The sequence below is a fragment of the Corvus hawaiiensis genome, chromosome 2 (assembly GCF_020740725.1).
Source record: "Corvus hawaiiensis isolate bCorHaw1 chromosome 2, bCorHaw1.pri.cur, whole genome shotgun sequence".
NCBI classification, from domain to species: domain Eukaryota; kingdom Metazoa; phylum Chordata; class Aves; order Passeriformes; family Corvidae; genus Corvus; species Corvus hawaiiensis.
In genome coordinates, this window is record NC_063214.1 from 105,371,129 (window position 1) to 105,659,486 (window position 288,358).

The 288,358-nt window shown below is 39.7% G+C and overlaps 3 protein-coding genes across 14 annotated transcripts; 2 read left to right on the forward strand and 1 right to left on the reverse strand.

The window, feature by feature from the left end:
- The first annotated feature begins 21,757 nt into the window (after positions 1-21,757).
- Positions 21,758-143,522, forward strand: GLRA2 (glycine receptor alpha 2). Of its 8 annotated transcripts, none has more exons than XM_048286637.1 (10): positions 21,758-22,473; positions 24,614-24,747; positions 47,105-47,172; positions 54,024-54,247; positions 67,609-67,691; positions 68,635-68,772; positions 71,018-71,232; positions 114,697-114,846; positions 116,666-116,785; positions 132,504-133,252. In XM_048286637.1, exons 1-10 carry the CDS (start codon positions 22,406-22,408, stop codon positions 132,648-132,650), a joined length of 1,347 nt encoding a protein of 448 aa, XP_048142594.1. In that variant the 5' UTR covers positions 21,758-22,405; the 3' UTR covers positions 132,651-133,252. The 8 variants fall into 8 exon arrangements, with proteins under 8 accessions (XP_048142594.1, XP_048142617.1, XP_048142568.1 ...); XM_048286611.1 differs by lacking the exons at positions 47,105-47,172; positions 132,504-133,252 and adding exons at positions 47,269-47,336; positions 141,990-143,522 and having other exon boundaries at positions 21,763-22,473; XM_048286652.1 differs by lacking the exons at positions 47,105-47,172; positions 132,504-133,252 and adding exons at positions 47,269-47,336; positions 141,990-143,522 and having other exon boundaries at positions 21,763-22,473; positions 24,682-24,747.
- A 33,847-nt stretch (positions 143,523-177,369) lies between these two features.
- On the reverse strand, positions 177,370-192,020 carry FANCB (FA complementation group B). Of its 4 annotated transcripts, none has more exons than XM_048286693.1 (9): positions 191,885-192,020; positions 190,165-191,204; positions 189,021-189,173; positions 188,412-188,504; positions 184,531-184,659; positions 183,507-183,673; positions 181,006-181,460; positions 179,975-180,212; positions 177,370-178,877 (listed from the first exon to the last, which is right to left on the reverse strand). In XM_048286693.1, the coding sequence occupies exons 2-9, from the start codon at positions 191,095-191,097 to the stop codon at positions 178,457-178,459; spliced, it is 2,589 nt and encodes an 862-aa protein (XP_048142650.1). In that variant the 5' UTR covers positions 191,098-191,204; positions 191,885-192,020; the 3' UTR covers positions 177,370-178,456. The 4 variants fall into 4 exon arrangements, with proteins under 4 accessions (XP_048142650.1, XP_048142657.1, XP_048142642.1 ...); XM_048286700.1 differs by lacking the exon at positions 191,885-192,020 and adding an exon at positions 191,706-191,824; XM_048286685.1 differs by lacking the exon at positions 191,885-192,020 and adding an exon at positions 191,496-191,824.
- A 105-nt stretch (positions 192,021-192,125) lies between these two features.
- Positions 192,126-225,104, forward strand: MOSPD2 (motile sperm domain containing 2). 2 transcript variants are annotated; one of them, XM_048286708.1, is made up of 15 exons: positions 192,126-192,234; positions 192,436-192,502; positions 201,454-201,609; positions 202,362-202,448; positions 203,720-203,874; positions 206,288-206,348; positions 207,548-207,586; positions 208,562-208,686; positions 213,775-213,945; positions 216,132-216,244; positions 219,597-219,693; positions 220,451-220,547; positions 221,200-221,329; positions 222,465-222,567; positions 223,071-225,104. In XM_048286708.1, exons 1-15 carry the CDS (start codon positions 192,226-192,228, stop codon positions 223,215-223,217), a joined length of 1,557 nt encoding a protein of 518 aa, XP_048142665.1. In that variant the 5' UTR covers positions 192,126-192,225; the 3' UTR covers positions 223,218-225,104. The 2 variants fall into 2 exon arrangements, with proteins under 2 accessions (XP_048142665.1, XP_048142674.1); XM_048286717.1 differs by having other exon boundaries at positions 192,147-192,234; positions 192,439-192,502.
- Positions 225,105-288,358: the final 63,254 nt, after the last annotated feature.

Genomic DNA, 288,358 nt, shown 5'->3' on the forward strand with positions numbered 1-288,358 from the left:
GGTGGAAGAATTGAATTCTGGCAGTAAATGGAGAAAACCCTTGAGAGAACAGAGTACATAATTGGTCAGTAAATGGGATTTTAAAAAATTTCTTGGAGTAACATATCCCTGTAGAACTGAAACTAGTAGTCTGTAGCCTCCGAACTGAAATTCTACTCATTACTGGCACAAAACCCATTTTTGTTATTTACTAAAAAATCATGAGATGATTTGGACAACAAGGAGTAGACTCTTTATGCAAGAAGACCTCAGTAGAATAAAGAACAAAATACCCCAAGAAAAAAAATCCCATTGAAATTCATTATGATGATTTTATTTCATTCATGGAGAAGTATGCCATCCATAATCATACCCTTTTGTGCATGTGTTTTTTAATAAATTTTTGTTTGTGCATGTGAAACTTTCATTATTAGAAAACTAAGGAGGCCTGTGGTGTTTATCATCTTTTCTAGCTTGCTGTTAAATTTTAATTATTGTGTATTTAATTTGATAAATTAATGGATTTATAATTAGACAGTTATTTACTCCAGACAAACAAACAAAAACCCTCATATACCCCACTCATTCTTGACTCTATATATTGAAAATATCATTCAAATTTTGGGACCATTTTTCTAGAAAAATGTAATTTTTCCATTTTCTGGTTAATATGAACTTTGTGACAAACAAGCAAACATCAACTGCTTATGAAAAACACATAAAAAGCTTACGAGATATGAAAAGCCACAGATTTTTAAGCTCTAAGGGGATCAAGAAAAACCTGTTCTCATAAATCCTCGCCCCCAAAAAAACTGCAAGCCATACAGGTCCTTGTCAGTTTTCACTAGGATTGAAATTTTCCCTCCATGGAAAGGCAGCACTTCAAGTTTTATTTTGCCAGTCCATGCATAGCATTGCTGTTGTTATCCAAGCCCAATACAACAGTCTGAACAACTCTGGCCAGTTTCAGAAGTGTGTTGTGCCAGTTTGCAGACAACATACAGAACACCATGGATCTGTGCATTTCCTTCTGAAACACACCAGCAATTTTTCAGTGAAACATCTCTCCTTGATTCACTTCTTTCAAAGAGCTGAACAAGCCCTCTTTCATCTCTCTGGCTCAGAAGTACTGCACAGGCACAGCGTGCAGGTATTATCTCTGTCCCATTAAAAGTAATTGCCGAGAGTAATGCAGATAATTATTTCTGACTGACTGAGTTGTTGATCTTTTTGGTTCAAGGAAACCATATGAAGACCTTCTGCCCTCTTTCCATGGGTTGTCCTGTTTAACTGACAGGCCAGCATTACAGATTGCAGTCTCCTCTCAGATGACGTTCTGAATTTAGAGCATAGTCTTACATTGCTTTGCTGCTAAGGTTAATTAACACTTCTTTTTGCTGATACTAGAAACAGAAATGTGAAGGAAACAAGAAACTGGCATAAATGGAAATCTGCCAATTACACTCCGTGAACTTGACTTTAGATATTGCTTGGTGACAGTAATGAGAAAAACAAGTGTATCATTTCTATTTTGTAGAAAACATTCTTTCCACATTTCAAATCAGTATGCATTTGTAAAGCACAAATGCCATCCTTTTAAAGTTTTTAAATAAGTTTTTTGGACAATGGCTTAATTGACTTACCTTTGAGTAGTGACCCTTAATCTTGACTATTTCCTCTTAAATATTTTCTAAATGTTTCTGCCTTTTATGTTAATGTTTTGCCAAAATAGTTCCAGTGCATTCCAGTTTCACTTTTCATTATTCTGCCTAAGTAGAAGTTCTCAGCTTCCCTGAATGATTTCTCACCCTTTTAATGAAAATTATTTCTAAGTTATAGTTCAGTTCCTACAGTTCCACTAAATTTCATCACAGGAAAAAAAATCACCCTCAACAAAGTTCTGAAGATCCACACTTGTACCACGGCCCATAAAAAAGCTGGTTCAACTGAAAGTCAACCTCAGCCTCCCACCAGCAGGAGGATTAATTCCTTCCAGCAGCTGCTTTTTGGAAAAAGAATCAATGCTTTTAAAGCCTTTCCTTGAACCCATCCCACTCATGGAGATAGTGCTGGATTATAACATAACAGTTGTAATAGTTGTAAGAGTGCAAGTTAAGTGGGATAGATTGAAGTTTAACCTTGAATTGAACTGAGGAGGGGAATTCACAGAAAGGACACGAAGGTCACCACTCCTTCTCCCCAGTACTCTTGTGCCACACCGTATGGATGTTTGTCTGTTGTGATTTCCTCACAATGAAAGGGCTTTATATAAATACAGATCCAGTTTTCCTTAGGAACTGAACTGTTCTGCTTCTCTCAATCTATGTTTGTCCACTGGAACAGAAGTTCCTCTTCTCTTTACCTACGGGAAGTCTAACACTGGTGTAGGACCAGGTTTCTGAGCGAAAAGTCAAGGTGGTGTTAAGCAAGGGACATGTTCCACAAACACTCCTTTAGGCACAGCCATAAATGAAAATGGGAGCACTGGCAAAAAAGCAGCCTCATGGTAGCCCACATTGAACAATTCACTGTTTCTGTCAGATTGTGGGAACTTGATGTTAGTGTAAGTTCATTTGAAATGCAAGTGCACTTCAGAAATCCCAAAAGGGAAATACATTGTGAGAAAATGGGAAAATACCAAGAAACTATAGAAATCAACTTTCAGTGGGAGGAACTGAAACCAAAAATCAACATGTTTGTAGCAGCTATAGAAACCCAAGATGTTTTCTTTAGTATCAGCCTTAGAAGAAGGCTGCTGGCAAGACTTTTCTGTTTAATTACTTCATCACAGATAGACTTTTTTTGGTGATATTCCAGAATGCCCCAGGGTACCCTTCTTTGGAAGACCCAGATTGTAGGAAAAAAAATAATAATTTCATTTAGGATGGAATGCTCTCTCTGTCATAGGAAGTGAGGAATTATCTACTTATTTAATGCTTAGAGTGAAGATATTTTTTCTCTCAATTTTCATTCTTTTCCTTTTTTTGTTTCTTTTTTTTGTATTTAACTAGACAAATCTACTTCATCAAAATGGGATCTACAGGAGCAGAGTATGATAGGTTAACTGGACCATTTTTGTAGGATGGTACAGTGCAATTAATACTTCTGAATTTGGAAGCTCAGGTTCACAGTATATTACAAACTATTGTAAGATCTCATGACTGGTATGAAATTAACCATGTTCAACATTGTAATTAGGAAAAAAAAATATCTTAGTAGCAGTAATGTTGGCATACCTCCACTTTCTTAAAAATACCAAAACTGTTCTTCTAAATTCAGTGTTCTGCAAATTAAAAGTAAGTACATTCAAAGTGATTCTGTCTCTTTGGGACTATATTATAATTCTGCAAAAGGTACAGTATTAATGGTAGAATACTTTGAAGAGCTACCCCAAGAATACACATCAAATTAAAAAGCTGAAAACTCTGTAATGACCTAAATTTTTTTTTCTATGAGACAAAGGAAGCAAATATCAGATTATGTAAATCTGCATGCTTTGGAAATATCATCAGAGATTTGAAGGGCAGGAAGTCCAATCCCTGTCCCAAAGAACAGGGAGAAAGTTCTCACCTTTCATCATTCCTAACTGACATTTATCTTGTCTATATCCAATCTAATGATGAAGATTTTGAGGCATTCATCTTTCTGTAACAGTGTTTACCTCCAGATCTTAAGAATGGAGGTTACTGCCTGAGCACTGTCTAGGACAAACATGTTGCTGGACTAACTTGGTTTACATGAGTCCCAAAAGTGCTCAGTGCCTCAAAACAGCAGGGAAGGCAATGGTGGGTGACTTTTGGTTTCATACTGAAAATTAGGTCACTGTGTTCCTCAAGGTGAGAAGTAAGACAGCAAGTTTCAATACCTAACCCAACTAATCTATAGCACAGAAAGCTGTTATCCAACTAGAAACAATTCTCATACATTTCAGGCTCTCTGTGAAAATTTCAGAATTCCCATAACTAAACATTTACTTTCTGTGGTGTTCTTAATATTTACATTACAGAGGTTATTGAAAAGGCATGAGAAGGCTTTGAGGAAGTCTTTATTGTCCTCTGAAGTTCCAGGCTCCAATTTAATTGACCATTTAGTTTGGTGAAACCAATAGTTACAGATTTTGCATTCTGGAGGAACATTATGCAGATAAAATTAAACCTGTGTTATCTCTTACAGCTTTAGAGACATTTAACACTTTGAACAGGGGAAAGTGTAAGTGGTGTTCTCAGGGTGCTTTCTGTCTGGTGTTTGTAGAGCTGAGCAGTGTTTGAAACTCAGCAGAATCTGTCTCTACTCAGCTATTTCTGTTAATCAAGGAATTTTCTTAGAAGCAATAGATGCTTCTAAGAAAAGCAGTTCACTGATTGCTAGAACTGCTCCTTGCAGCTCTGGTCTTCAAACCTGTTTCTTTCAAGATATGAACATTGCAAGAAGCATTCAGAAAAATAATTTTCCAGAAGTACACTGATTTCACAGAATCACCAGGTTGGAAGAGACCTCCAAGGTCACAGAGTCCAACCCATGCCCTAACACCACCTCAACTAAACCATGGCACCGAGTGCCACATCCAATCTTTTTCAAACACTGCTTCCACACATCATTGGATTCAAACTACCCTCTTGACAGGACTTCAGTAAATTTTCTGTCTGCATCTGCAATAGTGTCCATTACTGTTGCTCTGGACTCAGGAATTTGAACATACATTTACTTGCATGCATGGATTGTGAAAGACAACTGCCCTTTTCATGGGAATGCCTGTACATAAGGATACACAAAGTTTTGAGTTGTTAAGATTCCAGGATGAAAGATGGAGGAGATAGAATATTAATTATAGAAAAAGACCACATAAACCATGATGGATACTTTCCTCTTCAATCAATGAGAAAAAAATAGGATCCAAGGGGCCTGACCAAATAGGGCAGTTGCAATATAAATTGGCATTTTTTGAGCAAGTGAATAGGACCAGACAACCTTCAGAGATCTCTTACAAAGTAAATTACTCTTTGATTCCGTAGGTGTATTTTTATACACATAGAAAGTGTAGAAAAGTGCACTGCGCAAGGTTTCAGGAGGCCATTTAGTCCATCCTCTCCCAGTTCAGTGTCACCTGTTTTCAGATGTGCCTGTTTCTCTGGGCTAAAATACTGGGAATTTTCTCTGTGCATAGACATTTATTTTCACAGCCTCCCAGAAATCTGTTCCAGCATCCAAAAATTCTTACTATTTGGACCTTTTCCTTGACATCAAATCTAAATCTCTCCTGATGTAATTTAAGCTGATTATATTTGCCCTAAACTCAGTGCTGGCAAAGAAGAGTTCATTAATCATCTGTTTTGCAGCTACCTTTTCTCCAGCTGAAGCCAGCTGTACATCACCTTGGGGTCATTTTCCCTAGACTAAGCAACCCAGATTTTTTCAGTCCACAGGGCACATAGACATCTGAGAATTCTTGTTATTTCCCTTGAACCTTCTCTAATGAGTCCATGGATCTCAGGAACACAAAGTCCCAACTTGGACCTAGCTCTACAGGTGAGACCTTCCCAGAGCTGAGTAGAACTGAGATAATTTGAAATGTTTTAGGAATAGTAGATCACAATACAATTCTGCCATTTAAAATCAGTATAATATCACTGACTCAGCTTCAGCTGTAAGCATTTTAAAGCATGATCCTCAGTCTAAATGTTCTCAAACATTTTTCAATTATCATATTGCTATCATTATGTCTTTTGGTAAGATACAGCTCTCTACAACAAGGAAAAAAAATTAAAGGAGAACACTGTCTGGAGTGCTATGTACTCAGAATGGATGTATTTCACAGGAAAACATGAATATGGACTTTTCTAAATGCCCCCTGTGCTACAGGAATAGATGACCTCTTCTGAAAGGAAGGAATGAATGCTTACAGACTAGTAATAATATCTTAGCATGTATTTTCAGTTAATTATTGCAAATATTTTGTTCTGCTTTGTCATTTGCAATCAGAAAGAACAGCAGGCGGCATTAAATTTCCTACTCATTGAAAAGGAGTTAAAAAAAAAAAAAAGCAGAGTTCCTGTACTTGGTTGGATTTCCTTATTAGCTACAGTACTTTTTACATTGTAATTTTCATCCTGTGTTCTCTGCACTGAAGTAAAATTGTTAACAGTCATATTCTGAGGGACATCTAGAAATAATGAGGTAGCCTTGGAATGCTGCCTTCCCTACCAACAAAACACTGTCACTTAAATGAATGCTTCTAGGAATGCCTCAGGAGTACTGTGCACAGGATGGATAACTTCAGATTATGTAAAATAATGATGCCTTATAGAAACCTTTTTTAGTTCTTTCTATCGCAAACTACAGTAAAAGAACAGTGAAATATCGACCTTCAAATCCATTAGTAGTCATTGGATGCTTTTCTGTGCAAGGGAAACCGAGACCAGGGAGAATTGCGAGGCCAGTCTGCAGAAGATCTATGGCAGAATGAGGCACATCCAATGAATCCTGGTCTGAAAGGTGCAGAGCTATTGCTCATTTAAAGAACTGAAGGACAAAATGTGACAATTAAGCTAAATGACACATGCCATGCAATATTAGGTTCAGGTACTTACTGTTTTGAAGGTATACAGATGAAAGAAGCTTGTGCTAAGGAGAGCAGGAAAGCCATCAAGTGTCAGGAGTGCTGGCATTGTGCACTTCCTACTAAACTCAAGGCAAAAGCAAAGCTTCCCATTCATCTCTTAAGTTGTCTATAACAGTGATCCTCAGAGTCCTTTAATAAATTACTGTCAACTTTCATGAATTTTCATGGACTACTGGGCATTCTTTATCTCAAACTTTTATCTGAAAACATATTTTGCGACAATTTCACAGACACCAGTGGACTGTGGACTATAGTTGTGGAGTCATAAATACAAAGAGACATAGATCACAAGGCTCTTGCTGTCTCCTGTGGGTATAAAAGGCAAAATTAAATTTAAGTCTGAAGAGATATGTCACAATGTTGGCATTTTCACATACTTATACCAGCAATATGGATAAGATAACTTCCAGGGCTTAGCATCAAATAAGGAAATGCTTAGCTCTTACAGCTACAGTTCAGTTTATATTAGGGAGGTTTATTTTCTTTATACACAGAAATAACTTTACTGATCATTTCAAGCTGTTTGATCCAAAATATGGTGCAGACTACTCTTTTTTTTCCCTGCTATTTTTTCCTGTTGGTTGCTGGCTGTTTCAATTCTTTCATAAAATCAGCTGTAGTAATAAGTTTTTCCTGCAATATTAAGCATCCAGTCACTAAAACACTACTAAGTCCACATAAAAGGAAGACTATAGGATATCTGACCCTGAGATAAACACGTGGGCAGAGTGTGCCTGTGGTTGTTACTTGGAAAAGAACTGTGAACTGCAACTGGGGAGGCAGGACAGAAAAGACAGGGCAACAGAGAGCCCAGGAGGCAGGAGGTAAAGACACAGACACAAGCAAAACCTTAGAGGCATCATGGCCTGGTCTGTAGGCGGGGAATGCTCTGAAACATCTCAGCAAGCCAGTCATTTTCTCCCTTGTGATTTCATGGCTTGATTCCACTTACTGACCAAGAGCAGAATTGGGTGTCAAAGTTAGTGTTTTGAAAAAGAAATGTGGCAAAGTCATAAGCTGAATAAATATGTGGATACATCTAGTAGAATGCATGGCACGGCAGAAAACAAAAATAAAAAAGCAAGACATCTGTTCTTCTAATTAAAAAAAAAAGTTAATTATTTGAGAAATTAAAACTTTAATACATAAGTATCATACTACTTTTTAAAGTACTATGCACATTCAATGGGTACATGTTTTTAAATATCAGATTAGAAATTTCATTTTTTCATAGAGTGGAAATTCTATTAGCATCTCCCATTAAACATTATCTATAGCTACTAATTTATCTATTTCTTGTAAGATGGCTATGTTAACTTTTTCTTTCTGCATCTGTGTTTCCTACTACATTTTAATGAAAAACGGGTGTAAAGGACACAAGGTTAACTTCATTGTTCTAGAGGTAAGAGGAGGAGCCACACAAAAAATTATTTGATGGATGGAACAGGTCTTGATAAACTACTATTAGTGGTTATAAGACCCTCCCCTATTTCAAAGTACAGCAAGTGTCACTGAGATGTCATACTGGACATAGGAGATTTGGCTTTTTCAGTGTTCCCAGGCACCTGTCCTGAAACAAGATTTCTACTGGAAAAGTATTGCTCTAAGACCCAGAAACACTGCTCTGTAATCTGATTGTGTTCATCAGAGTTAGTAATGACATAATCTGGATAATACTTACAGATCTTTACCCAGCTCCGTACAGGATCCCACACATTAATTATACTCCCTTGTTTATCCAAATAGGATTGCTCCCTTCTAGCTTGAGCACCATCTTCCTTTTAAGCTATTTATATTGTAGAGTAAGTCTAGATTTGTCTTCATGGGGAGTGATCTCAAAAAGTATCTTGTAGCTCTGTGTTGGGAAAGGGGGCATTTCTCATTACAGATATTTTTCACTTGTTTAGACCATGAAGTGATGCAGGATTTCAGCAAGGTCCTAATTTTGTAATGAAGCAGGAAGACCTCAGTGAGGTTCATGGCTACAATGGAATTGGGCGATCCTTCCTGTGAAGATTATTTGAGGGAAGAGCGCTTTTTGTGGCTCTGAAGCAGTGCCTAGCATATGAATAAGTGGGAAGTTACTTTGAGGACTTGTGTTACAAAAATGAAAGCAAATAAATAATGTGTAAGGACTACACTGCTATGTGAATTTGTTGTGAAGGGTCGAGACATCATGAGTAATGTTTCATCACAAGAAAGAAAATTAAATGAAGAAATACTGCTCTAAAGAAAATACATAACAAGAAGATTGATGTTTGCTGAATGGAAAAGACTAGCAGTCTTATTCATAGATATCTCCAAAAATTTGCTTCGAAAGCAATTATACAAAAAAATTAATCAAAGACCTGAATTCCCCCTTTCCTTTCTTCTCATATTTATTCATCTTTTCCTAATGAACATGAGTTCTAACAGAAGTCAGAACAGACACTTCTTTTGACTGCATTAGGACGTAAGCCGTCTTAAATATTCACAATTCCTCTTGATACCAACATGAGTTCTGTATGAAGACATGTAGAAATCAGTGGTGCAGGTCAGGGAAGAGACTTTAGATTTAAAAAGAACAAAACTAAGTAAATATGAAATGTATTCCTATCAGTGGTTCTGGCAAAAAATAAGGGGGGGAAAAAAAAGCAACACTGATTCAGGCCAGCATTCATGAGCTAGATAAGGAATATGCAAGTGAATGTAACTGTGTAAATCTTCCCTTGTTAATTGAGGGTAGTTTCCTTTTCCAGATAAAATTAGGTAGCAACATAACAGAAGGATGTGATCAGAGTATATACCAAATAAATCTTTTCAAGTCTCTGCGCTGCTTATTTACAAAAAATGCTATCAATGATATACAATAAACCTTCAAATACTAAAAACAGGTTGAATAAACATCTTCAGTAGTACTCTAAAGGAACCAGTTAGGTTCAGTATATAAATTAATCTAAGTTTTTAAAAAACTTACCTGTTTACTTACTGCACTTGGTACAGTGTATCACACTTCAGTTTGGCCTGAAGCACATTTGATTATCCTTCTGGGTTAAGCACAAGAGGGAAAATGATTGATTAATTAATTATATACTGATTACCATTTGTCTTAAGTTTGTGACATGTTCCAGTTGCTTTGTGTTATCCCAACAACTGATACCAGAGGATAACCCCACATTAAAAGATTCCAAGTAATCATACCGCCCAAAGAAAGACCTCGGCATTCTAGCAAATTTTTCTTAAAAGATGAAGGATTAGAGAGTAAACTGAAACACATGAGCTTTTGGTTAATTCAAAGACACCAACTGTTTCTCAATACATACTGTGAATTTCCAGTTCCACAGCTCAGAAACAGTAGCTGTCAGAGGAACAAATGCTCCTTGGGTTGAGCTTTCTCTGTCTTGGAGTGCATGAGGATTTGTGAGACACAGCTGAAATTCACTGTTTGCAATGGCTTAGGTGGGAAAGCTAAGGCAAGCTGATGTTAAGTTATCTGAAGGTATTTTAGAAGTCTGCCTTCAGATGCCCAAAAGTTCCACATGCAAGTGAATTGCAATTCTGAGCTTAAATTCTGGGAAAATTGACACATTCATTGCCTTCTGCTCCAAGATCTCTTTAAGGAGATGCTATGGAATAGCTACACATTTGCTGTGATGGTGGCATTTCCCCTGCATTTATAGTATAAATAATCTTTTTCTTGAACCCTCTCATAAAAAATTTTGGTTGGCATCCAAGAGAACAGAGTTAGAAGTGCTGACAAATTGTTGAAACATCTGATCTGGCAGCCAGGTGCAAGAGCTGCCTTGGCTTGCACCAGCAGAGAGAGGTTAGAGGATGTAAGAGAGTTGCTACTTGCTGTTTTCTGAGTCTCAGTGAAAACTTCATAGGCTTCAAAGCTTTACTGCATCCTGTTTTGCCAGATCTAATTTGGAGGACATTCTACACTGTACTGGGTCTTTTGTTCATGTTAGGGGGAGACTTTTCCTTAAAACAAACAAACAAACATACAAACAAACAAACAAACATCCAGGCTTGGTAATTTTTTTAATGGTGCCTTCTTCTCTGTGGGGTATGCCCAGCCACTGCCCTGGAGGGATGTCTGCTGAGATAAGGAGATTGAGCAATCTCCCAGCGGGACCCTTCCCGGGAAGGCAGCTACTTTTTACGGCGAGAAAAGACAGACCCAGAAGCCTCTGGGAGACCCTATGCAGATCTTTTGTAACCCATTGGCCTTTACCCTCTGACACCCACCCCCTGTATCCCTATAAAGCCAGCCCTCTGCCCCTGCGAGAGAGAGCTGCTCGTCCCTAGCTCCCCCCTTCACCGGACCAATAAAGCTGCCTCGTGCGGAACAGCCACAGGAGCCTCTCCTCTCCCTGCTCTGGCCTGGAGGCTGCCCTGCAGAGCTGAGCTGGAATCACGAGCTGACAATCACTGAAGAGCTGACAGACTCTGCATGGGCCCTCCTGCCAGCAGCTGAGGGAAGACACCGGGCCTCGGGAAGGCGATTCCTTTCGGGACCATCTCTGGATCGGTCTTCCTCGGTCAGAGCTACTGACCCCTCACCAGCTGCCATACTTCTCAGTGTCATTAACAAAACCATAATCTGTACAGTTTGGTTGATATTGTTCTAAAGGTATTTTCCTATGGTTTTAAAGTACTGTAGAGTTCATGTGACTGAATCACTCAACATTAGTCAGAAGATTGCATGTTTTAACTTGGAAGACCTCAAGTTTAAGAGAAAGGACAAAGACTGAGGGTGCTGGAAGTCCAGGGTCCCAATGTCTCTAACTGGATCATGGAAACAGTCTAAGTGTATCACCAAGGCTCTGTAGCTATGCTTTGGGTGTTGAATACTCCTGGATCTGTATTTGCTTAAATAAATATGAAGGCTGTCTTTCCGTATTGGTGTCAACCTTTAGCTTGCTAACAGGATTAATTCCACAACAACATAACTTTAACTAGTAGGTGGTTAGTATCTGTCTTCCAAAACATCAGTGCTGTTCTTGTCTTTTTTTAATATAGAGATCAACAGCTGCAAGACAATATTAGTATTTTTAGATTATGTTAGGAAGGCTTTGGGTTTGTTATTTTTATTTTCTTTTTGTCTTCTGTTGTATACTAATAATTATTGAAGCAGCAAAACCTCATCACTCCAGTTTTGAAAAATGTGTATTCCTTTATGAATAGCAGATTCTGAGAGATATTGTTAAAGTACACCATCACCCAGATGATTTTAGAAGAGCCAGTATCTATCTAACTATAACTGTGGAGATGACTGAAACCTTGGCGTAAGCAGCTTTTACTGAAGCTCTTATTCCTTTAAAAAGCAGGCTTCTTTTGTTTGTTTGTTTTATGTTGGGGGGTTCTTGGGGAGGGTTGTTGTTTATAAGATCTTTGAAATAAACCTGTGTAACAAGCTGAATACTTACAATGTCTGAAAGCTCCAATGCAACTCCAATTGACTTTAATTTGGCTCATACTTTGGCAGGAAAGGAGAAAAGCCTGGGAGAATGACCTTTACTTATTCCCTAGAGTGTAAACAATTGAGAGATAGATATGAACAGATCCACATTCTCTGTCGGAGCCTTTCTCTCCTCTCAGTGCATATTGTGTAATGAACCTGTAACTCACATTGGTGTTGATAGTAATTATGTACATGCACTGGGAAGGAACGAAATTTTAAATTGGTAACTCTTCATAAAATCTTATTCCAACAGTTCTATAGGCCACTGTTCAATACGGTGGGTTAATAAGCATTAGTCAAATTCCTGTCAGGGAAGTAGGATTAATACAGGTAAAATATTTAATAAAAACTTGTTTTTTAATTACTTTACAAAGATAAAAGAGCTTAGATAATATGTATGTTTTGTAAAAAAATCTTCTTTATTGTAGCTCTCTGTTACTTAGTACTGGTTTTGTCAGTGAATACCACCAGATGTGAGAAGATCATTTAAATAATTGGAATAATAAAAATTTCATATAAAAAGCAAGAGGAGAGAATACTGACCTGCATGGTTAAGCATTTCAGGAAATGTATGGGCAGTCTTCGTTTTACCCCGTTGCAACCCCCCATAATGAACAATGCATTATGCTATAACCTTTAATTATATGATTATATACCACTTCTAGAATAAAACTATTTTCTTCACCATGTTTTAAATACTGGTTTATGCAGTTTTTCTAGTGTTATCTATTATTCAGTATATGTTAGGAAGACTCCAAGAAAGTCTTTTATATAAAATGACATAGCATGCTAATGTTGCTCAACACATTTACAAATAAATCACCCCTTTCTGGAACACTGTTCCTCTTTGGATCTCAGACAGCCTTACAGGGGACTGAGACATACCTCAGCAGAATTTTAATTCCTCTAGGTCCCAAGTACCTGACCCCTCCACAGCATGCATTATTGGTATAAGCAAACACGTTCTAAAGTTAATAAACAATCATAGCTCTAAAATTGCTAACACCTTAGATGATACCTTGCAGATATCTCTATTCATAGAGAAAACCGATTATGGATATGCACACCAAAAACATGCAGCCTGTGAGGCTGAAGTCAATACATTGCTAGGTCTTTTCTCTGCTTTGGAAGTTCAACAGACTCCTGACCACAGGAATACCCAAATTCTGCCTGCTACCAGGCAGCAGAAGAGCCAGCAGTGAGTCACTGGAATGCCAAACCTGAGATCCCTCCCTCTATGCTGCACCACAGAAGCTAGAGAGATTGTCAGCTGAGGTAGAAATTACACTGTCCTTCCTAGTAAGTAGAACCATGGAAAAGATATGGGCAAAGAATTTATGCATCCACACATTCACACATTTGCTCTTGATACTCCTCTCTGGTAAACACTAGGGAGAAAAGTAGAAATAAGACACTTCTGTGGCATGGAAAATCACAAAATTATTTCAGTGCACACATCAGTATTTTTTTTTGTGATGCTGATACTTCATTGCATACTCCATGCTATAGTAGTTCTTGTGCCACAGGTAAGGGTCCCAAATACCACCTGGAATGAAGTATTTCCCCCTTTCTATTATGTTTTTACATGTGTTAGCAGTACTGAAAATGAGTGTGTGTCTGCATTCTGGAGTTGCTAGAGAGTCGCTAGTTCTGACAAGGTAGAACCAGCACAAGTAGACACATAATTATCTAAAACATCTATGTTTTGTATCATGATTATTTTCATCATGCTCTTCAGCAGGCATATAAAATTAAACATCGATTTTAAGAAACTCTTGTAATCCATTTATAAATAAATTAAGCTTTACAGCTTTTCTTTGGTCTGCATACATGATTATACCACTCAAGATCACAGCATCCTTATGGCTAGATCAGATACCATATTGTAAAATCTATTTTAAAATGTTATTTTGAGTAGGCTTGATAAGCATTAAATAGGGTAAAAAATTTGTTTTGTTGCAAGCCAGGAAGAATGCATACTTGATTAAATATCAAAGACCAAAATTTACAAAATAATACCATGAGAACAGAAGCAAATTTAGCTTACAAGCATTAAGGGAAGATATGATTAAACTGATTACTGTGCACGGCATTAGTCCCTGTTACTATACAATTCTGCTGTCTGCTGAAGTATCTAATCTACAGTAGAAGTAAGACATTTTATCCATCAGGTTAATATATAACAGCTGGCACAAAATAATTACTGCAAATGAAATCGAGAAGTGTGATGGAATTTTCATGTAATTATACATACATATAGGAAGCAAGTGTTGCTGAGATAAATCATCTCAACGTAACAGAGCTATTTGTTAGTCACCCTATCAGACATACATTAGATAAAACTCTTGTATAGTTTTTTTCTGCTGCTGTTTCTGTCAGAACTTAAAAAAATTGAAATACTAAAGATGAATGAATGCTGGTTAGACATTTAATTTTTGCTATTTAATTCTAAGAAATGGATGGCATGTTGATTTTCTGTGAAAATAATGTCCCTCATAGCTGTCGTTAGTTCAGAGAAAGTAAACAAAGGAGGTGGGTAATAGCATATATTTACAATAAATTTGTTGAATACAGGTTCATATACAGTAAACATAAACATAACTTAGTTCAAACAATTGCTTTTCCTTTTGAGTGGCCCCACTTAGTGATCCCCATTTGCACGTGATGTGTTTTGTAAAATTGTAACTGATGTTTCCATTCAAGTGACATCACAACAAGAGTCTGTTTTCCTGTAGCAATGATGACCTAAGGGTGGTGATCCAAAGCCCAGACTCATTCAAAGGAACAAGAGCTTATCTCACAACTCATTCAACTATATTTTGGGTGTAAGTGTGTAGAAGCAAACAAGGTTATTTGCTGTTTCCCTGTCCCTGACCCTACACAAAGACAGGCAATGGACACTACCCTGTCAACTCATGCCATCTTCTTTGCCTGCTGGCTATCATGAACTGAAGTAGCACAGGGCAGAGAGGGAGAAATGCGCTGCTGGAATGGTCTGGAATCACTTCTGGCTACTGGGATCCCTGCCTCTAAGCCAACCAGTATTTCCAAGTAAGGAGGTTCTGGTTTCACAAGAGAAGATTTAAAAAACCAAGACACCAGTTTAATGTTAAAGACAGATTTTCTCATCATGACCAGATTGCCTTGGGTGAAAGGGTCCTCTTTGGATACTTTCTTGAAATACAATATATGGTACATGCTGCCTTAAGGAATTTAAGTCATAAATGACACAAAGTGCTAGGAATTATTCAGATTCATATCTGAATTGCCAGGAGGAAATAAGAAAGGGGAAATGAGACAATTTTGTGCTGTTTCTGACTACTGTTTTTTCCTCCTGTTAGAATATCTGACAGCCCCTCCCAATATGAATTACACACTGGGGCTGAAGGTCAAGGACTGAATGAGTTGCTCATTTTAACCTTCTTTCCTTCTTCTACTGTCAGACTGAAACATAAATAACTTATTCATATTTTCTCCTTCTTTAAAACATTAGCAAATTCCAAATGCCAGATATTTTTACTTTATTTATTTGAAATGCTCTCCTGTTCTGTAATGGTACCACTGGTACCACACGAGGAGTAAAGTGTTACAAATCATGAAAACCAAGACTATAATAATGCCAGAACTCAATAGCTGGACCTACTTGAGCCAGCTGGTGAAGTTGAAGTAGTTCCCTACATAACGACACTGTAAAATTACCAGACCTTCAATAGAGGAGACAACAAATTTCCAAATGAGATTTAGTTCATTCTTTATTTCTTTTGCAGTGTAAAAAATGACACCAGGAATTGATATTATAAGGTGCTTTATAATACAAAGAGAAATACATGCATATATCATAAATTATTATTTATGTATATTATTTACAAAATATATTCAACATTTCAGAAAACAAAATTCAGGTATAGGAAGTAAACTTGATACAAGCAATATATTTAAATTACCTAATTCCATTAAAAATAAATTTATTATGCTCACTTTCCAGCTCTGTTTGTTATTATTTAAAAGGAAAAACTGCATAATAAAGAACAATAAGAAATTTCTATGGGAGAGTTTTTTTTTTAAATTTAGAGATAATATGGCAAGTAATAACCAAAAAAAAAAAAAAAAGATGGAAGGATGTGAAAACATTTTGCATATATACAAAATGGAGCTTTACTGACAAATGCTTTGTTATGTCTGTTAATGCCAGGTATAAAAATATTTTAAATAAAACATTTGTTTTCATATTGGACAGCTGAACATCTAGTTATTGCCTTGTCCTAACATAACTAATGCTATCACTGTCATTCACTGAAAGAGACTTCTTATTAACAGAATTCTCAAAATTAAAAAGAAACAGGATTTAATTACATTGTTTAATCCTTTACACAATTTGTTATGGTTCATACACAGTTATGTATGGTTCAAAATCCAGGCCAGTTGGTTTCTTATCCTTAGCTCAACATGCAGTCACATTAGATTACCTTCAGGTTTTTGTTTTGTTTTTTTTTGCCTTAACTATAATTGGACATTTTACATAGACTGTACTCTTGATTCATTTATATTTGGCACTGTATTGAAATACACTTGTCATTGTTAACCAACATCCAACAATTATGATAATTTGATGTACCATTTTGAAAGTTATATTGAATTTTCTCTTCTGATAAATACTAATTGCATATTTGAAGTGATGGATCTTGTTCTCTCAGAAGCATGCTTCTGGATCCCTTATTTATCATAATTTGAGAAAGAGGTATGACCTTATTTCTTCCATTTCTTAGGTTTTCAGAAATGCATAAACAATGCAAACAAACATAGATCATGTTCCATCAACTAACTGTTATAAAACCATTTGCATGGAAACAGGGTAATTCTGTCCTATTTTCTGCCCAGTAGTTAGTGCTTAAGAAACTCAGGTGGAATAGAGAAATTGGACTGAATTAGCTCATACTTGAAATAATATGCCATATTTGGCATGATTATTAAGCTTTTGTATATGCCTGAGAAACCACAGGGATGTGTTATTTAGCCTTTTCACCTGAAAACATTTCCATCTTGTCTTCATGCACATTGCTGTGCCATTTTACAAGCCTCCCCTCCAATCCCAGGTGGGAGTCTTTGACTCCTATTCATTTGCAACACTTCTGCTGTCAGAAATGTGTTGTGGGAGATAACAGATGAGTGACACTGAAAAGAAATCACATCTGTGCAATTGAACATACACAGCTCATCCGGAAACTGCTGCACATCAGTGGCACTACTGCTCATAGCTCTGGTTCTGGCACAGGAGGGGAACACCAGAAAGCGCCATGTACATCTGGGCACTGTGCTCCCAAATGTCCCCCCTGCTCTGAGGAGCTGTGAATCATCCCTCACCATCGGGTGCACATTTGATAAACACTATTTAATTTTGAGTGAATGACAGCTTGGAGGCTTACAGTACTCAAAACAACTATGAACAACTTTTTTTTTATGAGAGGAGGATGAGGAGAAACTGTGTTGCAAGAATAGCTGAAAGTAAGAACTTTTTCATGTGATAATTCACAAAAAGGTGGTAATGGACTGAAATCTCTGATCCCCATTCCCTCCAGTATAGATGGGAGCTTAACCTGGAACCCTTCGATCAGAGAAAAAGTTTGCTTTGAGCCCTCAGAATTTCAAGCAAAGAACTATTTGAATGACTGCTGCTGTTACTGCAATAAGCATCAGTAACAGACTATTTTCAACCCTTAATTACTAGGTTTTGCTTGGCAATTCCACGTAACAACCATGCTGAGTAATATCTCACTGAAAACCAGACTTTTGGAGGTCTACAGAATGATGGAGCAGATACTTAAAATTTTCATCATGACATCTCTCACCATGTTTTTAAAAAGCCCACATCAATTGAAGGAAGTATGCTTTGAAGAACTTCCTGCAATTTTTATTTATCTTAGAGATATAGTTATTTAGCATTTCAAATAGCCATGAAGTTCAGAAAATGGCCAGTGGCAGCTAAATCTTGGAAAACAGACTTTTAAGTAGGTTTTTTCTAATTAGAAAACTTAAGGAAATGTTCAGTTACTTGCCATTACCAAAAAGGGTAATGAACATTTATAGGTCTTTAAAAGCATGTCATGTCAAAAAATCCATATTAACAGACTCATTGGAAAGACATCTGCTGTATTCAGTGACTTCTGCTCTAGGAACTCTGCAAGCAGTTCTGAGATTCCCCACACTTTTAAGCAGGTGGCAGTGCAGGTTAAAGAGACATAGATTTTTCCTGCAGCTGATAGAAACCATGCTTTCCAATTTTCCCATTTATCTCAACCTAAGGTAAAAATATACAGCACTGTTATTGGGTTCCTATCTAGATGGGAACAAGCATGAACTTTGAAATGCACTTCTTTGTTGACTCAACAAAGTATTTCCAGTATTTCTGGATACGGCTTTGTGAGCTTTATTTCTCAGAATGAGACACTGCAGTAAGAGACATAACTCAACCTCTCTTCTTTAATATGACAGTAGGAAGACCTATCTTTTGAAGGGGTTAGGTGATGTTACAGTGCAGTGATTCAGCATCAGCACTCAGTGTCTAATGATAAACATTGATAGCTTTAATAAAAGCAAATTCAGCAGCCTTTCTTCTACTGGACCTTAATTTATGCCACCAACACAGACTCAGCAGTTAAGGCAATAAGGGATTTAGCTCACATTTGAAACTTTGGGTTGCTCTTTCAGTTATTTCAATCTTTTGTGCATAAAATGTTGCATTATCTAGCGTTCGTACCTAAAAATCACTAATAAGGTTGATTTTAACATCTTTGACAGCGACATGGATGGTGGGATGGAGTGCACCCTCAAACGAGCTTAATGATGACAGCTGTGTGGTGTGATTGACACTCTGGAGGGATGGGATGCCATCCTCAAGGTTCTTGAGAGGCTTGAAAGGTGGGCCACATGAACCTTGTGAAGTCCAACAAGACCAAGAACAAGGTCCTGCACTGGATCAAGGAAATCCCAAGTACAAATATTGGCTGAGCAGAGGATGGATTGAGAGCAGCCCTGAGGAAAAGGACTTTGTGGTGTTGGTGGACAGGAAGCTGGATGTGAGCTGGCAATGTGTGTTTGCAGCTCAGAAATCCTAACACATCCTGTACTGCACCAAAAGCAGCGTGACCAGCAGATCGAGGGAGGTGATTCTCCCCCTCTGCTCTTGTAAGACCCCTCCTGGAGTGCTGTGTCCAGGTTCAGGGGGTCATCCTGAACAAGAAGGACATTGACCTCTTGGGGCAAGTCCAGAGGAATCCATAAAGATGATTGAGATGACTGGAGGGAGGGAGCACCTCTCCTATGAGAGAGTTGGGCTTGTTCAGCCTGGAGAAGAGAAGGCTCCAGGGAGATCTTACAGCACGTTCCAGTACCTAAAGGGAGCTTACAAGAGAGCTGGAGAGGGACATTTTACAAGGACATGTAGTGATAGACCTTAAAGTGAAAGAGGGCAGGTTTGGATTAGATATTTGGAGGAGATTCCTTACTGTGAGGGTGGTGAGGTATTGCAAAAAGTTGCCCAGAGAGGTTATGGACACTCCATCCCTGGATGTGCTCAAGGTCAGGTTGGGGGGAGCTTTGAGCAACCTGGTCTAGTGGAAGGTGTCCATGCCTATGGCAGGGAGGTTGGAACTAGATGATGTCTAGGGTCCCTTCCAACCACAACCATTCTACGATTTTCTATATTTTTAAATTTTATATATTTTATTTAATTTCTACTTTTATCAAATACGTCCTACCTTATTAAACTAAAATAAACAAACAAAATGCAACAACTTAGTTTCATTTAATGAACAGCATGTGGCTTTGATCTCTTGCTAATGTGTGAACAGAACAACTCTTTCTCAGAAGCATTTTTTTTGAGATGACTAGACACATGGTAACAGTATCTGTCATGAAGCAGTAGGTTTTTTACTTGGAGATATGAGAAATGTGTGTGTGTGCAAATACTTTTGTGGAAGTGAAGCAGTGTTCAGGTGGACTGGTTCTGTGGCAGGAGAATACAGCTGGACTTAAAAAATACAGATGAACCTAAAACTGAAGAAAGAACAATAGCTCATTTGTTTTGAGAGTGCAGGATGGATAAAAATCCCAACTTCTTTGCAGGAATTGATTTCCACATTGTTGAAATAGATTTGATTTGGATTTTCACAACATTTAGGCTTTTTCAATAGGAACAAATTGAACTGGTGAAGAAGCATCCAGCTTCTTCTCAGGTTGAAGCAGAGCATACAGAATCAGACACTAAACAATGGTGGTAGAGAGGACAAAGCATGGTAATAGCAGAGGAAAAAGCATTTTATATACCTTGAATATTGCAAGATGAGATTCCCCAGCTCCCTGTTTAAAACCATGTAACCAAAATGCTTAAAGGGTTGTGCTGTGTTGAGCAGAGCTTCTGTTGGCCACCATCTGTGTTTCAGAGGAACAAGTTATTATTTTCTTCCTCTTGAACTACATGACTCCTCATTGACAGCTTGGGTTTAACACAAGGACCTCTAACTGAGCAATTACAATTGTGGGAATAGTTGTGGGAAGGACACAGGACTGTGACTGTGGAGAATACCAAAGCTGTGCCTCACACCTACTCTGGCACTGGCCATCTGTGGAGTCTCAGGTAATTACATCCTCTGCTTCAACATCCCATGTATAAAAAGAGAAGGATCTCCCTCCCACGTGTCAGGTCTAGAGATAGCACCATCCCCTAGAAAGCTGCTGAATTGTCTTCTCTAAGCCACGGGGAAATAAAACCAACTGGAAATGGAGACTATGCAATCTTGTCCCTGTGGTTTCTCCACAAGCTCCCCTCAGACAGCTCTTTATTACTCCTTCTCCTCACACCCACTTGGGTCTTTGAAGAGTAGCTCCCATGAGAGGAGCCAGCGCCTGTTGTGGGGACCATCCTCTTCCACACCTGTCACAGAATCACAGAATCAGTCAGGCTGGAAGGGACCGCTGTGGGTCACCTGGTCCAACCTCCCTGTTTAAGCAGGGTCATCCTAGAGCACATGGCACAGGATTGTGTCCAGACTGTTTCTGGAATATCTGCAGTGAGGGACACTCCACACCCTCTCAGGACAGTCTCTCACAGTAAAGTTCCTCGTGTCCAGGTGTAATCAGTTTCTGCCTGGCGCCTCTCCTCCTAGAGGATGGCACCACCGACAAGAGCCTGGCATCCTCCTCTCGACACCCCCACTTTCGATATTCAAACACGGTGATGGGGTCCCGTCTCAGCCGCCCCTTTTCGGGGTGGGTGCCCTGCGCAGGGCGGGGTGGAAGGGGCGCAGTTCCGCGCAGTTCCGCGCAGTTCCGCGCAGTTCCGCGCAGTTCCGCGCAGTTCCGCGTTCCCGGCCGCGGACACGCGGGGAGCGAGAGGCGGCGGCGGCTCCCGCCCGGCCGGGGCCGTGCCCGCGGCGCGCCAGCGCCCCCAGCGGCGGCAGAGCGCACTCGCACCCGCCCCACGCGTGACTGCCGCGCTCGCCAGCACACCGCGCTGATAGCCACCCACCCACACAGACACACACGCCCCGCCATCGCAGCCCCCCCGCTCACGCAGGAGCACCCCGGGAGCGCCCCGCAGCCAACACACCGCTCGCAGACACCCCCGGCACAGAGCCCGCACCCCGCACACGCCCCCGGGCGCGCACACGGCCCCCCCCCCCGCATGCGCAGCGCGGGCGCGGAGCTGTCCGAGCGCTGAATCCGTGCGCTCCCGCCCGCCCCATTCCGGCACAGCGCTGGGGTTCCCCGCTCCCTCCGTCCCTACATCCCCCCTCCCTCACACCCTCCCTCCCTCCCCGCAACGCCGACGCTTCCCTACCCAAAGAGGGGAAAAGCAGAGCGACCCAGTAGCCCCACCACCGTTCATAAATACTAATTTTCAAAGCGAAAGGGGAATAAAACATACGGAAAACAGAACTGCTCTCAGCGCTGTTCCCTTTTGCCTGATGCTCCTCGCATAGTTGGGTTTTCTCTTCTTTTCTTTTCCTTCCCCCCCCCCCCCCCCCTCCTTTCCATTTCTTTTCTTCTTATTATTTGGTTGCTTTTTTTTTTTTTTTCCCCTCCATCACCAAAAGCAAGTCGGGGGGAACGGCTGTGTCTGATGCCTTATCTCTTTTGTGCTGACTGCTGGAGATGAGCCTAGGCTTGACCTGACCATGATTCCAAGGACTGGCACTTCTCTTTTACCCCTACTTTGTAGAGATCCAGACCTTCTCTTCCTGATTGTCAAGAAAATTAAATTATTGCTGAATTTGGAAATCTAGGCAGCAGCAGCTTACTTTTTCCCTGCATCTCTCTGGAATCGTTTCTGGGATATTTCCAAATCATCACAGAAAGCAGGAGGAATGAACCGGCAGCTAGTGAAAATTTTGACAACCTTGTTTGCATTTTTCTTAGAGACAAACCACTTCAGGTAGGTGATACCACTCTGTAATAATATTTGTCAAAAGGTTGTGAGAATCATAACTATAAAGATACTACGTCACAATAGCCTAGTTTGTTTGCTGTATTTGAGAGTGTTTTGTGTTCATTCTATATAGACTATCCCTTTTTACACTCAGAGACTCGTTGCTTGGTAACAAACACAAAAAATAATAATCTCAAGTTTGGGTGTTCTATTTTCCATTTTATGATGCAAAGATGTGGGGTTTTTTCACTGTAAATCAGTATAGCTAAGAACACTTTCTTCGGCTTTTCTTCCAAAATGCAAATTCTCAGCTCTTGGCAGAGGTTGTTTAGGAAGTTGCTTTGGTTTCCCCCTCTTCAGTCTTTGGAAATGATTGTACCAGTTTTGTCAGGGATGTAGTTATTTGAAATTAGAGAACCAGCCCTCTGATTTTGGGAAAACCCTGGATCAGACTAGTATTGTGTTCACTTAAAGTACCAGGGTTTCTGAAATTTTTTTTTAACATTTCATGAGCTTTTGCTTCAGCTATTGACTTTTTTGTGGTACTAAGCAAACAGGTCCGTCTTATTAACCAGAATAGCATTTAAGATGAGATTCATTACGGTACTGTATGCTGCTGTGCATCTGCACAGACAGATGTATTTGCATGGAAAAGTGCTTTTCTAAGAGTAATGAGGTATACATATAGTGACAGAGTGGAACCGTGTTTATATTTGTGAGCCTGGGTTCACGACACGACTCATAGCTAGTGGGCTCTGAATGAAAACAGAAGTAATTTGTCTAGCAAGAAGTGTAGCATATTATTTTCCAGTTTTTATTTTCTTAACTGAATTATTTCATTATTTAAGTTGGATATATCATCTGCTGTGTATTAAATATTAAAGATATTTGTAATGGCACCCTGTCATTGACAAAAGCAAAAAAAGAAGCAACCGCCTCCTATAAATGGAACCTGAAAAAAATGTGTGGAATCACACCACGAGAATTTACTATCACCTTGCCTTTTAACAATTCTAGTGAATTGTTTCTCTTTTGTAGTGAGAGAAAGGATTTGATATTTGCTTCTCATTTCAGATGATCACATGTATATGTGATTTTTTTATACTTGCGTGTAGATGCATGAAAATACCCCATGAAAGACTCCTGAAACTGAGAGGTTTCCTTTGGGCAAATATTTAAACAGAGAGTGGTTAAGAAGTCACAGTCAGAATTACTTTTAATTTAGCTCAAAGATAAAGTGGAAACAGAGACAATGAAATTGGTTGTTTAAGAAGCAAGGTAATGTTTTATTATTAAGTCCGTGCCTCTACACACCAAATATGACCATTTTCATCCTAGTTTCTTTCTCCCTGGGGAACAACCATGGGGAACTCCTAAACTGTCTTTCTCTGCAATATCTAATGTGCTTGCAATATGCAATGTGCTGTGTACACATCATTTCACACACATGATATGGTACCAGAAGTTTGCTCTTAAATAGATGTGTTCAAAGACTCACATATAAATACCATAATAAATTTTATTACTCAATGCTCATAGAGTGGGGGGTGAAACCCCCCTAAGATTGGTTGTGAATGACTCTGGAACCTTTTTTGCCAGATTAGGAAAGAATCCAGACACTCTCTAGCATGATTTAAATCTTTTTTGGGTAGCATCTGTAAAAACCAATTTTTTTTCTATCTGTATCTTTCCCGACATTAACAAACCCGGTATTTTTCAGTGTTGCTTTTTTAAGTGTTGCTGGCTGTTGTTTGGAAGTTTAAGACCACCTTAAACCAGTGTTAACATAACATTTTAACAGCATCCATGTAACTAAAATAATGATATACAGTAGGGTATCAAAGTCACTCTATGTTGTTAAGGTGAAGAGTAAAGTGAATCTTCTAAAGTCTTAAAACTGTAAAAAAATTATTTTTAAAGCTAAGATTTTTTCTGAACAGAAAATTGTGTTCATGCATGATACCTAAAACTCATCTTTATTTCTAGAATAAAGTTTTCAGATGAAAGGTAGAGTGTGTTGCTCTTTAAAAATATTAATTGCTACCTTCACTCAATCGAGACAATATTATTTAGTGCTGTAATTTCTCCATGACTCGAATACAATACAAGCTAAATATTAGCTAATGGTGGCTAATAATTTATTTAGGACGACTTTCTGTAAAGAACATGATTCAAGATCTGGAAAATCCCCCTCACAGACCCTGTCTCCTTCAGATTTTTTGGACAAATTGATGGGAAGGACATCGGGGTATGATGCTAGAATCAGACCAAATTTTAAAGGTAAGTTTTCTAAGACTTCTAATTAATTAATTGATAACTTTTGGGACAAATTATAGGTTTTGAGGGGTTTTTAACCTCTGGGTTTAGGTTATGTTTTCAATAACTTCAGTTTTGCAGTCTTACAGTGCCATGGAGAACAGTTGATCCGTGGGGTGGACTAGGAGACCAGTGTAGGTAATAAGGGTCCAGAGCTTGAAAACCCTCTTTTGACATGACAGTAATGTTCAGCTGTCAAAAAATGCTTCTGAAGACCTTACTAAATTAACATAGTCATTAGGATTATGGGCTTCACACTAAAACCAAATGAGATGAGTTGTTCCTGAAATTTTTAAGCCACAAAGACATTATCATTAAAACTTCCATGCTGAGATATTGTCTTCCTTATAGCAGTTGGAAGAAAAAAGAAATCTACGTTTTCTTTCAACTCAAAGAAGTAAAAGCTTCTTCCCCAAGGTAGGGGGAACTCAAGGAAAGTACACAGATTTTATCCTGCAAATGCTGAATGAATTATAAGAACCAATGTCTCAGGATCCCTATAAAAGATAGAAACTGTATTCTGTTCGGCATTTCCATGACAGTCCCCTTTTTCTTCCAAAATTTGGACTGATACTTGGAACATCATCACCACCATCCCTGCACAAAGAAAGCTGTGTACTGGAAGATTCTTTTGCAAACATTATTACTCAAAGCAAGTTTTCCTTGCTGTAGTCCTGTAAATCCCTACAGAAGAGAGCACAGAATATCTTGTGGCTTTCTATGAAAGGAGTTGGGAGAGAAGTTTTCATTGCCAATATTTAGCATTTTGGGAGAGTTCTATAATTCCACCAAAATCATCTCCTCTATTCCAATTTAAAGCTCAGAATATGGTTTACTTTGAAAACCGATCAAATGCTTTCTCCCTTAACAAATCTTATGCCAATATACATTTGAAACTCATATCTATTAGCTTTGGTCACTGAAATGCATTTTTTCCCGTATTAAGCCTTTTTAGCAGTGCTATGAAGGTTGATAATGGCTTGAAAAAATAATCGTTTCTTAGCCAGTGAGTGAACTCTAAGGAGAGAAGAAGCTCACATGTCAATGAGAAAAGTGTTTAATTAAATTTAGATCAAAGATCAGTTTCTTCTCTCTGTTCCACATGTGCAAATTACAAGATTTAGAACAAAGTGCCTTTTTTGACTGCTTCCTATGCCTGAGTGAGGAGCAAACTAGTATGGATTTCAGATCCAAAGGTTTGAAAGCTGATAAGTTAAAAAAACCGAGTCAGTGAAGTCGAAAGTCTTAATTTCAGAGTATTTTTCAAAGTGCTTATTGAGTTCCTGAACTGGTGTTCACATCAGCTTATAGTATGTAATATTGCATTAATCTGTCACATTCATTTTGTGTTTGCATGTGTATCAGTGAAATTTCAGGAAACATAAATGAAGGCAGAAATTGCATGAATTGAGCAAGGTATCAGTCCTTAAGAACTTATTCTTGCTCTTTAAATGGAAGGGGCACTAAAAAATCTTCATCTCTTGTATCTCAGACGAAAAACAGTAATAGCAACAGTCCCATGAACATACATGTCTTAGAGACAGCTCTCTATTTCTCCCCAGTATGTGTCTACAGCCATTTCATGAAAAACATAGGAAACAGGTTCGTAGCTTTGCTGCCCTCATAGTCAAGTGTGTAGAGCAGGTATGGTGTGCGCAGCAGGTAGGGTGTGCACAGTACTGTGTGGTTGGTGCACGCTGAGCTCTTTGACAGACACTTCTCCCCTCTGAGTCCTGTATTTTGTTTGCATTACCAAAGTGAAGTTGCTGCCTGTTGACACCTATGAACCCTCCCTGGCAAAGCATCTGCCATATTTTGGTTTCTGATTTTTTCCTTAAGTCACGCTCCAGAGCAGGATGGTACTTTGCGGCAGTTTGAACTAATAAGCAGATCTTGAAAGCGTTCTTGTAATGTCGTGTCTGTGAGCTCTCCCAGAGCTCTCAGTCTTCTGGTGAGAGGCCTGAAAGTTCTTGTTCTTTGCTATATTCATTTGAATGGTATTTTGGACCTCAGAGTTTAGAACTAGAGAGTTAGGTCATGCAGTTTTGACCTTCACATCACCAGTCAAAACCTTGTCAGCTGATAACTCTGTTTATTAGTCAATATCCATGTTCTAGTTGCCCAAGTCTCATTAATGTTTCAAAAAAATTGAAAATACTTATTGTTCTATATTGCATACTTCTTCCTTTTAAAGAATAAGGACAGCTGCAAAGGAGTCAAAATAAATTTATTTTGCTTGAAGTTAGTGTAAAAAGATTTTATTTTTACTGAGTCTTTACTGTGTCCATAATAAATTGTTTCAGTTTTTAACATTCATAAATATGTTTGAGATAATTTTGGGGGTAAGGCCTATTGTACAATACTGATATTCTAAATCAAATAAATGGAAGAATGTATGAAATGCTGAATGAGTACCTGATTCATAACACTTTCCGTATTTTAAGGAAAGAACTTTTTATCATGAAAGAGGCCACTGGAGCAATGGTTTAAACTAGGGATCTTCTATCTGGCTTTGATATTAGTCTGGGGATAATATTTGTTTACCATGTTTCAGAAGACATTGTGAATCAAGATAGTTGTGCCATTATTCAGCTTCTCCTCGTAGGGTCTTGAGGGGCAGCCGTTTGAGGAGTGGCTGAGGTCACTTGTTCTGTTCAGCCTGGAGGAGACTGAGGGGAGACCTCATTGTGGTCTTCAACATCCCCATGAGGGGAAGCGGAGGGGCAGACACTGATCTCTTCTCTGTGGTGACTGACGGTGACAGGACCTGTGGGAATGGCCTGAAGCTGTGTGAACCAAAACCTCCCCTGAGGTTTAGGTTCAGTATTAGAAAAAGATTTTTCACCCAAAGTGTAGTTGGGTGCTGGAACAGGCTCCCCAGGGAAGCGGTCACGGCACCAAGCCTGACAGAGTTCAAGAAGCATTTGGACAGTGCTCTTGGGCACATGGTGTGACTCTTGGGGTGTCCTGTGCAGGACCAGGAGTTGGGCTTGATGATCCCGATGGTCTCTTCCAACTCAGTTTATTCTGTGATTCTCTGATTCTACTAGTGCATTCATCTAGCTTTTTCTGCTTTAGACCAGTTACACAGCTTTTTCTGAGTCCACTACAGGCATTTTAAAGTGTCAGAAAAGTCTGATTTCATGGAAATGCAACTGAGTAGAACACATTTATCCTATGCCACTGATTATACAATAATTAAATATACTTTTATGACTAGTTTGAATTACTGGAAAACAACAGCTATTAGATTAATTTTTGAAATAAAGGCTGTGCGCTCTAAAGAGAGAGGAAAATGCTACTTACTGGAACAAGGTGTTTTATCCAGATAAAGCATTTCATCATTAGTGACTGCTTTTTCCTATCTTGTTCTTGCAAATTAAAAAATTTAGGAAGATAGTGGGAGAGCAACAGGTGAATATATAAACATTTAGACATCAACAACAGGGGTTTTTTGGTTGTGATTGTTTTGTGTGTGGTTTTCTTTTTGGTTTTGTGCTTGGTTTTTTTCCAGAAGCACTGTATAATGAAAGATACTTTCTCTTCTGTATTATTCTGTCTTGTACATTCATTTGAATTCAGAGGAACATATTTCTTTTTCTTTTTGATTCACCAAGTGGTTGGATACAAAATTACCAGAAACTAAGAGGGGATATCCCCCTGATAAAAAAGCCTTCTGAAAAGCCAGAAGGAAGTGCCAGAGTGACAGCTCTCAAAATTGCCCTTCTTTAATCACCCTCTGTCAGATATTTAAAGCATACTTTTTCATCTTCCACTTACCTTTCATTGAGTTTGAATAGGCTAATAATTTGTGTAAGGATACAGAGGGGAATACTTTTAAATGTAAATATGAAGACTGCGATCCAGTACTAACTGAAGTCCCTGAGAGTCTTTCTGTTAACAGCAAATGTATGCTCATGGTCCTATGAGTTGATTTGCAGTTTCTTCTTCAATTATGACATCAGTTGAGCATGGTTTCTGTAAAATAATAAAAGGTGAGGCTTGCATGATGCATTTTTACTTTATTAATATTACTTTTCTATTTTTTAATGGTAAAACCCAAGAGAATCAGTCTTTTACTTTCTCCAGTGCTCACTTTGCTTTCAAAGTGAAATAAACCTCAGAAACAGCAGCCTAGGGTACCTGTGTTATGAAACTAGCCAAGAATGTGCTTTCTCATTGCTAGAAACCAGGGATGGTGAAGTGGTATCTTAGCTTAGTGTACATTCAGCTCAGGCTCAAGAGCACTCCATGTAATGCCATGATATGAGGGATCAATCTAAAACTGAATCACAATATGAGATGTGGGGCTAATGGAAAGCCAACTTGAATTTAACATTTCCTAGCAGGTGTTGATCTTCAGAGGTTACTAAATTATTTCGACTTTCTAAAACACTTTCATCATCTAATACCACTCAAAATCTAAACATAATCTAGAATTATCAGATAGGAAAAAAAACCCCATTATCTATAGGCGCTGCTATGTCCCTTATGCCAAATACTTTAAGTAATAGGCTGGCTGTCATGCACTGGGCACAGAGCAGGGGAGCTGGTCACCAAGAGCTGCAGAAGTGTTATCAGGTATGGAAAATATTTGCAATGAAGATGATTTTCTTTGTATTGAATTTCATTCTATGTTTTAAATTCAATCTTTTCCCATTGTATCATTATTTACTAAGGAGTATTCTGATTTTTATGGAATTACGTGGAGGTGTGCAGCAACAGTGCCTATTAATGTTACCCTCATGACTGGATGGTGCAATACAGTGTGAATTAACTTGCTCATAAGCTACTGTTTTGTTAGTGATGCATTTTGGGGGTGTAGGGCCCTAGTGCTAAAAGATTAGTCTGTGATTACAGCAGTGTAATGCCATTTTCATGCTGAGTCTGTGGGTTTATATCTGAATAATAAACACATGGACTAAGTAATTTACTGAAAATTAGCCTGACAACTGTTACAGGAAACGGCTTATGCACTTTAATACTTTAACTCCTTGGCAGCAAGGATCAGGTTTTCCCATATGTTCAAACCCATTGCTTACTTATTTGGCCCCTGAGTTGACCAGTAATGAAATGCTTAAGAAACGTGAATAGAAAACTCTGAATGACATTTCAGGGTGAAAATAATGGCATCAAGCTTAATAAATAAAAGCAGTTTCTATGCATGTGGTAAGAGTCTGCAAAAAGTTGACTTTAATCTAGACATATAAAAGTTGAAAAGCATACCAAAGATAAGCTGTGGGACTGTAGCAATTTGTTCTCTAGTGGTTAACAAACTTCCCACTACACTTCAGGTGGTAATAATTACTGGCCATGAAGCCAGATGTGGTGAATATCCTGTACTGGGCTCTTCTTCACAAAGGGCCAAGTTCAAAGGCTCAAAGGGCCAAGTCCAATGGAGACTCAAATCCTGTTCAGGCAGAGCAGAGTGTAGTAAGAAAGGGCACATTGTTGATGCATTCAAGTTTCAGAGCATGGGATGAAGATTCATTATCGGAGAAGGGAGACTACTGGGCCAGTTTTCATTTCTGGCCAGACCATTGCACTCCCTAAATATAGTTGCTTAAGATGTCCAAGCATATATTATTAGGAAGGTAAGCCTCTGGTTTCTTTTCTGTCTTGAAAGATCTAAAACTTACACTGTTTCCAGATAAAGCTGTGTACACACATCTCATTGCACAGTAAGATGCTGCACGAGGATACTTACCTGCAGGACATGGGGTTTATTTGGTTTTGGTTTATTTTTCTTCAACTGCAAAAATGAGGCTAAGGAAATGATGCTCAGTCTCTGCCATAGGTATGCACATTTTCGGCAGAAGTATCCTTTTAATTGTGTTTCTTTTAAAACTGCTAGGGGGAAAAAAAGGGCTATGAACCTTGCACTTCTTCCTCTCACTTTAATTTCAGGTTCTTTCTCAGAACATGAATAGGCTGGATGAGTTCCATGGCTACTTAGGTTATGTCTAGGCTACTAGACAAATGGGGCCAGACAGCAGGCTCAAGGCACCCGTGATTATCTACGCTGCTTGGCTGTTTGTTCATTTCCTGGATCTCTTTCTGAGCTTCCCGCAGCCAGCTGATTCCAAGGCAAGCCAGAAAGGCTGTGAGCATGCAGCAGTGTAAAGCACAAACTAAATAATGCTGCCTGGCATCCAAGCTGAGGATCTGTCCAGGTCTTCTTTTATATATAAATGTTTAGCCACAGTCATCCATATTGTATTGGTGTGTTGCCTTTATTCAGAACCAATTATTTAAGAGATATCAATAGATTTGGCTGTTGTCATGGATCATTATTCAGCTGCTGCATTAACTGCAAAGGGGATTTATGAGAAACAAATGTCAAAGCAGAGCTAAAGACCTTTGATATCAAAGAAGGAAATGCTATTGTTTTGATCATATTCTAATTTAAGTGTAATGTGTTTATCACATCCAGTGTCATGTTCACACTTAAATTTTCTATGCAGTTAAAGCCTGCTTATTTTTTTCCTCTATAGATTTCCATAGAATCCTACAGTGGTTTGGGTTGGAATGGGACTTTAAAGAACATCTAGTTCCAACCCCCTGCCACAGGAATGGACACCTTCCACTAGACAAGATTACTTAGATCTCAGGCCAACCTGGCCTTGAGAACATCCAGGCATAGGTCATCCACAACTTCTCTGGACAACCTGTTCCAGTGTCTCACCACCTCACAAAAAGAATTTCTTTCTAATATCTGACCTAAACCTACTCTCTTTGAGTTTAAAGACATTATCTCTTGTAAAATGCCCCTCTCAAGCTTTCATGTAGGCTCACTTTAGGTAGGCTGGAAGGCTGCTGTAAGGTCTCCGCAGAGCCTTCTCTTCTCCAGGATGAACAGCCCCAACTCTCTCAGTCTGTCCTCATAGAAGAGGTGCTCCATCCCTCTGATAATTTTTGTGGCCCTTCTTAGGACCTGTTGCAACAAACCCATGTCTTTCCTGTGCTGAGGGTGCCAGAGCAGGATGCAGTATCTCAGGTGGGGTCTCTTGAGAGTAGAGCAAAGGAGGACAGTCCTCTCCCTCTCCCTGCTGCCCACACTGCTTTTCATGCAGCCTTTTGGCTGGTTTGGCTTTCGGGCTGTGAGCTGGGTCATGTCCAAGTCTTTGTCCTCAGGGCTGTTTTCAATCCATTCTCTGCCCAGCCTGTACTGGTGTTTGGCATTGCCCCACATACAAGACCTTTCATTTGGGCTCATTAAACTTCATGAGGTTCACACAAGTCCACCTCTCAAGCCTCCCAAGGACCGTCTGGATGGCATCCCTTCCCTCCAGTGTGTCGACCACACCACACAGCTGGGTGTCATGAGAACACTTGCTGAGGGCGCACTCAGTCCCACTGTCCATGTCACTGACAAAGGTGTTAAGCAGCACCAGTCCCAATACTGACATGAGCTGTTGGACTGGGACATTGAGCTGTTGACTGCAATTCTAGCAGGATTGATGAAAGAGCATCCTGCACTCCAGAGTCCCTTATCACCATGCTCAGGGCTCTCTAATCTTTCCTGATACTCCTCAGGCTGCTCCTGGCTGTGCCACTGGTGCCCACGTGAACCAGCAGCAGTGGATAATAGTGGGCTGTATGAGGGTAAGCAGCTCACCTCTCTTGAGAGCACACAGGTGCCTCCCTCCATACCTCGTGGAAGAGTCACCACTGTCACCTTTTCTTAGCTGCACAGGTCGTTACACAGGGAGCAGATGGAGCTGCCTTGCTCAGTTCCAGCAACAATCCTGATCTGACAGGTCTTTCCTCTCCACTTTCCAGAGCAGTGAAGTGGTTCTGTGAGGGCACCTCAGCCTCCAGGGGAAGTCTCTTCCTCCTGCAGGTCCTTGCTGGTTCAAAGTTCCATTCTTCCACATTACTGCTCCACTCCCTCTGTGTGTGCTGGGGGGGTTCTTGGGTGTTTGGCCGTGGGCTGTGGGTCCATATAAATCTCTGATTAAGTCATCAGAAAATGTATGTTTGACAGTTCAGCTTCCAAATATGCATTTCACAGTCTTTCACAGACATGTGTGATTTTCAGTCTGCAGAGAGGAGCCCCTCAGATGATGCAGACAGGGTGGTACAGGGTCTGGCAAAACTCTAAGATGAAGGGTGCACAATGTATGGCATAAATAGTGACCTGACAATGTCATAAACACCAAGTCCATGATTAAATTTCTAAATTTGCAGAAATATAAAGGCTCTGATACTGGAAACTGTGCAAGATCTAAGCAGTACAGTACATGAGAGAGAAGTGTAATTTGCCAGTCATTCAGTTACTTATGAGAGTTAAATAAGAGCAGCCTAGTGGCTTATTTGAACTGTGCCAACTACCAGCAATTCTCAAGTATTACCAGGGAATGAAGACATAATCATTACTCCTGATGCATCAACTATGTGTTAGCACTTCATGATTCAGTAAAAGAAGAAAGCATTTAAAAGAGGACTTCGGTGGAATTTGAACCCCCATGCCCCCTCCCTGGAAATCTCTGATCCACCTGCTTTGTAACACTTGGCAGTGCATTACTGTTTTACTTAAAGTTCCTAAGATTCTCTCAGTTTTGCTCTCAAGTGTGCTAAGAACTGCTCCAGTCTGCTTCACTGAGCACCCACCTCTCTCCTAACCCAAATTCAAACTCTCTGATGAGGCACTGCTCCACCTCCGTCTCCCTATATGGACCAGGCATCTCAAAGCCGGCCTTATATTCCACAGGAAAAAGATTCCTCTCTCTGTGGATCTGTAATCACTTAACATGCCACACTGCCACCCCTCTCTGGGTGGCCTGCCTTCCTCTGCAATACACAGAAGATTTTTTGCTCCAATTTTCTGTGGAGGGCTGTGAGCCCTTGGCACAAGAGCCCTCTGCACTCCCATGGAGGAGAGAGGCCTGAAGGCAAAAAGACTCTCCCCAGGGATAAGCAACCTTCCTCAGGTCATGGTGACAAAGTGAACCACCCCCAGCATGCCTTGTTTCTATGTGGTAATAGCCTGTACCCAGTTGGCTAATTGGTTTCTACCCCACCCCCTGCCTTTCCCATAAAAAGCCCCTGTTTCTGCCCCTGACCAGGGAGTATTTGTCCCTGGCCTTCTCTTCACAGGGGCTGCTGGATAATAAAAGCCACCTCTGTGGAGCTGCCAAATGAGGCTCCTGTCTCTCTGTCCCCGAGTTTGCCTTGGGGGATTTCACAAAGAGCTGAATCACAAGAGCTGATATCACTTACAGCTGAGAAGTTGCTACACTTGCTGGAATCACCTGCTGCCCAGGGAGGCCGGCCACTGCCCCTGGAAGAGTTGTTCCTTGCAGGACACTCTCTCTAGGAAGGTCGCAGCGCACTGCTGCTGACCAGCATAGGACCTTGCTGTGATAGTTTTTCCTCAGCTTAAAGAGTTCTCTATCTGATCCAAAGGAGGATAAATGATTCTGAGAGGTCTATTTTGAAGCAAAGAATTCAAACTTGACTAAGCCAGGGAAAAAATGCAAAGGGAACATGACTTTTCAAACTTTCAGTGTAGCTGCTTGCCTTTACTCTTGACCACTTTGATGAGATGCACAGAAGTGCCTGTTGTAGCCAGTACACCTTAGGGGCAGCTGATATGACTGTTACAGAAAGTGTTGTAAGGACAGGGTTTGAGAAACAGCACTTCTCTCACATTTCCTGATAATTGCCCTGACCACTAAGATAGAAGTATTTTTAGCAGTGACCATAGCTGCACTTTAGGATGAATCCCACTTACCCTGAATAAGAGACAGTGAGAGATATCCCACCCCATTTTCTAAGAAATCACAGCCTTGTAGTCTAAGAGATGCAAGTCAGCATCCCTTCAATCTGAGACAGGCATAGAAGCTCTTAGAAAGGACCCTTTCTTCACGAAATATCTCAATACTTTGTTATTTGCCACAAAACTGATTGTGTTTTAGAAGGAAAGAATGAAAATCTTAACTGATTTTTCAGTGTACGTTGATCTGGTGCAGAGTGGTCTGAGCAGTGGATCCTGAAGGAGGTACCTCAGCCCTGCTGTAATCACAGTCTCAGGAGGGTGCACAAAGAGCCCATTGCAGATTACTTGCTCTCTGCAGGTGGAACCCCGCTGTGCTGAACAATCATGTTCTGCCCATGGACCACATGGTTCCTCCACAAGGGCCTGGGTAATCTGCACCAAAGCATCAGCCACTACAATTCCTGCCTGCCATGGGGCTGAGATTTCCTTGGCTGTAGCAAACAGTGGGCTGTCTGTGGAAGCACCGTAGCAGAATGATGCTCTTCTCCAAAAGCTAATAACCTCTACCTGTGTGTTTCTGTGTCTCCAAAGCCCAGGGCTGCAGAGCAGCAACTGGGCACATCTGTGACTAGCTGAATTGTGAGCGCTCTCCCTTAAACAATGGTAACCAACGCTCAATTGATGCATACTGCATGAACAAACTCATTGCTCCTCCACCCCAGGAACACAACTACAGGTTATCTCCCTTGCTTTTGTCCTTGGGGAAATATATCTGAGAAAAGGCTAAATGCTTTCCTTAAACTGACATAATTAGTCAGGGAAAACCTAGGATTAAAATTTACCGGACTGATACTCATCATGTTAGACTGTCTCTAATGACTACATTCCCAATGTGTGTTGTTTTTATGTCCATGTCTCAGCCTATGAAACTATCGTATCAGAATTGCTATTTCTTCTTGCACTGTTTACTATGTCTGATAAAGAATTAGTCCTAAATAATAAATAAAACAACAGAACAGCTTGCTCAGAATGCTGCTATAAACTCTCACACTGCAATTTAAATCAGTTCTTGAAGAGATGCAAATTACGTGCACGGTGCGAAAGCAGGAGCATATGCAAAAACTCCTTTTTTTTTCTTTTGTGAATTTGCCTGTTGCCTGTGCATAAACACATGTGCATACTCTCCCTCATGTTAAAATAAAAATGAAGATGTGTTCACTCTACATAAGTTTCAGACTGCAGAAATTTTCCTTTTCATACAGTGATATCCCATCAGATGGAGTACTCTGAGGTGTTAAAAGCCTTTGGCCAGTCTGCTTATAGGAAACATCTGAAAATAAGCATCTGGGAGAATTTTTCAGCTCTTTGGCTCTGTGCTCCTGTGAATACTTTTGCACTCTTTGGCTTCATACCCCTGAGAGTTTTGGTTTTGTCACACTTCTGAGGTGTGTTTTATGTGAGGTAAAGCATACACAATCTGTTAAAACCAGATTTTAGCTCCTTTTTCAAAAATAAAATATAAGTTTGACTTATCAAAGTTAAAAATAATTAGGGATAGATTCAATTCAGGTCAAGAAGTTTCTTAGTGTGGACATAGTCTCATTTGGATGACTTCGTAGAAGACTTCTGCTCAGCATGACTGTCGGTGGTAGAAGCCAGAAGAAGATCACATGCCCTGACCCTGAAGCATGGTTTAAGTCAGCAGAGACCTCAGCCTATGTGAAAGCTGTGTGGGGCTCCTCACAGCAATGCAGTGAGCATTCTGCATCAAAGAGCAGGTTTGGTATTGATAAAAAGTAAGGCAGTCAATTTATAAGATGCTTATTTTTTAGGCTGGCAAAGAGTTCTCATTCCCCTCCCATTCTTCCAGTCGTTTTATATCTATGAAGAACTGATGACAGAAAAAAATGCTTCTGAAAGACACCCAAGAAGTACCTTAAGGATGCCTTGCAGTAAAAACATAGATCATTTTTTGTATTTAGGATGTGGGAGACCAGATAGGAGGTTTCCAAAAGGAAAGGAGATGTGTGAGGGAGAGGGATAGGAGGCTCAGTTAAGCAACAGATCAACTGATGGGAGTATTGAAGATGAGAGTCAGTATGGAGGAATTAATTTCAAAATAATCTTCTGAATACATTGTGTGGAAATGAGTTGAATTGTAAGGAGGTAAAAAAATGGGAAATACTTAAAAATAAAAGGAAAATTTTATTTTGTTAGTGCAAGATGTGGTGGGTGTTTGGGTCAGTGTCTTTGATCTGTTGCTGATTGACATTTATACCAGCTCCTGATTATTTCTGTTGTCATTTGTCCGTATCACTGAACCATCCTATCTGTTTAAATCACATTGTTCACCTCTGTCCCATGTATCATTTGGTGTATAATTCCATATCAGCCATAAATCAATGTCTGCTCTCTAATATTAGTCACCCAAGCTGCTTTTATAATTCAAGTCTTGCATATGGCTTCAGACAGTAAAACAAGGAACATTATGGAGAAAAAGCTGGCAGAATTGTGAAATAAAGTGACTTTCTGAGGCTCAGAGGAACAAGAAAGAAGTTAAAATCGATTCTGAGTCCTTTCTGTGGCCACAGAGATAGGTATTGTCTAAGCCCTGTATTTGAGACTATAGTTATTGACACTTATAGCTGAGCTTCCATTAATTTCTGCAACACAAGATCAGAATTACAAAGAACAAAGTAAGACATATTTAGAGAGAAATGAACAAAGTAACATTCCTTTTTAAAGAAATATTTTGAAATGAGTATGCCAAGAAAAAGTAATCAGTTCATTCTGACTGAAAATAGAAACCTAGGCTGGTAACAACATTTTAAAATTATTATTAATACTTTTCTTTCTTTTTTTTTTCATTAAGTAGATCTTCCCTCTTGCCTTCTCTTTTCAGTGAACATATTTATATCTTGTGGTTCCATGCAGTCTCTTGGATGAATTGGCTACTCTGGTTTCATAAAACATTATTAATAAGATTACCCAGAAGGAGTTTGTCTGACCCTATGCTGGAGTGCAGATTTCATGACTGTAGATGTAATACCATCTTTTATTTAACCACATTCAGGAGTGTCCCAGGCCTCTGCATACGTTATACAGTTCACATGCCAATGAGCAGGGAAGAGCTCTGTTTTCATTAATGCAGGGCAACTGAGCAGTTTCTCAGGATCAGGTGTGAGGAGCATCTCTGCTACCTGCTCTCCGAGAGGCTGAGAGACACTTCACACTGTTTTGTGATAAGAAGAGAAATAGGGGTCTGGATCTTTTAATGTCAAAGGAAAAGCAAACAATTCCATTTGCCCAAATACTATCCATTGCTCTATTGCATTGGAACAAGGAAAACTTTAAAAAGAGATGCCTTGCGAAGAGATGCTTGTCATGACTTGGAAATTTGAAAGATTAGTGTGCTGCCGGTTTGGCCAAATTTAGAAATATATCCTCTGAGAGAAGGCAGGTCACAAGCACCCCTCCCCCCCAACCAGGTTTGGGAAAAATAAATTTTCCTCGAAGGAAAGTGAAAGAGATAAAAACTATTTATTTAATAAACACATGGGAAAAGGAAAATAATGCTAAATAATAAAATCTCTCGCTGTGGAGAAAAAACCTGGGAAATATTAGAATCCTCCCTTTTGGTCTCCCTTCTCCTCGGAGCTGGGACTTGGCCAAGGGCCAGGCCCTCTGTGCTCAGTGGAAAGTCCTCCCGATGCATTCTGATGTTGAAGCAGCCCAGCAGAGAAGAAAGGAAAAAATCAGAGTCCCAGGAAAACAAAGTTCAACTCTCTGGAGGCAAAGGAGCTGAAAAAACAACTGGCCGAAAAGCTGGCTGGAAAAGAGAACAAGCCGGGTGTTTCCCTCTGCTCTCTCTCTCCTGCCGCTGCTGAAATGCAGACTGCTTTTTATCCCTGTGTCCTTGGAACATGATAACAAACTGCAAACTGCTTTGAAGAAATTTTGCTCAGTTTAAAGGCATGGAAAGGCACAAAATTAATTTCTGGGCATAGGGCAGTGACATGGGATACACATCATAAAGTCACCCCAAGACAAGTGGAAAGCTCAGAGAAAGAAAAACAATTTGATAGACATATGAAAGATTAAAAGATTGATTTGAATATTCTCAAAGTTGACATAAATTCTAAATAACTGCATTCAATCTTGTAGTTCCAATGGGAAATTTCCAGATGTAAGATTTCTGATTCACTGTTTTTTAGACTTACTTCCACAGTTTCATTTGCACATGGAAGACTTTAGCTCTGGGACTGGCTGCACCCAGTCACAAGTGTTGCTGAGGGTTGTGTAGAAATATCTGAGTGAGCTTTCAAGTGATTTGCTCAGAGATGCACTGCACAGCACTGCTATGATATAGAGCTCAGCACAAGCTATAATGTCTGAGGTTAATGGCCTCCAGTGAATTCCAGCCTGCCATAACTACATTGGTACCATCCCTCAAACTACCTACATGAAAGACAGCTCTAGCACATTTGTACAATCCGTTGTGACTGCTATGGCTATATATTCTTTGTAGACTAGCTCAAGTTAGCTGGGTAAATCAGGAGCATGTCAACTGTTTAAAGGGCTTTTCTTTTCTGACCTCCTGGTTTGTGAGAAATAGTGTGAGCGAGATGAAATAGTGCCCAAAAATTGTTCTTGTTCAGTGCCTGTTAGATTACCTATGTGGATATACCCACTGTAAGCCAGAGCTGACAGTAATGTATATTTCTGTTATCAGCCTCAGCAGAAAGTCAGGGAAGAATGAACACTTCATATGGCCTATCCTGTAATGCCAAGTGCAGAACTGAGGAGGCTTTGTAGAGTGTGACTTACCTTTCTCTTCCAGAACCGGGTCTATGGACAAAAGCATTCACTGAATGTGAAGCATGCCAATCCAACAATTTTCACAAGAGCTTTAAGGCACAAAAAAGTGCATCTTAGCAGGGATTCTCCTTCCTTGAAATGTTGATAGGATTTTACCGGCATGACTCCTGTTACATTCAGCAATAGTCCCACAGCTGAAAACTCACATACCAGTTCAGGAATTGACTATTCACTGTTTGAGTTCAAACTGTGTCAATGTATATATATAGAGAGATGGCTTTAGCAGTACTTACTCCAGAGAATTTTCTTTCTGTGACTCTTCCTGTAATCACCTGGACCTGACAATCACTGGAGTACTTGTCTTGGGAGGCCTCAGTGGTATTTTGCTGAAGGAGAGCTTTCAGTTCTGAAATATTACATGCCCTTTTTACATCCAGGTCATCTCATAAGGCCACATACTTGCTCAGATGCCTTCTCAAGTAAGTGAAGGGAAGCAGCTTAAATCTTGATGTAAGAGTTCTCTTTTTGTTATTTTGTTCAGGTATATTTGTGCACTTCTGGAAACAGGCAGCTGGAACTAGGGAAAAATTGTACTTTCTGCTATCTGTCATGCTCTCCTGCTGATTCCATCCAGAACTGCCTCTGTATCTCACCTTCTATGGGTAGGGCATGTTGTGTCTCCCCCAGTCTGAAAGATACCATTTTCATAAGTGGTATTGCTCACACGTATTTCTCAGACACTTGGTAATTCTTGGACTGAGTCATATCGATGGGAATGAGAGTCCTAAAAAGATTTTAGACACCTAAAGATCTCTTCAGGTTTTTCTCTGGTTCTCTAAGTGCTTTTGTGGCTCTTAGCCTTAGGCTGTTGATCATAAATATATATTGATTACAAAGAATACGACTCTGAGGGTTGAATGCAACAGTAAGCACCCAAAATCATTGCCATATTCCTACCAGGACAAATGGTATTCTCGGCATGCTAAGTTATTATATATGACAGATGAACTTTCAGAGGATGTTGGTTTTAGCTTGATGAAGCAGAAGAATAATTTCGTCTTTATTTGGTTTTACTAGCAAATTGAATCAGTGCAAAGTACCATACAATTACTGCATTTTTTGAAACCTCTGCCCTTACAGATTTTTTGGTTTGGGTTGGGTTTTTCTTGTTGTTGTTGTTTTTTGTTTGTTGGTTTTTTAAAATTTGGAGGTTTGTTTGTTTATTTAGTAGGTATTATTATAATGAATTAATAATAAGTGACATAGGCTTAATAATCCACATTGGATTGTGTTGAACACTTCTAAGGAAGAAGGAATTCTCTGTTTACTGAGCATGATTATACTTAGGCAGTCAGGGCGATGAACTTGACAGAAATCCCATAGAAAGACAACCTCATAGACAAAAGGAATCACTACCCAACAAAAAAATTTCACCTTGATTTGTAAGCCTTAGGGTAACTATGTTGTCCTGGTGCCATTAATTTTGCCTCCTGTGACTGAGCTGTTAAGACTCTAATGAGATGCTGATGTTTAAATAGAGGAAAAGATTGGTTTTGCCCAAAGGCAAAATGATAGGGAAAGAGAGAAATCTTACCTAGGTTCTTGCAAAAAAGGCTACCTATGGTCTGCCTCCTTATTTCTTACTAGAACCTTAAGCAAACTTGTTAAATCATGTGAATTTTCTCATCAGAGTTTGGACTACACATTATATGGGCCCTTGAAAAAGAGTGTGCAGCTGCACTTCTTCTGGAGTAGCTGCAGTATCCCTGTGTCTCAGAGGAAGTTTTTCAGTGCATCAAAGTCACCTTTGTCTCACTGGCCCAATACCCATGGTCACTGGCCACAGGACTGGCTGAGCTGCCTTTGATACCACTTCTCCAGGCTTTATCCTGTGTGCTACACTCTGAGCAGAGAAGGAGCTAGGATGGTGAACAACTTGTCCCTGTCTAATGACCATGGCCAGCTGAGGTGTCCCAGCAGCAGTTTATCCTCATCTGCCTTACAGGGATGTGCCTGCAGTGCCTTGGCAAGCTCTTGAAGTGGTAATTTAGGCACCTGTAGTACTGCAGCTGCAGAAGCAGGGGCCTCCATAGGGGTTAGCTTTGTTTCAGGTCTCATGAGGACTCCGATGATGTTGGAGGTTGTTCAGTTTGGTTGGGGAGAAATGATTTCCAAAACCCCAGCTGTCTCCAGAACTCGCATTTAAAAAACGATCTCCAAAAAGATCCTCTATCCTTCTCTGCTGTCCTAGGATTTGTGTCACTGGTGCTCACATCAGCATGTGGGTCTTTGTTCTGCCATCATCCACATTTTGATCACCTCTCTTGTTTGAGTTGTGACATAAATCCCTGTCCCACAGACAAAGGGATTCTCAGTCTCTGGTGGGACCACTGCCTCCCCACTTAGCCCCTTGGTCCTGTTCCTGGATTACTGATCTATCTCCACACTCAGGTGGGATTGATTTTAGTCTTTTCAAATAGTCTTGATTATCCTGCTCTCCATGGTCAGGGGAGAAAGGAGGTTTGGCTCATCTTCCTCCTCTGTATATACAAAATAAACCATTTGAGATAGTGGGAAAAAACTCTGCATTGGCACAAGGATCAAAGTGAGAAGGTAGAGTAGAATATACTACGTATAGAAAATGATACAAGATTCCTCACAGATCTGTAAATATCTTGTCAATATTTCCACTGTCATTCCATAAGGTGGTTCTGCCTCATTATCTTTTATTTTTGCTTCCACATGTCTAGTTCTCTGTGTGTACTGTATTTTAGTTTGCCTTACAAAATCCCTTAATAAATACATATATCAAAGAAAATTGGCAAGTGCACAGGTATAATTTTAAATCTCCTGTATCATTATAATATTCCCTTCCCACTAAGGACAGTTTAGCTATATGGTTGGAATTAATGTGAAGAGAAAAGGCTGCCAGCTGCAACCTGGAAACTCTACACCAAAAAAGACAAGAGTTGGGATGAACTTGAGGATACAGATATGATTAGTTGCAGTTAGGATAATCTCCATTGAAAGAGTACAAGTAAATCTTCTCAAGAATGTACCAAATGAAGCAAGATTTGTGACTGTGCACTATCAATACTGAAGAATATTCAGCAGAGGCTGGAGTTAGGATCTGGACGGGGCTCAAATATATTCTTTCAGCACTCATCATTCCATGTGGGGACTCTTCCATGCATTGGGATGGATTCACCCCCTCTGGCAGCTACTAAGGAAAGGATTTGCTCTAGCCAGATGGCAATAAGATCACAGACACCTTGGGCACTGGAGTTTTGAGGCAATATGCCGCAGCAAATTGGGGGCAATATTCTGTATATTCAGTTTTCTCATGGGTAAGGTGAGCAGATGAGTGCCAGGGACTTTCTGTAAGTGTTAAGTGCCCCGAAGTCACAGGAGGTGTGTGATACATTATAATGTCAGGGTTTTTCAAGAAGGCAGTGTATCAGAGTCCTGTTGACTGGCAGCAGCAGCCCCTCTGGGGAAGCAGGGGAAAGGGAGCTGCAGGGAACAGAAGCGATATCTTAGCTGTTTATCAGAATACCAGACATGTACTTTCTGGTTGATTTGAGCATTAGCTGCCTGGTTTGGGCTTGGTTTGGTGTTTTTTTGCCAGAGTCCTTTCAAGAAACATTTTCGTTATGACTCAAAGAACACTTTGATTATCTTGAATGTGCCTGAAAGGCACCTGGACTGTTACTTTGTTACATTGGAAGTGACAAAAGAAAAACTAGGGGGAGAAAAGGATTTAGTTATAAAATATACTTCGCTTAATTTTTCATATGTAATGTCAACTCTTTTTAGATTTTAGGCAGTAAAGTCTAATTAATTATTTCCTTTGCCTTTGAAGATTTTTAGATTGTGTTCTCAAACCTTGGATATACTTCACAGAAGTTTGATGCTTTCATTTTCATTGAACTATTAGATTAGAAAAATCTTACAGGATGAAGTGTGTTTTAGTTTACTGTTACCCCTTGTCCTACTGCAGAATGGCCCACAAAAAAAAAAAGTTCCCATCTTTCTTACAGGCCTGCTTTAAGTATTAAAAAAACACAATAAAGTGTCCCTAGGACCTTCTCTTCTCCAGGCTGAACAAACCTTACATACCTTTCCAATTTCCAGAGCAGATGTTGTGGGTGATTGTGTCAAAGGCCTTACAGAAGTTCAGATAAATGACATCTGTAGCCCTTCCCTTGACCACTGATGTAGTCACTCTACTGCAGAAGGCCAGGCAAGAGGTGTCCTTGGTGGAGCTGTGCTGGCTGTCCCAAATCACCTCCCTGTCCTCCATGTGCCTTAGCACAGCTCCTAGGAGGATTTGTTCTATGATTTTCCCAGGCATAGAGGTGAAGCTGAAAGGTCAGTAGTTCTCAGGGTCCCCTTTTCTCCTGTTTTTAAAAATGGGTGCACTGCTTCCCTTTTGCCAGTCACCAAGAACTTCACCTGATGGCCATGGTTTTTCAAATATCATAGAGAGTGATCTGGCAACTACATCAGTCAATTCCCTCAAGACTCTGGGATGTATCCAGTCAGGTCCATAAATTTATTTATATTCAAGTTCCTCACATGAGGAACTTGAACAAACCTGATCTCTCCATTTTTTTACTGAGTTTACTGAGTTCTTATAGTGCTCCACATCTATCAGCAGAAGGCAAGTAAAAGACATTATAATTAGGTAGGGGAATGGAGGGAGGTATTTGTTTTGTTGTAAGATACAGTGCTCTGGCATATACCTACTCATGCACATCTGGACTTCAGTCTGTGATGTGGCAGTGTATTTCCTAACATACATAAGCCATGTTTTCCTAACGTAGTTCAGCATGTTTGCTAGTTTCTGCTGGCACTCAGGAGCTGGAACTGTGATGCTCACGTATGATGGCTTTGCAGGACAACAGCTGTGAGCCTCCTTCTCCACAGTTTTTACCGTCAAGAATGGTCTTCAGGAATCCCATGCCACTGAGACCTGTAAAAAAGTCCAGATCAATAGAAGCTTAGTGGTGAAGAATTAGGCCACAGAGCACTTAGGCAAACTGGACACAGACAAGTCTATGAGACCACATAGGAAACACCCACAAGTGCTTAGCATAGCCGTGGAAGCTGAGTGGTTGCATTCTTAATTATCTTTAAAAGGTCCTGGCAACTGGAGGAGGTTCCTAATCATGTGGAAAAAAACCCATCACTCCTATCTCTAAGAAGGACAAGGAGCAGAATACAGGAGCTACAGGCTGACCAGCCTTACCTCAAAGCCTGGAGCAAATCCTCTTGAAGCCATTTCCAGATGTGAAGGACAGGAAGATGACTGGCGGTAGTCAACCTGGATTTCTGAAGGGGAAATCATTCCTCGGAATGCTCATAGCATTCTATGACGACTTGAAAGGCTTCATGAATGAGGGCAGAGCAGTGTATATCTCAACTTTAGCAGGGCTTTTGGCACTGTCTCTCACAACATGGAATTTTTGGAACAAACCAGATAAATGGGCATGGAAAACTGACTGAATGGCAATGCTCAAAGGGTTTTGATCAGCAGCACAAAGTCCAGCTGGTGGCCAGTCACTGCTGTTGTACTACAGGCACCGGTACTGGGCCAGTACTGTTTAACATCTTCATTAATTACCTGGATGATAGGACATGGTGTGCCCTCAACTAATTTGCAGGAGATACAAGACGGGAGGAATGGTTGATGCCCTAGAGAGCTTCCTGATATTCAGAGGGACCAGGAGAAGCTGCAGAAACGGGCCAACAGGACCTCACCATGTTCAGCAAAGGGAATGCAGTCCTGCACCTTGGAAGGAACAGTCTGGGAGATGCCCAGCTGGAATGCAGCTTTGCAGAAAAGGCTATGGGGGGTCCTGGTGGACACAAAGCTGAACATGAGTCAGCAACATGCCCCTTCAGCAAAGGCAGCCAATGGACTCTTGGGCTGCATTAGGCAGAGCATGGCCAGCAGGTTGAGGGAAGGGATCCTTTTCTCTGCTCAGAAGTGGTGAGACACGCCTGGAATGCTGAGTCCAGCTCTGGGCTCCCCAGTATGAGAGAGACATGGTCTTATTGCCACAGGTCCAGCAAAATGTTATGAAGGTAATTAAGAGACTGGAGGATCTGTCATACAAGAAGAGGCTGAGATTGCTGAGGCCATTGGAGCAAAAAAGGGTCTGGGGGATCTCAACCATGTGCATGAATAGCTGATGGGGTGTAAGTAAAGAAAAGGGAGCCAGATTCTTCTCAGTGGTGCCTAGTTAGAGGACAAAAGGCAGTGGACACAAGCTGAAACACATGAAATTCCACCTAAACATAAGAGAAGCATTTTGCTGTGAGGGTGACCACACACTGGCACAGGTTGCCTAGAGAAGCTGTGGAGTGTCCATCTCTGGATATATTCCAAATCTGATGTGGCACAGTCCTGAGAAACCTTCTCTAGCTGATCCTGCTCTGGGACAAGATGGACTAGGGGGACTGGGTCATCTCCAGAGGTTTCTCCCAGCTTCAACGATACAGTGATTCCGTATGTCTGGATGTACAGAAATACGTTGTTCAAGGTGCCTAGCTAGTAGAAATGCCGCCAATTCAAAGGAACAAAAATGATAATATGGAGGGAGAATAGCAGACTATTTGGCTTGGTTTTGGCTTGGTACTGGAAATGAAAACACACTTGTAAGACAAAAAGGAAGTGGTTTAAAAACAATTCTTGTAAAAAACTGAGTTGCACAACACACGTCATTGGAATTTAACAGCCTCAAAACATGTTAGTGTTATGTTTTGATTCCCAAAACCAACATGATTGTTTCCTTTAAGGTGGGTGGTCTAACACTCAGGAAGTTGACAATGGGTTTCACTGGGCTCATTAGTTTATTTTTCCATTTTTCAAAAAAGAAAGTAACAATGTTTCCATCTTTTGTAAATAAATTTCAGATCTAAATTATAAAACAAATGGGGATACCTATATTCTCTGCACTGACGTTATTTTCACTTATACGGAATATGGTGTCATTAAAAATAATAATGGTAAAAGAAAGAAGAAAGTACTTGTTACTCAATGCTTGTACCAACTTCTGTGTCACTGAAATTCAGGCCTTTAGCATTAACCCTTTTTGATTCTGTTGAGAACCCCTGTTTATTTCATCACACCTAAAAAATCAAGGAGGCTAATAGGCAACCAATTAAATATTAAGTCTCCATTCATTCTGCCACACGTCAGTGACTGCTGAATAACAGCAAAGGTGGTGGGAGGGAAGAGAATACAAATAGCTATTTAATGAAAGCTATCTGTTCAAGCCAGAACAGATATTGCTAAAATATTTGGTTATGGCAAGCCAGACACTTCAGGTGCACGAAGAGCTTCTTGTGGACTGGAGTCAATGTGAAGCATCCTTTGCTGGGAATTTCGGTGGCAAACCTCTGCCTACAGAGTGGAGTAAATGTGGAGAGATAGCCTTTCAACTTTAAGTCCTGGAGGAAGGGAGAGACAAGTGGTTGCAGTGCTAAAGTATATTCTGCGCTGGTACTGTGGATAAGAAAAAAGCCCTCAATTTTCTTGTGAATCTCTAAATGCAAGGATGTAGTTCTGTGTGTTTGTATAACTACATCCAATGAAACTAGGTTAAATAAATTAGTGTTGATAATGTTTCTCTTTTGATCAAAATTGACGTGATCTGTTTGGGAAAACTCACTTTCTGCTTGTTTTCAGCCACATCTGTACCAGATTGTACGGAGGCTGAGGGATCTGTACTTTTGTTTCAATGTATATTGCAACATTTTTATTGCATTCCACAGGTCCTCCAGTAAACGTTACTTGCAATATTTTTATCAACAGTTTTGGATCAGTCACAGAAACCACAATGGTAAGTGCTATGATGCCATTGGCAAGAGAACAACAATACTTAATATATGTCATGAACACAACCTGTCAATTTTTCTATTTATTGTTCAACTTGCAGGTCCTCCTGTAAATGTTACCTGCAACATATTTATCAACAGCTTTGGTTCAATAGCAGAAACTACAATGGTGAGTGGGACTGATCATTGAAGCCATCTTGTGAAGGAGTGGGATGTGATGTAGAATAGAGATGCTCAGGACATGGGGACATTTACTAAGTTATGAAGCTACTAAAAAACTACAAGATGAATAAAAAAAATAAAATAACATAAAATACATATAAAATAATTATATATATATATATAAAGAGATATATAAATTATTAAACTCACCTTTCAAGTCTAAACACACCTACACAGGGACTGCACCACAGTCTGTAGTGACTGTGATGGCAGCAAATATAGGTGTGTGCAAACCTGCTTTTTCAGGTTTTATTAGCTCTGGAGAGACAGAGGAATGGCTGGAGCTCAGCTGTGAGGCTTCCTGCCAAGTGCACCATATTTGAGTGTGTTTTACACCACATGCTGAATTATCTTCTGCTGCAGAAAAATGGTCTTGTTTAACTGAGATAGATCTCTGTGAACAGCAGCCACATCAGTAACAGAAGTAAGTGTAAAATTTGAGTCAAATGACTAGAACATATAAGACTTAGGTATTTTGAGGTTAAATAAGTACTAGGAAATGATGGGATTCCACCTGACTGAAATTTGTATTTTGACTGAATGTAAAGAACACAGTCAAAAAAAAAAAAAAAGAAGTCAGATTTTCATTTTAAAAATTGACAAAATTTAGGATAAACAAAATCAAACAAAAAAAAAGCAAATTGAAGTTTTCATCCAACTTTTTTTTTTATTTTTTTAGTCTAGAAGTCTATCAGTCTATTATCTTTTTTCAGTATTTGCTAAGAAAAAAAAGTTCTGATTCCATCTTAAAAGATGCTGAGTTTTTTAATCTTTTTCAAAAATGAATAAAAAAAGATCAGTTTTTTATTCAAGCCTACATACAGCTGACTATGGGGGTTAATCCACAGAGATATTTTCAACAGATTTATCATAATAATGTGATAAACCCATAATAATTGTTAGGTGCTCATATCTATGGCACTTTTGAAGAAATTGCAATGCAGTTTCACAGCTCTGTTTTTCAGAGATTCCTACACAGCCTCCAGGTCCTTCTAGATTTGCTGAAGCCAGAGGCAATAAAGGTGCTTGGCTTCCTGTAGGATTGAGATCTTGGTAATTAAAAATGAACCTGGTACCCATGTGAAGTAAACAAAAAAACCTAGTTTTTTATAAAATTGAATAGATACTGCCTTGCAAGTCTTATGAAGGAAAAGCAGATATTTAGCCTGGCTTATGTATTTTGCTTAATATTAATTTAGATTCAATTGTAATCCATGCCATCATTTCAGAAAGTGCTGCTTAAGGAATATAGGAACACAAATCTTCTGCTCCTAAATAATTTTATTTTAAAAACCCACCCTGTTATTTAATGTTTTCTAGAGATAAAAGGCAAGTTATTGCTAGGCCAGATTGCTTTCTTTAATAGTGTGGGAAAGATTCTCGTATAAATGACAAGCTGTAACAAACAGAGCAATAAAACAAACAGATAAGTTAATGCTTTAGACTACATATCTGTAATATTTTAAAAACATCTTGAAAGAAAACTAAAATCAATTTAAAAATAACAGGGAGAAAAACATATCAGGATGTAAAATAATTATCAACAGACTTAATTTTCATTATTTTCAGAAAATATTAATTGTTTTTCTGTGTTTAAAGGATTCTGAGAAGATAGCTGTGAATGTAGCCTTTTTACCCAGCTATGTCTGTTGATCCTAGTGTGTAGAGACATCAGCATTAAGTAGCAAAAATCCTGCACGTCACTAGCTTTACAAGATGGCATTCAATGAAAATATTTGCACGACCTAATGCTGATTGCATTAATTAGACTCCTTCATTGCTTTGATTAAATCCCCTCATTGCATTTTACCTTCTATCAAATATGTTAATGTGCACCTTTCCAATGTCCATTAACACATTTTGCTGAAAACAGCCAAACACTCAAGTAGATGAAAACAAAGACTATTGGCTTTCTTATTTCGCTTTGTTCATTATATCTGCTGAAAGTGTGGAAAGATTTCTCTAAGATGATGTTCAATTATTTGATATTGATTTTCTTAATGCTGTCACTTCTTTAATGACTATTGTGACTAATTTAGGAGTCTGCTCTGAGAGGAAGACATCAATTACTGTTCCAACTACTTTGCCTTTTTGAAATAGATATGATCATGTGGTAAAATTGTTGGTACCCCTTGTGATAAATAACAAGTTTGTTTGACTCCTAGGAATCATTTTTCTGTATAAAATGCTCTTGATTGTTTTGACATAAAACTAAACAATTCATTTAAAAGCCTGGGTTGCAAATTCAATAGAGACACTCCTGTCTCAGAGGAGAGGAGTGCTTAGTGAAACCATGTATATGCACTGAAGGGACGTTATCAGAATATAACTTAGACCATCTACAGCAATTCATTGGAAACTTGGGAGATGGAAATTTGCTCAGAGAAGCTTTCAGTAGGAGAAATTAATGTGGCAAACAGGGTTACAGTCCCAGACCTGCTAAATTCAGTAAGCCAGGCTCTCAGTAACATTAGCAGGAATAGTTTCAGTTCTCTGATTAAGACACACAGTACAGGATAAAATTCCTCCCTACACGAAAGGCCAGCACAACACTGATATCCAGCACACTCTTCTAAAAGCTAAAACCTTACATTAAGAAATAAAACAGGATTTTATGCTGCTTCAGATGGATGAATTCCACAGACTCTTCATGAGTTTTATTCCTAAAGATCTAGAGAAACAAAATGCAGATGTATCTGTCTTTCTGCTCTATAATGCACATATGGGACAGTATCCCAATAGATTATTTTTCCTGCAAAAGAAATGTTTTTCTTCCTTATTAAATGATATATATTATACCAAAGTGAAAGTAGTAAAAAAAAAATGTCCAGAGTCAAGATAATATAGTTGAAAATTTTCTTCTTTGGTTTATTTGTCTTTAATTTAAGCCCTGACTTGCAAAGAAAGAGAAAAACATGTTCCTGAATAACTCCACTGAATAAAGCAGTTATGCCAGTAAACTCTGTATCTATTTTTGTAAGTATTTACACATGCAGTATTCAGCAGAAAATTCACTGTACAGCATGACTGCAGTTGAGTATCACAGAGTAATCTACATCAGCCTGGGCAGCATCCCAAAGAATTCAGATGTTCAGTATTCCTAATGACCAGGATTTTTTAGCTATGAGCTGTAGGAGAAGTTAAGAGTGGTTTGCACGTTGACAAGCTAATTGTTAATTACAGAAATGACTAACTGTGAGGACATTATTAGTATGTGCTATAATCAATGATTGACACTATGCAGAAGGTTCTCTGTCAGGGTAAATGATTCAAACTCCAGTTGTGTTTTGAGTGCTCATGTTAGCAGAAAAAAAATACCATTTCTTAATTTTAAAAGCTTTGCTGTGGCTGGCTGTATGATACTATCTCCCAGCTAGAAAAAAAACCCCCATAATTACAAATAAGCTTATTAGATCCTGATTAATTCACATGTGTACTTTAAATAAAAGGCTCCCACTGAAGCCACTGGGGTCACATTGCATGCTTATGCCCAGAGGTAGCCAAGTGCTTTTTCTGTTGCATAGCCTTGGAATAGGTCACAAACCTCTACTTTTCAGTTACCATTCATATTTAGGATTTAGAGACAGAAACAGAGTAGTCTTTTTGGCAAACCCCTCCTATTCATAGGAGGCCAGCTGAGTCTGCTGTTTGTTTCAGACTCCCAACTCAACTCGTGGGCAACCACTGCTGTCAGAGGGGAGGATGGGAGGGAAGCTAAGACCTAAGACAAGTGCTAGTTCAGAGACAGAAAGTAGCACTGAACAGGGCAGGGGGCCCCCCTGCATCCCCCTGCCACAGCAGTGCCTGAGACCAAAGGGATCCAGAGCTTTGCTCTGGGCGGTGCATCTGGATTTGGATTTGCTGAAAGATGGTATCTATCTACATTCCTCTAATACAAACTAAGTGTATCTGTGGATCAAATCCTGAAATCTTCAGATAAAGCTACTAAATCTAATCAGATTAATATTCTTTCAGTATGTTTGTATTACTCTGAGCTTATGGCTTGAGAACAGAGGAAAATTGTTTATCTGAGTTGCCTTGAACTATTGCTGACACTGGTATTGCAACTGAGATTGAATCTTCAGGTCCACACTCCTTGTTCAGAGCAGTGGTGCTGTCAGAAAGAATTTGCAGAGTAGGTATACTCGTGGTTGTGTAGGAGTGCATTACTACAGTCCACCCACTTCTACCCTCAGGACCTTGAAAAATACACACTGTAGTCTGCCTCAACTCCATGTTGTTCTACCATCCTCAAGAGAATTTTCCTTCAAAACATAGTTACAGTGTTAACTCAGGAAAAGTAAATTCAAAATTCTGCACATGATTAGGTCTGACTGTGTAAACACACATCCCTCTCAACTTCTTATTCTGCAAGCACAGGAGAAAAAAATAATGCTGTTCTTGTGATGTACATGTTATATCTATATTTTTATTTCTCATTAAAATATCTATACATATATATGCAAAGCCTGTCAGATGTAAACAAAGGTTTCAGTTCTGTACTGCTTCTAAGAACAAAGCTTGGAGAGGGAAAGCATTTCTAAATATATTCGTGTCATGGCTCTGATATATTTATGAAGGGACACATTGGAAAATATAGTGTAATCTTATTGGCACTATTTATAATTTTGGTATAATATATATTATCATATGCAAGCTCTTCTATGAATAAAGATTTTTCAGACTGTTTTTTATTATATAAATCACCAACCACTGAATTTCATCAAAGGAGTTTTTTAGATATTTCTATACAATTTACTAATCTAACTTATTTATGATTTCTGTGCCGTGGGGGAAAAATCCCTCTGCTTTCCATAGACTTCATTATATATCATATTACAATGAAAAATTAAAGGCAGTCTCACAACTAGTTGTAGCAATTTTATGCTATCAGCAGTTGCTCCTGCCTTCTTTTCTGCAGAATTAGAATCAGTGCATTCCTGGACTTGTAGCTAAAGCTGTCCCATATAAACTCTGAGACACATAAATACTTAAAGACATAGCTTAAAGACACATTATAAATATAAGACACTCTCAGTTTCTAAGAACTAGAAATAAGGGATAGTATGATTATGGATGGTGTATCCTCACAAGATGTGATGACATTTTATAAGCTCAGAACTGCAAGTAACTATTTGATATTTAAATGTCTGAAACAAGATCATCATAAAAAGTACAACGACTTGTGAAAAACAGATAGAGGCTTTTGTAAGTATCTTTAATAAATGCTATTCTTGAGACCTCTCTCAGGTCTGCCTTGCTCTGATTAGTCAACATTCCTGTTTTGAATCACATCTACCCAAGAGCAAAATGAAAATGAAAAACAAACAAAGAAAAGTTATTCAGCTACTGAGATTGTAAAGCATCATCCCACTGGCATCAAAACGTGCATCAGTTTGGATGTCAGAAATATTCTGTCAGGGCAGCAGCACATCTCTCCACCACCCCACTGAGCAAAGGGTGCAAAAGCTGAAGCTCGGAGGGGCTCGTTCACAGAGTCTGCAAGCTGCTTTCTGCAGCTCTGATCAGAGTGAGAATATTTATCTGCATTTCAGGGGTGATAAGTTCTTTCCTTTGCAGTTCAGTTACCTGACTAAAACCCAGTCAGCTCATACATTTTCCAAGTCAAAACCACAGTGCTTCCACTTTAATGTACAGCCGCTACCATAAAGCAAATCCTAAATGTTAATGCTTTGTACTGTCAGCAGAATTATTTGATAAAGCATTCCTTTAGCTAATATAATCAGTACAAATATTATTAAATATTTTTCTTTTAGAGGAAGAGTAGGTGCATTTCTAAGAGGGTGTTCACAAACAAATTAGAAATAGTAATTTCAGAGAGATGAAGATCTTATTTGCTGGCTTTGGAAATCTGGGATAAGGAGAGTAAGAATTTGTTTCTTTCCATTCCCTGCAGAGAGTTTAGAACCTGAAAGATCTTTTTGCACTCCCCCTTAATAACCAGTTCTTGACACAGTGTTAATGTTGGTTCTGAATGAACCTCTAAGTAATTACTGCCTTTCCCAGTTGTGACTAGCAGACCACCAAGCAGAATACAATTAGGCCAATTTTAATGGGATGCAGACAGGGAGGAGTAAATGAACAAACATACTCAGAAAAGCATACAGTAAATAGGAAAAGGAAACAAGTAATAAATAAGAAGTGGTGATTTAATTTCTTCTATACAATTTAGGCTTCACTGGAATTAAAAACTATTCATGAGTACATTAGACAGTAATGACTTACATATCGGAATCAATTTATTTAAATTGGTAATTTTATAGACTCTTTGATGAAATTATATATATTTAGCTGACATGCTTTTTGAATTTCCAAAGATCTCTTAGTTAATGCACAGCATTTGAAAGAGGGTTATATTTAATAGTGGAGATTGCAGTTAATATTTTTCTCATCACTGAAGGAATTTTGATTTGGAAAATGTACCAGTTGTGTTTGTTTGGTTCAATGCAGCATTTTGACAACTTTATTTTCAAATGACAACTCTGATGTTCAAAGGATAACACAAATGTTTGCTGTAATGCTCATACTGCAGTAAGTCTAAGAACATAAAGCAAGCTAAAGTGGGATTTCAGTTTTGGTGGCTTAGTAACCTTTTTACATGACATTTCTGTAGGACTACAGAGTGAACATTTTTTTGAGACAGCAGTGGAATGACTCACGTCTGGCTTACAGCGAATATCCTGATGATTCCCTGGATTTGGATCCCTCTATGTTGGATTCTATTTGGAAGCCAGATTTATTCTTTGCCAATGAGAAAGGAGCAAATTTCCATGATGTCACAACAGACAACAAGTTGCTGAGAATTTCTAAAACTGGAAAGGTGTTGTACAGTATCAGGTAAACCAATTAATTTTTTTTTTCTCTTCATCCCTTTCTTTCCCTCTCTGTTTTTCTGGATGCAATGTGCATGTTTAATTTTTTGTTGTCCCATGTGTACAACTGAAATGAGACCTAGTCATAGCAGGGTAGAAGGAAAATTTGCCTATGTTTCTTTGCTAACATTTTACTTTTTACAAAATAGTCTCTAAGTGGCACAGCAGTACTTCCTGGTCTTGCTGAAAACTTGAGGCTGTCTAGAACTTTAATGGTATGCCTCAGTAATTCCCATTAGCATTAGCTCAAGTCACTCCTCTTACAAAGACGAAATAATCTCTTCAGTTGTCTGTGGGTTGCAATTTAAAAGTAAAGGGGAATATTAATTTAAATGACTGCTCAACACTTTAAGTACAGACATGCTTGCAATGCAATAAATGTGACGTGCAAGTCACTGGCTAATTGTATGTATCTAATCACATTTAAAAAAAACCCCTGGAACTATGGAAAGCATTTGTTTTTAATACTAAGTGCATTGAAGTGTGTGTCATGTGACTAGATTTAGCTGAATTAATAAACACTGACAAAATATGATTTGATATGACCTGATGAAATGGGCCATAAGCAGAAAAACAAAATTGTATTCCACAGGCATAAACAGCAGCAAACAACCTGCAGTATTCATTTGACATTCAGCTTATTGTGAGCCATTAATTGCTTAATAGAGGTAGCCAAAGATGCAAACCATTCTATTATTGCTCTTAGAATTGTTTAAAATGAAGTAATTTACTGGGGTTTTCTTCTTGCTGGGAATGCTTCTTGGCTTTTGCCTTTCTTGCATTGTGGAAAGCAAACATGATAGTATTTGTTTAACAGGTTGTTTAGTGACTTTGCTCGTCTGTAAAGCAGATTAGTTTAGCAGGCAGTTATTTCTAATGGGGCATTCTGGTTTTGACTGCATTTTCATTAAGGAATTACTGTCAAACCAGGCTTGGGATAGCTGTGTTCCTTAGGATATTAAATAAATAAATATTAGCATGAAACTTCATCCACTTACATAATTCTTGTGGAAATTCCTTGCTAAGTAAGATTTCGACAGATGAAGCTGGGTTACTGAGGAGCGTTTCAAATTGCTGTACCTGAACAGTTTGAGAGAAATAATAGGATACAAGGATGGTACCAGCACTAGCAGAGTGTTAATATGCTGTCACTTACAAATATTTCCAGTTTCACCCTGAAAGAAATGAATGCATCTGTTTGTTTGAATGACGTCAGACACCATCTTATTGGAGGAAACAGTGCAGTTGGGTGCTGCTCTGAATGCAGATGGGTAGTTTTCCTGACATTTGCTCATGTGGCAAAAGTGATATTTTGAGCTGCCATATCACATTTGTAAAATTCCCACACCTAAATGCAAATTAATTTGAAGCAGAGTAAGCAGTATTTCAAGACAGCACTAAGCAAAGCTCATTGCTTCTCGTTTGTATTGTGCAGCAGTAACAGAGGCTTACCTGGCACCTCTAACATGGCATACAAATTTTTAACACTTTACAGTGAAGAAAACTTTACAGAGTACAGAAACTTGAAATCAGGAGCAATTAGAAAATATTGTCCTTATTCTCTAGATACTGGGCTAGATACTTCTGTTTGATGTCAGCCACTTGGAGTTGTGCTATGCAGAAACAAACAATATTTTAGTGATTAGATTCAGTACCTTGTGAATGTTCACTACTGCACCAATAGCACTTTGCCTGTTGTTGTGATATTTAACATTTAGCATTTAAAGTGCTTTAATTGTTTAAAGCACTTCAAAAATGGCTCTGGGATATAGCAGGTAGGCTGTTTTGTTGTATTTCCAAATGTAACAGAATCAAAATCAAATTAATCTTGCATAAACACAAACCGTTCTTTTCATAGAGTGATTTTAGAAGTGCCATGGTAATTAATGCACAAGAAGTGAGGTGTGTGTATTATATGGCAGTGGTATCCCTCTTCCTATATACTGCCCTGAAAACATGAACATGAACCATGCAGGGGGCTGAACTGGCTTGTGCTGTTAAATGCTCTCAGAGGCCAAACCTGCCCTTTCTGAACAGAATTTGGAAGGTCACCTGGAACAACAGCTCATGGTCCATATTTTATTAAAATGAGACATTTGGTGTAGCATATGGGTGCTCAAATAAATAAAATAAATAAACAAAAGAGTGAGTGAGGGTCTGGGCCATGTATCACCTCCACTGCAGTGCTTGGCTAAGGGAATTATCTCACCCTGTGGTAAGCATGAGGCTCTTCATCCTTCTCTTGTATAGTTTGTCAAAGAAACAACCCTAACACGGTACAGAAGAGGCATAATGTAGATTTCCATCATAGTTTGCCTTATAATAATCATGATGCTCATGCTTGCAGATTCCTACAACTACGTTTAATTCCCTGGGAGTTGCTACAGAAAATAAGAAGTTGTTGATGGTTGATGTACCCCCCTCTGAATCATAACTTTAGGAATCCAACCCCATTTTTGTATGGTTGCTGCATGCTGCATGATACCTGTTCTGATCTCAGATAGCATGCTATATACAGCCTCAGGCTCTATAGCTGGGTAACTGGTCTAAACCTTTTGGTGCTGCAGGGAAAACTAGAACCTTGTGGAGGGAACCCAGAACTACTTAATACTGCAAATATATGCTATTGCCACTGGAGATGTAGCAACAGCTCTTAGAAGCACATGTATTTTGAGAAGTCTGAAATTACAGCAAAGATATATTCAGCAAGCAACTTCACTTTAGTCAAGTTCAGTCTCAGTTCCACTCATATATAACAATTGAAAAACTGTTAAATAGCTATAACATTTATTTTAAAGTACTCCATAGAGAGCAGCCAACAGGAAATGTTTGTAATAGCAGTGTTCAATAAATTAGTTTGTGTTTATATTGTATACTGAAAAAAGAATAAGAGTTCAAATCATAACCTACACAATGTCACCCCCTAGATACTTGTGACTCATCTGCTCCCAATCTTTGACTGATTTCTGCATGGATTGGATTTTGGAGGGGGTTCTGCACTTGGAAAGTGTGGCAGCACTGCATGATGGTACCAAGAATTCTGTTCCAGGCACTCACATTCTGTATGACACCTGCATTTTGCATTGCACACCCCACTGCACAGGCTTTATGTTCCAGGGACAAGGGTCATGTCTTCTCTGGCCCCCTGAGGACACCTGGGACATCAGGAAAATTCTAAATAAACACACAGAAGGCTTTATTTTCTCTCTGAGTCACTCATTTTTGCTACCTGATTCCCACAAACTCATTTCAAGCTGCCAGCCAGCTCAGAATATTAGCATCTGCCTAAAAGCTTATTTTAGCAAAGTGATAGAAAGTGGTTTTATTTAAGGTTTGTGGATTTTTTTCTGCATTAATTGCCTCCTTCTCTTTTTAATATTTTCAGTGCATCTCACCCATATGAGATTGATTCAGAAGGTGATATAATTCAACGGTAATATTGATCCACAGCATCGAATCTAGAATATATTAGTCAGGAAGGTAAAAGCATTGTAACTATATATTTTTTTTCTTTTTTTTTTTACTTGCAGTCCAGAAAACACTCTCAGTTGAGTTTTGCTCTGAATTTTAGTGGCAGTGTATTTAGCCAGAAATAGTTACAAAGCAGATTACTACATATTTTTTTAAATATGAGAAGATTTTAGAAGGTGTTGCATAATTTGACAAGAGAGACACTTGGAATTCTAGGGAGGAGATCTGTGCAAATTCACAAATTACATTTCTTCCCCTATTTTTGCTATTCCTGTTCCAAGAGCAATTAACTACCTAGGAAGAATTTCCTCAAGTCTTTCAAAATATCTGTTTTTCTGTCTTTCTTTGTCTTCCCAGTGCCAGAATTGTTAGTTACTTAGACAATTAGTTCATTGTGGTTTCAACTATTGACCTAGTTTTAATTGTAAATGTTACTGTGGCTGAGGGCAGTGTCTGCTAGACTACTGCCTACTTCTGTGCTGTAGGGCACTAGGAAACAGAGAAGGCTCAAGCTATTGGATTTCTCTGTTGGTGTAGTTGTTCTGGGAATGGTTACCAGCCCCTCCATTCCACAACAAGTAGCTGACAGGGGCAGCTGGTACATCCCAAAGCCCTCACCTGCTTATGCAAGCCAAGAGAAGTATCTGTGAACACAGTACATCTATTTGCAACGCCACCTCCCATGCCAGCTGCCTTACTCAGGAGCATCCAAAATCATCTCTTCCTAGTGTGGCCATAGTGCTGAGGGACAGAGCACTGAGTCAACTCCCTCCTGCACCCCCATGACCCCACACACCTCTTGGTGTTAGATCAGGAGTTATGACTGCCATGTCCATCACATAAATCATCAGAAGTAATCCACAGCACTTTTTAAATTCAGCTTTTTTGAGAGAAACTTCTGTGTCTTGTAGCCTCCTCTGTACTCGTGTTCTTTGCCCTATGGGAAAGAAAAGCAGATTAAGGAAATACATAGGTAGCACTGCTGGTCCCTCTGCAACAGACTGCTCAAACTTCACTCTCCTGCTGAAATATATTGCTTTTCAATAACATACAGTCTTGGATTTTTTGCATGGCTACTATAGAATATGTTGCCATGTTACAGTGAAGTCAGGTGTAGGTTTTCTAAAACAATTTTGGGGTACAGACTTTATCAGCTGAATGGTATTAAGGATCCATTTATACCCATTGTATGTAAATCATCCATGTCACAGCACAGTCTAGCCTAGCACAGTGGTAGAAAATTTTATGTTTTATAGCTCTGTGTGCATTCTGTGCTTTAATTTGATGGCTTCATTTTCATTTTACAGTCTAGTGTTGGGATTTAAGAGGATTTGGACTTTACTAGCAGCATTGTCTTTCCATGTGACAGATTGGCAGAGGTGGGATCATGGAGATGTTTGTCATGATTGACATGTCTGTTTGCTTATTAAACTCCCACCTCACACAAACATATCTATTACCTCGGGTCCTATCAGAATAACACTGGTATTGACAAGGTGGCAATTTTCGTTTGGAAGTGAATGTCAATAAGCACAGGGACATTTTCATTGAAAATTATTTCATTCTTGCATTGCAAAACTGTACACTACCCCATTCTAACTGCTCTGGCTTTCTAAAAGCATAAAATGTCTTCATATACAAAGTAAATTTTCTACATTTGAACCAAACCAAAACATTGAAGAATAATCAATGGAAGTGCTAACTGAAATAGAGAACACCTAAAATATTTCGGTGTTTGGCAGCTAATACGTACTGTAGGCTGAGGCCTTATAGAGCTACAATCACTAAAATTTATTATGCTGCACAATGTTACTGGGACATGGAGACTTCCCAAATTGTGGCTGTGTGCTATGTGAATCCAGTGAATTTCACAATGTTACTGGGACATGGAGACTTCCCAAATTGTGGCTGTGTGCTATGGGAATCCAGTGAATTTGACAAATTTGTCTTCCCATAAGCATGATTACAATAATAACAATGGTTTCAGAAGCTAAAAAATAGCAGTCTTTTGTGGGACAAGCAGCCGTTCTCATTACGCCTGAACCCAATGTCCTTGGATTATCATTAGCTCTCTGTTGTTCATCCTTCCTTTTTCTTTCCTTTTTGCCCTTACTCCTGCCTCTCCTTCCAGCCCCACTCCCCTTCATTTTGGGGCTTTTAAAATAAATTAACTCAGATTCTTCTCATCCTTTGGGGTTGTTTCCTAATACTCTCTTATCTACATCACCCACTAGCTTCTTTGTTATTCCCTCCCAATCTACAAATTCAGTCTGAGGATTTAGCCCCAGGTTTCCAATACCCTTACTTTGCTGTTGTATCTAAAGTACTTGCTTTGCATAACAGATAATAACATCTACTAAATAAATAATAAAGCCTAATATGGGTACTTTGTTATGCAACTAACAGAGCTATTGTGAAAACCCCATTGATTATACTGCTTAAGAAAAGAATAATTTACATTTTAATGACACAAAATTAGTTGCTTTTTACTTCATAAGGCATTTAAAGCAAGGCAGAGATATGGGCATTATATCTGAGCATGTACTGCCTCACTTCTTTCTCTAATGCCACACACATCCCCAGATGAGACATGAGAGCACTGGAGGTAAATACAAACACAAGAGGGGAGCTGCTGAGACTGAAGGACAGTGCTGCCAGGAGAAAAAATGGCTCTGAACTGGTCATAAGTAAGATCACAGAGGAAGTTAGAAAGTTTACAGCCATGTACACCTTGAATTCCTGGAACAATATTCCAACACAAACAGGGACACACACACTAGACACCATGAAATGAACTTTGATCATTTTTGAAAAGGTTGAGAGGACGTGACTCTAGGTAATAGTAGATGATCAGATTTGATGGCATGGAATGTCACTTCTACAGCCCTATACTCCTGTGTCTCAATTAAAAAGGAAGACTTTTTTCTAAGTAAAAAAGTAAGAAATGCTGCTAGAAACCAATTTGTACACATGAAGTTGGTCTTGGCTAGCAGGATCAAAAAGTACTGGCAGGTGGCTACTGATGGATATCTGTGCCTGAACAGGATGGTTGCACAGCCAATTCATGTCTGTGTACTCGCTCTCCTTATGGCTACTGGCAATGCCTGTCCTCGACTGCTCGTGATCAATCACTTCATTTAACCATTGAACTTGCACTGGAGCAGTTAAAGGTTAGGTGTAAAATGATGTAGGTGAAGGAACCCTTCCTAAATTGTACAAAAAACATGTTTTCCTAGAACATGGTCCCAGGGATAAAGGTCTTTTGCCAATTGGATTGCAGTATATGGCTTAGAACAGAGATCTCATCATGCCAGGAGGAAAGCAACACCATACCAAACACACACTGCAGGAAAACTAAGATAGAAAATGACAGAGAAAAAAGAAAAGGTGAAATACTGTTCCTCATGTAAAGGAAACAGGTGGTTACAGAATTTAACTGTTACATACAATCACACCTGAATTTAATTTCATAGATTTGTTTGAGCAATAATTGGAAAATCATTTGCTGGCAGCTCATGTGCCGGCATTGTGTATCTGCAGACAGTGATTGCATTACAATGAGAAGTGGGATGCCTGTAATGAGAAATCCACCACCCCGCTCTGTGCCAGCTCCTGTGTTGTTAAGCAGCCCATGAAGCAAAGCAAAGCACTGGAGGGAGTGAAAACATGCTCAGAAGCAGCAGTACGTCAAACTCCAGCCTATAACTCACATTTTGCCATAGCAGAAAGGTTCCACATCTCCTCTAAGCTCAACTTCAGCCCATTCCCACTTGAGAGAAATGAAGCTGCAGAACATGACAAATATTAGAGAGGAATTCCAGGACTCCTCAAAAATAAGGAAAAAAGCAGTCAATTTGACTGTTCCATTTAACAGGACAAAGCCTGTAGACTGTGAAAATTACCAGAATTGACATTCAAAATGATGAGTCAGGTCCCTGAAAAAATAATGAGATGGACTACAAAATGAAAAGACATTTAAAAGAAGAATGACACAGAATTGTTTTTCTTTTTTTTGCCTTCTGATAAGTGAACAGTCTGTGTGCCCTTCTTTCAGGCACCCAAGAGAGGGGGCTGGGAGGAATAGAAAGAGATTTTAGATTCTCCTCCCTGTTTCAGTGTCACTAGCCTGAATGCCATTTGCTCCTGTGTCATGCGATGCTGTCATGGTTGCTGTGCAACTTCATCTCCCCTGCCAGTTTAATAGGGAACTTTGTCTGCTTGTGCTGAGGTAATATTTTAATGTTATTTCAGCAGCTACAAGGATCAGGAGTTTAATCTTTCAAAGAAAAAAATTGCCACTTAAATATCTTTAACTTTATTGTCAGCTTGGAGCTTTAAGAAAAATACCAGAAACCTTGCAATTTACAATAGCATCTTTAGATTTAACAATGCTGGAAAAAAGAAATCCCACTTGTCTCACTAAATCCAGCACTGAGGGTTTTGCACAGGTATTAATCTTTTGACAAAAATGGCACATAGCCAATGCTACCAGTGATCATGCATGTGCTATTTATATTCTGGTATTTGCAGCATAAAATCCTAGATTGTGAAATCTCCTGTCCCAGCAGCTGAGGTGCAGATGGGCGTAGCATGAAAGAATGAAATGATAAGAATAGAAACAAAATGCTATTTTTGACACCATGCCTACTCATGGTGAGGCATTTGTTGCTTTTCATGCTAGTGAGGAGATAATCATGGGGGCTTTTGCAGATGGAAGGGATTTGTACCCTTATCTACAGGACTTTTTAAATTCCCAACAGTATTTCTATACATAACAGGACTGATCCTAGTTTTTTATCGTTAGAAAAAACTCTGTGAGGAGGCTGTTGTTCTGTAGCCCACTCATAACCAACCCTTCTTGCAGAATAACTAATGAAAAGAATACTCCCCTGTCATCATATACCACGTATTATGATCCCCAGGGCCTTTCTCTTGTGGAACCAGTGTCCTCCTCTGGGATGAGATGTCACTGAGATCAAGGGAAGTTTTGGGTGTCTTGCAACACATCAGGCTACGGAGTGATAGCTGCTTGTGAAGGAGTGGGTTAGAATACAGTTCAGTGGTTGCTGCAGACAAGACAATATGTCAAATCTCAGTTAAAATTACATATTGTCTTAAATTTATTTTTAAAAAAGTTCCTGGATTATGTAATGTGTAAACCCAGTTCCCTAAGTGTTCAACACAATACTAGCAGTTCATTACTTCAGATTTGGGTTGCAGACCATTCACAAGCAGTCTGTCTATGTAGTACTCTGAAGTGTTTTGTAATTTTGTGAGATTACCATAGAAGTGCTGTGATGTCTGGGAGCCCCAGCATTCAAAACCCTCTAGGGAAAGAATGAGATTGGAAATAAACTTGAGAATAATCTATTTACAAACATTTTATTCCTATTGAATTTCTTTCTTTTCTAATTTTTTTTTTTTTTTAAATTCAAGATCCTTACCCTCTACTGATGGTGCTGCTTTGGGGGTCAGTGGTCAAATGCTGACTGGCCTCAAGACTTTATACCCTGAAAGCAGGTGGGAGTGGCTTTTGACAGGAATTGGTCAACAGGAAAAGGAGGGGGAAAGAGAGTGAGGACAGACCAGGAGGCAAAGGAAGATGTGTGGGCTTTGTGTCATGTAGGTGTCCCTGGGAGACAGGGACCGGGTAGATGGGCAGGCATAGGAGGACATGAGGAAAATGCCTCCAGGCTGGAGAAAGAGCAGGATAAAGGCAGGAGTGGTTGAAGGACAAACAGGAAACAGTATCTTGGCCCCACTGCTGAGCTCAGGATTTGCTTACACACACATAAATACCTCTGAGCCCCTTGGCTGCACAGGTGTGTCACCCCTCCACTGCCTTTTCCTTGGAGGATGATGGCTGGGTGCAGCAGCTGCATTCAGGGCAGCAGCAGTGCCTGTGCTGAGTTCTGCTGCTGGCCCATCTGGGGCCATGGCTGCTTACACCAGGAGAAAACACTGGCATTGCAAAACATGTTCAGGTGTGAAAGATAACAAGCATGAGGGTTTCTGATTAAGTACTCAGGCTATTTATTTTTTCCCATGAGATGCTTTATTCTGACTTCTGTGACAAAGGAGGCCACAGGCTGGAGGACTGTGCCTTCCTGCCTGCAGAAATTGGGGAATGCAGCCCTCTGAGTGATGCTATAAGTGGGCCCCTGGAGTGACCAGAAATTAAGAATTTTGAGCAGGGGTGGGAAGAGAGACAGGCCCACAACCCAGGTCTTAGTGATATCTCAGGACTTTATAGTGAAACCAGGGGATGAAAGAGGGGAATTTGAATGAAATGCTGAGTGAAGAAATCTCAACAGTGCCTGCTGCACCTTGAAGGCATTTAAGGTGTCAGCAGATGCTGCTCAGAAGGACCTGCCTAGTGTATGAGGGAATCCTCAGGAAGAGAGTCCAAAACATATTACAGACAATGCTGCCCTGGAGTACTTGGATTACAGCCCTGTCTGTGCTACAGTGTTGCTCAGTAATATTACTGATTTATTTATTTATTATTTTTGTCACAGTGACAGCTAATTGTTCATTTTTTGTTTTCTGGCTCTGATTCTGTTCTGTTCATACTCTTATTTGCATTATTCTGGGGCTTGATTCTTCCTTGGCTGTGGGTTGGGTGAGAGAGCAGGGAGGGAAAGAAGAGAGCAGCTTTGCCTCTTCTCTGAGGCAGTGTGCTGTCCCTGGCACTGTGCCTGGTGTGCTGAGGCACTGGAGACGTGACTCTCTCCTCCGTCATGAGCCATCTCTGCTCAGCTGGAAAACATAACGTGCCCAGCCCCAGAGCTTTCCGTGAGCCAGCTGTGCCACCTGGGTCTGGCTGGCGTGAGGTGGAGGGTGCTCAGGTAACTGAAGGCAGAATCGAGTCCCTGGTCAGCTTCTTCTCATTTCATAAAGCACTTCCCATCAGTGTTTATGGTTCTTCACCACCAATCTGTTGTTTATGCATCTCAAAGGCCTTGGTGGCGGGGTGCCTGAAAAAGAAAATAATTGTTCTATAGCAGTTTGTTCTGTTTTATTAACGATTAAAGTGTTCGTCAGTGTAATTCCTCATTAAATTTGCTCTTTGCTCCAAACCTCCAGGGGCCCTTCTTGAATTTGCCACATGTGAGACATTCTTTTTGCTGAAATATTTTTTGTCGATGACACTGTTATTATCAGCAGTGTGGGTAGCTTTATCTACCCAAGACTTTGTTTTTATGACCCTGTGTCCTTATTAATGTAGATACATAAATAGTGATGTGGCACCAGGGTTTGGAAACATTTGCAGGCTCATAGTTTTGCTGAAAAAAAGTCAACTGGTATAAATTGACCCATCACCATGGGCTTCAGTGGATCTATTTCAAATTCCAGCTGCTGAAAATTTAGCATGTAGTAATCTTACTGAAAATTAGTGGATCTGTGGATGATATAAGGCTATAACCCTTTGTTCAAGTGTTTCAACACTTGCATTACGGCTGGTAAAAGGGATTAGAGGCAAAGATACTAATTATGAATGGCTACTGTGCTGAGGTGAACAAGTGGTAGAGGTAGAACTATAAGGGCATGATGTCTTGAGCTGGTCTCATCAACGCAGTGAATAAAAACTATTTTTCATTTTTCAAGGGGAGAAGAGAATAATTTAGTCTTTGTGAAAGACAACAATTATTAGGAAGAGAAAGTAGGACACTAGGCTTTGTGTGGACATACAAAATGAGCCTACACAATTTTCTCCTCTCACCTCCAGGGAAAAAAAATTGATATATCTGTCTTATATCAATGGAGATAGATTATTTTTTCCTTGTGAATCTTGAAAGCTGCAACTGGGTGTATTTACTTTCTCATAAATTTGATATTAAAATAACAAGAGACCTTCCTGAACATGTATGTAGTCAAACCCCCAGATTACTTGAATTTTTGGGGTGTAGAAAGGGATGAAGGAGAAAGGAAACAAAATCAGCGTGCAGTCCACACCTGACAGTCAGTAAAATCTAAGGGGTGGATAGCCCTTGCCTACTTAAATGAATGGAAACAAATGACGTATTTGCAAAGGCTGCATTTGCATAAAGGCATGTTTGAAAAGAACTTAAAATGTCTAAGCCATATTTAGAAGATGACTGAAAAGAAGGGAATTTGATATAGCAATGTTTCAGGAAAGAGGCAGAGGCACTGTTTTGTTAATGCTGGAGATTAGCAACTTAATTAGCTCAATCTTTAGTGCAGGAAATTACCTAGTAAAAATGGGACTAGTTAACATTTGCAAGGATTTAAAATATTTAAATGAGGAAAGGACAGATTTTCAATGACACTTATATATCTATTAGACAAACCTTTTTTCTCTAGATGACAATTTTACTTTTTGAGTGTTTCTGCTATTTGGTCCCAAAGGTTAAATGTGAGTTTACTTCCTATGGTGATGTTGAGAAGAGTACTGAGGACTTTTCTTCATCTCACTGCCACATAAAAGTGATCTCTAATTTCCTGATACTATAATCTTGTTTGCTGAAGACTATATCAAGATGAAAATAGTGTGACTTTTTCGAGGTAGCCCCCATATAGGCAACAACAGTGATGTTGAATGTGATCTTAGATCTGGCTGAGACAATTTTGATCTCAGGTAGCTAAATATCATCTTTTTGTCACAGTGATTTTACAGCTAGAAGCTCCAGCTAGGTGGTCCCCAAAACTTCACATGGTGAAGAAATAGACTTAAAGACCTTGAATCAGTTGTATGTTGTAGGAACCACAAAATCACTGTGGGAGACAGAACTTAGTCAAGTATTTCCCTGTAGAAATCACATATGACTGGGGGACAACATGGTTTCAAGGTTATACTTTTAAAAAGCTGACCTGTAGGTTCACTGGCATAATTAAAAAATTACTGTCATTATACTGTGTTAATGTTTCAGTGTCCCTTCAAATCAGGCAATCTTGTTATTGCCCTTCATAAAAAAAGGGTACAGAGGGGAATTTTTTTGCTTTCTTTGTTTCAAAGTGGTTTTTTGTGCTGAATGTAATCAGAAATAAAAAAGTACTTTTAAAATATGATTTAAAGCAAAATCCTAACACTTATACTGTTTCCCAAAGCTAGTTGTTTATAACTAGGCCATTCCAATACCTTGGTTAGCTAAAAATGGTTTCTTCTCCTCACACAAAAAAAAGAAAAGAAAGAGAAGAGACTGTCTTGAAATAGATTTCAATCAAATGTTAGAAGGTAAAATGAACTAAAAAGAAAATGAAAGAAAGAAACATTAAAAGTATTCCCATTTAAGTAACGTTATGCTTTATCTGGGACAATAACAACTGAAAAATTAAAAGACAAATATATTTTGTATGATTATGTTCCTTTAGGCTTACTTTCTTCTATCTGTACTCCTTTAATGCAATGTGATTCCAGCTTTTACTGCATAATGGTTTTTGCCTTCTTTTAGTGGCTAAGCAGTAAGAATGAAGGCTTGGAAATGGGACTCATTGTGCACTGTGTACAAAAACCCCCATGGTTGTTGTTTCCCTTTTTTTGCTTTTCCAAAATAAACTTAAAAACATGTGTTCCTTGACCAGGCATTTCAGCTTTTGGATGATTTGGTTCAGTATTGTACATAAAACATTCACTGGTGCATTAGTGGAGAGCATGCCTTGCTATCCTGATGTTGTCTGCTCTGCCTCTGTTCTGCTCAGCCAGCTCAGGCTCAGAGTGCCCGGTTTGCTCACACACTTTGTCTCCACAGCTCTCACGTGCTGAAGAGCTCAAAGGGGGGACAAGTCCAGCCTTTGAGGTGTTAAGATTTGGTCTTGATCCTTTAAACTCTTAAGTATGAGGCTTTAGATAAAACCTGTGGATGTCTAATGTATTTTTTTCCCATCTAATTTTAGGCTTACTTTAACCTTGTCCTGTCCCATGGACTTGAAGAATTTTCCTATGGATGTGCAGACATGTACAATGCAGCTAGAGAGCTGTGAGTGCCCAACTGCTTTATCTATCAAATAACAAATTTTTACCCTAACATTCAGTGATTGGATAGTATCTACATTATCACATTTATGTGGTGAGACTCAGTATTCCTATTTTGTAAGGGAGTTATGTTTATCACCGTAACGTGAGGGTTGCCTGTACCTGTGCTGTTCCTGCTCCCTTATCTTTCTCCCTCCTGGGTCACATCACCTTACTCATCAGAGTTGCATCACTTCCAGGGGTGGATACAGCAATGCTGTGTGGGAGAAATGATTAAGTCTCAGGAAAGTGTGAACAGTTATTACATAGCCAGGGATTCGCTATGCCTGATTGAATCAGGCTCACTTTTGGAAAATGGAGGCAAAATACCTGATGAAGGTGAGGTCCTAATAGTGATTCTTAAGCTGGTGTGCTAAACACAGGCAAGGCATGGACTGGGGAAGCAGCACACACCCTCCATGCTGTGTAGCTGCCAGCACCCACCACAGCACTGCTTCAACCTGACCAGGTAACAATCAGGCAAACCCAGGGGTGGCTTAGACAATGGCAGGTGCCAGTGATCATTCCCAATATTCAGTAGGTAGCAGTCCACCCTGGGGTTTTTTTATTTAGGGGAGAAAGTATTTAGCTGTATGGCTATGAACTGTGGGCTGCCACCTGCCCTTGTGCCCAGAGAATCTTAGACTGGTTTGGGCCAGCAAAATTATTTTTTAATGGCAAACCAGGGCAGTGCTTCAGAATATAACAGTGTTTACTTCTTGCTTTTAATAGAGCAATAGTGTAGTTATAGCAACCAACAACTAAGAGGAACTGTGCTGTTGTTAATTGAACACCTTGAAAATATAACTGAGATAACGTATTGCAATAAAAGATGCTTCTCAGACATAAGAACATTTGCTGTTTTCTGGTCAGCTGCCATCTAATAAACTTTGATTTCTTTATTGCAGTTGGCTACACCATGAATGATCTGATATTTGAGTGGCTAAGTGATGGACCTGTGCAAGTTGCAGAGGGTTTAACCTTGCCACAGTTTATTTTGAAAGAAGATAAAGAACTTGGTTATTGCACAAAACATTACAACACTGGTGAGCATTATTCTACTTTTTTTCTATCAATTGTTCCAGTGGTATCTATTGTGAATTTGTAATGGGAAAAGATAGGTAAAATGAAAAAAAAATTGAAATTAAAATTTGTTTCAGTCACACTTATTTTTAAATCTGAAAATACAGAAATTGTCTCTTTTTTTTGAAAGATTTAATTTCCAGATTTTGTTTAATTTCATTAAGGTATTCTAATATACTTAAAATCATTAAAGTATTTCAAATATTAAACATTGATAAAAAATCTAATTGTTTTGCTATCCTTAAAATGAAACTTTTTTTTAACAAACTAACTATTTTATTAAATATTGATTCATCACTTTTAAAGTACTGATTTTTCTGAACCTGGTTTATTTCTCCAGTATATCAAATTGCCAGTGAGGGAAAATATCAAATTTTCACCAGCTTTTATGTGTAGTCTGATTTATGAGATGTAGCATGTGAAAAGACACTGTTTTCATTGCTGATCTGAATAATGTACAGACGTGGAATGTTGGGAAATTAAATATTTGTTTAATACTCTAAAGTTTTTCTTTCATTTGCTGTTTAGGAGTTTATAATGTTGTGTTTTCTATCTTTAGCTTTACAGAGAAGAGGAAACTCTGTTAAAAATTTTCATTTAGCTGCTTGGAGTTTATTTAATAGGGACAGCATTTAGAGAACAGTTTTCTGGGTGGTTTCTGGGATTAAATATAATCCCTCTCATCTAAAATAGCTTTTTCATCATTGCAGCATAAGAGCTGATCTGGTTGCATCAAATACATTTCTTTCACTCTATGAAATAATACAATGTGAGAGGTTCTGCCTCTGCCAGAAATAAAGTCACATTTATTTCTATGAAAAGAGAATTATTGGTTTTAATTTTTATAAATTCAGCTTCTAATTTTGGAGCCCAAAGTACCAAGGATGGAAAACTTTGTGATTGGCACTACTGTCTTCTCTGTAGTTTGCTCCTTCAGGTTTGGTGTGAAATTAAAATGTGGATAAAACTTATAGCTTGGCCTTCTCCTAAACTCACTGTCCAGGCTGTGCCACAAAAGTCTGGAGAGCCTCTGACAGGTTGGGCTACTCATGCCATTGCTGCCACATGTGGCCGCCACACCCCTTTCCAGTCCCCTTCTGTATGGGCAGACTGGTCAGCAACAGCCACTGCCTAGGTCTCAGCATGTGCCTTTTGAGTCACAGCCCACTCATTTTAGAACTTCTGTGCTGTCAGAAGATATTATTCAGTCTCCACTCCTTTCTTTGTCAAACAGCCTCTGCACTCCCCTTTGTGCTAGCTCTTGCACCCACCATTCAGCACTGTAGTCCACCAGAAAAGTACAGGAACATCACCAAAAGGAGCAAACCATCTAATATCCCCTGAAAGGGCGAATGAGGAGCAATGTGTCTTCATGCATTTTCCAAACTAACACAAAAAGGATCCTTTGAAACCATTGGCATGGCACTTCAGGAATGAGAGGCTTTCCTGTAGTCTGCCTGGAGCCAAAGCACTCACAGTGCCTAACCCAGAGTAATTTTGAGAGCAGCACAGAGCGATTGCATTTACAGCTGACGAGCTGTTGCAGGTCAGGACTCTTCATCTCCTGCTGCACAGCTAGTTCCACTGTCGGGCAATCGAAACTTCAGTCCTCCAGGACTGCTGTGCAACCACTATCAGTTGTTTGAAGAATCACTCACCTCTCAAGAGAAATTGGTTTAGGTTTCCTGGAGTCAGACTTTCAGCAAAATTCGAAGTAGACTTTGAGTTGATTCTGCTGTGAGACATAATCCACAGAAACGGGTAAATGACATGAGCAGAATGAGGAGGAGTGTGACCTACCATGGGACTGCAAGAGTGGTAGTTTACAATTTGTCTGTTCAAATATGATTGCTTAATCTCATGTCACTAAATGACCAAAATGCTGTTCCCTTTTAATACTTAACATTATATTTGACTAAAGTAAAAGCTCATTGAATTTTGAGAAAGGAAACATTTCGTTATATTTTCTGGAGGTGAAACAATTGTGCTAGTATTCATTTTCTCAGTTAATATGAAGAACTGGGCACAGTCTGCTTCAGTGGTCTCATGCTTCCCCCAAGCTAGCATGCAACAAGTGGCTGACGAGTGTTTGTGTATCAGGATCTGCTTACAGTATTAGGTTAGGAAACAGGCTACACATCTAACTTATATTCAGAAAACAAGATAAAAATGTGCAAAAACATTTATGAAAGTAATTTCATGTTCTAGGAAAGTTTACATGCATTGAAGTCAAGTTTCATTTGGAGCGTCAGATGGGATACTATTTAATCCAGATGTACATTCCTAGCCTGCTGATTGTCATTTTATCCTGGGTTTCTTTCTGGATCAATATGGATGCTGCTCCAGCCAGAGTTGCACTGGGTATCACTACAGTTTTGACAATGACCACGCAAAGCTCAGGATCGAGAGCTTCCCTCCCAAAAGTAAGGAAATAATTTTGTACCGTGAATTTGTTTTTAATAAGAAATGTTTGTGCTACTCTTTTAAATTTCAGAAAGGTCTGTGTAACTATGCATCTGATAAGGGTATGTGAGAAAGTGGTAACAGTGTGATGTTAAACTTGCAATATCCTTGCATTTGGATTAAGGAATGTTGCTGCCATTTTGGTGGATGGCTGAATGGTGCAGCAGTATGAATTTTTAATGAATTTCTACTACTTTTGACTCAGTTTTGAGTGTTTAGAAACCAGATTTTCTGAGGTATTTAGAAACCTGACTGGATTTCTTTCAGATTGGGAACTTTAAAAACACTGTCTGATCCTTTCTGGACTGTTAGCTCTCATATATCTTGATGTTTATAGATATGGCACTTAGTCCAATGAATATATAAATATGCCACCCAAATATATATATATATATATATATATATATATATATATATATATATATAATACATGTATGTAACAGATATACACCTAAAAGATTTCTCTGGAGAACCTTTTCAGTGTGGAGCTGTTGATGTCTTTGTTTCACAGCTGAATTTGTCCATATACTCATTCAAGTGTCATCTGAAGACCTTCATCCTGTCTATGCACAAATATATCCTCTCATTCCAATATTGTGGTCTTTTTAATCCTGGCCAGATGTTGTAGAGGGGTTTACAGATTACAGACTGAATTCTCTGTTTAGTCAGGCTGACAGCTCTTTTCAGCATAGGCACAGCTCAAATGCTTCTGATAACAGCATTCCCAGTAGAATTTAATGTGCAAGCTCAGGTTTTATACACTTTTCTGGAAGGGAGCTCAGAGGTAGGTAAGTTTACAATAGTGTAAGGAGTTCTGAGATATATGAGGAGTCCTTTTCTAGCAGTCCAGCATCACAGGGACAGGGATCATAGTAACAATGAAGAACACAAATTTTGAGTGTTTGTGTAGATCATGATCCATTCCAAGAAAGCATGCTGTATATTGTGGTGCTTCACCCTCTGTATCACATTTAGTCTCATTCCAAATATGCAAGTTGTTCAAGTGGAGGGCAACTACAAAAATATAGGGCAACTCCAGAAAGTGCACCGATTGTGTTACTCCTTTGTTAGTAATGAAAAAGTATCACTTAAAAATCTGGTGAGTACAACATTTGGTTCAGCTTCACTTATTCACTTGGACATATGCATAATTTTCCATGCAAACTGAAAGCCTCTCATATATTAACTCAGAATTTCAAATGGAAAATGTATTAAACATTTGTTCAGACAGTGCAGCTGATATTGCTAGTGAACATTCTGAAAAGAAAGTCTGAAAAGATTATCTTGGCAAGAAGCATACAGGCTCTTTAAATAGCAAGTTTGGACTCGCTGAAGACTCTGTCTAGATGGCACAACATGAAGCCATGAGATATATTCTAAGTTTCTTACAAATTATCTGGCTTGACAAGTATAGATAATACAATCACTGTAGTGGAGATTTCCACCCACATTTCCTACTGGGCAAACAAACCCTGCCAAGAGGCTCTGCAGTGTCAGCACACCCCAAACACTTTAGAAAGTGTTTTCATCACAGGCCTTTGATCCAGCTGAAATGTTTTCCCTTTTGCATGCTGTTGTGTTTGAGTAGAAAAGTATTTGCTGAGTGGAAGAAATGGGAAGATTCAACATATGTTGACTGTGATATGTTGATTATTGGAGAGGTTCTTCTTCAGCGTCAGGATTAAATACATTTATCTTAGCGGCTGTCAGGGAACGGTGGTGCTCTGCCCATACTCCATCTTCTCCTGCTATGCTGTGTTCCATTGCCAGAAGATAGGCACTAAGAAAAGTATCTCACCAGAAAGCCTGGCACACTTAGGCTGCACCTAGCTGTTGCATTTTCTCTGTGTAATTCAGCTGAGCTCTATTTTATAGATTTGATCTCTCTATGTTAGTTAATCCTTGTGGGGACTTTTGAAGGTGCATCAGTTGACTTAAAAATGTGGTTTGAAGTAAATGCCAGCATTCCAGCCAGCTGACTCCCACCCCGGATGACTCAGGTGCTTGGGGAAACATGGCCACCATTCAGGTCCAGAATCACCAGTACCTGATTCCTTATACATAGAAGCAAGGTTTCCTTGCTATTGCTGTTGCAGGCACTTAGCTATTTTAAAACCCCATCTGTAACTTAGTATCAAAATTGTATTTATTAATAAAATATGTCCAGCTGAAATGCACTTAGGAATAAAAATATGAAGAGAATTGAATCAAATCAATGTCAGATCTGAAGTCTCAAAATCCCTGTTTAAAAATAATGGTTTTCTAAGCCCTGTCTACATATTGCCAAGACAGAGGAAGTTAGGCTGCCCATAAAACATCCATTTAAAAGTTGCTCCAAGCATGAATGTCTAACAGAATAAGATCTTTCAGGACGATTATTTTTGCAAGAATACTGAAGAAAAACATGCAACTTTGCTTTGTGAAAGCAGCGTAGGATTGAATACAAGAGCTATAATTTCCCCATCCTTCTTTATGTCCTGTTCTTATTGATATAGATTTATGCAATTTAACTTTAATTTACCTGGTTTCATGCCAAGAGTTTCTTTCCATTCTTCTCTATTTTAATAGAGCTTTATCACAAAAAACAACAAAGTATCAAAAATTGCCAAATTTAACAGGAATAATTCCTTTACCTAGAGAAAGGCAAAGAGGAATTGTGATAAGATTCCTTAGGTTTTTTTGTCTGTTTCCAAGCTACTATCTAAATGACTAAAGTGTTACTGTTTAGAAGTAATTACCTACATATTGTTCTCAACCCTGGTGTAAGATAACACACCAATGTTCTGTTTGCTTAAAATTGCTCTTTTTCATATTAATTACTAACATTCATTTCCATAGGCGGATTTCATAGTAGTAGGTCATGACAACACAGACATTAGGCACTCAGCTGTTGAAAAGTAGACATAAGATTGAGATTGCTGAAAAGAAAAGAAAATAAAAGGAAATGAAACAATGAAATTAATTCAATCTGAAGCTCATATTTGCTGCATATAAGAGAAGTATCTAGAATGCACTCCTCTAAATGAAATATATCTCTTTGGTAAATTTTGTAGTATTTCTGTGGAATTACTGTATTTGGAGTATTTTTTAATTCTGTCTAAGAATATAGGGTGAAATTCCAATATCGGAAACATAGTAATAAAGAAATCAATATGATTTTTTTTCCCCTTATTCTTCTGCAAAGTCAATTTCTTTCTTACCAAAGGCAAGAGTAGACTATGAGACAGATTACATCACAGCAAAGCTACTGTTCTGCGAAGGGTGACCTGCAGTGCCTGTTTCAGAAAGCAGAAAGGTTCTCTTCCTCCACAGTTCTAGCATAAACTGAGCAATAATGCACCATGATTCCATGAAATAATGATTTTCTGTGTAGGGAATGTCTGCAGAGAAATATTCACCATGGAGCCAATCTCTTTTAAAGTGATGAAATTATTTTGTGTTTGTTACAGAAGAGTTGTGAGGGGTCCTGTAACCAGAATTGCCCCTGTTGGCTGTGTTAGGGGGTGGTAAAGAACTCATCCAGAAAGCTGGGATGGAATACCCTCCTTCCAGTTTGACTAATCCATCACTGGGATGCCTAGGAGTGGTGATCCAAAATATCAGGATTACTATGATCAGTTCCTCTTCCCACATGTTTATGTGTATAAGTCTTACCTCCATCTGATGCTCTTATGTCTGAATTCCTCTGGTCACACCATCACTTTCCACTTAGAAGCTCCATCTGGGTAATGTTTGTGCACCCAGCTGCACCAGTGGCTCTTGCAGATCAGCCAGCTGAGCAGAAATCCTGGGCGCCAGCTGGGTGATCAGTGTGACCACACATCCACAGTGAAATCCCTGGGAAACCCTGAGCATTCTGTGTGAGTCCTGTGCATGAGCCAGGGACATCCCTTGCACCTAGGCTGTGCTGGACTTCACCTCTGCAGAGAAACTCCAGGGAACACCAGTTAGGAATCTGATGTGAGCTGCTGTACATCCATGCAGGGCTCAGCACATGCTTGTCCTCTGCAAGTATCAGACCCACTGTCCCAAAGGACTCTATGAATCCAGCAAAGTATGGACTGAGGATTGTCTGGGCACCACAAGGGACACTTAGACATATGTCTTTACTTACAGGCCCAGATGTGTATAAGCTGGGGGAGGAAAAGGGATAATTCAAGGTCCAGTAGCACAGAATTGTTAAGAAGTGTTGCAAAACAATTATTTTCTTCAGAGCATTGAAGCACCATTTTCTTGCTATTCTTTTTACTTGTAAATGGCTCTCCTTCTGTTGAATCAAAAGAATAAAATGTTTGAAAGGATTTTCAAAAGAGGCATTTAAAAGAATAATGAGTTCTCTGCTGTTCTATTTGTGTATTTTTCAGATGGCTTTTTTCTTAAAACACTTACATAAACCAAACCTTAGCAACAACAGTCCAAGGAAATGAATTCCTTTTAATGCCATAAAGCAAAACATTTCAGGATATTTTAAGTCAAGTGATAGCAACTGTATTTTACACAGTTGCATAGCATTCGTATTGTGTTACTTTAATGCACAGTGCTTAATGAATGCATTTTCTGTCCCCAGGGAGTAATCTATGCAGAAAAAGTCTCATTCAAAGCTCACCAAAACTTCTGGGAATCCTTTCATTCACTTCATTTTACTTTAAATCACTACATACATTACCAATGCAATAAAAGCATAGGTGCAGAGACTTGAAAAACCAAAACCAATGAAGTCTATCGCCTTTGGCAGGAAATGACTATTTTTATATTTCATCCACTATCCCCAGCATATTTGGAGACTTTTAAAGATTCTTGGGCTTCTGGCAGGCCAGTCTCTCCTTTATTTTGAATGCCAGAATCTATCAAGTAAAGAAGATACAAGAATATGGCACTTTTGGGTTTTTTCTTTTAAATTAAGGTTAAAATGATAACGTAATAAAAGGAAAAAAAAAGAATTAACAAGGAGCAATACCAATAAAGACAAAGCAATAGATGCTGTTATCAGTGATGATTTTGTTCTGTGTTCATTTGTTTCCATAGGAAGTAGAGCACTGAAGGTGATTGCTTACTCTTTTATTAGCAAAGCACAGAGATGATACATTTTGGTGCGGCATTATGGTAAAAAAGCAATAATGAAGTAATTTGGAATGGAAGCAGTTTTTTTGAAAAATTACTTTTAATCTAGTCTCAGGATCTGAAGAGGAAATATAGAACTAATTTGGCAATAATGAGATTTGTTAATTGACACTTGGATTATGTGGGTATCTGAGCATTTTACACACTGCTTAAGTAATTAGGACAACCTTATTTTTATTAGCTATTTACAAATTCCTGTTGGAGAGCTAATGGTCCTAAACCTTGATACTTTAATGTGTCTGCTCTACATCACATATTTATGTATCCTGATAGTGGTACTGCAAACAAATTTCCACTTTAAAAAAATTTGTTCAGGACCCTTGAGTTGATTTAAAAAGAATTATTTTATTGGTTGTCGGTTTTCTAAGAGTGAAAGAGGGTATCCTGTCCAAGCTCTTGGGAAGTCAGGCTGCATTGTCAGGTAGCCATGAGGAGCTACTCTTCAGTTATGTGCCTACACAGAAATGTTTTAGGACTCACTTGTGTTAATTTCCAGCATTCTTATATAACTTTTCTGTTCACATCGTAGTTTTAACATACAACATATATTCCTTCTGTTACTAATACTAAAAGATCCTGAAACCTGCTTTAACTATTTTTTTTTGGAGGGGGAGGGTGGGGGGGGGGGGGGGGGGACTTGACAAAGTGAGATACAACTAATTTTTGTATTGAGACAATATTTTCAATATCCATTGGTGTATTCCATACAGTATTTGAATCTGGATACAGAAATCTGTTCTACTCTGTATGACAAAGGAAATCATATAGACTGAACCTAATTTTCAACAAAACAGTTCCAAAAGTAAAAAAAGGTTTAAGTAAGTGAACATTTCTTTGCATACTGTGACTTATTGAAACAATTAAGTGGCTACAAACTGATTGGGACTAAATATAAACCTTTTTGTGTAAATAAACAGTCCTACAAAATACTATAAAAAAATTCCTGACAAGTAGTTTATAAGCACCTGCTCATAACTTAGAGTTCAGAAAAGGTGTTTTCTGGTTCTGCTCTACAATTTTTTATTACATTTCTTTATTCTTATGTCTTCTCCCTTTAAGTATGTTTTCTCAATAGTGGTTTTGAGACAGGATATTAATGTGTTTGTGCTTGAGGGCAGGAAATTTTTTGAATGGCAGTGGGAGATGTGGGATGTGCATCAGATGATACGTGGTGTACCAGGGAGAACTTCCCAGTCACTTCAAATATTAATAGCACTGTGGCCATCTTAGTACCGGCTTGAAAATATGTCCTCAGCCCCGATTAAAAGAATGTGTGGTGCCCAGAAACTTCTCTACTTCTCCCAGCTACAGCAGCTGGTCTTGTAAAAGACACTTTATTTTCTTGCAAATTTTGCGCCTTTGAGATCTAGGTAGATACTTACAGAGCCAGCCTCTGCAGTTACAACTTCACTGTGAGCAGAAATCTCAATTAAAATGATGTTGGATGAGCTTTGGCACAGTTATATATGCTGTGATCATGCATCCATAATGGGAAGAATTCTTTTCCTTCCATTCCACAACTATTTCCAATTCTATGAAACTGAAGTCTTCAGTGTTCTGCATAGGTAAGAAGACAAAACCCAGCAGGATCCAGGCTACTTGTGAGAAAAGCAGGAGGAAGAAGGATGTAAAAGTTAAGCACAGCACCTAAATCTAATGCTAGAAATTGTTCTCTTTAGTATGGCCACAGATATGTGGTGCCCTGGACAATCTTTGGGTCTTAGAGTGGTTATGTGCGGGTTCTAGTGGTTCTCTCTGTCCTTCATTCTGTGCAGAGCTGACTGCTGAGATACTGACTGGTATGTTGTCTGATTAATACCAATACATTAGGATCTATACCAGATTCTACTCTGTGAAAGTGAAAAATGAAGGACTGAGTAAATCTGTCACCTTTTCCACTGCACTCATCTAAGCTTTAAAGTTTACTTTTCTGTATAGTGAAGACAGTGCTATTTACTGTACAACAAAAGCAGTAGTTGCTGTCATGTGTGACAGCTAAAAATATCCTATAAGATGTGTCTGAATACCTCTGGGATGTAGTTTGAGTACTCCTGGCACTTCCTTAGCAGGTTTTATAATGCATTCATCTGGGGGGGCTGGCATTCAGCAGAGTCTATTTCAAGCATCAGAGAAGAGTTGAAGTTATTGTGTGCACCAGTCTGCTGATGGTTTCATAACCCTGGCACGATACTGGAGCTCTTCAGCTTCATTGTCACACCATTCAGGACTTTCTGGTGGCTTTTAGTGTCTCTCTGAGGAGTGCCTTGTGCTGCTCTTTCACAGACATAAGCACTGCAAACCCTCTCTGAAGCAATGACGTACTGCGTTGTGGCTCATCCGGTTCAAGTAATTGCAAGACTTTACTCTATTAGATCACCTAGAACTATTACTTATGAATATCTTCTGTTAATATTTCATTTGAAATAATGTTGATGGGACCCCCTGGAGTCTGGGAAAACCACTTTCATTTGCAGTTTACCTCAAGGCTGCTGCCTTTCAGTCTGAATATCAGTGCTCACTGCACATGGCTGCTGAAGCAGCTGGGCCATTGACATCTTACTCCCAAAAGTTGTCTTTGAGTGACAAGGGAGCTATTTGAATTCTGTTACTTGAATGACAGGTCTTTTTTTTTTTCCTTTGGGAAACATTTTCATGGGAAGAAAGGATTGCTTGTTGATATTGATACCTAAAAGTATTAACTCCTTCTTCTCCTCTCCCTCTTCCCTACAAGGAAAACAGAGACAATTTATTTTTTTAATGGATACATTAAACAAACTTCTGCAGGAACTCCATGAGTCAGTGTGTCTTGTTTTTACATATAATATCTGTGTTGTGACAAAACTACAACTTTAATTCACTAATAGTGTGGCACAATAATCTTTGCTGAAGTAAAAGCAGCTTTGGAAATTAAACAATTCTAAACTAAGGATTGGCAAGAAAATATAATTTTAGATTTTAAGTCACGGTCATGCATTCTAGAATGTGTCATTGTTCACAAACCCTTGTATTAAAGTTTTAAACCCTGATAAAATAGTGCCTTTTTCTCCTTGTTTCTTCTTCCTAGAAGCTTGGAGTTAATTGAGATATCTTGTCTCAAAGAGAAAGGAGCATGAAGTAAAAAACTTTGATCCTCAGTAGCTTCTATCTGGTGTTAGGCTGCCCTGCCTGTGAGAAACAGACACAGTGTGCTGTCTTCCCTCATTCTGCCAAAGGTTAAGGCTCTGGAGAATGGAGCCTGAACTTTCAGTATGTCTGGAGAGGAAGGTAATGACTAAGTCACAGCAGAAAATATAAGTTACAAAAAAGGGAGAACACATAACTGATGTTGCTCAGTTCACTGATTCATAGAAAAGATAGTACAATTATGTTACAAATAATTATCGATAATAACACCATTATAAGGACAATATGTCAATATTTGTCACTTATTGGAGAAACCCCTTCTGTCATAAGGTTGTCTACTGAGAAACTAAAAATTGCCTTAAATTACTTCATTGATGTAAATTATTGCATTTTCTCTTTTCTGCACAAGGGCATTTTCCTTTGTGTGTGTAATGGCAATTGAAACACTTTATTGATTGATTTGTACTAAAATTTGATTAACAGTTCTACTTTTTACATTTATCTGTGGTCAGGAGGTGTTGATGTCCATCCATTTTTTAGAGGATGATCAACTTGAAAACGTCACTTAATTTCTGAGGGAACCATATATAGATTGGTGACAGCAATGAGAGTACCACCCTCCTGGACCACACCAGTCATGCTTGAGTGTGCTCTGCTCATAAAAAATGACTTTAAAACACTTTGATTTTCCATAGAACTGACAAAGAAAAAATGAAAAATTAAAAAAGTGAAGCAGCCCAAATGTCAGGATTATAATAAAAGCTCTTTAGAGTTAGACACTGTGTTCTGTTGCTTTTTCTAAATCAAACAATCAAGACACTCACTTGCTTTTTTAAGGAAGCTGTAGTTGTCTGACAGGATCTATTTTATAAGTTTGTTGGCTGCATTTTGCTGTCTCCTGAACCTTCTAGCACAAACAGAATCTGCTCAGAATGAAAACAAAATCCTGTCACTAGGAATAATGTGACTTAAAGCATTCAGATGCTCAGGCTTTACTGCTGCCCTTATTTTTACCAGGGCTCCCCAAAGTCAAGGATGGCAGAGTTATGCTACAAAAATAGGACAGAAAAACTCAGTTATGCATATATGTATGCCTGGATATGAAAAAAATCCACCCCAACATTGTTTTTATGTATCTCAAAAAGGCTAAAATACCACTCTAGGAAGCAATGTGGTCTTTTTTTCGGTGTCTTATTTTCTTTATCTGCCCCATCTAGTGAGTGGGAAGAAAAACACATAGTTATTCTATTAATTGGTTAATTATTCCCTCTGAAGTTGGTTCATTTGTCATGTTTTAGTAATGGTGTAGTGTTGATTTTAACTGGGTATGCTTGGGGATTTTTGGTAAACAAGAAATGAGAATTATTTTCCCTAAAAATTTTCCAATGCCCTGTTAGAATCAGGGTGAACTCTGCATTGCTCATGCTGGAAGTGTTATGTGTGAAGCACACAGCTGGAACAGACTGGAACAGTCTTCATTGGCTGGAACAGGAGACAGATGTTTCACAGCGAGTTAAAAATGTGTGTACTACACATCCTTCCAGGAAAGACCTGTAGCTTGGCAGATGATTTCAGGGTGAATTGTTTAAAGATAAAATTCTCTTGGTGAGTGCAGTTATAAGAGTTGATTAGCTTCTTACATTAATGAGGTTTCAGTAAAAGCTTTTCCCAAACTGAAAGGCATATCTAATTAAAGGCTGTGGATTGCCTGAATATGGAAACTGTACTTCATGGCAGTTCATCTGACTAGTTTCATTCATGATTTCTGTGATTAGGCTGACTTCCTCCAGATGTACTTCCCTCTTAGTTAAAGCTAGGTGTTATCAATAGCAGCTGTTGACCACAGCAGAGTTCAAAATCATCTTACCCAGCTCTTCTGTCTGCCATCTGTGAAAGAGACTTTTAAAATAAATCCTTGGCACTGCTAGCTGTTCTCATTGTGATTATTTTGTTTTTCAATTTATACTCTTTTGAGATGCTCTTCTGAAAGGCAAGTGAAGATCACCCTGAAGAGAGAATAAAAATGAATTTTCAGATATGCTATCTTCAGCTAAAAACGAATTCTGGAGTTTATAGCTAAAATCAAATAAATAGTTCTTCCTATCTCCTCTTTGTGTAGTACACATTGTATTAGATCTGTGCTCCAGCAGTGACACACACTTTATGTGGGGTCAGGCATTTTCTCTGAGGAGCTGCTTTTTGTAAAAAACATGTCCCTTTGTGGAAGCTATGAAAAGGCTACTTTAGAATAATGTTTTCATTTGTTGAAAAAATTTCCTAAATAATTTCTGTTGACTTTCAGCCACCACTGTCTGATTTCTCCAAAACATCTTTATTATTATTATTATTATTATTATTATTGACATGCCTTGATACCTGGAAATCAAAAGTTAATCAGTCTAAAATATCTGAAAAATTTGACATGAAAATGGGAATTATAGAAATTATTCAATTGACATTATTTAAAAACGCCAAATTTGTGATTTGTGACTTTTTTTACATTTTCTTTTTTTATTCTAATTTAGAAGACATTTCTGAAATGTCAGCAATATCAAGGGAAGGGAAAAATTGCATCCTACTCAGATCTAACATTTACTGAGATACTGGTAGGTACTTTTCAAGTGTGAATAATACTAAGAGTTCAGAGAAAAATTGCTCTAATTAAAACCTCACTCCACAAGATCAAGCTCAGGCACACAAACAGAGAAGAGAAGAGAAGAGAAGAGAAGAGAAGAGAAGAGAAGAGAAGAGAAGAGAAGAGAAGAGAAGAGAAGAGAAGAGAAGAGAAGAGAAGAGAAGAGAAGAGAAGAGAAGAGAAGAGAATAAAATCAAACTGCCTCACAGTGAGCTCCAGCCATGCTCATTGTAGCCAGCATATGAAGCTTCAAGTCACTGGGGCATAGTTTAGCCTGCTTGAATGTTGATATGGCTTAGTGACTTGTAGAAATAATTTTCACAGTCCAGAAGGGACAATGTGACCTTCCAGGATAACACTTTTTTTGCATCCAATTTCTGCTACAGTTGTGTTCTATAGATGCTCTGTATGTGGCTTAAGCATGTCTTGAAGGTGTGCAGTCTTCTTTTGAAAGTGAAGTTTGGAATTTTATTTCAATACCTACCCAGGCACACTCTTGAAGGGAAGTGTTTTTTAAGACAGGATTCTCTGGCTTTACCCTCCAGCCAGTGTTCATTGTAATCCAATTTTTGTTTGGTCCACAAATGTTGTCCAGACCCAGTTTCTTCTCATTCAAGAAATCCTGTGATGAAACCAAGTGACCTTTAAAACTTTGGGGGTTTTTTTGTGAACTACAAATTGGGCTTCTTTTGTCTCTCACTCATTCAATGTCTTCTTCAGCCTTCAATCTTCTATCTTTCTCACTGTGCCAATATAATCTTTTAAAATATAGCAACCACAACTACGCTACCGTGGAAACTCTTGATATAGCTTTCTTCTTCCTTCTCCTCCTCCCCTGTTCTGTTTATAGACTCAGTAGTCATATTCATCTTTTCCCCACAGCTTTGCAGAGCTGATGCTCCATTGCCAGTCCCTTTCTGTACCACTTGAAATAAAAATGGACAAGTTCGATTAAAATGAGTAGTAACTTAGAAGGAGTATCAGACAGGGTTGTTAAAGTGGCAGTTTAGATTCATTTTAGCCACTTAAATAGCAATAGAGTCTAGGGCAGCTGGGAAAAGTGTGATTGCCTGAGAGCCTCCCAGGTCCCAGCCAGACAAACAACTGATGGTTTGGGTGTATGGGGGAGGTGAAGTCAGAATTTTTAAGTCTTTGTATCATCAAATGGGAACAATGTGGGTTAGTATGGAACATATAAATGTATGAGTTTCATTAATTATAAGACAGAAGAGTTCCAGTGACAGCATTAGTCTGAGAGAGAAAAAGCTTTTCATGAGCAAAGTGGATAGGCAATAATTTCTAATATCAATTAAAGTGAATAATAAAGTGTTAAAAATAGTAAAAAATTAAAAATGTAGAACTGCTTTTGAATTAGAGGAACTGTACCAATGTAATAAGTCAGTTGTTCATCCATGCAAGATAAAAAGGAAGAAGAAAAACCTGTTTAACATATGGGGCAGGGTGAAGAAAGAAATATATAACAAGACTTTTAATAGCTTAAAATCAACTAGTGATGTACATCACTAATGATGTTGAGGCCACATATCAAATCCTGTGTTCAGTTTTGGGCCCCTTGCTACAAGAAGGACACTGACGTGCTGCAGCATGTGTAGAGAAAGAGCTGCTGAAGGGTCTGGAACACAAGTCTGATGTGGAGCAGCCGAGGGAGCTGCGACTGTTTAGCCTGGAGAAAAGGAGGCTGAGGTGGGATGTTATTGCTCTCTACAACTGACTGAAAGGAGGCTGTATCCAGGTGGGGTCAGCCTCTTAGATGACAAGTGACAGGATGGGAGGAAATGACCACAAGGTGCACCAGGGGAAGTTTAGATTAGATATTAGGAAAGATTCTTTTCACAGAAAGGGTTGCAAAGGTTTGGAAGAGACTGTCACTGTGATTATGCATGTTTGAAGGAGGGAGAGGCAAATGCAAGTCTCTTACTCAGGAGGTATCTTTCCCTCTGTGCGGAAGATCAATGCTTGAGTCAAATATATAATGTTAGAGCTTCTTGCTTATTGGGGTCATGTTTTGTTTGCTATTTTCTGTGTAAATGCATGTAGAGGTCAGTATGTGAGCAAGGTTACAAGTGTGTCTCAGAATCTGACACAAAGTATTTAATTGAGTCCTTTGCTCTAGTGTGCCCAACAGGCTGCATGGGGAGATTCTGCAACCTGACAGAAAATAAAAAGCTGAGCTTTGCTGGTTAAATTCTGCTGTATTTGGTGTGGATCTGTGGATCCTTCGTATGCGTGGAGCAAGCACACACCATAAAACTGAGATCTGCTTTAAATCTTAAATTCCTTTAAAATGACACAAAACCTCTGACTAATTTACCAACTGGAGAACTTATTTGACTATATTTAATTTTTAATGGAAGATTTTTTTCCTTAATTAAGTCAACATTCTGCAGATAAGTATCTTCTTTTAATGTAAAATTTAGGGGTTCACAAGTAACCCTGGAGAACAAAGAGCTAAATCATACCCCAGAAAACCTGTGGTAGCCCTTCTTTATTGGATGATTTTTGTTTTGGTCCAAATTTGAAAGCTGACACATGTAGGTTGTTGTGTGTGCTCTTGCTGCTTCCAGTGCTCCATTTGACAGAATCTGCTGTTAATATTTCAACGCTGTTAACATAATAACTTTTGTGCTTTACCATCTCCCTGTGTTGTCTCTTGGTCATTTCTAAATCTAGGATCCCAAAACAGCACTAAGTTTTGCTGATTAAGGAAAACAGATCTGTGAAACCACAGCCAGTTCCCAATATGCTGTTCTCATGAAAATGTTTTCTTTTATTTTATTCTACTAGTTAATCTCCAGTGTAACAGTTTAGCTCTAAAACTAGCAGTGGTCACATTACACCTTACTTTTCAAATGCAAATATTTAAATTTTCAGATGTCATTGTTCATACATGAATTGGGTGATGAAGGCAGAATATTTTGTAATTCAGACTCTCGAAAATGGATTGAAGTGCAAGAATTCTATAACGAGATTAAACCAGAAGAGAAATTACATTTTATCTAACAAACAAGCTCATACTTTTCCAACTGCAGAAAGCATTCCCCTCCTGTGAGAATTTTATCAAGGCTATTGTACATGTTCAACAATTCTGCTTACTGCTGCATCACAAAAAGCCTTTAACTATTTCGCCATTGCTACCAATGCCTGGCAATAACAGTAGATAAGAGCACTGCGACTGAGACTTCAGTGTTAGAATAGAGCTGAAGGAAAGTAATTATCCTGTATCCTTTTTGCTTTTGACTGTCATTTCTGATTATAGGAACTTGGGTGAAAATCTGAAAATTGGTGGTTTCATAGAAAACCAAAGCCGCAATGGAAAAAAAAAAACCTACAAAGGAATCTGTTGTTGTATTGTACATGTCATGTGTAAAAATGAACCTGAAGTGAACATAATTATACAAGTGTTTTCCAACAGCCCCACATCTTCCCCCTCTTATCTCTCCTCCCTTCCACATAAGCACACTCTATCCAGAGTTGCCAGGATACTGTGAGAAAGGCTGTTCTTGCAGGGCTCCCAGCTGTGACCAGGTACAGAACTGACTCCTGTGGAGAGGGCTTCTCTTCCTGCTGTTTCCATGTTGTGTTGGCAGGCTCAGGAGATGTGTGTAAGAAGCACCTCCACAAGCACTCTCAGGGGAGGTACATCAATACAGGAGACCATGTGCTTCTTGAGATTGGCTCCTTCCGTGTCTTTCATGCAATGTGAAACATGTCTTTCACATTTGTCTCGGATAAGCTACACTGACCTTGAGACTGCCTAGCATTTATGGCTCTTGAAGGAGCAAAAAGAAGGTGATGACAACAACTACTCTTTATCCCCTGCAGTGCACAGAGGTCCCAGTGATGCTCTTGACTCATTTATGGAGACAAGCACCAGACTTATCTGGTGGTAAATATGGATTTTGATTTTATTGGTGTTTTTTCAGCAGAGTCTTATTCTTTTATTTGGAAAACCTGATTTGTCCAATTCAGGAAACTTTCCTAGGAACAGGATGCTGTTCTTTGATCCCAGAGCAACTAGCAGACTGAAGCACAAAACCAGGAAATAGAAATATCTTAATCTGGTTTTACTCCAAATATTTCCAGCACAAAGTTTTTCTATTCAGAGTATTACGCATGCATGCTCACACTTCAGGAAATATGTTCTAGAAATCAGTAAATCCCAGTTTTAGAAATTATAGGGGACAAGCAATGACACAAGGACTACAGACATACCATGTAAAAGGGACTAAATTGGTCTATGGGCGAGTCAGCTGTGAATGGGAATGGAAAGATAACTTTATGTCTTTATATAGCATTTTTATGACTAACACTTGTATAATCCCATTTTTCTGTGACCGGGAAAAATAGAACTACCTACTTCATAAAACTAAAATCTGTACTTTTTGTGAAATGGTCCTGGATACAGTTCTACTCTCATCTGGTTTTTGCTGAGATTACAGGCCTCTTTTTTTTCACATTCTGTGTTGAAACCCTTTGACATTGTCCTGCCATCTTGTGCAGTGAAGCTCTGTGTGGCCTGATAGATTCATGCAGGTAGCTGCAATCAGTAAACACACACATCGCTTATACAGACAGCACAGGCACTGACAAAAGGGATAAGAATATTTTTCAGAGTTTCATCCCCTTTTCATTTGTCCTAAGATGTGATCCAGAGCTGAAATTCAGATGGCTAAATTATTTTACAAGAATTTCACTTTTCTCTACTTTGTCTTTTGATAAGTGGAAGTAAATTCCCAACCACATCTAGCTAGGACATCTGTTTGTTCAGCTGTCTCCAGTGTGCAAGCAATGGCCCAGCTCAGTGTCCAGCTTAGCTGCACTACTATGAAATCTTCTGCTTTGGACACGGCCAAGGGAAGCACAGTAAGAGCCAGTGGGAAACCACACTAAACTCCAAGTCCTGTGCTCAATCCTGACTTGCTTTGTGCCCCTCTAAGGTGTATATGAACTCAGGGGACTATGTTATGTGAGTGAATCACATAGATTATGCCTAGCCAGTGTCCCCCTCAGCCCAGCCCCTCTGGTTGTGTAGTGATATCACATGGTCATCATCAAGCAGAGAGTTTGCTTATAGGTCTCTAAAAGAGTGTCGTGAGACAAGGACTGATAGCATTATGTTATTTAGGGGCCCCCACACAGCATTACTGACAGCTTAATCCTTTAAAAGTCTAAGCTCTCTATGCTGTTTCAGCACCAGTGTCACCTCTGACCCAATGGGGACAGAGGAACCCCAGCTCATGCCAAAGCCTTGGAAGCAGATCTCGGAGCCAGGATGTCTCCCCAGCCCCGTAGGTGCTGTAGGTACTGTCAGAGAGGGGTGAGACACAGTCATGTCCCAGTGCCAGTGATGCTTCAGGTACATGAAAGATTTGGAATTAGCTTCTTGCCACTGCCTGGAGCTAAAGACAGGAAGCTGCTGCTTGAAATGTGTTTCATTAAAAGTCTGTTGTTACCTGTGTAGTAGAGAAAAACCTTGGCCTTTCCTTCTTCCTTTCTCCTTCCCCATACCTTTTGGCACTATTCCTATCTCCTTGAGTAGACAGTAACTGGGAGGTAAGATGTTCAGCTGGTGCCTATTTTTCCCTGATACTGTTAGGACTTGATGGCCTGGGCTTGTCCTGGTGGGAGGAGCCCTGAACTTCAGTTCAAAAATGAGTTACCTGCTCTAGAAGTACCTTATGATCTGTCCTGGTTTCAGCTTGGATAGAGTTACTTTTCTTCCTAGAAGCTGTTACAGTGCTGTTGTTTGGACTTAGTATGAGAGTAATATTGGTAACACAGGGGTGGTTTAGTTGTTGCTAAGTAGTGCTTGCTTTAAGTCCAGGACTTTTTCAGTTTCCCATGCTCTGACAGAGGACAGGTACAAAAGAAACTGGGAGGGAGCATGGCCAGGACAGTTGTCCTGAACTAGATGAAGGGATATTCAATACCACACAACTTCATGCCTAGAATATAAACTGGAGGGAGTGGGCTGGGAGGTGCCAGTTACTGTTTGGGGCCTGGTTGGATGTGGATGTCAGTCAGGGGGAGTGAGCAACTGTACTCTGCATTACTTGTCTTTCCTGGCTTTTATTCCTCTTTCTCTTCCCCCTGTCCTCCTCTTCCTTCATTACTGCTCCTACTATTATTATTAATTATACTAGTAGTAGTATTATTTTATTTCCATTATTAGATTGTTCTTATCTCAACCCAAGGATTTTACCTCTTTCTGATTCTCCTCCACACCTCAGCAGGGAGTGGGGAGTGAGTGAGCAGCAGCATGGTACTTAGTTGAAGGCTGGGTTAACGCATCTTTACTGGGCTCTGCGTCACGGAATGTTGCTTGTGAACGCCAAACCCATTCAAGTGAAATAATGCAGTCACAAGCTGACATACAGCAGTGGAGCCAGTACTGCCCTCTGCTCTGACCAACCTGCATGTCCACCTAAAAAAAAAGATATTGTTGCTAGAGCACTTTATGTCACCCTAAGGTTACCAAGACACCCTGCCCTGCAGAGAACACCTGGTGGCATCCTCAGTTCTGCAACCATTGGTTTGTAAACTCATCTGCCATACTCCTTACTTGGTGAGGTGTGGGTTAATCCTGCTGGTGAGATTCAGTCTCCTGAAGGGTGTTTGGGGACATGTCTTGGCAGACATCTCTTGGCATTCTCTGGGTCCGTGCAGAGGCAGAAGAGGTTTGGAGCATTCCCTGCTGTCTGCTGTGTGGTAGGACTCAGTCCTGCTTCCAAGGACCCAAAACCAGGCTCAGGTCTCTTGCCCCCACTTCACAGGCAGCCAAACAGGGCCTGTGTGGGGAAGTTTGCTGGTAGATAAAGCAACACAGTTCTCTGGAGACATTAATTCATTTCACTGTGGGTGTGTGCTAATGTGCTCTGTAGTTGGTAACCATATCTGTATATTCACAGACATGGTTTAATTAATCCTCTTATGGACAGAACATACCATGGCATTAAGAGAGCAAATATTTTTAGCCTGTATAAGGAGTCAGTCCTGCCCACTCACATTAAATCCTTTAGAAGGCAACTTATCTACTGCAGGTTAGCAAGGATGACACAGGAAACTGAGGTTTGGATTGTAGTAATTAAAACTTCTTGGGCTAAGGAAGCCCTGTGTGGAGGGACAAGAATAATTGGTGACTTCACCTTTTAGAGAAAAAGAACAACTATTTTGCAATGTGCCCCTCAGGGCAGAGGTCCTACTGCTTTTGATTGTGACTTTTATAAAGGTGTGAAAATAAGCCACAGTAACTGCTGAGTTCCTATGGATGACACTGATAGAAGCAAATTGAAAGGACTGAGGCAGAAAACACCTTGAGATAGGAAGGATTTTATATAAGAATTATGAACAGCTTCACTCATCTCTTTGTGTTTGTCAGACAGATTTGTAGATTTGTGCCACTTCAAAATCATTAGAACAACAGCATACATGAATTTTAAATAACTGTGCAAGTCTTAGAAAAAAATGAAAAGTGATTTTCCCTTTGCCCCCTCTCAAAGAAATTGCAAACTCCCAGCAGAATGTCTGCTGCTGATTTACCTCTATGTGCATGATTTAAGTGTAGAAAAACCCTATAAGGACACCTGCATATTCTTTCCTGATTACCAATAATACTTTTAATTATGCTTCATGACTGTTAGAATCAAAATAAATTCTTACCCTGAAGTTCATACTTTGTTTCCCCAACTCAGCCAAATTCTACTTTCTGGAAGAAGGAGCTCTAATATTACATGTGAGGGCAGGGAATGTGTTTACAGGGGTGGGCAAAGGGGGGAGCAGTCTTGTAAATACCTGGAGGAACATTGATCCATGGCAGATACTGGGCTGGAAGTCTGTTGGAGGAACAGTATTCAGAAGCTCATATAATTGAGATTTTTTTTACTCTTTCTATTCCAAGAAACTTTCTTTAAAGCCTTTTATGACCATTTCCTCATTCAGGGCATATAAACAGCTCTTTGTGAGAAAATTGTTTTCTTAACATATTTATTTGGGATAGAAATTCAAGCAAATATTGGGATAATGGACAAACTGAACTGATGCTTTTATAAGAAAAGTATATCAGTAATGAGATTTAACCCACTTACTGAATAAAGGAAATAGCTGATAATGTTTTGGCATATTTACTTTTTTGCTGTTATTATTAAATGGAGGAAAACTAATTTTATGCATGCCTAATCAGGATGAAGTAAATTTTTGACTTAAATCTATGTGCTGTGCAACTTAAACACTTTGAAGGAGGACAAAACACCATTTCCAATATGAGGGCAGACAAGAGGAGGCAGAGAGAACCATGTTCCTTGCCTTTGGAACAGATCATATATTTCCAGTTGAAAGTAAAAGGCAGCTTATCCTAACTCACATGTGTAAACATTCACATCAATCTGCCATGTACACAGCAGCTGGTCTTAATGAGCCTTTTGAAGCTTCTTTGTTTTGTCTTTTCCATGCCATCCACTCTCCAGCCACAGAACTTTTCCCCCCTCTCCTCATCCTTGCTCCAAATGAGATGGGTATCAGAGGAAGAGTCAGAGAAAAGATGCAACTGCATCTAAAGTTCTCTTTTGCCTCACGGGAGGTGCCTTCCAGTTCCCTTCCTGACACACTACAGTTTCACCTTAGAAGCTTCTCTGGACCACCCCTGTCCCTGCCTGTGTTCACTCTGTGGCCACCCCTCTGCAGCATCCTCTCAACTAAGCTAAAGTAGGGAGGATGTGGGAATATTGGCTCGTTGCAATCAAAGGGTTCAAGAAAACAAGACTGGGAAAGATGCAGGCACCTGTACCTCAGTGCACCTTTCCATCTGGTTCTTGCATGCCCTGGGGACCTCCTCCCTGCCTCCTCCATGAGCACAGATCAGCTGAGAGCTGAGTTGGTGAGGCAGCCTCTGAGGCAGGGACCAGAGGTCAGACTGACAGGGTGACAGAGGTAAGAGCAGAGAATCATCTCAGGGAAAGGGAGAAGGGCTCAACAGGCACCTTTATTGTACATGTGCTGCTCTGTTGAATGGTGATGCTTCCTGTCAGCAGTATGCCTGTGAAGGGTCTCTCATCCCAAAACCAATCTCTTCTTCTCAGGAACATTGTCTGCCCTAGTAAGAGAGAACTCACCTCCTCAAACCTGGTTCCTTCTAAATCTGTGGCCTATCACGGCTGCAGCAACTCCTCTGCTGTTGTTTTGCATTCTGCTGAATTGCAGTAGATTTCAAGTCTCAGCTGCTAAAAATTAAGTTCTTCCTCAATATTGATGGGATTACTTCTGGATGGTCCTGGAATAATATCCTGGCATGGCTCTGACTAAAGATCTGCCACCATTATCTTCTGCAGGTTTTGTATTAAAAAACTGTTCAGTCAAGGCAACCCTTGTGTAGGCTGCACAGTCAGTTCAATTGCTTTTTTTTCTTTCAGTACACATTTTGAACAGCCACTGTGAGATGGATCTTTTAATTGTGTTGAGTACCAGTTGAGTAATAAAATACATGAGAAAAAGACTTTGAAAGTGTCAGGGATTCACTAATGGAAATTAAAACAATATGCATCTCTAATTAGTGCTGAGTGAAATATCAAACATCTGGTGCAGGCTCTTACAGAGGAGAAGCCACATGAGAAAGGCAGGGGCTGGAAGGCGACAACAGGTAAATGCCATTTAGAGGAATCCCTCATCACTCCATACTGCTCCTTGGAAAGCCAAGAGCTTTTCTGATGGACTCTTCAGCTCCTGAGAAGAGTGTGTGCAGAGCAGGGAACTGGCAAATGGGCTGGAGATACTGGGGAAGGGACCTGGCTGTGGGGAGCAGAGGAAAAAAAGGCAGCAGAGAGTGTTAGTTACATGTGCAGGAATCAGATGAGGAGGCAGGAGGGATCCCAGGTTGATCAAATTTGCTTTCCATTGTGGGAATTAATTAGTTAATTGGGAGAGAAGAAAGGCTAAGTAGAGGTGCTTCAACCCAGGGCGGTCAGTGAGAAACAGATGCTTTCTATGGAGTGGCTCTGAGCCTGGCAGTCTCTAATCTGGGCACCGAGGAGTACTTACAGTACATCCCCATCAAAATTAATTTCTTTTCCTGGTGATTATTGTTCAGGGCTCAAGGGTTTCAATCCTGTTGTTTAGCTCCTGCCACTAATTAAGGGCATCTCTTCAGTGTGAGATACTCTGGAAACAGAGTAGATACAGGTACAGATACAGATAGATATAGACAAGGAATTCCAGCATAGCATTCCTTGGGCTAAGTGTTTTCAGAAGCAGGTGAATTATGAAGATGTCCATACTCAATAGAGCTAACACACACTGAAAACTTAGCACTTCCTCATTTACTCTTCTTATGTTTCCACATTGCAGGCTCCAATACATGCAGTCCTGTAGAGAGGTAGTAACTATGGAGATAGAAGCAATGGGAGATACCTTAAACCCCTGAAGGTACAGCAGGCCCAGGCAATGTGTTGAACTGATTGGAAAATGCTCTTCTAGCCCAGGTCTACTTGGCATGGTGAGCACATGCACCTACAAAATGCCACAGTTTCCCACCAGACAGTTCCAAGAACCTGCATTCTCCCCGGGGCCCTGCAATTTTATAACACTTGAAATGTACTTGTATTGTGTTTAGCCTTGCCATTTTCACATCAGGGAGCCTGTCAGCAATCTGCTGCGGGGATGGGTCCTGTACAGAAACACTGGAAAATCACCTGCCGCCTTTGTCAGCTCGATGCATAACAACCCCTCGGTGCATAACAACAGCTCAGTGCTTCTTGCTCTCAGGACAAGACAGAGCTGTAGCAGGAGCACCTAAAGCTGTGTGTCTATAGGGACAGCAGTGGCTGCACCACTTCAGCATTCAGCTTTTAGTTTTTCAGTTTTAGGCAATGTTAAACTAGACAGGCAGCCCATACAGTAATTTTGTCTCCTGGGAATGTGCAAACTGGCTTCTGTGTGCCACAGGCCTGACCCAGAATTTTTTTAAGGGCCTGTTCATTGTTGCTGGCAATGCTTTAGAAATAAAGCCACCTTGTTACAGGTGTCTTTATTCCAGAAACTCATACTCTCAAAGTTGCAGTATATACAGGGAATTTTTTTGCCTTCATTGACATTTAAACATGTGGCATGTATAGTCAATAGCGTGCTGATTAGTGTAGTCTCAAATGAATGTGTCAGTTTGAAACCTTGTAACACGCACAAGAGAAATGAGAGAAACACTGTGTGTGTGCTTTCTTGATTAGACATCAGTTTTCCTTTGAATGTGGAGCCAAAAATCAAACTAGCTAACACAATGCTCTCCTTGACTGACTGTTCTGAGGAACTTAACATCCAGTATCATGTCAGCTAATTATGGTTAAATAGGTGGCAGACAGAGAGTTCTTGTCAGTTAATGTTGAAAATTACTGGCTACTCGGTTGATTCAGGTTAGTCACATCATTAAATTGTGATAAACCGGTTCCATTTTTGGTAAGTATGCACGGCACACATGGATGTGCTCCAAATGACGGAGTTGGCAGTCTGTCTTCTGTCAGGGTAGAGTTAATGAGAAAGAACTGGAAACTTTCTTGTTATTTTAGTATTTATCTGAAGTTGATAAAACATAACTGTGTGACCAGTTTTGGTCTTCTGGAATTTGACTCACACTTTGAGATACTTGCATAGACACCCTTCCAGGGTCTGGCTACCTGTAAGGCACATAAAAGTCATAGCTGAGAAAGGCAGTGAGTAAACACGATATCCAGCAAAATTACATCATGTTAGCATGTGCAGATTTTTACTTCTTTTTTAAATTCAGGATCAGAACACAGTAAAAATGTCATGATTGAAGCAAGCATTTCAGCTAGATATTTTTCAGAGAACAGAAAACAATGAATCAGACTTGTTAAGAGTAAATAAGTTCTTCTTGCCTTTCTCAAGGTATGAATAACTAGTTTTGGCCTATTACTCTTATCTTTGTATGGGGATTATAGAGTTGTCATACTCTTTCTCTTCCCACAACTCACCCACTTTGAATACATGGGTCGTGCAAAAATATTTAGACAAAATGCAAGAAACATCTCACAAAGCCTTTTGCAAATTATGTGCCAATGACACCATCATTAATCTTTTAATTCAGCATGCATTCATGTAAAAAACCTAAAGGAATAGAGGGCCTGCTGTGAATCTTAATGTGACTACCCTTTTGTTAAAGAAACTGAAGAAATGCTTTTATTTTGCCCACGAACTTTAGTATTTCAAAGGTACATTAACATGAGTGTTATAGATTCATAAAACTCTTTTTGAACACTACTTCATGGGCACTTTCTTAAAATTTTCCCCATAGTAACATGAAGCTTGTTTCTTGAAAAGAATCCTTTCAAAATGTGAGTGATTTAAAGATGGGAATAGAGCAAGTTTGAACCAGGAGCTGTCTGCTGTACTTTCCACAAGACAACAAAATAGATGATATTGCTAAAGTTCAAGTTTGTCCTCCTCCACAGAGGAACAAAAGGGCAGGAATTTTCTAGTCTTCCATCACGATCTCACTAAAAAATCTGGCTTTATTTTTAAAGCATTTCCACTTACAATGAGGAGGCCCTTAAAAAAATTCTGGGTCAGGCCTGTGGCACACAGAAGCCAGTTTGCACATTCCCAGGAGAAAAAATTACTGTATGGGCTGCGTGTCTAGTTTAACATTGCCTGAAAGGGAAAAGCTGAATGTTGAGGGGGTGCAGCCAGTATCTACAGACACCTATAGACATCCTATAGACACACAGCTTTAGGTGCTCCTGCTACAGCTCTGTCTTGTCCTGAGAGCAAGAAGCACTGAGCTGTTGTTATGCACCGAGGGGTTGTTATGCATCGAGCTGACAAAGGCGGCAGGTGATTTTCCAGTGTTTCTGTACAGGACCCATCCCCGCAGCAGATTGCTGACAGGCTCCCTGATGTGAAAATGGCAAGGCTAAACACAATACAAGTACATTTCAAGTGTTATAAAATTGCAGGGCCCCGGGGAGAATGCAGGTTCTTGGAACTGTCTGGTGGGAAACTGTGGCATTTTGTAGGTGCATGTGCTCACCATGCCAAGTAGACCTGGGCTAGAAGAGCATTTTCCAATCAGTTCAACACATTGCCTGGGCCTGTTGCACCTTCAGGGGAGGAGTTTGCAAGATCATGGCTTATAAGCACCTGGTCATTGCCTCTGAGTGATGGAAGAAAGGGTGAAATGTGTGGGAGGCGAATCCTACTTGCCCTCCTGCTTGGTTTGTATGCAAATGGGGGAGACAGCATGTAGTCCTGCTCAGACCATGCTCCCTGACTACTCTTTACACCCCAACAACACAAAACAGTACCTCAGTCTGCTAAGTATTTGACTTAATTTTGGTAGAGAGCAGAAGACCTTTGAGGATGGCTCAGGAATTTTACTGTGCTCAGGTGAGCTTGGGAGTGGCCAAACTATCCCGTCACATATGATCAGTTCCTGTGTCTCCAAGATCAGGTGGTTTCTGTGTCCCCATCCCTCTGTGTCTCAGTGCAAGGAGTATTAAGTGGACCAAAGCTTTCTTGTAGCTCGGAGATCATTATCCTTAAATGCAGCATTTGAAAGGGAAGGAGCCAGCTGGGGGAGGTTAAACAGCATTTCTTCATCTGTGGTGCTGGTAAGACACAAGATGTAGTTAGGAGTTTTAGCATGCTCTCATGTTGGCCAAATATGGATTAAAAGGGATTCAAGCTCTTCATATCTCCTTTTGGCAGGTAAATTACATGTTTTACAGGGAAAACATAATGGTTTGAAATTGCATATACATATGCAACTGTGAATTAAAAATTACTTATTGAAAACATGTGAAATAACAATGTAGGGAAAACTGAAGTTACTTCCACTTGTGAGAAGTCACCTTGCTGGCTTTGTTAGAATCTATCATGTTGGGTGCTGAGCATTCCTCCTTTGTCCAAATCTAGCTATGTTTCATTTTGGAGTGTGTGAACTGTGAAGCTGAAGTCCTGCAGTGCAGCTGGACACTGACTCAAGGATTCAATGAGTGTTTATGTGGAGACTGTGTGTTACTGGAGACTTCAGTTGATTCCCATCTGCTGCAGATAAGGGGCTTCCTAGGCATGCTTCATGAGGCAGGTTACCATAGCACCAGGCTCCTCAGATGTAGCATTATGCTGTTTCACTTGTCTGAGCAGGACCAAAGAAGCGATGTGTATATTGTGTTGTGTTTCTCAGAGTAGTCATCTCTAGTCTTGTACAAAACAATCAGTACCCAAAAATCATGGATATTGTGCCATTGCTTAAGGATAGAAATTGAGAGAGGAGGTTCTGCCATTACTTGTAAATGAAGATGAGTCTAGAAATGACAGTGGCATTGATCAAAAGTGAGCTTCAGTGAGCCAAAAAATGTCAGATCAGGTAAAGAAGCTACACCAGATTCTTACAAATTGCAGTTAAGACATCTTTTCACACATGTGATTTCTGTCAGGCTCACAGGAGTTACGGGAAAAAATCTCTGCTGTACTGGAGCTCAGTAAAGAAGTAAAAAAAAAAAGAGTTTCTACCTGGCAGTAGAAATTTCTGTGACCGTAAGGTCACTGGAAAACACAAATAAGTTTTGAAAATAGCCCTATTTTGGAACTTCTTATATTCTACCCCAGATTTGTGACAGATGACTACTTTTAGAAAGACTATGTTCATATTCTTAACAAATTGCTGACATTCCCCTTTTGTGATACAGTTGAACTTTTCAGTAAAAACAATGATTTCACATTGTATATATATATATATATATATAATAAATGTTCCTGTAAAGGTTACAAGTGGTATAAATGTTCATCACTACCCCTAGTATGTTTCACATTAGGAGATCAAAGTCATATCATCCTGACTCCTTTTTTTTTCTTCTCTTGAATTTCATTCTGATTTTAATGCAATACATCTTAAACCCCACCAAAACCAACTAATTTTAGGATATTATGATTTCAGTGTCATTGTTTTGAGCATAGTAATACATAAATCTGTGTAGCCAATGGATCAAGGACAGCTGGAGGCCAGGCTGGTGGCAGGGCCAGCTGTAACACAGGTCACAGGTCCATGCAGGAGACCTGGCTGACTATGACCTTTGTATGACACAGCCCAAACTGGGCTGGGGGCTCAAGTGAGAGTGGTCAGGGCAACCAGTCCCCACCTCCCTGGAGCCCCTGTGGACTAGACAGTATGTTCATATTCCCTACCACATTTGCTACTGACCTTGTTCAACAAGAGGCTTTGTTAAACAAACACTCAAAAGAGTGGGCCAACATTTCAGCTGCAACTGAATGTTAGAAAGCAATGCTTTATTTGAACTTTTCTGCCGTAATCATTATTTCTGCAATAATCAAAGCTAAGTAACAATGATATATGAACAGCAGGTTAAGCCTTTGTCTCCTAAGAGAATTTAAGAAAGTCTTGTCGCAGTTTGCTGTGGTCTCTCTAGCTGATTAAACAAAGCCTTCCTAGTGTGGGTTCTGAAACTTAAAAAAAACCCTTAAGATAATTCACTGAAAGAATAATAGATACAATGTTAATTGCAGCATGGCTATATTTGCTACAATTACACCAAGAGGGATTATCATTCAAATGTGAAATATGAGGCATGTAGAGCTGCAGTCATGACATATTGTGCATATCGTGGCTCAAGCAACTGAATAGTATTTGACATTTGTCAGCCCATATTTTTATCTCTTTCCCTTTGCTTGTACTCCTGTTTTATCGTATACCAGGTCTTTCTCTCAGTGTCCAGAATGAATCATGAATGCAGAAAAATACCTATGTAGTCTTGATTTCTGTAGCAAAATACTCCATATCTAGGAACAAACTGTGTGACAATGAATGCAACATCTAAGGAAGTATTGTATTTCTAAATGTTATATATAAGTACATGTGTGGGAGGTGGCTTTGAAATTTAGACTACTCCAGCAGAACAAAAAAGTCTAAAAAAGTCTGTGTAATGCTATTTGCATTCATGCTGTTTCTTTTTTTTTTTTTTTTTCCTTTTTTTCTTGTTTGTTTTGTTATCACTGTTTTTATCCTTCAGGGAAATTACTACTAAGGAACTGACTTCCATCTTGGTTTTAAAATTGATTATGTTCTACCCCGGAACCATTTAAATTATTTGTGCTAGGGGCCTGAAATAAAATGCTATTATAGGAGGAGAAAATTCTCAAGGCTTCATGTCCTAAGCTAATAACAAGTCCTGTCAAACTAAAGCCTATCCAAACCTTTTAGTCTAAACAAATACTCTGGTTTCAGTTTCGGAAAACATTTTCCATTTGAGCAAAATTGGTTTGGTTGTTAGGTTATTTTTACACAAAAATAGGGACCAGGAAGGTTCCTTTCAAAAGGCAAAATCAATGGAATAAATGACATTAACGTATGCAACTACAGTCTGGTGCATACGACAGTATTAAACATTTTTGCAATAAAAAGCCATCAGCCTGGAACAGCTCGACTTTCTAAGCTGATAATATTTTAGTGAGAAAACAACTTTAATAATCCCTCTGAACATCATATGCATGCACAAATTATTAGATTAAACTGTCCTAGTTATTTGGTTATTACAAGGCTTCTGCAGGAATCACACCCAAGCCACAGGAAAACACTGATTAAAAAACTCCAAAGCCTAAATACAGCATAATCACCAGAGGGAAATCAGTGATTGAACAATAATATTTAAAATAAATGGCAGTGTTGAAAGGCTTTTCCAAAATGTGTTTTAATAATTGTCTCTGCTAAGCCTTGGAGATAGACAAACGAGTATAAAACATGGGAACTTCTCCTCTGGTTAAAAGACTGTTCACAGCAAGGAGGGCAGAATGAATCAGAGAACCCTATGACTTTCTAGTTTCTGAATTTAACCCCAAGTTAACTTAATTGGATCCTTCTCCCCTATACTTCTATTCCCTCCTTCCTCCCCCTTTGAATGTGTGACCTGGTTTCTCAAATCGATTTGGCCAGCGGGTATTCTTTATCATAATTCCCTTTTCAGTGGGCAAAAATGGATACTTCCAGAGAGTCAGTTCATCCCTATGGCCAATCAACAGCTAAAGCAGATGGGTTGAAATCTCCCATGGAGCTCCCTATCTGTTCAAACGGTGAGCTGAATCCTGTGCCCATCATTCACATGACTGAGGACCTTTCCTCAGACAGCAGCTGTAGCATTATTGCAAATTGAACAGACAGCAAATAACTTAGCAATCAAATAAACTGCTTCTTCATTCTAGCCAGTGAGTGACAATATAGAAGGGGCAATTAAGGCATAGCTCCTTTTCTCCTTTTCGTTGGAACAAAATTCAGGAATTTTGCTTTCTTTTCTGTGCAGCAGAATGGTTCCATTTGAGCTTTACAACCCCTTCTCTTCCCAGCCCTGCTTGTGGCCTACTATACATGTGGGAGGTAGAAGAGATGCACTAATATCCTGTCAGGCTTGGGAAGGCATTTAAGGTGTATTTCCCTCTTCCTTGATGAGTGCCAGTACCACAAAGCTTCCAACAGAAAGATTGGCAAGATTTTGTTTTACTATTCCTGCAGTTACTTTGGCATTTCTTTAAAGGACCCAAGGCTGTCAGTATGTGCTTGGTGGACTCTGAATAAACTCCTGTGCACAGTCCTTGTATGTTCTTATTGTAGCTCCCGAATCACGTTTGACCCAGGTTGGAGCTAGATACCTCTCTGCACACAGAAGGAGGGATTCTGGGCATGAGAAGAACTCAGCTGCCCAGAAAATGTTGAACAGTGAAGGACCTACTGAACTTAAGTTATCTCCAGAGCTAAGCAGCAGCTGAACAAGGGCAAAGTGTTTGGACTTAAGCACTTAGATCTTTTCTGTATCTGTGATCAAAGGGATTGGATAGAGAGGAAAGATGAAATAAACACTCCCCTCCAGTTAATTTTTATCCCTTTGTACAGCTACTGGGTGGAAAAGAAAAGAGTAAATACTTAAGAGAACTGGGTTGTTAAGGCCAAGAGGGGAACATCGCTTGAGTTGAGTTGAAAGAAAGAACATACTATGATACAGCAAATTACTTTACAGGCCATTGGACCTAATGCAGCCATGAGAAATCACCTGCCCTGTAAAAGTAGCTTATTTTCCTCAGGAAAGAGATTGTGAGGTTTTATTGTAGCAATGGAAAATCAGTGCCAATGCACCTGCTGCATGGCAACACCAGTGCCAAGAGGAATGTTGACTTTCAGCCTTTCTGAAGATATATTGAGGAGTACTCAAAAAATAACAGCCCTCAGATAAGAATGCAGAGAGCTTTCCAAGAGCTCAGTAGATCCTCTGTGGAGACCATTCTGTGAAGGAATGGCTGCTGCCAACTGTGCAGGGCAGCTCTGATGGTATTCACTAAGGATAAGAAGATTTTCCTGAGGATGCTTTGTGCACCCCTTCCTCTGGTAAAAGCATATTAATATTGACTGAATGGCACTGATGGATTTTCATGGGATGTGCATGAAAAGAAAGGTGGTGAGCATATTTGTTGGAGAACCAGGTCCTGCCTGTGGCTTTTTCTATGCTCTTCTGCAGTTATTTGGCAGCTGGGGATGTTAAACAGATGAGGGTTTGTTAGAAACAGCAGGCTCCGTTCTTTTGCTCCCCTCCCACCTTAACACCACTTAATGTAATGTTTGTGCCTAGGACATCTCCTGTGTGAGTAGGACTGAGTGGCTGTGATGCCCTTCCTCCTTGCTGCCCTCACGGTTCAGACTGGGGCTGGGCTCCTCTGGCACACAAAGCATGTTAAAAAAGCAGCCTTTAACTTTTAATTTCCACGCTTTAAAGTGTTTTTGTGTAGGAGTTTTCTGCACTTAAGCTTCCTGATGTGCAATCAATCAAAGTCATGGCTGCTGAAATAACATTAGATTCAAGGTACCCTTTAGGCAGAGTAAGTGTTGCAAAATTGACAAATATGTTTACAAAATAAACATTGTATTGACAACTTAAGCAAAAATCTCTTGCAGCTGCATAGGCTGGAACATCTCCCTTGCCCTCCCCCCACCTTACCCATGAGTATGGCCTACTCTGAAAAAAACCTAAGTCTGTTTTAATTTCTCTTCACTGCTTCTTATTATGTCCAAAACCAAGCTGACAGCAGCAGCCAAGAAGGAGTGGGCACTATTATTGCACATTTTTTCCCTGTCTATCTCCCGTTCTCCTCCTGATGTGTCTGACAGTGATACAGATATGCATTTTTTGCAAAATCCCATTTGTAGTATGTCGGTGATACAGAGTCTCCTCAGGAAAATTCTTGTGGGTTTTGGCAGTTCTGTGGAACAGGCAGCAATGTGGATCCACATTGATCTGAACTCTAAAACATGGAGTTACAGATCTGATAGATCTGAACTCTAAAACATGGGTTAAGGTTTCATTCAGAGCTCTGCCACTGGCCCCTCCAGAAAACCTGGGCAAGGTGCTTACCATATACACACACCTTAATTTCCCTATTTGTAAAATGGAGCTAAGAATATTTCCCTACATTGCACATACTCATTGAGAAACAGGTGGATTAGCTTCTTTAAGACTCTTCATTAAGATCTTTCAGAAGAAAGAGGCAGAGAAATACTCCTTTTTTGAAATACTTGTAACCTGAAATACTCCTTAGTCTTTGAGTCTCATTAGATGCAATCTATTCTCTGCTAACTTGTGATGTTCCATGCAAAATATTTCTCTAATTTTTTTTTTGTTTGTTTATTTTGTATCTCCACCATAATTGCAAGTGATTAAATGTCAGTTAAAGTGAGAAACATGTACAGGGTTCACCAGCCAGGCAAGGCTGGTGAACCCTGTACTTCCCCACAGCTCTAAATAATGATGGAGCAAGTGCAAGTGAAATTTCTGACGTCTATTAATAAGTTACCAAATTGAAAAATAGCTCTTAAATATAATATGAAGTGTGTCTCTTTGTATTTCTAGCCATGTTTGACTCTCCTCAGAAACTTGATAGTGAGGTTAGAGTTATTAAGAGGGAGGATTTTTCAAAAGATACATTTATTTATGCTGAACATGAATACTGAGTAACACAGCAATACAATCCAGGCTTCTGTACAGGACCAGCAGCTCTTTTGATCTAATAGGAGTCAAATCTGTGTAATATGTGCTGAGTCATAACGGAAATGCAGGTTGTAATGACCACGTGGATATAAATGATGTAGGTGTGCAGTCCTACATTTAAGTTAGTAGCAGGAACAGACCCATGTTGTAAGAATATTTAGTGCTGGAAAGAAACCTGGTGGTGAGCTATTACTACCTTAGACTTACCAGTAATGCAAATGCCTAAAGAATGGTTCAAGAAAGACACATGTTCATTTCCAATTATGCAGATAGAATTCCTGGCTCAGGCAGATCATTAAAATCTCCTGAAAAAGTTATAGTTTGACCCTGAGCTTCATGACTTAAAATTCTGACCAATGTGTTTTCTGAGCTTCCTTAGAACTTTCAGAGAGAGAGAGAGAGACTGGGGGTGGGTTGGGGGGTAACATGACTCACTTCAAAGCTTTGTTCTTCTCCAGCTACTTATGGAACTGACAGGGGGAAAGCTATATAGGTTGTTATTTATATATAGGCTGTTTTCTTCTCTTGCGTAGGCAGACTCGGTTTTGCAGCTTCTTTTAAGTTGCACGAGTCAGCTGAGCATGCCAGAATTGCCTGAGAGTCAGAAAAGCTGTTCCATTTTTCCCTTCCTCTCCCACCTCTGACATGAGCTGTGCCCAGCCTGGGGAACCTGGGCTTGTGCAGTGGCTGTGCCAGGTGTCCCCACGATTGGAGGGACAGCAGAAAGCAGCCTCTGGGGCAGCAGGTCTGTGACTTTGTAAGAGGAACAGTCCCACGCCAGGGCTTTGAAGTGGATGTCTTCATCTTCTTCTCACAATGAGATGCCACAAGAGATTAAAAGTTTTAGCTGGACTTAAAAATTACCCATGTTTCATCAGACCATGAATCAAACAAGAAAAGTTTTTTTTTTTTTTTAATGAACAGAAGTCAGAGCAACTAGATAAGACTAAGCAGGAGTGCAAAAGTTCATGCACAGCCCTCCTCCCACCTAGTGTGTCCTCAGCTACAGCCATTCCAATGATTTTAAGTGGCAGAAAACTCAGTTTGGTCCCCCCTGAGCTTTCAGGAAATTGTTTTGTTTATCATCTCTGAGAGTTTCTCAGTACAGTTTCTCCAGATCCCATATCATTTAAGCTTTTGAACCTTCTCTGTCTGAGCAGGATTAGCAGTTCCCCAAGGATGCAGAAGTCTCTCCTCCTTGTAGGTGGTTCAACTTCATCTATTTACTGTTTTACTGACACAGTATGTGACACAAATTAGGAACACACACACAAACACGCACACCAAGAGAAGTAAAAGGACTATACCATTGATTATAATGCCATTCTTGTGGAAAGGATGTAACCCAACAAATCATATGCAAGACCCTTTCAAATAAAGTTGCAAATAGAAATAAGAAAATCAGAAATTGTCTGGTGCTTACTTCCTGTAGAGATGAGCAATCTTCAGCGTGAATCTTCACCGAGCAGTGGTGATATCCTCAGTAGCTCCCTCCAGGACTGTGATCTCCTCCTGGTTGTCTCCAGCCTTTCCATAAGGTGAACATTCAGCTGCCAGTATCATGAAGTCATTCTGGCAGCAAGATTTTGCTTGCCACAGGACAACAGAGTTCAACAAGCCTTGAGCATGTGGTATCAGGCTGACATGAAAACCATTCCCTTCACTTGTGCTGCAGTGCTTTGAACCTTGAGGGCCATCCAGCAGTCTGTCTGAGAGGTGCCTGTGCTGTCCTTCAAAGAGCTCTCCATCTGTACTCCAGGCTTCTTCTGTCACTGGTACTGAGTGTTGTGGGCACTGCTGGTGCTCTGTGGTGTGTGGCTCCTTGGAGAGTCTCTGGGTACTTTAACTACAGCTGCAGACTGTACAGAACAAATACAGCCACTGTGGCTTTAGAAAAGGGATGAGGAAAAAAGAGCAGTTTATAGGAGTAAACATTGGTCTTCAGGCTAAGCAATCAAATAAACTTCAGAAAACAGTTTTCCTGTTATGAAAGTCCCGTACTTAGGCTCAAAATTAAGTTGAGAAGGGAATATAGATGTGCTCCATACATGACACTGCATGGCTAAAAGGCTTCTGCACAAACATCTTTCAGTGGGAAGCAGTGGTGTTCTTAGCTATTGCTTTGATTATATATTTGCACTAAGTTCCCAACTATTGTGACTGAAAATGATTTCACTCAGCCTGAGTGAAATGTGTGATGACACTGTTTTGAACAAAGCTCTTGGTATAAGAGTCCTGGAGACAATTTAACCTTACAGAACTCAGGAAGTTCTTAGATTTATAGATCAGGTGAAAATGAAATCATGTGAAAAAGAAATCATGTGAAAAACATGATAGCTGCAAACAAAACCTTAGTACAAGGCTCTGCTTGGAAGCAAAGGTTCAGGATTTGGGACAACCAATCTTTAAATCAACAGAATTTTCTTTTTGTCTTTTGAATCACCAGGGAGACAATTGTGCAGCAGCCCATCACCAAGTTATTACAATAATCAAAATCTACATCAGAAAATGAACATGAAAGGTGACTCTGTCTCTTCTGTGCTTGAGTAGCCGTGTGAGTCCTTGCAGGTGTTCCTGGTGGCTCCACACAAACACAAAAGGGAGCCTACAATGATGTGTTCCTCTGCAGGTTTTTCCTGCTTTTTTTGTTCCAGGGCTGGTCTTCCACGAAGGGATTGAAAGCATAATTTACCTAACAATGTCAATTGGTCAGATATCTCTGTCTGGAAAGGACAGGTAGATCTTGATTAGGAAGTACTACAGAAAAGAGGACAAAAAAATCATTACATTTCAATAAATGTGACTAGGAAAAACAAGGAAGGAGGTACATGCCAGTAGTTTCAAACTGTGCAGGTCTGCTTCTGTCACAAAGCCTGGTGCTCCAGGAGCCCTCAGGCCCAGGAGTTTTCTTCAAAAGAGGTTGAGCAGTTGATGGTCTGTAGTTGGTTAGTGGGATCCACAGAGTGGGTCAGGCAGATCCTTGGTTGGAAGAGTCCATGGGAAAGTATGGATCACTTGGCTTTCTCCACCATCCCAAGTGAGGTGAAAACCAGAAGTCTGGGCATACAACCTGTGTTTCACCACAGGCAGTGTTGATCCCAGGTCCTGAGCCTACAGGCTCAAGCTAATTTGGGTGTGATAGGTACATTTACATTAATGTGGCAGCTCTGATCCCTTTAGAATATGGGAACTGATTCAGTTAAATTAAAAAAAGAAATCTTTGTGTGAATCTTGCTAAATGCTGCTCTTCATTCCCCTTTATTTGAATTCCATTTCCTTTCCTCTAACCTGCCCTCCTTATCCCATTTTCTTTCTTTCTGTTTATTAATATTCAGATCATCAATTTCTTTCAAGGTACATTTTCACCTTTGCCATATTCTATTATTCCCATTGTACATCCTCTTTCAATTCTGCATTTCCTTAAGTGCTTTACTGTACATGAAATGTGACTCACTCACACTTAAAATTGGAAATGGACCATATTATCCTGCCAGAGCCTATGTTTTATTTGATATCAGCTCAGCTTCAAGATCTGTTTTTACAGATGTTTTTATTTTTCATCTTAAAACATTTTTTTCAAAGATAGAAAGAGAAGAAATCGAAAATAAAAAGATAGAAATTTCATGGAGTGTATATATAGATCTATTTATTATACCATTATTGTCAGTTACAAATTGCTTAAATGATCCACATAAAAAGCATTTTTTTCCCCTTCCAGTTTAATCAGATGAAAGAAACAATTCAGAATCCAGAGCCAGAAGATATGCTAAGATAAGAATGATAAGTGGCTCAGGAATAGTAAGTAACTGATCAAGTAATAGTCGAGGAAGAAGGATATAGAGTTACTGAGTAATGTAATGACCCATGCCATTCTCAGTTTTTTTTAGTCTGATCTTATATTTATTATTGATAAGGCAATTTTCTCTGACCAAAGGATTACTTTGATCTACCCATCTCTAATCTAGAGAGACTGGCAGTCATAAAAATAAACAAATGCATTTTCCCACCAGATTGCATTGCTGAACGTCCTAGGAAATCCAGAATTTAGGAGTACAATCTTAGAGAAGAATTGGAAAATTAACTCTCTATTCACAAACAGCAGAGAACAAAAGTGGAAGAAAAAAGCTATATTACCCTAGGCACCCTTTTCTAATTTTAGATTTTTGTTGTTTGGTTCAGTGAATTGGATCACTTTTAGTGGTTCACTTAGTTGTGACTACAATAGGAAATACAGCATAGAGAATGTGTTGTGGAATGTTCTGAAGTCACCTGAGATTTAACACAATTTTTATGCTATCCAATGGAGAAATAATACCAGAATATGTATATATTGGTGCACATGTTCTTGGTATTCATCACAGTAGCTATGCTGACATATGCCACTTCTGCGACCCTTACCTGCTTTACTTGGAAGGAAGAGATTTGTTTCTATTGCTGCAAAAATGAAATCCTGACTTGTTATTTGATAAGTCATGCACGGAGTCAGTTAACTCTTCAAAGGTCAGTGAATAATGCAATTTGGTGCAATTCTTCCTAACTGGATGGCAAAGGCAATAACTGAACCTGCATGGCTGTGGCTGAGCTGAACGAATATTACTTTTCACCTGAGGCAGTTAAAGAACTTTTGGATCTACAAACAAAAAGTTTTCTAAAGCTGAGTTAACAAAAGAAAAAAAAATTCAGAAAAGCATAATCACAGCAGAAAAGCTGTCCTTACAGAAGTAGGCACTCTGGTTGTGCTCAGATACATACCACACTGAATCTTAAATATAACTGCTTCTTTGGTCAGTATCAGCATTTGACTCTCTTTATGAATTTAATGACATTGTTCAAAGACTCTGCCAGTGGTTCTTGCTAGCAACCATGCAATCTTTCTCATTTTTTTCTCCTAAGTGATTGTTTTTATCCAAGCTTTTATCCACTCAAAAATTTACCACTTAGAGTCCAAGTATTCAAGAGAGCATCTAATAACATTAAAGAAATATTATCTGTTGATTTCACTGGGAAGGAAGAGCCAAAATCTTCTCATTGTAAATGAGACACAAGACTGACTTGTCATCTGTCTGCAAGGGCTGACAGGATATGTTTTTATCCGTGTCTTAATGCGGCCACATATAATTCTCAATTTGCACTGAGCTCAGCTTATATGTGGGGGTGTTTCTGTGTGATAAATGTCTTCCAATTACTTAGCAATAAGAAGCTGCTTCCTTGTAGCAGAGACATCAATCCTTATTTGTCACCTTTGTAAACTGATCACCATGGCTTCACCAATCTGTTGATTACTTTCTTTGGTTCATACACAAGAAACATGACAAATATTGGTATTATTTATGTTATTTCTGCCAATGTGAACTTGCTTTGTTTGCAATCCAAATGAAGGGCACTGAGATATGCTCAGATGGTGGGGCTGTCGTAACCTATGGGGGCTGTGTGAGCACAGAGTGCTAAGGTTTTTGTGGGGCAGGAATATTTCTTCTCCCTTTGACTGTAGAAAGCTTTATTGGAAGTCTGGTTGGTTTTCAAGGGAAAAAAAAAGAAAAATACTTAATCGAATGGTTGTAAGTGCTTATTCAAGACCGATTTCTTGAAAACAGAAGAAGACAAAACATACAAAGGGAGATCAAGGAAAAGAGCAAAGATGTGCAGAATACAAATGGTGAGAAGCTGATGTTTGGTGTTGCAGGTTTATTGCTGGGACAGGTCAAGCACAGACTGTGGGTCTTATTGGCTTCTCTGAAGTCTGACCAAACAATACTGCCTCTGCCCATGACACTGGGTGGGGTGAGGTGCCTCTCGGTCTCTGACACTACTGTAGAGCACATACTTATTGGCCAGCTAAGCCAGAATCTTTTCACCAAGAGGGCAGAGAGAGGCATCCAGGTTGAAGAGTTGCAAGAACCACAAATTCCTATTTACACATAGTGGGAAGGATGTGGCTGATCTGGGGGGAGTTGTGGTGTCCCCATCCTGTTCCTCCCCAGTGTTTTTCAGGATCAGGGCAATGAGAAAAGTCAGCAGTGCTCTGGTGCATGCCAAAGTACTAATAAATAATGAGCAGAGGAAATTGCATTTTTTCCCTCTCATTTTTTATAGTGTAAATCTGTTTCCACAGGGGGCTAAGGCTCTGTTCAATCTTAGTTGTACTCTACCATTATTTACAAGGCATGAACTCAGCACACTTCTCGGGTGGGGCCACCAGAATCTCCAGTTTCCAAATAATTTAGCATTTCACTTCTATACTTTCTTGTTAACTATTTCTGCAGTGGTGTGAGCTAGACTTGAACTCCTGACATACGAGACATTTCCATTTTATTGTCATTTTAGAGAGAAGTGTTACAACATGCAGTTGACTATCAATGTGCAAAAGTGGGCTTTTGACCGTGGTTACAATTTCAATTAGTGTTACTTGATGCTCAGTGGCAAAGATCAGCCTGTCCCTGCATCATTAATGTATAAGAAAATCTCACAGTTTGCTCCCAAGCTGAGCACCAGCCCCATTATCAGTCCAAATCACAAGCCTTTGTTTTCTCAGCTGTAACGTGCTCGGTTAGAAAAACTGCCTTAAGCTATCACTCAGACTTCTTTTTCTTTGTCTGCAAAATAGTCATACTATTTTTAGGCAAGTTGAGGGCTTTTGAATCACAGCACAAAATGGGTAAGATTGGAAGGGACCACATGGGGTCATCTGGTCCAAGCTCCCTGCTCAAGCAGGATGAAGTGCTACGTCTTGTCTTAAATTTACTGTACAGAAAGAATGAATTGTCAGGAATGGGAAATACAAGGCAACTACAACATTTGATTGCACAAAATGACACATGATGAATGTGCCAATACTTCATATGGCCTTGGAAAAAAACCCCAAGCAGTATTGGCTTCACCAATCTGCTAACTGATTTTGTATTCATGGTATTACATTTTTCAAAGGTAAAAATACGCCATTTGAGAAGAAAGATCAAAATGTGTCTGTGACACTACCCATGCTAGAAAGAAATATTTTATTGCTTTTCTAAAGTGGCTTTACTTTATCTGGAAGACAAGTTTACTCCTTTTTTTGGTGATGCTTCATGTAGAATATAGTTAGATGATATAAAGAAATGGCAGTCTCTGGTTGCAGTTATTGCTCTGTCCTCCCTTATTTACATCCAGCAGGATGTACTGTAACACAGTCCTGTGTCACCTGTTAGCCATGTCCTGCAGAGTGTTGGATAATTCCTGCAGTTTCTTGGGGGCCAGCCCCACTCTGAAGTTGGGGAGCATCTTGCTTTCTCTCTTCAGTGGGAGTTGGATGGAACTGGCACAGAGATATCTGTGACAACTCACAAGCCAGGTCTGTGTTTTTGGCATCTTGGCCTGGTTAGGACAACAAAGATAGCTATTAGCCCTACTAGTGAATTTTGTTACATGCCTGTGATCACCTCTTCTGGCCCCTGCCTGGGGGGCTCTCTGAACATCTTTGGAAATACCTTAACTCACTGATCTTCTTCAAAGACTTGAAGAAAATTTCCCTTTATCTTTGAAGGGAAAACAAACCATAAATGTTTCCCTTACATTTCCTGGCTTGAATGCAGTCAGCATTTATTTCTGCATCAGCAGTGAGTGGGAGGTTTAGCATCTCATGACTTGGCAGAACCAGCAATAGAAATAGAGCAAAAAATTTTGGATGAATAGTTTATTCACTAAAAAAAGGCAATTTTGGGTGGCTGGAACAACTTGTGAATCCCTGCTGAGTTAGGTGAATACTTTCATATGGAATCTGAATAATAGAGGGAGGATAGGAAATTTTTTTACCCTGTTTAAATTATTTCTTGCTTGTTTCTTGTTTTGTTTTGAAAATTTCCCACTTTTCATTTAAAATAACTTTTGTTTCAGTTTTGATTTAAAATGATACTTTGTTCTATTTCCACCTTTCCAATCTGAAAAATTCTCTGAAACTTTTTTTCCCCAAGAGTTTATTTTAATGCATAGGAGAAGTTAATTTCAAATAAGATTTCATGGTAGCTGGGAATTTTATTCTTTCAAAAAACCTTGCCTAGAATATGGTATTGTGTAAAAACAGAGGTTTGGGGCTTCATATCATGAGTAAAAGATATTTTTTCATAAGATTCCACCTACCAAAATAAGTGGATATATGTCTTTTAACACAAACTGAGTCCCTTTTGCTTCATATTGAAGTTATTTTCACAATGCAGAACCCTGGGAGAGGATGGATGTGTCTTTATTTCCATTTTACACTTGTTTGACAGACTCAGAGAGTTAAAGCAGTTGTCTGGATTCTCATGAGACTGGCATTGTAGCAAAAACAGAGCTCACATTTGGGTTGATTCACAAATGTCAACAAATGGCAACTGCTGAGCTGCAGGACCCATGACCATGTTTTCCCCTGGATTATCTCCACAAAAGCATTCTTCATTCTAGTGGTGACATACAGCAATGTGCTGAAAGGGGTCCAAGAGTTGTGGGACAGTCAGGGTGATAAAATAAAAAGGGCTTGAGAGGTAGAAGGTTTAATCCTTGCAAGTCCTTCATGAACAGTGTAATTCTTCTTGTACTTTCATTTCCAGGAACTTCATTGGGATCATTGATGCTACAGCACTGCTGTACAGAGAACAAACTGGTCTTTTTTATATAGTGGGTATGGCCAAATAACAAATGAGGAAAATAATGAAGGGAAAGAAGCAGCTTTGTCAGATTTACTATGCTTAGCCTTACAATACTTGGCTCCTGATGCAGACAACTCTAATTCTGAAAAAGTTCTCTCATTAGCCAGCCGTAAAACATTTACAAAGCATCTGAATAATTGATATAATTTATGGTTTTATTGGTGGGAGCCATTAAATCCCTTCTTCCCAAACAGCATTAGGGAGGAAGCTTGGCAACATGCAGTAAAAAATGGAGCAGCTATTTAAAGAAAGAAAAGGACAAGAAAATCTTATTGAGCTTTCTGAACATGATAATGCTGAAGAAGGCAGAGTTTTCAAATATCCACTTCTATAAGTATTTTATAGTAAATGGAGCCAGTATGCTGTCGGTGTTACAGGCTTTTCAGAGGAAGTTTTACAAGGCCTCCCTTTGAAAAAAACCCCACCTAATTATTCATTTTATACATGCAAGCTTAATAATGTCAACTTGGAATTTGTATTGTTGCTGGATTCTGTGCTGCAAGTGAAATTATGGGAAAGGTGTCAAATGCTCAGGTAACAGTCTCTATTACATAAGGCTTATGTGGGGTTTTTTCTGTTGTTCTGCTCTGCTCTGATTAGGATTACATCAAGGTACTGGCTAGCAGAGATAATTCATAGGCTTTATCTAGCCAAAGTTGGTGTATATCAAGCGTACATGCATACCTGAAATAGCCTTCCAGAACTCCAGTCTTGGTCAAAAAGGTGAGACTGGCATTTTTAGAGTACTTTTTATTTGACTATAGCGCAGATATCTACATTCCACTTAGAAGAATTTTGTCCTAAAATTTCTTGTTTCTTAGCATTAATTGAAAAAAAAATCCCCACATGCACATAGTGCTTTTTAAGTTAGGTGAGAAAAAACCTCCATCAAAAAATCAGTCTGCACGGTCCTACATGTACCCAGTAGTGACCATGGAGCATGAAGCATGGACATGGTAGTTAGGGAAGCTGGAGATACAGTACTGTTTGATGAGTCCTTGCCAAAGCAGATGCTATAAGCCTTTAAGTTGAACAAATATATGAGTTTTCATGCTATACTATGATCTGGGAAAAAAACCCCTAGCTGATACCATTGTTTTTGAGTTTGATGGAAGAACCTCCCTGAGCAATGGATGTGTTTATGCTATCATGATTTACTCAGTTTTGCAGACTCCAGCTTCTGTTAGCATGTCAGAAGATTCCGTATGTTTTCAGGCTTTTAGCAGCACAATTCTGTACATATGGGAGATTCATAGGTAAACTAAATTGATTTGAAAACAAAGGTGTCATCTTTTACTCATTGCAAGATGTTACCATTTATTTACTTTTAATATGGTGCTGGAAGCAATTCCTTTCTGTTTTCTCATTTAAAGCTGTGCCACGGTGTGGCACTGGCCAAACAATAGAACAAGCTACGTATCTGCCAAGTATATCATGATTCTCTGATTCCAGCCCAGCAGGCTGGAGTTAAAACAATCCAGCTGGCTCAGCAGCTATATAGATGCCATTTATGGCAGCACAATGTAAGTGGCAGGATGGCTAACTCAGGGCTTCCTTTATCATTTTGCCTTCCCTGCTTTAAGCCCACCAGGACAGGATTTGCACAGTCAGAAGTGCTGATTCTTCTGACTTCAGCTCCCTGCATTGTGCTGTCTCTGGCAGCACAGTCCAGCTGTTTATGCATGTCTAATACATCTCCTAAGGACATTTGTAAAGGAAAACAAGCTGGCCCTTCAAGGAAAGCAACAAACAATCTAAACTCAGCTGCATTTTATACAAATTACAGTGAATTGATTCCTACTGCGCCTCAGCCTGTGGCACAGAGTGTCTGGGACATTGTTGAGTTTTCTCTGGATTTCACAGCTGCTCAGTAAAGATGTAACTTGTACAGTTTTTTGTGTGTGGGAGAGTGAACTACTTACCTGCTGTGTATCTAATTGAAAGGCACAGATTCATGGTGTCACCTCAGCCTGCTACATGTCAGCCTATGCGAGCTGTATGCTGGGCATTGCCATGTGGAGCTGCACTATTGCTACTGAAAGGCACTGATGCAGGCTGAATAACAGTGCTTGGCGCCTCCAAAATGTCCTTCTCAGCATTCAGGATCTGCAGGGTGAAGCTCTGTATCCTTTCTGTTGTGTTTTAAATACCAGTTCCTCTGCTCATATTGCTTGCTGAAGCATGTAGTGCAGTATATTCCATTTGACATTAACAGAAGATGTTCTATGGACTTTGAAAAATGATGCTATTCAAGCACGTGGCAAATACAAGCAAAACCCACTGATAGAGGTGTGATTCCTTCCATCATGAAATGGTTGTCTAGCCAGAAGAGCGAGGTCATTTTGAATAGTGTATGCAAAGGGTAGAGGTGCAGTTTTCCAATGTGGAGATTTGGTCTCCTGAATATGAGTATCAGGAACACAACACATCCTTTTCTGCAGCCTTTTCAGACCACTATGTGTTTTGACTGCATTGACGTGTTTGGCCTGCAGGGTATTATTCAAATGTTTATAATATTTCAAGGTTCAGGTACGATCCATTTTGCTTATCTTGATTCATCTGTGTGGGGGTGCCGTGGGTCTCTGCCGAACTGAGGTGACCTTGAGTATCTGAGATATCTGTAGAGGACTGGTTAATATGAGATACTGAAGGTCTGTGCTCTGCTGCATTTGCAAATGGGCACTAGGTACCGAATGTGTCAGTTTGTGATGCTGTTATTTAGACACCTGAGTAAAGCCCTGGGTGCCTCTGCTTACAGAGGTGTTCTAAGCTCCTCCTCACAGACATGAAGAAGAAGAAACTCTATTTGGGTGTTATAAATCTCATTGTAGAGAAGACATGTAAAACTGTTCACATGCATTGCATCCTAGATATGCCCATTCTTCTTCATTCTTTCGTTTATTTATGTCAAAGTAGTTTATGCAACTAGCTCACATGTACATCGTAGACATTAAGTCAGATCATTGTAATTCCACTCAGGAGGTAATACCAACAACAGAGACAACCTGCTGTTGCCTAATCATAAGATTTCTGCTTAAAAACTGCAAGACTACAAAGAAAGGCAGAGACCAAACACACCTGTGGAGAATGTACCTTTGATGTACATAGTATGTAGCTCATTTAATTGGCTACTGTTTGGCCCAGGGTAATATGATAGAAGTCTTGTAACATTGCAGTGCTGTAATATATCTGATTTTATTGTGGACCAGTCAATTCAAATCAGAATAGATTTTTATTAGAACAGAGGCAGCTGGTATTTGGGTATTTTTAGTAGATAATATCTATGAAGATTTATTTTTCTTATAGAGGTGTTGGATAAAGGTCAAGCAACTAGGATTGAATATTTAATTGGTAAAGTGGTATCAGCCCATACAATAGAATACCCTGAGTTTACTTTGAAGCTGTGGATACCAAATACAGCTAATTAAACAATATGGTAATTGGTTAATAAAAAATTAAAAAGGTGAAATCTATAAACTTTCTACAATTGTTTTTCAACAGGTATTTTATCACACCTTGTATTTGTATTCTTTTTTCCAAACTTTGGTTGGGACTAAAAGAACATTTGTATTTTGTTAGAGTAATCCTGATCTTTCCCTAAAGGCAGTAGCTCATTTGTGCATTCCTTGTGGACATTAGTTTTCATTAATAGTTAAATTATGTAATTGTTATCAGCCAATAAATTAACAAATCAAAACACAGAACAAGAAAAACACCACCTCATGGAACTCATGCTGTGCAAAAATGTGTTTGTTTTTTTGCATCGATATCTTCAGCTAATGAAGTAGTTTGAGATATAACATGCTGTGTCCTATTTCTTTCTAGGTCTCCTATGTAAAAGCTATTGACATTTGGATGGCAGTGTGTCTTCTGTTTGTCTTTGCTGCTTTGCTGGAATATGCAGCAGTCAACTTTGTATCACGGCAGCACAAAGAATTTCTGAGGCTTCGAAGAAGACAAAGAAGACAAAACAAGGTACAACTGCTCTTTACCTGGGGTGACTGGGTCTGCCCTGACAGCCCTGCTCATGTGCAGTTGATTACTTGCCTCATTTCTTCTTGCCCTTGCAGGAGAGTCTCATTCTAAAGTTTCCTTTTGAGTGATTTGCTCCTTGATAAAGATCTGATAATTGGCTGCTGGGTTTATTTGCAGTTCATGAAGTTATTGAACATCAGTAATTGGTCACCAATTCCAAGAATTTTCTTCTCTTTGTGCAATTGCTGAGGCAGCTGGACCTCTACAAATGCTGTGCTGCTATGTGGAACCACCAGTGGATAAGGAACTGTTGGGTGCAATGACATAGATAGAGGAACAGTATTATCCAGATGTGCTGTCATCACAACATGCCTGTCTTTTCTAGTGCTGCCTCAGCTAGCTATGCTAACATGGGAGATTCCCTAGGATAGCCAATTGCAATGATTGGCAGTTCTGCCCTCACTTTTAGACCACCAGCAACTGGTGTCTTTCCCAGCTGAAACCAGGAAACACAGCCATTTTAAAAAAGGAAAAGGATTAGGAGGGTTTCCTCTCTGGAATCTATCATTTCACAGATTGCCACTGATGTAAACTTCAAAATTTTAGCAAAAGACGTATCTGTGAGTGTCATTTTCACATAATTTTATGCCAGTGACTGAAATGTAGAAGAGGGGATTGCTTGTAACCTAGATGTCAGTCTAGAAATAATTTTAAGAAGTCTGTCCATCTGTCCATCTCTCCTGGATTTTTTTTTTTTTTCAGTTAATGGGAAGACAAGAGTAGATATTAAATTGAGTTTTAGTCCAGTCATGATCATTCCCACATCTAGGGAATGTGGGAACTGTAAACTGTACATATACATTTGCTAGGTGAAGTAAATATTTGCTTGAGCTGCACGAGTGCTTCAAGCTACAAATAATGGTTTCCTTTACAAGAGAGATGACAACACTGGCACAGGGCATTTGTGTTTTGACAGGTCTGTCTAATAAATGTTCGGTAGCCAATGTAATACTTGATGGATGCTCTGGGAAGCAATCCATTGCTGTTCTCTAGTTTGATATTATTATCAGATGAATTGAGATTCCAATGAAGATTAGATTACAGGAGAAAGGAGAGATGCCTGCCTGTTTACAGGCACACAGACCACATGCACTGCCACTGGAAGCCTTTGTTTTCAAACCCAGCACGGCAGCAGCAGAAGCTTCTGTATGGCATCTGTAATTTCATTTTTGGATGCAAGGTCTTTTTTAGAGGTGAACAAGTAGGTAAGAAGCCATCCTTGGTAAGTAACAGTATCTAGTGACATTACTCAAGCTTATGAGATTTTGGTCCATGGAAGTGGTCCTTATCTGCTTCAAAAACTATTATTTTGGTGGCTATTAAAAGAAAGTTATTTAAAACCAAATCATCAGAAGACTGGTGCTTATCCTAAGCCAGGTGGTGCATGGATTCTTTGCAAAATAGATAACGACCTAATTAAATACAAGGAAATATGCAGCCAAGTAAGAGACACTTGTCCATTTGCATAGGGTTGCTTTTTCCCTATGAATCTGGTTGCATGAATTTCAAAATAGGGAACAATGTTACTAAGGCAGTTTCTTTAGGAGGTATTTTCTGCATCTCTACTTGATTTTGTCTCTCACGATTTTCTCAGTTTATTTTGCCTTGGAAGTGATTCTCACTGTTTTGCATGATGGTCTTCTCTAACCAAGCCATTCTTCTCTTTGCCTGTTGTGTGTGTGTGTGTGTGTGTCGTCATGTTGCTGCTGTGGTATTCCCATTCTTGCTGCTGCTATCTATGCTGACACTCTGGGGACAGGCACAGACTATGACTGTTGGGAATGAGAGCGTTGAGTCCATGCGGCGCATGAATGGCTTGCGGAGCAAAGAGTCATCAGCTTACGGGACAGTGAATCAGATCGGCAATTCAAGTTTGAGGGTAAAACTGTAGTGAGAAAGAGAAAGCAAGAGAGTTTTAGTATGTGCAACGATGTCATAAATCAGCAAAATGGATCATTTTGATGGCATCACTAGCAGTCTCTTGCATTCTCTTTGCTAAATGCCCCCACAAAATACACAGTACTGTCCCCAGCATGAACAGCAGTTTCATGTACATTCTTATGGCCCATCCTTATGCTTGCTTTTTGCTGTGGCTGGGCTATGCCACCCCAATTCCAAACCTCTTGAGGAAAGTGCATGGATATTCAATAGCTTGGTCCTGTGTAAAGATAGAGTGAATGGGGTGGGGGGACAGGGCCATAGGAAACGCCTTGAGGCAGTAAATCCCACATTGTGTCATCTTTCAGATGAGCGTATTCCAACAGAATTTGGTATGTATAAAAAAAATGCATTTTTATTGGTGTGGTATTTATTCCTGAACTGTCAACCTGCAGCCCTCCTCGTCATGATGTCCTGAACCCTGCTTAGTGGAGTATGAATAGCTATGAATGAAAAAAGTATTTCACTGGTTTCTTTTTATTTGCTTGGAGACGAGCCATGAGGCTGAAATCTTTTACACAGTGTAACATGTAGCAGATCAGAAGCAATAAGATAGCAGCTGATAGATCCAGATTACGGGTGAGCTGTGGAGGTAATAAAGTCAATGACGGAGAAAAAAAACGAGCTTAACGTGCAGGTCATTGCTTACTTCTAGTGGCTGAGGAATGAAATGTGTTCATTTAAATAAAATGGGACTGGGATTTTAATCTTTCACGACTTGATTTCCCAGAACAAAAACATTGTCTGAGTCACTTTTGAGCTGTAAAGGGCCTCTAACTTTGATCAAGCTCTGTAAAGTCATTTGATTACAAGATGCAGATGATTTCAGTGAATTTTATATATTGTAAAGGGAATTAGTAGCTTCCAAAATCAAAGCAAAACCCACAGTTCATCTTACACAGCAAAATTAATATAGAGTGTTCACAATACGATAAATCATTCACAGTCAGAGCTACAATAGCAAGCAGTAGAAGAGCGCCTTAATTTCTGGGTACTTTCTATTGTAGAAATAATCATATTTGCACATATACCAAACTGAATATAAAAAGAAAAAAATCAGGGTCTCTCTAGGAGATATTACCAGTATTAGTATGCTGCCACAGAAAAGCTGATGCCATAAAACTACAAAAGCAGTCAAAGTAAGTACTCAGTGCTGCATGTCTCACCAGTCACAAAGTGCTGGTAGTCCAGCTAAAGTTTGTGTAAGTTGTGGTTATTCTCTCCTTTAGGGAAGCTTGCCAAAACCTCTCTTTTCCTTCTGAATATTGTGTATTACACAGTCAGCCAGGGCAGTACACAGAGGGGCCATGTCGCTGCAGTGCTTTTGCTGCAGAGCCCTAAGAGCTGGAGCTGCTCTGGCATTGTTTTCCCCTGGAGAACGCCCATCACATAAGTGACGCACACTTGAGAGGTCAACAGAGGAGATGTAGCAAGGCAGAGGTTTCTGGAGCAATGCTGCCATGGTTGCAACTTGGTCCTCTTCTGCTCAAGAGAAGGATGTTTATGTGCAGAAGAGAACATAGGAATAGAGGCTGTGGTGCCAGAAAGAGCCTCACAAGCAGGGAACTTGACTTGTTGAGGTATTACTCACTGAATCAAAGCTTATGTTGAATGCACATGTAAGTCACAGTCAAGAGAAGACAGTGTAAGAGTCTGGTTGAATATCTGTACTGCATCACTTAGTGCTAATCTAGGGAGAGAAAAAAGGTGCTAAATCACACCTGGCCATGATTCCTGGATTTGCAACTTGATTTACAAAACAAGAAAATACCTGCTCTCAGTTTTGTAAGCCTGTATCTCTGGCACTGCTTTTGTTATTGCTTGTGCTGGGATTGTTCTTCTTAGGGCTGCAACCCTCAGACCATTGCATGAAAGCATATATCTTAAGAGACCATCAAATCTCTTAAGTCAAAGATCAAATTCTTAATGTTTTTTCTAGGAAAAGTCTGGGTTGTATTGTGAAACATCCAGAAATTGTAGTGCAGATGAACCATTTGAAAAGATTTCTTTACCTTTTGGCATCTTCCACACAGACTAAATCCCTATATCCTCAGGTTATTCACCCTGTCTGTCTTCCCCATGCAGTTTCTCTTGGAGGAAGCATTCAAAGTTTGTCCTAAAGGTTCATGTAGTCTTTCTGTTCAAGTTAAATACACCCATCAGTAGCCATACTTGATTGCTGAAAGAAATGGTTGCCTATTTCTTGTATATCATGATACACAGAGAGATTACAGGCTGCAGAAGCCATGAGTCTAACGGTACTGAGGACGTAGTGAAGTTTCATTATATTAAAATCTGAATTTTCATGGTGCCAGATCACTTGGAAGAAATTAACTTCTTTTTAAAATACGATTTTTAATAACCAAATGTGATTTCTTAGTTTTCAAAATGATGGGCTTCCAGGGAAGCAGAACTGTTTACACAGTTCAATCATTCGTTTTTGAAAACAGTAATTATTATATTATATGATCAGTAATCAAAATAAGTTGTGGTACACTAGTATTCATATCATCATCTCAAAGATGGCTTCCTAAATTTTATGTGTGCTGGTTACCACTGTGACCAAGACTGGGGGTTAAGTTGGGACTGTTAGTGTTAAAAGCAATACTTTATATCTTGAACGAAAAATTGTGCAGCTGGAAGATGTGACAGATATAATCCCATGTGCAGGGAACACAGAGCAATACAAACAACAATGCTGCAGCCAAGGGGGTTCACATGCATGCAGATTAGCAAAGGGAGGCACAAATGGTGTTTTCAAATGAAAGAGCTGGGACTGGGACTAAGTGATTACAGAAGCAAAGGGTAACTCCTCTAAGCAAAGCTAGAAGCACCTGGTCGAATGTTGCAGAGAATTGCTGGCCTTTGGATGGAGCTGCCAGTGGTGAAGCAAGTACCACAAATGCAAAAACAACGTTACTGAGATAATACAGTATTTCTATCTTTCAAAAGGAGAAGAGGTATGCATTGAGTAGCACCAGCTTTAATAGGCCATCTCTATCATTTTAATCATACTGAAATCCCTCCGTCAGATCCCTCAAATAATTTTCTAAGATTTTCTAGACTTGCCCATTGAAAAAAAATCAGTGCCTCCAGCATGACTTTGCCTTTAAAGCACTTGGCACTACTGTCCCTGGTGGGAATGTTTGCCTGCTATCGTCCGTGTGCGCATCATTTGGTGGGAGGATGTGTACGCTCCGCGTTATGTAAGGTGCCGCATCATGTGAATAATGGAAGTGCTCAAGGAAAGCCCTTTTGCCTAGCTATTTTTGGAACTCACTGAGCGAGCTCAAACACGAGTTTCATTGTGAAAAACAGGAATCCGAGTCTGACTGGCTTTTTCTCTCTCTCTCTTGTCTTGCTTACTTAACAGATTAAAGAGCATGTAGCTTCTGCTGTAGATAAGCACCCTAAAGATACTGTGGTTACTTTTATTTCTCCAGGGCAATTGCATTAGCACTTTAATGTAACTGTGCAGAAAAAAGCCAATAGGAGATAAATACACTAAAACGATCATTTAGCTTGAAGTTATAGTCCCACATACAACTGAAATGAATATTTAGCTGTAGTTAAAAAATAGACACAATTCATTGCATCATGTTGCCATGTCACTTTGTGGCTTCATCTGAATGTCCTTGTCTGTCTTTTTATTGTGAGCATGAATAGGCTAGGAATGGCCCTAGTTAATATCAGTATAAATATGTGTATTTTTTATAAAATGGACATACCACATTTACTTTAAACATTTAAACAAAAGCATCATCTCAAATTTGAAAATTATCATTATATAAATCCTTAGTCTAGCTCTAGGCACAAGTCTAGAGACAGGAGTACCCAAAGAAAGAGCAACCTGTAGGAAGAAAAGCAGTTCAGCCATGGGGGTGGTATCCAAGCAATGGATCAAAAAATTCTAATAAGAGCAGTCTGACCAGATGGAGCAACTAATCTTACTGGAAATGTAGATTTTTCAATGAAAAGCAAACACAGACAAAGAAACAGGGGAAGAGAAAAAATGGGTTTTCTAGTGTTCTGTTTACAAGTGTAATTGAAAGTGAAATGAAAGCTTTTCCCTCCCTTATTGGAGGAGGGAAGGTTAAAAATTCTAAACAAATATCTGTATTTTATGTGATTTACTGCCTCAGACACAAAAAGATGATGGACTATGTGGGGTGGATTTTTCACCCCAAACCAAGAAACAGAAGAGAAAAAGGGTAGTTTCATTTCAAGGGAGAGAATTCTGAAAGCCAAATAAATACCCTTAAACATTCTGTAATAAAAGGCAGACTAATTTATGGAAGATGTCACATGAGTTCCTGAGAAAGACCTCCACCTATCAAATCCCAGATATCTAAACAATAATTGAAGTGGGTAGAGTGCCAGTGCACAAGCTGGAGTAATGGAATCCAGGTACCAGAGTAGTAGAAAAACCAGGAGAGCAAAATCAGGAGAAAAAAATTGGAATTTCTGGGGAAAAAAAACCCTGAACAAACAGCATCAAACCAAACCAAAAAGAAACACAACAAACAAACAAACAAAAGAAACACACAGAAATTGATGATAGGGAAACCATGCCCAGTCTAGAAAGGGTGGAAACTGGAGAAGTGGATAACTGGTGGGGAGTAGGTAAGGCTGCAGAATGATGACTCTTTATACCCACTGAACTGATCAGTGGTACAACAATGAGTACTCTGTGGGACACAGGACAGATATTCAAACTGTAGGGACCAGGCATGGCACCAAAGCAGCAAGCAGGACATGTTACAGTATAATGACTCATGTTGGCCAGCTTACAAATACTTAAGCAAATTATTCCTTAAGGTTAAATAAGATAGGAACAGGACATAAACTACAGAACATCACTATTACAGTATTTCCAGTCTGGGGTGATGGAGTGACTGTGTGCTGTGTCACCTGGGACAGGTAGACTGGAAAAGTCAGATGGAGTACTGGATAAAGTTTTTTCTTGTTTGCTCAGTAGCGGAACTTTGCTTTAGAAACTGAGTCCTCTCTTGTACCTACCCAGCATGCCATGGCTAAAAGGATCAGCCCTGAACTGACAAGCCTTAGGGACTGAAGTTTGCACTTCACTTGAGTGAGTTTGTCCTGGTAGTTACTCATGAACAGCAGGAGACATGCCAAAAAGGAACGCTGCAGTTTTCCAGCTCATGAAAGGTACTCTCCAGCTGGGTGCAAATGTCTTATTTCTTATTATACCTAGGGGAGAGTGCAAACTGAAAATAGGGCAGAGGAAGTTAGAAAGAGACAGGATATGGTGTTCTTATTTTTGCAGCTTTAAAGCAACAAGAAGTAGCTTTTCAAGAACGATCTGCCACAGGCACCAGCTTTTGTTTTCCAGATAATTTTAGAAGATGGTGATTCTTTCATTGGATGTGTTCTGGCCCACCTCATTTAATGGAAAAAAAAACCCCAAAACAGTGAAAAAATTGTCAAATATGTGTTAATGATAAAAAAAATAAAGAAAGTAGACTTCAGAAGGAGTATGTTTAACCTAAGTCGCCCCTACCCAAGACTCCAGAAAGAGAGCGAAAAGCCATCGTAGTCCCGAGATACAGGCTTAGGCAGCACAAGAGACAACTTTGCCCCAAATTGGTTCCTACGTTCTTTCATTGTAGGTAGCTCACCTTTATTCTTTCCGTGCCCAGAGTCAGGACCTAGGCCTTGATCTCAGGCTGCTGTGATGGCCAAGTCCTCTTTCCAATGAAGGAAGTGAAGACACCAGCAGGAGAACAGTTTCTGATCCATCGTTGCTGGGGGTCTGTCGTGATGCTTCATATCAGTTCTAGTTCTGTCCCGAGCCTCATTTTCAACAGCGAAGTATTTCAGTGTTATTAAATATAAATTAGTATTTCTACAAGAGAGTGAAGGGGTCGAGCAGTTAGAGCCAAGCATAATGCAGGCTGAGAATGCCAGCACTCTGTATCTGTGTATTCCTACCCTCACTAGCAGCCGTGCTCACCCTGTGGATCTCCAGAGCATACTACACCAGTTGTATCAAATTACATGGTAAATTGGTGAGATGGGCAAGTGTTCAGTAGGATCCATGAAATGCATATTTACATCTGACCCAATTAATCCCGTTCTCCACAGGGGATAGAAGCTGCTATTTGAATGTAATTAATTGTGAAGCATTCTGTAATGATGTTGTCCAAATGACATTGTTCAAAACCAAATTGTATTAACTAGACTGCTGAAAGCTCATTCTCTCCTAAGCCTGAAAAACTTCATGGGTTCCAGTAAAATCCAGTTTTTACAGTACTTTTAAAAAAGTTATGTTGAAGCCATTTATTTCTCCATCTTTTTTTTTTTTCCTGAGGGAAAACAGCCTTGTTTATAGTCATTCATGTTCAAGTTGACAGCTTTTCTGATGGCAAACTGATCACTCAGAGCCTGATTCTGACACATGTGGCTTGATTTAACGATCAGATGTGTTTATTTCTCGTGATCCACTGCTGGAGAAAGATGATATTTACTGTAATACAATAATTTGTAGTTGGGTATTTCTCTTGTGGTCTGATACTTTAATTCTTTTGATTATTTGTTTGTTTTTGGGGTTTTTTTTTTGTATTTTTTGTGGGTTTTGTTTTTTTTGTTTGTTTTATTTTGGGGGGGCAGGGGGATAACACTAATCTTGCACTCCGTGTTACTGGGAGTAGATGGATAGGTGAGGAAGGAGATTTTCTTTTCTATAACATGAGGAGGGGGCTAGGGCTACACCTTGAAACCCTACATATTCCAAGCACTTGTTGCTGACTTGTTGCTGTTATCCCCACAGAACAGCGAAATCACCACATGAATCCAGGCCAGATGATATGGCCGAAGTGACCTCGTTTAATCACCCATACCTTTTATAGCATGGTTCACAAAAGAGGAATTACATGATTGGCCTATTGACCCACCACCTCTGAAGGTGATAGGTTGAGCAGTAAGACACCCATTTCCAAATATTATTCTCACAAGACTGAAAACAATTCCACTGTTCTCACAACAACCTGCAGGTGCAGAAATGGTTTACATTCCCTCAAACTGTTGTCTATCCAATTTGCATGAGAACGAAAGCTTTCACAGAGAAGCTGTGGGAAGCTGGATTTCTCTAACTGCTTTCTTATGAGAAAGAAAAATTTCACAGGAAAATTCCTCTGCTAGCCCTTGCTAGCATCCACACTGACTCTTGCCAGAGTCCTCACAAAGACTTATTTAAAGTTGGGAGCACCTGAAAACTCCATGCCAAGCCCAACCATAAGTCACTAAGAATTTACCCGCTTCCACTCTCTGTGATTAGACTCTCTCAATGGTATCTCAGAGCTGTCCTAATAGCTCTTCCCACACTATACATCTTTGCTAGAGCTGGATCAATGTCAAGAAGGACTTACTATTGAAAAGCTCCATTTTCCAGTGGCTGGTTGAATATATCTGGCATACTGAGTATGTCAGAGTGTTTTTAGCTCCCAGAGAAGCAGATTGAAAAGGTCAGAAAAGGCTGCAGTGTTTGCAAATACACATGAAGTTCCAGAAGTCCAGAATCCTACCTGTGAATTTCTGCATCGATCCTGTAGCTTCTCTCTGGCAAGGACATAGCTTTTAAAGTAATTTAATTTCTGACTTGTATATGTAATTTTTCATGCAGTTACTGTGTGTGTGTTTGTACATACAAATAATCTACCTGCCTAAGTGCAAGTTTTTTACCAAGGGTCCAAGGTTTTATTTTCTCTGCAATAACATGACAAGACTCTTAGGAGACATGACACCCTTGTTTTCATGCTTCACCTCACTCTCTTCAAGTGGTTCTCCATGTAGTTTTCCAATATAACCCTTTCTGCTAGTCATGTGGAAGTGCTCTGCCTGACTCATTAATTTTTCTGTTAAGCCTTCCCAAGCCTGCTGGTGGTAGAAACTTGCTTTCAGGTTCTCTGTAATCTTCATCTGTCAGAAGAGAAACTACTTTAGAATAGAGATCACAAACTTCGTTTGTTAGAGATTATCTGAGTTGCACAAATGTGAGATCTTGCACACCATTCTAGTAAAGAAGGTTGCACATTTCCTCTTCAGGGTGTAAAGTCTTACAGGCATCTGCAAGTAGCAGCCTTGGCACTCTCTAGCACAAACTTTCCATGAAATTTATCTATCTGTGTCTGTTAGCTTATGCCAGCTTTCTTTTTGACTTCTGCAGTGGGGTCAGACACCAAGTCTACTCATTTGCCCCATCAGCAGAATTTTCATCTTCCAGGCTTTTTTTCTGTCCTGATCCTCACAGGCAACAGAAATTCTAGCAAGTCTGATCAAGTGTGATGCCACTACAGGCTGGTGAGATAGAGAGAACTTGTACATCACAGGATGCTCTTTTACAGTCCTTCATATCTTCTGTCTGGAAGAACTTCAAGGTCCTAATGCTCTTTTTTCACCGTGACATACCTAGTTAGATGAATTAAGGTGTATTTGTCTGGTGCAAGTGTTTCACTGCGTGTCCAGAATGCGTGCATATACACCAGTGAGTTCATAATCAAGTCTTCTGAAAATTGCTATGTGCTCTTGTTCAGTAATTTTCCTGCCCTACTAATCGACTATATATGTTTTACTTATAACTTTCCAGTGACTCTTGCAGAAGACAATGGCCTTTCTTTCAAGATTTGCAAGCTCTTGCCCCATCCTTTCCAGAGGAACAGTGGCAAATTATGCAGCTATTTGACTGCAATTTCCTTGTTTGACCATAATGTCAGCTAATCTTCCATCAGACAGGTCCCTCTTGGGGTACGGACAAACACCTCCAAGGCATTTGTTTTGGAACACATACTTGTATGTGTGTGTGTGTCCAAGACAAAAAAGCAGAGGAGGCATAACTCGTTTTAGATATTATTTTTCCTACACTAGCTTTACATTGCATTTTCCCATAGAGGTCTCTGGATTTCTTTTGTGTCTGTCTACATAGTAATTGCCAGTTTCCCCATGTATTGGCATATTCTGCCATGCCTCGGCTTCAGCTTTCCTGAATTTGTTAATTCTAGCTCTCCTTTTGAGCATCTTACATTTGGGTATCATGCTTCTCACTCCAGGTAGCCTCACCAATATTTCTAGCCATGAATTCTCTGGCAAAACTAAAGAGGATTAGGTTTTTTAAAAATTTATCTTCTACTTTCAAAATTATTGTTCTATATAGCTTCTTTTTTTAATTACTTCTCATCTCTTTCCTACCAAGCATGAGCTTAGATGCTTGTCCTAGTTTGCAAATCTGTTTTTTGGTTTTTCAACCTACTCAATGTGTTTTTCATGTAGCGTTTGTTTTCAGCTTTACCTTTCTACCTAGCAACAGTCTAATTTCTTGTCATGGACCCCATAAAACTGGATTCCTATCAGAAATAAAATATATCTCTGTTACAGATTATTTTTTGAAATGCTTGTAAACAATTGTTTTAGTAATGCCTATGGAAATTCAATAACATTGAATTTGGATTCTCATTTTCAGGTTTACATCTTAGGAAAAACAGACTTGTCACCTTTTCAAGCTAAACATGCTGCATCATAGTCATAAAGCACAGCACAGGGATTTGGTAGGAACATTTATTTGGGTCATTATCCAGACTTTTAAGTTAAATAGCCAGTGTAGCTTTGAAATTCATGAGGCAGTTGTTCAGCAACTGGCCGCATCTCCTTGCTGTGGGAAGCTCCATCTGGAGCTTACAAACTCCAAGAAGGCTGTCCTGTATTGGGCCAGGGCTCTGCCTTGCACAGGAAGCTCTGTGTGACAGCAATGTGTCCTTGATGCATTCTCCTGGGCTGCAGGACTTTGCAGCTCAAGGACTCTCTAAACCAGAGGTGGTATTTTTGTGATGAGCAGCCTTTTCTGTTTAGGATAGAGCAGTCAGTTCAATGTGATTATTTATGAATTATTAAAATACATTTCTAAAACTTGCTATGAGTTGTTCTTATTAAGTCTGCAGTGCTTGTGGCACTAGGAGTATGTATGGCCACTGGAGCCAACAGGAGTGAACGCTGGGAGGGAAAAGGGTATTGCAAGTGGAGGAAGATCTTGTGTGACGTGAATTCAAAACCAGAAATAACCAAAGCTGTGCATTTGATGACAGCAAACAGGATGACTAATGGTTTTGCAAACTGTAGTGGATATTTGCAGCATTCAGTGGGTATTTGTCATGAGCAAAGTAAACCTGGGTTCAGTGACTGGGCCTGCAAGGAGGGCAGTGTTGAAAGAGACAGGAGGGCAGGTAGTTGTGCTAGGTTTTTTTCCTTATCTGATGTATTTCTGTTTGCACAATTACACAAACAAGAGCAGGAACAAATTCAGCACATTTGGGGATTTAGAATAAGACAATTTCATTCTGCCATTTCAGGTTTCTCAGATGGTGATTGGGGGGCGACTGGTGGTCCTTAGCCCATGCAAAGAAGGAAAAGGAATGGGGAAAACAAGATTATTTGCTCTCATAATTAAAAACATTAAAAAAGAAAATCATTAAACACTAAGTCAGTGCTGCTGTTCCAAATCTTCACCTTGGCTTCAGATTTTATGTGAAAGCAATTGATTATCTAGCTGTTGCAGTTCTCTTTTAAAATGTCTTTGAGAAGTGCCATTTTGTTCCTTACCTTGAAGATGTCCTAGATTTGTCTGTCATGAGCTCTGGTGGAGTCAGTTTTGTGTTTTTTGCTAATGGGTTGGTCTTTTATTATTCTGCCCTTACTGTTATCTGTGCTGGATGTTCATGCAATGGAGACACAAACTATACTTTTTTCATAGGGACCAAACAGGAGTGTGAAGAAAAAGTAATAAAAAGTCCAGAGAGGGTAGCTTTTTTCAGGCACAGAAAATGTTGTCTTGCTTCCTAAATGTAAATACTCCTTTTTTTCAAGTTTGCACAAAGGATGTTTTTCCCCAAATACATGACAGCTCTTTTAAGATGCTCTGGTGCTGTATGCTGCTGTTCTTTTACTTCTAGATACTGGGGATGCCTGTTTATGTTGCCTGTCTCTTATTTGCTCTTTGATCTTTGTTCACTTTCCCTTGTGGCTTATATCGTGTTATTTTGCTGTAAAAATAATCTATTTAACTTTTACTTTTTGATGCATGGAAACTGATGCTTTTGTCACACTTCTCTGTACCATTACTGCTTTCCTCTTTGTTTGGTGAGTTCTCTTGTGGGTATTTGTGTAGCTGGGGTTGAATATCAGGCTTATATCATGACAATGGATCTTTATTATCAGATGCTGTATTTGAATCTAACAGCTGCTATTTAATGAATATTTTTTGAGCCCCATGTCAAGCTTAGTGATGTTTTTATTGCATGTGGCATCCCAGCCAGTGTTCTCAGAGTCTCACTTTTTTTTCCTGTCACTGCTGTATATTCATTGCTGCCACACCTGACTCTTGTGAGTCTGTCAAATATTTGCCTCCTTCAGCTATGAAACCAGAACCCTGTTCTCCCACGGTGAGGTCTTACTCATCTAAGGGGAGATAGAAAGGTATTTAGCCAAAAGCACTATACCCCAGGGGTACAAGGGTACCCAAAGGGTAATCAGTATGACATGGTGGGATGTAAATTTGGACCTTTCTTTTACCATAAGTCATCCCCTCTTGCCTTTGATTTCAGAGTAAAGTTGTCTTAGGAATTGGTACCATATGAATCTGGGGATCTTTTCTGCTGGCAGCTTTCAAACCTTTGAAGCAAAGAGGCTTAGACTTTAGCCTCTTTGCATTTTGAAAGCATTACAATTTAGAGGAAGATGTTTGGCCTGGGCGGTTATTGATTTCTATTTTATTCTTCAAACTACAAGCACAGAATTGTAGGATGGCAGGGAACAGGACCAGTAGAGCCCTTGAGAGCCAGCTGGCAGAGCCAGCACCAGGCAGTACACTGGACAATTTACAGTTGCTGAAAATATTAATCAGTACTGTTAAACATTCTTCTGTAATATGCCAAATATATCAGGAGTGAGTTTAAGAGAGATTTGTCAGGGGTTGCTCCTCAGGGAGACTGTGAGCTGAATTACATCTCTTTGTGGATATGCTGACCCATAGCTGACTGTTTCTGATTTACACCCTGTAATTCTCTTTGACTTGCAAGTATTTCTGGAACAAAGGTGAGTGAAAAAGTCTCTGAACAATTATTTACCATTCTGGACAGGAATAGTGATAGGCTCTTTCTGTCCTAAGAGTGTTTGGTTCCCCTTCCTTCTGCAGCAACACAGCTGCAGATATGCTGCTGAAATACAGCTACACAGGTTTGTATTTATAGCACATGCCAATCTTCTACTGAGGTGTCTGCTTTTTTTCTCTTGGACCTCATTCTTTTTTAGTTGCACTTCACCCTTTAGCCTGTTTTAGAGGCTGCCCCTGGCTTTAACTTCTGTCTGGACTGAAGAAGCAATTTGTCGACATGCAGATGAGGAGCCAAGATTAATCCAATACTTATTTTGACAGAGATATATAACCCATAAATGTATTATATAGTCTAAAAACAACCTGCCTGAGCAATTAGCTCAGTAATCAGACATTTTAAAACAGTGGCAGAAGAGCAGAGCTATGAATTATAATGCATAATGATTTATTTTATTTAATAGAAAAGCATGCAGAATTTTAATTACAATCAGGAGATTTTACGTTTGCTGCAAGTACTTATATGGGTTGCTAATGTGACAACGGTGGTATGACAAGGAGGGACCACACAAGGTGAGACTTGAAAACTGGCAGATAGGAATACAGAGACTATTTCATTTCAGGTCTGCAAGAGAACACATTTCTGAAATGAATATGTGACAAGAGGGAAGTATTGGATTTCTGTGTGAGGAGCTGACAAGTCAGACAAACAGCAGCCATATATTATCTGTGATGGTGAAAAGATCACATCACTTATAACCTTTGAAGCAACAGGAAAACTGAACGCAACATCATTTTATAATGATCTAAGAGAGAGCCTTCTCTTTTTTTTCCTTCCCTGGTTATATATAGCTGTTAGAGAGAGCCCTGCTGAGTGGAAAATGGAGCATATGATCAAGGGCAGTCCAGTGAGTCAATTTACTGACTAATACTGTAGATTATCATGTCAAATATATAGCACCCACAGTATGAGCAATAATGAAGCCTAGTTTATTTCTTTCCTGCAAATTGAAATGAAGATGTGATTGGAATTGTCACACCTTGGATATATGAGCCAGATTCTCCTAATCATCCAAAACCAATTGCCTTATTCTTTATAGTGACATTTATTTTAGGACCCATTCCAAAACTGGCAAGCTGAAACCATCTATTTAAATGTGTCAAACACGTTTAAAATATCCTGTAGACCACTGTCCCCTCAGGTGATGGTTCAATGGTCTCACACTTTGAAATACCTGCTCCCTTCAGACCCAAAGAAGGGATAACTCAGCCTTTCATCCTGTGGGAAGAAATCATTCAACACAGCACCATGCAGAGACACTCTAAATGAACTCCAGTATCAGCAGTAAAAAGCTGTGAAGCAAACAGGGCAGAACGCTCGTGGAAACCCCAAATGGCCATTGAAGGGAGCCTTTCCTTGCCTTGTTTTCTATTTTCCTGTGTCTCAGAGTGTCAGTGAACAATTATGAGGGGGATATTGCCAATATTGTGCAGTCTCCTTGGGCCAAACTGAACACTGCCTGAAGAGAAGGTACAGTTAAGAAACCTGGTAAAAATTCCACTCCAAACAGAAGGAGTTAATTTTAATTTAGCTGTACAATACCAGACTTCTTGTATTTTACTGGTGTCAAAGCTGCACGTGAAAGTCTGATTGCCTTTGGGTCTGTCAAAATTTGAGCATGAGCAAAAGCTTAGGGAATCAACATTTGAATTGCAAATCACTGCCATTCCTTCAGGGTTAAGAATTATAATCAATGTTATTGATTTCTAAAGTCCTTTGTCTAAGAATAAAGATGAGTAACTGAAGAGACATTTACTAACTGCTTGCTAACAGTAAGTCACAAAACCCAAATATTGCATGTCTGTTAAGTATAATTTCCTGAATCTGGTGAGTAAACTTTTACAGAAATTAGCACAGTGTTATAAATTTAGCACATATAAGGAAAAGCAGATGGTACTGCTGTGATTGGACATGTCATTGGAGTATTCCAGAGCATGCCAAGTCTTTAATCTATTACTATTTGCATATACTGCCACATTACTCAGTTTTCAGTAGACTAGGACAGCATGTGCTATGCACAAACAACTCTTTCTTTCTGAGCTTTAAACCTAGAATAAAAATGAAATTCCATTTGCTGGTTTTTCAGCACTCGTGATCACTTTCCAAAGCTTCCAAAAGGTTCATGTTGCACGTTCTGGGCAGTCAGAATACAGTCACATTGCTGTGTTACATGGGCCCACACACTCAGTGATCTTCAGCTTTCTGTGCTTGTGATGGGACAGGCCGTGTGTCATGAACAGAAGATCAAATGAGGAGCATCATATTTCAAAATGCTTTATGGTATGGGAAACTCTTTGAGCAATTATCAACTCAGTGGATACCCAAAAGCAGAAGGTTTTAATTAGAAAAAAAAACAAAAGAAAAGAAAACAAAACTTATTTCCTGGCTATTCTTAAAAAATAGAAAAACAACTCTCAGTTTAAAGGTGGTCTTGGCAAGGTGGAGTTCTACTTTTATGGCTTGCCTTTTCTTTGGAGGAAGATAATTTAGCTGCAAAGAGCAGAAAGGGCCAGAGCACATAGGACTTAAGGAAGGAACTGAATTTTGCAAGCAGAAGGTATAGGCCACATATAAGGAAAAGACTGAGGATGAAAGCATCAAAGAGGAGGTAGGCAAAAACAGGTCTGGGAATTAGTGGGGCAAAATGTGTGATAGAGAAAAAAGTTAAAAAGGAGTTAAGAAGAGAAGAGACAGTTGCAGAAATAAGAAGACAGGGAAACAGAAGACCAGGGGTAGATATCAACCTGCCTGTGTTTCACATTAGGGTTTCTAAGACCCCATTCATATTTCTAGCTCAGAGGACAACAAATCAGTTTAATGCCCACCTACTGTAACTGCACAGCATGTGTGATATCCTACTGTGCAGTACTTAGGTTGTCACCAAACACCTCATCTTGTCTGGTCTGGGCAGAATGCTCCTGCCTGGTGCTCATGATGCTCTTGTATGTTCAGTGAAGAAGAAACCTGTGCTGCAAGGTCTCCCTTTCTCTCAGGGGGCTCTTGCTTTGCTTCATTCCTTGGCTTATTGGTATATTTTCTGAATACAATCCTTCCTCTGGTGTCATCCCTTCTCAAAGCTGGAACCTCAAGGTCAGGAGGTTGTAGGCAGTCACGGTGAGTCCTGACCTCTTCCATGTACCTAATGACAGGCTTCTCCAGGGCTCTGGCACTGCAAACACTGGTTTAGAATTACTCCAGGACATAAAAGATGAAATATACAACATGAACATCTCAGGAAGATGACTGGTATAGCAACCTTTTATTTTTGTGTTATTCTTGTGCGCTCTTTTAGATAAATTGATTGGGCATTTCTTCTCCTGTTTTCCTTGATATTCTTGAACAAAACTTGAGTTCACATAAGTATCTGAGATTTTCTCCCAAGAATACCCTTTCCAGTGCTATAGCCATTCTTCCACATTTCATCTGTGTGTACCTCTCAGTACTGACTTTCCTCATACACAGTTAAATCTCTTGTTTCAGGTTATTCTTTTATCAGTGTTGCCAAGTAATAAAAGGCCATCACCAGGAGATCTGTTGCTTAGCTACTGGCCTGGGCAGATGGTCCTTCTGGAGAAATGCCAGCACCCCACCAAAGAGCCTGTTTATGGACAGAGAGGGAAGGTTTAATGGCCCTTGCCCATGTGTTCTGTATCCTTGCTCCTCAGAACTACTGTGGGGGAAAAGCTAGCATAAAAGTTAGCCTTTTGAGAAATTACTAAAAATTAATAATTAATAAATGCTCTGGAGAGTGCTTCCAATCTTAAAATGGAATAAAAACATTCTCACTAGGTGAACTTGCCACTAACTAATGCCTTCAGGGAATACATTAGAGGACTAGATTAAGTAGATGCCCACATCTATATGTAGGTACAAATATCTCCATGGATGGGTGCATGCAGACTGTGTGACTGTGTACACTCTTGTGTCTGTGTCTGTGTGTGTGTAATACAGCAAAAGAAAACCTATCAAACCCATTTTAAATGAAATATTATTTAATTTCCACTATATGCATACTTCCAATGACCTTGTAGAAGTTGTGGATTTATTACTTATCAGATGAGAAAAAAACACCCCAACAATTCTGTGTAGAGATTGTACTGTCAAATTGCTATAGCATTGAGTGTCATCAATTTTTACCTCATGATGAATGTTCATTTTCCTGAGAATAAATAATATCAGAATTTTATAGAGCAATCCTCATAGAAGCAAATAAAAATGAAAATACAGAAGTCTATATGTGTAGTAAATTTCTAATACATTCAAGTAGTCAAGATGTTTCTAAGATGCAAAATTTAATTTTGGAAACAAGTTTGAAGGGCAGATAGCAGGCAAATATTTTGTTTAACTCAATGATGCTTTGGACCTATGTAAGAATAGCTAGAGAAATCTAGACTGAGATCTTGACTAACAACAAGAACTAAATTATGTGGAAAGCCAGAAAGTGTAACTTGTGTAATAGAAGATAAGAAAATAAAATCAACCCCAAAACGTTATTTATTGGAAGCCTAGTATTAAGAACTGATAACTGGAAAAGAAAGGCTTGTCCCTTCAGGAACAAAAACCACTCAAACCCAAAACCAAGGAAACAAACAAAAAACCCCCCATAGCCTTCCCCCCCAAATTTATAAAATTTGCATGTGAACACTTAAGATTATTCAAATATTCTTGACTATTTTTAGCTACAGAATTTAAATTATTAAAGTAATTTGCAATATTTAATTCATTTTGTTCAGTATTTGCATAAATTAAATGCATGAATGTCTGAGAAAGCCCTGGTAAACTCTGTCTGCATTTGCTGGGATTTGTTCTGGGTGTTTGTTGTAGAAAATGGCTTGGAGGAGAGAATCCACCACCAGAGAGGCAAAAAGCCTTTTCCTCTTCCTTCCCTTTGCCCATCTCCTTCCTCTGCCCCTTCCTGGCACCAAGCAGGAGACCTCAGCAAGGAGTGCAGATGCCACAGGTCCCAGCACTTCATCCCCATCCCTGGCCCAGGCAGGGAGGATGGTGCCTGCAGCGTGGGCTGCAGATCAGCCCCAAGAAGTGGGGGAGCTGAGGCAATCAAAACCTGAGCCATAAAACATCCCCAGCAATATACTGTTCTAGAGGGTAATCTGCATGACTCCAATCATGGGTGCTGTTTATGGGCCCTGTATGGCCTTTTTTTCTTTTTTAATTTTGACTGACTGGCTAATGAGGTACTCTGAAATGGCACAGCCACGGCACAGGAATGGTCTAGCAAAGTCTCCCAGGACAATTACAGTTAAGGCAGAGGCCACTGAGAAATTTTACAAAGGTGTGATAAAAATCATCGTCCCCAAAGTATTTAAATCTGCTTTGAGAAAAGGACCAGAGAACCTGATGTGAAAAATCCTGTGGAGTAGGATGCTGAGATATTCCTGTCTGTGACTGGGGTATTTGAGCGTGGGTGCCCCACCTGTTGTGGTGGCAGTTCCCCCACACCTGTCACACACCTGGGGACACTGTGTGCCCTTGTCCTGTGATGTTGGCCCTGCAGCAGGTTTCAGGGAGGGAGAGCACTGAAGGCTGAGGCTTGGGCTTGAAGACTGCTGCAAGGGGGCAGGTGAGAGTCTGCACATCTCTCCTGAGGCAGACATCTTGCAGAAAGCAGGAGAAAATGGAGTAAGTGAATTTTAGGTACATTTCCATTGATGTTTTAGGTTTTTGATCTTCTAAAAATTTAACAAATGTAGTCTTGCTTTACATTGTTTAGTTTGATGTGCCCATTAACAGATATTTCATGTTCTAGATGAAATAGTCACATTTCAAACGCCAGCTTTGCGTTTTACTCAGCCCTGCATGCAGACAGAATGAGCAGAAGTCAGTTGCCCTTTATCCAACATATTTCTGGTCAGAGCAGATTATCCTTCAAATCTAGGTCACTAACATATATTTGTCTGATGTAGAACAAAATAATGTGCCATTCCCACTGATACACTGGCCAACCTCTTTTTTTCTTTGGAGAGAGACTGGCAGAAGTTACCCAAGAGCAGTCAAATCTCCAGACTTTACTGTCCCAAGAGAATTTAATATCCAGTCAAATTATACCTGTAAGACTCACAGATCATCATATGTGGGTATTTTAAGGCATTACTTTCATTTAAAATAAAGGGGAACCAGGAAATCAAGACTGTGTCAGGAATCAATAATCTGGTTTTTTAGGAGGAATGACTCTCTATCATAACATTTATGATGCTTTGCAAAACAGTAGTTCATCTGGTTCTCCCTCCCCCAAAATTAACACATTAATTGTATTATATATAAAAATTGAAATTGAATAAGAAGTTTTCATTAATTTAGAGATTAAAGCCTTTCTTTATTAAAGAAAAAGGATTTTTTTTTTTTTAAGAAGCCAGTCACCCTTACCGACTGTATAATCCATATTATTAAACTAATTCTTGAAAAATTTAGATTCTACTTAAAGATATTTCAAGCCAGGAAAACATTTTTGCTCACAACATGTTTAAATTATGTTACTCTTTCAGTTGGATAATGTTCAATTCCTTCTTGAAAAGGGCGAAGCCGCATTAACTACTATTTCATTATTGCATTAGCAACAGTTCACTTGCTGTTCTTACAGACTGAGTAAGTAAATCACTCATGCTTCAGAGACTTTTCTGCTGTTTATTGGAAACAGGACATACTACTAAACACAGATTTCCAAAGCAAATCTAAATTTGTCCATTGGAAACCCTCACCAAAGACAACAATGACCAATTCCTCTTCCATTAATTAAAATGCCTTTTTATAATACAAGGTCTGTTTTACTTAGATTCCATAAGGCATGAGGGTTCAAATGAGACCAAAAGCAAACCTCAGTGAGCAGGAAAATTGCTGTTAAGAGAGGCAGAAACAGGGTGAATGCCCCTGTCACATGCAGAATCATGGGTCCTGATGGAGTGTCATCTTGCAGTAGGATTGGTCAGAGACTGTTTGTGTTTTTGATTAAATGTCTTGATGAATATTTAGGAAAAACAATGTTTAAACAAAATCCTGGGAAGTATTTGGTCTATACTTTGGGCAGTATTTGGTCTATACTTTGGGCAGGATTTGGTCTATACTTTGGTCTATACTTTGGGCAGGTGAGAAGGTGACAATTTTACATCACCTTCCGCTCCTCTGAAGTCTGGATTAAGGAGAAGTGGGAATGACATCTGGCATAGGTGAGCTGGGATCCAGAGCTTTTCAGGCAGCAAGAAATCAGAGAAGTTTGTTAGTATCCTGTGATATCATCTTCCAAACACAGCTTTTCTAAGATGAGGGGATCTCATTAATTTTCTTCTTCCTTGTGCAAAAAAAGGCTTTTATCATCCTTCTCTGTATTTTATCTACTTCCGCTATGTCTTCACTAGGTTTGAGTGACCAGAAATACCTCTTGTGTCGAAAAACTGATTGCACTGTGAGTAGATGAAATGGCAGAATGGCATTTTCTGTTTTGTTTGCCCCTTGCTTGTCTGCTGCTTAGCAGAAGACTAAAAAACCCCAAACCATTCTGAGCCCACTACCTTCTATGTATAATTAGGGTTGTCTTCTGCAATGCTTTACCTTGCACTTATAAATCCTGTATTTCATTTACTGCCATTTTGTTACTTAGTCACTCAGCTTTTAGAAGCCTTCTGGAAAGCCTGGCTTAACTTTATCTGCTTTGAATATTGTGTTTCACCCGTGTACCTTCCCTTGGCAACCTTTGTCCCAGCTTATTTATAACTCAGTTCCTTCTGAGGGGTTCTCACACAGATTCTCAGAGATCCCCTCCAGCGAATCCCCCAGTTATGGAATCGATCTTTTACTCCTAAACTCCATTACTGCCTTTTAGACAGTTAGTCTATGAAAAGACCTTCCCTCTCATCTCCTTACAATTGAATTGAATTGAATTGAATTGAATTTTGTAAGAGGCTTCTGTGAGGAACCAAAGGGGATTTGAAAGTCCAAATATGCTTCTCAGCTGAACTATCTTTGTCCACATACTCAATGACTCCTGAGAACTGAAACCATGTAAGCATGACTGTCTGCAAAACCACGCCGTGAATTCTGTAAAGTACTGAGAGATGGGAGGTGTCTCAAAGTCATAAAGATGATTTAAGAATGAAATCTCCAAAGGTATTTTGGTGTCCATTCCCTAATGATTCCATTTTGCATTCAAGTCTGAATTGATTCTGGGTTTCTAACTTTGTGCTTATGAATACCAAAAGGAAAATTTCTCTGATGTTCTCCATCCTATACCTAAAATTAATCATCTATGTCCTTGAAATTTAATTAAACCAGATAGTCTTTTAAATAGTTTTTCCACCATATGTTGGAAAAAGAGTAGCAAAATTAAAAGAATAAATCACATGAGAGAGTAAATTAAATACACTGTTTGAAGCCAGCCTCTCTGTCATTTTCCTCATTGTTAAAACTGAGTCAATGCTGGCAATAAGCATTTAAAAGTGGTGAAGACAAAGCACTTCAAAATGCATTGTACAGAAGGCTGTGCTTGGAAGGCATTGAATGGGTTAGATTTTCTGAAGTGTTTTCCCTATTTCTGATTGCTTTGGTATGAAACTAGTAGTATGAAATACATTCCAGACCTGATGAAGTAGAAATAAAAGCTTTACAAAAATGAAAGATGAAAAAAGCCATTTCAGAAGTATTGCCCCCATTTATATGTTGCTTCTGTAAAGCTAAGTCAAGAGACTTTAATGCCATCACTTCGTACAGCACAAAAAAATCACTAAATTCATAAAAGGTAATTAAATTTGAGAAAAATACGTAATTCTTGTTTGATGGAAATTGTTTAAAGCCAATACCTAAGCCTGTTCATTATGACATCGTAGACAAGACACATAAATGTATGTTGTTGAAAAAGCATCTATAGAAAGCATTTGCTCAAATCTCAGGAAATATAATTAGCTTTCAAAGGATAAGTCTTCTAAAATACTCAGGGTGTGAACACCTGAAATTCTTTTCTGTTTCTCATACTAGCTTATGACCCTTTTCCCTATGCCTTAATCAAAGACAGATGGAGTTGTGACTCCATATTATGTAACACTTCACATCCCTTTAGAAGGATAAAGTTAATGACTTCAATGGCAGTGGATTCTGCCACTCCAGTTGATGTCCATTGTCTTCCAGCTGCTCTTTGATTTTGGTTTTAAAATCTGTAAACACATAAATATTTTGGGATTTATGCAAGTGACATCCTCTCCAGGTTAAAATTAATAAGTTTTAAGGGTGGTCTGATTAAAATAATGATAGAGATGTTTGAAAAAGTCATTTGGACTATTTTATCAGTGACTAAGCTAGTGAACAGGTTGAAGACTGTCAATGGATGAGTGTCCATGGTAGATATGTCAGATGGTATGAACCGAATATGACCTTGAGAATGAAGAGTGACTCTGCAACCCCACCAGAAGGTACCAAGGTAAGTCACTTAGTAGTTCACCAACCCTCTAGGTTAAAGGAAGACATATCCACTACTTGAGGGAAAGCACTTGAGGTCAGTTCTTCATCTCACATTTTGAAATGTAATTTAAAAAAAGTTTCTTTATCAAAGTGTATAAATTTTTTTTCTTTCTCTGTGACTATTCCCCCAGGTCCTTTATATGTAACAGGATGTTGGAAGATTACCTGAAATGTCAAATTGTAGTTTTGTCATAAGATTATGGTGGTTTAGAGACAGATTTTTTTAATTACATCCATAATGCTAAAGTAAATCAGATGGAGGATTTTATTGTTCCTGAGGCCAGATATCACCATGGCTCATGATGGCAGTGTGTAGCATCAATACCCAGTGGAGCAGATTTTTCTGGGATACAGCTTTTTGGTATCATCCACCCCAGAGTGAGCTAACCCACAAGCAGCATGGACAATGAACTTCCAGCACATGGGCTGATTCCCTAGCTCCCCTCAGCAGCATGGAGGAAGCCTTTCTGTCCTCTCTGCTTCATTTTGGGTGGAACCAGTTTAGGGGCTCAAAGGGTCAAAAGGACACAACCCCACTTCTGCAGTCTCATGGGAAAAGTATCCTCTTAGCACAGACGTGGGTCTTGGTATGTCCAGGCTTTCATTGTTAACTTTCAACACTATTAGCCAGTTTCATTGGAAAGGGAAGAGATCTCACCACCCTGAGGTCAGGTGATGTCTGGTAAGGTAGGAGAGCTCTGATGGGGTCAGGTCTTGCCTGTGAGACCTGGCTATGCTCAGAGTGCAGGCACATGCCAGACTGCAAAGCCCCTTCAGCTGCTGGGGGATTTTACTGTTAAAAATCCCATGGTGGTTATGGAGCTGTGGTATCTCCAGGGTTGGAGGTCAGGCTGTAAGGACTCTGGCTTTCCTTGCTTCTGATGGTACTTAAATGATCCCAACAGCTACAGCTTAGGTGTCTCTAGTGCTGTGTTTGTGTAAATCCATAATATCAGACAGTAACAAATTGAAATAGCAACACAAAGCTATATTCTTAATCGATTATTTAGTCTTTGAAAAAGGTTTTTCTGATGCAGGTTAAAAAACCCCTACATAAACACATATTTTTTTTGCAACCAGCCAACAGCTCCATGTTGGGAAAACAGTAACAAACTTCTCCAGATATTTATCAGGGAGAAGGAGATTCAAATCTGCTGAAGCAGAAAGGGAAACTGAGCATGTATCACTCATACCCCTCATGAATGCTGTACCTCTTGTACCCAGGGTAAATAACATCTACTGCAGTCCTAAATAAAAAACTAACATAGGGACTGGACACGCTTCCCTCTGGCTTTTGTGAGAAAGAAGTGACACAGACAATGGTCTGGGTGGGAAAAGCAGGGCTCTAGATCCCATTGGGACGTAAGTGGCTTCTTACAGTTAAAATCTGGGTGCTGAATACCTAAAAGAATTTGATTTAAACATCCCTGTCCCTAATCTCAGGTGGCTTCCCGCTCAAGTTGCCACAGTGTAAGCCCAAAAGGAAGGCTGTGACATTGAAGATGAATTGCTCAGCCCCATGTGACAAAGCTGTGACCCACCAGGGCACAGTGGAAGTCAGGACTCTCCAAGCTTGTGTTGAGCTCAGTACTTTTTATTCTTACCACAGATCTCTCAGGAGCAACAGAAATTAAATTTTTAAAAAATGAATGAAGTACATATGGCAACACAGCTGCTGAAAATCTGTTACCCTTTTTAATCACCTCTCATGTCCTGGGCATGCATTTTATCATTCAAACTCAGTAAAATGAAAAACACTGAGAGGAAGGCATCTCCCTGTATTATTGGGGGACTTGGTAGTGTTATTAAGTCATTAAGTCATGCAAGAAAAGCCTTGCCTAATAAGGCTGTCCAGAACTTAGGCCTCAGTGGGTTCATCTTTAAAATACTTTACATACTTATAATCACTAGGACAAGCAGAGTTTTCAGAGGTACTGCAAACTGCAAATAATTAAAATTGAAAAAGGAGAGGACCATCCGTCTTTGTCTTACTGATGGTGAACTTTTGAAATGAAAAGGTTATAAGCCCTGGATAAGTGCTCAAACAGCCTTGCAATGACACAATGTCCCACCTGTTTATGGATACACTGTGGAAAAGTCCTTCAGGCTGAAGTGACAGGGTCTCCAACGCACTGTTTACGGCCTACCCTCCTTCCATAAACATTCAATGCCATAAGCAGTCAGAGAGACTATTTCTCATTTGGTAGCCTTGAATCACACTACTGGTTATTCACCTTTGCATGTCAACTCCAAGGTAAGGAGAGAAAGTTGGGTGATATATTTAATTCCAATGCTGAAGCTGGGGAGAAAGAAAAATGCAACTATTGAAAGAGGTTCTTCTGTGAAGGAGCAGTGATTTACATCCTGAATAGATGCAAATTATCCTCTCTTCCCACCCCCAAGTTCAGCCAATATACTCATTATTCAATAACTTGCTGCTGTGATGCTTTTTTTTCTTGGAGTTTTTGATGCTCTGTTAAATTAAGAAGGCTGTGGTTTAGTAAGAGATATAAGGGAGCATTTCCTATGAGGGATTGGGCTCCTTGTCAACCCAAGAAGTGGTCATTTTCTGCCAACAGTGAAGCATCTGTCAGTCAAAGAAAAGGTCTTTAACTAGAACAAGCTCCTGAACTTACAATTCATCCCTGCTGGAATGAAAAAGAATAGAGCTGCTTTGTCTGTTGGTTTTGAATCCTTCATGGAGAGCTGCCAGTGACTGTTAACTTGTGTATTACTGTGCTGTCAGACAGGAGAAACTTCAGGCAGAATTTACCAGCATAGTCACAAGCCTTTCATCACACAGTTATTATAGTGATAAAGTTCCATGGTAGTTACTCACCTCTCTGAAAACAAATATCACCCACTCAGACAAGAGTGAATGGATTTCTGCAGGGTGCTGCTACATTAGCTCATGCTACTGCACCTGACTCCCAGCTCCCACTAAATCCAACTGCCCAGTGCACTTTGAAGTATAGATTGTCAGAGCACTCCTGTGAGCAAGGAGGGACCATGATCTACCCTTGTTTGTAGGTTTGAGATGGAGCTGTAAGGCTGCTGCTAGGTCGAACGATGGAAACACATTGCCATGAACTTGGGTCCCTGGATCTCTGGGTCATTCAATTCAGCCTGGCTGGAGCAGACACCCTGCTACCAACATGACCGTGTTTCCTCCCCACAGAAAGCTCAAGGAGAGCAATGATAAACCTGTGGAGTCAAATCTCTTCCCTGTGGGGCTGGGATACAGCTTGCTGCTCAGGGCACTTGATTTAGACATAGCTAGAAAAATTAAAGCTCCGATTCACAAACACTGGAAGTCACCTGATTTCCACATATTTTTACATGGGTTTTAACTTCTTGTTTGTCATTAAAACCCAAACCTTGTATCACTGCTTAACCAGGTGATCTGCTGAGGTACTTAGGAGGGGTGCACCTCAGCTGCTCAACTATATGGTATGCTCGATAGACAGGTGATTGTGTGTCTTATTTGTCTTCTTTATCCTCCAGGAAGATGAAGTTGCTCGTGACAGCCGATTCAATTTCAGTGGCTACGGCATGGGCCACTGCCTCCAAGTCAAAGATGGCACAGCAGTCAAGGCTACGCCACCCAACCCACCCCCAGTACCACCAAAGGATTCAGAGTCCATCAAAAAGAAGTTTGTTGACCGTGCAAAAAGGATTGATACAATATCCCGTGCTGCGTTCCCACTCGCCTTCCTCATTTTCAACATCTTTTACTGGATTACATACAAAATTATACGGCATGAGGACATTCACAAGAAATAGGCAACTCTGGTTCTCCAGGACTTCTTAGCCAAAGTGATCCACATGTAAATAAACAGTGAAATGTCTTTCTGTTGTCATATGGACTAAGGATTTCTTCCCCACTCCCCCAGAACACTGGAGAAAAAATTAGCAAAGAGGAAAAGAAGTGTAGAAGGAAAAGTGATTCCATGACAAAATATGCTGTGAGACCAGTCAAGAGGCTCTCCCTATGTACTCCTAGTGTATTCTTCCAGATTCAGCATTGATCAGACACCTGTAATTGGGGCCAAATTTTGCCCAGCTTTATCACCAAGATATTACCTTTCAGAACAATAGAGAATCAGAAAACAAACAATTCTCCTAAAGCATCTATCAAGAGACTGTGGTGGCTACAGTACAGTGAGTTATAAGAGGACCAAAACTTTTCAGGATAATGTTGCCTTTCTATTTGAAACAAGTCTACTGAGCTACATTCCATGACCATGTCTGTAGGTAGTGGTTTCACCAAGGAGTCCTTTTGTGGGTTGTAAATTATTTCTACTGATAGGGGAGAGGGAAAAAAGAAAAGAAAAAAAAAAAAAGATTTATACTTTACTATCCTTGTGGGTGTGCATTTTAATATTATCTTGCTTTACTAGAATTGTAATTTTGGGGTTGAACTTGTGCGTCGTGTGATTTATTTGATAGTTGACACTCCAAAACCAGTGAAACTGCCTGGTTTATTTCTGTTGGGAGACAGTGCACTTACTTCATTTTATTTCTGCTGATTTTACATGCAACTTGAGGTGCCAAACTGTATTTTACCTATTGTGCTGCCCTGTACCACACTACTTAGTAAGAACTTGTTTCCTCAAAGGTGTAGCTCAGTTTAGCATTGAGTTTCTATTACCGCTCTCATTGTAGCTGCAGTCAATAGCTCTATAGGTAAACACAACTTGTTTACAGACCTCTAATTTATATCTTTACTCAAAGTGGCTATCATTTTAAATATCATTAATTAACCTAAGAATTTTAAAACTGTACTGTGATTTTCAGAACCTGTTACCTTTTGGTGCCAGATCTGCGTTATTCAAATCCTTGCTACATGTTTTAAAGTAGAAAATTTTAAAAAATTTAAAAAAAAAGAAGAAAAAAAGATGGTATTTTTGCTTACATGGAAGAAGACAACCTGTAACATAAGATGAGTAAAACATTAAAATTTTACACTTGCTGTAAAAGAGTTTATTTAAAAAAGGTATTTGTTCAATTTCAATAAAGCTAAATGTGGTACTAACATTTCTTCACTCTTTTCTTCATTTGCAGCAGCAGCAGCAGCAGCAGCAGGGCTGCCCATGTCAGACCCCAGCTTTTCCACTTCTCTGTCAGCAGAAACGGTGACAAGCAGCCTTCTGCTGACCTGACTTAGCACGCCAATTTTTGCTATCTATTCTGCAGCAAAGGGACTATTGCAGCCCCTGGGAGTACGTCAAAGAATGTGTCAGAAGTGTGGTTAGGATATGATGGGAGCATTTGTAGAACATTTGTATGTGCTGAGCCAGGCCTGGGGGAGGAGGGACACTGCTCCCCTCTCACAGCATCCCTGCACAGCAAGAAATACAACCCAGCCTCACATGTGCTGTGCCTGTCTTGAGGGTACCCTGAACTTTCTTCTGACTTTCTTACAGCTTCACCACTTGGGTGAGCTGAAGGAGATGCTGAGCTGGCCTATGCCAGGTGCCTCTTGTAGTCACGGGAATGACCAATAGTTTAAAAGCAAATTAAAAACTGCATTCACTTTTCTGCCCTTCCCTTGTGAGGCTCAAATACACACCCTGTAGCCGCTCAGTACAGACATTTATTTCCCACTGTCCTAATGAGATGTGGTACTGAGACATACTGAACCTTCAGCACCTCTCACTCTGCTTTCACTCCTGGACCAGCTTCTGCTGAGAGGATACAGGTTCCACAGCCTGTCTGAGCCTGTATTTGTGTGTCTGTGTTCCCATCTCTCTCCACATGGCTCCCTGTAACTGCCAGGCTTTGTTCCTCTCCAGGAGAGGGGAGGGAATCTAGAGATCATGACAACTCTGATTCCTGAACAATAAATTAATGGCAAAAAGCCAGTCATGCATTTTATCTTCCCATACCCTCCTGAGCTCTGTAGACTCTTCTGTTGCTTACACTTCTGACAGAACTGGCAACATCACCTGTATCTCATTGAGACCGTGAATCCAGATGTGACCGCCCCAGGAAGGGGAACCAGTGAGAACTCAAAACAACTGTCCAAACTATTCTGCTTTGAAAAAAGCTTCTGATACAAATTCAAGTATCATAATATTTCCAATTTTTATAGGATCAGATTTGCTTTTATTCATTTTTAAAGTGGAACAGTATTTGATTATAGATAATATAGTAGAGGAAAACTCCAGCACAATCCTAGCACCATGAACTGTGGCAGGGTGAGGACACCCAGCTGTAAATCATGTTTGTATGGGAAGTTAGGAGCCTTCACTGGTATGTAAACATTCAGAGCTCACTTTACTAACCCCTTGTTCCAAAAACTCTGCTTCTAATGAAGGTGTAATGCCAGGATTAAGGTTAATCCTCAGTGCCCAGATGTGTTGCTAATGAATGTCAGAGCCTGCTGCTCACAGTTGCCCCAAATGACTGCAGACCACTGCAGTAGGAATGCAAACCTACTCTCAGCTGATGGATACCTTTGTGTCCCTTTCTGTGGTGAAGCTCATGTTCCTCCAGCATCCACACCACAAATTCAACTGCACTCTTTGCAGTGCTTGGCTATTAGCATTTGCTAAATAGTTTAATAAAATGTCTTGCTGATCAGAATTGAGGTTTGCTGACAGTATCCATGGGAAGATTGCTCTGCTGTTGCCTTCTGTATAAACTTTGGTCCAGTCATCAGAATAATCTGTGCATAAAATTTGAATAGGTCTCTCTCTCTCTCTTTTGAAGACAGAATTTATGGCTACATGGCAATTAATCAATTAGTCATGAATATTGAAATTACCTAACTAAATTTTGGAAACAAAAAATGCATGCAGATGGACAAGGTCCAGCAAGCACGGCAATTAGGAATGGCCACATGATAGAGAAGAGTTGCCACAGGCTGGCTAGTGGCCTGTGAACCCTCTGACATAGAGATGGTTTGATACTGACCATCTATTAAAGAACCTTCTCTCAAAGAACATGGCTGGCACCAGAAACTGGTTGAGAAACTGCGTGCAGATAAAACATCAAATAACAAGGATAGCAGGACTTACAGGAGGACACTACTTTCCTAAACAAATTCTCATTAGGGTTAACAGAGAAAAAAGACTCAAAAAATGGTCATCTTGCTCTCAAGGAAGCAGCAGTATTAAATAGTGAAGCAGTTTCATTTCAAGACACCACTGCAAGAGAAAAAAGAATGGCTTAGAAAATAACTCCCAGACAAATAGCCTTTGTGAAACAGGAGACACAGCAGGATGGAAGGAAAGAGACCTGGGATTAATTCTGAAGAGCTTCCACACATATTGGAAAGCCTGCATGCTACAATTCTAGCTGGTAAAATAAAATTAAGCCCTAGGGCATTTAAACTACTTGCATTTAGCTATAAAACAATTATGATGACTTCTAATTTAACAAGAAATCTTAAAAAACTTTAAGCACATCTTTAAAGGATGCAACATCAAGTCAGATCATTGGCATCCTGTTGTTGCAGGCTGGACCTGAGTGGTTCAATATTCAAGAGGAAATGTTTAGCCATTTTTCACCAGATAGATGCTGTCAGGTGCTGTGATAAAGCCTAATTGATAAAAGAGATCTTTAAAACAAACCTTATTACATTAGGAGGAAAGTGAAAAATAAAAAAAGTTGCAATATGAAATGAGAGATCTCTTTGTTACTCTTTCCTGGTTTTTTTCTCTCCATATTTCTTTAGGTGTCAGAGCCATCACTTGTGATGTACTGAATCAAAGGTGGTGTAGCAATAGAGGTTTTTGGAGTATCCAATATCAGGTATCAGCAATTCATAACTGCTGGAGGACAACTCCAGGATATGCAATGACTCTGGGGTCAGATTTTTTCATTTGCTACAGAGGTGAGGAGTAAGAGTGAACCTCATCCACAGACATTGAGATTTTCTCGCTTTGATTCCTTTTTTTCCCAGCATGAGATGTTGAAAGCAATAGGAAAGAGCTGATGGAAAAATGATTTTTGTATACTGCAGGCTGAACTGCTACAGCTCTTCATCTTTATGCAAACCTGCCTGACATTGGGGACACAGGAGCTGCTGCCCAAACCAGCCACAACTTACAGTCTTTTGTAGCTGATGTTACTGAAATTATTGAGATTATGGTAATGGGCATTTCCTGGGAAGGGCTTTCATTGGGCTGAATTGGTGTCTGCCTCAGCAACAGGATTCTGCATCTGCACCTGAAAGTTGCATTTTGTGAACATATTCAAAAATCCAACTCAGTCCAACAGTGGCACTTCTGTATTTGGAAATGTATTTCTAAATAAATGAAGAAATATATTTAATGTGTGGTTGTAAAAAGCATATGCACAGATTTCTAATTCATTTAAAATTAGAACGCAGCAATAAACAAAGAAACAAAATCTTTGTACAAAGATGAGCTTTGTATTACACAAAGTAGTATGAAAATAATTTTATTTAATGTATTTGTGTTCATTATCTATATTGTAGTATCTGTGGAAAATTCTCTTCTGCCAGACTTTGAAAGTAATTTATTCTAATGGTTTTTGGCATAGAAGTTTGTGTCTTACAATGTTTTGGAAAACTAGACAACCAAAATCAAGGCTGCGTAGAGAAATGTCTGCTTGGGAAAATACTCCAAGCAAGAACATGTTGTGTCCATAAATGCCCCTCACAGATTTTACATTAAAAATTAATCTTCTCTAGTTTAACAGGAAGATAAAAAGAAGATATTTTTGCCATTTGAAGATACATTTCCTAATTTTGCAAGGCAATTGTGAAGTATCATCACATTTAGGGCTTAGCTGCAGAACAAGAGAAGCTTCACCAGTTCCAGACAAGCTCATCCATCCAATTTACTTCCAAATCCAGTGCAGTGCTTACTGAAAGCAGAAGGAAAAAAAAAAATCTTCAATAGCTTCTAGATCAGTTCCTAATAAAGGATCGGTTTCCAACACTAAGCACTAGAAATAATCTGAGAGGGAAAATATTCAGAGTGGATTAACTCTCTTCCTCTCAGGAGGAATAGAAACTTGAGTCAAAATAAGCATCTCAGATAATAATTAGGAAAACTGACTCTGTGATATACACACACTGAAATAAACATGCTAAATAATTATCTTTGCTATGGAGAAATGCTGTTGAGGCAATATTAGGAAGAAAGTAATGAATCCTGATCTCATTTTATTTCTGCTAAAAATGGGATTTTACTGGGACAAATTATATAATATCCTCTCTCGTCATCTGAACAGCTGTACAACTGATTCAAAACCAGCTCCTTCAGATTATCACAAGGCTTGAATCTGATGTCCAGCAGAGTGGGTTCCTGTTGTGAAGATGGTGGACAGTGGGTGCCATGCCAGGAAGATGGCAGCTGGTAGCATCCCTCCTCTTTCCACAGGAAAAACAGCAAGATCCCTGAGAGTGCACACAGGCAGTATATTCCATAGCAGTGCTTAGTGAAAGTGCTTCAGACAGAGCAGTTGAAGGACTCAACAGATTTCCACCTTACCATTGCTTTGGCATGAATCCGTTTCCCCTCAGGTGATGAAGAGTGCTACCCTTGACATCACAGGGTCAGGCCCGTGGCTGGACATGTCACATATTCATATCCTAATACCTTCCCTGTTTTCCCTTTAGTACAAAAGAGAAAAGAGCTATGCCAATATATGAAACATGAAGTAAATTCAGTGCATTACTGGTATTTGCATCAGTGCTAAAAACCTTGTGTGAGGATGTGTCGTAGCAGCAGCCAGGACATTGTTTTTCCCTGACCCAGAAGAATGCAGTGAGGGATCTGAGAGCCACAAGGGCTGGTGCAAGAAGAAAGGGAGCTCAAGGGCACAGGCAGTGGGGAGGTGTGGGCATAAGATGATCAACACAGACACCTTCTTGGGCTGCTCCGCAAGCCTGGACTGAGGCAGGAGCCTACTGTGCTCAACAGTGTCCCCTGGGCAGGACCAGCCAAGGAAAACAAGGAAAGGGGACTCCCAGGGGTGGGAAATGGCCCAATAACAGCCAAGAGCAGCCTCCCAGATCAGACTAACAGGATGGGGGAGAACTCATCAAAGATGAGTCAAGTCTAAAATATGTATTTACAGAATATCTTCTGTCTCATCTGCTGGGTGCAACCCCATTATAAAAATCCAAATTCTATGGCAAAATACTTGATTGGGCACCATGCTCCAAACAGGAAATCATATAGTTGCATGTGGAACCAGAGAGAGTCTTTGGTAGGGTTTTCCAGTGAGAAAATGAGAGCACTAATCACTTAATTTACACTGGAGACACTACCTCCTCCTCTCTCTGCATTGTCAGACAGAGATGTTATGAAAAGGCATGAGAGTCTGGCAGTGAAGAAACTGCCAATGTGTGGTTAAAGTTTTCCTCTTAGCCATGTCTTGGAGGTCAAAGGGACGCATGTATGGCTGCATTTGGGGGAGACCAAGGAGGACAGCATGGACAAATGTCTGTGATGAGCTAATTAACCTTTAGAAAAGGAGAGCGAGCACATTTTTCCTGTAATAAGCTAATGAACTCTATCCTCTGGGAGAGATGAGGGACATAATCAATGAGGCTCGTAACAGGGGTTTGCCAAAGATGCTCTTCAGAGGAGGGGTGAAGAGCAGGGCTGTTACTGAGTCATTAGCTTAAAAAACAAGAGCTGAAATGGTTGCCTGCTGCAGGAAAATTGGGTTCCCCTTCCATGTGTATTACATTACATATAAAAGGGCTCTGAAAGCATACTTTCTGCTTGGAAGAATATCACAGTTTTCCACTAATCCATGAAAGAAGCAAAGCTAAAAAAAGAAAAAGTACTTTTTCTTGACAATTTTTCCTTATAGCAGCTCAAGTCAAAACTAAGTGAAACTTTTATGCTGGCCTTCAATGTAAGCCAAGCTGTTACAGGTTGATGGTGAAAATTTCAATATGGGCAGGGTCTCAGCCTACATCTTATCTGTCTGCTGTTATGGCACATTTGGTTCTCACTTTGGAGCCCGGTGACTTTGTTTTCTTGAATTACCACAATGAGAAGTTTCATCACTGACCCTTCTGGTGCTGCAAGTGCAGTAAGTGAGGTCAAAAATGAAGAATTTGCTAAAGAACATTTAGAATTTTCCTCTCATCAGAATCTGTGTGTATAATAGTCTTTCAAAGGCCTTTTCAAAAGGAAACTGGCAGAGGCTAAAGACCATTTTAATGTTTCCTTTGATTTATTAACACTAGCTCAGTTTTTAATTTGCAGAAAAGAAGTGCTCCATTAATACTCACAGTAACATTTCACATTAAACATCCTAAATGTGACCTAATCTATTTTTAAAGGAACTAATTCCCATGCATTGGTTGACTTATTCCAGGCATCACCAAGGCTGAAAACATGAAGCCTGTTCCTGACATGCAGCAAGGTTTCCTTGAACAGCTGCACTGTTATTCTATCTGTAGTTTTCTGTAATAATATCAGTGGGCAGGGTTTGTTTTATGGCACTAAGGAAACAAAGGAGGATATTTTAGCATAAAGGAAATTTGCATATTTGCTGCTATAATAGCAGAGAGAATTTCACTGGAAATTGAGAGTTTCTGGAAATTAAAATCTTGTATTGCATTTGTGCACACACATAAAGACACACACGCACACACACACACTCCTTTCACTTTGCTTCCCTTAGTCTTATTACAGTATTTATTTGACTGATATCCCTGAAAATTTCATTTGCTACACAGCACTAGCTAGTGTTGTAGCACAGATGAATATCTACCTTCTTTTCCTCTGACCTAGATGTGGAAAAGGTCCAAAAGTTATCTTTAGCCTGATTAATCTAAGTCTGATCTGCTAATATGCTGCCATGGATTAAATATATACATGTCATCTGAAATAGCTGAGGCACAGCTCAGACATCCTGTAAATGGCAGTACTGGGACGTATCTGCAGTGGGTTTTGCTAAGCAGGCACTCTGCCCAGTGCTCTCTGATAAGGTTTCTGGGTCACATCTGAAGACTTCAGCAGAAAATGTGATTGTGGTTACTACTGATGGACATTTTTTCTGCAACTTAAAATTCAACCTGATCTTAATAAATCACAGAGGAAACATGTACTAAAAAGGGAGAACTCTTTAACTTCTCCCTCTGCGTGGTGTAGGCACAAGAGCCACAACAATGCAGAAGGAGACCATATGCCCCTTTTGCATCTGGGGAGGGTCTCCATGGCTCTGGTGCCTGGGGAAGGAATCCCAACCTCCCAGACATCCCACGGGGCATAGAGGGGCTGCATTGCAGCAACAGACAGGTCAGGGGACATCCAGACTTCATTATCAGCAATGTTCATCCTTGGAGCAGCCCAAGAAGAGGCTACTTTACAAGTGGTTTATTCTCCTCACCACAGCTTGATCAAATTGTCTTTTCAAGGTGGCCCAAGCCCTAATGTTCACACTTCTGTTTTCAAGCTGAGGTTAGGTGCCCACGTGGTTACACCCTGGTGGCTTTTGCAGCTGCCTTATGTACATCTCACCTCTGGCCATTCCCTGAGCGGTTTTCTAGCTGCCCTCCCATTTTCGCTAGCTATTCGCACTTCAGGCTGGACAGAAGAAGTGTGCCAGGTCCTCTGTAAAACAAGAAAGATGGAGAAAAAACCTACCTGCCAACACCAAACCACCCAGAGAGCTGCTCCTGATCTCAGCCACTGAGGCTTGGGAGGTTCCCTATGAGCTGATGAAAGGGCAAGAGGGTGCAGCACTGTGTGTGCAAAAAAAAAAAAAAAAGGTGCAATTGGAAAGCAAAGGGGAGCAGGTTTAAGAAAGATCTCAAAAAGATCAGAGACTTCAAGAAAATTCTAACAGCAAAAGGAGAACTGAAAACAGAGAGAAAGAGTCCTCTTTCCCATTTCAATGGTGATATGAGTAAGACAAGCAGATCTCCACCAAGGATGTTGTCACCAATTGCGTTTATAATGAAAATTGCCGGGCAGATCCCCAGTATCAGCTACTCACTCAGAGGGGCTTTTCTATTATTAGGACAGTCAGCTGGGAGAATGGCCAAGGTTTACATTATCCCCATTACCAGCTAGCTTTGATGGGTACTGGAGAGCATCTATGATTTTTGGAAGTATAACTGCATCCTTTGGACAGTACTCCAATGTTCCTCTGTTTCAAGACGGTCAGCATTGATCCTTCAAAGGAAAAATTAAAATCCTAGGCTGAAATAATGAAAAATCAAAGTGTGAATGACCTTAAGAGACTGCAAAATCTACTTTGGCCTCAAAGGGACTGGCTGAAGATGGAATACTGGGTGTGTGTCCCCTGGAAACTCCTCTTAGTCCTGCCCTGTCTCATAGCAAACTTTTTGTTGTGCAAAGCATTTTCACATTTATATATCCCCATGAGAAAAAAAATCAGTTTCTCCCCACAAAAACATGCAGCATCTTTACTAACTTTTCCTGTTTCATGGGGGTTTACAAAAGCAATTATTAGATTTTAAAACACCAAAGTCATTCAGCAAAGAAACAGTTTGATACAGAAAGCACCATTCAGCTTTTTGGTGTTGAATATACAGGTGTTTATCCAAGCTATAGAACATACTTGGTTGAAGAGTTCCTGAAACACCATTGCTCCTGCTAATTCCTGTAGATCTGTTATTTTCTAAACTGCTGCATCCCTGTTCTGGAGTAGTGGCTTATTGGGAGATTTTTTTTCTCTTTTTTAATTATATGTTTCCAATTATGATCACTGGGCTTCAAGGACAAAGGATTTTTTTATTCTTATGCTTTTCATGCATCACTGGAGCACCTAAAGAGCTTCCAACAGATTCAGAAAATCAGGCTGCCTGTAGTGAATGAATTCTTCAAAAACAGTGATATTATTAGCTCTTCTGTGTCATTGAACAGACAACCTAAATGCTAAAACCAGAAATTTCATTAAAGATTAAAGAAATATCATTTCACGTTTCACCTGCTCCATTAATATCAAATATGAATTCTATCTTTCATGACACAACTGAAGTGCAGTGTAAGATTTCAGATATACCATTATTTAATCTCTTTCAGAGAAAGAAAAAAAATGTTCGAAATCCTTAAAGAGCTGTGTCTGAGCATGACAATATGCTTTGTCTGACCATTTCAAGTCACTAAAGAATATCTTGGCCTTGTGATTTTTCAACAGCTCCTGTTCTTCATGCACCACTTGAAATATGTTAATGGAGACATAACTTTCAGGAAATGCCAAGCACTTATTCTCTGAGTGTAAGGTCTCCAAAGACTTCTCTGTTAGAATACCCAAGAAGTGAGGCACTCAAAATCATTAAGTGCTTTTGGAAATCTCAGTCTTGAGTATTATGGTCAAACTACTTTTACCTGGAGTTTTTCCTGGTCATTTACTTGCAGCTCCCTCTTTTACTTTCTTTTCCCAAAGAGTAGTTTCTGAGCAGACTCCTGGCCTTTTCACCAGAGGCCAAAACCCCCTGGGCACATGGTGAGGGGTTTTTTTTGTATGTCTACAGTAAGAAGAGGACTGTAGAAGTTGCTTAATGGGAAAAAGAAAAACTGGAAAAGATGCCTGTCAGACATTTTCCTAAGAGCAGCATCCTAGCAAAAAGGCAAGTTCAGAAGGTAATTCCATCATGTTAATGTTTCCTATGTACCTTATAGCAGACGATTAAAGAAGGACACCAAAATCTTTCCAGAAAACACATCCCCATTTGTTTCTGAATCATTTTCAGCAGAGGCTTTCAGAAGCAAGATTTTAAAAGAGTTACTCTCTTTCAAAATATTCAATAGAGTAACTCTCCCATAAGTGGAGTGTAGATCTCAGTTTTGTCCCCTTCCTGGAACTATGCATGTATGTATTTATCACATCAGTTCCGCTGTCCTCTAGCAGGAGCCATGGGGTGCTCTACCATGATTCCCCATGTCACCATGTTTTGCACTTTCCCTGTGTTTTGGACCCCTGCTTTTTCCAGTGCCACATACTGCTGTCACCATAGGGCAGGCCATGGGGCTTTTACAGGAGAGAGGATGAGCCTCCTGCCGGGGAAAAAAGAAACCTCCTGAAAGCACCATCATGCTTTTGAAATGACTTTGGTTTCCACAGCACCCCTGCAAAACAACACAGCCAGGGTTCCTCAGCCAGTCTTTCCCTGCAGATGTCCTTATCCTGGCTATGGTAGAGCTGTACAGCTTTCCAGTCCACATGCCTATGCAAAACATCGAGTCTCTATTTTAAGGAAAGAACAGCACTAATAAATAAAATGGAAAAAAGGGTAAAAGCATTTATTTTTATGAAGCTATTGCCCCAGGGCAGCTTTACAGAGACTGAGTCTCTGGAGTGCCAGAAGTGGCTTTTAATCTCTGTTGTTCTTTGGGCAAGTGGTTGCCAACCCGTGGCTGTGTATGACCTGACGGGTCTGTTCCTGCTCCTCCTCACTGTCCTGGCCTGTGAGCACATGTCAGATACCACCAACATCCCCCCCCTTTTGCTCCAGCCTTCCCTGGGCCAAGGTAGAGCTGACCTCATGGGGGCTACCCCTTATTTCAGTTTTGGCTTTCCTTCACAAGGTGGGTGCAGAGATGGCTTGGCCACAGGCAATACACCCTGTCCCCCCATCCCCCCTGAGCCTGTGCAGCCCCCAGGGGCAGGGGCCAGCTGTCCCTAAGTGCTCCCAGCTGCCTTGGCCACATGGCTCGCACTTGCTGGGGCAGTTCAGGCAGCACTGCCAAAGCCGCAGTGACAGGTTATTGGGCTCCTACAAACGGTAATGTGATGTTTACTGCTCACACTGAAGTGCCACATGGGCTGCAAGCTGTTTTCTCTTGGCTGAGAGCTCAAAGGGAGACAACCCCAGCTGCCTGGTGAGCAAGGACTTCTTCCCGGCTGCCGACCAAGCAGGGCAAGAGCATGTTTACTTTTTGTTTTTAGAAAACTCCTGGCAGAAGTGCATCAACTTTATCTCAGCTCCTCACAGAAATATCTTTCCTGCAGGTACTATGTGAAGCAAAGATTTACAGAGGAAAAGACTCTCGAATATACAGCCTTGAAAAAACCCAACCAGATCCCAGCTCCCTGGCACTGCAAGGAGCACAGGGACTTTCCCATGATCGATTTTCCCAGTTGATCCTGAACAGATACAAGCATTCCTGCTACTGCAAATGACTTCCACAATATTTGCTTCCAGTCGAATTCTCCTGGCTGACTTTCAAATCCTTTTACAAATATTCCTGATATTCTCACTGCCCTGCCAAAAAGATTGCTGGGATTGGCAAAGGTCTGGCAAGCTGAGCAGACAAAGGAGAGCAAGTTCAGCTGAGCTCCTCGATGGTCCCAACTTACTTCTCAACCCGCTAATTGCTCAGCAGTACAAACAAGTGGAAAACAAACCGCTCCTATTGGAGAAGGGCTGTGAGCAAACCTAAATTATTTGGGAAAGAGAATCCCTTCAGGGTCCCCTGTTTTCCTGACAGAAAGCAAGCTGAAGAATTGTAATGGAAGGAAAGCTTCCTACTGGGGTTTCTACACTGAAGCTGCCATCATTCAAAAACATGAATTTGAGGTTATCCAGGAATTGTTTCACAATCCCTCAAATAATCTTTTAAATCCACCTACAAACCTAATATTATCCTTCAAGAATGTATCAGCAAAAGATTTTTATTTTATCAGCACTGAAATCTTTTAGGACTAATAAATTTAACCTTCAGTAGTATTATGGCAGTCATTAAAAAAACTGAATTAATATTTTGGTAGTCTGAAAAGGTTATGTTAAAAATTTTGGTTTAAAACTTTTTAACCTGCTGGTCTGGCAAGGCTAAGTGAGGAAACATTATGGATGGGAGCAACCTGGTCAAAATACCTCTCCCAAGGACCTGATTGATTCCCGGGTGTATAAAGACTCAGGGAGTGGTCTCCTTGGGCAACATGCAGGATACGTTTGAATAACACCAATTTCAACTGCAATCCTTATTTAGGGCTTCTTCTCATGTCAGCGCCTGGAACTCTGTCCTTCTGTACTGCAAAGGTTTGAGGATGGCAGAGATGCTTCCAGGAGTGTCTCTTTCCCTCCTGAGAAGACTCCCCTGTTCTGCTGTAGAAGGAAATATTGGGGTATAGAGGAAAAATAAAACAGCCTCTGAGGGTAATAAATAGGTAGTCAGGAAGGTATAATTTGTGTATAAGACATGCATAGACGTTCATTTCAGGTCAATACCTAATTGACCTCCTTTTAATTCAAAAAGCATCACCCTTGTCGTATTTCAGTGAGATTCCATGTTGGAGAGAACCCAGAAACTCCTTCAAATTTGCTGTCCTTTGTAGAATGGCTAGAAGGACAAACAGGCACTCTGAAATGCTGTTGGACTTCTTCTTTGGAGCCACTATCAAAGGACACTTTTTCATCATTGATCAAGCAGACTGAATTCTTTCCTTTACCACTTGAATCCATATAACCCTCTGTAGATCTGGCCAAACTCAACTTTCTTAATTACATTTTCCAAGGCAGAGTAGGCTTAAATCAATAATTAAACAAAAATTAGTTAGCACATTTCATTTACTTTGCATTTTTCAATGTAGACTTACTGAAAGCTGACATAATTTATGGACGTCTCCTTCATGCATGTACAGTCTAAACTATAATTTAAATGGACTGGAAAAAAAAAATTACTTCTATGAGTTGAATCAATATGTCATGAATTGGCATACTGCATTAAGCAGGGCTAGTAAAATTGGATAGAGCTGTTATACATCCTAGAGTACAAGGTGACTGCTGTGTTCTCCGAACCTCAACATTTGCACCTTCATGAGTGCTGAAGAGTGGAACAGGGCTGGGTAACTCAGTTGTCTGCCTTTATTTTATGAAAAGAAAAAACATCCTTACTTTACCCTGTGGTCTAAGTCTGGGTTGCTCTGAGGGACTTTTTAAAAAAAATCTACTACGTTGTTTCTCTCCAGAGAAACATTGAGTTTTCATGGGTTAGGATGCTTTTCTCTTCACAAATGAATATTTTTCTTTTTCTTTCTGTTTTTTTTTCTTCACATTCAGAGCAAGTTCCTTCATAGTGGTTGGCTCTAATGAGCTTGATAAAGCAATGGCATAAATTACTCAAATTTTTCATATCTTACTGAAAACGAGCACTTAACCATGCCTGAAGAAACTAAATCACAACTTATATAACTGATTATCAGTATTCACATTTGTTATAATCATAGTCAGAGACAGTTAAATGGTATATGGCCCTCTTAAATTAGGCTGCTTCTTACACTTATTATAAAATCCGAGGTACTCATTGTATTGCACACAGGAGCTAGCTTTAATGTAGTGCACAGGTATGACAACAACCACTGAAACCTATGCTCTGGTAACACCAAGCTGTCCGAGTCATCTGAGAGCCTGGCTGCCTGGAGAGCAGCACAGAGAGGTTATTGTTGCTATATCTGCACTGCTGTTGTTACTCTGACTGAGCTTGTACCAGCATTGAATTGCTTGAACTTGTCACTATTGCTGAATTAGGGAGGTTAAGCTTGCTTGTATGTGCAAGCATATAGAGCAATCACAGCTGTGGCTGCAATTTAGACATAAAATTTGTAGGTTCAGGGGTAGTAATCTATGATGATTTTTCCTCAGAATGATTTGCACATTGATGCTTTCCTGGTCTGGTGGTGACTGCCCTTCTAGACTCATCACTCTGGGCCAGTCTGGCCCCCAGGCTCTGTACACCAAGGGGTTTCCATTCTTCATTTCTGTCCTTTTACCGGGCAGCAACCAAATTTCACAAAAGCCCAGTGTTAAATGGTGACTGTGAAGTCCACCTGCCACAGAAGGTGCCTGCATGTGTAAAGACAGGAGGGAGAAATCCTGATGAGTGTCCACTGAATAGAAATCTGCAGGTAGGAGTCTATTTCTGTGAAGAGGCTGTTGGGGTCAGTGCACCCCTGTCCTGCTGTACAAGAGTAATGTCATTTGAGAGAACAGAACCAGAGGGTGAGAAAAGAGGTGGCTGGAGGTATCTGAAAGCTGTCAGGGGTATGAACTGGGGGGTGTGAACAAATTCTCACTAGCATGTACACCCTATGAGCTAGGATAGCAGCCACAGGGAGGACTTCAGCCCACATCTTGGATCAACCTCCAAGTTCTGCTCTTGTATTTAGATTTCAGTTTAGAAGGTGATTTTAAAAATATATTTAAAAGAAAGTAATTGGAGACTGTTATATAACATGCATTTTGGATTGTAGAAATAACCTAAATGCTGGTATTTTCTAACTTCAGAATGATTGAATTATCACTCTTAAAACACTCTCTTAATATAGTTAGTGAATGTAATTGGATCACAGAGGCTGGCTTAAAACATCACCACAACTGCATCACAAGGGGAGATGCTCAGCTTAATAGCTCCTCATTTCATATCTCTCTATGCATCAGCCCAGTGTGCTTTAATTCAGATTCCCCCCGTAATACCCACTGTTGATCCAATCACTTTTCTGAGAGGTAGCTCGGACATTCTGACAGCAAAAGTAGCAATGTTAATATCTTATTGTTGTCAACATCAGGGAAATGTCACAAGAAGGAGATGAAGGGTGCAAGACAAAATGCAGTCAGGGGAAGAGGAGAGGTAGAAACAAGATTCCTTTTGCTCCCACTCATTGTATACTGTACTTGGTTAAGCAGGTGGGACGAGAAAAAAAATTAAGAAAGCCTGGAGTCAAAACATCTAGAAGACAGGAGTGGAATGAGAACTGCAAGTGAGAACTACCATCTCCCACTGAGACATATTTGAACTTGACATGCATGAAGCAATCGAGGCTAAGGTGGGCCAGTTCCCATGGCTGATTTCCTCTGTCGCTGCATCTGCTAAAACTGAGGTGAATATTTTTGGCAAGCCCCATCTGTGATGAAGGCTCTTGTCACTAGCACCTGGATGCATTATGTATAGGATATAGAATTACCAGGGGGCTGAGCAGGTACCAACCCAAGTACCAGAAGCCTCCTATTCACTTCCATGCCAATAGAGTACTAGTTCCTTTATAAAGGATGCTTCAATGAGGTGTTACATCTTCTCACACACCTCTGCAACCTGTATATGAGCAAGTAGATAAGTGATCTTGCAGGATCTGAGTCACACCAGAAGAAACTTCCCTAGCACATCTCCTGGATCATTTTTATGCATTAGCTTGGTGTCCTAAGAAAACGATGCTTAAGAATCACAGCTCTTGAGCTCCCTGGCTAACTGCAACCAAATGTGGTGGTAAGGTCCATGTTTAAAATACTGTAAAAGATATGTGAAAACTAAGATCTCATGGGGAAAATTTAATCCCTTCATCTCCCTGATGAAGAGTTAGGCAGATTTCAGGTATAACACATACCTGTAACAGTTGCTAGCTGAGCCACTGGCATGTATTTTGCCCTCAGAGTGAGTTGTCACAAGGGACAGACAAGGAAACTGAACTTACTGTAAAGCAGGGAATGTTTATGAGTATAAGGCTTTATTTCTCCTTGCCAGTAGAATAACTGATTTTTTCCTTTCACAGACTACTGAAGGGTCCTACCAATGGCACCACTTGAAGACAAAATAATGAAAAAAGTGTCCATCTCAATGCCTGTTCAGCAAAGAGGCAATCACTCTAAGTAAGGCTGTGTTGTTCTCCCTAAGCCCTTGACCACCTGCAATGCCAGGTAAAGAGGTAGTCAGTGCTGATAGCATCTTGGATTTAAGACTTTGACAGAAAATTAAGGGGTTCTGGAGAGGGGCTTCAATAGCAGGCAGCAGCCCTACTGCATGGACAAGAAGGACATGTGATATCCCAGATCAGCTTTTCTCTGGTACCAGCAAGAGAGCTGCTTTTACACAGGATTAAATCTTAGGCATTCACAAGTGCTCCTCTTCCCAGATGAAATATGCAAAGATGGAGAAAACACAAAGAAGTAAAGTGAAGAAGAGTAACATGAAGGAGACCGACATCACATGGAGATGTTGCATTACCTTCAAACCATGCATTTTTACCCGAGGTGTTTATAGTTAATGTTTTATTTCAAAGAAAGGGAAACAATTTCAGGAATGAGAATACTCAGCTGGTGACTGTAAACAGCCTTAAGTCTACCCTGCAGTGACACCTTGAGGGGAAAACATTAAAAATAAATAACCAGAATGTGCATTTCAAATCACTGCTAAAGAAACAGGAAGCACAAGACTACCTGGATGGACAGCTGCCTGGTCTCCTGGAGCAGCTCATGACAGTGTGGGGCTTTATGGCACCACTCCTGATGAACAGCTTTCTGTTAGCTGTACCACCTCTCAACTTCTCCTGTACACATCCCATATTTCTACAGTTTCACTTGCCTTTTCCTTTTTCCTCTTCTCCAGAGGAGATACAAGTATCTCATGATTTTCAGAAAGTGTTTTGGATCAACATTTGATTTTGACATTTCTGCAACTAAAGATGATCTTACACAAAAAACTGGGGTTTTTTCAGAAGAGGCCATCTCTTATTCCTTGTGTCATAGAATAAATTGGTTAGCCTCCCGGAGAGCAATGGCAGGCCCCAGGGTGACCTGGAGGTGGCTTCGCTCTGGGAGCCTGGTCTGGCCTGGCTGATTTGGCGGTGGGGTCAGCCTGGTGGCTACACCCATTTGCTCTGGCCCCTCTCCTACTCACTCTTTTTGTGGTATGCTCAACACTTGTCATAAATACAAGCCCTTACAGAAGCTTTCTGTAGACATGACCCAAGAATGTAATCAGAAATGTGGTCCTGGAAATGGCCCCCACTCAGGGCTGTGTGGCCTCACCTCTGCTGAGTGCAGAGGCAAATATTTCGGGAAATGTCCCCTGTTTTAGCAAACTACAGTGACCAGCCATCTTGGGTGTCTGAGGGATTGTTCCTTATGAGGAAGAGCAGCTACAGATGATCACTGCTCCTTCCAGAGGGCATTCATATTGAGATGAATACTGGTATAAGACTTCCGTATGTGTGAGCTGCACCTCCATGCTGTGTGGTGAAATAGCAAGTCAGCACTCGAAATGCTTTATAACACCTCCAGCAGGGCTTTGGTTCAGTGAAGTTCGACAAGGGCAACTGCAGGGTTCTGCACCTGAGAAGGAATAACCCCAGGCAGCAGCACAGGCTGGGGGCCAACCTGCTGGAAAGCAGCTCTGCAGAGAAGGACCTGGGAATCTTGGTGGACAATAAGCTGTTCATGAGCCAGCAGAGTGTCCTTGTGGCCAAGAAAAGCAATGAAATCCTGGGGTGCATCAGGAAGAGCACTGCCAGCAGGTCATAGGAGCTGACCCTGCCCCTCTACTGCGCCCTTGTGACAATCACCTGGAGTGCTGTGTCCAGTTCTGGGCTCCTCAGTACAGACACAGAGCTCCTGGAGTGGGTTCAGGGGAGGACAACAAATATAATTAAAGGACTGGAGCATTTCTCTTTCAAGGATAGGCTGAGGCAGCTCAACCTGTTCAGACTCTACCAGAGATGACTGAGAGGGGACTTTGGTTGTGTTGAGCAATAGGACAAGAGGCAAGGGGCAGAAACTGATGCAGAGGAAGTTCCACCTGAACATGAGCAAGAACTTTTTAATGTGCAGGTGACCAAGCACTGGAACAGGTTGCCTGGAGCGGGTGTGGAGTCTCCCTCACTGGAGATATTCAAGAACCTTCTGGCTGCAATCCTTTGCCACGTGCACTGGGATGACCCTGCTTGAGCAGGGAGAAGCCGCTGTAGTCCCTTCCAACCTGACCCCTTCTGTGACTCTGTTTTAGGGACCAGGTGACATGGCAGGGTCTGTGTAGCTTGCAGGCTTCATGATTTGTGAGTAAACACAGTCAGTTTGAGTTCAGCTTGGCAGAATGGGGAGAGGGAGGGCTTTTGTAATGCTGTTGCCTTGCACAAAGCAAGAGATAAGATTGTGTGTTTTTGCTAGGGAGATAAAGGGCACAGGCACAAAAATTTATATGTTGGTTGTTACGTGCTCTGGCATACTAATATGAATAAATTTTAATTTCTAATCAGTATGTTTAATTTGCAAAGCCTTAGAAAATGCAATTGATGTCATTTGGGAAGGACACATACTAAGAAAATGAGAGGTTTTGAGTAAAAAATTCATTTTAACCCTGCCTATGGAGCTGCTCCTAACCTTCAAATTAAACTATCTCAAATGTCAAAAAAACCCCCTTAAAATACAATTAAATTGAAGGTTTGTGAGCTCAGTCAAATAACATAGTCAGTACACTGTTTGCTGCTGCATGTATGAAATTCTACAAATTAAATTATATTCAAGTGTAGGTTTCGGGGGTTCTGGGGTCCAGTCGGGACGGCTGGACGTAGACGGTAACGGATGGAGACGAGAGATCTCTATAGGCAGGTCTTGGGACACAGTCGGTTTATTGTAAAGGGCGTGGGTATTGGGGCACTGCTCAGAGCTGCTAGACTCAGCTCTGAGCAGGCCCAAGAGAGCAAGAGAGTGAACGGGTGAGAGAGAGAGTGTAAGAGCAAGAGTGGAAGAGAGAGCAGGAGAATAGAATGGAAGAGAGAATGAGAATGTCTGAAGTCCTGGTTACAATACAATAAATCATCTTCTGCACTGAATATTCTAATTGTCACTAACCAATCTAATACAAGATACAAATCCTATAGCATTTACATACAGCCTATAAGAGTTCTTATATTACCATAGAGTGTTACATCTTAACTTCTAAAAACTACTCTTTGGACCCCTTCTGCTGAGCTAGTAGGGTCTGCTCTGACCCTTGGACCTGTTTGCAAGCAGAGGGTATTGTTCCATCAAGAGGGGATTACTTCAGTGGCCATACCATTGTTTTCTAGTTGTTCAGTAACTAAGACCTGGTATTTCAAAAGTGGCTTTCATTTCGATGTTGCCTGTAGTTTTCATATTCCCAAAATCTTTTGTCAGGCAATCATATTTCCAAGGCTTTCCTGTTTCATCTTCCCCAACATTCAAGACAGATGGTGTCACCACAGCAGTCATATGTGTCCTGCATGGGCTGGCACTGGGGAAACGGGAAATATTTTTTTTAGTCATTGCAAGATTAGTCTCAATTACCTTAAAATGAAGCTACCAACAATATCATCAACAACAAAAATGTCAACCTCTTCTTGGTTTGCACTTACAAACCACAGCAAGTGGCTCTGCAAGGAGTTAATCAATAATCATAGACCATTATGGGATTCAGCAGGTCAACATGTTGCTGACAGCCCTCTCTAGGAAATCCCACAGGTGTGGAACAAGAACATCAGGCACTGCTCCTGCCTTTTGCACATCAGTATCCTTCACTGGTCAGCCAATCAGGCCCCAGAGAAAATGGAAGTAGGGTATTTGATCTCACCCCAAAATACCCATCCCTTCACACCAGTGATGAACAAGCTCTATCATAGGCATCTCACACAGAGCCAGGTTTATTAGGTGTGAACATGACTATATTGTTTCTAAGAGTGCCTTGAAAAACAGATATGCCAATCCAGCTTGGTGAGAAGCCTGGACCAAACCTGCTAAACCCAAGCTCTTCACATACAAGGCCAGCCAGGGGCAGCTGCCACATGATCCCTACAGCTGGGCAAAGCACCAAAAGCACAACTCACCCATATCCAGCCTGCCTGGGAAGCAGCAGATTTATTAAACCTGAGCACATGTGTATACTTGGATGGAAATCAGTGGTACAAAAGTTGGAGTAGAATATGATGGAGGGGGAGGTGATATTTCTTTACAAACATCTACGAGAAAGTCGGTTACCTGTCCACAGCCATTCCCCTATACACTTTATTCACACATTCTCTCATTCCACATATGTACAAGCAACAAGATGTCTGACCTGGACCACTTGTGTATGACACCAAGGACAACGAACACAAGCTGCTAAGTCTTCCATTTGTCCCTGGAGTTCTTCTTGAGGGACATACATCCTCTTTTTGGACAGATCTCATACCGTTAGGAACTGTCATCTCTTATGGGGCAGTCCCTAGTACAAGCATTGTTGATTTCAGGTCTTTAATCCTTAAGCTAGGTTGCTTTTTTTTTTTGGAAAATATTCCTTATGATCTAATGGGAAAAAGCACATATGCAATGCTATATGGGATCTGTTGCCATGTCGATGCCACTCTCCTGTTGTTAGGATGTAGGGTCTGCTGTGGAGTTGGCTGGGCTGGGCTCTTTCATAGTGTAGGTCTTCTGGGCTTGGTATAACCACCCTTGTCTCCATTTTACTACTGGAAAGGGGTTTTTTGAGGGGAGTATCTATGCATTTAACCCTTTGTTCTTCCAGTCCTTCTGGTGCCCGATCATACTCTGTTCCTGCCAATCTTCACGTTTCTATTACAAATCTCCCCATCCTTTGGGCTCTCCCGGGCTCCAGGCAGATCGCCTACCTGAGATGAGGCACAATGCAAGCACAGAGGTGACTTGTGCAGCTGTATGGCTGGCTCCCATTTCACCTAAATGATCCAGGAAACACTACCCTCTGGCAATGGCAGCAAGCGATCCACCCTGGCCTGGGCAAGCTGTTTGACAGCTGAAGAAAGTGTTCACAGGTATTTGGAGCTGTGCTGAGCCTTAATAATGGGGGTCTCTGCAGAGCAGCCTCCTTGTTCCCTCTGAATGGTGCAGCCCCCATGGCTGTGCTGTTTACGAGCAGCTCCCTCACTGCTGGAAGCAGCTGGCCCTGGGAGCCTCACATCTACACGAGATCCTGCAAACCCATGTGGCCAAATGCACGTGATCATGCTGGGCCTTTTCTGTTCATTTGTATGGCTTGCCTGGGGTCAGCTCCCAGTGACTCATGTGGCCTAAGTGCCATTGAAACTCTTCACCTTGAGAAAGGGGGTTGAATGATAGCCAGAATATGTTCTGGTTTAGTTTGGTTTGAAGAAAGATATGTTTCTTTATCACCCTATACTTCTACGCAATTGGCTTTTATGCACTGCATGGTCCCCTGTAAGCACCGTAAATCTTTACCATCTGTGGTGCCTTCAGCACTGCAACACAGCCTTACAAACTGAAAATTGTCATTGCACAACTCAGATCTGTATTACTGGATGAATGGAGCTCCAGCCTTCAGAAACTATCATTTACAATTTTCTTTTGAGTGAAGACTACTGGGTAGGCCTTTTAAAAAGGGTTGAAAATAGCTTTGAATTGAACAAATTGCAACAAATAGTGGCTAGTTGTATGTATGCCAGCCTGCGCCACAGGGAAGGTAGATATTACAAATGCTCTGGGACTCCATCCTTTTATAGTAGCTTTTTCTCCACCACTGCATCCTCTCCAGTAATGGTGTTAAATAATGCATATGTAATTTTGTTATTTTATGCTGTGTTTTGCTTCTAACACTGGACTGAGACTGTGTTTCCCTTCCTACTCTGAAATTCAGTTGTGGATATAGAAATTCTATCATTTGTTGCTGCAGCATGTGAGGAATTAGAAATATTGTTTGGAGCACACACCACGTCTCCATTGGCCTCTCTTGACTGAATCAGATGGTCAGACACTGTCATGCCATCTGTAGTAAGCCCTGCAGGTGGGTGTGCCATGCCAAGAGATTTTGTTTGACAGCCTTTATTCATCAGATGGTTTTGCAGGCAGCTCATTAGAGAATGATGAACCTGCCTGTTTCTGGTTAATTATCAACTTCACAGTCCACTGGGTGAGATCAGCTCTCTTATAAGTAACTACTGATTCCTGTAAAAAGGATTTTTTTCTCTTTTTACTACACCATTTAAAAGTAAACTAGCATTTCAGCAGCTTTAATCACAGGTGTCTTTCAGTCTTCTATAGAGACATCTCCACAAAAAAAAAAAAAAAGAAAAAAAAATTGCAAAAAAATTGTTGATAAATACTTGTACAGTGTACTGGTCATCTTTGATAAATCCTTTGTTTCTGCTCTTAGCACATTCACACTATCAAGATGAAAAGCCAAATCCTCTCTTCTTATAGCTTCCCAACATCAGAGAAGTTGCACAGAGTTTGGCCAGGATGAACTAGAAATATTTTTTCTCTCTTTTGTATGTGATTAATGATATAAATATAAAAACTAGTTTGAAAAAATCACGAATGTCTCTTTTAAAGTTTGTGCTGTTTATTTGAAAAGTTTACACCTTTTCTTCTGTTGCTGGAGAGCATCTATTGCATTCTGGATACTAGTTTATTTTCAGAAATTATTGGGGTTTTTTCCAATCTTTATCATTCAGAGCTCAAATTCATATGAAGGTGGATGAAAAATTCCTTTCATAACATCTTAATGTGGGTCAATGCAAGAGAAAGAAGTGCAGAGCAACAGGAAATTGCTTCAGGAGCAGTGGTGCATTGAGAGACCAAGCAAAGAGTCAGATGCCACCAGATACAGTTCTCAAAAGCACTTCTCATGCCAGTAGAAGATCAGGGATGGTATTTTACACCTGGAGAAGTACTGGATTTGTTGACATCACAGCAATCACTCTGTAAATTCGTTAAATTTGTATTCCAGGCTGGGTAAGGGCAAGCGACCAGGCTGTGACTAGAAAAGCATCACAGAAAGCTGTGTAAGGGAGGAAAAATTGCATCACTGGTCTCACTCATCACACAAGGCTTGATGAAATGGGGTGCCTCATGCTGCCCTCTCTCAGCAGGAGTGCTGTGACCCAAGGTGCCAGTGCAGAGTTCTGCCGCTGTCCCTGCTCCCCACAGTGCCTTTCCCCGGGGCACAGCAAAGCCCCCGATGCCTTCCTGCTCTCCAGAGGCCAGAGCCTCTCTCCCCACCCTGCGGGGCGCACGGTGCCAGGCAGGCGGCTCCAAGCCCTGGGCTGCACAGTCCCTCCTCTCTCGGCGCCGAGAGTGACACGATGCACCCGCAGGCACCGGTCCCGACGGGAGGCTTGGCTCCCTGCAGAGCCAGCACTGCACAAACACTGCTCCCCATGAATGCGGGTGTACCCACAGGGCTGATGGAAATGCTCCTAGTTGGTATCGAATAGGGGAAAATTCTGTTTAAAAAATGCAGGTTTGAGAGTGCAGTAGCCTGGAAGGGAACTCCTGGTATGAAATTGTGAGAGGTAAAACAAAGCATTTTCTCTCTACAAAATGGGTTCTGTCTTCACATTACATCTCCAAACAGAATGACTCAACAGTGGAGAAAACACACCTTTGCAAAACACAAAAATACCATGCTCTTCCATAATAGAATTCTGGGTGGATTTTCAGAAATGGCAAAACGTCACCTATGTAGGAGGTAAAACAAGTGTCCCATCTTATCCAGCTGGTTCTCCATTCTGTCTATTGCAACATATTCAGAGGCATCTTGGGAAATGCCTTTACATGCTATGTATATAAACTATAGTTAAAATGGACTGAGAAGCATTTTCCTTGGGAAAATACATCCCAAGAACATTAAAGGATGCTTCACAACTGTATAGGGTTCTAATGAGGAGCTAAGAAATTGATTTACTCACAGCAAATGTTGATTTTATAACAGAGTTCTCTAATCACAAAGTTAAATTATCTGTTTTTTAAAATTATTCCGGCAGCCAGTTTGTTGCATGTAATACAGCAGTGTAAGCAATTATGTGCAATTCCTGCTGTAATCACTGGGTGGCATTTAGATGTGTTGGAAGAGTTCAATTTTGGATGACAAATGAAACGGAATATTGCATTTTGTACAGAGTAATGAAGTGTAAGCAGCAGACCAGTGACAGAAGTAAGAATGCAGGTAAATGCTAGATATAGATTCATAAAAATTCTAGAATAAATATATAAAATAGGTCATTAAAACACTTTAAGATTACTGTAAGGTGCTTGGTGATAAGTAGTGTCACCAAGGCTAATCTCAGGATAAGCTTGTTATTGAGAGAATAGTGACTATTAGTCTTGTGGCTGTGTCCCAGACATCACCCCACTGGTCAGGTGGGATCCAGGTACATTGCTCATCTCACCCTTAGGCTCACATAAATCATGGAACAACAAACAACCACTGGGCTCCCACGATGACCCCAGGCAGCCCTGGGTGCACCAGGATGGCCCCACACAGACCCAGGTGCAGAGGCCACATCAGTCTGTGATGCTGCTCCTGTACAGGTCAGACTCCCATCCTTCCTTCCTTCCTTCCCCATTCCCTCCCTCCCTCATGCATATCCATCTTGGTCACTCCTCACCAGACTCAAAGGGCTGTAAAAATGCAGCTGCCTCACCAAATGCAGCAAGATCACAGTGAAACAGGCCCTACCAGTTAGGAAACAACTGGCATCAAGTTCCTCTCTTCCCTTCTATTGTACAAACCACTGCTTCATACTGACAGAGATGTAAGCGCTGCTGAGCCCTTGTGGTCAGTGAAAGTATGAATTCAGTGTATAATGAGGTGCCTTCTTGTTCCAGCAAAGGATTAGAAAGAAAGAGATCAAGTTTTGTTTGTCATTTGAAGGACAAAATCAAGGAAGAAAAAAATCTTTTAGAAAGAAAAACTATGCTTTGTCTGCTCTTTGAAATGAAGAAAAACTAATCACAAACTGCCTCCTTCACTTTGCTTCTAGAATTATTTCTAGACAGAAGGGAAGGGGGCTAAGAAGTTTTTCTGTTTTAATCACAGGTCTTGAAGTTTTTACCAGGGAAAAACAAGGAAACTTTATATTATTGTGAAACTGTAGAGCAAAAAAGTTGGGCAAATAAAATGCTATGAGGGAATTAAACATTTTTTTTACACAAGAATGCACCCTCCCTCATCTCTAATATGGAAACCTGGGGATTTTGTACTGAGAAGAAAAGTACCAGCAAAGACTTAAAAGTATGTAGCTCCCATCAGTATTTCCCTATTCAGTCATCTGTTGAGATGACCCTTTCCTTAATATTTGCAAAAATGGTACTGCTGGATGTAAGTCACTGTGTATTTATTAATCTGAACAAATATGCTTTAAGAGGACAGCCCCTTAGTTTCCATCAGAAATTCTACTGCCACAATGCTCATTATAAAGGAGCCTGTTTTATATCCAAGGAGGAGGTTGTTTCTCAGAAAAAAGTGGCCACAAGTCTTTTATTGAGCCATTTATTTCCTCTGCCTCCATCATCATCACCCCTTTTCCAACAAACGCAGTCAGGGCCATGAACACCAATTGCTGAGTTAGTAAAGTTGCAGAATTATGATGATTTGCTACTTACTGCTTTACCTCCCTCATGCTGGACTCTTTCTCTGGTAAAAAGCAAGAATTGAAACAGGAGGTCCACCTAAAGGGAGACATCTGCATGAGACTGATGCATGAACCTACTCACCACAAATGATCCCTGCTGCATCCTAATCACCACACGAACACGACCGGTCTCCAGTCATGATGTCAAAAATGCTCCCTTCCTGATGTGTTTGCTCTTCAGTCTGCCACCTGCATCCACCCACTGGCATCTGAGTGCTTCACAAATGGATCCATCAACTACTGCTGGGAACAGAAAGTCAGTCAGTGGCACTCCCTGTTCAAACTGGAAATGGAGATGTTTATTTTTCAGCATTGCAAAGTTATATCAAACCACCCACCTCAAAAACAATTTTATTTGCTTCAGGTCTGAATCACAAAGTCTCTGGGTCATTCCCAGCCTGGCAGCAGCTGCAAAGATGGGGCTGTCCAGGCCTGTGTGTCCTGGTCCTCTGTGTGCAAACAGATGAATCAGTGCACAGCTCTTTCTCTGGACTGCTTGTAAAGGTACTCCCAAACTGGAATCTGCTCCTTAATTTGGTAAACTTCATTTTGGTGGCTATCACTGTAGGCAAGAAACTGAGACTGATGGAGAAAAACAAGGATTTTTATGAATCAGATTGTGTTGAGGGGGCAAACAATCAAAATAACTCACAGCACAAGCCAGGTACTCCATTATGAAGCTCGAGGCACTTCCACAGATATAAATAAACCCACAGCATAGTACCCTGCCACCATCATTTTAGCAGAGTGTGGAGCTATTTATACATGCAGGAGCACTATTTCTGCCACCACACCCCCGCAGCATTTCCTCCGGGTGAGAAATGCCACCAGAGCCACAGCTGGAGCCACCTCCCGCAGGCTGGGGACACGCTGCAGGGCACAGAGCATCCCCAGGACCACCAAGTGCAAACTCATGGGGAGAATCTCCCAGAGAGCAGAAAAGTCTGTGAAAAAGTTGTCTTAAAATTCTCTGTGCAGTTTTAAGAAAGACATCCGCTGCACATAAACACAAACAATCTCATGGCATCATCTCCTACTTTACATATTCTCAACGGCAAGCTGCAGACAGATGTGCTTCACTTATTGGCATCTTAGTCCACCAAAAATTATTAATCAGCAGACATGCTTTAGGCTAAAAATAAGTAAATACCAAAGGGAGATTTAAATATAATTTTTTTCCCTCCATATTTTGCCAATTTCAAATAATATATTGAAATCACGTCTGCTTTTGGAAATAATATGTCATTTTTCAGGTATCAAATGACCTTCACTATTCTTTATTTAGTGGTACAGTCTTGTTTTTAAGACAATATAAATTCAATTTTTTTTTTCTTTCAAAAAACACGATTTTGCAAGTGCTTTTGTCATGGCAGGATGTTAGAAATGGAGAAGCTCACCACAGTTTACTGAAGTAAGATTTGCTCTGACTCATAATAGATTGGGAAGGGATTCCAGCACAAAGATGAGGTAAATCAATACACATCACCTGCAAAGAAAATAAGAATTGTAAAGCAAACAGGGAAGAGTAAGCCGTGTTTAAATGTATAAGACACAACTGAGGAATTTTTTTTTTTAGTAAGTAATCTGAGGTAACAATGTTGTTTAGAACCAACAGATGTCTTTGAAGCATTTTATCAGGATCAGCTATCTTGTAGAAACTTCTTAAGCTAAATAAGAGATTCTGTACTAACATCACTAGCTCCACAAGACTACAGATGAAGTATATAAAGAATGCCTCAAAGCAAGGAAGCTGATTTCCAAATTGAAGTCTCACAAATCATCAAAATCACCTCAGAGTACCCTACAGCTAGCTTGTTGGTGGCCTAATGCTTCTGTTCTTCATCTTTCAGACTCATAAGATAGCCTATATAACTTAATTATGTTCATTATTCTAGTCTCACTTTTTTCACTTAATAGCACCTGTCACAAGGATGCTGGTGATTTTTGAGTAGAAGGGTAATGGACAAAGAACTCCTTATGTTTTGATTGGCATACTCAAAATAATTTGGTAATTCCTTTAGGAGATGCTTATTTGAATATCTGTAAGGACTCTAGCTTTCAAGTTACTTTTTGTGTCTCTAAAGCTTTATGATAGAAGTTGGACATGAACTCACAGGGAAACATGAACAATTTCAAATAAAATTGAAGCATCACATCTGCTGCCATTGTAAATATAAAATAAGTAGGAACAGAGACTCAGATAAACAGTGCCTAACTGCAAGATAAGTACAAGTCTGAATTTATTGCTCTGTTTGGAATTTATTAGTTCTCTGCCTTTAAATTCAGAAATGCAGCCAAGTTGTACCTACTAAAAAATTGCACTAATGGCTGATAAAAGCCTGGGCAAGGAGTAGAATATTTGTGAGTCTGGGTCTGTGAAACCCACTAACTCCCCTGTTAAGAAAAAAAAAGCAGGTTCTGAATCATGACGGGGATGTGCAGACCTTGGAAGCTCTTGGGAAGCCTCATCACCCTCTTGCATGAGGGCAAAGTTAGGTGTACAGCTGCCATGCTGGCATGGGGGTACACGAGGTGGGTGGAAAAGGCCATGTTAGGAAGGCATGAAAACCAGTACTGGGCAAGATGATGGCTCATGAATGGCACACAGTGGGGTGAGAAGGGAGCTCTCCACAGATGAGCTGTATCACTGGGTAGACTTACAGGGGTATGGGCAGGCTAATATGCAACAAATTCTTAATAACTTCCAAAAAAAAAAAAAAAGGCACTTCAGATGGAGTTAAAGGAATCATTACAATAACCTCGGGCTATCTACAGCCGCTTAAATCATTCAAATCCTGGATCATTCTTACTGTTAATGTGCTACTGTTTTAGACATGCTACTCATTTATAGAAGGTTAATGTGGATTGTTGAAGAATTCAATTCACTCTGGGTGTTTTCAACAGCCAGTAAGAAAGAACATTTATTGTAGAAGGAATCAATTTCAAAATGACAGGACTCCTCTATTCTTTATCCTCTTTAATGTTATAACATGCCTATTTATTAAGGAAATACACCAGTTTACACAAATTCCTACCTCTTTAGTGGGAAAATAGAGGAGGGATTTATTCTTTCCCCAGGTCTTTTTATAATTTTTTTTTTTTTTTATTATACACTATATAAGATTATACACTTTTTTTCACTCGGTTTCTTAGTTATAACTTCACAAGACAATATAATCATGTTTGGGGAAAACACAATAAGCAGGGATCATTTATCCACCCTATTTGATTAATTCTGCCAAGTCTACTTCATTATCACAGTCCTACAAAATACAGGGAAAAGTTTTTAAATTAGCTATTCCTTTCTGAAGTTAAACACACCAGTACTAAAGTATTATGGATTTTATACACTGGGTCACATGCATCTGTCTATATATATTCAGAGCCCATTTTGAAAAATTGAGATACTTTGAAATGAACAAAACGAATATATTCTTTCCAGAAAAATACTAAAAAGCTGATCTGTAGCTAAAACCAGTCACATTTATTGGCAAGGTGGGGTGTAGTATTGAGGTACTTTGCATTGGAATAGTTACTTACTGCAAAAGTAAGTGAAAAAATAAGATAGTGCCTCAGGAATATATATATTTTTTTCATTTCTGCATTTACACAGGCACTCCTCTGTCCAAGTGGCTGGTAAAATATGGAGTAAACTGAAATTATAGAATTCTTGAGCATTTTAGTAAAACTTTCACAACAGAAACACCCTTTTAAAGTAGCTAAATAGAAATCATGTACTTTGAAAACAGGGACATCATTAGGGAAAAACTATCCCAGTAAAACCATTAGCATTAGGTCATAAGTGATTATTGCCCACTGGAATGTGTAATCTCAGCTCTGTTGCTGCTCTCCATAGGGTGGTGGTCATATTTACCTTCCTGTCATTAATTCACAAACAGTCTTTGGATGGGACAGTGGAAGAAAAGTCCACTCCTGTGTACAACACAACAGCTACACTGACTCTCCAGCTTGGGGAAGAATTCATAATCTAATGAATGTGATCACAAATGAGAATTAATTCTCACGGACACTGCGTATTCTAAGAAAGGTCATGAGATCTTCAAATTCAACAGCTGCTCTCCTGGACTATTTTAGCTTGTGCTGACAAACAAACAAAAGCTGTCAAACAGGGAAGATTGCTGAACTGGCCTGACTGTCTTGTATTATTTCTTCTTACAGTTGTGTTGAAAATCACATGTAGCTCCAATGAAACAAAATTTTCTTTGCTTTCTCTGATGTAACTATCTCATGCAGTTGATTTGGGGTGATTAAAGAAGCTGGTATAGTATCTGCATTCCAACACATATAGATTATTTGATAATTAGGAGATTTCATACTACTTTGAAAAAAGAAAGGAGATTCTGATAAAACCCCCAGAAATTCACTCCTTTCTGGAAGCTTGTGTGTTAACAATTCATATCCAAATACAGTTTAAAAATTCTAGTAGTATACTAACCCATTCAATGAGTGCTGAATTTTCCTAAGTGAGGTTGAGAAGAGGCAAAATTAAAAAAAAAAGCTTAAAATGTTGTAGGCAGCATTAAAATCTATTATCAATAAGTAAAGTGTGAATGGGATTCAGCTGCAGAAATCTTATAAAACAACCAACCAGCCCTGTGCAGCTTATCAGCATAAACAGTCATGAGGAGCTGGTAGAAAGCTCAGGTCAGGGCTGTGGAGGGGAAATGCTTTTTTCTGTGTTGCACAATTACTTATAACACTTGAAAATTTCATCCAGTTTGTTCATGACTTTTGTGTATAGGTTCTGTGATTTAGCAGTTTGGGAAAGAACATATACCTGCTTCCTACAGGACAAAGTAAGGCAAAGTTAGGGGTTTTTGCATTTTAGAAGTGATTGTGGTTTTAGTTTTCAGTATTTGATCACTGAGGCGAGGGGAAGAGAGAAGCACGAAAATACACAGTAGAGCCTGTGCAGAGGGAATAGTACACACTTTACAGAAACAGCCGACTCCCACCAACCATGAATTTTGGAAGTTTTTGGCAGTTTCTGTGTTTCTGCTCTTGCTTGAGAACATTTCAAAGGCAGGATTACAAAAGAGGACATCACATGTTCAGTTCGAAACTGTAACTGGGGCTCCGGGGACAGGGATGGGGCAGGTACAGAGGCAGCGCACGCTGTTTTGAAGGACTCGCTTCAAAGCCTTTCCTTTCTAGCTCTGTGCGCAGGTAAGGATCACAGCCCGGCACATGTCACCGCCTCTCCATTTAGACAATAAGGAGGAGGATTAGTTAACCTGGGACTGCTTTACCGACCTGTGCCTCTGACCTAAATACCACAGCTAAGCACCAGGGTTCTGTGAATGTAGGACTTGAAGCAGGAACTGGACTGATACAAACCTGGCACTGGTCAGCCTTTGCTCTAACCAAGCGCTTTATGAACAGGCAGCTGCTGTCTTGCACCTATGAATTATGAATTTCTCAATATATTCACGGGGTAAGGCTGTCACATACCGCAAACCTGAGGTCGCAGAAAAGACCAAAGTAGTATCACCTCGTTAAAGCAATAATTAACATGACTAAACAAGCATTAAACCTCCTACTCTTTTGCTTTTCCTCTGGGAGGATTTTATTGGCTAGAAACTCCTGCTAAGTACTCATGTTCACCTTGTCCTTACCCAAGGATGATGCATGCCTAGAGTGCAGAAAAGAAAGTACTGAAAAAAAATGCAACCAAACCCCAAAATAAATGAGACTTGGCAACAACTTAAATGCTCAAATTTATAATTATTTGACATTTTAAATCCTTGCATTAATTTCTGATTTAATCACTTTCCACTGCTTAAAACTTCATTTCTCCCAGGGAAGTAGAGAAGGGAAGAGAAGGAAATTACCACTGTTTGAATAATCCTTTTGCTGAGCCTATCATCACTGTTAATAGCCTCTAATGAATAACTCACTCAGGGATAAACATGCTACCATCATTATTTTGTCAGCAGAGTCAGTATGACTCAGAAGAGAGCAGTCATATGACTGTCACAGTTCCCAAACTGTCAAAAGATGTGGGAAAACAAAAATTAGCAGCTGAGAGAGAAGGCTTAACTTTCACTATGAACAACTGAGCAGTCTGTGGCTGATTTGAAATACATACACACACAAACTTAAAAAGGAAGTATTACTGTCCAACAGAAACCGCTCTAGACCAGTTAGTTTTCTTTTTCCTGAGAGGCCTTAGAATGACAGAGAAAAATCACTGTAAGTTAATCCATTTGTTACTCCAACTTGGCCAGAAAAACCAGAATTCTTTGACACACAATCCTTCTTCTTAGGATCTTAAATCATACTGACTTTAAAAGTGCTAAGATGGACGTAAGAGTGCATCCAGGCATGACAGTTCATACTTCCTATGTCTGACTTCCCTTTCGCATCCCAGTCTTTGGAAACATGTAATAAAATAGTCATTGCAAAGTAAATGTCTGCACACAGAACACTGCCATGGCCAGAAGACTGGAACCATTCCCATAGATACCTGTCAGAAACCACTGACATCTGCTGGTTTCCAGAAATCAGAACTATTGGGGGGGTTAAGACAACCTGATTCTGGACATAATTTTACTGCCTTATCAAAGGCCCCTTTGTCTGAGTTCATGTGACAGGGTTCTCAGCTCTGGAGGGAGGAATGTTGACCAGCAAGCAGCAGGCTGAGGAGATTATTACATGCTGAGAAGCAGCATGTGAAAGTCTTCCAGGACTGGTAAGCTCTGGAGAACAGTCGTTCTGTTAAATCCACCAGAACTGATGAATTCAGAACACCAGGAGCCTGCTGGCTGTGTACAAAGCCACAACACACATTAGTATCAACGCTGGGTTGCATTAATTTGGATCGTGCACAAACAGGTAGTGGTTGCTATGTGCAAACAAAAAACCCTACAGGATTACATATACACACCCGATGAAGCAAAGGGCTCTTCAAAGGACTTTCTAACCTACCCAGGAGCCAGAGGTCCCAGGGTGGGGACTGACCTCCCAGCTGTTAATCCTACAGAGTAGTTATATGTGTTAGACTAAGTGAATGTGCTATCATGGAAAGGGGAATTTATTAACAGTATCAAACATCCAACTATTTCATCAGTTATTTCTTGGCAATACTAATTCCCCCATAACTAGGACTGCTGTTTCCACTGATTTAATTTCTCAAATGACTTGTTCAAGAAAGTACTTACAAAACCCACTTTATGCAAGATCTCACTTCCAAGAGTTTCTTGGAAGTCCAGAAAATGGGACTCCAACTGCTCATGACAGAAACATGGTTAGCTTAACCATTTTTCTAGTCCATGCAATTTAGACTTCTCATTTGAACACCAGCATGTGCAGACATTAATCAACAGGAGAGATCAAATAAATAGGTTAACACCTTTGGTTGCTTTTACTTGTGAAAGGCAAGTTTAGGAAAGCAAATACCTCTAAACAAAATGCCTGCTGCTGCCACTTGAAGATAAGGTTCTAGAGAGCCTGAATCTTTGTTAATTTTTCCATTATTCCTGGCCAAAAAACCACACACACCAGCAGAATCCTTTCAAGTGTTTCCAGGAGACCCTTAGATTTTGGCACATAAAAGTATGGCACAGATGCAATACACCTAGCAATTGCATCACTACCACTCAAAGTTGTGCCATGCTATTATGCATTACTAGTCAGTTGGAGAACTGCTCCCAGGAATCTTAGAGCTGTTAGGAAAGTGTTTAATGACCTCATCGGGATTTACAAACCAAGCATTCATGCCTCAGGAAAGTCTCTTTAATAGGAATGTGTAGTTACTATTCTACTCTAATAATTTCACTTCTAGACTGCTGTGATTACACTGTTTGGTTCTTTAACAACTCCATGGAATTAGAAACTGGCAACATTTGTGCTTAGCAGCTTCTCTTCATTTGTCCCACTCTGTTAGTTCAATAAAGGGATGTGAAAACAAAAGGAAGTTCCTGTTTAAAGACAGACAGACCAATGATGGTTAGTTACAACACAAGAGCAGGCTGCTATAGTAGTGCTGACAAAAATCAACTGCTGGAATGTTTACACTGCTTTGCAAAATCTCCTTCAAGTGCCCTGAGCTGAACAGTAGCTTTGTTGCTCTGAGGGTTTCTGCTCAGATGGCTTAGCAAGGTCTTGCCCTTAGCTGCAAGCTACGGGATTGCACTTGGAGATTTTTCGCTTCATTTAAGCGAAATATAATATAATCAGGAACTTCTGGAAATTCCAGTGACAACTGACGGCCAAGCCCTAACAATAGGTTCTTAAGCTTTGACTATTGCCTGACTGTGTCTTAACAAAGAAGGAATTGTAAAAAAACCTCAACTTTCTCATCTAGTAAACACTGAGTTTCAAATGCTCGTGACAATTTCTTAAGACATTCTTGACATCTTAATGGAAGATTTCCCTTCTGTGAAGCTAAAAAGGAGTAATTTAATACTTTGAGTATCTCAAAAGTGAAGCTGTATCACTAAACTGGATTGAGCTTACAAAGCACAGTTCTCTTATTTACTGTTTCTCAAGCCAGTGTTTTGCATTTAATGTGCATCAGTTCACTCCTGTTGCCAGTATGAGAAGATGCCTTGGACTGAGAAACGTCACCACTTAATGCTTCTAGAGGCCGTACATACGGAAGCTGAACCTTCTGATGAGAAAAAAGAGAATTATTCTGAAACATCAGAATTTCTTTGACTCAATAAATATCTTCTACTTTTCCTGCCAGACTTCTGTTGTCTTTTATTTTAGAGAGTTCATGCTAGAGATGTCAATTATTAACTCTGTTTGCAGAGAAAATGAAAAGCAAAACTCAGACAACTTCAGAAAAATGGTGACAAGCAATAGGAATATTTTACTTACATAAAGCAGAGATCAAAGGAAGCAAATTATTGTGACTTGGGATTTTCTAACCTTTCTGCCCCTCATGAAACTAGTGGGAAAAATTTGATTAAAAAATTACTATCTCAGCAAGTAGTACAGGCCATTCTCTTCCTGGAAGCATAAGCAGGATCTTCAAGATAATGAAGGGACAAATAATAGTAACAAAAGAGTTGCCCAATATTACTTAAACTACTTTTGAGATAGGCCAAAACCACTGAGCAGCTAGCATCAGCAGTCATCTGACTCTGGAATTGAGCAAGCTAATCTTCTGACACTGAAGCAAGGTTAACATCCAAGGAAGGACAGTTTCCTCCCATATTTACTAGTGAGATCAGCCCTACCACTAAATTGTGTGGGAACGGACCTCTCAAACCTGAAGCAGCCTTATTATGCTTGAAATTTGGTCAAGAGGCCTGATCTGGTTCTCCACCTCCAATAAATACTCCATGAATCTGAGGGTGGACTCCAGAAGACAGGGCTGAAAGGTACAGAGTTTTCTTCCTCAAGTGGTATCACTAGAAGTTATTTAAAAGGTTTGACATATCATGAAGATAAACTGCTTCTTCTTTGAATTTGTCAAACTCCACACTCAAATTATGAATTACAATTGGTTGTATAACTTAGGTCTTCCCTATACATGCCATAAAATTTCTAAAAAGGGCTTACATTTTACATGTGTAAATAGTTATCTTTCAAGTTCAATAGAACTATTTTAAAGACTACACACTTATTAATTTTGTTTTATAAAATAGTTCTTTTTTTAGTCCAAGAATTATGATTTTGGAATAGGAATTATTAGAAAATATCTTAAGAATGTATTTTTAAAATCTGTAAAAAAAAAAGACTCAATCTTTAATATTAAATTCTTCCCATAGTCATTAATGAAAATACCAGTATTTATCTGTAGAAATAACACAGAAATGCTATAGAATACAAATCAGTATAAGTACCCATGAAAATATGAATATTATTTAATAGTATAACTTTAATAAAAATTTTCTCAAAATAAATTTAGTCAATAGTTTCTAGGATTTGCTCAGTCTCCACACAATCATATCTGAACTGAGCTGAGCTTCTGCTATGTTCAAGGCCGTTTTCTGGTAAAGGGCACCATTCATTGTTTGGTTCATAGTTTGCACATTCTCTTCCTGCTCATTCTGAAACTTCTTTCTGAATTGCTGGACTCCTTCCTCAGTGTCCAGTAAAGAAGCCAGAGGAGAATTATTGATTTTCTTGCCAGACTCATTCCCCCATGTCAAGCTGTTTTCAGCTTTAGTTTCTTTTAAGAAAAGAGAATTCTTCAAGGTGAGCATTTCCTTTTCCAAAGCCAGTGCTAACTGTTCAGTAAGTACTGCTTTGCTTCCAGATCTCAGGAGTTTTACACAGCAGCTTGGAGGGAGAACTCTAGTAAGGCTGTGAAGGCACTGGAACAAGATGGTCAGATTTCTGTAAAACAAAATGATGATGATGTCAGAAAAAGAACACTCTGTAGTTTGCACCTATCACAGAAATATCCTAGCCAGATAAAAGATCAATGCAAACACAGGAATAAAAGATACAGAAAATACAATCATAGTTAGCCCATAAACACGGGGCTCACTGTTAATGTGAAATGGGATCAAAAGTGAATAGTACCAAGAAAATCCCTTTTCAAAAGGAACCAAAAGTCTTGAGACTTTAAATTTTACTGATTGATTTCTTAAACATTTCAGCCTTTCTTCTTACATAAAGGAAATCAACTCCTAATTTAAGGAAAAGACTGAACCTCACTCCAAAATACACTCTTAAAAGTTACACCTTTTCTTTTTTACTTTTTAGCTTGAACTCTTCAAAAGAGCAACATTTGTCAATACTCCAGAAGTACTTTTTATGTTATAAGCCTTATCCAGCTAAGTCATAAATTATGGCAGTATTACTAACTTGATTAACCTGGTTTAGGAAATATTTGTCCAAGAATCTGCATAAGAAAGGACATCAGTGAGACTTCAGATTATTTCCTTTTCATAATCATGGTAGGTAGGAAATAAATATAGCAGAAATATGTACAAAATGAGACTACATTTACATTGCAATATTAAACAAAAAAATGACCTAGCAATAAATTTTAATTTAACATAACTTGGCATTTGTGGTTTGGTTGCTTTTTTGTTTTAATATTCCCTTAAGGATTTTTTTTTTTAATTAATACACAATGAAGAAAAAAATTACATATTATACTAAGAATAATGTAAAAAAAAAAAAAAATAAAATTATGATGCAGCAAAATGAAGAGAAGGAATAGTACCAAGCAGGTATTAATGGAGACTAGACTTATTTGTAATTCTGTGTTCTAGCCTGGACAAAATTAAATAACACAGTTCATGTTCTACCATAATTCTGATCTGAAAACAGGTCCATTATTGCTGATTGTTATCACATCATCACATTGGCAGCCTATTGGTTACAAATTTGGTTGCTGTTTATGGTACCAGTGAGAAACATCATAAAGTTAAAAAAGGGTGTATGGAAGATGAATATAAGCGATGCTTTTCGAGTGATTTTACCTGCAAAATATTGTTAGAACGCCTTCAAATGGATTTTTCAGGGTCCAATTAAAAATTGTACCATGGACATTTCCTGCTTTATGACAGAATATGTTGCCCTGGCATTCCTTAAAGGGTGTGCACTCCATTTCTCCCAGTAACCACGAACTGACTGGAGTCAATGTGAAGTCAGAAGACACAATCTGAAAAGAGAATCTGACAGACACTGCAAGGACAGCAAGAATATCTTCCACAGAACCTGCAAGAAAATACAGTAAAAAAAGGTATTTGAACTAAATATTTTGATCACGCTGCATGCATTAAATGAGCTTAGATTTTTGACTCATACTCCCAGTTTTTTTGAGAAGCATTTGCACCTGAATCTTTGGGAATTTTCAACTGAATTCTTATCCCTACTCTGTCAAGCAAAACAGTTGATTAATGGAGCACCACCAATATAATGGAAGCACTTTAGATAAACATCACCTTGCCAAAAGAAGGCTATTAATAGCCTCCTGTGATAGTAAGATGACATGTTGGCTTTAGCAGTGACACAGCATTAAAGGAAGAAAAATTAAAATTCATTGCAAACAATAAAAAGGATATTTCATTACCTGAGCAAAAGCCCAGCTCAAAATCAATTCAATCACGAATATTAAAAAAAAAAAGAAAATAAATTACCTTACCATACATGTAGATGAGGAAGAGCTACAATTATTTTGGTATTATTTAAGAGGTAGTAGTATATCAGAAAAAAGCTTATGTATCTAATTACAGTAAGTATCTTATTTATAGAAAAAACATAGGCTTCAGCATTCTGTACTCAAACTTATCTTCAAAATTATCCTTTCCAGATACCCTTCATCACCAATGCTACCAAAACCTTACAGCAACTCATTAAAACATTTTTTCTATTTTGAAAAAAATTCCATCTCCTATTTTACTTAGCTTTTAATTCACAAAAGGTCTATGCAGCTTGTGTTCAGAGAGAAATTTAAACAAAAGAATCAAATATATTTATTTATAAATCCAAAGGTTATAAATCCATTTACCTGTACAGTAACTATTATCCCTTAGCATCTTTACTGAATATCTGCCATTTGAAATATCTTCCAGACTTAACAAAATTTTCCCACAGACTACAGCAATCTTTTTGCTCTGCTGTAAACTATCATTCTGATGGTTTTGCTTCCTGGCATGCAGAAGAACTACACAGCACACACGATGAAATGCCAACAGTGGTGAAAGGCTGGTGACAGCAGTGAGTGTCCTTGCTCCATCCAGATGAATACTTGAAGATCTCTTAGGAAACTCTTTTCTCAGATAATTCTTGCTATGCAAGTCCAATTTCATCTTTTTTGGAGGAGGTTCAATTTGACTTGAGGAGATAGCCAATGCTGAGAAGGCTTTGTTCAGCTTAATGATTTTACTTTGACATTTGATAATTGGAGAAATCGAAGAGAAGTCTTGATCCATCACTAAAGATAAACTGACTTCACTCAGTGACCTGTGAAAATCCATACAATATGACTGCACTCCCAGTTCACATTTTTGTCTTCTGACAAATAACCACAACTCTGCAGATGTATACAGACACTTAAGACTAAATTCCAATACCATTCCAGATTAAGTCACAGACTTTGCAAAGAGGCTAAGTCCTTCACATGACTGTTTCATATAAACTCAGGATAAAGATTTTTCAAAATGTGGACTGAATTTTCAAAGAGCTTCTAGGAGTTAGATGCCTCATTTCAACCGAAATAATTTGGATATTTAATTCAGCCAGAAAAAGTTGAAAATTCTACATAACCTATACAGATAGTCTATGACATTTATAAATTATTTTCTAAAGATTTAACTTTCTTTTTAATAGAAAATGTGGCAAATATAAATTCTGCCCTTTTGAGGACTAAAAGCTCTTCTGATGCTGTACATTTATATAGATATTCAAACAAAATTGAATGTAGAGTAAAATAAAAGGTTTAAGACACCATTACATTGAACATGCAGCAATTTCCTGAAATGTATGGAGTACTTCATTCAACACAGGGTTCTTTCAATGAAATCCTAGTATTAATGTTTCAGATCCTCTCTCAATGAATATATTATTCTGTCAATCAATTAAATCTCAAGATGTCACTGACATTTGAAAGTCTTATGAATGTCTAACTTTCTTTACAGAGAAGTATCACCATCTCATAATGCAATCTATGATATCACTGCAATTTCACACTAGTAGGAAGCACAAAAATAATCAATAAAGAATTACAGTGATGGGAATGGAGAGAACACAAGCCTTTTTCCCCACAAACACAGGTTGTTGTACACAGTTCTGAAACGGAGCCCAGAAGACCCAGTTCTGCTGCTGGCCTGCCAGGTAACCTTGGACAAATGGCTTCTCCACAGATCTTTTCTCAACTGTAAAAATGGGGGAGAGGGCTAGATTGCTGCTGGTTGTTAAAATCTGCTGAAGATCTCTGAAGTTATACAGGAATGAAGCGTTTCACTTCAAAAAAAAAAAAAGCAAAGGCATCATCATGAAAGCTAAAAGAGCAAACACTAAAAAGGCAAAAAACAATCTTTTGCCTCAGTGGCTCTTAAGAGAGGCTGTCAAGAGGATGAGGTCAACTTTCTTGTAAAGTTACAGCAATCTGGCAGTTGAGAAAGAATATACCCACAGCTCCAGCAGAATGGCCAGAGGGCCTAACAGGTCAGCTCCCTCACAACCACCTGAGTGATTTTCAGTGGCATCAGTAGCCTTTGAGCTCAGCCTAACAGAGTCTCAGCTACACTGCTTGTGGGAACATGGGTCAGAAGGTAAGTTTATATTACACAATTCATATTATGTTTTATGTAATCCTGTTTTTTCACATTGTGTTTCAAATTAGTTCCCTCTCTGTAAGAGAAAATTACAGAAGTCGTATTTACAACAAGGACTGAGTAATTAAAATAAACAGAATAAACAATTAAAAGATGATAATAAGAATAAACAAATTATTTTGAAGGTTTAAGTATTGTATGGCTGATTGTTCCACATAATTTACACAATATGCAAGCTTTGCAAATATTTTGATTAGATACTTGACTAGAAGAGTTCAATTCAAAAGCTAAGTATTTACTTAGTTGGCAAGAGAATTTAATATATTTTCTTTTGTGCTTCTTGAAGCAAATCAGGAATGGCAAGTCACTAGCAGTAAAGCACCAGGAACTAAGCTAAGACAGAGTTTTATTTACAACACATACTGATGTCAGCATTGCTATGTCAACATGGACTATAAAGAACCATAACTTTTGTCAAAGAAAACTCTTTTGTAAAAAGTCTCCAGTAATGTTGCAATTATACTCACACAACTGATTTCTGCCTGTACAACATATTTTCCTACACAGTGCTAGAGAGAGATAAGCAGCAGCAAGAATACTGACAAAGACATTTCCCACACTTTACATGCAGATGTTCAAAATGAGAAAGTTCAAATTTACTGCAGACCTTAAGCTACATATTCATTTTCTATAAAACTACCAATGAAATTATTAGATAAGTGTATATACTCACAAGTAAAATGATTCAGTTAGTTTTACTCCAACCACCAGGCTGTCACCCACAACACGCTGCCACAATTCCTCTGTAAAGTGCTCTGGGACTTCAGACACCAATGCTGTCTCTTTACTAAGAGAATGAGGAGGATTTTCTACGTCATCCCAGAGAGACACGAGGCCTTCCTTACAGAAAAATGTGGTTTTTTAGATAAATTAAGTAGAGATGGTTCTTTTTATACTGCATTACTTCATGTTTTACCACAAGTGACTGCTGGAAGAGCTTTTAAGATACACAAAATGAAACATATCTATCAACTAGCTTATTCTCTAGAATAAATAGAATTGAATTTTCTTAAAACAGATGATATCATCATGTAAAGTGTAACTTGTTCTCTTCTTGTAAACATCACATCGAAATCTTGACCTGTCATATAATTAATTGTCCAAATATATAAGATGGTAGAATTTATCTTATATCATTGCATTTAGTTGCTCAATACTTTGTTGTCCAAACCTGGAAAACTTGAAAGATATCACAACAATAACTGAAAGGGAGATCAAGACCATTTCAATTAAATTAGGAGCCTTCTTTTGAACAACGTATTAAGATAAAAATTTTCCCAACCTCCATCAGCTTCTCAGCCCACAGTTCACTCTGCCCCCATTATAAAATCAATTTTGCTCACATAGTTCTATGACAACTCCCTTTCTGTAACATGTTAGATTACAGACAGGCAAATGTGCCAATTAGAACTGTACACTCCCCTCGTGTTTGTTGCTAACTCCATTAGAGGTTACTGCTCCATACCACTCAGTTGTCAGGAGGCATTGTGCATGTCAATTTCAAGTAGAGACAACTAAATTTACTCCTAACTACATATACTGGCAAGTTAAGAAAATGAACCAGATTTAAAAAGCAGACTAATGAGTTTTGATAGTGGCAAGCCCTACAGGTGGAAGTGGTAAGTGGTTGAGGGCAGCACCCTCTACAAATGGCTTGGCAGAATTCAGAAGTGATCTGGCCATCTCCTGCATTTTACCTGTTTTGCATTTGGTAGAACATGGGTTCTTTCTTCAACAAGATCTATTAATGCTCTGCAAGACTCAAGAATAACCCTCTTTTGGAGTCCTAAATGCTGCTGTAGCTCTCGAACAGAAGTCCAACCAGCCTGTAAAAGATAATCATTAGACTACTGCACATAAGAAAGGACACTGAAGCTATCAAAATACCTTTTGGCTTTCCATTTTTATGCAAGTATCACAAGTAACATTTCTAAAAAATGTTCAAGTCAGGCTACTCTGTTTTTAAAATATGAATCTCAGAATCTTGGTTTTTCAATATTAAGCCTAGAGTTTAAGATAAATATTAAGGTAAACTTTATCAAATTATGTAGATATTCAGATATATTTCTGTAGATATCTTTTATTATTAATCCTGCTTCACTTTTTCATGGATAGAAGTTTCATTTTGTAATGATTATTGACCAAATAAATATACTGAATAGTTGACAGACTTACAAACAGACACACATGTTGGCTATGTCTCAGTTAAACAAAATACAACAAAAAAATCCCCCAAAAAACCAACCAAAAAAGCCCACAAACCAAACAATAAAGAAAAAAAATCATGCCAGCTTCTCAGGTTTTAAGAAAGCTCCTCAAAAGCTATTATCTGGAAAGCAAGATCCTGAGAAGTCCAATGCTGCCAAGGAGAGAACAAACTCACCTCTGGAATGCAAAACCAAACTTTCCTCTTCCTCATTCCCTTAGAAAATCCCCCCAAACACATAACACACAAAACACCATTATAAGCCTGAATAAAAAAGCAGTTCTTGTAAGTGACGTGATGTCCTCTGCTCAAAGGCAAAGGGCACTTAGACCAGCAGCACTCTAATGAAAAGTTTTGTAAAAGAATTATCACCTATCAAACTGTGAATCTAAGCATCAGATTCCAAGCAATAATCCACTGCCAGACTTGAGTCAGGAGACAAAAAGGAAGAGTTAAGAACAAAGACGAATCTACAATACCTTCCTAATTTAGGTCATCAGGATACTAAGCCATCATTTACTCCCATTGGGGACAAGTCCTGAATAAACAACTGAGAAGCAGAAAGCAAATGGGGAAGCACAGATGCCGAAGCAGTCAAAATCGCCAAAAATTCACTGTTGTACACTTGCTGACCTATCTGGCTTTTGCAAGCCCTTTTTCCTCATAAGCAACACAAGAAAGAGGCCTGAAATTTACCACATGGCAAACCCAAGACTGAGTTGTGTCCCCCATCAACTCTCTGTCACAAGTGACAGGCACATCCTTCCTGCTATATGCCAAGATGTACTGCACTACAAGCATCGGCAGGAGTTACAAGTTTTGTGCTGTGAGACCCATAAAATAAACCAATAAAATAAACTTCTGAGAACAGAAAATAAACAGGAACATAAAAACAAGGCAGTCCAGAGCCAAGTAATAGAGCTGTGAGTAAAACCAGAATTATAGTCCTTACAAAACTGTCAAGTAATGGGGGGAAGATCAGACCAGTGAACATTAAGACACTTCTCTGTTTCTGCCAAAACAATCAACTAAAACCACGAGAAACCCTGTAACCTCAGCTGTTGCAATGTAACTGCAGTACTCTGCCAAAGGATGTCTTCCTCAGAAGATAACTAAACACATGTTAAAGTGAAAAAATCTTCCAAGGAGAAAAGGCTGGATTCAGGTCCAAAAGAATGTATATACACAGTACAAAAATGCACAAACTGATCTATTTTTCAATTTCACTACCTGCAAAATGCAATTTATATATATTACTGTGTATAACTTAAATGCAACTTACTTATGCAGTGGACTGTAATTCATTCCTGCCAAAGTTCTCAGGTGGCTAAGAAAACAGCTGTGCAGATGTGAAGCAAGGGTTAAGGCAACAAGGATGAAAAAGGGCTGCATCTGCTATTTCATTTTGCTCTAAAACACAAGATTCCATGGAGACTGTGAAAACTTGATTCGATAGCAAATTTCTAGAATACCTGAATTTTGATGACAAGTATCAAGAGGAACCACTCCAAGACTAAATAACCTTTGGAAATTCCCAAGCTAAGCAGAACCCATGCAGTATTGCTTCAAAACAAGCATCCTTGAAATTCAATTACACATTAGATTATAAAAGCCAGCAAGAGTACTTTACTGTTCAGCAAATATAATACAGAACAATGGGGATTTCAACAAGGAAGCAACTGCAAGGTTAAAAAAGAAATATCTGCACCTACTTCCAAATGCACCAGCTTGACAATTTCAAAGATTTACAGCATTAAAACACAGTAAATTTCCAACTTCCTTACAATCTTGTGCTAGCACGTAGCTTTGAAAATTAGAGATTAAAAAGATCTAAAAGTATAGAAATAAGTTAGGTCTTATGAAGGATTCTGTGTCTGTAAGAACTGTACCAGCACACGATAGATAAAATATCCAGCCAGTGGCTTGTTTCCAGCAGAACCAGTAGAAAGTGCAAACCAGGTAATTCATTTGATCCTGACACAGATTCAGAGAGCTGTGCAGCTGGAAGCCACTTGGTGTATTGAAAGAACAAAGTTATGGAACATAGAACATACAGCTGTCAATGGCAGGGTGGACAACCTTCATTACAATTGTGGAAGAAGCAGCAAATGAGACACAGAAACTGATTTCTGTTTTGTAGAAGAGGAAAGCAATATAAGTGTAGGGCAAGAATGCAGCAGTAAGGTAAGTTTTAAAATACGACTGTCAGAAAAGAAAAAAACTGCAGAAACAGAAAAAGATGCATTTGGAAGGAAGATTGCACTTCTGCACGTTAAAGCCAATAGGGCTCTAACAAGCAAACTGTAAAAATGTAGGATTGGAAGGGATCTCAAGAAGTCCTCAAAATTAATCCAGCTTCTATTTTCTTGTGCCTTCCATGAAGGAAAAAACCATTTTGTCCACTGTTTTCCAAACAGCTTTTATCTGCACAATATCTCTTTAGCCATTTTGTTATTAGAACTAGAAAAGTCTTTTCTTTTTCAGTCTTTTCCTAATATGACCTAATATGTTATTTATTAACTGGCAAACTATTGCCAATTAATTTGCTTCATGTTTAAAGGCTGGAAATAAAACTGCCATGATACCCTACTTAGTTTTCACTCATTCTCAAGTGACAGGAACAATTACCTAATATCTCATCTTTAAAGCACCCTTAGCAAACTAACAATAACCTCACATCATTGACTCAGTATGAGATTTACATTCTCTCCTAAAGCTTTTTTTTTTAATAATCTTCCTATTTTGTCAATTATTAGGTATAGCCTAATAACACACTGCAAAAGCACATATTGGTGAGTATGCTGGGTGGGAAGCTCTAGCAAGTTTCCCCCAGTTTGTTTTATAAATGATGCCAGTTAAAAGAAGGATACATTTTAGCTTTATCTACAGTACTTTTCAAAATTATCCTTATAGAACCACTAGTAACAGGAGCACGAACATCAGAAGGTGGTAAAATAAACACGATCACCAATTCGTGCAAATGCACTCACTGGGAACATGCCACTACATGATCAGAAATTTATATAATGGGGAGCAAAAGAAGTAAACATTCTAATTTTTTAAAGCTGGCATTTAAACATCTATGAGTAAAATGACTGCTAAGAAGCTCTGATAAGATAGCTTCAACATTATTTCAAACTTTTAATTAAAATTAAATTAGACCTCTACGATTACCTAAATGCACTTATAACAACAGAGAGAACTGAAACACAGACTACCACTGATTCAAGAATAAATACTTAACCATGTTGTCCTTTTCCCTGAACCACTTCTTCAATAATAACAGTATCATTAGCCTTACCCTTTAGATAATGTAATGATACAGAACAGTAATTTATAGAAAACATGGAGGCAGAACTGTTGAGTACCAACCTGTAATCTTGTTTCAAGGGCTCGGACAGTAAGCAAACCATTCTCTTGCAATCCTTCTGCAGCAGGAACATCATGTTTATAATTGATACTACTCTGAAAGAAAGAAACAAAACCAAAACCCTGAATGAATTAAAAAGCTGAAGGTAAGGTACAGGCTATTACACAGCATTATAAAAATCTGGGGGAAAATACAGCAATCCAGCAGAATCACAGTATGTCTTTTAAAAGAAAAATCCTATTTTCTGAAAGCAAATACAATTTGATAGTACATAATGGAAAGACCCAATTATGAGAAGATAATTAACAAGCACTATGGCCTTAATTAAACTAAGAGTTCTCAGCCAAAAGGTAAGAATTGTGGCAAAACTGTTATGTATGTGAAGCATTTGCAACTGCATTAATTTCCCAACAGAATGTTGATACAATCAAAGAAGCAAAATAAAATCTTCAGATAATTTAAGATTACAGCAGGAAATATTGTATTCAAACTTCAGAGCATTTCACAGCACACATCCAATTTCATTTTGCATCAATACTTTAATGATTTGTTGGTTTTCTTAATTTAGTAAGCACAGACTGAGTAGCTGAGAAAAGGAAAGCTCAACTTACTGCATAGTTGACCTCCCCAAGATCTGTTATTTTGAATGTACTTAACACGCCTGTATTGGAGTCATCCTTAAAAAGCAGTAACAGTTGCTCACTTCCAGAGCCAATAAAATCATCCACCAGAATACATTTCACTTTTGGCCATTTGGAAGCCACCTACAGTAGAAGAGGTTTTAAAATACATTTATTAGAATAAATCTTGTATTTGAGATCTCATTTTGATGAAGCGTGCTCTCCATTAAGAGGGAGCCTGTTCAGTTGTGTGAAATACAGTAATATTTAGAAGTTTCAAGCTCTCACTCTCACTCCATCATTTAGAGCCTATGTAACTCTGGGAAAAATTAGCCATTTCTCTTTAAAGAACACTTTCCAAATTACAGGTTGCAGAGAGGATGACAACTTTTCAGTGTATTCAAACAGCTTAAGAGCTGAATGTTGTAACATTTATTTAGAAGCAATAATACTTGAAGATCAGTTAAAGGCATTATACCTTTGATATTGAGACATATCTTTGTTTCACAGAAGACTTAAATATGATTGAAAGTTAAGAAAAATTTTTATAATAATGCCAACAACTAAATAGTACAAATTTTTGTTTCCTAAGTTATACAAGTATTCCTGTCAGATTATTACAAAACCCTTGCAGAAACTTTGTCTCTCCTAATTTTAGGAGACAATAGCAAGGACTTTTCTTGTCATTTTCATAAAATGACATTTTCTAGAAACAACTTTTTGTTATTAGGAAATGACACTCAATAAGCTTTGATGTTCCAATGAGAAGTTTATGCTTTGCAATGATATCAGGTTACTTCTAACACAAATCATCTAGGCACACTCACAATTGTTTTACAGCTTCAAGTTCTCCACTATTGCAGTTTGCAATTAGCAACAGAAGCTTTGGTCAGATTCATAAATGTATTACTAAATGAGAGAATCCCAGCTTCATTTTCAGATAAATAAGCAAGCAATGGAAGCAAAACAATGTCATACTTTAGACAGGTTATTTTACCAGCAGCAACAATAATAAACAAACAAACAAGAAATCTAAAGAACTTAAACATGCAGATTTTCAGTTGCAGGACTTTCAATAAGACAATACATACAAAAAATGTATGGGTAAAATGGAGCTGTTTAAAGCCATCAGTACCTGTAAGCTGTCTCTCCTCTGTACAACACAGCTATTTCCAGAGGCAAAATACACAACAAATAGCAAATCATTGCTACTGGTTACAGCTGGTTTTACTGAACATGGCTTTGCATAAGGAAGCTCACAAACACCTTTAGGGACACCATTTTGGAACCAAATAAGCTGGTTCTTGTGGGTTATGGCAACAAGTGATATTCGGAGCTGTTTTTTCCATCTCTCACTCCTGCAGATGTAGACAGAAGATACCACTCTGCTGTAAGCATGAGGCATGAAGCACGTGCCAGCCAGCATTTTTTGTGTTTCAATTGCGTATCCAAAGAACTCACTACCCCAGATGGCTCTATCTGAAACAGAAAACCCATCTGCATCTTCAGTCTCTGGCAGGCAAGCAGTTCTTATCCCTAAGACAGCAGTGCCTTCATCTACAATTTCACCTGTCCACACTACAGAAGAAAGCTGAACAGGAGCACTTTGAACCACGCAGGTGTTGGAAGAGATGTAGAACAGCTTGTTGGCCTGTCTCCACAACACGGATGGGCCAGTAAACAACCTGATGTCTTCTTTCAGCTCATAATCCAATTTAAAATAAAAGGACTGCTCAAATTGATTTGAACTGTGAAGCAACAATACAAAGTATTTGACATTGTTCCGTTTTTTCTTCTTCATCAAAATGCAAGGAAGAATAATCCCTGTTCTGGAATCTGTTGTGCAGCTACAACAAATCATTTCAATTTTTGAGTCACTGGCATGCATGCTGAATACTCCAGAAGACTTCTGAACAAACAGCTTAGTGTCTCTGTTGAACGCCATCCTTCTGACACATAAATTCATTGTTTTATCATCTGCTTCCTCTGCATGCTTTGGTTTTGACAGCTGAAATACAAGGACTTCGCCATTGTAGGACAAGAATTGATCTTGCTCACTCAGAAGCATCTTGATTTATCTTTATGTATATTCCTCTACACGAAAACCATATGTGTCCCCATTTCTGTCAGGCTTATTTCTTTGTGGAAATTTTAACCTATGTGGACATTTTCCATCTACAAAAGCAAACAAGAAAAAAAAAGTTAAATTGTTTTGGGACTAGCTGAATAGATCCTTACGAATAAGAAAAACTGTGCGTTGCAAAGCAATAACATAGAAAAATTTGAGAACGACGCCAGTATGTGATTTAATCTCACAGATTAATAATGGTGGTAACCAATTTTGTACTGAGAGATTTAAGTAACAGAAACATTTCAGAAATGTTTCTTTACCGAAGTATGAATTCTCTGGTTATCAACAGCTGCACGGCATAATACAAATTGATAGAAACCAAACCACACACTCACAATTTGTGTGATTGCATTGAAGGTGTCAGCGCCACAAATACACTGATCACACTGCAAAGTAACGGTGCTTTGAATTCTCAAGTTAAAGAACCTTCTCTCGGCCGTAGTGTTTATTAATAACTATAATTCATTTTTTGTTAAAGTTATAAGGCCTCGAAGGAGCAAGTTCTCTGAAGAAGCATCCACTCATTTTGCGGGCAAGTAGGCTACCTCCTTCTCTCCCTCCTCGCCCAGAGAGGGCCCGGGGACCCCGAGGGAACCGCAGCCGTCTCACCAACTTTCACTCAGCTTCCGGGGTCCGCAGCGACGGCCCTCGCCCGGCTCAGGCCGCGCTGCCGCCCTCCCTCCCTCCCTCCCTGCCCGGGCCCCGCGAACTCCCGCACAGAGACCGGGTACAGAGAAGGGCAGTGACCACGGGCTCCGCACCGGCGGAGCCGCTCCCGGCTGCCCCGGCGGGGCCGCTCCCGGCGGGGCCGCTCCCGACTGCTCCGGAAGGGCCGTGCCGCGGTTCCCGGCCGGGCGGGCCGCTCCGAAGCTCCCGCCGCGGGGAGCACGACGGGAGCGCGGGCGGGGGTAGAGCCACGGCGAGGGGCGGGGCGGGGCGGGGCCTGTCCGCCGCCGGCTGCCCTGGGGCCCCGCCCCCCGGCGGAGTCACGCGCCGCTCCATCCCCTTTTCCCGCCGCCCCTCGCGCTGCTGGAGCCGTCTCAGTGCGGGCGGACCCGCTGGATCATGGCTGAGGTGAGTCCCTACGCCCCTGCCCCCTCACTGCTACCTTCCTGCCCGCCTGCTGGGCCTTCCCTCACTAGCTGCCGTCCGCAGCCGCCCGGGGTTGGTGGTTTGGCGGGACGGGTGGCCGGGCCCTGCCGTACAGGTGAGGGAATGGGGCTGTCTGGGGCCCCGGCCTTTCCTTTCACGGTCCTCTTGTTTCTTTCCTTTCAGCAGCGACAGGATAAGGCGGCGCTGATAAGCGAGACCCGGCGGCGTTTCGAGGCGGAGTACCTGCCAGGTGAGCTGGGAGCGGTGGCTGTGGGCTCTGGGGCTTGTCCACTGTCGCTTTTCCTTTCGGGTCGCCAGGTATCTCACTTTCCCAGCTCTGTGAGCGTATGTGCCCTTTCACAGAATCGACTGGATCGGAAAAGGCCTCCGAGATCATCGAGGCCAGCCTGTGACTGAACACCTGTCAACCAGACCATCTCACTGAGTGCCACGTCCAGTCTTTCCTTAAACACCTCCAGGGACGGTGACTGTGCCACCTCCCTGGGCAGCCCATTCAAACATCTAATCAGTCTTTCTGTGAAGAATTTGTTTCTAATGTCCAATCTAAACTTCTGGTACACTTAAGATGTCCAAAGCCATGGACGGGTACGATGCACAGCAGGTTTCTTTGCTGGCTCTCGGTGCTCTCTGTCTGCTGGGTCGCTCTCTTGGGCTGCGGGGTGTGTTGGGGCAAAGCTCTCAGTCGTTTTCTCTTGCAGCTGTGTTTGGTTAGCTGTAGAGTGGGGTCTGGGACACTGCTGTGCTTGGTGTTCTTTGGATATAAAACATGGCAGGGAAGGGAGGCATTCTGACCTTGCCGAGTTTGTCAAAGGAAGAGTTGTTTTTCTGGAGTAATTTGCACTTGAAATTTATGCAGGCCATAATTAAGATCATGCTGCATGTCCAACTCGATTCTTAAGTGCAGGTGCATTTAAATTTGTAAATGAAGGCCGGGAGATGCTGGGGATGCCTGGGGGAGAGGGAAGACTGGGGTAAGCCTAGCGTGGTTTCCTTTTATTTCAAGGTTAATTTGCATTGCTTATGTTGGAAAAACGTAGAGTATGCTAACAACTGCAGTAAGCAGTATGTTTCATTATGACTGTCTAGAGACTTTCTATTGAAAACATGCTTCTGTGCAATTTTTAATGCAAATACAGTAAAGTCCAGTAATTGTGTTGCCTGCATCTCCTTTAATAGGAGCCTCAGTTCTGCAAACAAATGCCTTGCTTTGATGTTTCTGATCAGAATTATTGAGGTTATCTAGCTGTCACCTTTATGTAAGGGTTACGTGGTTCTATGACTTCTTTGCAGTGGGCTAGAACATGCTCTTGGAAAACTTTGAAGGTCTTGAGGGTGGTACAACTTTGCCTCATATGGTTACTCTGCTAACTTTCAAAAAGGAGACTACTTTGGCCTTGGTTTGAGATGACCTTTATTTCTGATGACAAAATTTATTAGAAAGTGTTGAAGTAGAAAGAGCTTATTTTACCATTTATGAGTGAATAAAGGTATCTTTGTAAAGATCAGGCTTGAATGAGTGGAGGATCATCTTAAATGCTAACTTTTTCTGCCTCTAAAAGTTTTCAATTAGTGTATAGTTTCATATGGTAGGTGATTCAACTTGCTTTGGATTTTATTATCCCAGAGTCACACTCATAAATGATTACTTCAGAAGGCCTAGGACTGCTCTGGGACAGTAGTTGTGGAAAAGGAGTATTACTCCTTCAGTTGATCTACCACTTAAAATCTTGAAATTCCACAAGTTTCTCCTGTTGTAAGGATGCCTCTGTTGGGCTGGCTGATACAGCCATTACAACAATTGAATACTGTTGCAAGGTAAGCTGTAATCCTATTTGCAGTATTTTGAACACTTTTTCTCAGTAAGCCCATTTTTGGGTCATGGTTTAGGGCTCTTGGCCCTTTCAAGAAAATAGGATTAAGACTTTTTTGAGTTTATGTTTTTAAGATTCTGCCACAAATTTAGGAATGCCACAAGCAAATTAATGTTCTCATGACCACATTCAAGAGTGCAAAACACATGATTTTAATTTTGTACTGGTTTATTAACCTTTACTGTTTATGTTCTAAAATGTATTATTTTATGCTTCTTAATCAAAGGAATGTGGGGGTGCAGGTAGGCAGACACCCTCAAACCTGTGACTTTGTGGTGTAAAGGTACAAATGATTGCTTCACACCCAGCAATTTTAGTCTGCTTTCAAAACTAAGAGCACTGCCAGGCTACACTGAGAAGCTGATCCTTCCTGTAAAGTTTAGTGTGGTCATAGAGTTGTGGGCCTCTACAGAGCAAACTCTATTCCATTTACAGGTGAACTGCAGTTGTTAAAGTTCGAGAAGTTTTCAGGCAGTTTTTTTTTCTGGAGGTTGCAGCTGCCACTGTTTTGTTTTCCCTTGGAGGAAAACTGTAACTGGTTATTCTAGAAACAGTGATTCTGATCTTCAAAAGTGAAGTAGTTCTTCCATATTCTGTGACTCCCAGTTACTGGTTTCCCTCCTGCCCCTCCTCATGCAGGAAGAATTGGTATTGGTCAAAAATACTGTGATGGTCTTACAGTAATGTTTATTTTTGTTATGAAATGAAAACTTAGAGGGTCTTTGAAATCCTACTTTTTAATTGAAATTATTTATTGGCAGAATACAATTTTTAGATTTAAGTAGAATCTACAAAAATATACTATTATATAGATGATTCAGAAAAGTCTAATATTACAGCATGTATTATAATTATTATTATAGTAATATGCTGTGGCCTTGATAATTTTCAAGGTTGGATGGGAAAAGTTCTGTTCAGCAATTGAAAGCACCATAAATCTGTTTTTTTTGAATTATACAGTTGTTTCATTTATATGACCAAATCAGAAAATGCTTTTGATAGTCAGATATAGTGTGAAAGATGAAGTATCAGAGAACCTCGCTGGCTCATCTCCCCAGAGTCTGCAAGAGAAGTTTCTTGCTGAAGTTGTTCAGCAGATTTGGCCATTGAAGTGTTCTGGAAGGAAAGCTTGGCCACTGTTGGATGTTATCTGCAAAGCAGTGTTTAATATTAACGGCGATCTTGTGGTGGTTTTTTTTTCTCTTCAGTTAACTGTCTAGCTGGGTTCCAAAGACAGCTTCAGCTCTTGTGAGGAATATATGTCCCAATAATGAAACCTTTGCATTTAAAAGGTTTATTTCCAATAGTGGAAAGGTCATGTTAGTCCAATAGACTGGCAAATGCTGTCTGATGTGCTAGGCAGATGGCACTTTGTCTTCATTGGTTTTGGGCCTAATTTTTGTTTTGGCTCTTTGGATTCTTTGTCAGAGTTGGTGATGTAAATGATTTTGCTGGTGAAAGGAACAATGAAAACAAAAGATTTTTTTACTAGTACTGACTGGCACTAACAATGTTTTCTATCAAACAAGCATGTCTTTTTCTATAGTGAATTTCCATTCCTTAGAGGATTTCTAAAATTAGCTTTTATTTCTGGGCTATTACTTTCTATTTTAATGTTACAGTGGAAATTGTTTAAAATCAAGTCTTGTTAGACTTTTTCAGTAAACTAGTTTTCTTCACATTTCCTTTTGTATATTAACCATTTCTAATTGCCTGTTATTTCCTGGCCCTCCCCATTAACATCGTTTTCCTTTCTTTTAGGCAAAGCTTAATTTTTGAAAAAGATTTTGCAAGAGAGGTTTCCCATCCTTCCAATGTAAAGGATTAAATTTCATCCTGACCTTCTTTAAGCCAGTAGCAAAGGTGTTTTGTTAATCATATGGATTGATTGTAAATAAAATTTTAGACATATGGGACACCCTTAAAAAACAGTAATAAGACTATTGTAGAAGACTCTTAAAGTAATGTTTTGCATACCTGCATGTATCTTTTTATGCTCTGAAAAGTCTGTTTTCCCTGGTTCTTGGCTTTCAGGCTGAGAATGGTGGAAGGATAAGATGGGAAACATACTTTCATAAAAAGTTCTGTAACATTAATGATTGAGGTTTTTATTGAAAGTAATCTTTATTGTCACTGAGAGTGTTCAACTTTGCGAAAAGTTTGTTTATTGCACTTTGTGGAGGCAAATATTTTATTTATTGCTGCTTGAGCTCATTGAAATAATTCTTTATTGGATGGAAATGGTATTCGGTTTTTTCTTCATCCCTGTCTCTTTATGGCTACTTTTTTTACTTCTTAAATTGTTTCTAGTCTTGCTGATTTTTCTCATCTAGCAACTGAAGGCACATACCTGGATTGTTATAGTACTTAGCTTAATGTTTGGCATCAACAGCCAATTAAAATGGGTTTCGTCTTTGTAGCCAAAGTCAGAGAAATAATTGTGACCATTTTAGACAGAGACTTCTTGGCTGAAATAGCTTTAAGACAGCAGTTAAATTGAGTCTCTTTGTGTAATGTAACACTTGACATACTTTTCTAAGTTGCTTTTTTTTCCTCTACTTTGTACAATTAAGTTTTTGGTTTTTTCTCTATTAAAAGGCATGCAGTTGCTGTCCCTACTTAGCTTTATATATGGCTTGTTCTGTAACTCTACTTTTCTAGATAAGAGTTTTTTCTGAAGGGAAGGGTCATTCAAGTTTTAAAACTCTGAACTTCTCTGGATTAAGTTGGTGTGGGACTTTGCTGTTGTGCCTGGTTTTGAGTTCTGTAGTTATTCTTCTATATTCCTGTTGAATATTCTCGAACTTGTATTATATTTTCTAAAGCGTGAGCACTAGAAGAAAACACAGCAGCACAACGCTGTTCTCGTGGTAATCACAGAATGGGTCAGGTTGGAAGGGACCCTAGTGGCTTGTCTGGTCCAGCCTGCTCAAGCAGGGTTATCACGGAGCACAGGGCACAGATTTGCATGCAGACAGTCTTTGGATGACTCCACACCCTCTCTAGGCAACATGTTCCAGTGCCTGGTCACAACAGTAAAGAAGTTCTTCCTCATACTCAGGTGAAACTTCCTGTGCATCAGTTTTTGCCGTTTTCTCGTGCCTTATTGCTTGGCACCACTGAGAAGAGCCTGGGCCCATCCTCTGACTTCTCCCTTCAGACACTGACAGACATTGATGAGGTCTCCTCTCAGTCATCTCTTCTTGACGCTGAGCAGGTTTAGCTCTCTCAGCCTGTTCTCATAAGAGAGGTGCTCCAGTCCCTTAATCATCTTTGCAGCCCTCTACTAGACCTGCTCCAGGGGCTCCTGGCATTGTAATTAAATGGCATTGAAAAAAAAAAAGTGATGTAAATAGAAGGGATTTTACAGTTTCTGCCTCAGAGAACTTAATGAAACCTTCTAATGAAAGTATTGCAGTGAGATTTGTGTGCGGTTAGTTTTGTGTAATTCTGCAGTTGTTTTCAGAGCTGTTGTCTGTGTTACAGAAGATCCTTTATGTTGAAATGTAGTAATTAAGTGATACAGTTTCACTGGAAGCTTCTCAGCTTGAAGAAGACAACTATTAAAAGGGCAGGATGTGCTCATGGAAAGAACAGAAGTCCTCACTAAAGCAAAAAAAAAAAAAAAAAAAATGGAAGGCAAGTAATATAAGAAGTTGCTGTTCAAACAGAACTTTCTTCTTCCAGTCTTTCCTCTTGACCTCAAATGCTCAATGGGAAAATGAAAGTAACTTTAACCAACTATTTCCAAAATAAAGTTAAATACCTGATCAGTTTTGCTCACTCAAATTTTCCTGAGGAACTTTCAGTTAAAGGAATAAAGAGGGCTAATAATGGCCACATCTTGCTACTGTCACTCCCTTATGTGTAACTTTGAATTTGGCAGATGATGCTTTTTCTTGCATTTTTGTATCTGAGTCTTGCTTAGTTTCTACAGTTTTCTGGGTCAAAAGTATTGCAGCATCCCAGTTTTGCCTCTTCCCTGGGCTGTGGGACTGTTCTATGATTCTATGATACAGAAAGGTTTGAGTGTCTTGGACTGAGGGAGCAACCAGATTTCCAAGCCTCTGGACTATGAAATGTTACACAAAAGTCTGGCACTGCTGCTACACACGTAACCACGTGTTAGTGGTTACAGAAGTAAAACAGAAGTAGCTGGTATTGCTGTTCCTTGTCTTACCTTTGGGGCAAGTGATGTGTGTTCCAAATACCTTATGAAATTCTGTTCGTTATGGACTTAATTACAGAGATGTCTCTCTTCATGAGCTGAGGGGGCCTAAACTTAATGTCTCAGTGTCCTAGTGGCAGTCCTGCAAGTGTGAAGAAATAAGCACCTCATTTTCCTTTGAGAAAAGCATCAGTATATGTTTACAGGTATCTTAAATGGATAGGCTTGGAGGTTGTCTGAGGTAAGTTACTTCTGTTTGTAGTTTCACCTGAATTTCCATATGGATGCCTCTCAAACAGTGTTTCTTTTTTGGCCTCTTAGTTGTGCAGGATGTATTTAAATTGTATTGAGAATCCTAGATGTCTTATTTTCTTTCAACTAATTCTCATTTAACTCCAGAAGTTTCTAATAATACAGTAACTACACTCAAGTGTTCCATGAGTTATTTAAAATTAGAAACATTCTGATAATGTCACAGAAGTTTGAAAACAAGATTCCAGATGTCTGTAGAATTATGCGACATACAGATTTGAAGAGGAATTCCTCCTCTGAACTGACACATTTTCAATCACTGGGTTCTTGGAAGGATTCCATCAATTTTATATCACTCTGCTTTTTGTGTGTGACATAAAACACCTTTCTTTTGGACTCACATTCTCATTCTAAATTTGACCTAATTTGTAGCAAGAATTGGATAAATCAGGTAAAAGTCATTCAGTATTCAGTACTCAGTACTGTTGTTCTGTCAATCTTGTTAGGCTAACCTGATTCAAATACTGGCATTCTGCAAGTGCTTGTGGATGCAGAACTTGACTAGTTGTTTCCCCTGGTTTTAGGGGGTATTGTAGCATATATGTAAATTCAGATTACATGTGCCTTGTTGAAAATTTAGTTACAGAAGAGAGGGAAAAGTACTTTTTCAACTATCCCTATCTTTGAATTCAGCTTGCTTTCCATTGATGTTGGAAGTTTGGATTAAACATTTTCTGTTTCACTTTCATTTTCTTAAAATATCCACAAAGTTAAATGTGTTTTTAAAAATATTCTTTAAGTTCAGAGTTTGGGACAACTTGTTGGTGGCCAAGAAATGTGTTCTGAGGTTTGTTCCATGTAATGATATGTCAGTTTTAAATTACAGTTTGATACAAGATGCACAATTCTCTCATTTTGACAGATGTGCTCTCAAACAGATACTGAAAGCAAAGACAGCCTCAGAAAGTGGTGAAATGATCTCCTGTTAGTTTTTACCTGGTAGTGGGTTTTGTCTTTACACAGTACCCAAATTCCTTATTTATATAAGATATATGTGGGACTGATTTCAGCAAAGTACTTGGCTGATTGATTGGCTGCAGTCACTCATAGCTGGAAGCCAGTGTGTGTTAGAGATTATTAAACCAAGGTGAAGTGGTTAACTTGAAATAAGTACTGTTGCTTTTTCTCAGACAAAACTTCCTAAATCATTGGGGGAACTACGAATTTCAAATGAGCTGTTGAGACTACAAAATTTCACACCCAGGATTTTTACAATTCTTCTGTGGTTCCTCTAGAGCCACAAACGTTTCAGTCTGGTGCTGAGTGATCACTTCACTGGGCTTAGTCAGAATATAGGAAATCAGTTGTCTGGTGCAAGTATGGAAATGAAGAGAAAAGGAACTTCAGTAGTTAAAAGTTTTTAGTGGATTAGAGGCTTTTGGGCAGAGGAGAAAGTAGGGGACTAAGATTAAGGAAAGTGGGATTAAATTCTAGGTTTATCTAAGGAACAAAGTAAAGTAGTGGGATGGGATCAAGGGAAGGAGAAATTTGAGGCGTAATGAAGAAGGAACGTGGTAGATGATGTATGTGAGAAGCAGACATGAAAAGATGCATTGGGGGACTGTAACTATAATGACTCTTAGTGAATGGACACATTTAAATTAATATATTCTTACAGTTACATTGACTAATTATAGCAGGAAACAGTATAATTTGAAAGACAAGAAAAATAGGTCATAGTTTTTGCATGGAGGCCAGTAAAACAATATATATTAGCAGAATTTAATGGTGTCTTTTTCTTAACTCCTTCCTCAGAGTTGTCTGGTTGTAATACAGATTCCCAAGCCATCCCATCGCAGTTCTAAACAGTTGTAAATGGCTCTGAAAGCAGTTTATTGCTGCTGATAGAGGAAGAGTCTTTCCAGTATGTGAAAATTAAATCTCTTTTATTAACAGCCTTAATTTTTTCCATGGTAATCATGAATTTAAGTGAATAGCTTAACAGTTTATGGTTTTTTAGTAGTTAGCAGAGATGTGTATCAGTGTCTATTGCTTTCAGAAGCCTGTTTCTGTTATGGGCTCTTGATTTTACATTCTATTTATACCAGTTTCTCAGAGGAGCATTGATCTAAAAACTGAGCCTTTGTTTAAGCATATCTACAATAGAAATAGGTCCACTTAGCATTTGTGTTTAAACTTTCCTGTCTAAAAGTGAAAAAACCCAGAGCAGCAGCAAGTCTTGTTTCATCTGAAGCGCTTCCAAAAGCGTTTAAGCCTGTTACTGTGTTGCTAATATGATACAAGAAGATACAAGAAGCCTTGGGGGCATTTGTGCTAGAGTTGCATGCAGTTTTTATTGTGTAGCATAAAAATTTGACAAGTGTAAGCTGTAATTTTTTTTAAAGAAAACAATTTTGTTTAATGCAATTATGTATAGTGCGTACTCAAACCCACACATTTTAATAGTTGTTGTCAGACATTTTATGGTCTAACATGCTGATGCCTATAAATTTGAGAGCTCAAGCATGTGCTAGTGATGTTTAATACATACATTCATCAGTACACAAACTCTAAGACTATATACTAATTCATGTTAATTACAGAAAACTGGTTTGAGGAAAATATACCTGTCCCAAATGCATCTTGTTGTTTTCTAATGTTTTTTCTTTGCATAAAAATCACAGAAAATATTTTTCTAGTAGTGTTCCTAAATATCGTTGCAGAAGATAGATGGTTTTCATCAATTTATCATGCCGTGCCTTGTTTGCTTGAATTTGAAACTGCAAGAGAAATCCTATGTACCTAGTAAATGCTTATAGACATACACTTGACAAATCTCTTCAAGTTTTTGTAGCAAATGCTATAGACACTAACTTATTTATTTCCTAGATAAATCAGATAAATATGATTCTAGAGATGTGGAAAGACTTCAGCAAGATGATAAATGGGTTGAAAACTACTTGATTTGGCGTCATGATGTTGTGGATGATACTTTAAAGATGATTGATGAGAGCTTTCAGTGGAGGAAAGAATACACAGTTAATGGTAAGCTATATTACATAGTGATTTTGAAGGTGTGTGTTGCTTTCGTATTGAGCTATCATTGACCTCTACATGTAGTTTTATTAAGAACCTCTTAAAGGCTTGCAAGTACCACAGAGAGCTAAGCAAGAACTTAAAAATTAAAAAAAAAGAGAGAAAAATTACTGCTTTTTATGTTGACCAGTAGTCTCTCAGTTTTGTTGTGGTTCCATGTGTCTATTGAAAGGGTGTTTAAGAGGAAGGAAGGAAGGCAGCTATCTCGTGTTATGTCTTTTTGCATCATAGAATAGAGTCCTAAAAGACCAATAACAAAAAACCCCACAACAAACAGGGCTCTCTTGTTCATTTTAATAGCACTGGTCTGGTGCATTAAATAAGAGATCTCATTTTTGTGCTGTGAAAATATTTTGAAGGTGAACACTATCTACAGGACTTCACCCTCTGAATTTAAGGATAGAGCATGGTGGGGGAGGCTTCAAATATGAAAAAAATAAACATTTGCATCATTTTTTTCTGTAGATTTTTTCTATTATTCTTACTTCATAAATAGATCCTACTCTATAGCATGAATAGAAGATAGTAAAGATTTCAAATTATCTCAATATTTGCATTAGTTTAATAAAGGCCTTGGAAAGAGGCTTATAAAGATGTTTTTGTATTTTTTGTTAGGCTTTTGCATTTTTAGTGACTTCTGTTAAGTTAACAATGTGATTATTAATATGATTGCTGAAATAATATTTCATTTGGTTTTGCAGACTTGTCAGAATCTGTCCTTCCAAAATGGTTATTTGAAATTGGTGCTCTCTTTCTGCATGGATATGATAAAGAGGGCTATAAGTTATGTAAGTTATACAGAATAGATGCTTTTCAGTCATTGATCGTTATTTTGTTTCCAGCATTTTAAGAACAGACATAGGTATGTGTTGGTTACTGTTTTTACTTAAAAAGGTAATTGGGTAATAAAGTATTTTTTTATCATAGAATACACTGAGTTGGAAGGGACCCAGCAGAATGATGGAGTCCAACTCCTGACCCTGCACAGGGCAGCCTCAGAATAACACCATGGGCCTGACTGTCAGACAGGCTTGGTGATGTGATCGCTGTCTCAAAGAAGAATATAATAGTTTAATGTACGCTCTATGTTTGAGTAGGGGTTTATCTTAATCTTGAAATATGCAGTGTAGCTAATGTGCTGTATTTAAAAACATTTGTTTCTTTGCATGAAACAAAGTACTATTTACTTTAGTTTTGCATTTGGAAGTAAAAGACATGGAGAAGAAATCTGGTTTTTACTAAGACTTTCCGAGTTTCAGGGAGAAGAATATTGAGCATATCTAAAATTATTTTCAGGCTTGTCTAACTTTGATATTGTAAAGGTCGTAAAAATGAAAGCCACTCTTCACATTACTGCCCTGAATATTTCTTTTCTCACTTATTGTATAATCAGTAACTTGGTTTCAGACATTTTTATAAAGTCTTTTTACTTTGAATTATGCCTGTAGGGGTTTTTTTCCATAGAAAAACAAGTCTCTGTATGACTAATTTTTTTTTTTATTCCAGAAGAATATGCACTGGGCTTTCATTTATACAATGTTGCTCACCTCCAGAAATTTTAAATTTTATTTTAGAAAGATCTGTTGCTTTTTATATAATTCTTAATGTGTGTATAATTAGTTTTTCAAAACACATCAACTGCAATGCTGTAAAAAACCTAAGCAGAAAAGGAAACATTAATTTTGCAGCAATACTTAGAATATATGCTGAATACAATATTGTCTGAAGACCGTGTGACTTAATTTTAAATTATGAAATGCTAATCTAGGTAAATAGTCTTTAAATACACAAAAAGTGGTTTTCTGCTTTAATGTTTCTTCTGGAGTGTAGTTCTTTGTATTTTCAATTTTTAAAAAGTTACAGTAAAAAAAAGTCAGGGGTATGTGAAGAGGTGTACAGTTGTTTTTCTGGCTGTTCAGTGGTCACAAAGTCAGGACAAATGTAGAATACAAACTCAGAGGTGTTAATACATTTCAGTGCATCCTCTATAGTTATTTGCATGATGTTTTCTGTTAGCGTGGATCTTTTGTTTCAACTTTCGTGTGTGTTTTTGTCCAAGTTTGGTTCAAAGTGAAACATCATACAAGAGATCCTAAACAGCAACTTGACAAAAAGAAACTGGTCGCTTTTTGGTTAGAACATTATGCCAAGAGAGATCATGGAAAGCCCTTAACAGTGGTATTTGACATGGCTGAAACTGGAATCAGTCACATAGTAAGTATTTTTACTGTCTTGTCTTGATTGCTTTTGGGATTATATTACCTGTGTTCCTAGAAAAAAGGAAGTCCCTGTACGGTCATTGACACCTAAATAACTTAACAATCATTGACATTAGTAATATGTAGGGCTTTTTCCTATGACATGAGCAATTTCCAAAATCTTTTGTTACATATTAAACTTTGTCTTCTGCAACATGCTGAAAACTTGATTTTAGTTTGGTGACTGAGCTGAGTCAAAGCTGGTTTAGATTGCAAGGTTGAGATCTTGCCTATCAGTATATCTTTATTGATTTAATCTAATAACTAAAAATCTAACAGATTGTCTGTAGGTTAAAAACCAAAATGTATTTCTACAGAATAATTTAAATTTTCTTATCAAGTGCCATGTGGTCCTGTTATTACAGGAATGGCTGAAACTTATATTTTTGTGCCTTTTTTTTTTTTTTTTGTGGTGGTAGTATGGCAAGAATGAATTTAAATATAAGCAAAAAAACCCACCCCCAAACCCATTTCCAAAGACTTGTTTATACCTAGCACAGGCAAGATTATTATTGCATTTAGGACCTTGCAGCTCTGCAGTATAGGGCCACCATCTTATGAGGAGGTATTTTGACAAATAAATATGGTGTGATTCTGTTTTGTGGGGTTGGTGCTCTTACCTGTGCAGTGACAGCTGTCTATCCATACTCCTAAAGATAATACTGGAACCACAGCTTTATATAACAGGAGTAAAGGATTGTAATAATTTCCTTGGTGTGAAAGACTAATCTGATTTGGGTTTTATGGAGCATATCCTGAAGCAGCTTTTTTTCCCCCCTGTCTTTGAGACTCCAAAGACAAAATCTCAGCAAATGCTTCTGTAATTGTCCTGTTGTACAGTCTTCCTTTGTCATTAGTATATTTATCACGGAACAGGAATATATTTTTAATGGCTGTTCATAGCCATGTGGAATAAATGATAAATTTCTCCTAAAAGAAAAAGAACTTGGATATCTGAGTTCTTTTCCAGAACATGCCTCATTTGTTTGTTCCATTGCTATGGATATCTACTATATCACTTTTATCACTGGTATGCAGGAGATAATTCTGATAGCTCATGGCTTGTTCCACCAGTTCAGATAACTAGAATAGATGCAGTTATTGAATGGTCTGTGAAATCTGCACTTCTAATACCAGACTTTCATCAAAATAATGGATCTATCCTTCTGCTGTCTGGTAGTGCTGCTTTTGGATAGGCAGCAGAATAGAGAGCAGCATCCTGATTAATGGAGATTCTCCTAATCATTCTAATCTATCACTGTGTTTATGCTTTTAAATGAAAGATACTGCATTTAGTACAAGCAACAGACAGTTGAGATAAATGCTTCTATTAGAGGCCACCTTCTGCCTGTAAAGATGTCAAACTTTCAGTTAGTTTCTAGTTGCTGAAGTCACTTAAAAAGCTTTCAGGTTGCGGGTAGACCTCTTACACAGTGTTAGTTTTTTGAGGTTTTTTCACTCTGTCCACAAATGTTTTGATAGTGTGTTTACATCAACCTAGGAGCCCCTTCCCCATTCTTACTGTTATGACAGGCTTTGGATCCTCAGCCAGAAACACTCTGTACTATTTCTGAAAGTAGTAGTAGTGGTCACTTCTGTTAAAAGGACTGGGGAAAGTACTCATGGCAGGCTTCCCACCTGAGTATCTTATTGGGGTAAGGTATTTCTTACTTTGTTTCTATACCTGTTTCATAAAAAGCTTTCCTTGCCCTTTGCTGTGTAGCCAGTTCCATTATACCTGGATTTTGCAAAGGAGACTGACTGTACTATTTCTGTGCAGTTGCTCATTGGCTAGAGGCATCCTGAAAATGGGTGGTATAGAAGCAGCTCTTTTGAGTCCCCACAGTTTCTCTGCATGCCACCAATTAATACTAAACCAAACAATTCTCTTCAAAGGCAAACTTATTTTTTTTTCCCTTTGTAAATACAATACTGAGTGCAGTAGTACATTGAACAGTATGTGGGATAATTATTGATGGGAAATTTCAGTATATTTAGTACTCTTCCATCTGTCAAGCTTCTCCAGTGCTAAAGGTTTATTTTTCCTGTATCTTTTGTGTACTTCTTAAACCCTGTTGAAGCTCTGCAGTAATTTAGATATGTTAGTTATTGCACTGATCATAGGTCTATTGACTTCTTTCTTAGATCATAAGGGGAAGTGTGGCCACAATCTTGCAGCAGTTTAGTGAAGGAAAAAGCCTTGCATTGTGTTTTGAGGATGTTTGTAGTGTATATAAAATTTGAACACAGTTGGCTACAATATAACTATCTTGTGCTATTCACTAAATGCCTTAACTAAGCCTGTATTTTTTAATATTTTGGTTTGCTTTGCATTTATGTTGTGATTTATTTTTTTTGTTGTTTCTTAGGACTTGGATTTTGTCCGGTTTATTGTCAATTGTTTTACAGATTATTACCCAAACTTCCTCAGTAAGTATTGTACATTAAATATTAAGCATTGTAGACTTGTGTAACAAGAGCATTTCATAATATGGTAGAAGATAGGAAAGATGAAATGTTTTTTTCCATGTGTTTTCTGGAGTAACTTCATGGAACATGTGAATATTATAGAGTCAGGATATTCTTGCGTCCTTAAGTCAACACAACTTTGTATTGTGAATAAACTTTACTTTCATCAAAAATCAACCGTCTTTTTGTGAAGTAATAATCTAATACATGTTTATACATAGTTAAAATTATTATAAGCATATAATAGAAAGGAATTGACTTGTTTTCCTTTGCTCCCTGTTACTTGGGTAGAAGCTTTACAAACTTTCATGACAGCGTGTATCCTTTACAAGTCTTCAGGGGTCAAAGAATGAAGGGCTCTAGAAAATTATGAGGGGCAGTGATTCTTCTGAACATGAAAATGGTTTATTTTGAAAAGGCATTTTTGTGTGCACGCTTAGAAAACCCTGCATGCTTGCCTGATAACTTTTTTAAGCATAGGCAAACACTGCATAGTTTATGCTAGCTCATCTTAAATATGTTGTAAATTTTAGGTGAAAATGTCTGTGAATATTGAAAATCCATACAGCAACTGCTTAAACTCTGAATATTAGATTTCAGCTTGCTGATCAAAGTTCAAAGCTTTGATCAAATATCAAACTTAAAGGCAAGTGCAACATTGTTTTTTTTATCTTGACATTCAAGAGGAAAAATAATTGGGACACAAGTATTTTCAAATTTCTATGCTAAAATAAAGAATATTTGGAAAAAATAGATATACAAAGACTTATGTTTATTTGTTTCTTTGTGAAGTAGGGGGTGCTGAATGTACTTGTTAAACTTTCTTCTGTTCAGTAGCTGCTTTTTTAGGTTGGATTGAGATCTTGCCTTTCTTTGCCTTATTTGGGAGATGAGTTATTAGTAACAATAGGTCAGAAAAGTAATATCCCAGGAAGTATATGAACAATGTATAACTTGGAATTTTATTACCTGTTTTCCAAGCAAACAGCTAATGTTTCTAAATAGCAATAGGTTTGTACAAAATTGCTTATACAGGAAAGTGAACATGGAGGTTTGTAAAAGTGAATATTTACTTTTTACATGCATATTACTGCTCTGCTTTCTCTTAAACAGAGAAATACCTAGCATGTGGTATTCAGATTTTTTTTTTTTCTTTTTAGCAAAGATAGTAATATTTGAAATGCCATGGATAATGAACGGTAAGTTGTTTTTTTCTTTTTGGATTGTGATAACTTTTAAAATACAGCAGCATAAATAAGAAGCATTTTTCTGCTCTGTGTAGATACAGATGAATAATGAAGTTTGTTAAACATGCATCTTTAAATCTGTCAGTTTAAAGGTTGCATACTTTTTATTTTTCCTTCTATCACTGTATTTTGGATCATACTTTACATGAAGTTTGTATTTGTCCTGCTGTTTTTAAAGGTTGGGAGACCTTGATAAATAATTTATTTCTTGAATGCTTTTTAACTAGAATCCTTTCAGCAATTCAATCATCAGCAGTGATGGTGACTTATAACCAGCTCAAAACTAGAATACACAGTTTAAGTTAGATGCCTGACACTGCATGCTGTAACTGTGGTTACATTTATTCTGATATGGGTATTTCAATAATTATCTGTAGCTATAGCATACAGGATAGATATATTATTCCTCTTCTGTTGTCATATGAATACATATTTTTATGTTGGATTTATATTTTCGTACATATTCATGTTTTACTATCACTGAAATAACAATGGTCTTTGTAGATGCTTTGTAGATCTAAACAAATATCCTTTAAATCAGCAAAACATTTCAGCGACGAAGAGTGTGTGTGTGTATCTTTCCCAACCTCCCTCACGCAGATTTGAAAATACAACTGGTTTTACCCACTCTCTACTTCAAGGGCTAAATTCCAAGACAACAGAGTTGTTAGTTATTAAATCAAAGATACTCTTTCCATTTTCTCTGTAAATAATACCTTTTTTCCCTTGCATTGCTTATTCCAATCATAATAGATACTTTCAGAGCAGGTTCTGTAGTATCTTGAGGAATGCAGCTCACTTGTGTTGTGTAAGATCTACCAATACACTGAAAAAACCCTACAAAAACAACCAAAATAACAAAACTCCCTTCCTGACGTCTTCTATATACCTTTTGTTTTGTTTGGTGTTTTCTTTTGTTTTTTAAAGCTGCATTTAAAATCGTGAAGGGTTGGCTTGGCCCAGATGCAATAAGCATGTTAAAGTTCACAAACAAGAGTGATGTGCAGGAATACATCAGTGGAGAGTATCTGCCACCTCACATGGGGGGAACTGTAAGTATAGTAACATTTCATGTTTCTGTTGTGATAGATTGAGACACCTCTATAAATCCCATATGTGGCGTCGAGGGTTGGCACTTCACAGATGAGAGATTTCTTGAAATTGTTTTGCCAATGATAATTTTAAAGTCATGGTAATATAAAATAGGTTAACTTCATGAGAATTTGGTATTGGCACTCTTCAAGTAAAGAACTATTCTTTTCTGAATCATTCATCCCTTTATAAGTCAATGGAAACCGCTTAATTTTTCTTAAAGGTCTGAAAAATTATCTTTTTTAAGTGTCATTCTTCCTTGTACTTTTATTCCTCTCTGATGAATTAGAGGTGGTGTTTGTTTATGAAACAAGTTCTATGAACAGAAAGTAGGTTTCATGGCCCTCTGGGAGTTCTAGTCCTGCTCCAAAGCTATAATTCACTGAAGACAGTTATATTGTAGCTATTTTTCCTTTGTTGTCTCTAGGGCTGCATTTTAAGACATGGCTGTAGAAGATTGTCATCAAAGAGTATAGTAGAGCTCCAAAGTGGTACAAGCAGCATCAGTTTAACAGAATCAGAATCCAGTTTTAGTGCAATCTAAAGAGTGGAACAGCACAAGCAACTTGTACAACAGGTTTCACTCTTCACAAGGCTAGTAGATCAGTATTGCATAATCTTTAGAGTAAATTTGCAGAAAAATGATGCTTTAAAATGTTTATAGGCCATTTATGGTAGTAGAATAAGCCCATTGCAGGGGAGTTACTTTTAAAGTTTTTTTCTACCTTTTATTTTCTGAAGTACTTTTGGCATTATGGCAGTAACAATTTGGAGAAAAGGAGGGTTGTGTTTCAGCAATAGTAGGGGAGGACATGTTCCTTTCTATATGAGTTCAGGGTAGTGTTATTGTGGCCAGAACCTATGAAACTTGTTTGGGGAACATAAAAAGATGTTACCTTGATTTTTATTTAACTGAGATTAGCAGCCTTTAAAAAGCGCATGTGATTCTTGAAGAAAAGATACCCTTTTTCTCCATGAAAAATTGCTGCCCCAACTCCTAGTCTCATGTAAGAACTTTCTCAGGTGGAAGAAAGCTGAAATTGCAGCACCACAGGAGTGGGCATTGAGGGAAGGGCTGATGATATCTGAAGTGGTTTCAGTAAGGAATGTTATTTAGCAATGGTTCTGGGCCTGGCTCCTGTGGTGTTGTCCTATTGTTGCAATAGAGGGGCAAGTTTTTTTCCTCATTAAAGCTGAGTATCTCCCATCTGCTTTTTAAACTGTCTTACCCAATAGTTCATTATGTCTTTAAAGATAGAACCTGTGGTTTTGCTAAATACCCTGCTGAAGCATCTGATGGAACATGCAGTCTTGTAGTTATCTCTAATCCTGCCTTGGGCCTGAAAGGTCTCATTGCTGATCAAGCTGGCTCCATGTTGCTCGTCTTCTGAAAGCATTAACAAGTTTCAGAATCATGGAGGCAGCTTATCCAAATCATTTATCTGGGGTAGGAAGTTGCAGTGGCAGAAATAGAGTAGTGGAATAGTAGTAAACTTGCTTGACAAGGACTCCTGAGGTTTTGACAATTTCAGAAAAACAGCTGTATCTGCCTATTAAAAGCCCTGTATTTTGAACCAGCACATGCTTTGTCTAAGTATTGAGTTTCACTTGATGGGTGTTTTGAGCTTTTAACCTCAGAACTGTCATAATTTGGAAGAATCGATAGCAAATACTGAGACTCCAAAATTGTGCTCTGGATCTTTCTTCCCAAGGTTTCTTCAGTGTGTACAATAAAGCAGGATCTTTGCATCTCTCTAATAGCAAGGAGTTTTTCAGTGACCAGACAACAGACAATTTAATGCTTTTTCTCAGAATTTAACTTTTCTTGATGTGATTAACCTTGGCTTCTCTTAAAGCGACTAGGTAGAGTACAATGCACCATTATTAGTATTGTCAGGCCTGGCATTTTTTCAAATGCAGTATCTGACTTGCACAAATTGATTCCTTCCATTTTTCTCTCAAGTGTTTGGTTTTGTTTGCGAGGGACTTTTTTTTTTTTTTTTTTTTTTTTTTTTCTTTTTTTTTTGCCTTCTTCCAATTCTCTCTCTGTCATCTTTGATTTCCACATGTTTAGTTACAGATCTTCATATTTGCAACGAGCATAATGCCAGTGAAGAGCACAGCATATCTGTGCATCCTTTGTATTCAATACAGTGGCTGTGACTCATCTTTCTGCTGTGTCCCCTACTAGGATCCAGCTTTGAAAAGCCAGGTCTTGCCAGATGTACACAACTAGTGAAGCAGATCATTTGGTGGATACCAAGATTTGGAGAGATACCAAGATTCCACTGCACTTATGTTCTTTGTGTTCCAGAAGAATGTTAGAGACTAGTTCTGGAAGTAACAAAAAAAAATCCATAGAATTAATAATGTTGGAGTCAGTGACTACTTCTCTTGACTAAGGGAACTGTTCTTTGTCTCTGTTGGAAGCCTCCAAGCTTCAATGTCTCACTGAAGTTATCTTTAAGCATGTTTTAAGTCTGTCTCAGGGTCACTCAAAAGATGAACCAGAAACTTTCCATAGCTTTAAAATCCTTTGATCGACTGTCAGCCAGCTGAGAAAGGAGGAATATTACAGGCTTGATTTGAGACAACTAGTGGGCAAAGGTGTCTCCAGAGTATCAAAACCATTAAAACTAATTATGGAAAACAGAAACTTGGATTTTGTAGGACTTTGGAATATGAATTTGATCTAAGTTCCATTCAAGTCCTCATCAGTGTCTGTTGGCTGTGGCTATTACCATACTGCTAATCCATACATGCTATGCACCACATGCGTGGTTCTTGTCCTTAATGCACAGAGGTTATTTTCTTTATAGCAGGTTTGTTTTGGAGAGCTTGTCAAAATTGCCCAAGACAGATCTAGGAGCTAGCTAATGCTAGGCAGCCTGGAAAATTAGGGTTAGATGCTCAAGAGCCACTTGGTAGTATACATTCGTTACTAAATGAAAAATATTAACGTAGTGTTTTCTGGCTTTCTTGTCTATTGTATCACACATTCTGCCATTTCCAGCTGATGGAACAGTCCAGTTCTTAAGGCATACACATTTCTGACTGACCAGGGAGATTTTTTCTCTCCAAGACTATTGTACATATAGTGTACATTGTGATGCAAGGCGTGTACACACAGTAGGGTTTTAATTTGCTGTTTTGCTCAGTCTTTCTTTATCAGAAGATGGATTTAACAAGGATCAAGATTCCCTCAACTGGTGCCAATATTGAACAATGTATGCAGCTGCTGTGCTCTTCACCTGGGTATCTAAATTGATAGCTCACAGGTTTTCTTGGAAGTACCTTGTATAGGTCAGTGGCCTGAAGTTAAGACATGGCTAAGCTTGCATATGGCTTCATGACTGCTGTATACATGTAATCTTTAAAAATAGGATTAAGACACCTCTACAAAAATTGCCAAAAATAATAGCATGAATTCTCTAGATCTGCTATAAGAAAGAGCCGTAAGTCTATAGAATGGATGTATCAGGCATTGAATAAATCCGTCTTGTTTACCTGGCTGAGGTTTTCACCCTGTTAGTAGATATACCCATGTCACTGAAACTCAAGCACTGTAACTATAAAGTGTGGGACTTTGAGTTGTCCCACCGATGAGATTTTGTTCAGCTGTTGAAGATATCCAGCAGCATGGATTAACAAGGCCAAGTAAAGCATGCAGCAAAATTAATTTCCCTTTATTAAGGTCACTCGTTATATGCCCTTCATCCTATGCTGGAAGGGAGTGAAAAGGCTTTATTGGTTTGGATAAGGGGAAGCTGGATATCTCTGTCTTGTTTTTGCAAATGGGGGATGTCAGTGTTCTGCAAGACTACTGGAATGTTTCTAGCAGACTGGAGTCTTTTCTTCTAATAGTGATTTAGTCTGTAACTGATACTTAAAGCTTGTCCTTCAGGCCCTTAATAGGATATTGTTTGAGCCAGGGAATACCTGTTTCATTCAGCTAGAGGTCTTTGACTGTTGCTACAGCCTGAAGAATAGATGTGATTTAGGCCTTGATTATAGATGAGCAGGAAGTATGCTGTTTTGTTTGTGGTTTCTTTGAATGGTTCCCTTTAAGACTTTTCCCTTTTAATTTCTCTTAGCATCACATTATTCCTTGTTTTGAGAAAATGTACTTGGTTATGGAGAGCTCTCTTGGAACACCTTTTTGTAACTCCCTGCTGAGGGAGGCATTGTTTGGGGAGCGGGGGCATTGCTCAAGTCTGCCTCACAGGAGTCAAAGCTATGTTTCTTTTCTCCATTGGAAAAGCTGACAGACTAATTCAGTTTACTCAATGCTTAAAACTGAAAATGCTGTAGGAACAGAGATCCCCATTCAAACACTCTCTAACATTACTTTTAATGAAACTATTTTGAGAATGTTAAGAGAATTTCTAGTTAGCAAAAACTGTTTTTTACTGATCTTCCAATGGATCTACCTTTACTGTAGAGTCATTGAGAACTTAAGTATTCTGCTGCTGCATTACTCAGATGTCTTAAGTATGGTCTTTAAATCGATTTGGCATTCCAAAGACTAAGATCTGAATTGCAGGATATGCTAAACATCCACACATTATGTTAAACTTCAGGGATTATTTGGGGTTGTTTCATGATTTTGGGGTTTATTTCCTTTTTTTAAGCAGACCATTATGAAACTAACATACAAGGAACAACTGATGTTTTTCATCACTTTTGTAATATTTTTAGAAATAGCTATCATAAGTTTTAAACTACATTTTTGAGAACTTAAGAAGAGAACTTCAGCAATAAGACTCTGAATGCTGATCCTTGATAGAACAGCTTCTGCAGTTCTGCTGTGAATATAAATAACAGTTATAGTTTACTGGCTTAATTGGATGACTATTTATTTGTCTGTGGATAAAATAGAAACTCTTGGTGTCAGCTTTCTGTATAGGGGTGCAACTTGAAATAGATAAATGAAACAAAAGTAATGTGAAACAAGAAACAATGACAGTATTTCCATTTTAAAAACCCTAGAGAAGGCACTTCTAATCCTCTTGAATAACTCTTCTGTTATAAATCTCTTTATCTTTTAGGATTCTTTCAAGTACAGTTATCCTCCATTGGTTGATGATGATTTTCAAACTCCTTTATGTGAAAATGGGCCCATTACAAGTGAAGATGAGCATGAAAGTAAAGAAGAGATAGATGCAGACACCAAGGAGGCTGGGGAACTGAATGAAGCACAAAACCTTAATCAGAAAAAGGTATCTAACTGAAGATTTAGGCAAGACTAGCTAGATGGTTACAAAGTGGGACAAGAGGCATATAATTTTGGTTACTTGTCTGTCTTTGTGTTGTACTTTTTCAACAGTTTTTCTGTCTTCCAATTTGACAAAAGAACTCAGGAAAACTGAAGAATTATAGTTTCAGTTTCAGCGTTGATTCTTGGTCTATTAAGCCAAGTTTCTGCTTCAGAATGCATAAAATGTGCACTAAATATTTAGTGCACATCTCTTGGAATATAGTGAATTGTGCAGTAAAATGATAAAAATTTCTGTACTTTGTTTTCAAAGGCTGTCTTTCTAGTTGGTTTCTTTTTAATCTTGGGATATCTAGTGGTGACCATGTCAAAATATATCTCGTTTTCTCCGAATCTTAAATCAGTATGTACATGAGAAAATACTAAGTTAAATATTTATGCACTACTGGATGTTAATTTGTTATCTTAAATTATTGATAAAATTTTAACATATGAATGTTTTCATTTATTGTCAGGAGAAATTGGAGTATTCCTACTCCATCAATCATGTTTTGCAACATAATCTTCCTGCAGTGTTGTTTATCCAGAAATAAAGGCATTGTTTTACACAAGTTCGTATGAAGTGATATTTAGGAATATGCAGTAATAGTAACTGGGGATATTGTTCTTGAAAATAGTAGAAAAAAATTTGAAATTCACTAGCTTATTGTCATAATTAATTTTGGAATATGACTTGCAAAACTTCTGTTTAATGGAGTAGAATACAGTTTCATTTACCGTTCCAGGTTTGTCAGAATAATTTGAAACGTGTAGCTCACTAAGTATTCCAGCTGTTATTTGCAACTTGGCCAGTTTTAAAAAAATAAAAAGATAATTTCACTGACCTTAAGGTCAAAAGGAAGCATTACATAACCACAGTTAGACTCAGTAGCTTGTTTTGCTTGTAGCACATTTTTCAGTGTATGATTCTTAGATATGGAAACATGGAGAATTTCTGCTCAGTGTGTGAGTTCCTTTGGTGCTTAATAAGCCTCAGTGTTTGTTGGCTTTTAATTTGCTTGGGTGACTTAGCTTTCTACTTAAGGTATTTTGGCTTTTTTACTTTTTTTACTCTTGAAATACCATAAAGCAAATAATTGTTTTCACTTTTATACAGTGTAACCAAGGTGCTACTCATTTTTTTTTCAGTAGAGGGAATCATGAGTGATAAACTTGGTTAGTAAGTGCCTGTCCTGTAGATGCTTCCACTTTTGTGTCACCCCAAGACATATAGTAATATTTTTTCCTGGTAGTTTATGTAGAACAAAGCCCAACATATAACTAGTGCAGTGTATTTACATACTAACCTTTTACTATCACTTTTATATAATTAAACAAAAAGATGCTGTGTGGGTTCTTTTTATATAGCCTATTTCATATAAAGTTTTGTATTCCTTTCATTCCCGTACTTCAAACTTGCATGAACTGAATTCTCTTCATGTCTTTTCTCTGTATTAAAAGTGGAATAAAAAGGAGGCTAAACAAACTCTTCAGCCAGCTGATCTGGAATCATGATGTCACTAATTCTTTCAGTCTTCTGCACATCCCCCCCCAGCACCTGCCCTGTTTTGCATGTATTTTCTTAATGTTATGGAAGAAAACCCTCAGAACCTAAGATGTACCTGCAGTTTTGAAAGCACCAATTCAATCAGCATTATTTCTTTTATGTTCTGCAATACTTCAGAGTCTCATCTAAAAGCAATGAAGATACGTTTAGCAACCCTGCAATGCAATGAGTTGTGGAATTGGTACTAGGTTTTCTGTTCAGTGATTGTGTTGGGGCATCTGTTTTAATTTTAAATTGCAGTGGATGAATAATACCAGTGCTTTATAATCTTAGATATTTGAAGTGCTATAACTTAGTGTGTCTGGAGTTTTCAAAAACTGACCTGGGCAGCAGGAAAATACATGGGAAAAAAACAAAGCAGAAGTTTTGTTTCATGCATGTTTAATGTGTTATGTAACTTCTATAGTAAATCATTTTATTCAGTGGACTTCAAGCAGCTTCAGGGAATGAATATATATAATGCTTGGTCTGTAATATGTAAACTGTTGAAATAAGCCTCACCATATTCTTTAAAATACATGCATGGTTCTGTAACATGTAATCCAGGTTTCTAGTTAATCATTATAACTATCATTTTTACTCAGATGAATTCTATAGAACTAATTTCCAAATCAGAGGAAACTGACAAAACAGAGGTCAAACCAAAAAATGCAAAGAAAGCATTAACTACTTTTAAAGGACCTTTATTACATATCAGGTAATAATAATTTTCTTTAATTTTCTTTTTACAATGTGCCTTGGACATTTGAATACTTAACTCTAGTTGGTTTTCAAAATAAACTTTTTTCAGACTATTGGAGGAAAACAAATTATAAACAACTTTTTAAGAAGGCTTTTTAAAAAACTCAAAGAATTTTTCTAGTTTTACAAGATTATAGTGAATCTTCTGGTGTCACCAAAGATTGGCATGCTTTTTGTATGAATAGATGTATATTCCATAGAATTGTAGAAGTGTTTTGTTTATATTGAGAAACCATCTGACTAAGCATGTCCTTACCTGTAGTGAGAGCAGTGGTTGACATTGATTGCACTGGCTTAACAAAAAACCCATGTTTCATCAAGCCAGTTTTCACTGTTGTATCTTGCTTGAATTCTTTTAGCTTATGATGATATAAATGTCTACACTAGTAGTTTCCTCTAGTTAAACTTAAGGAATGGGTCCAATTCATTTTATGTGGAAAGGGCTCTATAAATGACATATCTACTCAGAAGGTTTTGTTGTCCAAGATGCTACATCTTGCAGTTAATTTGCTTTTTATCATTAAACTAGGAAAAAGAAATCAATTAGCCAATATAACTTTTTCTTTTCACTGCCTTTCAGGTTAGGATGCTTGTTTAGAATTTGATTTAGATGGTAACTTTTATTTTCACTTTCAGTTTGCTATTAGATGAATGAAGAAAATATCTAATTTTTGGGTAATTTCTTAGCTAACTTTTTAAGTACTGTATTGATTAGTTTTGGAATGAATTTGAATAATAATGTGCTCATTAGCATAAATATATTTTATATGTGTAAATTTTTCCTAATTTTGAAATGAAAAACCTCCTCTGTATAGCCTTAGTTTCTTGTATGGCAAGACAAAGGCATAGACTGCAGAATTGTGATTACAAAGAATGTTAAACATTTTCTGGAACAATCACAAATGTAGATGTTTTTCCATTCACTTTTTAATTAAAAAAAAAAAGGGGCACAAATCATAAGCAGACAACAACAAAAAAATCCAAATAAGCTAAAACACTTCCAACACCCCCAGAAACTGCCTTTTTTTTTCTCTTAAAATACTTCAAGCTGTCATTGAATAGAAGTAACTTACATGGACTGCAGCACCTGGAAGAGTAAACTTAGTCAAGAATAGCGGTGTTAATACTTGTAGTCTTGCTGTCATGGAAAATAAAATACTGCTGTCTCCATTGTCCTTGCTGTTTGTTTGTTTTGTTTTTAAAGTAAACTCCTGAGTGTAGCTGTTGCTCTTCATTAATGCTCTCCCTCTGTGGAAGCTAGAACTAGTTTTCATTTTCCTGCACTGATTCACAGGCCATCGAACTGAAGGTGATTGAACCAATAATATATAGTGCCATTCATAGCCAGTTGCAGGCACCTATCACAGAGACCATAAGCTCTGCCCCCAGGAATTAACTTGCATCCTTGCTTATCTCCCAGCATTGTCCTGTGAAGGGAGCAGCCTGGAGCCTGAGCACACAGCTGAGGCACTGCAGCTCTGGCACCATAAAATTGTGGACCAAAGCTGGGCCCTTGTGCTCTTTTGTTTCTTGTATTTGTAGTCATGCTCCTGAGTCAGCTGTCTCCCTCATTTAGACCACAATTGTATTTGCCATGTATGCCTTACAATGAAAGGCTGGCGCTGACTTTCCTTCTCCATAATTGAATTGTTGGTCAGACAAAAAGCAGCAGTTTCCTTGCACTGTCTGGAAGAAGAGCAGCTTGTGGTGTGTTGTGGTACGAGAATTTCTAGTACAAGCTGGTTACATCACACACATCAGAGTATAGAAATTTTTGCTTCTGTAAAAATGAAAAAGCTTGGGTGTTTGTTTAAACAACCCCCCCCTCCTCATGGCTACATACCAACTACCCCCAGTGCTGTGGAACTTGATTTCACAGACAAGAGCCATACAGGTGTGGTCCCCAAGCCTTTTTTTTTCCTTTGATCAATGGCCGTAGTTGGTAGAACAAGAGAGATCAGGCTCTGGCAGAAGTTCCTTCCCTTGATCTCTTTTTGTGGCTTGTTTTGATGCTAGTTAATGTTATCTTGTTTCACGTATGGTTCATCTTGCAATTGCTGTTACACACAGCTGCAGTAGTACAGTATTAAGATAGCTAAAATATTTTGTAGCTACAATCCTTCCATTCCCTAGCATTGGTTACTTAAACTGAGAATTTGGAAATGAAAAAATACTGAGAGGAGGAGGGAATTACCTGTTTTAAACCCATCAGTTTTTTGGTTTTTACCTTATTTGGCACACTTCCTTCTTTCCCACCACAAAAGAAGTAGTCTAGTCATGTGGACTGACTAATGCGTTGTAAAACATCAGCACCCTATCATCACAGTCGCCTTCCTTCCGGCATGGGCGTTCACACTTGTCCTACAGCCCCAAAGGGTTTTCTTCTCAGCTCATACACTGGTTTAAGTGGGAGGAGAAAGAATGATTGGTACTATAAAAGGAGGTCTTTTGAGGAGGAGGTCAAAGTAGCATGAATTTGGCATTCTAAAAAGAGGACATGGGGGAAAAAAATCACATGTTTTGAAAAAGAATATGCAGTTCTGTAGTATGGAGTAGTACAGCAGTTCTTTGTGTGCTCCTAATGTGGCATAATGAAAAAAAGTTCTTCACTTGCTACTCAAGTTTCCTTTCAATTTGTATTATATGAGCATGCCCTGCCTTTTACCTACTCGTGTTCATTTGAATGCTTATCCAAAATGAGTTGTGTTTGATGTGGTTTAAAATATCTCATGCATGACTCTTAATTGTGCAAGAATATTAAAAGCAGGCAGTAACTTTATTTATGCATGTGATAGCACAAGTATGTGAAGACTGACTCTTAAGTACAAGAGAATTCAGCTGTCGTGGTTGAAATGATTGCCAGTCATGGATATCTGCCTTCTCTTATGTGTGCACTATATCCATGACAAGGACAAATGTTTGAGGTGGAAATTACTCCCTGTCTGTGACACCTTGTATTCCTTAAAATGAGTCTAAATTAAAACCAAGGATGCTTTCCCTTAACACACTGCCAAAGGATTAAGCAGCTGACTGTATATCTGTTGGCTGTTCCTGCTGTTACAGATGGCAGAAGTCAAGGGCAGTAATCAGCTGAGGCAGCTAGTTCCACTTGTCACGAGTCAACCCTGAGCTTCACTACAAAATCTCTGCGTTTTGTTTTCACAGCTTTTTTTCATTACAATCTGTTTATGCTGACTGTAGCTGCAGGGTAGAAAGTATTTTATTTTCTTGGAGGTGTGATCAGGTTTTTTTATGATCTGTTTTAAAGATAATCTGAAGAAACTAATTCTTTTAAAATTTCCTATTAGCCCAGCAGAGGAGCTATATTTTGGATCCAAAGAAACCGGAGAGAAAAAATGTTTGATAGTTCTCACAAACGTCACTAAAAATGTAGTGGCTTTTAAAGTAAGTGTCTTATGTGTGGCCTGGTTTACTAAATGTGTAGCTTTTTCTTGTTTTGTGTCAGGAGGAAGGATACTATTAAATCCATTTTATAGACAAAATTTTTTATTGTGTTGTGATGTTTGAGGCAGGTTAAAGAAATCTGGCTGAATTTATCCCTATGATGTACCACCTTAAAGGGGATAATTAGTATTACAAATCTTTGGAGCACTGACTAAAAAAGAGCTAAAGTGATGGTTAGTTTTTTAGTGAGAGTAATACTTCTTGAAAAAGAAAGGCTTGAGCATTAAAAAGTCACCTTTTTAGAATTTTTAAATATTGGCTGGAAACAAGTTGCTCTGAAATGATGCAGATCCATCTGCAAATGTCACTATCAAAGGAATTAATAGTTATATTTGCTTCAGAAATACTGAGTTTACATGCATCTTTGTGGGGTTTTTCCCATCTTTTGCATTCTCTGCACATTAAAATAACTTAAAGTTTTCATATTTTCATATTTATTATAACACATTCTTGGCTGGTTTTAAATATGTATGCAAAAGAAAAATAGCAAATGCAAGAAAACAAAGGATAAAAGCAGTTGAGAGAGAGGAAAAAGGAATAGGCAAGAGTCCTATTATGCCTACAAAATGATGTATTTTAGAGACTTGTCCTAATAGTGAAGCTTTTGGGGATTTAGTTATTACGGAACGAGAGGAATTATGAAGCAACCGTAGTTTGTGGATGCACTTATTATATCCTTCGTATTTCTTGTTTATAGGTGAGAACAACTGCACCTGAAAAATACAGGGTTAAACCCAGTAACAGCAGCTGTGAACCTGGCACATCATTAGATATAATAGTCTCTCTTCATGGTGGTAAGTAAAAAAATAGGTTTTGTAAGAAATCTGGGCAAGTTGTATTACTAGACTTAAGCTCTAGACACTGATGGTTGTATGTGCTTGCTGCTGTAGGACTGACTGGTGCCCATGTCTACTTGACTCTTGTATGAAAATGGTACTATTTGTTACAAAAACATGGGTGTCAGAAAGGATTTGAGTGACTGGCTGTACTGATTTACTACTCCACTCAGGCATAAGCAGCTGTTGTCTGCAACCCCTTTTGTTTCATATCTTAAAACCCAGAAAGTTTGAGTGGCAGTTGTCTTGCTGGTTCATTATTACAGTGGGAGTTTATCTGCAGTATTCCTAAATTGTTGCAAGCACAGGTGAATTTGCTGGAGAATACACTCTTTACAAAATTTTGGGTTGTCTTTGAGCTATTCAGATGAAACTAGTTCTGTTAAAATAAACCTATATCATTTTTTGAAAACTGTAATTAGAATTATTGAGCTTTAGAGAATGATTTCCATATATTTATTTGTAGTAAATCAGTGTCTCGTGTCCTGCAATAAACAAGCTTTCATTTTATGGTACTTTTGTGCAAAATGCTTCTCTCCTCCTTGTATTATTGTCATTTTATCTAAGCACACTGTTGCCTTTTTTTTTTTTTTGTCTTCCTTGAGGGCAGGTTTCGCAGCTTCTTTGCAGGATCGTTTCCTTATAATGGCAGCAGAAATGGACCAGTCTTCTGGAGCAGGTGGGCCAGAAATGACTCAGTTTTGGAAAGAAGTCCCTAGGACCAAAGTGATGGAACATAGGTAAGCATATGGTTTTCTGTTAACAGGGATTTGGGGGTTTTTTAGCTTTTATTGCTTGGCTGAGTTCTAGCACTTGTATAGCATAATCAATGAACAATTCTCCAAACTCACTTGTGGGCTTACTGACCAAAATACATTACTGAGACTTTTGCTCTGTTTTAACTGATTATCATGGTATTCTGTACATGCTCTTCTTCTTTTCTTGTTGTTGTTCTTGTGCAGATTAAGAGTTAAATGGAAAAAATAGGAATGTATGTGACAATACACATGGACAGTAGGGGTTTTGGTTTTTTAATAATTTAATAAGAATGTGTCGCTTGAGTTTTCTAAAAGGAAGCAATCAAGGAAAGCAGACATATTAAATGCAAAACTATTTTCTAGACAATATTAAAAATATTCCCTTTCTACTGGGGAAAATCAGTATTTTATAGAAAAAGTCTGCAAAACCTATCACATGTTCATATGTGTATTTTTGATATTTAGTAGTGAAAAAGTCATCTAGAAAAATCACTAAAAAAATACATTTCCCCATACACTTTTTTGAATGTACCTGTTACTCTTCTCTCTCATCCAGTCACATTGGGTTGTATCACTGAACATGTCTAGGAAAAGTTCCCTGCAGTTTTGACTGGTTTTTTGCCTTAGATTTTTCCTGGGGTTTTTCTGTGGGTTATATTTTGCGGGGCTGGTTTTTTTTGGAGCTGCCTTTACCCCCTCATGGCTAAAACTACTGTGGAAAAAATATTTTGTGAGTCTTGATGCCTAAATCTTGCTTTGTGTTTGCTTAAAGTGCTTATCCTGTATTTCCCTTTTGAATAAAATCTGCATCATGTGAGTGACCTTACGCTTCCTTGCATAAGTGTTGTAGTTTATTTGGGTTTTTTTAAGACAGACCCTGAAACAATAGAGAGAGGCTATTTGCTTACAAGTGTGCTGTGTACATTAGTTACTGATGAATACAAACCTGGCCTTTACTTTTTGTAAACCTGGACTAAATTTAGTGTAATTATAATTACTGTCTCTTAAATTTTAAATGTGCAGGTACTTTATCCACTTAAGATGGATTGTTTACTGTTAATTATACAATGTTGCATTAAATTGTGATTTTTGGTGTGTTCTTGTTCCCTTTTCACAGGCTCAGATGTCACGTCATAGAAAGTAGTAAGCCCTCTTCTCTGACATTAAAAGACAATGCATTTAATATTCCAGCAAAAACTAATGAAGATTTACATATACAGGTAATAGTGCATTCCTTTGTGCTCAGTATTCAGCAAAATTATAGAATACACTAGAGATAAAACTGAACCTTTTTGGTATTTTGTAAATTATACTGTTTGAACATCTCAGCAATTGAAAGTAACTACATCAGTGATAATGATTTAATTATTTTGTTTAATCATAATGATTTAATAATCATCAAATTTTCAGTGGAGTTTGCTCATTCTTCTTGTGTATATACAGATCTGGCATATCAATGAGCATTAGTAGTATCTTTTGCTTCTAAGTGTAAAGATGTCACCTGCTTGATACAGGCCATATTGGTTATCCATAACTTAAGATATGAAGCTCCTTTAGTAGAACAGATTCCTGAAGTATGTAGTGATAGAAAAAGTATTGCTGTGATACTGCTGTGAGAAGGCTTTTTCTTTTCTGTGGTTATAGTTATTGCCAAAATAGCTCAAAATTGCCAAGTACTTTCAAGTGCAGTAATTCTAACTTAATGAAACTGTTCTATTTTCAGCTAACTCATTTACTGCAGATTAATAAAAGACTTGAAGAGCAGATGAATCGCTGCCTCTGGTTCCAACAGCTGTCAGTTGTTTTATCACTGCTATCAGTTACTGTTGCTGCCTTCTGCTTCTACCTGGCCTATGCCCAGAGAAGCTAAAAAGAATTGCTGTGCCCTGGATGTGCCGCTGCCTATCATGGTTCGTTGGAGTCGAAAAGATTGCAGTGCTGCACTTGGATTCTGGAACTGCCAAAATGAGGTTTGTGAGCCTACAGCAATGAACAAGGAACAGTTTCCTGGGGAAAGAAAAGATAGAAGAAATGAATGACCAGCAAACGAAATTACTGAAATTATTCTCTAAGTTGACACTTACAATAGGGCATGACGAAGTTGTTGAAGCTAGGACCTATTTTCACTGTACAACTCAATAAAAACTACTGAACTGGGAGGAGGAAACCAAATACAACATTATTTAAGACTGTTTTGCTTTTTTTTTTCCCCTCTATTCAACCACTTTAAATACAATATTTCATTTCTTTTCATCATATTCATTCTTACATTCTGAATCACTCCCATAGAAGATGCAAACAGTCAGCTTAGTGTAGTCCAAGGTTAATCTGTTCATCTAGGAAAATTTACAGAAATTATGTAATACAGGTGGATTTTTATATAATCCGTGTATGTACATGCACATAAAGGAAGATATTTGTTGTTAGTAATTATTTTGATAATTCAGACTCATTGCTTTCTTTGGTTAAATTCCTTATTTTTGTGCTTCTTCTAAATGAAAAGTTATTGTAAACATTTCTTACCAAGTAACACATGAACAAGACGACACTATTCCTATTGGGTTTTTTTTTTTGGAAAGCAACTTGTACTCAAATTACAGAAGGAGTGTAGGAGTTGACTTCTTTACTGTGATGGCTGATTATTGGTTCATTAAAAGGCTATTAGTCAGTGTAAGAACTTACTCTGAGTTGTGCAATATGGTTAAAGTACATATGAAATTAAGAAAAAAGCAAGTCAAATCGGGAAGATTAAATACACTTGAAGGCAACATAAAAGTATTGCATCTGCCATTTCACAGAAATGGTGCAAAAAGCTAGAAAGAACTTTGCTAACAAGGATTCTTTGTACTCATTGCTGTAAATATGTATATTAAAATGATAAAAGCTTAAAAGGAGACTGATGGTATCTTTCATACATTTAAAATTTTCATTCTTTAAGAGTTTTAAAAATTTAAAATAATTATGTTGCTTGGATTAATTTTTGCTCCAAATTGGCTTTGTAAAAGATTTATTAGTTTTGTCATCTGACTTCAGTAGATGAGAAGTGATTATTAAGGAAAAATAAAGGTCATACTCTACTTCTGTCTTTTTGCTTACAGTGTGTTGGTGATGTAGGATCATTTCTAGGAAGTAGAAAAGGGCAGTTTAAAACAATAAACAGATTAACTAATAATGCCAGCAATATGATTACTAAAAAAATGCCATGTAAAAAGCAAGTCTGCAGAAATGTTTGGTGCACAGTCTTCTGTCCTCTCTTAATTTATACAATGGTTTACCACATCTGCATTTTCTTAATTTTTCACTAATCTTATTTCTGCCTAGTTTGTTTCTCAGTATTTTGTATTCCTAATGAGTTGGCAATTTATATTGTTAACTGCTTATAATGAAGCTGTTACTTGGGTTATTTTTATGTGCATGCAACTCAAATTCTTTGCTTCCAACAAAATGGGTTGTTGTCTTAGTGAGAAAAGAAACAAAGTAATTTTTAACATTAAGATAATAATAACCATGCTATTAAAATGCCAATTCCTTAATTTGAGTGGATTGAATAGCACTTTACTGTAAAATTGCCAGAAATATATTCTTAGAGTCTTTGCCAATATGAATATTTTAATGTTTTGGTGCTTTCATATATTTTCAGTATTTTATTACTTATTTTATTATTGGTATTTTCTTTGTATGAATCAGATGAACATCTTTTCTATTTTAATATGTTTTAGAAAAATACAGTTAAAAAATAAATATGAGGAAATACATAGTCTTGAATGTTTAGTCATTTAAAAATAGTGGCATCTCCTGAGGTTTTTGCTTTCTTGTTAATCTGCAGATATTTAATATGGGAGGGGCCAATATGGTGATGACCCACAGTCTGTTGGGGAACAGAAGTTGTGATGGTAGTTGTCAGACAAATATAAAATAGGTGATGATGGCTTCTTGGACAGAATGCCTGACATAATCACATAGCACATGATACTGGCATGTCAGTGGCTCCTGTCACTATGGCACAAGTGATGCAAGTGCACACAATACTAAAATATATATGGATCTTGGTAAAATGAACTATTGTTTAAACATGACACAGAAAATGGAAAAATATAGATAACAAAAAAAGGGCAAAGTGACAGTAGTGTATTTTAACTTGAAATGGACAACAGTCAGTTTGTATTTTTCTTCTTTGAGAACATCATTGTTTCCATCATCACAGAGTATTTTCCCAGTATTTTCAAAGCTTTCAGTTGTTAGTTGGTTCAGATTTTGTTTGCCAGCCCTTGGAAATGGGTCTCAGTGTAGAAAGTTTTGTGCTTAACACACGCTGAAGTTACAGAGTACACACCAATAACAATTTGATACCCAAAACTGAGATAAGAGACAAAATATTTTTCCAGGGTTTTGTTGGTTACCCCCCCCCCACTACAGGAAACTCAGTTTATAAACCTGGGGCATTTTAGAGCTTAGACAATTCACAAAATAGGATTTGGTTACATGAACTATCAAGATCTAAGATTTAGTTTTCCTTTCCCTCATTGTAGATTGGCAGTTACTTTTGGCTTTTACAGACAATTAAGAGACAATAAAGATTGTAATCCTAAAAATTAGCAATTTGTGCTCCAAAAGAGCACATACTCTTTTTCCTAGCAAGGAATTTTTGTTCCCTGCTCTGAGCCTCATTGTTTTACTTTACTATGTAAAAGATCAGACGTTTTGTAAAAGAACAAAAAAAAACCAACATGGGGGTGCAGGGCAGCAGGGACAGGAGCAGGGGTTTTAAATTACCTTTGTATTTCATCAGTGATTCCCTGCTGTAACTAATTTGTCTCTACTGTTTGCCCTCAGAATCTCAGTTTGTCCCTATTCCAGGGTTTGCTGGTTTATATGGGGTTTTTTGACTATATGGGGTTTTATGGGAGAACATTTTAAGTCTCTGCAGTGTCTTGGTGGTCCTGTGTATTGCACTGGCAGCATAAGGGTGTAAATGCTGTTCTGTTGATAAGCACAGTGTTAGTTCATTCATTTTTTATGGCTTTGTTGTGAAAGTGGGCATTCAGTCAGAATACAGAACATCAAAGCCCATCACAGGTGGCTGTAAGGATTCACTGGTTTAGGTCTGTTATAGCCCCATAGGGTGTTGGGGTCAAGACACGAGGGTGTCTATGTACAGTATGTGTATTGATTTAGGAAGAGCTAATCACTTCTAATTAGCCAGGAAGAGCAGGTTGTGTCCTCATTTCTGAGGTTAAAAAAGACATCTTCAGTCAATTTCTGCATGCTTTACTTTCCCTGGAAGATGGCTCACTGAGGAATTACAGCCTGGTGTTTCGCAGGTGCTACATTTCCATTCTGTTTGTGGTAGCACAGGTACATGATGGTAAGTGATGATTCCAATTAGGCTTTTCACTATGCCTGTTTCCTTGGCACATTTCAGCGTCACCAGCTTCTGGCTCTGTGCCTCCTGCAGCTGATGAGAAATAAAACCTCCCCCTTTCAGTTTTCTCAATAGTTTCAGTGCCTCTTTTCAATTGGAACCTCACTATGCTTGCTTTTGACCCTTTTATAGTGGTTGCACACAGTAATAAAATATATGTAGACACAGAATACAGAGGCACAACTCAAAACATAAAGCACAGAAAATCCATCTCCAGGAGCATGGCAGGGGTGAGAGGTTTCCCTTCTTTGTGGAGGAGCTGAATGAAGTTCCCCTTGCTGGCCTTTTCTGGGACTGATTTAGGCAGCTTCCTGGTAGATCTGTGCAATTACTGCTTTGCTACTTCTGAGCAGAAGCACTGAAGTTCCCAAGCTGTATGAGCAAAAAGTAAGCAGCTGGACATTTTTGCTGGTAGGTATCTCCTCTCCTGGCTTACTTTATTCACAAGAGTGGTGCATCAGCCAGTCTGTTTGTCATGCTATAAGTCACTTCTGTAAACACTGAAAGAAGCACTGTGTGCTCAATTATTGCTGTATGATTGTTTTTTAGATTGCATTAGGCAATTCATTCTGATGTTAATAATAAAGTCCTTATACAAAGCCCTTGAAGGGAAAAAACCCAACTATTTATCAATTGCCCATTGTTGTCGTCACCATGGCCTGAAGTGAAGCAGCAGCCCACCCAAAGGACTTCTACAGTCTTTCTCATGCCAGTTTGGGGTCTCTTGATCTGTTAGTAATTCTTTATGGAGTTTTAATTCTCTTAATACTAGTTGTGCTATACTGTATTGGAGTTGGTTGAAATGCTGGAAAACCTGGATATGGAACAAGAATCTGTAACTTTTGGTTATTTATCTTTCCACTTTTTTTAGGCTGTAATAGAATGTACTCATTATTTCACTCTCACTTGGTGGTTTTGCACAAAGTATTTTTGAATGTTTTCTTTTCTCTTAAAAATACCTTGTTAGAATGGTGGTAAATTATGTGTTTCATTCATCTTGATTAATCCATAAGATAGGCCAGCACCTGATGGTGATTCAGCTGGCAAGAAACAGGGATTTCTTTGAAAGCATTCAAAGTTTGGTTTTTTTTTTTTCATTTTTGCAAAAACAGCTCACTGTGCTTGTCTTTTCTTTAGTCCTGATAGAACTTCCTCCTGAATTACACAAGTTTACTCAACCAAGGAGCAAAAACCTCGACCTGTGGGAACTTCCCAGAAGGAACAGATTGTTGGATATGTACTTTCTGTTACAGATCCAGCTACAAATAACAGGGTTCCTCTACTCATATTGTTCCAGTATGTGTCTGTAGGATACTGGGAGGTAGCCTCACAATAAACTTGCATTGCTGCTCAATGAGAAAATTGACCCCATAGTCAATAGTCAGGAGGGCAAAGCGGAAAAATGCTGCACAAGGCTCTGGTCTTCCCCAGCAGTTGATATAAGTGGTCTCTCTAGAGAAGTGTTCCCCTAATTAGGCCTCAGGAAAGGGATCAAAAGCAATCTTGACAGGTTCCAATCCACTGTGTTTTCATTAAGTTTGCAAAGAAATGTAAGACAAGAGACCTAAAGTCCAATCTCCACTATCAGTCCCACCATAACCATAATCCCATTTTGTGTTTATGATGAAATCTAAATTAAAATATCCTCTGGGCAACCATGATGTAGTCTAACAAATCCTCTGTGGCATTTAATTTTTCAAAATTGCAATTTTCTTGTATTTCCTCAGCCCTGTGTCTGTTAAAGTCATTGCCAGTTTTATTTTTGACAGCTTGGAGCTATATCTGAACACCTGTTCTTCAAGCCGCAGGGAAAATGACAAAAATAAGGAACACCATTTAAATAAACATAGATCACAATAGTAGTGTGAAAAAAGAAGCATTAACAGAATTTCTTTAGCTTTTTTTGTACAGAATGCTACAATTGATAAATTGCTGAAAGGAAAAGTGAGTCTGGGCAAACACCACAGATGCTTCATTAATCTGGTACAACTAAAACTTACAGATTGATGCTTGACCTCCTGGCATCTGAATTACTGTAATTTCCATGCCCTGCAGTGCACTTTCCTCTACCCAAGTAGCATTTATCATGTTTTCTTTTTTTCTTACAATTTTGTTTGGAATTTAAACTTGCAGCTGATGGTGATGATTCACAAAAACATTTTTTAGTCTGTTCTAAAGAAAGTAGCATTTTCTTCTTGAGTTCATGGTTTCACAGGCTTTCTTCTGCAAAGAGGATGTATAAACATAGGTCCTGAGTGCAGTCTGGAATTACAAGGGGCACCTCAGAACAGGAATGTTCATTCATGCTAATCTCTTGTGAATTTTAGCTACAATCCCAAACAAATATGTGTTGATGTATATATAATCCCAGATACTGCTGCTCTAGCAGGCATTGTGATTGACATGATGTGTCTTCCTACCACTCACACTGGATGTGTGTTGGAGTTCAGACTAGGTGTTAAATCATATGTTCCTTACCCATACTGAAAGTAGACTCCAGTATTCCTATGCTGGCTGTCCTGTACTGGTATATGGATGAGGAATATGGGGAACTGGTACAGCAGCTCTGTTCTGAGAGTCTTCAGAGAGAGCATTCATTTACTCCAACAAGTTCCCAAATTGAGCAGAATTTGCAAAAGCATCAGAGAAGAAGAAACTACTTTGTTTCACTTTGCCTAAGTGCATCTGCTGGAAAACGTGAAGTATTACAAGATAAAGTGAAGTAGCCAAGGAATTGCCTACTCTAAACTGCACATTGAAAAGACCTGGTAGACAAGTTAATTTTATACTTTGCCTATTTTCAGTGAGATTTACCTTCCATTAATGATTCCACCTTGGAAAAATATCTGAAATTTCTTAGTCACATAGATGCCATCTCACAGCAAAAGTGTAAGTAGAGCATATCACATTACAATCAAACCACAAAGTAACTCATTTGGAAAGTTGTATATGATGTACTTTAATGTTTTGCTTGGCTGCTGCTCACTGGGGCAGGTGAGAGCCTCCAGAGAGGTGGTGCCACTTTAAGAGAAGCAGTGTGTGTGCACAGGGGGTTTCTGGGCTGCAGAAAGGGAGAGAGCAGGAGCTGGAGTCTTTGGGGAGAAGAAGTTGAATTTCCTTTGCTTGACATGATGCAAAGAAAACCATGAAAAATTTGCTCCAGTTAGACTGGAGGGAAGGCCCTGACCTACAAACCAGTGACCCAGGGCAGGGAGTTATTGCTGAAACTTTTGTTTCCACCTGTCTCACCTAAAACCTCTTCCTTTCCTGTTTGTGTTATAATACACCAATAGAGGCTGAAAATAGTGAAAAGTGTTCTTGGAACAGTGGCCATACAGAGGAGACATACACAGATTTGTGTAAAAGCTCTGGATGATTTGGAATTTGGTCATGACATGCAAAAATCACAGTGCTTTCCTTACAGCTTACAGGAACTTTTCCAAGCACTGTTTTGCCAGCATGTGTGAAATTCCCATTGGGAAGGTACCCAGTAGAAAATGTCCTAGTCTGGCCCTGCTAATGAAAGTCCCTGCACAGGCAGAGTGTGCCCTGTGTTTGTTGGCCTCATGCAGGACTGAGGCAGAGGCTTTCAAACTTGCCCAAGGGGGATGCAAGCAAGACAGACACCTTCTCATGTTTGCTGTGTGCAAGCATAAAGTAGCTTTGGTGTCCTTGTGGAGCAAATCAAACACTCTCCAGGAAGAAGTAGTCACAAAAAAAAAAGTGGATATTGCTTTGGTAGCCAAACTGAAAATTGTTTTGATCCATGCTGTGAAAATGTCTTGACCAGCAAAGTCATCTCTGTGTAATGATGGGCAGGTGTCCATGTGACTGCCCTTGCAGGTAAATTTGTTGTCTCTCAAAGCAAAATACATGTGAGGGGTTTTGAACCATATTCTTTCTTTCAGGATCTTTCTTGCTGACCTGTCTGGACCAGCAGGCAGGACACCTGGCTTTACTGCTCTCGTGTTTTCTTCCAAAGAATTTCAGCCTGGAAGAGGGATGATGCTTCAAATACAGCTCTGTCACACCAGCAAAAATGGCCTTCGTACATGTATAATACTGGACAATTTTTAGGCTGAATAATGAGTTGATCCTCAAGAGAAGTAAAAGGAGAAATAGGGGACTATTTAGTGATCAAATTGCCAGTTTTTTCAGTATTTCCCTGATATCAGTGTAGGCAGTGGCTAGATACAAAAACTGTATGTAGAGGACTACAATTTTAGCTGCAAGAAAAAATAAATCATATAAAAACTGTAAGTACTGAAAATTGTATTGACACTTCTATCTATCTCAGCTAAAAAGAAAATAGCAGTATTTAGTAGTAACTAGCAGAGCTGGTTGTGCCTATACTGATACTATTCACATCAAGCTATGATATGAATGGGGAGTTTTCAATTTTACAGTAAGTGAAAATAAACTACAAAAACAACTCACTTGCTGAAAAGAGAGATATGCCTGAAACTCTTGCTCTTCTTAAGTAAAGAACTTGATACCAAAATGTAATCTTAACCATCTTATATGAACTGATAACCAAAAATGTAAGTAAATTATTTTTCAAGGTTTTTTATTCTGTATTAAAACATCTTAAATATTTTTAGGTTTTTTGGTTTTGTTTGGGTTATTTTTGGGAGTAGTATTTCTAAATGGGTGTATTTCTTCTCTAGAAAATGTAGACTTCTGCATCAGGAAAATGAGTTGCCAACTCTCCATCTAGAGACACACTTTTTTGGAGTAGGGATCTGTGTCTTCTTTGAAGTTAGGGATATATTGTGCTGTTATTTACAATCAGATTTCCTTCCAGAACACATCTGATAACTCATAGCAGCTCTGCCAGAAGCTGTGGGAGAAATTGATAGACAATTCCCAATATAGTTCGCAACACAGTGCTGGAGGATAAGGCAATCAAAATATTATGGAGTTAGAGAAAATATTTAATAACTAAAGGCAGTATGTTGCTAGGATTTAGACCTGGGTAGGGCCCTGGGTAAAGGTGGTAGGTACTCCAGGAATTCTGGAGGGTTGGAAAGCAATTTTAGGTTACTGAATGTAAAGGGCAAATTGTTTAGCAGCTGAAATTAAAACAATAAGCACCTTTGTTCCATGTGTCTCAAAGGGGCACTTGGGGATGCTGAAGTGAAGGGCTGGCACACACTGCAGGCTCCCAGGGAGGATGGGGGCTAATGGCCCTGGGTGCAGCTTTGCAGGCCATGCCTAACTCGGGAGGCAGAAGGCTGTGTGGAAGAAGGAGCCCAGCAGGCAGGGAGTTGCCTGCAGTCTTTTTTTCTAATAGCTCTGCATCATTTTATGTAAATTGTACTATAATTCCTGGCTAGGATAATCTTCAGCACTGAGGGTGATTGAAATACAAGGCTGACATTAAAAATACAAGGCTGACATTACAAGGAAGTGATTTACCCTGCCTGGGTAAGCTGGTGCCTGTTGGAAAAAGGGAGCAGTTCCAGACAACTCCATCACAGTAGTGCTGTAGTGAAAAGCAGCAATTTTCCAAAATGCACGCTGAAACAGATCTGAACTGCCCTATCAGGTCTGCTTTGCAATCTGATTGTATAGAAAAAAGAAACAATTAAAAGGTCTAAGTCTTAATAAAAACCCAGAAGAGACAGGACTGAGCTCTATTGATACCATATCTGGAAACATTCTATGTAGATATTGCATATAATAGTCATTTTACTGCCACAAAAGAGAAAATATTTTTGCAGATGACTAAATTTTCAAGGAGTGAAGGAGAACCTCCCAGTTTACTGCTCCCTTTCCGACAAGCCTGGTAAACAACTGGGATTATGCTTGCATATACACTAGTGATATACTGATGTTGAGTGGTCTGTCAGCACAAATCAAAGATTTCTTGGCTGTGGATAAGCACTATTCATAATTTATAACAATCACGATGCTGCTGAATGCAGACCTGTTTATTCTTCAGTGTGAGACTCAAAACTCTGGTATGATGAAGAGCTGTTGGGTCTCCCATTGCTCAGCACTCTGACCGCAGGCTCTGACATGTGCGAAGAACAGAGAAAATCTCTCAAAGGCATGACAGCCAGTAATGTTCTTTAAGTGGATTGATCTAAATTAGACAGATGGGATTTGCACAGATGGAATGCCCAGCATCACTGGCAAAAATTACTCAGTTGCTTTACTGGAAATGTTGAAACCCAAAGCTGAGTAGTACTCTTGCCATATTCACCAGGAGACTCTTTGTGCCAAGCGAGTTTCACATACTGCTCTCTGTTGTATCAACAAAGCCTGTGTGAAGGCATTTGATTTCAGAGAGATTTGCAAAACTGACAAGCTTGGGAAATGAGTGCTCCTTTGCAATGCTTGTTGGCTGTCAAAGAGAAAAGCTCTTGGAAAGTCTAGGAACTAAGAAAACCAGTGCTAAATTTTCTGATGGAGAGTGAATATGCTGAAGACTGCAGGCTACTTGGAGATGAAGAGTGGGTAAGCAAGCTAGCTTTCCTCACAGATATTTGTTTTTTCTCTTTGTGAGCTTAATATGTATCTCCAGGGGAAAGATTGCCTATTGCAGTGCTGCACAAGGTACTTTCTTCTCTCATGAAAAATATGTAGACTTCCACACAGCAATATAAACCATGGGGGTTTTTTCCACAAATTTTCGGAGATGAAACTTCTTCCTCTTAAATTCATTCAAATCCAAGCCTGAGGATTATGAGGCAGAAAAGAAATTTCTGTTCACTACTTCAGACATGGGTGCTCACAAATGCAGGGTGCTGGGATAGATGGACCACCTGTCTGACCCATGGCTGGGAGAAATTGGGCTACAACATCAGGAGTGAGTATCTGCATGTTTTACTGTATGGAAAGCTGGCCCACCCACCAAAGACGCTTCAGTCTTCAGTCTGTGGAGACCAGATTAAAGTCCATGCTCCATTCCAGAGGAACTGCAGTTCCCCCAGGCAGTCTGTGCATCTGCTTGGAGGGGAGACTCCCAGTATAAACACAAAAAAATGAGGGAATTTCTTCACACTGCTGCAGGCTTTGCTGCCATGCCACAGACATCTCGATGCTCACTGCATGTCCTGCTGCTCCCAGAGCTGGCAGGAGCTGAAGTCCTGCAGGGCAGGTGGGGGGCTGTGAAAGAGGAACTGAGTGAGCAGGGGAAAAGAGTGGAAATTCCCACCCCAGACTCACAGGAGATCCACACCTCTTCCCGTGTCAGATGTCTCCTGTGCTCCCAGTGGAGACAGGAAGCAAGAGGGAGCTCCCATTTTCCCTACGAACAGCATGACCTGTGACCAGCACTGCTGGTGCTTGTGCCAGGACAGAGCAGCACATGAAGGTCTTTGGGCCCAGGATGGAGGCTGACGTATCTCAGTGTGTTTATTGCTACTGGATCAGGGGATGCTCAGCACCTCTGAGTAATCCTGCTTATCCTGGCATGCATTTGACACCTAAGGAGTCTCGTCTTCCCCAGACCCTGAACAAACCTTGCTCTTCTCATATGGACTCATAGTTTTGCAGAAATCAAGAGTAACATCGGGGCTGTTGCATATATTCTGTTCATGACTATACAGGTACGTATGCATACATCTGTATGTCTGTCTCTATTTACCTGTGCACTTCTATTTGCATAAATACTTCATTTTTACCCATTTCAACAGACTCTGTAGCATAAATGTCAATGATTTCTGGCATTGTCTTTCAGCAGAAAAAGAAAAATTGGGAAATGGCTGTCTCTCTGAAAAAGCTTTTGCCCTGACACCACTCTAGTTCTGCTGTTATTATGAGAAAAGCATTCAAATCCCTTTTCAAGAGACTCGTAACTGAGACCCACAGTGGCTTGCTGCTGTTTAAGAGGTGCAGAAGTATGCAGAGTGCACCAGACATAAAACACGACCTTCTCTTGCTCTTGTCAAATGTAAGCCAGCCTCCCCCCAAGCAGCTGGAGAGCTTTGTAGACCAGCTCAGAAATGTGTCTCACCAGCCTGAGCAGGTTTCTGCTGTGTCTGTGCTGAGTGTTTCCCCTGGGAGCCCACAGTGAGGCTGGTGGGAACAGATCCCTTCAGCATTTTAGGTCTAACAGGGTTGCAGTGATGACAGGGAATCAAACAGTGCCAGGGCCTCTGGAGACACTCACAATTCTCACTCCTTACGTGATTCTGGCTGCAGCTGAAGCCCATTATTTCATGAGCTGTTTCAAGAGGCATCAAGGACCATCTGGGTGCTGGGGAGAGAACACCCTTAGCAGGACACCTTTAGCAATGAGACAGGTTCAAAGGCATTGGGGTGAGGTGGTGATGGCATTAAATGGAGGTGAAAATACTTTCTCTTCGAAGGATGAAATGGAGGGCAGAGTGGGGAGAGGGAATCACAGCAGGAGCCAGGGAGACGGCCTTTTGGACACAGGGATGCAGGCTGGAACTGACAACTCCTCAGATGGCAAGAAGTTGAAGGAGATACCTGGAGATCAGAAAGTGAGTTTGGGTCAATGAATTAGTCTGGTATGTGGGGGAGAGCACAAGCACGGGGTTTTCCTTCCACAGAAGGACCTGAAACCATTTACATGGAATCCAAGGAAGGAGAATCCAGCCGTATGAGGAAAGGCCTGAGCCACACAGAGTAGCTTCACATTAATGTGTGCTACAAACACTACTGAACATATCTGGATAATTTTGTCTCATTTGAGAGTGGGTTCAAATTCCCTTATTGCAATACCTCAAACATGACACTTATATGGGATAATTTTCTTCCAGCTGCAAGAACTCATTTATAATTTAAGTTTTCACCAAATTGAAATATCATTCAAGTTCATATGAATTTAATGTACAGTGTGGAGGGAAAATAAATATCAAAACATTGAGAAAGGGCAATATTAAAGTTCTAGGGGTTATGATCTCTCCTGTGACAACCTGACATCATTATTTGCAGTCATGCATATCCTATTAGCTGAATATATTTGGATGCTCTGGTTACTTGACAATCCTAATCAGACACAGGGGGCTCCAAGCTGTAACTGCTAACATATATAAAAAAATCAACCAAGCAAAGAAAACCAACCCGGGTTTCCCATAATTTATAACTCAGGTCTATCTTGTTTCTGCAGCCTAAATAGGGTCATGACTGTTCTCTCTCTGATTGTCCTGCAGTGTTTTGCCCTTGGTTGGCAAGAGTGGTACTTTGAGAAGAGCATATCCAGCTAAAAACAAACCAAATACAGGATATGATTTCCTCTGCCTCCTTGTGCAACTTCCCTTAAAGGTTGTGTTCAAACCTGTTTCTTAAACAAGAGTGTTTATAACAGCATAATGACTCTATCTAAGCCTGGAAAAGGATAGGAAATTTACAGCAGAGACTTTTGCTCTGATATTTGGAAGTTATTTCACATTACTGTTCTAGTGGATTCTTTATCATTTGGAAGTTCAGGAACACAAAGTTCATTGTCTTTGGGAATGGCTTCTGACATCCTTGTCAGATATTTGCTGCTTCCTGGCAATCTTTAATATTTCCTAGACAGATTTACTTCTGAGCTTGGCTTCAGAAGCAACTTACTGGTGTTTTAAAAATCTTCAATGAGGTTTTTCCTCTTGCTTGCTGTAATAATAAAAGCTGTGTCTTACAGCATTTTTTGTAAAACTACTGGCCAATCAATATATTTTTTGCATTGCTTTTGTTTTTCATTTACAATCCCATTAGTGTTCTCTGGATAAGGCAGTTGCAGGATTATCACTATAGTTGTTCATTTCACCCCCTAAAGTGAGGATTTACTGGGAAACACTGAGCACCAAATATTTGAACAGAACACAGAAAATCTGTCAATTGAAGAGCTGTTCTCCACAGGGTGCTGGACTGCAGCCATCTCTCCTCAGGTTGGACTCCAGGAATGAGCCAGGTGCGGAGCCTGACTGCTCAGAGGAGGATGTTTCACTGTAGACCATGGGATACTGTGGGAAGCGGCCAGAGACAGGCAAGGAGTCACAGAAATCTGCTATACCTCCTGGGATGAAACAAGTCTAACTGGAAAACATCTTTAATATTCATGTGAACAAAACACAGCAGAGCAGCCAGGGCAGCCACAGGAAGGTAATGGGTAAGGCCAGAGCTGTCTCCTGTATCCGCCAGCCAGATCAAGAGGGAAATGGAGCACTAAACTCACAGACACCTCACAGAACAACCCTCAATAAAATCAGTCCCATGTGGATCTGGATATGACTTTCACTGGTGCTTCCCTGCATTTAATACTCTATTTTTTATAGTGAAAATGAAATAGGGGGTGTAAAATGTCTTCTTCTTCCAAATTAGTTCTTATAATAGAAATGACAGACTTCAAAGGAGTCATTAAAAACAGTGCTAAAAGCAGCCACTGGGTTCAGAGTTGATGGGAAAAGAAGAAAAGAAATTTAAAAGGGTGGTGTGTGTGTGTATGGAGGGGTAGGACTGCAAAATGACAACTGTGTCAAATGTAGTGGGGACAAGGACAGTCATTCCCTTGCTGATACTTATAACACGGCAGAATTTGATGTTAATGAGTGAAAGCAAAGTGTATTTAATTTCATGTTCAGAAATATTTGTCGCTGACAGAAGAATTAAATTCATAAAAAAGACATGGTAGGTATCCCTTGGGTAAGAAAAGTATTCAAAACTCTAATTTTAACATAAAGGCATGGTTGTGGTGCTTACTTGAGCTTGTTTGAAATTATACTCTTAATGATCGTTTTAAAGAACCTTCCATATTTGGATTGGCTGGCTAACTTGTAATTACAAGTAATTGTAACTTGTAATTACACACAACTAAGTCTGATAGTGTATTGCCTTTCTTCAGTGTCCATACTTTGTTCAGACAGAAATCAGAGATAACAGAATCTATTACAAAGCTAAAAGGAGAGATTAAATTTGGCTAAAAAAGGAACAAAGTGATATAAATAATGTAACACGCATTTTTTTTTCTTCTTTTTTTTTTTTATAAGACTGTGAAAAATTCCATATCCTGATGCATATAACTTCTACTTCAGACATCTCACAGCCTTTTAAAAGTACTGGTTTTGATGCACGTTATCAGGTAACAGATACAAAATCAGCTAGGAAAAATATGAGAAATAGGAATGCCAGCAAGGGAAAGGGGACTATAGAATAAACCTTTTGTTATTACATGGGTGTATATAAAACCATCTGGTCACAAAATGTGGGGGAAAAGAGTAGTCTGGGTAGCCTACAAACAACATGTATAGAAATATTGAAAATAACCAGGTATTTTATGCATGTATAATTATGTGCAGAATTAGAGAAAGATGAGGAAAGAAATGACTTTCAAGGTTTTTGTTTGCCATTGACATAAGATCTGGACTGCCAAAAAGGCCATGCAATCAACATTACTAACACAGACAGGATTATGGGCTGGGGCAGCACTATTGAGACAAATAGGGTAGTTTCACACACCATTTTTAAAATAACAAGAAAACTGAGGTAAAATTCATTTGGCATAAGATAACAGCATCCCTGTGAAAAAAGAAAAGAGACTGGATATCAGTAAGGCTTTGTCTTGTGTTCCTGTCTTAATTTTCTTGATTTGTGTAGGACATGATAGTTTTCAATTTTGGAAGAGACAGAGCTCACAGGACACTTTGAAAATGACATTGAGTCAAGAAAGATGAAGGCAATGTCATCAAGAGATCGGACCAGAGGGCTGCACATCAGGAACCTCTGCATCTGTTACTGTGACTTCTTGTGAGACCTCACTGAGCTTATTTCATCTCTGTGTTCTGACTTCCACTTTTCCCGGATATCACCTTTGTCAGTAGATTGTTTTGAAACATTTTGAAAAGTGCAAAACTTTAATTGATTGAAACTTGACAAGAACTCCTCTCTTTTAGGACACATACTGTGAGAGAAGATAAAGTCTAGTCAGTCGATACGGTCAGAAGTTTTATTTCAAGTCACCAAGATCTACCAAGGAGAGTCCCAAAATTCCTGGTACACCAAAGAAAATTCACTGGTCATACCAAGAGTAAATATATCCGTGTGTTACGAAAAAAGAGGAGAAACACTTCCCAGGTCTTTGCCAGCAGCTTGATGGTAAAAACACTGTTGCAAGTCCACTCATTTTCCGGGGCAAAGGACTGGGCTTTGAGCTCTGCTCTGCAAACTGCTTAGGCATATAACAGTCATTGGTAATTTTTAGATTCACAAGCCTGAAGTAATTTAAAACTTAGCTCCATATTCAGTGACTAAGTGGAGGTGAATCTCCCAACCTTTTCTGAGGATGCCAGTCTTGTCCAGTCAGTGTCCTGCTGGCATGAAGGAGGTGCAGGTGCCTCTGGTAGGGGATAAAGCAGCATGAAGTCTATCTAACCTTGAAACAACTGAGAATTTTAGTTGTGCAACATATTTTTATGGTTAACTAAAATGTATAAGAGGCAAATAAATACAAAATTTCAAAATGTAGGAACTCTGCAAAATTATGTTCTGTGTATTGTGTACAAAATTTTGTACTTATGTATTGTGTGCAATAATACAGTTTCAAACACTGAGTAAAATCCAGGCCTACTGACTTGATGGCACCACAAAAAAGCATACTAAACACTTTTAACATCACCACTGCTCTCTTTCATTAAGTAGGAGGAAAACTGTGTTGTGAAAGATGCTGCCACCTGCTTGGTCAAATACCTAACCCAGAAAATTCAGGGAATAGAATAGAATAGAATAGAATAGCTCAATTGGAAGGGACCTACAAGGATGATCTAGTCCAACTGCCTGACCTCTTCAGGGTGGACCAAAAGTTGCAAGCATGTTTTTAAGGGCATTGTCAAAATGCCTCTTAAGGACTGACAGGCTTGGAGCAATGACCATCTCTCTAGGAAGCCTGTTCCAGAGTTTGACCACCCTTTCAGTAAAGAAATGCTTTCTTGTGTTCAGTCTGAACTTCTCCTGGTGAAGCACTGAACCCTTCCCATGCATGCTGTCACAGGAGCCCAGGGAGAGGAGGTCAGCACCTCCCTCTCTGCTTCCCCTTCTTGGGAAGCTGCAGAGAGCAACAAGTTTGTCCCTCAGCATCCTTCTCTTGAAACTAGACTAGCCCAAAGTCTTCAGCCACTCCTCACAGGACATTCCTTCCAGCCTCTTAAAACATCTTTGCTGCCCTTCTCTGAACCCATTTGAGTTCCTTTACATCTTTCTTAAATTGTGGGGCCCAGAACTCCACACAGCACACAGGTGAGGCTGTGCCAGCTCTGACCACAGTGGGATGATCACCTCTTTTAACTGACTGATTATAATATGTTCAATGTGCCCTGGGATGGGGTTTGCCCTCTCGGCAATAAAGAAGTGACACCTCTTGACCCAGATCAAAGGGAGAGGCAGGAACAGTCTTGAGGAGATGCATACTTGCAGTTTGTCACTAGACTAGAGTTCTGCTCACCACATTGTTCTGAACACCAGGCAGCCTTTGCCTTTCGTGGTTTAAACAGACAAGTAATTGGTTCAATGTCTTCTTCAGTGACAGCCCAAAAAGCAGACTCGTAATCTGAAAAAGCAGGCACACACAAGCATCAGCCATTAGATTTCAGATAATATCATAGAAATACAAGTTTCGAAGCTCAAAACTTTACCCTCTGTTTATAGCTACATGGGGAAAAATGCCATAATTTCTTTTTTGTATTTTTTTACCTTTGGTGATGTGCTGCTTGGGGGTATCTGCTGTCCTACACCTGGATGAATCACTACAGAGAGTCACAATAAATCATTGACAGTACTGCAAGGAACCATTTATTATCATCCAAGGATATTAATTTTTATAGTATTGATAGATAATAAAGGAACAGGAAAATCTGTGCTGCTATGGAGTTATCTGGCTCACAAGCCATAAACAGCATCACAACTGGAGGTCAAAACCTTTGGGACCAGAAACAGTGCACAAGGTGCAGAACAAGGTAGCAACCTGTGCTTTTTACAGACACACTGCCTCTTTGGGAAAGAGACAGAATGTGCTTCTTAATGGAAATTGTCTCATAATGGAATTTTTTAGAGAGAGATATTTCCTAGTACAGGCGGTGAGATGCTTCCACAAACCTTGAGCAATTGTCTTTTTTAATCAAAAAGGCTGGGAGGCATGTTGGATAGCTCAGAGAGTATTGTTCCTTCTCCTTGACAACTGAACATAAACAAAGCAATATCACTTCATTATTTTATTATGTAACTATTAATAAGAACACCAAATGACCCAGGGTAATATAAACAAAGTCTTTGCCACTTCCCACATTTTAGCTGTCTCACAGTTTTAACTCTATCTATGAAAATCTGTTTATTCCCTAAAGAAAAAACAGGATTTGACACTAGCAATAAAAGCTGAATTTCCTAATATTTTCTACTCAAATGCCTGACCTTAGACTTGCAAATAACTGTCCTGAGGTATAATATCAACATTAGCTGAATTGTCCACCTCAATTTTTTTTTTTCTAAGAAGCCTTTTTTTCCCTTACATACTAGTTTGTGGCTGACAATCATCCTTGACATTGATTGTCAGGTTGATTTATATTAACAGGATCAAATGGAGGCTTTTCCTAGGCTCTTCCCTGTGGGATATGTCACTGATTTCTGTAGCAACACTGCTATCATTTTTAGGATCTGCTTCCACCAGCAAAGATGATAAATAACAATGACTGCACACTGTAATGTTGGTTTTCTTGACTGTAGGTCCCTGTCATCACAAAACTATGTTTGTGAAAAGCCTTAATGACTTCAGTGAAAACACCTTCAAGTAACTTTGTTGAGTGCTGAGGATAAAGAAAAGGAGAAAGAAAAAGAGCAAGGAACCAACTTTGTGACACTTTGGGTTACCTTAACTAACTTGTCAATTACTCATATGTAATAACAAAAAACGTAATGTCTTCCCTAATGTCAAATATTGGAAACCTCACGCACCATTCATCACACGTCTATGCATCTAAATGATAAGCATAAATAATTTTTTATATACTGATCTCTTTTTAAAAATCCAGACAGTCATTACATGAGCTTAATTTGAGAATGAAGAGAAAAATATCTCACCCATTCCTGGCTCCTTAATATTCCTGAGAGGTCGATTAGATGCTGCACTAACTTAAAAAAGTATTGCAAGTCCTTTGATCTTGTTGGATCAGACAGATCACCAGCCCATGCAATGGTAGATATATTCCTTGAAAGAGTATCTCATAAGCACAACCAGAGGCATAAAAAATTCGTTAAGTTTGGATATTTTCCTCAATGTGCAGGCATCAAGTCATGGCAAGGACAAAAGAAAATGCATGCAAAAAGGAACTGCTGGGCTTGAGAAGAATGACAGGTAACTTTTACAAAGGGACTTTCACCCAACAGCAAAATTGCAACCTAGTGTAAAGACATATTTAAGACTTTGAAAAATAAAGTAATAGGATATTTTTTTAGTATCTATGTATCTGTATTGCCATTGCTTTTAATGGAATTACTTTAAGCAAAATAAAAATATTTATCTTTACCCTTAGACCATCACAACTCTTAATTACTCTGTTGGTAATTGCTTTTGTTTGAGGTTTTTTGTTTACATATATTATTATGATGAAGTTTTGGTTTTGATTGTGCTATGAGGTGCAACACAGACAAGTGCAGGAAATCTGTTTGAAGTGTAATTGGGGCAGAGAAAACAAAGTGCCCAGACCAAGGAGCAGCACTGCAAGATGTCCTGTTGTACCCAGTCCCTGGTCCCAGTGCCCTCGGTGGGAAAGCACAGCTGGCCCTGGAAGCACAGGCCCTGGAAGCCCTGGGGCTGTGGCACAGCTGCCTAGCACAGAAGCAGCATTTTCAAGGCAGTGTGAGGCAAAGCTGTGGAGCCAGGTGAGCACAGGCCATCCAAGGAGACTGGGACTTTTGCCACTCCACGAGTGATCCCAGCAGCATCTGCTGCTCATGGCTGTAGTATCAGCAGACCAGGGACACCAAATTGGTGGTAAGAGTCCATTGCCTACCTGGAGATGACTGTTGCCCTTGGAGATGAGCCAAGGTGTCCAGGATTTTGTGGCATAAAATGGGGTCACATGACATAAGACATGTGGGATACCCCATGTCCTCGTGAGGGAAGCATTAAGGGCCAGGCAGGAACCACTTGAGGCCCATGTTTTGCAACTAAAATGTGCCTTGTGTATCTGGATATTGATTTCAAGCACTACTAATCAGAGTAGTGAATTTGGAAAAGTAGCTGAAGACAGACATGAGAAATTATGTCTTGTTACAGGCCAGCTGACCTCTTTGGGTCTCTACCTGCATAGGATTTTGTGAGGATGGAGGAAAAATGGTCTTTTAAAAATACAAAGAAAATATATGCAACAAAGGTCTTTAAAAAGTGTAATAGCATGTTCATGCTTGCAGTAGCTAGAGTTCTCCCTTGCAGATATCTATTGACACATTGTAATAACTAGGCACAACAGGATACCATGGTGATGAAGTGGAAACTTTAGGACTGAGTGCCACTGCTCTTGTCTGCGAGGCTTTGTTCATTTACAGGCTTCTGCCTTCTCTAATATTTCCTATATCAGAAGATGTTTGAATATTTTTAGAGCCTTCACTGAGAGAAACAGCATAGCCAGGAGAACAACAAATAAATCTTATCAACCAATAGAAGCTTTTCCAGTAGCTGGAGCAGTCTAGGATCTCCCAGAGGAGAGCAGGGGGGCACATAGGAATGCTCTCGCCATCAGCTGTGCATAGTGGCATGTGCTGGACTCCTTGTTTTCCTACCTCTTTATTTTTCGCCTTGGCTATTTTGCAGAGCTGGTGACTTGACCTCACATTTATTCATCACTTACTACAGAGATATGCCATTTCTCATCAGTTACAATCAACTTCATCCACACCAGTATTAGTGTACATAACAATAGACTTCATTTCAAAGCTAGCTAAAATAATACATCAGAGTGAGAGGTTATATGGATGTGATTAAATATCCATGTCTTCACCTAAGTATCCATGTAACAGTAAATCTAGAAAAGGAGGGGTGTGAGTTATCCCTGCTCATGTATAGCAATTGTCCCAATATCTGAATGCGTCCCTTTTATCAAAGTGAACTCTGATCAGTTCTCCTAGTCAGAGAATACGTCATTAAATTAATTTGTCATCTTGAGAAAACTATGTCGAACAGAGTCTCAATGATAATGTTATCTGAGGACTTCTGAAGAATTTAATCTAAGAAAATTCAAAACAGTATTTGGCATTTGGATAGTGGGAATGGCGCGTTACAGTGGAAAATGTCTAAATCATGTTGCAGACAGTTTGTGACTTCATAACTAAATGAAAGTAGTTAGTATGGTAATAAGCTGCCCTCTGATAATTCTTTCCACTAAGTGACAAAACATTCCTAATTTCTCCTCTGTAGCATAACAGTTACATTACTCACAATTAATTACAGCCCTTCTCCCATGAGTGTCAGACTTATATTAATTGTATAATGAATTATTTGGCTTCCCACCATGCAGGGGCTTGAGGTGGTGTGCAACAGCTTAAAACCACCAGTAGGAAAAGGCACTATGGTCTATAAAGTGTTTTTGTCTGAGGTAGCAGAGAGGTGCTGGTGTGCGCAGGGTGTGCTGCTGGTGCCTCCCAGCATCCCTGAGGAAGACACACACTTCCAGGAACCAGGCGAACTGTGGCACATAGAGCTTATCCCTGCAGCAGCCAGCCAGACCAGCAGCACCCCTCACCATCCCTTAGCACACAGTCTGCTACAAAGGACACAACGGGAGAGGAGGATGCCTTGTCCTCCAGAGAAATTTCCTCTGACTCCTCACAAGCACTACTGTTTCCTGTCTGAGATGTGCAGAACAAAATACAGCCTTTGTTTCAAAGTTGTAAAGTTAGCAAGCAAAGAGACAATGCAAAGCATCTCGAGGGAAAGAAAACATTCACCTGGAATCCTCCTGAGTACGAACTGGATTAAGAAGAGGACTCTGTGGTGTATTACATTTGCATTGTGCAGTGAGAGTTTCCATTTGAAAGACACAGAAAACAGTCCCTCTTGGTATCATACATATTCTTTCAATACCCCAAGGCTGCCATGCACTCCAGCCATGCATGCACCTGGTCTCCAATTCACAGGGACTCCCTCTGGGCTTTCAAAAATTGTATTTCAGGGAGAGAACTTTAATAGCTTTTTCTTGAATATTCTCCACATTAGCTATGCAGCAGTCATTTGTCCCAAAAATTGGGTAAGAAAGACGAAAATTGAAATCTTTTGCTAAACTATACATTGAAATCTTTTGCTAAACTATACAGGCCCCAGGCCTGTTTCCCAACTGCCATCAGGCAATGTGAACAATGAGTCAACCTCTTATTCACCTGGGAAACAAGCATCCAGGCTAGATAAGAGCAGCAGCACATCCTTCATTTACATCCTTGAACTGGTTCCCCTTCTGTTGAAAGTCAAAGGGCTTTCCTGAGCATTAACTAACAGGATGACTACAACAGGATCCCCAAATCCATTCCTGCTTTGGCTCTAATGAATTAGTTATAGATAGATCTTTACAATGCAAATTATATGTTGGGAGAGGAGCATGGAAATGGAAGTTTTGGTGTTGGTTATACATGCAGAATAAGAGATTAAGGATTTTTAAGATGGTGTAGCACAAAGAAGCCGACAGACATTCAAGACTCAGCTACTACCAAAACAGGATGGACAGAAAGTTTTCATGTATTCTTTTTGGAAAGGCTGTCTTTTTTAGGGAACCTAACCTAGGTTTTGTACCAACCCTCACCCAAAATCCTTTCATCTTTGACATAAGTTAATGTGTTTTTTTCTCTTTACATCCTCTGCACTTCCAAAAATATATATTAACTCATGTACAGCAAAGGCTTTGTTATCAGTTGCAGCCATCTAACACTGCCTGGAACAATAACTCTCAGCAAGATGTGCAGCAAGGTTTATGTAGCTTCTCTTTCAAAGCTTCTCCCCTTTCCATCATGGGAGAAAGAATAATATTGTCAAAATAATGTGACCAGCCTTGTTCAAGCACTGCACTGTGGAAATGCCCACCAGCTTCACCTCTCATTTTTGGATATGAGCAAAACACTGGACTGAGCTTAAACATCCTAGTGTTGAACCAGTGGGACTCGGAAGGTTTCTGTTCCTTCATCTTTTTTCTTCCCATCCTGTCCTTCACTATGTTACCTGAAGCTGATGTGGGATGCTGGGACTCCTACACTGTATATCACATTTGCATCCATGTGGCTGCTGAGTTGTTCCTCACAGGCTGGACTCTGTGTCTGCCCAATATCCAATCTTCTTTTATAAGGCAGAAAGAAAATATTGTTTCCAAGAGAATTAGCCACCAAAATATCACTGGAGCTTAAACAGGGACCAGGAGTTCCCTGATTTTTAATTTATAAGAAAGGTGGAAAGCTCCATGTCTATTTCTGATTTTTTTGTTTGCTTGTTCGTTTTTTGTTCGTTTTTTGTTTGTTTGGTTTGGTTTGGGTTTGGGTTTTGGTTGCTGTTTTGTTTTGTTTTTTTCTTGTTACAGACCTGGCCTGGCCTTCTGGACCCCTGTTCATCTATATTTAGGGTTTGGCCACAATCTGGTTTTGACAGCCTATCCCACATTACCACTGATGGGGAAGGACAATAAGGGGGAATAATGAGTGCGTGTCAAAATCTAGATTTGATATGAAATCCTAATGTGCCCAGTGCGGCACACATGAATCTATTGTATATGTGACATGGGTTAGGTTTGAATTTAGGTTTAGGATTGGGTTTAGCATTGATAGCAACAATACCATACAGCTATTTGGTTTAGGAAGTCCTGTAAAGCCAGAGTGAAGTTTGGTGCTGGAGGGGAAGAATGGCTGATGGGCAGCTTTGCAGCAGAAGTGGATCTATAGCGATGTGACTGAGTCATCTTTGGGATTAGGAATAAAATTGGGAAAATTGAGGTATAAGCCTATTTTTAGGCTTTGCAGGAGAGGAGGGAATAAGCTGTAAGGGCAAGAGAAAACCGAAGAGTAAATTCTATTGCTGTATCGGCCCAGGTATGCAGTTCCACTGGACTCAAGTCAGGGTTAGGGGTACTGTTCAGGAGCTTGTCCTCCAAGATCATCAGGGCAGTATGTGACATGATGCCATCAAGGGTTAGTAGCATACCTCAAGTTCTAAATCAAAACTTAACTGCAAAACCAAGATTATGGTCAATGCCAGGTTACCAAAACATTGTTCATCCTTGCCAAGAGAAAATATCAATGTGTCCCATTTAAACAAAACCAATTCTAAATATGAATCTGGAATCTGTCTCACCCTAAAATAAAGTTTCTATTATGAGCCACAGGAAACTAACCCCTTGGCCTGCCCTAAATGGGCTGAACAATGTTGATTAATCAGAATTGCTTTTCTCAAAGAATGCCCTTAACCACAGCCTTCAGATATAGACCCTAATATGGCTCAGCACCATTGTACTGAACCCCGTTTCCCCATTTTGAAATCTTGCAACATTTCTGTTTGGTTGGCAAACTCAAGCCCAACACTATTCCATTTGTTATGCTGCCAGAGTTGGAGGAGTCACAAAGGAAATGGTTCTTCAAGTCCTTTTATCCTGAATACTGACCTAAATCCCACAAAAGTCAAGAGATTTTTCCCATGCCTGGTGACAGCAATACTAGTTTCAAGTGTTCTCATAAAAAAGCAGTGCTATAATCTCCATGGACTGAAATGAGAAACATAGCCACAAATCATTGAAGGCTCCAGGCTCAGTATCTTTGAAACACTATTAAAAAAAATGAGAAAAGCTGACATCATTGGTCAACCAATCTTTCAGAAATCCACCAGAAGAAAAAAACAACCACTCTTTCAGACTTGTTACTCAGTTCTTTTCAAAATCCTTGACACTGTAAGACTTACAATAGGTCTCTGGACACTCTGGATAAAGATCTAATGAGCCTTTAGACTCCAGTCAGGATAGAGGTGGACAAGGTTGAGTAGGTTAGTTAACAGGGTCCCATGGTTAGTCTTAGATAGGTTTTATTTGGGATTATAGCCTTTGTGTAGAGTGAAGGACTCAGCACACACTAAACCACCTTGCTTTTTAACCTCATTTGTAATAGGCATACATACAATATATCCCAGTGAATGCTCTAGGAACCCCTAACAACAATAGAACTGAATCCTAACCTTTTTTCCAATATTAAAACTTTAAAAATCTATCTATCTATCTATCTATCTATCTATCTATCTATCTATCTATCATCTATCTACCTATCATGAATCCAACAGCTTGAAAAGTATTTCTACCCCAGGTGATCCTACTGCAGCTGGTCCTCATTTTAACCCAGTGCCTTCTAGCAGATTCTGGATGTTTGCTCATCTCACCATCACCCACATTCAGCACCCAACCTTTCATTTCACGATTACCCTTGCAACCTTTCTGGCAATTCTTCACCCTAAACCAACCGTATCCTTTACACTCCAGTGACTATCTTAAATGCTAAGATGATGCCATTTTTGCCTGTCAGTATCTGCCATGCCAGGTAACAGTAGCAAATCTTGCTCCTTTACCTTTGCTCTCTCAAAACCTAACAACATCCTGCAATGAGTGTGAAGTAATTTACCCAGAAAGAATCTCACTGCAGCTGATCACTTCTCTTGGGAGCAAGCTATAAAATGTATTCTTCAATTCTGTTGTTCTAAACCTTTGCTTTTAAAACTAAATCTAACCTTTCCTCTAACATCAGTCTGGCAATCCTTGCCAAAAAAAAAAAAAGAAAATAACTTTATACAATTAAATTTTATTAAGCCCAGACATATTAATGGACAATGATGAGCCAAATATAACCCTGTATCTTCTGTCTTTGCCATTTAAAAATCTCGCTCTAATCCTAACTTTAGATGTAAAGGCTGACCTTTCATTAAACCAACCTAACACAAACTTCTTTTCATCTGTCACTGGAAAATGCCATGACAATCTGGTGGTCAGCCCTTTTATCACTCCATGTGCTCTTAAATGCCTTCTCTGACCTGTTCTTTAAGACTCCAGTAGCTCTCTTTAACATAATTTAATTCACCCACACCACACCTCATTCTAGCTTTACTTACCTTCCATTTTCCATGGTAATCCAGCTGCAAACCTAGCTTTATATTTTCTCTAGCCCAGAGCCTAATCTAGTCCCAAATAAAATCTACTTTTAATATTAGAGACCAGTGATAGGCATTCTCAAAAACCTAAGTGATTCAATCACATTGGCATGACTTGCCAACAAGCTTCCTTCAGACTTTTACTGCCTGAAAGCAGGATGGGGATGCTGATGTAGTCCCAGCTCCAGTCTTAGCCATAGCCCATCTTGGAATCAACTAAAAATTACATGTATTTGTCATTGTCTGGCATCACCTTGTCTCTGCAGGCCTTTCAAAATCTATCAAAAAGTTGTCTGGCCCTGTTGCTCCTAAGGTTAAACTAATCTAAGCTCTTACTAAAATGCTGTCTGACTTGAACATTGGATATGCCTTCACCAGATACCTAAATGTAAGTAATTTTTTTCTGGAAATAATCCCTTTCAAACATAGTAAACTGTTGATGGTTGGTCAACAAATTTATATCATCAATACGTGGTAGCTTAACCTTCAATTTTGACACGTGTCTCTGTGTCACTGCCTTATCTCCAACCCCTTCTTATGGTTGAACACATCATTTACACTGTTTGCAGCAGCTCTTGCAGTAGGCCTGCAGACCATTCAGGGTCCAGCACCAATGTTACTTTTCCACCTTTTTCTGGCCATCATTCTCATTCTATCCCCAACCTTCACTTTGGGCATAAAAACAGTGCAGAGTCCCTGGACTGCTCACAGGCCAGAAGCTATACAACTCCAACAATGAGCTGGAATCCTCCACCTGTCTGAGCCCCAGCCAGTGCTAGTACTAATAGCACAGGCCTTTGGTTCTTACTATTTCTGTGGGACTGTAGAAAAACCATTGGCTGTTCTAAATGCAAATTTGGGTGTCATCGGTTTCTGACTTGGAGCAGCAGTAGGTGGTACAATATCTAGGATTTAGGATGTAGCCTTACTGTAGGAGATCCAGACACCCACCATCAGTTAGGAGAGCTGATGTCTCCCTAGTGACACAAAAACCCATCATACCTAATGTAAGCGTGTACCCAAGCCCAGGTTACCTTCTGAGGCCACCAGGTTCTCAGGATCCAGAGCAGGTGAAAGGGGAGTAAGTGACTACCTAAGAATTAGCAACACATTAACAATGATCTCTCACATAATACCCTGATGACTGCAGGATTTGTGAGGCTGTGAGACTATGACCAAAGTCATCTTTAACCAAAGGAGGATCAGATCCCACACCCAGAAGCTCAGTCTATGGGCTTTGGGCTGTTGGGACAGAGGACACTCTTCACATGAACGTGGAATATCAAGCACCCAGGCCTGTAAGGCAGATAGATGGAGGACTCTGTGTGTGAGGGTGTGTCTGCACCATGACACACAGCGGTTAAAGGGGGTTATTTGGGTGGTTTGGAAAGCTGCCTGTAGCCTAGATGACTAAATTTTTCCTGAGCCTCACTGAAGGAGGAAATTTTGTTAAGCAAGGCCTCAACCTCTGCGCCTAAACCTCTGTCTCTCATGCACATTCAAAAAACAAGTTAATTCACCTTGTTTCAGTACTACAATGCCTTGTCCCAACAGTTCTGATTTACCTCCACCATAGCTGACATAACTGCGTTCACCTTTCCTTCCTTGGAGGTGCAGAAGCTTTGTTGCCATATGCCAGGTGTCGATGTGCATCACCCACATCCCGAGCAGAATATGTATTTGAACTGGCAGTGTAAAGAATTGACACTGGCCACAAGTAATCTCTGTGTCAGGGTGTTGGCATGTCACCTGTCAGATGGTGTTCCTTAATGAAGCCCATTCCTTCTTGCCAGATGGGTCACTGGTGCAGACATCAGACTCCTGCACAGAGGCAGCTTGATGTTCAAGACCAATGATCATCTGGGAGAAGGGGGATTTTCATTATCTCAGAATGAAGAAAACAGCTAAGCCCTATTCTTGCTGAAGTCTGTGGCTGTCAGCAATGACCCTCAACTCTGGGCTGAAACCAATGTTATTACCTTTTTTAAAAAATAAAGAAAAAAAAATAGATAAAATGTGTCATTCAATCAGTTTTAGAAAACTGTGAAACTCAAGAAATCAAAATAGTGCTGTGGAAATAAGGGATTTTGGTCTTAATGACAACAGGTAGCTTCTGTTGAATGATTGAGATATTTGCCAGAGTGAAGCGGGTTATTTTTATCATAGCTCTCTTTCTACTACTACATTCCCTTTTGGCTTGGAGGATTATACCTATTTTGGATTGGAGGATTACACCAATTTGTTTTGCTACAAATTCAATAAAAATAAAAGCTAAAATGATAATCAAATCCAAGAAAGCTCAGCTGGAGAGCATGCAAAATTCCTCTTTTCTAATTAAAGTCTGTGCAAAGCACAGCTTTACAGAGGCATTGGGAAGGGAGGGAGGGAATAAAAGGAGCATGTTCCCATTAACACATTTATGGTAGGTACCTTTCAGGCCAAACAAATTACCACAGAATGTTAACTCGGATCTTTAACAAGCAGCAAGGGTTGCACAGCTTCCCCATTTTGAGAAGAGGAGGAGAAAAGTGAGGCTGAGTATGTAGGGGGTACGTGTACACCATCTCTTGCTGTTGGGTGTGAAGACCTTGCCATGTTCCCTGAAGACCAGTGAAGTTAGTAGGAACTGAATTCAATGGGCTTTGGATGACATCTATGATGTGATTAGGAAGGTACAGTATATGCCAGACAGTCTCCCTCTTTAGTCTGGGCAGCAGCAATTGGCAGATAGAGCTGCTGCTTTGGAGCCAACATATATGAAAGTGGGGGACTGGATAGTAAATAAACCCAGAGGCTTTCAGTGAAGACACCATGGCAGGCTGCTGCCTTCATCTCCTCATGCTGCTTCCAGTGCAACCACTGAGAAAAGCCACTGGCACTCCTTAGAAGCCAAATAAATAAATAAACAAAAGCTCCAACAACCAAAGCAAAACCAAAGAACTCTGACAATGTAAGAGAGTAAAATACAGATAGGCACAACTGTGAAACGACAAGAGGAAAGAAAATGAGATGCATGGAAAAAGTCCAATGAACTACATGGATAAAATTTTGCACTGCTGCAAATTGAATGTGACAGGAAAAAAAAAACCAGAGGAGGATACAGAATTTATATTCCTGCAGAATGGGTTGCAATACTGAATCTATGGACAAAGCAGACCACAGGCTGCCCTTCCATATCAGTACTTTTTGGTAGGTTATGCTGGATTGCTTTCTCTTAAACCCAAATTTACCTCTTTTGGCATGACAGCACAGTGTCTTCACAGTTGGCTGTCATCAGTCGGACGTGGTAAGAAGACACTGTTATTAATGGAAGGCTCTATTGCTAAAGCCCCTGTTTACCTTTAGTGGACAGGCAGAACAAGATTCAGTTTCCATATGGCTAATTCATTTTACATAACCAGTGCCCAGCTGGAGCTGCAAGTGATGAAGTGATTGCAGAACACCTGTGTCTGATGCTGCTGCCCTTTGAGCAGTCAGCATTTCCTACCAGTGAAATGAATGGATCCACCCCAGTTAGCCCTACGGACTGCAGAAGTTTTCAGGTCAGTCAGAGAGGTATTTTGCATCACTAATTTTACAATAAAAATGTTCCAGACGGAGTGCAAGCAACACTTTCCCACTGGAAATGCTTGATAGCTCCTGAAAACCAGGATTTGTACCTCTAAAAGAAGAACAAAGCACGCATGTTCATTCTGACAGGGGCTGTTAAACTGCACACCTGGCCACTCACACCCGGCTGTGAGGGAGCCGAAGCAAAGCCTGCTGGAGAAGGACACAGCTATGAAGGGCACAGGCTCATCTCTCAGGCATGTTCTCTCCATGGACATGCAGCTCTGCTGGGTAATGCAACCCTGGCAGCCACAGGAGAATCCCCCTAAAGTAAAGGTAAAGCTGTCTCTCAAAACAAGGATATTTAAGCTGACTACTTGCCTGCCTGCATAATTCGATATACACTGTGGGTTTTGCTGGCATGGCTGGCATGACGGGGAGAAGGAAGTTTTTTCCCCTGCTGCTTTCATTGATATTGAGCTGTTGGCAAATTTCACAGTGAAGACCACATTTAGGATTGCAAGATTATACTCTGCTTGAGAGAGCCTCAAAAAGGATGCCTCACGCATAATATTGGGATTAATGCTGATTAGCTAGTCATGACAAAAATTGTAATGAACCCTGTGAGCTCCAATAGAGTGCCTTTGCTGCTCGTCCTTCTCTAACAACGTGCTGGCGCAAACCACACAAACCACCTCTCCCCACTCCAATCTGCTGCTCTATGCATAACTCCAGTACTTAACCTTGACGGTCTGAAGAACACGGCTTTAAATTTGATATTGTGTTCATTTCTAACCTTTGCTGTCGAAAAATATTAAATCTTTCCTCAGCCACTTGCTTTGCATGGTGAAAGACAGATGGTTGTGTTGGATCATTCCACAGCAGAGCAGATGTTGTAATCGAGGACACAAGAATTCTGCCAAATTAATTAGACTCTTCCACTGATCTGGATAAAAAGAACAGCTCGCTGGCATTTTAAAGAGGTCTTGGTTCTAATTTATGCCACCCTGCCAGGTTATCTCCTGTGAAATATAGGTATGATGGGGTGTTCTGTGGCATGATATCAGATTATTTTGAAATAGAGTAGAAAGTTGGTAGGCGGATGTTAACTTTTTAATACACTATCCTAAAATGTATATAGGAAAATAATATTGAGTTACCAGGGTAGAAAGACCTATGACATATATGCTCCCATATCAAATTTATCTTTCATACTTTGAGGAGCAAAATTTCCTCGTGTCTAGTGTTTTAGCTTACTTCTTTGTCTGCTAAATTTGCCACACATAAATCCATGAAATATAAGATACATGCAGTTTTTGCAGAATTTCACAGTCTTTTCCATAACACCATGAGTAGTGCTCAGGGTTTGCATATCATTTTTTGCCTTGCCACAGCACCATCTCAGAACACCTTGATTCTTGGCATAGGGAAAACATGTGAGGAACACAGAAAGTTTTTGAAAATAAGGTTTTGTATAGAGTAGGTAAGGCATGTACTGGTGTGGCGTTGCTGAGCTGCACACTATGAAATAGTGTTCCTCCTTGTGGACCATATTTCTCCTTGGTGCAACACCAAAGATAATTCCCTTGGCAAGGCATCAGTATCCACAGGAAGATACCAACAGTGTTTGAAAAAAACTTGGTTCTAGAAAAACAACTCTTCAGTAAGAAACTCACTGAGAAGGAGAAAGGGTCCCTATGATTTCCCTGATTAGCTCTTGCACTGTTAAAAGGGATCTGTGTACACAGATAAGTTTAAAACTTCTATTTGTCTATTATGGCAAACAGAGGGACTTCATTGCACAAATGGATTTGCATGTCAGCATTCATGGGTTTTTTCTTCCTTAAGACTTAAGAAACTTATTTTCATTACTAGACAAACAAAGGCATTTCCCAGTACTGTCAAATCTTTAATGCTAGAGAACATAAATAATCTTGGTTATTCTAGAAATCACTTTTTCCTTACCTTATATTTCTAAAATACTAGCAAGCAATAAACAAAAATCCATGTATGACATTTTTTCATACCAGAGCACTGTTCTTTCTGTTTAAAAAGTGAAACTGAAGGGCAACACCTTCAAGTTGTGCAAAGCTGTGCAGTTCCATTAATTTTCATAGAACATTGTCAATTAATACAAACTAAAATCTGACACCTAAATTCTTTGTCAAGCTGCATAACCATCTGTCTGTTATCATGGCAGCCAGGGCTTAGGTAGTTTCAGAAGCTGTGGCATCAAAGACATATCTAGAACACACAAAAGCTAAGGCTGTAAATGTTGCCAAAATGCACAAGATTTACCAAGTGATGTGATTCTGTAGCTTATTGACTTTCGTTGTGTGTCCCATCTTATTGTCTTGGGAAGTTAACAGCAGTCAGGGATTTCTTGAGGAAGCATCTTATTTTACAAAATCCTATCCTTTCCCTGAGTATGACTGAACCAAGCCAGGACAGTTTCCTCGCTCCTCAAGCCTGAGTCAGTCTCTGCAGCCTGTGCCTGGAATACCTCTGATGGGCCATCCCCTTTGGGTACTCTCCAAGTTCTTTTCCCATCCTCTCTTGGTGACCACTCTTCTTCCTTGCACATGGCTTCATCCATGCAGTTCCCAAACTGCCACAGCTGGGGCTTGAAGAGGTCCCTGCTCTTCTCCCCAGGACACTTTGTGCTCAGCCCTTGTGGCAGCAGCACTGTTCTCCAGTCCAGACTCCAGAAGGAAAAAAGTGCTTAATTTCTTCTTGATCCAGACAGAAGAAAAGCTCTTCCATCAGCTTACGCCTAATGCCTCTTGTAGCCCAGGGATCATGACATTTTAGCTGTCTACTGCTAAAGCTTTCAGCATCACAGTGCTTCCTTCCTTGTCATCCATGGTAGAGTCCATTTCTCTGCCTACACTTCTGCCATCTGTCTAGATGCACTGTGTCACATCTTTTATCCAACAACACAGAAACCTCACCTGGCTGGAGATTTGGAATTTGCCTGAAACTGTAAGCATTGGTTAAACTGGATTCTGAATCCTTCATATTCTCCCTACAGTAGCTAAACAGAACTAGTGATGAAATTATTCCCTTCTCCTTCCTCTGGTAAAAAATCTATGTGCCAGTCACTGGCCAGGCTGCTGCTACACACACACACAGAGTGCCAGCATCTTCTGTTAGCTCTTCCTAAAAGACATTTCCTGTTTCCTCAGCTGCAGGGAAGGTGTGCCTTCAGAATCACCTCCAGCTTGAAGGAAGAGGGCCAGTATTGAATTCTACAGTGTTGTATCTTTTTGAGAAACAGGTCTGAGTTTGGTTCCCCTGCTATTCCTCAGGTTATTCCTCAGCAGCATGAGCTCAGCATGTAGCCCAATACAGGTCATTACAGGATAACACTTTCCCAGTTACTCATCGTGAGTCTGAGCCATTAAAACAATGCTTTGGGCAGCTGATCAGTCTCCCCAATAGTTCTGCTGTGTTAACTCTGCAGGGGGAAGCCTGCTATGAAAACACATATCTCAACAAAGTTAGTTGCACTGTCCCACAGACCTTTTTACTATATAAAGGCTGGTAGGTTGTAGCTTTTAGTGCAAATTAGCACAGAAGAAAACTGAGCTTCTGAAGTGTGTCCAGAGATAAAAGATTCTGAAATTAAAAGTCTCCAGTACAGAAAGTGAACCACATGTGAGGGAGGTATCAACACACATGGAGGGAGGGTTTGCTGACCTGGGCAAGAAGCTGGTGGCAGGATAAGGTGATGCTGCTGAAGCCTCCTCATCCCATCCTTTCAGACAAGTTAAAGGCAGCCATCTCATGCATGAAAGGCAGCCATTCAGTGCAAGCAAACACAAAGACAGTGTTTTCTGTTAAACCCACAGTACTGATTGGGAAAGGATCATATGTAAATCAATGGATTTTTTCATACACCAGCATGCAACAGTAATTTGTTTTCAAACTCCCTACTTTGCTGTAAAATCCATGAACCATGCCAGCTAAGAGCAATAACATATTTTCCTCCCTGACTTGGCTGTATTATATGCTTATTATATCTTCAGGGAAACTGGCAGTTTACAGAGGCTTCCTAGAACAGGAAGTTAAAGATCTATCAGAAAATATTAGCACAACGTGAAGGGCTTTCTTCCCCACATACTTTCAATTGTAACTAGTATATCCTTCCTGGTACCATATTTTGGAGCAATCTATCACACCTTCATTTTCATGAAGGAAAATCTGCACTTAAGTGCCAATGACTTACAGTACTAATCCATTATCAGAATGCCATGGAACTGATAATGCTCTGGTGTTGTAGCATAAGCCATCATGGAGTATGTGCCCTCTCTAAGTGTTTCTACAAGGTCCCTTATAAGCAGAGAGGATTTCTGCTTACCGAAAGCAAGCAAATTTTAGAAGAGAACATGTTTAGGTTCTTTTTCCCTGAAATTACAAAGAAGCTTCAGAGAGATGCAGAATTTATATTACATCACTATTTATTTTATGAGGTAATTTGAGGCTCATTTTAAAATGAGCTGTTCCAAAATCCAGATTTGGCATTAAACATAAATATTTGAAAGCCAGCTAATTAAAAATGTAGTGCAAAATGTCAGAGTTTCATATAATGAAAGATGTGAGAAGCTATGTTCTCTCCCTATTTCTCTTACTTCATATATTATTATTCTCAGCTGAATGCCTGAGAACAGAAATACTTTCAACTAAATGATGGTCTTGTGCAGTGGGGATTGTTAGTTCTATTTTGTTCTTTTTCGCTTTCTAGGTCAGAAGAAATTCTGGCAGATACTTAAAAAAAGATGCCCTAAAGTCTGGAATGTGCTTTGTCTTATCATTCATTCTGGATACATCAATAAAACTGAAAAAAATAGCCAAGTCCTGAATCCCAGTGTGGAGAGAAGCTTACTTCACTTCCCCTCACACTTTCCTGTTGTGGCATGTCCATGGCAGTGGCTGATGCAGGGACCCCCAGCCTGCTCCCAGCAAGGTCACTGAGTACCAGAAGCCACCCAGCTGCCAGGACAGGGCTCCTTTCTGGTCCATTTGCTCTGCTCCAGAGCAAGCTGCTCCTGCCACCCACGTTGGTTTGGGAATCTCCTCATGGCTCTTCATTCCTTACTAGTTTTTACACCTGGCACCTCCTTCTGCTCCCCCAGCTAGTGAGTCATGCTGTTTTGCATTCTGTACTTGGCTTTGCTTGTGCTGGCTTTTCACAGTTGCAATTCAATTGACTCCAGTGGCATTACTCCTGAGGCTAGTGAGGGATGGAGACAAAGGCATCTTTACTCCAAGATGAATGCAGATATGGATTCACAGCCTTCTCATAAGGCAGCTGTGGAAATGTCATAAATTAGGTTTACTAATCTCAAAGGATGTTTATAAAAAAATGCTGACATATCCATAAACAATATTTGGTTCCTTGACTTCCTAAGGAGAAAAATGCACCCATAAAGGAGTACTGCATCCCTGGATAACTTTCAATTAAATAGAGTATCCAGCAGCTCTGGATTCCTATCACTGACAGATGATTTTGAAGACTGCTTAACTGAGTGTAGTACTGAGCTCCTGGCATGCCTGGGATAAAGGATGTCTTCTGGTAGAAAGGTTTCTGTGTGCACTTGTGTTTTTCTGAGCTGGTGGAAGCCATGTCTGCATTTTTGCTGTGTCCAAATCAGAGAGCACTAAGCTGTATGGGAACAGGAGCACCTGAATCCTCCAGCACTGGATAAAATCTGCTATGATAATGTCTTCCTGGGCACAGAGGCTTACTTGGTCCTGTACAGATGGAGAAAAGGAAACAGATCCACCAGCCCAAGTGTGTGCCTGTAAATGAGCCAGGCATTCCTCTGAGGTCCCTGGTCCTGAGTGCTGTCAGGTTGGGTGGCTGCAGCCATGGAGATGTATCTCAGCATTGAGATGGGATGCTGTGCCTTTGCAATATGAAAAAACAGCCCTGAGTCTCTGGGACTGAAAGGTTTACTTTGCTGAACACTGAACTGACATGTTATAGTTGGTTCCTACCAAGAGGAAATTCCCACTGGAGCTGAATGGAAGAGAGACTGTGGAAGTCAAAGATCAGGACAAGGTGAGGAGTGATCCTGTGGCACGGCCTGGACCAGGACTCAGGTGACCTGAACTCCTGTCCCCATTCACCAGGGAAAATACTCAGTTCACTTCACATGACTCATCCAGACAGGAGACATTGAAGCACCAAACAGACACCAGTGGTTTGCTTCTTTTTCCTCTAAAATACTGTATTGCTTTATAAATAGTCTTGCTTGCACTGTAACCAGGTAGCCCACTGCCAAAATAATTATCTGCTGATTTAAAGCAAAAAAGATCCTTTAATATTCTGTTCTTATGACAGTCAGACCTAGGTACTCACATTGCTACTATGAAAGAAAAACTGAGGAAATTAAGGCAATAGCTGCAATTTTAAAGAAGACGGAAAGATTTATTGTTTCTTTTTTTTTCTCCCTATAGGTCTAGTAAGTGCTGGCAATAATCAAAAGTGCATTTAATAACTTGTGATGTGTTCCCTCAAAAAAGGATAGAAATCATATATGGTCCATGGGCACATTTTTATGGTAATATTTACTACTGTATATGCACATACGTGAGGGTATAGACACTGGCTGGTGTATTGATTATACAAGGGGTTCCCAGCAAACTACTGGTCAGCACTGGGAAGTTATTTCTCTTCTCTGAAAGAAGGCCCTGCCTAGATGATGATCTTAAGAATTATTTAATGATGACTGTTTTTAAACCCTGTGGTTCATCTTTTATTCTCCAGAACAAAATCCTGCCTTTGGTGGAGAACTACTCCAGTAAGGACTTACAAACTCACCGAGCTCCAAAGGATGGAGTTAACCAACCTGTTAACATTGTGGAGTTAGCATCATGATGCATTAACATCAAAAGTGGAGCATTTTGTGTGAATAACACGTCAGGAAATATCAGCAATCTTCAGGCAATGGCTTAAGACAAATGTGATACTCTGGGGTGATTTTTGAGGCCAGGTGAGGGACCTGGGATCACCTCCCCAAACCTTCTGTGTTGCACGCTGGGGAATTCCACACCAGCATCAAACACTTCCCCTTCCGACCCAAACAACTAATTTCTATAGATTGCATACATGGTCTTCCACAGACTCAGAAATATAGGCTTTGCACCACTTCTCTCTTTTTCACAAACTCTAATATGTTTTACAGTATTTTTTCCTATAAATACTTTTTTTCAGCTGGGGTCTGCATAAACCCAATTTAATTTTATCTAAGTGAAATTTTCCTTTGAATGCATCCACCTTGCACACTGCAGTACAGCGCAAAGAGCTCATTTTGTGGCAGCCATGCCCAGTAAAGCAGTTTAGCCATGGAACAAAAAATGCTGCACAAATTTACTCCACTGAAAGTCTTAGACAGTATGACTATGTAGCACTGAAGTTTATTTGAGACACACTTCCTCCTGTCATCTGTATCTGTGTATTTCGGTTTTGCTTTGTCAGATCTTATTAGCTGTTATTATAGAAATCACATTAATTTATGCTGAAATTCATTCTCTTGTAGAGGCAGAACTTTCCAGCACTAAGCATATAATAATACCACCATTACTGAGAAAATTACCTGCAAGCATAACACCAAGCAACAACATTATTCTATTTGTCAACTGGGTCCAGATAGATCAGATCAATAGATTCTGTTAACACTGGTTGAAAGCCCTTGTGCGGCAACTCAGTATATAAACCAGTCAATTTATTTTCACTGGAAGTTTTCTTGAATCTACATTACTTAGAAAGTGTTAGTAATGAATGCTCTTAATTTGAAGTTGAAATACCTTTGCTCTCACAACAAATTGAGATCCTTGAAGATGAAAGTGGTCTCTGCTGTTAGATAACTGGCAGAGCCTGTGAAAATAACGAGCACTTGCATTGAGCTACTGAAAAGGGACTCCAAGCTTGGAGTGGGTGAATAATGATATCATCCACAAAGTTCACAAAAATGCTTCTAATGACTACCCACAAGAAGTATCTTTTGAGAAGAAGGCGATAGGTTGATGCAAAGGATGAGTAGAAAGGACCCCCCCAAACTGTTCACCGTCTGACTTGGCAGGCACTCCACAGGCAATAGGACACAGACATGGATGGGAGAGCCACTGCCCACAGGGGAATTGGGTCAATATTCTTACAGGTTCCACCTCCTCACTTATTGACAGCCTGGAAGTGTTTGCTTTGCAGTGCTGCTAAGGTACTCAGCCCTCCAAACTGCAGGTCTGCTAGAAGCACAGACATCTGGAAAATGTCTCTGCTGTTCTGCTTGGAAAGCCTTCCCTCCTTGCATGCCACCACTGTCTTCCCAGTTGCTGTGCTTTGTTGACAGGATCCTGCCAGAGAGGGAGGAATGCTGGCAGGGAAATGGGGTATTACTGGCTTGGACCTATCCAGTGGAGCTGCCCTGTTCATGGGCTCCAACTTATCCCAGCTACAGGCTGGGCTCACACCACAGATGTCCCCACTGCTCCAGAAGAAGCCAAGCCACTCTGGTGCATCCCAGCCAAGGGACCATTTCCAGCTTTATCTGCCTCCATCACAGCTGACCTTGCCTCTGCCATCGCACCCGTGTCCCTGCGCTCCCAGGCCAGTGCAGCCAGGCATGTGGGCTCCCTCAGAGCTACCCCTGCTGCTCAAAGCAGTGCTGTGAACTGGAAACTGTTTACAATGAAATCATCTTCCAGCTTTTAAGGAAACAATCAGGTTTTTCCCTCCTTTGCTGCTATTTGAGTAGAAAGTCCTCTCCAGACCAGGGAGAGCTACGTGCTATGCAGGTTTTTGTGCCCACTGATGGCTTTCGTCACACCCCAATAGGAAACATTTTGCTCAAGAATTCATCCATTCCTCTTGTTCGTTCCTCCTCCAACTCTGCAATCCTTAATTTATGATAATTTATTGTCTTCTGACATGCCCAGTATGGAACTTGCAGGTCATGAATACAAGCAAAGAGACAGCACTTGTAGCCAGATTTGAGACCTACCCTGTGAGGACCATAGCCTTTCTTTTGGTGTTATTTTGGCAATTCCCCGGGTCCTGTGAGCTGTTGCACCTTTTCTCTAACATGTCAAAGGCTCCAATCCCAGTTTATGCCAGGGTTTGAGAGGAGGTCCTGTGACTGCAGCTTAGCTGATACCTTTTGTAGTTGCTGCTTCTAAGAATGTCCTCTATAATAAATTAGAGGCCGTTAAAATACTTTTACTGTCTCCAGCCTATATACCAGCAAATGAAATATGCTATGACCCTACAACTACCAACTCAGAAAAGTAACAGAAAAGTGCAGAAAACTTATAAATGCAAGGACCTTCTTGTTCTGAAAACACCCTTATTGATCTGTAACAAAAAAGACAAACTGAAAGCTTCAGAGGAATCAAAAGGATAGGTGATTCCTGGATTTCCATCACATCTCCTAGTGTATCCCAGAAAGGACAGAAGCACTGCATCACCCTTTTCTCTTTGTCAGAGGGGATTGATTTCTAGTATTAGTCTTGCACTGCCTTCAGTAACCTCTCTCTGCCAGGGAAAGATGTGGATATACACACACTGACTGAATATATCAATATAGCCCTGTGGAGCCCAAAGTAGCATATGTGTTCACAAACACCACATGGTGTACATGCTGGTGTATACAATACCCAGAATATCCCAAATCAGATACCCCTGGGGAGTGGCACACAGGATTACCTCTGGGGAGCTGGACTCTGATGCTGATGGGCTATCCCAGGAAGGCTCAGGCTTTAGGCTTTTCATGCAGGCTCTTATGTGCCCTGTTACCTAAAATCAAAAGAGAAAAACCCCCCCTGCAACAGTGTTAGAATAGTAAAGTAAAAACCAGACCTTTATTGGAAACTTCCAGGTGTCCCAGTGATGATGGGCACAGTGAGCACTGGATGTCTACAATTTTACAAGGTTAATTAATTAGGATATCTAACAGGTACATCCAATAGGAGATGCAGTTGCCCCAGTAACCCACCCCTGGGTCCCTCCCTTGGAGGTGGTCCAAGTGCTTCTTTGCCCCAGTTCTTGTCATGACTTCTCAGATTCTGGTTGGAAAACAAAATGTGCTTCTTGTAGGTCCTTTTCCTGAGAGTAAGACCAACCAGTATTTCAGGAATGTATGACAAGGTTAGCTTATTGTTCTAAAATCTAAGGGAAAGGGGTAGGAAAAGTGCTGCAGCTACAGCCATGCATTAGCAATCTACAAAGCTACAAATATATGGAAAATATATTAAAAGCTTAGGCATCAGCTGTAGGATTGAAGGCCTAATAGCAATATTTCAAGTCCTATTGATACAAGATGGCTTTGGCATTGACTTCCCTCTCAGCCAACAATACTTTATTTAGCAGTGACAACCTCCATCTCCATCAATATAGGCAATCAGGGCAAATGAATCACCAGTGTCTACGTATATAATTATATTGTTCTTGGTCTTGAATAGTTGAAAATAGATGGGCATGTTTTATATTCCAAGGCATGAAGCAGGTAGACAATGACTGAATGCAGCTGGGAATTCATCTCACCTAGTTCAAGCAACATGTATTATTCATGTGTAGTCAATGACAAGGATGAGTAGTCAAGCTTGAGAGTCCATTAAAAAAACAAACACAGATCTGTGCAAGCTAAATTGGTTGGAGCTGCTCTGTGTTTTTCCAGACTGTGGCTACAATGAGTGGCTCTGACTGAAGTCAAAACTCGTGATCCTTCTGAGGAGCTTTTGGGATTGGAAGGCTCGTAACAGTGGGAGACAGAGAGTCCTTGCACATAACAAAAACTCTAAAGAGAGTAAGGCATGACTGCCCATGGTTGCCTGAAGCCATTAAATTTAAATGAACTGTAAATAAAGTTAAACCTAAAGGATTAAAGAAGGTCAAGAACTGTCAATTCAATATTGGCAACGGAGCAGATGTGTTGCAGTGGGGATCCTGCAACACGCATATATCAAACCAGGAGTCCCGTGGAAAGGAAATATATACGGACAGACAGATTCTTGCTAGCTGTTTCAGAGATGTTTATTTCTCCAGCCGCATGGCCGGAGCTCTGCCCAGGAACTGTTCCAGTCATGGGACCAAGGGTCCTTCTGCCCGCGCAGGGAACACAAACCAACCAATGGGAACGAGGCTGAGCAGGGACAGGGTAGCCCCGTGTCTGTGCCCTCAGGGCCCCTCTCCCAGGGCTACACGGCAGGGGAGGGACCCCAACACCTCACCCGTTTTATTTTAATAAAAGGAGAATGAAAACAACTGGATAAACATAACAATAACAGTTTCAAAACAAAACAAGCCACCCTCCTGAGTCTTTAAATGTCCAAACAGATTCTGTGGAACATCTTAGGGCTGACAGAAGGGAGACAGAACTCTCTGAGCATGCTTTGTGGGGAAACTGAGGCAGGAGAGGGTTTAACTTCTTCCCTCCCCCTTTTCATCCCCCACTCGGCATTGGAAAGGGATTTTTGGGGAAACAATTGGCAAAAGCATGGTTTTGTGAGGGAAACCATGGGTGAAAAAACGGATTGGGAATACACTGGGGGTAATAGGACATAGGGTAAAAGGGAAAGGTGGGATTAGGAAAGGGAAACTGTAGGGGGGGCTTACAATGGAGATACTGTCTAACATGACTACGATTTTTTGCATATATACTGCCTTTTACAGGAACACCATCAGGCCCAGTGACCTGCGATGCTTGTAACCCTTTTCTCCCTAGTACAATATTAAATTCCACCACCTCTCCATCTCCCAAGCTTGGGATGCATTTTTCAGGGTTATTCTTTTTAATAGCAGTTCTATGCACGAATATGTCTTGCTGGTTGTCACACCTTGTTATAAAACCATAATTTTGCTTAACATTATACCATTTTACTATCCCTAAGGTCTTAGTTGCTATGATCTTTTCCTTTTTCCGAGTGGCTGCTGTTTTCTGTCTCGCTGCGTCTTTGCTGTCTCTTTCGGTCGCTCCCGTGTTGGAATTGTCGGGGCTGCTCGTGCCTGCGCGCTCTTCCCGGGGTCGCGTTCGGGGCTGCGCGGGCTGGGCCGGGCCGTGCCGCTCAGTTCTCCGTGCGTCGCCTCCTCTGGTCGCAGCTTCGCTGCCGCTGTCAGGCGCTGCACCCACGTCTCGGCCGGGCCCCCGAGCGACGACCCCCCCGCGCCCTGCTCCAGCGCGCGTCTCGGCTGGGCGCGGCTCCGCTCCACCGCCATCGCCGCCAGCCGCCGCCCACGCGCCGCCCCTCTCGGTCGGGCGTTCACGGGGCTCGCTCCACCACGCGCTGTGCTGCGCCGTGCGGGTCCCGCCGGGTCCCGCTGCTCCCGCCGCTCCCCGCTCCGCCGCCGACACTGCGGCTCGCGTGGCTCCGCCCGCGCGCGGGAACTGCCTCGCTGCTGCTCGCAGAGCGCTCGGCGCACGTGGCCTGGGCCGCACGGTCCCTGCGCCACGCTTCCCTTCGCCAGGACACAGCTGACATTGCTCAACAGTCTCGGTAACTAAATAATATTCGCGAAAATATTCTTCCATCGGCATATATTTTGACTCCAGTATTAACTGTGTCCAAACGGTTTTCCAAAAGCCCTTGGTAAGAATTAAATCCCAAGAAACATAGAAAAAGTTCTTAAACAACCATGCCAGGAAGTGTTTCAGTTCTTTTTGAGCTTGAATCAAGCTAAAATTTACAAATCGTTGTTCAAGAATCATTTTAAGTTTAAGATAAATGTCCATATGCGGCTCTGAGAGCCAAGAGTCTTCCCACGGTTCCTCCATAGTTTAGATATGGAATAGCAAAGCAAAACCAAGAAGAGGAATCCAAAGTTTCCAGGGTTTACTCACACAAATCAGTCGCTTAGGGATCGGGGATCGTTCTGCTCTCAAATCTCCACCATTTGTTGCAGTGGGGATACTGCAACACGCATATATCAAACCAGGAGTCCCGTGGAAAGGAAATATATACGGACAGACAGATTCTTGATAGCTGTTTCAGAGAGATGTTTATTTCTCCAGCCGCATGGCCGGAGCTCTGCTGAGGAACTGTTCCAGTCACGGGACCAAGGGTCCTTCTGCCCGCGCAGGGAACACAAACCAACCAATGGGAACGAGGCTGAGCAGGGACAGGGTAGCCCCGTGTCTGTGCCCTCAGGGCCCCTCTCCCAGGGCTACACGGCAGGGGAGGGACCCCAACACAGATGCGTTCAGGCAGCATCAGGTTTTGAAGCTATCTATGAGGATCAGGAGTCACACCAGCGGCAATGACTGCTTTTCTTCTCTTTGGCTTTCAACTGATATTCTCTCTGCACAAGTCAGAGCTTTTCTGGCATCTCTGACAAGTGTCCACAGGCACAGAGACACAGACAGTGACTGCATCCAGTGAACCCAACCGTTAAGCCAGCACTGCCAAGTCCACCTTGTCCCTAAATGCCACATTTACATGTCTTTTGAACACCTCCAGGGATAGTGACTCAACCATTTCCCTGGACAGTCCATTAGAATGTTTAACACTTTTCACCCTTTTGGGGAAGAAATTTTTCTTAATATGCACTCAAAACCTCCCCTAGCACAACCTGAGGTCACTTTCTTTCATCATGTCACTTGTTACTTGGAGAAGAGACCAACCCCCACCTTGCTACATTCTCCTTTCAGGTCACTGTAGAGATTGAAAAGGCCACCCCTGAGCCACCTTATCTTCAGGCTAAACATCCCCAGCTCTCTCAGCTGCTCCACATAAGACTTGTGCTCCAGATCCTTCACCATCTCTGTTGTCCTTCTCTGGACACTCTCCAGCACCTCAGAGTCTCCCTTGTACCGAAGGACCCAGAACTGGACACATGATTTGAGGTGTGGCCTCGTCACTGCCAAGCACAAGAGGACAATCACTGCCCTAGTCCTGTGGGTCACACGATTTCTGGTCCAAGCCAGTATGTCACTGGCCTTCTTGGCCACCTGGGCACACACTGGCTCAGTGGCTGTTGACCAGCAGCCCCAGGTCCTTTTCCACCAGGCAGCTTTCCAGCCACTCTGCCGCAGCCTGTATCACTGCAGGGAGTTGTTGTGACTGAAGTGCAGGATCTGGCATTTGGCTTTATTAAACATCATACAACTGGCCTCAGCCTGTTGATCAAGCCTATCCAGATCCCTGTCCAAATCTTTCCTACCCTCCAGCAGATCAACACTGCTTGACACCCGAGCAGAACAACAGCACGTGACACCTGTGTAAATGCTGTGGTCTGTGAGCTGTGTGCAACAAAGAATGAGATTCAGCTGCCTATGCCAAGGTGTCCAATACCACTTGAGGTGCTGTACGAGACCACATGACACCTGGGACCACATGTTTGGAGAGGTCTCTGAAGGGACCTTGAAGATCTTGTGCCATATCTGCTGGCCTAGCAGAGATCTCTCAGATACCCTAGAGCTGCCTGAATTAGATGTCTGGGTTTAGATATCTGATCCATTCCCCTCTATCTATGCCAGCCACTCTGGCATTCTCCCTCTGTGCTCTGCAGCAACAGACATGCTTTATCCAATCTGAAGACAGGATAGATGGGTGGCATCTGCGAGCTGGGTGCCATGTACAGAGACTGAAGCGACCTATACCAGATTGCCTTCTCCAGATGAAGAGTAGTTATTGTCCACTTCAGTCTCATAGTACTTAAAGGGGGCACATATGGCAGGAATTGCAGAGAAGCACAGCAAGACTTAAAAAATAGCCAAAGTTGACTTGTCAGGAAATTTTTAAGCTTTTCTATATTCATTATATACCAAAGGTCAGAGATAGATCTTGCTGCAGGTTAATTTCTATGTTAACTTTGTGTGGAGGGAGTTTATTTTGAGACTAGGTCTGGCAGATGGATGAATATTGTCATCAGTCTCTTTAAATTCTTAAATTCAGAGGACAAAAAAAATCCCTCTCTGGTTTGTAAAAAGGCCTGAAATATGTTCATAATATTACAGGTCTCAATATATTCTTCTATCAGCAGTTTATATTTTTCCCTTAATTCCCCTCCCCAGAGAACTACAAATACTAAATAAATGCCTGGACCAGAAGTCACCCTGTGTCACAACAACTGGCCCATGTAGGAAACATAATTGGATTCACTTTACACTCCCCTGAGGAGGTAAGAAATTCAGAATATAATTAAACTGAATTAATCTGTTTGGTATTAACATCCCCAGATTTAGCTTTAGCTGAAATAGGATGTTTTGCCTCATCAGATAGAATTTAGGCTGTCTCAAATCAGCCACCTGTTGTGCTGAGTAAATGACAGACCGAAATTCACAGTAGGCTGGATGCTGTGCTCAGCACATGCTCTGATTAGGGCCCCCTTTCAAGGGATGTGCTTTTCACAGTGCCTTGTGGCTGCAGAGTGAACGTGAACACCACGGGTGCCACCTGCCAGGTCATTGCCTCAAACCTCAGCACAGCACCTCACTTCCTGCCCAGGTTCCCTTTACACATGTAGTTGGAAAAAAAAGGCGTTAGCACAACCACACTGTTGGCCAAAAATAACCAGTGGGGCTTCATTCTCCAGCAGCAGGAACTCCAAGTGCCCTCACTACAATGCCTTCCTAGGCAATTTCTGTGTGTCATCACACTGAACATAATCCCACGGCAGACTGGCTGGGAAGAGGAGCACATGATGTGTGAGAAGAGGCTGAGGGAAATGGGCTTGTGTGGCTTAGAAAAAAAGAGCAGGCTGAGTAACGGGAATGGTTGCAGTCTTCTACCTCTTGAATGGAACAGATGATGGTGGATGGTGAAGAGGTAACACTCACAGGTTGAAACAAGAGAAAATTCCATCTGGGTATAAGGAGAAAAGTGTTTACAACAGCTTAAAACTGAAACAGTTTATGCAGTGGAGTTGTGTAATCTCCATCCCTGAAGATTTGCATACCTCACTTGGAGAAGGCTCTAAGCAGCCTGACATAACCTTGAAGTTGGCCCTGCTTTAAGCAGGCAGATGGACTTGTTCACCCCAGGATGTTCCTTCCAAAATTAATCTTTCTGTAATTTTATGATTTATTTATGCACACCCACACATGCCCTCAGTGAAATGGTTATGTGTATTCTAAATTATGATGTGTCTGATGATTTAATGCATAGTCATGCCTTAAACACCCACTTACCTGTATAAATGCTCATATCCTCATCATGTGTTTGTCATTCCCAGACCTGCACCAGTTTGAAAATGATCTCTGATCTTTCTGATAACTGGCAAAAATATATATGGCTGGCTGCAGAGCAGGCTTGACTCATCTGAATGATGAGCTTCTCGTTTGTCTTAGCCTGCTGGCACCAGCAGTACCCAGTGCTGCTCCATAATAATCAGCCCAGCTGAGCAGTGGCAGCAGACACCCTACCTGTTACTCTCACACCTTTGCTCTGTGGCCAGCACACACAAACGTAAGGCATGAGCTGCTGGAGTGGACTCAATCGCTGGTACTGAGGCTGACTGGATGGAAATGTGCTTCACGAGGCCTGGCATGCACCTTCAGCAGTGCCTTCTAGTCACTGCAATGCTTAAATGGTGAAATACTTACAGAAGACTCACCCTTTGGCCTTGCTTGTTAGCTAAGATGATAGATTTTGGCAGACCCTGTCTGAATAGTTATTTGTAAAGTATCTGTTTACTTTGTGCTTTGAGAGGTAGAGAAAGCAGGATAGGATGACAATTTCACACATCCTTTGTATGCTAATAATGAAATTTCAAGAATTTAATCTTATCTGACTATCTGAATATCATCTTATCTGAATATCTTCTATCAGCAGTTAATATTTTCCCCTTTCTTCCCCTCCTCAGAAAACTACAAATCCTAAATAAATGCCTGGACCAGAAATCATCCTGTGTAATGACAACTGGCCCATATAAGAGATATGATTGAATTCACTTTACAGTCCCTTGAGGAGGCAAGAAATTCAGATTATAATTTAATGTCTGTGAATATCTTTCTCCTGGCAGATACTAGCAATTAAAAATCTGTAGAAGATATTATTAAAAAATATGAAGGTAATGCTTCAAAGAAAATGTCTGTGCCTACTTCTGAAGCAACTGCATGAACCCAGGTAAAGCGTTTCCTCGATAGGAACCAACCATAATTCACGCACTTGAGAACATAAAGCAAAATATTTTCAAGAGTCATGCAGTGATTTTCCAAATCTTTTTTTTCCCAGAAAATTTGTTAAGTATAACATACCGAGGTGAAACATTAAAATTCCTACCAAAGAAAGCAAAACTTGCTTCTTTGCAAAATGGATTAATATAAGAAGAAGAGTTTAATTTTCTTCACTTTCCTACAAAGTACAGCTACAGAATTCTAGTACTTAGGTGACTGCAAAGAGGATGGAAGACCTCTATGCACAAGGAATCACATGGAGAAGAGAAGGGGCAACAGTACAAGTTGCCCAGAGAAAGGTTTCACCTCAATATAAGAAAGAATTTTTTTGCAGTGAGAACAATCACTGACTGGAGCAACCACCCCAGAGAGGTGGTAGAGACACCATCACTGGAGGTTATCAAGATGCATTTGGACAGGGCAATAGATAATATTGTCTAGGCTTCCTTCCCACAAAAGGCTGGATCAGATGATATCCAAAGTTCCTTGTAGCCTGACCTGCTCTGTGATTTTACAATTCTACTAACTCAGAGGAAAGTAAGCCACAGCAGTGTGCCTACTGAGGCTAAGGACACTAAAATACACTTTTCATTTGAAACAAAGTCTAATAAACAAAGCATAATCTGACTTTCTTCTAGTGAGCAAATTCTATCCATCAAACACATTTGATGCTCTCTGCTCTTGGAAAATAAAAAGATGAGGATCAGATGAGCAACTGTTGAGACAGAAATTGGTAACAGCAGGACATGAGTATAGAACTTCATTTTGATGTAGGTAATACATTTTAATTGAAATAAAAACTGCTTAAATATATGTATTTCTATTCTCAGAAGAAAGAACAGTCAATACAGAAAGTTAATTCCAGCAAGAAAATTTACTTCTAGAGAATAATGGAATCATTTGACTTCTAGTGAAGAGATAGAATTAATTTTTCAAGAATTTTCCTGGATATAAATCATGTTTTGTAGCTTACTGATAGTCTGATTGCCAAACCTCAGCTTTAAACTTGCCTTCACATGCCTGAAGAACATCTCCAGTGTTTGTGCCTCCGATCCTTTGGAGGTTCAATTATTAGCTCTTGCTCAATGTGGCTAAACCCAACCTCTGTCCCCTTCCTCCTCCACAATTTCTTGCTCAGTTATTATATTACCAGCAGATACTCCTGTCACCTGCTAACTTCTGTAAACCAAATCTCACCTGATGTTCTTACTCCCAGCTTCATTTCAGCATTGCTGCAAACCATCTGAACTTGGCTGCCTGTGCCCATCCACGTGGCTGCTGCTGCTCTCCTTTCCCCACATTCACAGGAGGCTCCACTTGCTCTTACATCCCATCCTTGCTCTGTCTATGCACGCAGAAATGTGGTTGCAAAAGTAACTTTACCCCATATTTTGACCTTGTTGCCCAACCACTGGTATCTGTCAGGGTGCAGAGGACTGAGGCAGGGCTGAGGTCTTGGGCTGGAAGTCAGGACATGAGATAAGGCATGTGGGCAAGGCTGCCAGGCTTAGGCAGGACCCAGGCAAGAGCCAGAACCAAATCACAGCTTCTGTAGAGGGAGCCATGCCCCATTGCCTGCAGCTTTTTCTCAGACACAGAGAACAGCATTTTTGCCACAATTAAAGGTCTCTTCTGGCCTACCTCACTTCTCTGTCATCTCTTACTGAGAATTAAGAAGATGATTTCTATACCCAAGCTTCTCTAATTCTATCATCATCATCATCATCATCATCACATTTTTAAACAATACTTTTTTCTTTTACCTACACAACTTTCCAGCTGTGGGATGCTTTCTTTGTGCTAAGCCACATAGCATTCTCCTAGAAATCCCTCCTTAATTATTTTTTGAGTCTGGAACTACTCAGAAATGCTTGATGTATTTTAGACCACCAGTGTGCTAGGATTATTGTCTGATATGCTGACCAATACTGACTTATTTTATCTTAGTATTCTCCAGACTGTCTACATTTCTATATTATCACTTCTCCCATGTTACAGTGTCCTTGGGCTAGATCTAAGCTCTTTCCTATCTTTGTTTGTATAGTATTTATCACAGTAGAGTCCTCCTCCGTGAGCAGTGTTTTTAAACACTTGGGCTATATAAATAATAATGCTTTATTGCTAAGGTTAGCAAAGCATCTCTTTGAATGAAAGCCAGGCATGAAACACAGGCAAGTCATTCTCAGTGATCTAGCTCTGAATGTGAACTTTCCCATTTCAAAAAGGCAATGATCAGGTGTGGGTTGTATGCTTGTGATTCTTCAAAGCAACCTGACTGTGGAGATTTATACTCCTCTTATTCCTACTTCTCTTCCAATCTGATAATCATGAAGCAGTAGCTGAAAACATTGATAGCACCTGAGAAGCCCAGCTGAGACTGAGTCAAGCATCAAATAGATACACTGACTGAAATCTTGATATCTGAAAGTCAAAAAAATTATCTTTGAGTACAGCAAAGGCAAGACTTTACATAGTGAAATTCAAGCCAGCAGTCATGAAACATTGCAGAAGAGAATGGATGAATTGGTGAAAGATGTGACTGAAAAGAGGATTACACCAGATGCCCTTTTGGAAACTCTTTAGAAAAAAATAAACTTCCAAATCTCTTGTGCCAAGGAGTGCCCAATCGTCATTTGGAGGTTAGAGATTGGAGTTGGGATAATGGAGAAAAATATGTTTAAATTAATATGTTTTAAAGTTTTGCAAAGTTGAGTGAAACCAAAGTCTCACTTTCCAAGTGCTAAGGGCTTTGGATGCCTAATTTCCATGGGCACCTTGAAGAGTTTGAAGCATAGGCATTCTTGAAAATCTTTTTTGGTTGCTACATAAAAACTTGGCCCTTTTCTAGACAGCTCTCATTGAAAATCACTATTACAACACTTTGGAAAAGTCCTCTCTAAATTGCTTTATAGCCTGAAAGAGAGGGAAAAACCAATACAGGAGATGACTGCCAGGATTATATTGCCCAGCCATACAGAGAGAAGCGTCACTGGTCACAAAAAGATATATCCAAGAACTGGCAAAGGGTGAGTCCAGCACTTGCACTGACCAGGACTGCATGTTTGTTCAGCATGAAATATTAACCTGGAAAACAGATACTGGTGTTCCTGCACTTGAATGGGACACAGGTCTATTTCTGGCCATGTTAACACATTGTATTAATTTGATAAGTATACACTCAGTTTACCTCACTGCTCCTTGTGGCACAAAATGTAGATGCACATTGCAGCCCAGGAGTGCAGAAATGAGAGATATTTGCTATGAAAAGTAGTTTCATACTCTCCCATGTATGGCAATTACTGTCTTTATGCTTTCTGCTCATTTTACACTCTTGTTTAAAATAAGACACTAAAATGTTACATGTTTGATTAAGGAGGTGATACAGATTATCAGTAGAAAATCAGATTTGAAGATTTTAAGGATGCATTAACATTCAGATACTCTGTTGCTAGCTATATGGAATTCACTCATAAAAATGACAGCAAAACACATTGTCTCACTCTATTATTCATTACTTGATAGAAATTCAGTCCTGAATAAAGGCTAGCTAGAAACTGAGAAAAAAAACCAACCAAACCAAAAAGCACCTAAAACCAGTGCTTCCTGCTTCAGATTAGGGCCCTGTAGACAAATCTTCAAGAGAAAAAAATGGTGAAACACTTGCTAAAATTTCAAGAGGAAGTGTCCTGGCTCCCAGACAGCTGGTCCCCTTGACAGTGGTTGCTTGGGGCTCCCAAGCCTGCTGAGTCCCTGGGAGAGCAGCAGAGCCCACAGGCTCCTGGCCACGGGGCAGAGGCAGCCAGCCCTGCTGGGGCTGAGGGACAGGCTGGGAGCAATGGGCTGCTGCCAGGCACGGACCATGGACGGGCATCCAGGAGGCTGATGGAATTTTGTGATTCTCCCTCGTCACTCAAGAGCTCTGAGTGATGCCATGAAGATTTTTGCTTTTTCTTTTATACCCCTGTTATACCTTTTTACAGCTTCTGTATTCCTAGTGCTTTTTGCCTACATTCTTGGACTTGTTTGTTAAGCTAAGAGACTAAACATTTCAGAAGCTTCATAGCTAGGGATCAGTGTGCCCCAGACCCCAAGGTCCTCTCCAGAACACATTCTGTAAACCAAGATAGAACCATCCAGGGGAAGGTTCCTTGGGGAGGGGGGCTCACTTGAGCCTCTCATTGGGGAATCTTTGATAGATATGCTAATTAGTAAAGCCTATAATGTTATACCAAATGTTGGGGGGGATTCACACACACAGACACGGGAGGAGAGAGACACAGAGACACAGGGAAAGACTCGGTGGGGTGCATCTCGATGCATATGACCTGGACGTGTACACCTAAGGATCCTTAAGAATAAATACCAAGGTAAAATCCCTTTTCCCCTTCTAACCGTGTATGCCTCTTGATTTTAAGACCAGGAAAAGGCATCATGAGCACTGAGTTAACTTGTCTGATTTTCAGTATTAAGGGGTTCTTACTGCTATTGCTGTTAAAATAGCTGTTTCTCAATACTGAATGTCAAATACATGCTGCAGGCTCCTACTTCCAGACATGTCAGAAGGCAAAGCCCTACTTTGCCAGCCCATGGAGAAAGGTAAAGATACCCTGATGGACACAGCTTTCTCTACATTAAAGGCAGCAACTCCTAGTGATTCAAAAGAAAAGGGACATAACTACATTTCCTCTTCCTGGCCTTTCTGAGGTGAGCAGGTACTGTTTTAACTGGCAGCTGTGCCAACCCCTCCTTTTTCTTTTCCAGCAGCCTCAGATTCTAGGCAGAGCCGAGGCACAGAACAGCCATCATCTGTGTCCGCAGACAGAAATATAAACCCAGCCTAAGCACCAAGAAGTCATTACTGGATTCTGAACTGCCTCGACTCCTTGCCCTTGTGTCTGCAGAAGAAAATAGGGCAGAAAGTTTGACAAGAGTGCGTGTGTGTGTTTGAGCAGCAAAGCTAAAGGTATCCCTGGGGTTGCTGGGCCTCTAATTGATCACTTTTCCCTGTGCAGAAGCAAATACACTGATATTTGCTGGCTGTGGATGCACCTGGAATGGGAGGCTTCCTCCCATTCCAGCAAATCCAAGCCATGCTTCCTTACAGGAAATATACATCTAAGGTATAAATACTTGCACAGACTTGAGCCTGAAGCATTGACCCGACAGAGACCTCAGCCGCAGCTGGACTATGCCCAATGAAAGTTGAATATTTGTTTTTTGTTTATACCTGCTTTTTATCTTGTTTGTTGCTTGGTTTTAGCACAGATGAATTATTTCCACTTTTTATCCTCTGGAGAAACATCCATTGACTGCAGTAACATCTTGCTTAAAGGAAGATGGTGCTGAGCAGAAAACACAGCTGCTGTGGGGACACAGTGCGTTGCTGTGCCCAGCTGCTGACTGCAGCCAAGGTATTTCAGTGCAGGTTTCTGTTTTTAGGACAGTAGAAATCTGTGATTATCAGAGCAGCTGGGAGAGCTGGGTTCATTGTGTCTTCCTAAGAGAAGGGTAAGGGGTGTGGGAAGGTCTTGCTGCTGCCTGTAACCCTCTAATGGGAGATTACAGACAAGACTGAGCCAGACTCTGCTTAGTGGTGGGATGAGAAACAGTGAGCACAGGTTGCAGCAAGGGAAATTCTGATTGGGTAGGAAGAATTTTGCACCACAAGGGTTTCCAGACACTACCCAGATAGTTTGCACGGATTTTTCCCATAGAGACTGTCAAAACATGTCAGGACATGTGGTGTTGTATTTCCCACTGATTCATTTATTGAACGTCTTTCACATTGTTCCCCACTTTCCCCTGCCCCTAGCCCTGGTCACTCCCTCTGGTTCTCCCTAGTGGTTCCTGTACCCCAGCTCTGCCCATGGACCGCCCCAGGCCCCTGACAAAACCCCCCTGCTGCCTGACAACGTGGTCTCTCTGCCTCTGAGGATTGCTGGTGGCAGATGTAACCATTAAAGGTCCTCTGAAACCCTCATGGAGGGATCCTTCTTGCCTCCTCTGTTGTTCACTGTATTGTGGCGCTGATAGCTGCTGGAGCAAGAGTGCAGAGCTGTCCGAAAAGGACTACAGGAGGACAGAAGGGCTGCCCTGCCCTAAGCAGCCCCGCTGAGCTCCCAGGGAAAGCTGCAGCTTGGTAAACCAAACCTAGCACTACAACAAGGACAAGCCTCTCAGAAATCTGATCTAGGTTTTACCATTATGAGCAGACTACCCAGCCTTCAAAGCCCCTCCCAGCATGAATGATCCTGTGAATCTCTCCTTAGAATTTCAGATACAAAAGGTAAGAAGATTACTTTCCAATAAAGCTGCACAGGCATAGATACACCTGGGTGATCATCCAAGATAGCAGTGAGGGAACTTTTATACAGGCAAATGCGTTTTTACTTGGCAGGTAGTTTCTCAAGGTACCCTCTCAGTGACATATTTGTCACAATCACCTCTGACTTGCAAAAGCCTTTTGCAGTCAGGTGCTGCGGTGAACCATGGCCAAAGCCAGGGTCAGCCGGATCAAGTGGACCCAAAGGTCCATTGGTTTGATGCTGCCACAGCCCAAAAGCCCTGAGCATTCATAAGGCTGTGAAAAATACATAAATCTGTGCCTTACCATTGGCTGCAGCCCTCCCCTCCCCGTATTTCTCATATTTGGTTGTGTTTTCAGAGAGTCAGGTGCTGCTGGGAGCCACGAGGCATTTACCTGGGCATGCATCACTGCCCAGAAAAGAATCTCTGTCTTTTCCAGCTTCTAGATCTGAAGTTACTAAACATGCCTTGAACTACCCCATGCCTCCCATCTCAGGGAAAACATACAGTAATTGGAGGGTAAACCTTTCACTGGAAGGTAAACTAAAACAAGTAACCATGTGTTTGATTTGGGCATGGAAAGTATACGAAGATTACTGCACCCCAAATCTATGTGTGACATGCATGTGGTTTGTGAGTCTGGCAACAACATTCATACCTTCTTACATCCTTCTGAGATGTTCAGTGTCTGTGCCAAGATTCAGTGGAAAGTTTATTTTAAAAAAATTATGCTATATTTTATCATTATATTTTTCAACTTTGTAAGAATTTTAGAGCCACAGAATTTTAAGCTAGACTTTTTAGGTGGTTAATTATATATTTTAAAAATAATATACACTGTTGAGTTTCTACAGGTTAGGAGGTTGTAGATGTGGCAGGTTAAGTTGTTTGAAAAGTCATTTTTGCTCTCACAAAGTTGAACAGTTGATTGTGGCCAGAATATGATATTAAAAGTAACTAGATTCATCTTGTTCTTGAAAACAGATATAAATCTTTTCTTGGAAGAGTACTAAAAAGAGTGAAATAAAGCAGAGTTCTGGACATATTCATACTTAATTCTCATGTTCATCTCAACAATTTCCATTTGTTTCTCCCCATATTTATGCTTCTTTTTTTTTTGACAAAATGTCCAGACATCGAACTGTAAGTAACTTGATGGGATCTGACATCCCAAAGAAATCTCCAGTCAATGGACTGGAGCAGGGCAGCTTACCTAAAAAATTATTTTTAATCTCTTCAGACTAGGGTTAAAAACAAACCAACCATTTGAGAAATTTATTTAATCATTTCTTGGGGAGGGCAGGGCAGCTCAGCGAGATTTCCCCATCAAAAGGAGGTGCAAAGTAAAGGAAACAATATGTGGAGAGAATCCCAGAAAGCAGTGCAGAGAGGGGGCACATCTGAAATGGTGGATTAGGAAGGGAGAGTGGGGTGTCTGCCATGGGATGCCAGATGTAACCCTGCAGCTCCATTTGTGCATGGTGGACATTGTTAAACCTGTATATCTGTGCTGGACTATTCCAACACCCGAGAAAACTGCAAAGCATGATTTCAGTGGCACACGATGCTCAGCATCTAAATATGGTAGGTGTGGTAATGTGGCACTTCACAGGAACAGAATTGCCTCATGACCAAACCCATGAGCTACACCTCACCATGGAGCACCAATGTGAATCGTACAGCACTCTGGGATAAAACACTTGTGCAGACAAGATCACTGTTGTACAAAATCAGGTTTGCATGTTTTAACCATTTTTATTTCTTTCAGTGAGTAGAAAAAATACCAGATGAGGTGACAACATCCACCAGATTGTGACTGCAGTCTGCTCTCTTCTCTCCACAAGTCTTGGGAAAAAATAAACACAACAAAACAAAACAGAGAACTCAGGCAGAAGGGCTTTCTCATCAACCAAAAGTAATTTCTCCTATAATGTGCTTTCCATGTTACAGATTTGATACTCCTAACTTCTTTGAAGCAGTAGGAAAGCAGGTGACAGATATAATATGCCTTAGGGACTTGGAAAGTTAAGGAATTCAGAGAACTCCATGATTTTATGTGTTTGAGTGTTTTTAAGTCAATCCTCCTAGGAAATTTTTGGATTCAGGAATTTACATTTTATTTTGAACAGATCATGAAAAGTAGTCTTGAGACAGCACACTAAACTTGCATTGCAGTAATGGGCTTGAGGTGGGGCTGAGTAAGAAGATGAAAGATGTATATACCATCAGCTCACGTGGTCTAAGCCTCTAAAGGCATATCAGATGCAGAAATAACCTTGCAAACCCAGGAGGAGTGTCTGCAAATGAACACATTGGTATTGTGTACCAGACAGTGCACTGGGTAATTTGAAAGTCACAACTGCTTTCTGAAATTCTGTGTTCAAAATTACACCTCATTAATATTTATATTGCAGTCTGATAAGACCTGCAAATATTTAGTGTTTGACTAGGAAATATTTTAATTAAGGAAATGTGCTTTGAAGTGCTATTTTGAGGTCACCTGACAAAGACTGGACAAAGCTTAATGTTTCTAATTATTCAGGCTGACTAAGCACACTGATTCACAGAGGATTGCAGAAGAGTGCTGTATGAACTTAGCTGACTACTGATGGATACCATGGTAGATGAATGTCACTTAAAAACTATATCTGAAATCCTTTTCATGTTTAGAATTTGCATTTAATCATTGTATCAATGTCCCAGTATTAACCATGCTAGAGTAAATTGTCTTTTGTATAGCATCAGCTAATCAGGGAAGATCCATAACATCCTTTGCTTGCTTTGCAAGGTCAAGTCTACCCAAAGAGCTGTTTCTAACAACAGCTTCAAATCCATCAGCGTTGTTATGATCGACAGGTCACTGACAGCCCTGAATGTCACAGCTATCAGATAAGGGCCAGTACCCGCATTTCCTGTCAAGGGACTCCTCCTAATGCCTAAATAACTGGCACAGCCCTTTCTGAGGTAACAAATAAGAGCAGCTGTAGAAAATGGGCTTGTGGCAGGTGACTGAGAATGAAGAAGGCTTTGGCCTTTGCTGTTGCAGCAACCTGAAAGAAGAAAACCCATGTGAACGTGTTCTTGTGTGTCTAATTATATACCACAGGACACAGATCTTCCCTTCGCCTCTCCCCACTTCTCATGGAATTGTTGTGCAGGAAAGTTGTGGATGCCCCATCCCTGGCAGTGTTAAAGGCCAGATTGGATGGGGCATTGAGCAGCCTGGACTAGTGGGAAGTGTTCCTGGCCATGGCAGGGGGGCTGGAACGAGACGATCCCTTCCAACCAAAATCATTCTGTGATTCTATGACGATACCCAGGTCTGTAAGTGAGGTCCGGAAGGATACAGAAATAGCGTATTCCTACTTAATTTTCCAATCCTTGGTAAAGATCAGAGCATATTCTGTGGATCTTGTCTGTATCTTCTCAGATATATTGAATGTGTGTTAGAAAGCACATTTGAAAAAACAAATGTACTTATTTCTTGTAGTTAATTCCCTTGGTAATGATGTACCTAAAATTAAATTTACTGGGCTCTATTAGAAAACTTATCCCTTTCTTCATTTTTAGTTACAACAGAAAGCCCATAAAGAATGGTACTATCTGCAGTACTCCAGAGGCTAAACCAGAAGCTATTAGGGATCTTGCAAGATGCCTACTAACTGCAAACCAGTGTATTATTTTCGCATTATATCCTACAGCTCCTACTTGAAATGTGCTAGAACATCCACTCAGCTGAATAAATTGAGCATAGGATATAAATCTCACAGATTTCTGCATAGCATGAACTTTCCTGTCGAGAAATGAAGGTTAGATGCACACCATGAAATATAACACTTCCACAGGTAGGAGTAGCTCTTTCAATGAAGTCCAAGTCAGAGGTTAAATGATGAAGTTTGCTACTGATTCTTCTTTAAGGTAAATGCAGATTAGGAGGGTATTTAAATTGGCAATAAGGAATATGCAGTTGTGAAATAATGGTGATGATGATAATGATGAAAATAGCAATAATAATAATGATGATAATAATATGTAATTTAACAGATATTATCATGTCCCTAGGTTGATGCATGAAATGACACATATTTACTTGGAGGACTTCCCAACCACTTTGCTTTTAAAAGTCAAATGAAAGAGAATAGTATCCCAAATTGTAGTTGGAATAAGGATACAAGAATGTGCTAGGGGGCATGTTATTAACATGAGAGTGACTAACATCATCAGCCAGATGGTGGACATCAGATAGGAGCTGTGGCAGGAGCAGTGTGTTGGAAACACCGTGTGTTGGCAGTGATGCTGCTGTCATTTATGTTCTTGCAATGAAATAGTCTTTTAAAAACTAGGGTCCTCGGTCTGTGTTTAAAGATAAGGCAAAAGCTTCCCAAAAAGTGGCTATTGAATGCTGATAGGCTCAGAAAGTTCAGTCAAATACTTACTGAGAAACACTTCCTGCCACACAAGAGCAGAAAGCTTGTGAAATACAGCTGTATTTCTTTTCTTTTCTATTTCTTCTATTCACAGCTGTGAAATACAGAAGTATTTGGGACCCACAGCACACACTGGAGTGAGAGATACAAAATGCCTTGTTTTCCATGGGCTATGACTGGATGCTTGGCCTTCAGCCCTCCAGACTGTGAAGGCAATGAACACTTACAGTCTGGGGAATAAAACCAGTCCTGATGGTTCTGGCCAGTCAAGCAATGCTCATTCTATTAAGTACACTGTAAGAGTAGATTTTGAAACTTTTTTTCCATTATTGGGTCCTGAAACACCATTTCATAGAGGTGTGGAATCCCACATAGAAGGTGTGAGCACATTGCCTGACCATTTTTTTTTTCCAGGAAACCCAGACCACAGCAAGACACGCAAGGACAAAGAAATTCTTATCAGCCTGCTCCATGTCATGGCCAAGGCAGCACAGCCTGACATCCTGTTACAGGGGGAAATAGAGAGGATGCCCTCCTTTTTCCAGAAAAGTGTGGGACAAGACACTTCATCCCTTTCAAAAAAAAGAAGCAGGGACTCTCCTTCTCACTGAGCAGCGAGGGTGCAGGTTTTATTTGGAAATCCTTTCTCAGCTGTGCAGCAAGTCACCCACAGCCCTGTGACTTGCCTGTGCTGCAAGTGAGGTGTTACTGCTCATCAGCAAGGCATTACCTTGCAAATCAAATCCTATCGCAAGCTCTGACACCACGCTGCATGTGTAGTAAAAAGCAGATAAATTATTACCCAAGCTCTGTACATCCCACTGGGAAGCTACCTTTGGGAAAAGCTTTTTCTAGTAGAGATCTATATCAAAGAAAGGAAACTATAAAGAAGACATACAGTTACTTCTTGTTCTGTAAATCACTGAAATAAAATTTAGAGATTGGCAAATGTGCCATATGTGCGTGTGCTAAGAAACTAAGAAACATTTGGTTTTCTGTGTTCTGCACCTTTATGTTTTCTGGGTCTGAAACCATTTGAGCACTGCTTGGCTGTGCTAAATCATCAGCATGTAGAGAAAACAGTGTTCTCTCTTGGAGACCTGACTCTTGCTTTTGATGTTTTGTGGCTTTTCCTTCATTTGGAATAAGTTATTTGGGCATAAATAAGTGCATTTTTGAGCCTGCAAAAATGTATTGACAAGAATGAACATTCTTACTGGAAAGTGAGTGTATTTAGCCAACATGTTAGCAATGGCAAGTATGTGAAAATAGCACGTGACATATACATAAAGAGCTCATAAATAGAATGCATTAATGCCTTGAAATGTTGAGGCTTTATTTTAGAGGTCATGCCAATAAATTCACAACTTCATTGTGTCTCAAGAGTGGTTATTAGCCACTGTATTACACAAACTGCAATAGTAAATTTTACTAATGCCCACTCTCTTATTTATGTGACTTAAACTTTAATTCTCAGGTGCCTCAAAAATAATGTTTATATTCAGCATCCCTATTTAGAGCTTGCATATTTAATGCATAGAATTGTCCATGTGCTGTCTCTTCTCTATTATTAACAAGACATAAAGTAAGAGTAGTCAGAGTGCCCACCTAGGAAAGGTGAGATCTGGGGCTCAGCCACAGCAGAGATAAATATTTAGTATGTAATAGTCACATTATATTCATGTCTTAATAATTTAATCTCTAAAGGAATGAGAGGCTATAAACCTCATCTTCTATGTGAGTCTTCTAGCATCCAGGCTCCAAGATCTGCATAGTCCTTTTCTCTGACTCGGACTAGAGGTAGCCTTTTCTACAGCAGCAGATTAGCATTAGCAGGGTAAATTTTGGACTAGCTTGTCCTCAATGCCTGCTCACTTGGACAAGAGCTGTGTCAACAAACTAGACAGGGCCAGGGAGTTAGTTTTCCAAGGACCTTAACCATGCACATTTTGGATGTAGCAACCCTGTCTTTGGAAAGGCTGGAGAGTGTAGGTAATGACCTCAGGAGCTGTGCTATGCCAAGTTTTAGATAATTTTATTCATTAGTAAAGTTTCTGCCATGGCGCCCTGGTCTTGCTTATGGATGAGAGTGAGGTTTGATCCTGCATGTTACCTTGCAGAGGTCCTGCTGCATCCTTCACATCTTTTGGTAATTTGGTATAATTTCCATCTCTTTCAGCTGTGTTTTGTGACCAGGGCTGCATAATGTGCCGACTTGTCTCAGGTTGTGAAGTCACGAGTAGTAGGGCCATGAGCCCTGGGAGCTACATCCATCCCTGCAACTTTTCTTGCTTCAACCAGTTTTCTCATTTATTCCATTAGCTGTGTCTCAGGTAAATCCCTCTTGTGGGATAGCAGATATACCCATGGGCTGGGATAATTGATGCTGTGAACTTGGGACACCCAGCGCAGGGCTGAGGACTCTGTGTGGTGCTGAAATAGGCAGAGCCAGGCACTGCAGTGCTGGGCTCTGCCATGTGTAAGTGCTGTGGTGGGTCAAGTGTAAGAACTTGCTGTGAACACGCTGTACTGACATTAAAATTTTGAAATACGTTTAGTCATGATGCAGCTGCTTCCTGGTTTTCATCTGAGGAACTAGATGTACAGGAAGCACCAGAGAGTCCAGTCTGCCTTTGGGATGTAATACTAACATACAATTTCTTTCTATTTCTCCTCTTATTGCATAATCAGCTGTGTATCATTCTGCATGATGTCATGATAGTGCAAATGCCATTTTGTTAGACCATCCCCTTGGAAGGAGCAACTCTGTAGGCTTTAAAAAGAGCAGGTTTGGTCTATCAGCTAGGAAGGTGACAAAACACCGACCTCAAGTAGAAGGGGAAACCCTTATCTTATTTAAAATTGAGCCAGAGAAATAGTCTCACAGATGCATGCCAAAATTTTGACTGATGCTTAAAGCTCTGAGTTCACTGGTGCAATGGTGGCTGGAGTCTCCGACATCTCATTTTCTTAACGTTATGTTGCACTGCACAATCTGCTGTTGTTAAGATGATGCTTCATTATGTGGGTTGCATTTTTTTTTCCAAACAATGCTGCAGTTGGAGATGCTACTGGTATAATAAAAAACCACAGGGTCACAAAACCCACTCACACAAATAAACATAATCTAAACACCTATGAAGCACTCTCAGAGTTGGTACAAAATTATATGCTCATAGCTGAGTTTTGGATAACTAACCAGGTAAAGCTAAAAACCTGTCTGGCTGTGTGTGTCATCAAGAGGAAAAGTTGGCTTAGTCTAATTAGCACTGCAGAAAAGAAACAAAAAGCAGAACCAGAAGCAGCATTTTTAAAGGGAGTCTTCTGGTGTGTACTCAGCACTGTGCAAACCCTGACTTAAAGTTCATGTAATAAAGTTTCCTATTTAGAGTGGAAAAGTAGGATTTATAGTTTATTTATAATTATGATTTATGATTCATAATGTCAAATACTAAAGAAATGAAAGTCTTTCTGAACTCTTAATCTTTGTAGCCATTAGATCAGGAAGTTTTTCTGATACATGGTATTGACTGATGTTTTTTGCCTATTTGATTATTAACTCCTGAAATCAATTTGGAACTAACTTACTGCAAACTGGCTTTGAAAGTAGATCGAAGAAGGATTTCAGAATTACTTTATTGTATTTTCTGTTATGCTTGTGCAGTAATCTGAACAAAGAGGATTTCAGAAGATGAGGGTGATTTAAAGTGAATCATTGGTAAGATACTACACAGTGTTCACATCTAACAGAACTAAGTTGATCTTGCATTTCATTTGGATGCTGAGGGAAATAAATGTTTTCATCATAGATTCTACAGGTAACAATAAAATAGAGACCACATTTCACAGTAAGAAAGTGAGACATCTAATTTGTGGGATTTTTTTCTGCTTCTGAAGAGTGACACCTAAAAAAAGTAGCATAACTGCTAATAAAGCTGCAGTAGGTACTGTTAATGATATTACAAAATCTGAGAAGAGTAGGGGTTTTCCAGATAAAAGTACCTTTAGAATAATGCACTGGCTGACTTACACAGATCCTTTTCCTACTGCAGGGCTCTCACTAACATCATAATTTCATTATGCACTGACACATTTAATGAATGTACCTATTGCACACAGAAACTACCTCTTTGATTCTCAGCCCCATGGAGTTGGTTTGAAAACTTACTCTGAGTGACTTGAATAAACTTGGAAGAAAGTGGTGTGCTTAAAAGGAGACCAGCTGTCAATCTAAACTTTGAGGCATGGGCTGTTGCACGCCAGGAGTGCAGTGGAGGGTGATAAACCTGTGTTTGCATTTCAGATGACACTTCTATATAAAAGGAACACCTATGAATAGTTTATGGAGGGTTAATTAGTGTTACCAGTGTGTTACAGACATAGATAGATTGATACATGCTCCCCAACAGAAGGCAGCAGGTAGGGATGAGATACTGTTTTAGACAGCTTGGTCACCTGATGGTCTTGCTCCAGCTGGCTACAGCAATTTATTAAAATGTCCATTAATAATGTAGACAGACATAAGCTAAATTTATATATTCCAGCTGACTGCAGCATTCCCTACAGAGGTTTGGCTATATGTTTGGATCACTTCAGTGTGAGCTGGGAGTAAAAGTCAGGTCACCTGGCAGAGGTGCCAGGGCTGCTGCTGTAAAAGCAGAGCACAGGTGTCCTGATGGAGAAATGGGCTGCAAGAGCCCAGCTCCATGAACACAAATGTCTTTCAGAACTCTGATCTGTGACAAGGCTCTGTTGGAGTACTGACTTCTGGTCTCTGGGCTGGTGCAGTATTATGGATAATAAAAATTCATGGGTAATTCATGGAGCTGTGGCTGCAGGGACTTCAGTCAGTCCCTGCATCACTACAGCACAGACACATTCTTCCTCTCTCTAACCCAGGTCAGCTGTAGTGTGATACAACAGGAGAGAGGGCAGATGCACTCACCACCAAACAGCCTCTGACTATCTGCTCCTTTGAGGGTAAGAGATATGGATGTGAGCTGCCCGAGGGTGAGGATGAGCCTGAATCCAGCTTTTCTAGTGTATGCAAAGACACTTGTAAAAGGCAAGAAGAGCAAAGTCTTTCTCAGTTTTCACTTGCTTTGGGAGATATTTCAGTTCAAGGCTTAATGTCCTCATCTCTGTACCTCCACACTGGACAAGACTGGGCTTTCGAAGCATTTTCAGCCACATCTTAAAGATGAGCGAGACACAGACCTCCCTTACCACTGGGCTGCTCTGGTTCTCCATCCTATAGTGCCCACAGCATCCGTTCAACAGTAGTGATGCTTTGCATGAAATCACCTCCCTAAATTAAATGCAGTTTTCTTGGTTTCTAGGTGTACTTATTTCCTACATGTCACAGGGTAGGCCTGTTAGCTACAGGGAAAGGGGTGTGGGTGTGTGGGTGTGTGTGGGTATGGGGTAGAGAGGGAAGGGAAATACAGACAGAGGAAAACAGGCTATGGTAGCCTGGATCGCTGTCACTCTTCCAGAACACAGCAGCTCCAAGTTCTCTGGATTTTTCAACTGAACTGGAAGAAACTGAAAAAATATACTTTTAAATGAATAAGACAATTTTACTCTTTCACAGCAGTTTTTTTTTCTGGATATTGCTAAAAGTGGTCCTGTGATGTCTACCTACATAATTAACCTCTTGCCCATTTCAGTTTTCCTTTCGTAAGACTGCATCTGCTGCTGATACACACGGCTAGGACTAATCCCATTTAAAATGTTATGTTAATTAGAGTTTGCCATTGACCTTTCACTTTCACATAGACTGTGGCTTGAAGGAATCTTTTTCACTTACTACATTATAATTCTTCTGCTTTGTGATGGCTGTGTTGGTCCTTTCAACACACCAGCTGAAAAGTTGTCTCTCCTTTTTATGGGATATACTTTGTTTCCCTGCTCTAAGGGGACCTCCAGTCAATCTTTCATTATTTTCTGAGGATTAGAGAAAGGATAAAGACAAGATTTTCCTGAGTCTGTGTTTTCTGTGCTACCCTGTTAGAGGGAAATGCAAAGAGTACAAATCCAAATCACAAACATACCTGGCATCACCTGACTCCCTGGCTCCTTTTGTGAGTCTTCCCCTCATTCCCCTATAACTGGGGCACCTCTGCGGCTTAGTGAATGGATTTGTTCTTGGAAAAACCTTAAAGCTCTATCTACAGTACATGTTTGGATTTACAACAGAAATTTACAGTAGGAATTGTAGTAAAAAGCCCAATGATAGTGGAAAAATTCACAGGCTGGGGGAAATAAAGAAGAATTTTTAATTGTTGCCATTCTTTGCTTCAAAAATAAAAAGGAGGTGCCAATATTTCAAAACGAGAATCAACAGAGAAGTTAGCACTCAAACACAATAGTAATAAAACCCCCACGGTGTTGAAGCACAACGTATTAAAAGGCAGACACTATTCAGAGAAGCAAGTAAGTTGCTAGGGAATATCTTTGTAAAATATAAATGTAGTTCACAAAGCAAGAGAGATTTCTGCTTAAATAAGGCAGCAGGAATTTTTGTCTTTCTAATTATAAGGTGACAATTGTCACAGGGAGAGTCTGGTTTTTGGGAGAAACAGTGAAGGAGGGAAATGTATTTTGAGTAATCAGCCAACCAAAATTTGAGATACAGTTGCTAGGATCCAGATTTTGATCTCATCATCAGGATTGTGAGTTAGGAATAAGAACAGTGGTTTACCTAATGAATCCTGGTGACACTGAAGACTTATCACAGATTTTTATGCCACCACTACTGTGATCACAAATTGACCACTCATGTTAAAATCTTTAGAAAGAGGAGAGGCTCTCTTCACAGTCACAGCAAGTGTCCTGCCCTGCCACACTGTGCTAATTAAGGAAGAGAGCTCTTGTGATAAAATTCTCAAACAAGTTGTGTTGAGCTGATGACAGACAACACAGAGCTTTTTCTCTAGCAAAGCGATGCCTATTTAGTTTTGCCAGCGTATGCAACCATCCTGTAAGTACAGCAACTTTTGTGTCTTCAAAGAACAGTAAGTAACCTGCATCTATTTGGTGGTTAGGCAAACCTAATTACTGTGTGATTATCGAAACACTAACTATCCTTAAGAGACCTAAAGGTTTCTCTGGGCAGACTGACTACTCAGCAATAGACCCAGTACAGTCAGTCCAGAGGAAATCATATAGGAAAATCTATGCTTTAGAGGACATAATTCATATTTCAAGATGCCCTCTGTACTCCAAATTTTGATGAGAATTCTCTTTCAGGTAAGGACCCATTTTACACATGTTCATTGCTATGCTAATTCATGCTTTCCTTAAATTTTTAATGGCTAACAAAACAATTTGGCTATCTTCTCTGTATTACTGGTGTAAGCCTCAAGAAGCTCCAGAATTATTGCAGCTCACATCAGCATAAACCTACGGAATTCAACCCTTAGCATCTGAAAATCTATGGCACATAATTCAGTTGGCATGAACTGATACTACTTAAAGAATTCAGCATACCCACATATACAAGATTTCCATAAATGTTTGCATAGTGAGACCTTACATTTCCATATTTTCTTGTATTAATACCTTGTATCAGATAAATTTGCTTGCTCAGTCTTTTATTGTATTTAAATCTCAGTGTGTATTATGTAACTGCTTATTAAAAACACAGGTGTGAATTCCATCCTCAAGAGATAAAGTGGTTTAAGGTGTCTTTTGTTTTGATCCCATTAAGTTAAATTAGAGACTGAATAACATTTGCAAAGATATCTAGATGGCTTAGGAATTTACCTATTATTTATTTATTTACCTATAATTAACCTCAGTTACTTCAGAAAAAAAGTTATTTGGACCTTTGGTATGCATCCTGCATCCTGTGATATTCACACAGGCACTTAGAGATTTTCCTTATGTCATTGTGACCAAGGTTTTTGCGAAGGATCTGTGTGGTATTTGCAGTCCACTGAAACAGGTGTGTAGGACACAATTGAAAATAATGCCAAAAATACTGAAAAACCAAAGACAAAAGCCAGACTTGCACCATCTTTATGAAACAAGACCACTATTTCCTGGCCGGCTGACATGTGAAGGGTGGAATATTCAGAAAGCGGAAAATCAAAGGAAGAT

Excerpts from the sequence above, each read along its gene's own strand:
- FANCB (XM_048286693.1), bottom strand. The coding sequence starts at position 191,097 with ATGCTTCTGAGTGAGCAAGATCAATTCTTGTCCTACAATGGCGAAGTC. Across the intron at positions 183,674-184,530 it reads TTCTACCAAATGCAAAACAG|GAAGGCCTCGTGTCTCTCTG; the intron begins GTAAAATGCAGG and ends TTTTTCTGTAAG. Across the intron at positions 178,878-179,974 it reads GTTCTAACAATATTTTGCAG|AAATCTGACCATCTTGTTCC; the intron begins GTAAAATCACTC and ends TTTGTTTTACAG.
- MOSPD2 (XM_048286708.1), top strand. Across the intron at positions 206,349-207,547 it reads TTATTACCCAAACTTCCTCA|CAAAGATAGTAATATTTGAA; the intron begins GTAAGTATTGTA and ends TTTTCTTTTTAG. Across the intron at positions 220,548-221,199 it reads AATAGTCTCTCTTCATGGTG|GTTTCGCAGCTTCTTTGCAG; the intron begins GTAAGTAAAAAA and ends CCTTGAGGGCAG.
- GLRA2 (XM_048286611.1), top strand. The coding sequence starts at position 22,406 with ATGAACCGGCAGCTAGTGAAAATTTTGACAACCTTGTTTGCATTTTTC. Across the intron at positions 22,474-24,613 it reads TTAGAGACAAACCACTTCAG|GACGACTTTCTGTAAAGAAC; the intron begins GTAGGTGATACC and ends TAATTTATTTAG. Across the intron at positions 71,233-114,696 it reads CGAGAGCTTCCCTCCCAAAA|GTCTCCTATGTAAAAGCTAT; the intron begins GTAAGGAAATAA and ends ATTTCTTTCTAG.